General features: G+C 54.0%; 8 protein-coding genes across 10 annotated transcripts in view; 3 read left to right on the top strand and 5 right to left on the bottom strand.

Annotated features, from left to right (window-relative positions):
• Positions 1-22,636: 22,636 nt before the first annotated feature.
• On the top strand, positions 22,637-55,519 carry DHX30 (DExH-box helicase 30; the record flags this gene model as incomplete). Of its 2 annotated transcripts, XM_080339804.1 has the most annotated exons (20): positions 22,637-22,659; positions 27,005-27,056; positions 37,822-37,952; positions 40,310-40,420; positions 41,169-41,524; positions 42,290-42,416; positions 43,116-43,265; positions 44,015-44,167; positions 45,603-46,424; positions 47,663-47,741; positions 48,522-48,626; positions 49,674-49,849; positions 51,047-51,253; positions 51,631-51,712; positions 52,212-52,405; positions 53,060-53,219; positions 53,475-53,632; positions 53,924-54,027; positions 54,150-54,289; positions 55,192-55,519. In XM_080339804.1, 19 exons carry the CDS (start codon positions 27,026-27,028, stop codon positions 55,425-55,427), a joined length of 3,522 nt encoding a protein of 1,173 aa, XP_080195930.1. In that variant the 3' UTR covers positions 55,428-55,519. The 2 variants fall into 2 exon arrangements, with proteins under 2 accessions (XP_080195930.1, XP_080195929.1); XM_080339803.1 differs by lacking the exons at positions 22,637-22,659; positions 27,005-27,056 and adding an exon at positions 30,830-31,031.
• A 388-nt stretch (positions 55,520-55,907) lies between these two features.
• MAP4 (microtubule associated protein 4) lies at positions 55,908-160,647 on the bottom strand (the record flags this gene model as incomplete). The annotated part of the gene is made up of 23 exons (XM_080364245.1): positions 55,908-56,130; positions 56,233-56,372; positions 60,032-60,090; positions 61,906-62,053; positions 63,561-63,670; positions 64,584-64,665; positions 69,079-69,171; positions 70,433-70,561; positions 72,708-73,027; positions 73,155-73,214; positions 77,466-77,637; positions 79,052-79,249; positions 80,083-80,183; positions 110,377-110,547; positions 111,242-111,382; positions 112,057-113,172; positions 115,419-115,532; positions 116,549-116,623; positions 117,106-117,231; positions 117,939-118,049; positions 120,483-120,611; positions 151,248-151,313; positions 160,413-160,647. The coding sequence occupies 23 exons, from the start codon at positions 160,645-160,647 to the stop codon at positions 55,908-55,910; spliced, it is 4,119 nt and encodes a 1,372-aa protein (XP_080220371.1).
• Positions 160,648-229,919: 69,272 nt separating this feature from the next.
• On the bottom strand, positions 229,920-242,637 carry CDC25A (cell division cycle 25A; the record flags this gene model as incomplete). The annotated part of the gene is made up of 16 exons (XM_080339735.1): positions 229,920-230,060; positions 231,483-231,594; positions 231,952-232,082; positions 232,800-232,898; positions 232,998-233,060; positions 233,419-233,511; positions 233,817-233,969; positions 234,602-234,676; positions 235,309-235,422; positions 236,211-236,318; positions 237,058-237,159; positions 237,544-237,580; positions 237,724-237,759; positions 238,410-238,464; positions 240,163-240,244; positions 242,482-242,637. 16 exons carry the CDS (start codon positions 242,635-242,637, stop codon positions 229,920-229,922), a joined length of 1,557 nt encoding a protein of 518 aa, XP_080195861.1.
• A 1,980-nt stretch (positions 242,638-244,617) lies between these two features.
• LOC308037552 (E3 ubiquitin-protein ligase TRIM7-like) lies at positions 244,618-249,124 on the bottom strand (the record flags this gene model as incomplete). The annotated part of the gene is made up of 7 exons (XM_080339393.1): positions 244,618-245,129; positions 246,042-246,074; positions 246,359-246,474; positions 246,753-246,775; positions 246,925-247,155; positions 247,505-247,591; positions 248,717-249,124. 7 exons carry the CDS (start codon positions 249,122-249,124, stop codon positions 244,618-244,620), a joined length of 1,410 nt encoding a protein of 469 aa, XP_080195519.1.
• A 2,857-nt stretch (positions 249,125-251,981) lies between these two features.
• Positions 251,982-260,599, bottom strand: LOC308038294 (zinc finger protein 398-like). Its single transcript, XM_080340673.1, has 6 exons — positions 260,475-260,599; positions 258,981-259,355; positions 257,735-257,861; positions 256,949-257,062; positions 255,850-256,104; positions 251,982-252,151 (listed from the first exon to the last, which is right to left on the bottom strand). Exons 1-6 carry the CDS (start codon positions 260,496-260,498, stop codon positions 252,015-252,017), a joined length of 1,032 nt encoding a protein of 343 aa, XP_080196799.1. The 5' UTR covers positions 260,499-260,599; the 3' UTR covers positions 251,982-252,014.
• Positions 260,600-265,075: 4,476 nt separating this feature from the next.
• Positions 265,076-273,649, bottom strand: LOC308038293 (zinc finger protein 783-like). Of its 2 annotated transcripts, XR_013921910.1 has the most exons (7): positions 273,523-273,649; positions 272,969-273,367; positions 272,045-272,171; positions 269,965-270,078; positions 269,686-269,796; positions 265,554-267,843; positions 265,076-265,373 (listed from the first exon to the last, which is right to left on the bottom strand). XR_013921910.1 is itself a non-coding variant. In XM_080340672.1 (6 exons), exons 1-6 carry the CDS (start codon positions 273,544-273,546, stop codon positions 266,924-266,926), a joined length of 1,695 nt encoding a protein of 564 aa, XP_080196798.1. In that variant the 5' UTR covers positions 273,547-273,649; the 3' UTR covers positions 265,076-266,923. The 2 variants fall into 2 exon arrangements, 1 of the variants encoding a protein (XP_080196798.1); XM_080340672.1 differs by having other exon boundaries at positions 265,076-267,843.
• Positions 273,650-274,113: 464 nt separating this feature from the next.
• Positions 274,114-276,248, top strand: LOC308038289 (tigger transposable element-derived protein 3-like; the record flags this gene model as incomplete). The annotated part of the gene is given in 4 exon segments (XM_080340668.1): positions 274,114-274,147; positions 274,246-274,306; positions 274,308-274,440; positions 274,443-276,248. Coding segments are annotated over 4 exon segments (2,034 nt in total).
• Positions 276,249-280,395: 4,147 nt separating this feature from the next.
• Positions 280,396-282,620, top strand: part of LOC308038290 (uncharacterized protein) — a 4,787-nt gene continuing 2,562 nt past the window's right edge. Inside the window, exons 1-2 of the mRNA XM_080340669.1 lie at positions 280,396-280,939; positions 282,476-282,620. The exon at positions 282,476-282,620 is cut by the window's right edge and continues 59 nt beyond it. Coding sequence (XP_080196795.1) covers positions 280,402-280,939; positions 282,476-282,620 — 683 coding nt within the window. The 5' untranslated portion in view covers positions 280,396-280,401. The remainder of the gene's footprint in view (positions 280,940-282,475) is intronic.

Here is a 282,620-nt window from a genome sequence, read left to right on the forward strand (position 1 = left end):
CAGACCTACTGCTGCCTCCCTGAAGGAAGGGCAGAGAATTCAGCTGTGACCCGGGCAAACAGAACGTGTGCACCTCAGGACACACAGCTGATGGTTCTTTGTCCAGGTGAAAAGGGGGAACAGCAAGGGAACAGCCAAGCTCTGTAGCAATATGGTCTGCCAAATTTATAAACTAAGCCAGAGGCAAAATGTTTGGAAAAGGTATAAACTACTACAGTTAACACAAAGCTCTCAACACAAGAGCCTGAGCTTAATATTAAGCTGATTTTTAAAACAACTATGACATGCTGCGTTACTATCCTGCTGATTAGGCCCTATTTTAATCAATGTTTTGCTTCTATAGTGTAATGGACTAATTATATGAGCAAAATTATTTCTTCATTTAAAAGGAACTTCTTACATCAAGATCTCTGTACAATTCCAAATCAAGAACAGATAGAGCCACCTTTGTCTGTGTCTGCTAGCAAGATCAGTACCTGCTTCCTCACTTCTGGGAAGTAGCTGCTGCCCAGGGGGCTCATTCAAGATCATCACATTTGGTGTGATGACTTAAATACACCCCATCAGAAGCATCCTCCCATTGGGAAGGTTTGTCTCAATACCTAGAGCATAAGCTTGCCTGCAGGCCAAGCCTACTGTTCTAAAACCCCAGGTAGGCAACACCCAGCCTGAACCGCCTGGGAGCCAGCACACACATTTCATACCACTACCTCATTTTCAACTTTTCATTAGGTACTGGATTTGGAACTTGTTTGTCAGCCTGACTTGTCAGCAGACAGATGCAGGCTGGTGTACGCACTGTGTAAACCGCTGCCAGGGCATTCAGTTGTGCACAATGCGAGGGTTTGTCCTGCCTGCAGCCGGCAGCGCAACCCACGCTGACCTTCCCCAGCAGCTGCTGTGCCACCGCAGCCCTCGGCTCTGCTGGCCTCTCGCCCACCGCCAATGCAGCTGCAACCATGAGCCCACGAGCACTCCATAGAGTGACCCTGCTTGCTGGGCTGGCAGAATTTAGTGACTGGTAAAGACTGACTCTAAAACTCCTACCGAGCCGTTTGCACATCCTCAGGATGGCTACAGACATTTGAGACAAATGGACAAAATTGTTTTCCTACCCAGCGCCCACTTGATGGAGAGGGTGCAGTTCCTCGAGCTCTACCAGCCGCCAGGGGCAATACAAGCGGGAGATCACTCCAAGGAAAAACATCTTTGGTACTAACATTGAAATCCAGGCAATGCTATTTTTTTTTAATCCATTAAGAATGATTTCCTTTTGTCATTTCGTTACAGGAACAGCTCTCATTGTGCCCAGGTGATGCCATTTCCTCCTGTCCCCCGAGGAGAGAGGCTCAATATTGCCTGCTCCGGAGATACCTTGGTATGACAATCTCTTTGTACTGAGGCTTCTCCACTCGAGTGGCAGCTGCCATTGACACTGGGATCAAAATGCTGTCGATGTTGTAGCAACATTCCAGTTTTCTTCTTTTTGAGCACTGCTGAAACACAGAATGAAGAGAAAACCCCATGCAGGAAATAAACGTTGGCACAAAAGCATATTTGAATACACACTAGAATGCAACTTCTCCATAACAGCAAGTATAGCGGGTTCTTTCCCCTCTCACTGGCGTTCAGAGCTGGTTTGGGCATATCATACAACCTCTATGGTTTGGTTTACTCCTAGATGAAGCAGGATAATACTTACCAACCTTGGTGGGTGGGATTTCACTTATAACTTTGTATATATTTAGGTCAAATGCAAAAAATAATTCAAACAGGCAAAGGCTATGATGATGATTCAAAAAGTAAAAACCTATCATTTCATTGGGCTAAAGGAGCTGTACTTGTTTCGCCTTGTAAAATAAGGGCTGAGAAGGAAAAAGTAAAATGAGTAAAACCATAGAAGAACATCCCATTCCTGAGGCCGAGGGTGCTGCTGTTGACACAGCACATCAGAACATGACAGAGTGTTTCCAAACCGAGGAGCAAGGGCTCTGCAAAAACATCTTAGGAAGAGTGGGGTGAAAAGACCCCAGAATGGTTTTGAGATGCATTTGGATCTGTTTGTAAAGAGCTCCAGATGCTGTGTTCCCTGCAGAGCTGACATTAGACCTGCAACCCAGAGCAGAAGCGTCCTCTTGACTTGTAAGCTAAAAAGCCTCCAAGATGCTACAGGGCTTTTGTTCCTTTCTCAGACAAACATCCTTTTGTTTCCAGATAGAGAAGCCAACCCCACAGTGAAGTTCTCAGTGGCCACACGGTTAGCTATGGCTTGTTACTGATGTCATGTTATTTAAAAACTGTAATAGACACAGGACTGCTCCAAAGTACCCTTAAAACTCTGATCAGGAAGCCAAGCCTGCACCTGCACAAGCAGCTTACAAAAGCAGCAGCAAACTCTGAGCTGGACTGTTAAATCTTCATAGAGGGAGAACAGCACTTACAAAGAAAGCACTAACAACACGGGAGCCATCAAACTGGACAGTAAGCTGCTAATGCAATGAAATGGGTGGAACAGGGACTGGAGGATCTGTGTTGGAGCTCACTACCCCCTCCTACACAAGTCCAGTGAAGCTCCACAAGTTTCATGTCAATCTCCATGAGACAGAGCTGAAGCACAAGGCAGTCAAACCTAGAAAAAGCTACTCGAGAGCCTCAGCTCTGCGAAAGGTCCATTTCTGTCCATCCGACCTAACAGTTACCTCTCAGCAGAAAGAGGAGAGCAGGCCTGAGCCCTTGGCCTTCGAGGCCTCCTTTGCTCAACACACTTGGAGAACCAGCAGTTACAGAAACAGCTGTTGCAGGATGTATTTGTTTTAATCTCCTGCTACTTTAGGGAAAACAAGGCAGTGTTACAGATCACCTCTTGGCTGATGTTCCTGCTTCACCTGGGGAAATTCATAGCAATTAAATCTCTACTATTAATTTGTAGCCAAATAAAGCTGTAATATTATGTGTATATAGCTATTTGCTTACAAAAAACAAAAGGAATCAATAGAGTATTGTCAGTGCTGAATTGGAAGGCAGGCAGCCCGGCTGGGGAAGCAGCACAGCAGGCACACGGCCAGCCAAGCGCTGCCTGAGGAAAAACCAAGTGAGTAGCTGTTGCTCTTTAACATCCGCACCCAAAGGGCATTTCCCAGCAGCCCGTCATTCCCCTGGCGCCTGCAGCTCCACTAGGATCAGAATCGTTTGCCGCAGCTTTTGTTTGGCCGCAGTGTGGCTGAGCTGCCAGCGCAGCGGATCTGGCTGGCAGGAGGGCATGGAGGCGGCTCTGGGGGCTGTGAGAACTGTATTTCTGTGCCTGAGGGCTGCAGACAGGAGAGCTGTGACTGATGGCCCTTTGGGATGCCCGGTCCTTTCAAACAATGAACCTGTTCAGAAAACGGGAACGGAAAAGCAAGGTGAAGCCAGACTGACTTCAGAGCAGTTGGTGACATTGCTACCCCTGTAAGGTCACCCAGCCTGCTCTGGGGAACACAGAACAAACATCGGCCTTGGAGAACAAACATTTAACACAAGCCTCAAGTGCTCAGCAGCACTGAAGGTGCTGGCCCCAAAATGTTACTTTTGGTGGGTGTTTCCGACATAAAGCAGAAGGTGAAACGGGAGTTACAACCATCAAGAACAAGACTCTCAGTCCACAATCCAGCCACTCAGAAGCAGCTCCTTCACTGCGGAGCGGGGCAGGCTGGTCCTGTTCCGAACGATGGCTCCGATGACAAACCACACTGCTTTTATGACAGATGAACTCTTCTCCCTGAAGCCCTATATAACCTCAGCTTGATATGCTTTTTCTGTATCTGTTAACTTTTTATTCTTTTTCCCATTTGTGACTGGATTATTCCGTCCTGAATATTACAAATAGAGCAATCTTCTAAACCTATTGTGCAAAATTGCTCCGCTATTCAAATCCTTCCTTGAGATCTAGCTCTGGGAGGCTCAGAGTTAAAATCATCCTGCGTTACTGCATCATCCATTAGAACACACTCTTCACAGCAGGTGTCTACATACCCCCATACATAATGGTTTTTGTGCGGTCTTGTGACTAAATACTTGAAAAAAGGAAAGAGGTAGAGAAAGATAAATCAGTGAAAAGTCAAACAGCTGCTGACCAGTTCAGACAGAATCCATACTGGTGTGTTACTCAAGCATCCTCTAGTAGGTTCCTCACATTTTTCCAACACCAACCACCTGCTTGTTCAACCCTCGTTACATCCTGAGCCCAACATTGGAAGGACGATGTCTCTCCAGAACACTTCTCAGAAAGACAAGCCCCGGCCCCCTTTAAAGCTAAGTAACCTCAGCTCTCATTAAACATCCTTAAATCAAGTTGTAGCTCAGATCGTCAGGGCCAAACACACAAATTATCAGCATGGAAGCAGGGGTTTTGTTTGGTGGTTGTTGTTTTTTTAAATCCTATCTGTTTTGTTCATGATAGTTTGCATCAGCAACCACAGCACATAAAAAGCATTCCAGATGCAGCAACCATGTCCCATAAGAATGTCAAGAATATCACGAGCTTGCAGGCTGCACATTATGTTACTTTCAACAAACGCTTTGGCATAAAATGTCTTTTAAAGGAAAGCTGAATGGAACGTCAACACCAGCTCATTTGAAAAACAGGGTGTGTTTCAGCTGAGTTTCCCTCTTCCTGTCTTGAAATTGGTTTGAGTCTTCTGTCACTTATCTTGAACTACTGTAGACCATTTAAAACAAATATCGTGAACTCTGATGGGCGGATAAAAAAAATGAGGCTTTGCAGGGCAGTAAGAGCAGCACACAACTGGAACAGCAGAAAAACACACACTAGAATCTTGCCAGGCAAATACTGGTCTGCTCCGATTTCAAATAAAGGCTCATAAAAGCTGCTTTTTGGATTGTTTGTTCCCTTGAAATAAATACAAAGAATGGCAAGATTTTAAAAATTGTTAATAACTTGGCTTTGTGTCCCTCCAAGGGGTCAGAATTTCTGTAGTTTGCAAGATGCTGGACTTGGTGACTTTGACATTCCTGTAGAACAGAGTTCAGATTCCCTTCCACTGGAAGCAAGTGAGCCATGTTCTCCACTCCACCTTGCTGGTTGCCCTCAGGTACTAGTTAAAAGCCCACATTTAATTACTTAACTTCATCTCAAACTAATTTGCTTGACTTACAGGAGGCAAGCAGGGGCGCAGGGTGCAGCTTTGGGAACACGCTGTCACCTGGGTCTTGTTTCTTGCCACAACAGGATGTCTTCAGAGACTCGTGCTCCGGTAGTCTGTGCAATCTGTCCTCTCTCCATCAGCTTTCAAAGTACAAGTGGAGAGGGTTGCCGGAAAGTAGGAAAACAAAGTTATTTTGGTAAGCACAAAACTTCCTGGTTTTGTACACACAGCGCTGCACACACATCATCTGCAATTCACATCTCTCAGTACTTTGGTGAGACAGCAAAGTGGCCCAGCTAATTAAAGCAGGTGCGGTGACCTGCAAGCTCTCTCGCCCCACGCACGCTGTGACAGCGAGGACAGGAGAATGTCCCCAGAGAGCAGCCTCTGCAGCTACCACCTCCCCAGCCAGCTTCCTCACACGCCAACCCGATCATAACCAGCTACCTGTTACTTGGCACTTGGCATCTTTTGGAGAGATGCTCTCATAGTTGCAGCGTAGAAGAAGTATTTTCCTCACTGTCCCTTAACATGCTCACTAACTCCTCGGTGCACATTCATGTTCTCCCATGGCCAAAAGCACCAGCAGCACTGCAGCCACTCAAATGTTACGATTGCACAGAGCACAGGTCATAAAGCAACCCAGAGCACAGCCAGAGCATCACAGGGTTTAAATAACCAGTGCTTAGACTCCAGCAGTGATTTAACACTCCAAATTGGTGCGAGCGGTCCACCAAACGCCCACCGTGCAGCCTGCCAAAATCAGCCTTGGATTTGGAGGCTTTCCAGTAGCCCTCCAGGGCGGGTGTATCAGGAACGTCCAGTGGCTGTTCTGCAAGCCTCCAGGATGAACGTGTTCCTTGCAAAAGACATAGAGCTTGTCCTAAAGAAGAGATCTGAGCTTACGTTAAACTAGAGATGGCGACTGCCTCTGATGCAGGCCAAACCACAGCGTGGTTTCCTGGGCTTGGAAACCTCCACGGGCTGCACTCTTGGACTGAAGATTTGTCTGATGACTATGCAGAACATCACTGGACATCTTTAATTATCGTCTAGAGACATGTTTTGAATGCTGCTAGCGTATTTTTAACCTCCCTGGACATAAGGAGGAAGGGCTGCAGCACAGTATGGGATCCTCTTTCACATTATAACATGGGATGTACCCATCACGAGACAAAGAACACCGGCTGGAAGCCAGAGACCGGGAGGGCCAGGGAATGGGGTCTGGTGTCTGCAGAGGCTCTGCAGCTGTGCAGGGTGCAAGCGCTGGGCCGCTCCCAGCTGCGTTTCACGGGGAGGGCTTTCAGCGCCTGGCAGAAGAAAGGAAAGCAAGTGTTTAAAAAGGGAAATGGGCTTCAGATTGAAGTAAAACTGAAGTTCAGCCCAGTATCCCCAGTTCGCTTTCTACAGGTACACTAGTTTCCAGTCACTAAAAAAGCAAAGCCAGACAAGTTTGGGGAAAGTGAAAAGCATCTCTGGCATAATTGTTTCCCAGCACAACTGGGAAAACAAAAACTCCAAACCATAACCAAGCAGCAGATCTGCAAGGTGAAAAATAAAGTCAGGAGCCAGGGTCAATGTTAAAAGAGTGTGCAAGAGTGCTACTGCAGGCTGGTTCTCCTGACCATGCATGAACTACCTTATCCAAATCATTTGGTGCATGAAGGACACATTTTGTGTGATTCTCTACTAGTATCGCCAAGCCAACAGAGCTGCTCCTCTGTGACTGCAGCAAAGCTATAATACATCATTTTCTTTTTAGAACTTCAAACACCTCTGTGCCTTCTCCCATCCTGTTCTTCCTCATCTTCCTTAGAGGCTTTTTGTAGCTCCGACGCTTCCAAAAAACTTGAGTAATCCACCACCAGCAGCATCCATCGTTCTGACCAATATTGTCTTATTTCCCACTTTTCCCCACTTATTTGTTTGGAGCGTAAGCTCCTCACGTCTTTGTTGCACCATTTACGGCCACACTGTCGCTCAGACGCACCTGATACCCCTTCCCCAACAATATATCAGGTTCCATAGTATCAGTTGAGCCAGAAGAGGGAGTATTAATAACATTTTTACCTACAGCTTAAGCAGATTAAATCATACTGGCTTTGCGCTCTGCTGAAACAAAAGATCAGACCAGGAAAAGCAACACAACTTTTATTCATTTTGTCTTAAATCTACAGCTTCTTAAATACCTGTTATTTGTAAATCAGTATTTGAGGAAAAGGCTACAAACAAGCAAATAAGATATGAGCAGTGCAGCAAACTACTGCTAGTCAACTGCTGTATGTTACCACACGTTCTTTCTCAGAATTAACATATTAAACATGTTTTAATTCTCAGTAACTCCCAGCAAGGAGTCCAAGAAATATTTAGTTCACCAAGCTCAGTAGCTCAGCCTCCAAATAACCACAGCCCAGCTCTGCTCAGTCACAGAAAGATGATGTATTTCTGGGGTTTTCTTTTGGGGTGGGTGGTGGTTTTCTGCTGTAGTTTGGGGTTGGAGGTTTGTTTTCCCTGGACAATTCCAAGGCAATCATCTCCAAAAGGTTGAGGCAGAAGGCTGCTGCCCACGCTGAACTCTGAGGTACACTCTGGTCATTGTTACGCAAAAAAAACCAACCCAAAAAGTTGCCTGGTTTTTAAGAATGGAAATTTAGAATCCATTTCTAAACCACAGTTAAGTAGAAAACTCATGACTTTTTTGGACATACCTGGGAATTTCTTCTAAAATTCTACATGAATTTTAGAAAAGTGCTCAGAAAATGCCGTACTAAAACCAGAGTCCAACATTACAACGTTTTTTCCTAAAAATAAAGAAAGCCCCACATTTTAAATAAGCATGCGGGATAGTTTAGTAACCATATGGCAGAACTTCCACACTTACCTTCCTGTTGCAGTGAGACACAGAAGCAGCTCGGCCACGTTCGTGCTTTTTGTATTTGCCAAGCCGGTGGATTCTTGCAGCGACGCACGTGCTGTCCCATACGGCAACAAGGTTGGTAAAGGAGTCTTGTTTGTGAAATCTCTCTTCAACATCCACACTGAGCAGAGAAATGCTGCTGGAGGAGCCAGTGTGCGAACTGCAACCAAGTGAAAAACAGCTCTGAGAATATGAACAGTACATTGTATTTCTGTATTTATCGTTGTGGCTGTGAAGCCCAAAGACTCCTTCGTATTTACACCTGCAGATAGTGCTTACCAGTTCCGTTCTCACCGCATTTTTAGCCTTTGCTACCATCTCTCTCAAGGGATACGTAGATTTCTGAGTATTTTGTTCCCAACAGAAATGGGCACTGAAGGATCTAACAGCTACCTTTCTGGCAGTTAAGGGCAGAAAGTCTCAAAGCCAACACAGATGTGGCAGCCACTAATAACAAGTGTTGTTTGTCCAACAAAGAGCTTCAGTCAGCAGCTCAATTTATCATCTGATAATAAAGTCATTTTCCTTACCCTTAAACCTAAACACATTAACAGAGAGAAATGGAAAGAATATTTGCCAACCATAGAGTTATGGTTAAATCTAAGGTTATAATTCAGTAAACAGATAGGAGTTTATTGCACCTTGCAGAATATTCGTCTGTAAGACAGTGCCTTCGGAAAGACCTTTTTTGTAATTGGTCACCTGTTCACATTATCATTTAAAAACTTAATTCAACTGTTACTTTTTCGGGCCCAAATCAAGCATGGTATTTTTTTCTTGCTTTGCATAACAAACTTGCAAGTAAAATGAGGAGTTGAAAATCTGTATGTTGTCACCCAAAAAGCAGAATCATCTAAGGAGCATTTTGCAAATATAAATAACATTGGACTTAAATAGACCCAATGTAAACAATCACATGCATTTCAATCAATTGAATTTTGAGCAGCAATCTCCAAATCAATCTAAGTTCATATTTTAAATGCATCCTTAACCATCACAAAGTAAGTATCACAGTAGAGCATGTACTTCTGTTTTATAAGCCGGAGACCATTTCCAGAGCAAGACAGCCTAATTTTTTAGCTATTCTGCCTCTTCCACCAAGCACTGCACTAAAATCTGTACTAAATGCTGCACTAACTGCAGAGAAACAAGTTTGAATGAAATACTAGTGTTATTTAAGACTATTTGATGGTTCACACACACTCGACGGACACAATTCTGAAGTGCCAAACCAAAACTCCTTTTGATTTCCACATCATTAAGCCCCAATACTTTCAGTTTAGTGCTGCATGTATCTACCTCAGCGTTAGCTAAACAACAAACCCCCCCAGCAATCAAAGAGCAGCAGATGTACAGTTTTCCTCACTCTGCAGCATCAATGTCACAGCTTTGTCACTTGACAGAAACATCCTCTTGCCCAATGATTAATACAGGGATTTGTTGTCACCAACTGTATCTGGGCCACAGTGTTCAATCGGTAGAGCTTGTTTATTCCCTTTTTGAACAGTTTCCTTTTGCCACGGAATGTTTCAAATCTGAATGTAATTATTTACCATACTTCCTTTTAGTAGATATTTCTATGGTACAATGAAAAGAACCAACGAATCATCCCATCTTCATCCCGAACCTATCAAACGCCATCTCTCACATTCGCTCCCACAGCAGCTCAGTTACTCATTCTCAAAGGTCAGATTCCTACACATATTTAAGTATCTCCCCTCAGAATTTGCAAATGAAAAGTTAGAGCTGGCTTTCAAGAAAAAAATATAGTCTGAATTTTTCTTCTGTGGCCTCTGAAACACCAGTATTTTCTCTGCTCTACAGCTGCAGCTTAACGGTTGACCCTTCATAGCTTCGCAGAAATTACGGCTAAAAGCACCTGTTAAGTCAGTCGGTCTGATGACCTGTACACCAGAAAACACCCACCACCGCCAGAAATACCAGGTTCCAAACACTTAAATCCATCAGTCCTTTAAAGAGTCTTTAAAACCATCATACAACAAACAACATGGGTCAGAAGTGCCATCAACACCAAGACTCAAGAAATAACTTAAGATCAGAAACTGAAATTTCCCTAAACAATGGGGTTGTTTTATGACTGCAAACTCAGTTGCCTCCCACAGGCCTGGCACAGTACATTGAGATTCACAGGACACTTCTGTGGTGGGTTTTTTGTTTTGCGGGTTTGTTTTGCTTTGGTTTTAATTTTGGAGGACTCTAAGAATACGTAAAAATACTGAGGATTTTTATAAAAGGTGAAGCAAGTTCAGTTATCGCATGTACATCACATCAAAGTACTAGTAAGTTGTTGTCAGCTGATACCTGAGGAAAAAAATCATAGAATGGTTTAGGTTGGAGGGACCTTGTCTGTTCCCATCCTTCTTATAGCAAAAATTAGTTAAACAAACCTCAAATTATTAAAACCACATTATTCAATGTGATCATAAACTTGCTTCCACAAGCAAGTTGATTTAAGAGTTTAATGAAAGTTTCTTTCTTTGCTTCTATCACTGCAAAGTTACACATTTCCTGGTTACTGACCTGCTTTTGCAAATTATACAAGAAATAGGAGGGAATGGCATCTTCTGCAGGGCAGAGGATGAACGCGAGAGCCACTTACTCTCTTTGGAGGCCACCAGTGACACAGAACTCGATTGGCTCTGTTTCTTTGTTACGTCTCCAGGCTGCCGGTCAGAAAGGACTACTGGACCCCGAATTCCACTCAGAGAAGCCTCGGCACAACAGCCATTTCTTAAGTATACTCCAAAAGAGAAAGAAACAACTTAGAAGTTACATTTCTATGGCAACTTCATTAATTAAAAATTTAAGAGCAGTTCAGTTCCTTTTCTCCTGCTCCAGTCACTCATCTCCCTCCCATCCCCACCACGTGCACCTTGTGGTGCACACACAATGCTCTACACACCAACCTCTTTCTCTTGCCAATCTTCTCGGTGCTCAACAGCAGCTCAACAGGCTCTCACAGCAGCCCAATATCTCTTTAGTAAAAGAGATAGGTAGAACGTAGCTGGAAATTCCACATTCCTTATGAGGTATTATAATGTTATTCTCTATGCAGTCTACACTCCATAGCACCTGTGGTTTAATTATACATATGCTTGTGAATGCAAGAAAATATTACGTAGAACAATTAACTTATCTCATGTCTGTATAAATATCATAATTACTTGAGAAGAGCAGCTGCTTTGCAGTGAATTAAAGATAATCCTCAGCTAAGTTGGTTAAAGAGATACTGAAATATAGCTAAGATGAATTACAGTTACTTAGAAAAGACTCAAAGCATCTGAAAAGTTGGTGTTCTGTATCTCCTTGTGCTGCAGAGACTAAGGTTAAAGTCTAGGGCCCTATTTTGGTCTTGCAATGGTGTAGGAACCATTGTTTTCCACAGCATTAGAGTAGAATCAAAGAGCAATGTAGATCAGAAGTACAGCTGCAGGTCACGGAGCAGGTTGCTCAGAGCCTGGAGGATGCCCAGTGACAGCGAGCCCACAACCCCTCCGAGCACCCCTCACAGTAATTAAACACCTTTGTGGCAAATTTCCCACTTTCTATTAATTGCTGCTGCTTCTGGCATCACAAACTGCCAAGAGAAGTCTTGCTCCATCTCTCTACACCTCCCAGGTAGGGCAGCAATAAAACCCACCCTCCACCTGCTCTGCTGAAAGACAAAGAAATCCAGTTTTTTGGGCTCCTTTTGTCCATCATACGCTGCTACACCCAACCATGGTGGTGGCTCCACTGAACTGCCTCCAATATCCTAGTATCTTTCTTGTACTGGAAGCCCCAGAACTGGACAGAGGGCTCCAAATATCTTGCAAGTGAGACTGGTAATTAGATTGGGACTGTCCCCTTAAAAGATTTGAAATTTACAATTTATAAAGCAGGTTTAAAAGGAAGTGGGAGTTTCCTGAATTTTTAATGTTTTACTCCCCAAATAAATCCTCAAATTCAGCAATGAACACTAGGAATTCCTCTCATTAAAGTTCACTAGGTCTTATTTCCTTATAAATCCAATAAATAAGGATGAGATGTTATCAGATATAACATACTTCTGCCTGTTTTCAGAAAACAATGGTGATGAGAATCAGGGTTTACATTTCACACATGATGGCTGTTCTGTGACCCCGGTGGTGTGGTCTCCTGCACAAAAGGTCCACAAGTCCAGAAACTATATTATTATTCAGTGTTTTCTGACCCTCCCATAGGCAATCCCAGCCAAGAATGCAAATAATTAAGGCTTTTCTCACCTGGAATCTTGCTAATCTCACTTAAAAAAGTGTATGAGGAATAAAGCTATATGGGCACTGCTCGTTATCACTGTCAGAGACACATTATACCTCAGTGGAATAAGTTTTATATTTATCAAAAGAGTGATCAGACATATTTGATTTATAAGAGCTGATGCAAAAGGAAAGTGCATTTATCCAGAGAAAATATGTGCAATAAGGACAGTAATTAAAACAGTTTTCTTTCCACAGAAAGGGCAGGAGGAAGGAAAAACACTCAAGCCAAGTAAAAACCTTTACATTCTGCTCTGTTCCAAGGCCTAGGGAACGAGCTTTGCCGTTTACACTGAATGCAAAACAGATTCCACTCATTTCAAATCTGAACATGGGAGTTATTTCAAAAGTTCAGAAGCACCTTGAAAGGATTAATTTAAGTGTTTCCAGAGACTTTTGCAGTGAACTGAGAGGCTCTTAAAAGGGGAAACCCCAAAATGCATTTCAAGTTTTGAAGACTGAAAACTATTTTTGTTTGAGGTTTTATTGTTTGTTTGGGGTTTTTTTTGTTTGCTTGTTTCAGCAAGTCTTGTCACATAGAAGTAAATATTGTTCTAGTCAAGAAATGAATATTCATTCCTTTCTATTTGCTACCACAATGCTTCTCAGATAGCAAAGTGAAATATTAAAAGGTCATGGCCTAGAAAGAGCCATAAAACTTGCATGACTTACACAAGTGTGGAGCCCCGTTCCATTAATAAGCTGCTCTGCCTGGACACAATGATGAAATGAAGCCTCCCAATCTCAGTAAGCTTTTATTGTAACCGTTGTGTAGCAGACAGAAATCACAGCCCTCAAAAGAGAAAAGTAACAGCTCTTACTGGTACAGGGCTAACTCAAAAGCTTTTTGAAATTTGAAATTTACATCTGTTTATAAAGCAGGTTTAAAAGGAAGTGCGAATTTCCTGAATTTTTCCTTCACCCTTATTTCTACAGAGAAAATATCATTCTGCTAGTGAAATAGCCTGGTTTTAGCTTCCAGAGAAGCTCTCAAGTCAAAAAACAAAGGTAAAATTACCTTGGCAGTGCGAAGTAACCTGTAGATACCCATCTGCTGTCTGATTCAATATTCCAAATCAGAGATTTGAGCCCGTAACCACGTCCAACGGCAACTGCTGGCTGCTCTGCCCACCGCCCGCCTGCAGCTGAAAGGTAGACGTTTGCTTGCAGTTATCACTTAGGTGACAGTGTCAACACCAAAAGAAAAAAGACAGAAATTCAAGAACAATTTTAGTGATTAAGAGTTCGTGATACAGGACAAATGGGTTTTCTCCCTACAAATTCTACCAATATCCAGCCTTAATTTACAACTTCTATCCCCAAGGCAGAATGGTCAATACAATTCAACTGTGCAAAAAACATACTAAAAAGGAGCAGCTATCATTAATTGGACTATCAAAAACCAATGCAGGAATTCAGCTTTTTCTAGATAAGTACAGAAATGACATCTCTCCTCTGCAAATTCAGAGGGTGGAACCCACAAAAAGAAGTGCCTGAAGGGACAACGCTCCAGCTTGTGCTGGTGACCGCAGAGCAGGACTGACCCGTATTTGTGACCATCCTCACCGCTGTTTGTGCAACACGGTCTGAAAAACCTCAGCCGACAGAAATCCCATATATGCCCTTGGGAAGGTACCTCAGTGCTTCGCTAGCTCTGCTGGAAGACTTTTAGTTTATTGCTTGAATCTCTGCTGCTGTAACAGACCATCACAGCAGTGCCATGTAGAACAGCAGGTATTAAAACACACACACAGATAATACTTTATTTATACTCAAAGTAAGAGTATTGTCTTCAATGAAAGCTACTGTTTGAAGGAAGGCTTCCCTTAAAGAAACACACCGTATGTTCTAGCGTGTTCCACAGCCGCCACGCTGGGTTTAAACACCAGGCACTGAGCTGACAGCCTCTCAAACAGCATCCCTGCTCATCACTCAGGGAAAAAAACCAAACAAAACACAAGCACTAGCTTCAGGAGACACAAAATAACAGAACAGAACCTATTTTTCTACAAAACCAACAACTTCACACCATGAATTACTCCACAAACCACTTCACCTAGGAGCCAGACGTGGCTGTGCTCAAACACAGCAGGGCTGTCCCTTTCACCAGGCTGGTATCTGCCTTCTCTTATCAAATTACATTCTTCAATGTATCACATAAGTATTGCTTTGAGACATAAAGCTAAAAAAAAAAAAAGCAGTAAAAACCTCTGTTCTCATTATATCTGGGTTTCAGACTGCTACCCACTTCACACACAGAAAACATCTGGTAAGTTTAAAAGTCCTGAGTGTTCATAGCAAAACACAGATACATAGCCCACTGCTGAAATCGGTAATGCTACACCACCAAGGCTGATGTGTACAGCTTTCCAGGGTACTTCAAAACACACAAAAGCACTTTAAGTTTGTTTTGGAATGATCATAGAATGTCCTGAGCTGGAGGGACCCACAAGGATCATGGAGTCCAACTGCTGTCCCCGCACTGACAACCCCACAGGTCACCCCGTGTGTCTGAGGACAGTGTCTAGTCTCTTCTTGAACACTGTCAGGTTGGGGCCGTGACACCTTCCTGGGAGCCTGTTCAGTGTCCAGCACCTCTGGGGGAAGAACCTTTTCCTCATGTCCCACCGACTCTCCTGGTACATCTTCTGTCGTTCCCTGGGGTTGTTTTGTCACTTAAGAGAAGAGCTCAGCCCTGTCTCTCCGGCTCTGCGGCTGAGGAAGCTGTAACCACAGTGAAACGAGAGACCATAATCAGTACAGACATGACTTTACACAAGCTTTCACCTCTCTAAGGGCAAAAGCTTGCTTTCTCTTCATATTATTTATCTCCCACACCAGCACAATTTGGTTAGCTTCTCTCTATAACATCACCACAAAACAGCCCTATTCTACCTTTACTTATCGAACTGGGCTCTGATCTTATCCCTTTCCCCCAATTACAACAGTCAGTGGCACATGCTGCGAAGTGTTGCCAATAAATTCTGTATTTAACATATTTCTCACCTAATGCAGAATCATAGTATCATTTAGGTTGGAAAAGCCCCTCGAGATCATGGAGTCCAGCTGCTCCCCCAGCCCTGGCACTGCCCTGTGTCCTGAGAACCTCATGTCCGTCTGTCCAACCCTCCAGGGCTGGTGACTCCAGCACTGCCCTGGGCAGCCTGTTCCAATGCCCCACAGCCCTTTGGGGAAGAAACTGTTCCCACATCCAACCTCAACCTCCCCTGGCGCAACTTGAGGCCATTTTCCATGTGCTATACCAACAGAAAAGAGAAAGCACCATAGAGAACACTTCATGTACAAGTTTCCAGAAAAACAAAACAAAACAACAAAACCAAACACAACATAAAAGCTCACAAGGAAGATGAGGCTTTCCCACTATTTTACCACAAAAAAAGTCAGTATTCCAGTGAAGCACTACTAGAACTATGCCTTAGTATAACCAACCCTAAAACGCACATTTGAGCTGCCAGAACGCCTAAAAAACTCTACAAATGCTGCAGGAAAATAAGCTTAAGAGGTGCCTGCCCGCGGAAGGATCGGCGGGCACGGGACGCCCCTGCACTGAGGAGCTGCCAGCCCCCCGGCTCTCCTCACCGGACCCGCTGCTGCTGCCAATGCCGGCAGAGCCGCCCTGCGAGGCGCGGCCGGGAGCAGTTGCCGGCTGCAGGTCGGGCCCCAAGGTGGGCGCGCGGCTCCATAGCGCGGCCTAGCGGCCCCGCGCCCCGGCAACCCGGCCAGTGGAAGCGACACGGTGGACACGGTGGCCGCCCAGCAGGCCCGAAGGCGAGAAGATAGCGCCGCACCTCAGAGGGAACGCGGGCGACCCCCGTACCATGCCCGCGCCTCAGCGCTGCGCAGGCGCAGAGCGGTGCCGCCAACGCCTTCAGCGGCCTCTCATTGGCTACTGGAACATGCGCTCGCTGCGGAGCCAATCAGAAAGGGTGAATAGTGCCGGCACGTGCTGGGGGGCGGAGCGGCGAGGAAGCCAATCACAGCTGTTGCACCGCCCCCGAGGCTATATAAGGAGCGCAGAGGCGCGGGGCTCCTCCGCGAGCGCCCGTCGTTGCCCCGGCCGGCCGCCATCTTGTCCCGTCGCGGCGCCGGTGGCGTCCGTCCGTCCCGGGACAGGTCGGGCTCGGCCCAGCGCTCTGCCCCCGGCTGGCCGGGACAGCACGTCCAGTGCAAGGCCCGTTTCCTCCACCTGCAACGCTTTGTGCGTGCTAATCCAGTTATAGAAGCACCTCAGCCAGGGGTTAATCCAACTAACGAAGAGTCAGCGTTCAGCCCGCTCCCCGAGGGCCCTGCGGCAGGTCTGGGCATGAGGGACGGGGCTTCGTGTGGTGGGGAGGACCTGGGTCTCCACAGCAGGTAGCTGGGAAACGGCCGTCTCTCCAGAATTCTCATTATAGATCATTGGGAAGAGCAAGTGCAGCGGAAAAACTCAACTCACTGAAGCAAAACAAAAATCTAAGGCTATAACCTTTTACCTCAGCGGATCTTGGATTGCGTCTGGGAATTGGCGGCGGTTGCGTTGGAAGTTGAGTCAGCAGCTACCACCAAAGGCAGCGTCTCAGGAATATATCGCTGTTCTCCTCTAGCCAACATCTTCCTGAGTTATCCTGTTATAGTTTCTTGTGGAAACAACCCTGCAAGGCAGAACACCGATGGAGCAGGGTTGACATGACAGGACTGCGAGAGGAACGTGTTCTGTAGAGAATTAACACCTGCAGAGCACAGGGAGCTGCGCAGGCACACGGAGCACCGCGAGAAATTGGGACTGACGAGGCAATGCTGCCCCATGGGCTCAGCAGAAGGTGGGATGGTTTACGTTATTTCAAGATGGGACGGTAATACTTTTATTTGAAGCTTTTTTGAAAAAGCTCTCCAAGTTAGCTGTTGTATGCTGTAGCGTTTTATTAGAGGCTTGTGGCAGCTAGATTTGATGTAGCAGATTGAGGGCATAGTTTCTAAAAATGGTATTTGATATCTGTTTTTTTTTTTTTCTGAAGCAAAAAAGCAAAAGCAACATTTAAGAATGTAATGTTCACAGCTGTCTCATTTGCCCATGCAAAACCTTTTCCTGAAAGTTTGCCTTACGGTACGGCTGCAGCCAAAGAGAAGGTGTCATTGCTGCTCATATTTTCAAGCCAATTTAATTCAGAAGAAAATTGTATCCATTTTAACAAATATTAGACCACAAAAAGGTGCCTGAGACAAGGAAAAAAATGGACAAAAGAAGAAAAAGAGCATCTAGGAAGGTAAAGCGGCGGTGGTTTTTTGCAAGATCCTTAATGAGCCATCCCACTTCCAACAAATTAACATTTTTTTATTTCTAATACTTATGTTGAATTTGGAACAGTTTATAAAGTTACTTCATACAGTGAGATACCACTGGGTGTTTTAACTGTTTCGTCTTGGGGGCTGGGGTGAAATCCACACTTTTCTTCTTGACCAGTGCAGAACTCAACCCATGTCACTTCTGTACTATCCCAGAATTAGCCACATCCTGCATGTCATTAGAGCCAGGAAGAGATGCCTGAAATGAAAGCATGGAGTTTTGTATAAAAAAAAGACACGATGTATTATCTGCTGACAATCCAGTCTAACAGCTTCCATTAGAGGCACTTTCTGTATTTTTTTAGCAGTTGACTGCACAATCTTCTTTCACTTCTTGGACTTAATTTAAAAAGCAATTTCTCAGTTTGCTCCAATATCTACTTTTCTGACATTGAACTGGTTGTCCAGATTACCGGCAGCTTTCAAAGGTTCAGCAGGGAATGTCAACCTCCTCCTTCACCGCAGAGGCGGTCAGGAGATGATGATCTTGTGGTGATTTCAACTGGTGTTATGAGGCCAGACTGATTTGCCTTTTTTGGGTTTGTGATTAGTTTTTTTAACCGACTTCCTGCTCCTAGTGTCTTTAAAATACTTTAAAAATTGTTCTTAACAACTTTAGTGTTTTGTTCATCAAATTCCATGTCAGAAGTTGCATTTTTCTTATACATTGCTTGTTAGCTTATGTGCATTGGCTTCAGAAGAATCCAGTTATGAAATAATGCTGTTTGATTCAAAACTGGTATTTAGACTGGTTTACTTGCTCTCTGCCTCTTCTTCGGGTAGTTACACTCACTTTCTCAACAGTTTGGTTTCTGAAAGTCATCCTTAAGTTAAATTAAAGGATTTTAGATTTGACTTTTCCTAAGCTACAGCAATTTGTGACTGTTTAGTAACAACGATGAGCTCAAAAATTGCATTAATGACAACTGAGCTCTAATGACAAGTGACTTTCCAAGCAACTTCTTACAGTAACTTTCCAAGTTACTCACAGCATTTCCAAAAACTGTATTAATCTTTTAATAGAGAAAAAGCCTAAAAAGGCTTGAACTAAAATGGAATTACTTTCCTCTCTGCCACCGTATTTTTCAATATCCTCCAGGTATTGTGAGATAAACAGTCTGAGCTCTCCTGACAATAAGCTGCTATAAAATGACATTAATAACGTATTAAGTCCTCTGTCTTTAGGACTGTAACGAGAACAAATACAAAGCCGAATATGACCCCTCGCAGAACGGTATGAGCAAACGCACGGGATAGCCTAACATAAGTGGATTGTAAAGGTGTTAGTCTAAAAAGGTCCTAAAAAGAATGTCAGGTACTCATTTAATTCCTTGAATGAGAGCTACAATGTCGGGGTTGTAAAACAAGACAGTAAATGAAAATCAAATTTAAAAGGATGTTCTACCAGAATTACAACTGCACTCACTGGAAACTGAACAGAACAGTTCTGGGGGAAAAATGAGTGGTTTTCAGACTCAAAAACCAGAATCTTATTTTTTGTGTGTTGTTTTGTGTCTTGTTTTTTATGTGTGTTTTTTTTAATACAATATTTTCATGATTTGTTAGGAACTTCATTTGAGAAAGCGATATGAACCTGTTATGTCCAATGAATGGGGGGATGTCTTTTTTTTCCCCAAAGAACACTGTCCCTCAGATGGTGCTGAGCCCTTGACACCTTTTCTGATAACTTTGAAACCCACTGTTTCAAGTAAACCCATTTATGAATTGCAGAGATACTGAGTTCAATTGGGGTACCAGAGGGCAATAGGCAGGAGACTGTTTTTGGGTAGTTCTGCAGGACTTGTTTGTTTGTTTGTTCCAACCAGATATAGATTATTAGAGAAAACTTGGGGAGGGGGGGAATCAAAGTGTTGTCCGTGGTTTTATCTTCATTTTAGAGTTACAAGGAGTGACAAACTGTATTTAGATCTCATCTGAAAACATCCTGTGCAGGATCTCTTAGGTTACTTGGAAAAGAGACTACAAAGTAATACCAGTGAAAATATAGTAATCAGCAGGAAGCAAGTCGAGAACTAAAATTAAATGTTCACACTTTAGACGGCTTGACATGTTCTCTCCAAAGTCATTGTATTAAAGCGATTTTCCATTCTAAGGCCCCAGAAATTAATTACTTGTTACTGAAGAGATGATGTGGGTTTTTTAAGGGAAGCTGTTGAAATAGCCTGAGCGACCCCCCCTTATCTTAACACTTTCTTTTATTGTCCTTGTTCTTATCTGTAAACTGCAGAGGGATGAAGATGACCCGTTAACCTTTCAGCCTTTGGAGTCACAGAAATACCCAGACGTCTTGCTCCATCTTCTGAATAAAGGTGCAGTAGCTGGAGGTCCCTACACATCTGTACAGATGCAAATTTTCCATATTCTTGGCCACGTCCTCCCACTCCACACACAAATTCCAGCTTGACACACTCATACCCTTAGATAACATCCTTTCCATCATGTTTTGGTACAACTGACACGAAGAAGCCATGGCATGCAGACCACAGTAAGAAATGGAGAAATTTGGCAAACTTAAATCATCCTGGGCACCTCAATGCTTCTTGGTGTAAAAGGCTTTTAAGTAGCAAGAATGTTTTCAAATGTCATTTCAATCTCACCGAAGCAAAGCTTTTATTGGGATTAGTACTCTGATAGGTTTATTTTATAAATGTGTTGATGACGTGAAAAAATCAGAGTGAAGAGAAAAGGCCAGAAGAATGAGTGAAGAACTCTGCGTGCAAATAAGCTGTTAGGTAGTAGTTGCTAAATCCTGTATCAAAACCGTGTTTAGTGTTGAATTACCACACAGAACTGAAGACTTCAGCTTTTGCTGTAGTTAAGTTCACCTTTCCCCACGTTTGCCTTGCTGTACAAGTTCACATTGCAGCGCATCAGCAGGAACACAATGGCAAATGAAATAAATTAGAGCATAAGCAAAACAGCGCTGGGTGCGCGGGGGATTCGCTCCGCCCAACACGCACACCTTTAAACAATAAGAAGTGTGCTTAAATACAGTAAGGTGTTACATATTCATAATGACCCCAGGAACGCCTATACATATTCATAACCTTTTCCCCGCTTCTGATTAAAATGAGTCTCAGATACCCATTTCCATAGACCCTCCCCTGTTGCGCCTGCGCAGTGCCACTGGGTGAATTTGTGGAGGGGTCTTTGGATGAAGCTCCTTCAGCTTCGTCACAGTGAACTTTTTACCTTTGGCCCATTATGTTGAATTGACTGGGACCCAAGCTGCCAAGTCGATTGAAACCGGACTGGCGCCCCCTTTTGCTGTAAATCTTGGTTATCTTGTCTCCTCAAGTTTACAGCTAGGTGCAGGAAAACTTCTTATCTTGGCATTCGATGGGGTTCTGTTCTTCTTAACATAAAGCTCTAAACTAAGCATTTATTGTGTGGCTAAGCCTTAAAGTGTTAGTTTGTTAGTAGGCACCCGTTATATGTTTAATTAACCCTTAAAATGTTAGTTCCCTCTGTCAATATAACTTCATAAGCAAGTTTAATAACATTTTACATAGAACTTAACCACCTTATCATTTTTCCAGGTTCAGAGCCCGTGCCTCATTTGGTTATACCTGTAAACATTAAACATCTTAGCACGAATCACAACGGTATTTCTCACACAAATCAGCACACCATACTACAACCACTTTTCCCTCACAAATGAAGCCACCCTCATCACGCGTATGCTGCTAACCATTAACGAGCTCACCCTCGCACCCACGCAACTGCAGCGTTCTGTAGAAAGCAGAGACACGTTTTGGCTCAGAGAACCTGAGTGTAACAAGCCCTCGCACACTCCTGCTATACAGGCTGCTCACGGCAGCGACAAGCGAGGAAACGCTGTGAGAATTTCACACTGTTTCACGTGTTGCCACTTAGGGCAGCATCTGGAACTGCACACGAGCGTTTAATTAGGTGATTATTACAAACCACACAGGGGACAAACGCTGCTTCTCTTTGCTACCGTTAGGATTACTCCAGTGAGAAGCAGCGATGAGCCTCATGCTGCACCGGAGGAGGAACTAATCCAGTGCCAGTCCATAGTAAAGCTGCTCCAGGACATGGGCGCCTGTGCTGCAGATACTGCTCCAACCAGTAAGTGAGTATTTAAGATCAGCAGTTAAGTTTCTACCTATAGATACATACAGCAAGTTAAATGTTGTCATTATGCCACTGGCTGCTTAGTAAGTTATCTATTAACAACGCACGTGGCTTTCCCTGAACCAGGCAACACTACACACAGCACAGCAGCGATTCTGAGCCTGCGTGGGGGGTTTTCCTGCCGGCCCCCCCTCCCCGAAGACTGAGCCTGAGCTTCAGCCTAGCCCAGGTTTAGCGCTTAAGGGCACCGCGGCCCCGGGCCCTTCCCGCGGCCGGTAAACGCGGCCCCGTTCCGGGGCAGCCCTGTCCTGTGGGCCCGGCCGAGCCTTGGGCCCCGGGGCCACAATCGGCCGCGCCTCTCCCCGCCCGGCCACCGCGGCCGGTGTCCCGCTGGGGAGGGCGAAGCTCTCCCACTGACACGCACGGACACCCGGGGCGCCCCGCAACCCCGTGACGCCGAGCAGAGGGCGGCCCGCAGCCAGGCCCCAGCCGCTTGCCTCAGGGCTGCGCACCGCGCTGAGGCGGCACAAAGGGCGGAGGGCGGGCTCGCCGGGCCGGTACCGCCGCGGGGCCGGTACCGCCGGGGCCGCAGCGCCCCCGCAGGCCGCGCACGCCCAGTGGCGCCAGCCGTTGCCATGGCGACGGGCCCCGCCCCGCGCCCACGCGCAGCCTCGCGCTGCCGGGGAGCGCGGAGCCAATGGCAGGTTTCACATCCGGGGAACGGGGAGGAAGAGCCGGCGGCGGCCGCGGGCGGCGGCCCGGAAGCGGATCGCGGGGGCTCCTGGGAGTTGTAGTCCGAGCGGCGGCGGACCGGCGCCAGAGAGTTGGTTGTGAGGAGGTCGGTGTCGGGGAGCGGGACCGGCGCCGCTCCGCCCGGGGGGGACCGGGCCGCGCGGGGCGTGGCGGGACCGCGGCCCAGAACCCGCGGTCGAGACCCGGAGAGGGTCGCGGCCTGAGGAAGGGCGGCGGGAGGAAGGGGAAGGAGGGAGAGGATGGCTGCGAGCCGGAGCCGGGCGGGCGGCGGCGGGAGGACCAGCGGGGCCGCGCCGCGCGGGGATGAGGCGATGGGCCAGGGGGCGGCGGCGGCGGGCGGTGCGGAGCCCCGGGGCTGCGGGGGGGCGGCGGCCAAGCCCGGGCGCGGTGCCCGCCCAGGGGGGCGGGAGCCTCGGCCTGAGAGAGCCCCGGCCCGCGGGAAGGGGCCGTGCGGGGGCCTGGGCCTGTGCGGCCGGGTGGGGCTGCCCGCGGATGGGGTACCGGGCGGGTGCGGGGCCGCTGCCCGCCGCTGCCCGGGGAGCGCAGGGGAGCGCAGCCGGCGGGGGCGCGGGGCCGGCCGGGCTCCCGGGCGCCGCTCCCCTCGGGGCTGGGAGAGGCGGGCTGGAGCGGGGGCCGAGCCCCGCTCCGGGAACCGGCACGGGGCGGCCGGAGACGGCCTGGGGAGCCGGGCTCTGCTCCGCTGCTCTGTTCTGTGCCGTGGCGAGGCCTCCACTGCTGCTCCAGAGCTGCTCTCCAGCATGGCTCACAGCTCTTGTAGTTTTTTCTCTTCCTTACCTTTCTCTAACTTACTCTGTTGTCACTAGTGGCACCAATTTTTGCCCCGTGGTCATTGGACCTGTCACTCTGGGTTGCACATTTAGTCCACAACTCCTGATCTCGTGCACTGGGTACCCAAGAGCATCCGATGCCCCATCCCGCCCCCAGTGCTAAATTGTCCCAACTTCCAGCTTGTCAGAGTTCAGCAGCGGGAATCCTGTAGAATTAGGATTGGTAAAGAAAGGTTTCTTGCACAGATCCACTGCTCCTTTGGCGCAAATACCAGAAAGTTGAACTGTTCCGCCTTGCAGGGACCCCAGTGTAGGTGATCCTTGAGAATGAATGACATGTAAGACAGCACAATTTCTCCTTTGTTCTCATGACAAAGCACATGGGGCTATACCTCTTCACACACTGCCAGAATATCACAGTAGACAATCATCAGAAATGTGGTGATGTTCGCTGCATCTTGATGTACTTTTCTCTTGGGGATGCGGTTTCTCCTCAGACGTGTGTAGCTATTTTCAGATGGATCAAGGAAACCCAGTATTCCTGGGCCTTTGGGGTTTTACCTGTTTCCAGTGGCACATCCACTGGTTTCACTCTTTGCCCTTGCAGTAGGGCCATTGAGTCTACCGCGAACAAACTTTTAGTGTCTCTTTTCCCACCTGGGATGCCGTTACTTTGCCAAGAGTTAGGCACTGGGTGCTCTGCAGGCTGACGGCATCGTTGTGCACGGTTCATTCTCATCCCAAATGTGCCATTGCCTTGTCCGAAAAAGTCCTGTGTCATTGTATTGCACTTCTTTGTAAACCTAGTGTCCTGAGAGGCTCCTCATCAGAGCCCATCAAAGTATATGTTGAATCTTCCAGTGTGTTCCCCTTTCAATGATGTTGTTGTGGTTTAACCCGAGCTGGCAATACAACCATGACAGCTGCTCACTCACTCCCAACAGGGGAGAGAATCAAAAGGGAAGGGAGAAACTTGGATTGAGATAAATGTAGTTTAATAAAATAACAAAATACCAATGCACTACTAGTAAATATATGTACAAAATAGAAATAAAAGATACTCAAGGCACTTCCTCATGAACATGCTGAGTAGCCAGTCCTGGTCCGAAGAGCTGATCCCAGAGAGAGGAAAAAGAGGCAGGAGGCTCAGAAGTCTCTGCTGAACTAAACATCCCAAACAGAACTGCCCCAGCTGTGCCCCAGAGAGAGAGTGGAAGAGCCCCGAAACCAGAGGGCCCCAACTTCTTAAATACGAAGCCTGATGCCAATGGGCTGGAACACTCTTACTGATCAGTCTGGGTGTCAGTCCAGCTCTGTCCATCCATCCCCTTCCTCGCTGCCTCACACCTGTGGGCAGAGCTCAGAGTGTGCTTGGCAATTAAAAACATTAACCCTGTGCTGGGGTGTGATCTCTTGTTCTCAAACTAAGTCCAAATAATGAGCATGCGAGCTATGGAAAAGAAAGGTTTCTAACTGCATGAAGAAAATTAACCCATTTTCAGTCAAACCAGCACAGATGTTCCCGTGTCCCCTTCATTCCTGTGAATGGTGAAGCAGATGCCATAGTTGGATGCTTTTTGTTTTTTTTGGAATCAGGGTCTTCAGCAGCCAAGGCCCATGATTTCCACCAGGCTGCTGCCTGTGCTAAAACTGCTTCCCAGTTCGGGATCCTCTCTATTCAGATCCACCAGATCCGGTCCTGAGTAATCCAGTGATGGTGCTGCAGGAGCTGATCTCTTGATGACCTGTGCCTTAAACCTCAGCTTAGCTATCCAAGCTCTTCTCTCTCGGCTTTGACCGTGTTCCTGTTGGATGCTTAAGCCTGAAGCGCTCAGATTCCTCCATGTCATTTAGAAAGGATCCCTTATCAGTGGGATTCTGTCCATGGACTCACCGGAATTGTTCCATCTCTCTCTGCTTTTATTCTCTTTCCTGTCCCGTCCCCACTTCCACCCACTCAGGTGGGTTTTAGCCGTGAAGCTGTTACTGGTTGCACTGGAAGAGTCTCCATCTCAACTGGGGATCTACAGGCACGATTATAAGTAATAACTTTGTTAAAGTCTTGCTTGTCAGTAGGGATATCGGTTGTTAATCTTGCAAGCTTATCCATGTAGGGGTTTTTTTTATATGGTTTGGTTTTGGTGTTGAGCAGAAAAGACCATTTTCTTCGACTTTATCTGGGATTCATTTTTGGAAGTGCCCTTCTGCCCGCCCCGGTGTAGGTGAGATGTTCTTTGTCCTCCGCTGCTTTGTGCTCGGTTGGCACACCTTGCAGTTCACGTGCCCCAGACCAACTTCCCCGTGTTGTGTGGAACACACAGCAAACACACAGCTTCCGCGTTTTTGTCGTGCTTAAAAATTTGGGAAGAAGATGCAGCCAATACCTCTGTGATTCGGATTTAAGGACATAGGGCACCATTCCCTGCCATCCTTCTGGGTGTCTCTCTCCAGTGACTTCAGAACGTTCAAGGACTTATGTTGGAGTAATACCGAACTCATAGAATTTATCAGAGATACTCTTGGTTTTAAGATGCTTATACCTCGACTTGGATGGTCCCCACGTGAAGGGGGCGCAGAACTGCTGGCCGGGCCGCTCTCCGTTCGCATTCTCCACGCTTCAACGCTTCAGCCTTAACAACCCTGCTCAACCTCCACAAAAGGGTTTTCTGACATTATTCAGTGCACCGAGGATGTTTTCCTTTGCCAATCTTGATAATTACTCCAGCATGTGTGGTTTTTCATTTTTAAACAAGTCAAATAGCCATGTTTTTATTTATTTAGTCATCGAAGAAGACAAAGTGTCGGCTTGTCAGCAGCAGCAGGGTGGTTTTTCTGTGCCCGTGGGGAGGCAAGTTGCTGAACAAGGTGTCGTGTCCACAGAGTTCTGCTCTGACTGGTGTTACTTGAGGCCCTGATGCTGAAGTAAACAGTAATTTTGTCATTAGTTTCACTGAAAGCAAAAATGGATCATTTGAAGGCATAATAATTGTAGGATGTTAATTGCGTGGGCAGGAACAGCCTGTAGGATGGATAGATAGCGTTGGCTTGGTGTAAATACAGACCCTCACCCATCTGGTCCAAGTTGCTTAGAAAATCCTTGTTCCTCTTTTATCAAGAATGCCTAAAATGTGTTTAATATTTGGTGTGATAGATAAAGCACTCCAAAACAAAGCCGATTTTCCTACTTACTTGAGCAAAAGCTATTTTAATAAGAAATTAAAATAAAAAATTTAACATAATTTCAGCAAAGAACTTTATCAAAAGTACATATCTCTTTCTTCTCATTTTTCTTTAAAAAGGGGGGATAATGGCAGTGGTTTACCTACTTCTGTCATTCTGACTTTAAAAGGTTTTAAAAAATATCTCCGAATCAATATAATCAGGGAACCAAAAGGCCTGGTTGAGCAGAGCCTTCCGCCCTTTGCGTGTCCAGCGGCCGGTTGTGGCGGGAGATCAACCACACACACGATCCGATGGAACAGGCAGAGCAGGAGCACCAGGGTGGGCTTTGTTGAAGGACACTGAGCTCTGGCTGGCACTAAGGGTGCTGGTTTGAGAAGGGCTCGTTAGGCACTTGCCACATCTCAAAGGAAATATCAATTCTGACTGCCTGTTTCTCTTTGCTCCCTCTCGCTTTCCCAGGAATCGCCCCTTTCCGCTGGGATGGAGATGTTCTCGCTGAATTCCCTCAAAGGTAAGGACCTGAGACAATCTTCTGTCCAGCTCTTTATTTTTTAACTTGTTCAGAGGTTTAATATTATAGCAGAACATAGAGGAAAATGTAAGAACCAGCACTGTGCTTCTCTGTGCCAGGTAAATGAGAGGTTTGTCCTACAAATGCCTTTCTCAGAGTTCAAGGCATTGGGGACAAGCAAGGAAGCTGAGGGGACTCCGCCTGAACTTGCAGTCGCTGTGTGACACAGAACGTGGATTTTTGCATTTCAGACACGTTTTATCTCTCTGAGGGGAGCCCAGTGTGTGTGAAACTTGTACTGTTAAGTGTAAGCAGGGTGGTTGTAACCAGTGCAAGCAACTCAATCCTCTCCTGGTTAGTGTAGCGCAGGAGTTAAGTGTTGCAGCAAGTGTGGTTACACTAAGTAGGAGGGAGTTTTTCAGGGAAACAACAGAATTTGGAAGGGGAGGAGACGTCCTGTGTCATCCAATAGACGACAATGTAGACTTGTTTGCTGATTAAAGGCTTTTTCTTTTTCCCTTTCATTTTTGCCCTCCTAAACATACCTGCATCCTTTTGTACCAATTCAGCATGTGCTTTCTCCTCAGTGTTTGCACATTTTAAATATCTGTCAACTGTTATAATGTCCTTTTTGTTTTTCGTTTCATCACTTTGCCAACCTCCTTCTTTAGATCATGTTTTTTCTTAAGAAACGGGCTGGTTTTGTTTCTTTTGTTGTTCTTTTCCGAACTCCGTTACTTAGCCTTAAAATAAGGTGCATAGGATGGAATAGGACATTGTGGAGGTGGCCACGTGGTGACAACTCGAGGCTCAGGATGTCACGCTGTGCCTTAGCCTGGGGAACAGCAGTGGCCCAGCCCCTCTGGAACGCTGCCATGGTGCCTTAGCCTGGGGAACAGCAGTGTCCCAGCCCCTCTGGAGCGCTGCCATGCTCCACAGTCACCCTACTGTGGGTTTCCTATTTCAAACAAAAATTCCCACAACATCTTCTATGTCCAGAGCATTAACTATGTTCAAAATCATTTTAGTTGGGAAGCAAAACCCTTCCCGTCTATCAAATAGTGTGACCTGGGCTGGAGTCTGCGAGAGAGGAGGAGCTTTTCTGGTGAGGGCTAGTGGTTTGTCGTGGGTTTGGGACTCTGCGTGCTGGAAAAGGGAGTTATTAACATAACGGGGCTTGTTAACGAGCTGCTGCCTCTGCAGACCTTGGCTGGAGCAGGTGAATTAACTACAGCTCGCCCAAGTGACCCTGAGCTAGCAAAGCCCAGGAAAATGGCTCTAAGTGATTCCTTGTGTGCTGTTTAACACTTACCTGCAAAATAAAGACATTTGGATGGAGTATGTGGTCTCTGTGACTTCTGGAATTTTTCAATAAATGGAGTCTTAACCATTTTTCCTCTGCTCATAAGACAGTTGTGTGTGATTTCCACTGACAAACCACTAGCCCCACTCCGCTCTGACTCGCCCCAGCACAGTCCGTCAGCAGCTTCTCCCAGGTTTCTCCTTCCCTCTCACTCTACGTCTCCAACACTTTCCCAGACACACACTTTATGTTTTCTTTTGTTTGTTTTGCCTTTAATCATCGTGGTTTCCAGCGTGGTTTTCATCTCCTGCAGCCTCTCGTTACCTTCTGCGTTTCTTCATTGACGTTCACAACTTGAAACAGCTCATTGGCTGTGACTCTTATTTTTATTTCCCTTCACTGCTGGACAGTTTGTTACCTCATCTAGATCCTGGGAAAATGTGAAATAAACCAGCAACTACATCAAGTCCAGTAGTTTCCCAGTAGCTCCATCTTCCCAGAAGGGTGTATTAATGTTTATATGCTATTCCCAGCCATCTTGTTTTCCTCATCTTTCTTGAAGCTTTTGTTTCCAAACCAACTGAAATTTATCTCTGACAGTGAGTTGGTGCAACGTGCTGTCAAAAGATTTACATATAATTAATTTCCTTAAATTGAGTGACTTGTCTAGCAAGACTTTTCCTTTTCAGTGGACCAATGCTCTTAAAATTGATAATCTAAGCCCTTATAATTAGAGTGCTAGAATAACTTTCATGTCTTTACACACACACACACAAAAGGCCTTTTTTGTCTCTTGTAGTGCTGCTTCAAGATCTTACTTGTTTGTTTTAGTAAAAAACAACTACACAGACAGATGGGGTGATTCGTGGAGGTTCTAAAGAGCGCCTATATTGGAAAAGACAAATCTGGCGTAGTGAGATTTTTGTTCTGGGAGTTCATGTGCGCTCTTCCAAAGTTATTTTTTATACAGGGTTTTATCCAACAACTTTCCATTTCTTGAACCTCTTCTTGGGGAATACAGGCTTTGCAAAGCTGAAGCTCGTAATTACGTTCATTAAGCCTTTAGTGGCTTATTGAAGATTTCTCTTTCTGATTTAAAACCAGCCAAACCAACCCACCCAACCACTGCAAAAACAAACAAAAATCCCTTCTTTTAATCATGATGTTTAAAGAATGTTTCACGTACATTTTTAGTTTACACACAAAATATTCACTGAATAGAATAAAAAAACTATACCTGGTTTAAAGAAACACAAGTTAATGGGAGTCCCAGGTGTGCGGTGCAGCCAGAGAGAATAAAATGTATATATATGAATGCTTAGAAAAATAATCCCGACTTAAATAATTTAAAAAAATGCTGCAGTGTTTGAGTTTCACACAGCACGTTGAGAAGTTCGTGCCTTGGACACAAAATCATTCGCACAGAACCAAATAACAGGGGAGTCGACTTCAAATAGGGAGAAATGTCGAAGGAGGGAAAGTGGGACCTACCGGACTTTGAGTTTTTTAGTGTTTGTCTCAAATATTAGTAAACAGCAGGACTTTCTTTTCAGTGACAGACACTTAACGTGAATTAGCTGGTCTGCAGGTGTGTGAGGGTGTGAAACCAGAAACCCAAACCCACCTTTGGGTTCCAGAGCAGCTGCTGAATCCTTTTCACAGTCACTCGTATTAGGAAAATCAGCTTGTTTTGCCTGTAAACGAGCAAGAAATGTGTGCAGGAGTGAAGCCCAGGGCAGCCAGAGGTTGCTGAAAGTACAGTAAAAATTGCATCTGTGTTTTTTTTCTTCTAATTAGAGCAGGTTAGTAACGATTCTAAAATAAACCCCGTATTTGGAGGACTGGCCCATGTACGGTGTTTGCAGTATGGACCGTGTTTGCAGTATCATCGCCAGGTTGCTCAGATCTTGGAGCAAATGACTCATCTCTTTGTCTAACGTTTCTTTGAGCGTGACTGAAGATGTCCTATTTTTCGGGGGGTTTTGTGACACCTACAAAACACAAAACTCTCCGAAACCACCTGTATCCGTATCATCAGTCTGTGAGCACGCGCTCCGACTTGCTGTGTTGTTTCTATGTGCTGCACACATCAGGAGGATAAATAACTCCAGGCAGGGCTGGTAGAGCTCGATGACGCGAGTTGATTTTTGTAAAAGGCGAAGAAAATGTCTTTGTGCTGGTTTAAAGCCTCACGGCGCGAGTCCGGCCGTGACCTCCTGCCACGCTCTGCCTCTGCGTGTTGTGGCGGGGACACCAAAACAGGCTGGTTTTCTGTTCCTTTCCCCGCCCTGGGCTTTGTCCGCGCAGTCCCGGTGGCGGGAGGGGACCCGGTCACCCGTGGGCCCCGCATCGCGGTCCCCGCTGAGCGCCGCGGGACACGCCGCCCGCGCCGGGTCCTCCGCGCCGCCGGGGGGCGCTGCGGCGCGGCCGCCGCTCTCCCTGCCCGCAGCCGGCCGCCAGCACCTTGAAGATGGCGGCGCTGGGGCTGCTGCTGCAGGCGGCGGCGGCTTGCGGCTCGGCAGGGCCGCTGCGCCTCTGCCGCTGCTACCGGGCAGCGCCGGGGGCGCGCGAGTTCTGCACCCGGTTACCCGCGCCTCAGAACCCCGAGGAGGCCAGGCAGGAGGAGGAGCAGCCGCCGGGCGCTGAGGATGAGGACGCCGCCATGGTGAAGGGTGAGGCGGCGGGGGGGGGAGGGAAGGAGGAGGAACCGGCGGCGCCCCCGGTGTGCGCGGGCCCGGCTGGCGGGGAAGCCGCGTCGCGTCGGCCCCGCACGCAGCGGAAGGGAGGAGCGAGTCTGGGCTGCCCGGGGCTGGGAGGAGGCAGCGTGAGCTCGTCCCGCCCCCCGCGCCTGCAGCCGGGCCCCCCGGCCTCCTCTCGCTGCGGGCGGCTGGGCCAGGCCGAGCGGGCCGGGCCGGGCATCGCGGGCCTGAGTCCCGCCCCGGGGAGCGGGCTCCTCGCCGGGATGCGCGGTAAGGGAGAGGAGCCGGCGAGCTGCGGCGGGGTCTGCACACACGGCTGCGCCGCCGCCGCCGCAGGTAACGGGCCGCTGGCTGCGGGGGTCGGTGCGGGGAGAGCTGCGGGAGCCGCCGCCGGGCAGCGGGGGCCGAGGCCTTTGTGGCAGCCCCAGGGTGCGCGGGGCTCTTTGTTGGCGGGGGCTTCTCCGGAGCGGGGTGCGGAGCCCTTCGGCTCAAGGTCGCCGCTTTGAAGCCGGAGCCGAGGCGGCTCTGGCTGAAAGTCCTTTGCCACTTGTGGTCACCCACCGTGGCTTGACGCGAGAGAAGAATCATAAATGGCTCTTTGGCTGGAAATCCTGATGGGCTGAGCACGCCCATCGAGCATCCGCCAGGAGAAGCTCTGGACCGTGGCCGTGCAGCAGGTTCCGTTAGGTCGGAGCAGGTTGCGGGCCCTTCGGAGCGGCGCTTCATCCGCATCCCTGTACAAAGGGCTTTGCTCTGACCTTCCACCAGGTGGTCCTGCTGCTGGAACGCTCATCGGGATGCGGGCAGCTCTCGTTAACGTGAATCCTGATGTTTGCACCACCTGGCCAGGGATGGTGTCTCTGCCTAAAGCCTGGAGTATTTGTTTTCGCTGTTGGATGTCAGCCCACAGCAGAGCGGTGCGTGAGGGGCGCGGGGCTCAGCTGTGTGAAGGGTGAACGCTTTCCTGCTGGTCAGACGGAACTGTTACTTTTGTATAAGAATGTTTGAAAGTGTGTTTTGATGTCGTGGTTTGACAACTGGTTTTCATTCGATTGTGGAGGGTGAAGAACACTTTCAGTTGAGAAAGATACGAGTAGTTTTGTGCTGGAGGTTACAGTTTCCAGGCTGGGACTTGAACTGCTACATTTTTCCTTTGAAATATCACAGGTTTAGTGAGTTTTATTTCTTAGGCTGTAATCTTCCACTTCAGAAATTTGGATTATTTTTACATAAAAACAACTTCTTTCTTCCCCCATCTTTCTTCTTACCCTCCAGCACTTTTTTTTTTTAATTATTCTTTTCTCTCTGTGGCTTCTGATTTCTTTGGGTCTTGGTTCCACTTTCCCTTCAGAAGCCTTGCTGAGCTATATCTTGTAGTTCAGTCAGATGGTCTGGAATTGTTACCTTCAAGCTGTTCAACAGAGCAAATTAAATCTTAATTCCACAGTAAATGCTAAACCACCCCAAATTATTGTTTAATGAGCTGGTTCAGGTGTTGCCTGAGAAAAGTAATAAACCATTTTATTTTTCCCTTCCCTCTTTTGTATTTCATTCCTCAGCACTTTCTGTAATGTGTTTTCAGAGAGTACTTGGGTACTTTTGTCTTTCACTCATCCTTCCCGTTTGTCTGGTGCATTGAGCACGGGGACTGTTCTGGAGAGTCTGGCAATATTGGAGGATTCATTTCAGATGAGCAGATAGAAAGTCCTGAGAGTCTCTCAGTCTGCCCCACATGTGCAGCTGTTACTTGAACACATAGAGATCGTGAAAAAGATTTTAAAATACTATTTCTGAGGGCAAGGTCTAAGCCTTCAACTTGTAAATTGATGCCTTGTTAGCTATCCTCATTTGACTGCTATTGTTACTAGCCTTGGATACAAACGTGGAAAAATCAGCCCTGATCTGAGGCCAGCTTACAGGACGCCAGCGTTACATTGGTGTTAACATCTAAGGCTTTGCTTTGTTGACCTAAATGGTGGGATTTTGGGGCAGAACGTGTGAAGCAGCGAGCTTCTCCGCCTGTGCACTCAGATCTATGGCTCTTCTCGCTTGTTATCGAGATGTACGTGATCTTGACCTCTGCCTTCTCCAAGCAGCATCTTTCTCTGACACTAATGACATTTGCCATCATAGCATCGCAGAAGAATTAGGGTTGGACTCTGCCGCGTGGCCTGATCCCCTTCTCGGAGCAGGTCGGTCAGGGCCGTGTCTGGCCGAGTTCTGCAGGTCTCTGATGGAGCTTGGCCGTGGCTCGTTCTCTGCTGAGCACACCTGCTTTTGAAGAAGCCGTATCAGTTTTACCAATTTTTCAGTTTATTCTTTAGGCAAGAACTGCATGTGGTTTTTATTACTGTGTATGCTCGAAAGGAGCCTTGGGCAGGGTCACCAGGTGATGGTTAAAAATACCCCAGACCCTCCAAACTAACACTGGTTTTGTGTACTCCAAACAAAACTGCCAGGCGGAACCTTCTCTGCCCCCTCCATCTCTTCCCAGTCAAACCTGCCCAAGCAAATTCCTTGGGAATTGGATATTACGGAGCCAGAGGGCTTTCTTCTTCCCTGTGAATTTCTGATGCATTCAGAGCATTCTCCTCTGACTCGAATTTGTTACTGCAGGGGTTTTTATCTTGATGAGTGTTGGATTTAATAGTTTGTCCTTGCTGCTCATTTGTTGCTTCTTCAAGGATGCTTGTTTGTTGCTTCTCCGGGGAAGAGAATTTGAGGCAGGATAGAAACTGCTGAAATCAATCTAATGCTCCCGCCTTTCTCAAATGAGACTCTGGGCCGTTTTATTTGTGCTCTTGTTGTAGCTGATGGTGTCTTTGCTTGTCAGGTTTGTTAATAGAAGGCTTAGCTGGGAGCTCCCTTTCAGTGTTGCTTGGAATTGCCGTGGACTTTCACAATCAAGTTAAGCTGAAGCACTCACTGGCTCTGAGGAACTTAAATTAGTTAATTGACTTCTTTGATAACCCCACCCTGAATTGTCTGCTATCCAAGACAGGCTTTTCATATTCCTTTGTGATCTCGGAGCCACGGTGTGGACATCATATACGGTTCTGACTTGCTCGGAAATGGGTGTGAAAATGAGCTCTGTATGAGGTTATACTCCTGGCTGTGAGTACCGCTAATACGATTCCTACCCAAATATCCATTCTCAGCAGCGAGAGAACTCCAACTCCCTGTGGAGGAAGATGCCAAGAACTCCAAGCTGGCAGGGAAGGGAACATTCTGCAGATCCAGGTCTGGGATTTCGGATTGTTCCTTTAAAAGCTGGGAGCGAGGCACGGCTCCGCGCGAGATAAGATCCTTTCAGCTCCGAACAGGGCTGTGGGTAATCCATCAAGCCGTGGCGTCGCAGTGGGTACGTCAGCCGGCACTGCTGAATATGGCATTGTCAGCGCTGAAGAATACATTGTGTCTGAGTCTGCAAGCCAGGACTGGGCTTTGTTATTTAGAGATCCTATTCTTCTTCGCTCTAGAATGGATTAAATATTTAGTCTTCACTGAGGAGCTACCTCAATGTGAGAAATTGGCTCTGTTGTGAGGAAGTAGCATATTGTTCAGATATTTAGCGGTAATAGCATGCTTGTTTAGATATTTAGAAAGAATTTGCTTCTTACCTCTGCCTGTTACTTATCACGAAATGTCTCAGGGTATTGTTTTTGAAAGGGGAAGCAACTAGAGGCCAAATAATACAGAATGATGCTGGGTTTTTATTTAGTTAGTTTATTAAGTGAATTTAATAGTGCATTGGGGAATTGTTACTGGAGTAGAACTTGAGAGTTCCAGAATCTTAGTCACTTTTCCAGTTCTCTTGAACAGGTTGAAGTCTGAATCTAGTGGTGCTTGCTCTATGAGGAGGTAGAAATGTCACATTTGCTGTATAATTACGGAAGATTGGCTTGTACTTCTTTGTTAGGCTGAGACCATTTTCATGCTCTCCTGGCCGATACAGAGAAGGCAATTCATGGGCAAATAGTGTTGATAAATCAGAGCACTTCCTGCATCTCCCGCTGTAATTGCCCAAGACTTTTGCCCACATGTGTGTGAGAAACAGCACACGTATGGGCTTTTAACCATTTTTCTTCACGTGGGAAGATACCGTGGCCGACCATCAGGTGCATGAGGGTGGCAGAAAACCCGTCGTGTGCTGTGTGGTCTTTTCCGCATCGGTGTGGTCGAAGGAGGTTGACCAGGCAGCAGCTCTGATCTGTTTGTTTTGACACTGCCCTCTAAATCCCAGCTTGTCCTCTACATACTGGCTCAAAAAGTAACTCCAGCCTGAGCCCGTTCTGGCTGCAGCTCAGGATGAGACAGTTGTTGAAATTGTGATGCAACTTGTTCTCAGGTGAAACCCAGCTCTCACCACCCTTATCCCAGGCCAAGGAGCTTGATTTCAGTACCTCCCTGGACACATTAAGGAACCCGAATTCCTTCTCTCTCTGGTCCATTTGACTTCTTAAGGAGGTTTCTCTGAGATATAGCTGGTTCTTCAATGGAAGAACTTCCAAAATCACCAGTAATTATTTTTTTTCTGAATGGATCAGCATGCTGGGCTTGGGTTTGGTTTGGTGCTTGTGTATATATATATTTTTAAGACCATGATATGATCAGCACTGTGTTGTTTTGCTCTCCCTTACCCAAGTACCCACAGTCTGACAGTGCTGGGTCTGCCATGGTACAACATCACCCTTTGCCGTCCTCAAAACCTCCGTGGTTTCCCTGTTGATGAGCCCTTGTGATTCACCCTCATGACTTGGGTTGTCCCGTGCTGAGCAGCTCTTGGGGAACTTCTCTTTCCCCACGGCCGTGTTACAGAGCATTTCTCTTAACGCTCTCCTCTCTGGAGCCACTTACTGCAGATATTCATTATAGCAGCCCCGCATTTGGAGTTTGCAGCAAACCGTGATGGCAGATCTTGGTGTGCAGGTGACTGTTGGCTCATTTCTCCTTGAATTTGGTTGCTCAATTGCAAATCCCTAATTCTGGCGGTACTGATAATTACATGTTGCTGACGACTCTCTCCTTGCCGAAACTTTGCCTGAATACCTGTAGGGAATGAGAAGCCTTCAGAAAAGTAGTGCCCAAGCCCCTTGGTGTTGTGCAAGGAGGTGGGCAAAGCTCTGCCTGCCTGGGGAGAGCATTGTGCCGTGATCGCGGGAGCTGTGCTGGGAGATCCCCTTTCTCTCCTCTCTCCGCTTTGGGGACCGGGACCGGCCGGGCTCTGTGGCTGTGACCGCGGGAGCTGTGCTGGGAGATCCCCTTCCTCTCCTCTCTCCGCTTTGGGGACCGGCCGGGCTCTGCGGCTGTGACTGCGGGAGCTGTGCTGGGAGATCCCCTTCCTCTCCTCTCTCTGCTTTGGGGACCGGGACCGGCCGGGCTCTGTGGCTGTGACCGCGGGAGCTGTGCTGGGAGATCCCCTTCCTCTCCTCTCTCCGCTTTGGGGACCGGGAGGGCTCTGTGGCTGTGACTGCGGGAGCTGTGCTGGGAGATCCCCTTCCTCTCCTCTCTCTGATTTGGGGACCGGCCGGGCTCTGCGGCTGTGACCGCGGGAGCTGTGCTGGGAGATCCCCTTCCTCTCCTCTCTCTGCTTTGGGGACCGGGAGGGCTCTGCGCCTGGCCAATTAATTCTGAGCCCAGCAAGAACCAGTGCGCTCCATTTTTCTGGGTTAGTGTTCACTCAGGTTGGGGCTGCTCACAATAAGGGTTCTCCCCTATGGTGCTGGCTATGAGAGGTGAGTTAGAGCAGCTTCCTCGCCAGCTAAGACCGGAGGTGTTGGCATCAGGGAGGAGGCTGGAACGTGAGCTGGCCATGACATTGCTCTCTCTGGGCCAGTGTGATTTTTATTATTGTTTGGTTTTTTGTTTTAAATTAGTGATTTGAATGAATCATTAATATCCCTCTCCTGCAAATGCCATAGCTGAGCAGCATTTCTCTCCAAAGACTGTGTTGGCAAACTTATTTCCAGGAGATTTTCTGAGCAATTTAGTATAAAACCATATTCCCAGCCTCTAACCAAGGCACCTCAATGAATTCAAGGAGAAGGGACTAGAGATGAAGTAGTAAGACCCCAGGTGTTAGTTCGTGTTACTACCGCTGGCTGGATCTACTGTGTAACTTGGGTGTTGTTGAGACCCTTGATTTAACCCTGAGCTGATGTGTGTGGTTCAGGAGGTGGATGCAAGTACCAAATCTGTTCAAAATAGTTATTGCTCAGTTTGGTTTTGATGCCAGAGAGTGACAGAGCTGCTTTTGCCTCCATAGAGAGGAAATGGCACCAGCTCTATGTGTTAATCTGGGCTTTGAATTTTGTGCTAGGATATCTGTATTCAGATTCAACACGTCTATGTAGTCTGGGTTTTGTTTTTTCCTGTTGATACTGTATTCTTTTGGAGGAAAAAAAAAGTCCTTCCAGACTGTTGCATGATTGTTAGTGCATCATGGAGTTAGACTGTGTCACTGCTGCAGCTCTGACTGTAGGTCATTCATACTTTTTAAAGTGGAGGAGACAATCTGCATTTCAGAAGAACAGGACATACAATATTGTTGCCGATTTTGCATTTGCAGTGTGATCTCAGGAGACTTCGTGCTCCCGTGGGCCCGGGGATGTCGTAGGTGAACCAGTTCATACTTTTCTACCTGTACCTTAGAGACGTTAATGCTCACCGAGCCGCACTGGAGCAGCTGTCAGAACACGTCTCTGAACAGGACTGCACAAGAATCATAAAACACTTAATTCCTATTATTTTCTTTGTTTTTCAGATTCCAGAGATTTATTAAAGGAATTTCCACAGCCTAAAAACTTGCTCAACAGCGTGATTGGCCGAGCCCTGGGCATTTCTCATGCAAGGGACAAGCTGGTGTACATCCACACTAATGGGCCGAGGAAAAAGGTAATCCTGTGTGCTGGGGCTGCTGGGCTGGGAGTGAGCCAGGGGTCCTGCTGGCCCCCAAGTAACTCTTGCACAGAGAAAATTAGAGTGGTGTCTTAATTCCATGTAAAAACTGTGTCATAATCTTTCAAACAATACATTTTCTCACTTCTTTCTGTTTATCTTTGTTTTCACATGCTTTAATAGGTGTGTGTATATATATACACATATAGGTCCTATCCATCCCCTTTTGTGTGTGGCAGGATGGAATTTTTCTTCTAAGTAGCTTGCTGTAACTGGCACATTGTCTGTGCTCCAGTGTGTTGGGCCATGTACCCACCACCTTAGAAAATCAAAATTATATTTTAGACCTTAGTAGGCCTGGGTTTTATTGTAGATTCAAGTTCTTTGGGGACAGACTTTTGAGCAGGGCCTGTTTTGGTGGGACAAGGGGTGATGGTTTAAACTAAAGGAGGGAGATTCAGGCCGGACATGAGGAAGGAATTGTTGCCCTGAGGGTGGTGAGAGCCTGGCCCAGGTACCCAGAGAGGTGGTGGATGAACCATCCCTGAGACATCCCAGGCCAGGCTGGACGGGGCTCTGAGCACCCTGAGCTGGTGACGATGTCCCTGTCATGGCAGGGGGGGCACTGGGGGCTGGGAAGGTCCCTTCAACACAAACCACACTGTGATTCTATGATCCCTGGAGCGGTGCAGGAGGGTTTCACCGCACACAGGCGAGCAACGGAGCAGTGACTGTAGGGACGTGTAGGACCTGGTGGCTGTCAGAGCCATGGGGACAGCAGGGATGGTGCAGGCTGCCTTCCCTACATTATCTCCATCCCTACCCACTGACCCACACTTGAGACGTGGTTTAGTGCTAGGCTTAGGTTACGGCTGGACCCCATGATCTTAAGGGTCTTAAGGTCCTTTCAACCCAAACCTTTTTGTGATTCTAGAACAGAACAAATGACTAAGCCTAAAATGTTCATAGAACCATAGAACTGCAACCAGAGAAGAATAATTTGTTTGCAATGAAGGGAGGCTGCTAATGCTACTCAAAGGCAAAATGAAATACAGGCTCTTTCTTCCGTTCAATGGAGCAGCGGCATTCCAGGCAAACAATTTGCCAAATAGTTTGAGCTCTTACCGGGATGCGAGAGGCCTAGATCCCCCTCGAGGCTGCAAACCCAGCAGCAGTTCTGAACCGGTGGGCGCTCGGTGTTGAGGGGCTGCCTCCCTTTCCGTGCCCGCTCCCTTTCTGCAGCAGGAAGCCCCTTCCAGCTGAAGTTTCACTGCAACCTACATTCCAGGAAAAGATCCAGTTCTGATGCATTAACATTTTCCAATAACATTCTGTCTAATATTTCCCAGACAGTTTTTATTACCACATTCTTCTTAAGCATCTCTGCATTTTAAGCACTACATTAGTAATGGTTCCTTTAGAGTCCTTTTATGACTCATGGGGTTTGTGTTTCTTGCTTTTCATCCAGCAGTGGTACAGGTTCCGAACTTCACTTTTGGAATGCCATAACCAATGCCTCATTGTTTCAGTTTGTGTAATCAGTTCTCATTCTTGCTAGCACTTAAATAGATCAACGTTAAGGATAACTTCAGACTAACAAAAAAATAAACCCAAAAAAACCAAACCACCACCACCAAACAATAATGGAGCTCTGGCAGAAAACGAGGGTTGCATTGGGAAACTAAAAAGGTGAAAAAACAACCCAGATGCAGTGTGTGGGGACACAAGGAGAGGTGACACAACATGAAGAAGTCTCGGTTGGAAGTGAACAAGGCTTTTTCTTGAGCACCCAGTAACTTGGCCTTCCTGAGCCACGGTTTTTCCTCTGCAGGTGTGTGCCTTTCCCTGCAGGGCCTGGACGCAAAACACCTCGCAGCTTTCTGCAGTGCAATGAGCTTCAGCTGGAGGCTGCTGAGGAGCCAGCAGCTTTCTCTCCAGCCTTCTAGGTGGGGTTTTCCCAGCGGACTGAAACGCCACCTTTCGTCTCTGCTGCAGCACCCGGAGAGAATTCCTTTGGCATTTCCCTCCTTTGAGCCTTGCAGAAACTCTTCTGCAGCACCTGCAGGGCCAGAAGGAAGAGGAGTTCTTGATTTGAAGCCATTTTTTTAGAAAGGGCAGGGTTCAGCATTCTTTGCAGGTTTTTGAGCTGCTCTCATCCTCTGGTACCGGTGTAAGAGGAGCTCAGTTGTACTTTCAAAGCTTCCCATAAAGGGACCAAACAGTTTGTTTGGGACTTTGATTTGTAGTTCTCTTCTTTGCCTGCAGTTCAGAGCTGTTTGAAGTAGGTATGCTCCTGGTGGAAGAGAGAGATGGTTCTGCATTGTCTCACTTCACTGGTTATCATTGCTTTTCAGAAAGTCACTCTGCATATAAAATGGCCTAAGAACGTGGAAGTGGAAGGCTATGGGACCAAGAAGATTGATGCCGAGAGGCAGGCGGCAGCTGCAGCGTGTCAGCTCTTCAAGGTGAGCTCACGCTGCTCCTTAGCTGGAAGAACCAAGCCTTTGAGTGTGCAGGCCTCATATGTTCTGGTGATATTTTTGACTTTTATGTGTGTCTCTTCCCATTCTCTGTTCCCATTTGTAGCTGGCCTATCTGCTAATCAAGGGCAGAGGGTGAAGTCTTGAGCTGTCTCAGTCTGTTTGAGCTAAAAAGCCCATTTTCTTCAGCCAGGTGTGAACTCACCTTGCCAGCTAAACCTATAACCTAACAGACCTTCGTAACAAGGGCCCTGGTGCAGTTTTAGCTCTAGAAATAACTGCAAATGCTGCTTTAAATAAATAGTTATCAGTTCAAGAAAAGTCATAGTGTCTTAACTGGAGCAGACTGTCTGAATACAGATAGTGACTTTGAGTGCAGCAGCTAGCAAAGTGAATACTTGTTGTCTGAGGTGCTCCTACAGCACAAAATAAACCAGCCTGAGTGGCTGATCAGTCAAATACTGATAAATCTCAGCCCATACTTTCTAACAAGCTATGTGATGCTAAGGACTTATGCTCGGGGAAGTGAGGTTAGTGAACGTTATTTCTTAAGAAATAATGGCAGGAGTAAAGCTCCAAGTTTCTGAAAGTCCTTTTTCTTTCTCTCTTCTTTTTGTGGGATATGAAGAAATTACTCCTGCATTTCTCTCCTTTACCAGATGTGTTTTGGTTTCCTGCAGAGTTATCCGTATCTACTCTTTCCTGCAGCTGACGATGCGTTTTTCCTTTGTAGGGCTGGGGTTTGCTGGGGCCCAGAAATGAACTCTTTGACGCTGCGAAGTACCGGCTCCTCGCTGACCAGCTGGGCTGTCCCGATGAGCGGTGGTGCTCAGAGGGCAAGTGGCGCTCCAAGTCTGGCCCTTCCCTCGCCGACTTGTCAACCTGCTGGCGACGGATGGAGCCGGACGATTCCATCCAGCCCATGGAGCAGGGCAGGATGCCTAAAGCAATGAGGAGAGAAGAGCTGGAGGAAGGGGAGCTGGAAGAAGGGGAGCTGGAGGAAGGAGAGCTGGAAGAAGAAGCCATCGATGTTTCTGATTATCTGCCGATGGCACATCAGGACACTCGAACCCCAGGCAGAGATGCAAGGTACGTCTGCCCTGACAGCTGCTGATCCAGGGCACTAGAGAGAGCTTTTTCTTTGTAGCTGCTGGACCCCTGCGGTTCCTCGCGGTTGAGCTGCAGCTTGCCACCTTGCTGGTGTGGTGTTTAGCTGAGCCAAACGCTCACTGTGGTTCTGTTCTCTGTGTGAGCAATAGCGGGGCAGCCTGGGCTTGTACCCGGCTGTCCGCACAAGGGAATGCACAGGCGTCTTCTCCCAAGTCTTGCCCTTTGGGCAGGCTGCTCCCCACTCGTTACCTGCATTTCTTCTTCTGTGCTTAAAGAGATTTCTGTTCCCAGAAACTCTGTATGTGCACTTAGGCCTTTTTTTGACCACCCTGGTTTTGAGAGCGACCTTAAATCTGCTACTTTTCGTCCCCATGGTTGCTTTCTTGACTTCATATTTTATGAGCACAAATCTTTGATTTTTAATAGTCAACAGGAGCAAGATCAATGAGGACCCGGTGGTGGTTGTTTTTAGGAATGTTCTTTGGATTCAGTTATTTATTAAATGTTGATGCTGTCTGCTTTGTAGCGCTAGAGTAAAGGTTTGGTTGCTTTTTAGTAGGTGGCTTTACAGGACTGGGAGATTGTTCTGTGACTGACAGATTTTAGTAGCAAGGTGCAGCTTGACTTTTCAGATGACCAAAATTATCTGTGCCTTTAACTACTCAGTTTCAGACCTGCAGCGGGGTGGGTCTGAGCACACAGGGTGGATATTTGTACATCAAAGTGTTCTCGTTTTCCACCTAGCCGAGGAGGGAGCTCCATTGAAATGACAGACGACAACACTGCCATCCGTGCCCTGACGCAGTTCCCGCTTCCCAAAAACCTCCTGGCCCAAGTGATTCAGATCGCGACCTCCTCCTCCACAGTCAAGGTAGGGTGCTGTCTGAGCCCTGCCAGGGGCAAAGCTCAAACATCCAGCTGGAATCACTTTGGATGCGTTTTTTTGGGGCCGTTGAGAACTGGGGAGAGAAAGGAAGTTAAAACTAGGCCTAGAAAAATCAACCTGAAGAGTAAGACAAAGACTTTGTGGTGAGAACGGAGGAAATGTTGTATTAGAAGCATGAGGAATGTTACTTGAGGCCAGGTCAACAGAGAAGCTGCTGTCTGAGTGAAGGAGAATATTTTCTAAGGTATTGGGTTTGCATTTCCCCATCTATCTGCATCAAACACAAGTTTGTGTTACTTGGAGCAGTGTGTCATTTCTGTGCTGACAGAATCTTTCCACAGCTTGGTTCTTGCCAGTTGTGGTGTGACTCCTTGGTGTGTCACCCACCTCCCTTCCAGACCTCATGTGCTTGGCAAACAGGAGCCGCGCTCCACCCCGGAGGCTCCTGGTGACGTTCTCCATGCAGCTGTTGGCTCTGGCTTCTGCTTATCCAGTGCCTCGGGAGGTGGAATTCAGTGCAGTGAACCCATTCTAGTGCACTGTTCAAAAAAACAAAAACCCAAACAAAACACCCCAAGAATTTAAGCTCTGCTTAGAAATTTTGAGGTGTGTTTGAAAATGCCTGCCTAATGATGTAAGCTCTTAACATCTCCCCCAGTCTGATGTTGGTTTTACGCCTTGTAGGAATACATGCAGTTCCGTACGGTAGGCACCAAGACCAAGATCTGCAAGCTCACGCTGCGCTGGCCCTGCCCCATGACTTTTGCTGCCAAGGGCCGTCGCAAGGTGGAGGCAGAAAACAAAGCGGCGGCGCTGGCCTGCCAGAAGCTCAAGGTAAGTGCCCGTGGCTCCTGTGTCCCATGTCTAATGTGTCAAATAGAGGCTCCTTGCACCTGACTTACCCTCTTGGAGCCCAGTGGGGTGACGCCTGAAACTTTCTGATCTTTGATTTTGTGTTTAAGAAACATGTATTTCTGAACTGTGAGATCCAGTCCCAACTGCTGTTGTACCCCTCTGATCTGTGGGGAGCCCTAGAAGGCAGCTGTGCGCATTTTGAGCCCTCAATAAATGATGTGTGGAGATTGCCCTGAAAGCATTAGCCTGTTCTCTTGGCCACTTTGCTGATGTCTACTAGGACACATCATCTTCCCCTTCATGTTGGTGGACTAATCCAGAAACGTTGCTGTGATAGTTTAGCTGCAGACTCTAGAGTCAGCAGAGAGGTCCGAGAAAATAGTGCAGGACTTACTGAATTACCAGAAGCACAGCAAGAGTGTGAACGGCACTTGTGAGAGATTTTTGTCAGATATGATTGTGGCTGCTGTTTCTCTGATGGGTCTGTTAAACCTTTTGTGAGTGTTGTGTTGGGGCCAGATAGCAGCTGGCTCCGGTGTGCCTGTCTCACCAGAGCTGAGGTGGGATCGCATCTTGTTTCTTGCTGTGGCAAAAGCAGGAGGTAGTGGATTTAGGATGTGGGGTAAGAACTTAACCTAGCTGAACACACAGGACCTGTGTGCTCTCCGCACCAGCGCTTTGTGTGCAGCAATCTCGTCTGATAGCGGCACTCGCCTCTTCCTTTGCAGAGCCTCGGCTTGGTGGACAAGAACAACAACCCCCTCAGCCACGCCATGTACAACATGACATCGCTCCGGGAGCTTGGGGAGAACCAGAGGAAACCCTGCCACATCAAAGTCCCCGAAGCGACCCTGCGCAAGATCGAGAACTACCTGAACCACGTAAGGCTTGCTCAGCTCTCTGAGAGCGCCTTTGGCTGAGCCTGTTTAACATCAAGAATTGCATGTGGGTTGAGAGCTTCATGTCAAACCGTGCAGGGAATTCATGGCTTCATAGTTTGCCACAAAAACTGATCAGTCTCTGCTGACCTTGGGGGAGGGGAGACCCTTTCTGTGATATTTGGCTTTGGGGATGTAGCAGAGTGTGATTTGCTGATAGCTTGCTTTGTAGGCTTAGGAATGGTGCCTTGTGCAGGGCTTGGGTCTGTTAGCCTCTGCGTGTAGCTTTACAAGGACCAGGTGTCGGTACATGCACGTTTCCCGTAGGAGTGTCACACAAATTGTCCGTCAGCGGTGGGTGCAGGTCCCTGGGCTGGTGCTTTCACTCGGGAGATCCCTTGTCCTGGTGGACAGACACCCATGGGAGCAGAGACAGGGTTCCTTAGGAGCGGTCACCATCAGGGCAGGAGTTGTCACCACGGTGAGGCTAAGCAGAGCTCAGGTACAAATGTGTGTATCTTACAAAAGTCACTGAAAATCATGCCCGTGTTTGGAAGCTGGCAAGTCACTGATGCAATAGTACTCTTGGGCCTGAACGAGAAGGATCTCAGGCAACCTTTACAGCATCTTATAGCCACCATAAAGTAAAGGAAGCAGTAGTGAATGTCCTAGAAAGCCAAGACTGTGCCTACGACAGCAGCTGCTTCTGAATGACCCGCTGTAGTGGTTAGGAAAGTGAGAAAAACAGCAGCATCTTGAAGGAGCTTGGTCTGCCTCCCGTGCTTACGCACACATGAGCTGTCACACCGTGCGTGGAAGGCGTGGGTTTGTGGCTCTGAATAAGGCTGGATCCAAAAGTACCGATTTGTAGCTGAAATTTTAATCCTCCAAACATTTGGACCAGTGTTTTGGTTTGTGTTCTAGACTATTCCTGACCTATTGTTGCTCCTGTTAGTTCTTCCTGTGGGATGTGGGGCTTCTGTTTTTTCTTTTGCCAAGATGGAATATTTCTGGCTTAGCTGAACCCTTACATTTTGTGCCAGTTAAGTGTCTGGGCTTCCTGAGGGAGAGAAGGGTGGTGGTGTAACTTGATAGTTTCCAAAAGTCATCTTTGAGGGCCCCTTGCATCACTTGCATGTGCTGTAGCCACTGACTTGAAGAGCTTAAGTTACTGTTCTGTGCCTGTCAGTTCAGGCATCACTGCTAAGACCTCTCTTAAAATAGGGACGCAATGAGGAAAATGCAGGGAGCTGCCCAAATTAATTCTCACCTTAAATAACCTCAATTCGGAATATAAATGGCTGGGTTACTAAAAGTCTGAAGAGACTTTGATCACTGCAAAGCCTGTCTGGCTGAGCCTGTTCCAGGCACTTGGTTCTGCCCTTCTCAGGACTGGTACTAATTTTTTGTCCCTACCAACTTTCTCTGTTTCTCCCAGTATCCCGTGGACATCAGGGAATCCAGGCCCCGGATTGCTGATGACATGATGAACCTGAGCAAGGAATCTGGTGCGATAAGCGATGCAATCACGGGGAAGACATATATACCCATGTTGGAAGCAGAGGAAGTGCGCCTTAGCCAGAACCTCCTGGCCCTCTGGAAAAGGAGAGGATCCTCGTGGCAGGAGAGCCACCCGCTGCCGGTAGATCCTCACAAAGACACCATCCTGTCAGCCATCGAGCAGAACCCTGTGGTGGTAATAGCAGGAGACACGGGCTGCGGGAAAACCACGAGGATCCCGCAGCTCCTGCTGGAACACTACATCCTGGAGGGCCGCGGCGCCCGCTGCAACGTCGTCATCACCCAGCCCAGGAGGATCAGCGCCATCTCGGTGGCCCAGCGTGTGGCACAAGAGCTGGGACCCAACATGAGGAAGAACGTGGGCTACCAGGTGCGACTGGAGAGCAAGCCGCCTGCGCGGGGGGGAGCCCTGCTCTTCTGCACCGTGGGCATCCTGCTGCGCAAGCTGCAGGGGAACCCCAGCCTGGAGGGCGTCAGCCATGTTGTGGTCGATGAGGTCCATGAGCGAGACGTCAACACCGATTTCCTGCTCATCCTGCTGAAAGGCATCCAGAAGCTCAACCCCGACCTGCGCCTGGTCTTGATGAGCGCCACGGGAGACAATCAGCGTTTCTCGCGTTACTTTGGGGATTGCCCTGTGGTCAAGGTGCCGGGTTTCATGTACCCGGTGAAGGAGTACTACCTGGAGGAGATCTTGGCCAAGCTGGGCCGGCACCGACACCGGCACTATGAGATCAAGGTGGGTGTGCAGCACGGTGGCGGAGCTGTGTGCCTCAGGCGAGCCACCAACTTGGGGTTGTCCTTCGCAGGGATGAGACTTGGTGATCCTTGGGGTGCCCTTCCAGCCCAGGACACTCTGTGATATCAGCAGGGGAGAGTTTGGGTCCGGAACTGGTCTCTCCTTCCTGAGGCTGTTGGACAGTGTTTGTTTAGCTTTAGTCTCACCTCAACCCTTATGAGCTAAAGCCAGTTAGTAGTCCCAGAGTATTTTAATTATATTGTGGATAAAGATGACTTCATATTTGAGTCTAAGTTACTCTTATCTCCCTTTAATGTAAAGTTTGTTTATGTTTGAGTAAGCTGACAGCTCATTGTACTTGTCTGTGTATAAATAGTTGCAGAGCTGAATGTTCACATGCTCTGTGTGAGCCTGACCCAAGACGAGGATGGTTATGGCTTACAGCAGTCTGGTACCCACGTGTTTGCCTTCCTGCACGGCTGAATTCCCTGCTGACTACTTTTTGCAACTGGTCTTGCAGTTCCTCTGGGGAATTCCCTCCAGCCGTGCAGTCTTTGCTGTGGGGGTCTTACCCCGGTTGTGGGTCGTGCAGTCACAGAACAGTTGAGGTCAGCAGGGGCGTCTGGAGATCACCTGGAGCAGCTTGCTGGACTGGGACCTGTCAGCCCGTTTCTCCAGCCTGCAGAGCTCCCTCCCTGTGGCTCAGCAGCTATCTGGTCTATCAGCAGCTTCTCCCAGTTCTGTATCATCAGCAAACTTGCGGAGAAGGGCATCCCGCTGCCTTCAGGGCAATCTTTCTGTTTCTCTTGTGGCTGTATTTTTTTACCTGCATATTTTAAGCTGGCTTGGTACACATGTTCCAAATTACTGAGAGATACAAAAGCTGCTGCTCTATGCCTGCTGAATTTGAAGTTCCAGGTGCATACGGTGCAGTTTTGTCCCCGAAAACACAATGTTAATTTTTGTTACTTGTTAGGTACATAAATCTCCTTTAGCTTCCGAGTCAGGAGAACAGCAAAGGGACTGTATATCCTCACTGCACAGCAGAGGAAAGTGGCAGCAGTTGTGACCAGAGCAGATCCAGATGGAGCCCAAACCAGGCTCTGGAGGTTCTTGGCTCCTGGTCCTGGGCAGACAGTCCAAGTACAGGGGTTTGCTCTCTCTGGAGGCTGCGTGCTTTCCTGCTGTCTGCGAGATTGCCACTCATTTATCTGCATGTGTCCTGCTCTCTTATCCAGCAATCAGATGACGAATGTGTCCTTGATCTTGATCTGATCACCGACCTCGTGCTTCAGATCGATGCCCATGGAGAACCAGGTAGGTTCTGCCTTGCCCCCTTCCTCTTGCCGTGGTGGGGAAGTGAACTGTGGAAAGCCCAGACCTTTTGCAGATAAAACACGATGCTGAGCTGAGCTCAGCAAGGCCACCCTGAATTCCAGTTGAACTGAGCCGTCTGAAGCCCTGTGGCATGAGCTAATTCGGAGTCTTTGCTGGAAACAAAATCTGAGTCCTCAGTGACCTGGGGTACGGCTGTTTGTGGGGCGAAGGACACGACTTGTCTGTGTTCCAGCATTTGCAACCTTGTGCTGCACAATTTAGTTATTTTTCTGTACTGGAGACTCATCTCTGTTAAATTTCTTTGCCCAGGAGGTGATGTTTTTGTGACTAAGGCAGGATTCTCAGATGACTTTGAAGAGTTTTAAGTGTTTCAAAGCTAGCAGAGATATTCACCCTCAAACTATGGGTAACCTGCTTTCTTCCTGGCTTTAAAACCTTGCCCTAACGAACTCACAGAAGCAGATACAGCATGGTGGGTATGAAGTCTAGACAACCGTTCCCCTGAGTCACACTCCCATAGTGACTGTATCTCATTAGTTCACAATAAATATGATGTGAGTTTCCTTAGCGATCAGCTGGCGGGGTCATCGCTGACCTGGACTCTGCTTTTCTTGGAGTTTATTGGGCTAAAACGTTGCTGTGGACTTGGGGAAATAACGGGTGTCCTGCCCGGGCAGCAGAAGCAGTTCCTGTGTCTCCAGCTGAGGAAAAGTGCTTGGATTTCCAGGCTGCTCGTTCTTATGTCCTGCTCCGTTCCAGGTGGGATCCTCTGCTTCCTCCCTGGCTGGCAGGAGATCAAAGGGGTGCAGCAGCGTCTGCTGGAGACGCTGGGATCCCAGAACAGCCGGTACCTCGTCCTGCCAGGTGAGACGGGATTTGGGGGAGCGGACAGACCACTTGGCTTGAGGAGCCGCTGCAGCTGTTCTGAGCAAGCTTGGACACTCCGATATATGTACTGTTTGTGTAATTGTGCGTGTTAAGCACAAATAACTCCTCGTAGCAGAGGCCATCCAAACCTGTGTGTGATCAGACAAACTGGCTTCCTGTTTGCCTCCAGCAGTTCAGAATTAGGTGAGGAAGAAACTGCTCAGTTTGCCATTGCTGCAGCTGTGTGCTGAGCCTACCTAGAAAAGATCTTCCAGCCCTGTTTTGTGGAATGACATGCACTCTGTAGCACAGCTTGGATTAGTGAATTTAACGTTCTCCATCCCAGGAGGGAAATTTATCACAAAAGCCAGTACTAGTCTGCAAGGCTGTAAGATTTTTGGGGTGGGTTTATTTGGGTTTGTTTGGTGTTTTCCTTATTCAGTGTCAAATAAGGCCAGCCAGGAGCACAACTTTGAGCAGCTCAGTTGCTAATTAATGCAGGTGTTCTGTGAATCTGCATGTTCTTGTGCTCCCCTGCTGCTCTGTGCGGCTGCAGGGAATTCTCTGCATCACTGATCTGTAACAGGGCAAATATGTGATACAGAAGAGTTTCTGATAACCATTTTTGACCAAGTGAAACCAAAGGACGGTGAAGATATCCCATTCCACCGCCTCACACATCTTTTGCAAAGGGGAGAATGTGGGAGGGTGTGGGACTTGTGCTTGGGGCGCAGGGACGTTCTGGTGGTGCCGTTAACCCCGCTGGGGTGGGGGGTGATCTCAGCCCCTGCTGATGTTGAGCCACGGTTGAAGCAACTGAAGCAAGACCTTCCCTAATGATGGGTGGCAGATTCTTCCTGTGGTCTGGCTGGCAGGAAACCTGTGACAATGCCTGTCAGTGTAACAAGTGGTGTCCCCAGCCCTGTCCCCCTTTTCTGGAAGCAGGAGGTGATGGTACAAGAGGGCTGAGAACCTCTGCCCACCTTGGCCTTGTACTGCAAAGCAGCTCAGCGGGGCAGGACTTGACTGGTTTTTATCTCCTAGTGCACTCCAACATCCCCATGATGGACCAGCAAAACATCTTCCAGCGGCCTCCTCCTGGCGTCAGGAAGATCGTACTGGCCACCAACATCGCTGAGACCTCCATCACCATCAACGACATCGTCCACGTGGTGGACAGCGGCACGCACAAGGAGGAACGCTACGATCTGAAGACCAAGGTACTGCCACCTTCTTGCCTCTGAGTGCATTTGGGACGTACTGGAGCTAATTAATCTTTTCAGAGGAACGTTTGAGATGCTGTTAATGATGTGATAGAACTGCTTTCCTTTTGGCCTCTGGGGCACTGGTGCTGTGTCCCTGTTTGGGGACAGAGCGTGCGGCTCATCATTCAGTGAGTCTTTGCCTTTACCAGGCTCCCCATCAACTTCTGCTGAACAGGCAAAAGTCTGGTGTCTTCAAAGATGATCTTGAGGGTCTTTTCCAACCAAAATGATTCTATGAAATTTAAGGCCAGTCCTGCTCTCTTCCCATCGCTCTGTTAGACCATCCAACATCTGTAGCTTTTCCATATGCTTTCTGCCTTTTCTTTTTATTTCGCCATAAACCGCTTGTGTTTGAAGCTATCTTGACCCCAGTGCCTCAGCTTGTTGGTCATCTTTATGGGGGAAACAGTTTTACACTGCTCTTAGGCCGTGTTGCTGGTGGTGTTGTGCCCTGTGAAGGCTTTTGTGCCTGCAAATCTTTAACAACAGGAAGGCAGCTGTGCCACTGCTGCTCTTGGAAGAAATTCTTCCCCCGGAGGATGGTGAGGGGTTAGAACGTGTCACCCAGAGAGGTGGTGGATGAACCATCCCTGAGACATCCCAGGCCTGGGCTCTGAGCACCCTGAGCTGGTGCAGATGTCCCTGTCATGGCAGGGGGGGCACTGGGGGCTGGGAAGGTCCCCCCAACACAAACCTTTCTGTGATTTCCATGCTCTTGCTCCTTCCCCTTCCTGTGCCAGAACAGGGCCAGGTGGCAACTCAGACCTCGGAACAGTTGTAGTTTAAGCCCAACCCTTTCACATTTGCCTGGTTCTAACCTGGTTCATCTCACGGCGCAGACCCTGTGGTGCCTGTGCTGGCACACAGCAGTGCTGGCGTGGGGGACACAGGGACCACTCTGTGCTGGCATCTTTGTGCTGTGGAACTGGGTTGGGGATCCAGCAGACAGCATCAGGGTCTCATCCGAGCGCTGCTGCTCGCTAGAGACTGGCGTTGCAGAGTGCAGGAGAGAGGAAAAAGCTTCCGTTGCCCTTTAGCAGGGTGGTTGGTCAGTCATGAGGAGTTCCTGAGGTCTGTGGACGGGAAGGAAAGCTGCATTTAAAGAGGACAAAGAGCTGTGTGAGGATTCACACCTAATCCCTCTGCTCCTAGGTGTCCTGCCTGGAAACGGTGTGGGTGTCCAAGTCGAACGTGGTACAGAGGCGAGGGCGCGCTGGCCGCTGCCAGTCGGGGTTTGCCTATCACCTCTTCCCTCGCAGCCGCCTGGACAAGATGCCAACCTACCAGGTCCCAGAGATCCTGCGCACCCCACTGGAGAACCTGGTGGTTCAGGCCAAGATCCACATGCCGGAGAAAACGGTAAACACAGCACGTGCCTGCAGAACTGCAGGCGACTGAACCAGTGGCTGGGACCTGCTGGGTGCTGTTCCAGAGTCGTCATTTGACCTCAAACATGAGCAGGAAAATCCCAACATGCTGATGACTCTTTAGTATTTCCTAAATGCAGTGCTGCCTAGGGATGTTAAGACCAGGAAATGTATAGATTACTTAAATTACAGAGTATGTCTGAAAGACTGCAAGAACGGAGAGGGCTGAGCTCACATCCCTGGAGGCAAACGAGGAGGGAACCGTGTTGCAGGCTGGAGCAGGGCAGTGTGCTCCGCAGGGCTCTCCCACGCTCCCAGATGGGAAACATCCCTTTTTTCCTCTTTTCCCTTCTCCTCGCTGTGTTGCAGGCAGTGGAATTCCTCTCCAAGGCTCTGGACAGCCCTGACATCAAAGCTGTGGATGAAGCGGTGATCTTGCTGCAGGAGATTGGTGAGTGAATGCTGCGTCGTGGTGTGGGTGTGATGGAAGTGCGTTTGCTGCTGTTTTAAAGATGGGAAGCAGGAGTTGGCATGGGACAAACTGGGCAGGATTGTCCCTACGTGGAGATGGCAGCTGATGGGAACTTCCTGAACTGTACCCATTGCGGTGCTGTTTCCCATACTGCTTGCTCAAGAAGTGGGGAGAACTTAACAAGATTTAAAAGAAAGATGGGGATGATAAAGAAAGAAGGAAAACTGTGATCTGGAGTTCATAGCTGGGGTCTTGTGGGTTCTCATCTGGCTTTTGCAGCCTTTTATCTGGCCTGGGGTCAGACCAGGGAGGTTTTGGGTGCTTATTGCAGGCCCTGTGCTGTGTCCTTTTCTGGAGGGGACACCAAATCTTCCAGGCCTGGCAGGCGGGTTCTCCAGCAGCTCCCTGAAGCCACCGGCCACCACTTTGGCCCCACTTAGAGCTGATGGATGTGCCCTTGCGGGCGGTTCTGTTGCAGGAGTGCTGGACCAGCGAGAAGCTCTCACTACTTTGGGCAAACGCCTCGCCCAGATCTCCACAGATCCTCGGCTGGCGAAGGCCATTGTCTTGGCATCCATCTACCGTTGTCTGCACCCTCTGCTCGTCATCGTTTCCTGCCTCACCCGGGACCCCTTCAGCAGCAGCCTGCAAAACCGCGCAGAGGTGGACAAGGTGAGGAGCCCCTCTTGAAGGAAGGCGGAAATCAGGAAGGAGTGGATAGAATAATTTTGGTTGGCAAAGACCCTTAAAATCAAGTCCAGCTGTTCCCCCAGCCCTGTCCCTGCCCCATGTGCTGAGAACCTCATGTCCGTCTGTCCAGCCCTGCAGGGATGGTGACTCCAGCACTGCCCTGGGCAGCCTGTTCCAATGCCCCACAGCCCTTTGGGGAAGAAACTGTTCCCAGATCCAACCTCAACCTCCCCTGGCGCAACTTGAGGCCGTTTCTTTGTGTCCCTGTCTCCCCTCAGCTCCTGTTCTCCAGCTGAACCCCCCAGGTCCCTCAGCCGCTCCATCACACTTGTGCTCCAGCCCCTCACCAGCTCCGTTCCCTTCTCTCAACTCGCTCCAGCACCTCAAGGGCTTTCTTGGCATGAGAGGCCCAAAACTGCCCCCAGGATTCGGGGTTTGGGCTCCCCAGGTCCCAGCACAGGGACGCTCACTGCCCTGGACCTGCTGGCCACACCAGTGCTGGTACCAGCCAGGATGCTGGTGGCCTCTTGGCCACCTGGGCACACGCTGGCTCATGTTCAGCCGCTCTCACCAACACCCCCAGCTCCTTTTCTGCCGAGCAGCTTTCTTTTCCTGATGTGCGTGTCTGTCTCGCAGGCCAAGGCTGTTCTGAGCCGGGAGAGCGGGAGCGATCACCTGGCGTTCGTCAGAGCCGTGGCGGGCTGGGAGGAGGTGCTGCGGCGCAGAGACAGCCGGGCCAGGGACAACTACCTGCAGGACTATTACCTGTACGGCCCCAGCCTTCGCTTCATCAACGGTGAGTCCCAGAGGCCTCTTCTGTCCCCTGGAAAGGCTGAAGAACGCGGTGCAGAAAGGGGTAGATGGGGCAGGTGAGTGCTGGAGCGGGCGCAGGTTCTGGCTTTGGTGCTCTGGAGGCCACAGGCCAGGTCTCCTGTCCCAGCGCCGAGGCTGAGCCTCCAGCATGTCCTGCTGCTGCCCTGTGGCCGTGACTCCATCCAGCGGGGCCAGGGAGAGGCCGATCTCATTCCCTGGGGCGCTCTCCTCCCTGCAGGCCTTGTCAAACAGTTCTCGGAAAACCTCTATGAAGCCTTCCTGGTGTCATCCCCGTCTGACTGTACCATGCCCTCCTCCGTGTGTAACCAGTACAGCGAAGAGGAGGAACTGGTCAAGGGCGTCCTCATGGCCGGGCTGTACCCCAACCTCATCCAGGTACTGCCTCCCACTCTGTCGCTCTCTGGGCTCACTGGTTGCTGTGGGTAGTGTGGAGGTGCTAGAGACGTGTGTGTCCTTTTGAGGAGTGGCCACCCCAGCCTGCGCAGGTCGTGGTCTGGGTGCCATTGAGGTGGCATCTTCCTCCTCCTGTTTGCTGTCCGGTGGCCGCCAGGTCTGGTCACCTCCGTGTTGCTGGAAGTGGAGGAACGTACCTACCACTCCGCAGGGTTGAGGGGAAGGCGGCTGGCTGCCGGTTTGCAGGTGTTGGAGATGCTCTTGTTGTTCCAGGTGAGACAAGGCAAAGTGACCCGCCAGGGGAAGTTCAAACCCAACAGCTACGCGTACCGGACAAAGGCCGGCACCGTTCTGCTCCACAAGTCAACCATCAACAGGTGAGTGATCACGTGTGTGTCACCGTGGGAGGGTGGGGACCTGCTGGTGGTTCTGAGGACCCCCTTGCTGCCCTCGACACGTGTGACGCTCCCTGCGGGTGACACAGCCGTTCCCTCTGCAGGGAGGCGTCCAAGCTGTACAGCCGCTGGCTGACCTACTTCATGGCGGTGAAGTCCAACGGTGGGGTGTTCGTGCGGGACTCCTCCCAGGTGCACCCGCTGGCCGTGCTGCTCATGACCGACACCGACATCCACGTCCGAGGTGAGTGCAGCGGCCGTGGGGCTGACGGGTCCATCTGTGTGTCCTCTCAGGCTCCTGCAGGCTCCTCTGAGCACCCGTTCCCCAGCTGTGCCCCGGCCTGAGGGGCTGCGAGGTGGCGACACTTGATCTCTGGGTAGCTCTTTGTCCCCCAGCCAAATCTCTTTCCCTGTTTCAGAATCGGAGAGTCACAACACATTTTGTGTTGGAGGGACCTTCCCAGCCCCCAGTGCCCCCCCTGCCATGACAGGGACATCTGCACCAGCTCAGGGTGCTCAGACCCCGTCCAGCCTGGCCTGGGGTGTCTCAGGGATGGTTCATCCACCACCTCTCTGGGTACCTGGGCCAGGCTCTCACCACCCTCAGGGCCAACAATTCCTTCCTCATGTCCAGTCTGTCTTTCTAAGCCTCTTGTTCTGGACAAGGTGCTGTTGAGGGCCACAAAGGCGATGGGTTGTGAGTGTTGCCAGCTGTAGCTCTGCAGGGCGGTGAGGACACCGAGCTCCGAGCAGGCTCCTGCCTGCAGGCTCCTTGCTGGGAGCGAGGAGTCAGGCTGGCGCGTAGGGAGGGGCGAGCCCTTCTCCCCATGGACACGCTGCTTTAACCCCGGGTTTTTAGAATCACAGAATCATTGAGATTGGAAAAGACCTGTAAGATCATAGAGTCCAACTGTTAACCCAACGCTGCCAAGGCCACCACTAAAGCATGTCCTGAGAAGCTCATGTGCACGGGTCGGCAGTGCCGCGGTTGGCCTCGAGCTCGGGAACCAGCGGGAAGCTCTCGGCGCGATGGTCAGAGCTGCTGGGCTCTGGTTGCTCTGGGCTGAAGTCGCGCGGGCAGACCCGCTGCGGCGGCCGGGACGGGCCCCCCGCTCCCTTCTCACCTCCTCTCTTCTTCCCACCAAGACGACGGCTGGCGAGCGACCGTCTCCCTGACGGACAGCGACCTCCTGGTGCTGGAGGGAGACTCCTACACCATCCGTCTCCTGCGGGATTTCCGCGTCTCGCTCTCCAAGATGGTGGAGACGTGTCTGTGCTACGAGATGGCGGCCATCCCCGGGGACCTGCACCACCAGCACAGCCAGCTCCTCGACATCCTGGTGGATCTGCTCAAGGGCCCGCCCGGCAGCTTCGGCGCTTAGGCACAGCCGGAGGATTGTGTGGGGACTTGTAATTTGTATAAAGATGTTCACAAATGTTTATTTAAATAAAAGTTCTATTTATCCCTTGTGAAGTCATCTCTCTCCATCCTAGAAGATTAATGTTGTCTGAATCTCCTGCTGTCGGCTCCGGGCACGGTCACCGCCGAGGAAGAGCCAGCGCCGGGAATGGACTGGAAGCGCCGATGGGCCCCAGCGCCGCGGACGCCCCCTCCCAACCCAACCGGACGGCAAGACCCTCAGCCGCTGCCCCCTCCCCACGGGGCCGGCGGGAGCTGCTCCTGGCGCAGGAGCACGGACGGACAGACAGACGTGGCTGTGGGGCCGGGTAGAGCGCGGATCCAGCAGCTCCGGCACAGCCCGGCGAGCGGCGCCCTCGTGGTCACCGTCCCCAGCGCCCCAGGACACGGCTCGGCCGCAGCATTGCAGGCGGGACCCCGAGGCTCAGCGCCCGCCGCGGCGTCACCGCCGAGATGTGACTCGTCCTTCCGAACCTCCCTCTGCTGTTTGTCCTCTTGCGTTGTTGTTATGATGTTTTATTTTGAATTCCTCGTTCTCCCGCCGGAGCCGGATCCCCGTCACTGCTGCACGGGCCGGGACTGCGCCGCCTGTGAGCGCCTTCTCCCGCGGGAAGCCGGGAGCACAGGCACAGCGTTCTTTGTTTTCTATGAACGGGACCATATTTCTGTGGAAGGAGGATTGTGACAGGCACAGCATGAAATGCGAAACCCGGAATTTAATCCCAGCTTTGCCTTGGATTCCCTGTCGAATGAAGACAGTGACCTACCTCACAGGGCTGTTGTGAGGCTTCGGGAACGTTTGTAACGCGCGGGAGCCCTCGGGCTGGACGTTTTGGGAGCGGACGAGCTCCCGGGGCTTTGGGGCGCAGCCGGGGTTGTGCCCGCGGGCGCCGGGCGGGCACGGGGCCTGGGATCATTTGTTTTTATTCACCGTTTTCTTATGCTCTTTGTACCTGAGATCAAGATGAGGTCTGGTTCTGTAGAACCCAATGGCTCAGCGGGGGCTGGTTCAGCACAGGGGGGTCGCTGGCGAGGGGTCCCAGGACGGAGCCGCCTCCCTGGGGTTGCCCTTTGCTTCTCCCTGCTCAAGTTTAATTTACTCCTCATGGGCTTTAATTAGCGGAGCTGTGGCCTCCGCCCCAGGGGCTGACGTGCTGGAGCGGGGTCTGCGGGCCCCGCGGCTCTGGGGCCGGGGGTTTGTGCCCCATCCCCGGGCGTCCTGCGGCCGGTGTTCACCCACCCCTCCCATCCTCATTTCACTTGCTTGAGGTTGTCACTCTGAGTTGAGCAGTGTTTGTTTCTTTGGCCTGTACAATGGGCACTGCGGGGTTCCCTGCAGCAGGTTTAAAACAAAAAACAAAAAAGAAAAAAAAAAAGAAGACTAAGCTATTGTGTAAATGGTTCAGAACTAGTGTGGTATTGGGATACTTCAGTGGCTGTTATGTGATACTGGATCTTTTTACAACATAGAGTAAAGACAATAAAAAGGGATAGAGTAGTAACCGCCTCTGCCCTCTTCTTTCTTTTTTATATATGTGTATTTTAATAGCTGAGAAGAGGCTGAAGTTCAGTGCCTGTTCCGGGGCGCAGCTTTGGAGGAGAGGGGTCCGAGCCGCCCCCAGCCTGCTGGGTGACCGAGCCCCAGGGCTGCCCCGCAGCCGGGGGTTTGGACCCGGCGTGTCCCGTTGAGGCAGCGGGTTGGGGCTGGGCTGTGGCACCGGGGGCTGTGCTGCTCACGGGAGTGAGGGCTGCAGCTGCAGAAAACCCTGCGCTGCCTTTGGGAGCTGAAGGGTCAGGGGCTCAGAGACACCCCCGGGCTCCCAGGGGCACCCCAAGGGTCCTGGGGCTGGGGCACAGGAGCAGCTGCTGCTCCCCAGGGCGCGAGGCCTCCTGGGGACCCGCAGCTCACCCACCCGCGGGGACTCCTGGGGACCTGCAGCTCACGCACCCGCGGGGCCTCCTGGGGACCCGCAGCTGACCCACCCGCGGGGCCTCCTGGGGACCCGCAGCTCACCCACCCGCGGGGCCTCCTGGGGACCCGCAGCTCACCCACCCGCGGGGACTCCTGGGGACCCGCAGCTCACCCACCCGCGGGGCCTCCTGGGGACCCGCAGCTCACCCACCCGCCACCACTTCCTGCCCCAGCCAAGGTAGAAAGGAACTGTGGGCCCCCCTGTTAGTCACAGCGGGTCCAGGACCCCGCAAGAGTGGGTGGGATGGGCAGAAAGCCCCCCGAGGTGTGCGGGGCTGCCTGCGGGCTGGGGGCACAGCCCAGGAACGGGGAGTTTTGCAGCTGAAGGGATCAGAGACAAGAAAATCTCTTCACTCTGCTTCGTGGCGCCCTCTGCCACCCTGGGACATCAGGTGTCCCAAGACGTGCCAACCCCCCCTCCCGGCCTCCCGCCCCCCATGAACTGAGACCCAAGCTGAGGAGGAACATCTAGAAGCTTTATTTAATTTCAACCTTTACAACAGTAAGAATCACAACATCAAATCGGGAAATGTTGCTAAGGAGATGACAGTCGTACAGCCCCGTGCGAGAAGGCAGCAAAGGCAGAACCGAACCGGGCTGAGCCCCCCAAGGCAGGAGGGGGCTCTGCCCCAGACCCACCCCCAGCTCTGTCCCAGCCCTGAGCCCTCCCCACCGCACCCACCGCCCCGGAGGAGCCGGTGCCATCGCAGACCGATCCTATGACACAAAATGCTAAATAATCACATTTAGAGAGCGCTGCCCACGCTGCTCGCTCCCCACAGCAGCCTCCCCTCCACCCTGCAGCCGCGGAAACTGAGGCAGAGCTGACGTGACCCCTGCAGCGGGAGCCAAGAGCCGGCTCAGCCCCCAGGGCCCTGCGCCCCGAGCCCCCGTCCCCACCGCCCTGTCCCCTCGCACTCATCTCCCTACTACGTCGTTACTCCTTGCACCTACATCGCGGGGTAACGGAAGCTGCAGGTGATGCTGATGCTGGGTGGGACGAGCACAAGGGGCGCAGGACGGGGCCTCGTGTTTGATTTTGCTCCAGACAGCAGCGGGCGAGGTGCGAGCTGGGGAGACGGAGCCGCTTTCCACCTAGCCCGGGGGGGTTTGGGTGACATTACAGCCGAGCCCAGAGGCTGCTGAGCTCCAACAGCTCCGGCCGCTGCGCAGGGACAGCACCGACCAGCCCTGAGCGGCCCCGGGCTCGGCCGCTCCCTCCTCCTGCCTGTGGGGGGACACAGGAGCCCCTGTCACCCAAGGACACAAGTGACATTGCTCCTGCTGCCTTCCACCGCCAGAGATTCTGCCTGAGCGACGCGACCACACGTGGGTCCCAGAGCCCCCTCGCACCGACACGACGCGGGGACGACAGCGGGGGCAGCGTAGAAAACTACATTCAGTTCGCAGCCAGGACGCCGACCCCGGGGCGGGAGCAGCAGCGCAGCCGCCAACTCCGCTACCTGCACTGGAACAGTAAAAAAAGCCCCAAAGAACTGTAAATGCCACTGATGCGCGGGGGACGCCAGGATCCGGCAGCTGAGCCCCCAGCCCCGCACCCCTCACACCTCCTGACCCGCAGCCCGGGACGGGCCGTTGCTGAGGGTCCAGAGGCCCCAGCACCTCCCGCTCCCACAGCCCTGAGCAGCCGGGACCTGCGCGGGGCGTCCGGACAGGCCCCGGTACATTCACATCGCGTCTGATTCACACAACTCCCATCGTTTTCCCCCCAGAGAAGCGGCTGCGCCCAGCACGACCGCAGCTCCGGCTCTGCCCGCAGCTCCAGCACGACCGCAGCTCCGGCTCTGCCTGCAGCTCCAGCATGACCACAGCTCCGGCTCTGCCCGCAGCTCCCGCTCTGCCCACAGCTCCAGCTCTGACCACAGCTCCAGCACGACCACAGCTCCAGCTCTGCTCACAGCTCCGACTCTGCCTGCAGCTCCAGCACGACCAGTTTCGGCTCTGCTCACAGCTCCCGCTCTGCCCGCAGCTCCGGCTCTGCCCACATCTCCGGCTTTGCCGCCGCTCCGCTCTCAGCACTAACCCCTCACACCAGCCTCGCCAGACAGGAAACTCGACTCATTTCACCAACACGACTCTCCTCCCATTCTAGCGATGCGTACAGCCGCTTCCTTACGTTTCAAACAACTCCATATTAAAACGCAAGCTGTCCTAGAGAACCAGAGCACGCTAGTGTAGCCAGTTTGTCCGCTAAGCACAGGCACGAGTGTCCAAGTGGCACAAACACAGGGCGGGTTGCGTCCGGCTGGCGCTTTGTGCACGTTCAGACGGGCCCGGAAGCCGCAGCAGCGCCCGCAGACACCAGAACCGCGTCCACACGCAGAGCAGCGCGGGGCGGGGGCGACGCCGCTGCCCCAACAGCCGCAGGGGCTCGCTCGCTCTTTAATTTTTTGCAATCTCGGAAGATAAAGTGCAACGTTGCCACGCGCGTCCCTCCGCGGGCCCTGAACCGCGGCACCGCGTCTGGCAAACCCGGTGACAGCCGGCGCCGCCGCGGCCCCGCTGCAGCTCCCGCCCCAGGCTGGGCGCTGGGACCCCCGTCGCTGCGCCTGCTCCTCCCTGTCCCTTCGCACCCGAGAGCCGGGGGTGCGGCTGGCGCCGAGAACCGAGCAGCGCGGGGCGGTGATATATCCTGGGGAGGGGGCGGGTGGGGGTCCCCGAGAACCGGGGGGCCCGTGGGGGTCGATCTGGCCAGGGGAACACGGGGGTGCTGGGTTTGGGTGCGGAGGGGAGAGGAGGAGGAGGAGGAGGAAGCACGGGAAGTTTCCAGGGTATATATAACGGCCCCTTTCAGGTGCAAATCTGCATCATTCACTCATTTGAATCTGTATCCAGAGGAGAAAAGAAGCACTTCTGAAACTAGCAGACGACTTTGATGCAAACTAGTACAGTTTAATGCCATTTTATTAGAAATCATGCAAACTTTTAATATAAAAAATACAAGTGCAATAAGAATCTTTGTGTCGATACAGACTGCGGGTTCTCGTGTGGCTGCGGCCCCGCACCCGCTGCTCCGGCGCTGCCCCCGCTGCTCCGCGCTGCTTAAATTACTCTGACCACCCAAGAACGCTTTTTTTGTTGGTTTTTTGTTTTTTTACTTTTTTTCGGTTTATTTACATTTAATTTCTTTAGTGTCATTCGCAACACGAAACGAGGAGCTCGCGCCTCACCCGCCGGCCCCGGGCGCTCGGCCCGGCTCAGCGCCACCGCTCGCAGCCCCGTCCTGCTCCGACACGGCCCCGCGCCGCCCGCGCCCGGAGCCGCCGCCCCGAACCGCGCTCGGGACGCGGGTCCAGCACCAAACTTCACCCGCGAGGTCCCGGTCGGCCCCACGGGGGTTCACCCGTCCGACCCGACTCGGGCTCCACCTCACCCGCCACAGCAAATCCTCCTCTATCACGTTCCCGCGCCTTCCGTTCCGGACATGGCTTAATCCCATGAGTTTGCTCCATCGTTTTAAAATATTAAAAAAGAACCAAAAACAAACCCAAACAACCAAACAACCAACCCAACAACAAAAGAAAAGTTACAATTGCTGGATATGTCAATAAAGCCGGCACGGCAGCAGCGGTTAATGTCTCTACTCTCCTACGGTTAAGGAAAAGGAAAGAGAAAAGGAAACTTAGCGTGGGTTTGTAGCACGATAAATCATCAACACGTCGTCACGAAGAATAAAAGGTTAAAGTCAACAGTTAAAACAGCCTAACGTGTGTGTATAATATATATCATCGTCAAACGGGATCGGCAGAAACTGAAGCGGCAAGGAGGAAAAGGTGGGGTTTAGAAAACAAAACTGGAAGGAAGCGAGAGAGATCACAGCTCGTCCCTGTTAACGCCGCCCGGCTCGGCCCCACGGCAGCCGCGGCTCCGGCTCCGGCTCCGGCACCACCAGGGAAGGAAGCCCCTCTCCAGCCGCAGAGGGGCCGCGGCGCTGCGCGGGCCGAGCCGCGGCAGCCGGGACACGCGCTCTGCCGGCGCCGGCCCCGCGGTGCGGCCAGGGCCGGGCTACGAGAGCGAAGCTGCGTTACCGGGGACGGGGTCGGGGTGGATCACAAGCCTTGCTGAGAAAGCGCCGCGGGGGACGGCGGTGACAAAGGTGACCGGCCCGGCTGGACGTGCTGCCGCAGGGGTGGGGGTTGGAGACGGGGGTTCAGCTCCGTGGTGGGTTTGAGCCTTGGCCTTCGCACGGAACGCCAGCCTGTGGGGTCAATCTGCAGCGACACAAGGGCGGGGAGGGGGGGACACACGGACAGGGGAGGGGGGGACGGGAGACGATACCACAATGTCATCATTAGATGCCTGGAAAATAAAAGGCAATTTTCTGAATTAAAACAGGCAAAAAGCCACACACCCCGCCGGACAGGGACACGACGGGCTCGGCTGTGACCGCGGCGGCTGCTCTGCCCCGCCGTCCCCAACCCCGCGCGCGGGGACACCCAACACTCACTTGTTTCTTGGATCTGAGTCTCGAAGCTCTGAACGTCCCTTTGGTCGCCCCCGGCGCGGGGTCCCGCTGGCCCCACGCCGTTCTCCTGCGTCTCCGTGCCGTTCGGGGCGCCCGGCGGGAGCTGCCCCGGCTCCACGCTCCCCTCGGCCTGCAATGACACGGGGAGGGGACAGCGACCAGTCAGTGGGTGTGACACACAGGGACATGGGGTGCAGAGCTCAGCGCCCCTCCCCAAACACGCTGGTGACAGGACGGGCGAGTCATCAGTGTGCCCAGGTGGCCAAGAAGGCCAATGGTGTCCTGTCCTGCATCCAAACCAGCGTGGTCAGCAGGACCAGGGCAGTGATCCTTCCCCTGTGCTCTGCACTGGGGAGGCCACACCTGGAGTGTTGTGTTCAGTTCTGGGCCCTCAGCTCAGGAAAGAGATTGAAGTGCTGGAGGGTCCAGAGAAGAGCAACAAGACTGGGGAAGGGACTTGAGCACAAGCCCTATGGGGAGAGGCTGAGGGAGCTGGGCTTGTTCAGTCTGGAGAAGAGGAGGCTCAGAGCTGAGCTCAGCACTCTCCAGAACCACCTGAAGGGCAGTTGTAGCCAGGTGGGGATTGGGCTCTTCTCCCAGGCATCAGCAATAGGACAAGGGGCCATGGGCTTCAACTCTGCCAGGGGAAATTGAGGCTGGAGATTAGGAAGCAATTCTGTGCAGAGAGTGGTCAGGCATTGGAATGGCTGCCCAGGGAGGTGCTGGACTCACCGGCCTGGAGGTTTTTAAACTGAGATTGGCCATGGCGCTTAGTGCCGTGATCTGGTCAATGGGCTGGAGTTGGACCAAGGCTTGGACTGGATGAGCTCTGAGGCCTTTTCCAACCCACTCCATTCTGGGATTCTGTGATTCTCCTCTGTCTGTCTGTCAGTCCTGGGGACTCAGGAGGAGATTCTCCTCTGTCTGTCTGTCTGTCTGTCCCCGGGACTCAGGAGGAGATTCCCCTCTGTCTGTCTGTCTGTCTGTCCCTGGGACTCAGGAGGTGATTCTCCTCTGTCTGTCTGTCTGTCAACCCCGGGGACTCAGGAGGGGATTCTCCTCTGTCTGTCTGTCCCGCTGGGGGCAAGGCCCACGTCATGTTCTAACAGTTCTGATGCTGCAGACCAGGGTTGTTTCCTCTGCTCCCAGAGCCACCAGGTAATTCAGAATCAGCCGCATTTGCCGGAACAACCCCAGCATGAGCGAGTCCCCGCCTGAGGAGCCGCTCAGGGACGGCACAGAGCAGGATGGAGCTGACAGGATCATTTCAATTGTAAAAGACCCTCAAGATTGAGTCCAACTGTTCCCCAGCCCTGGCACTGCCCCATGTCCTGAGAACCTCATGTCCGTCTGTCCAGCCCTCCAGGGCTGGTGACTCCAGCACTGCCCTGGGCAGCCTGTTCCAATGCCCCACAGCCCTTTGGGGAAGAAATTGTTCCCACATCCAACCTCAACCTCCCCTGGCGCAACTTGAGGCTGTTTCACCCTATTTTCAGCTCACGCTGACTCGCGGGGGTCACAGCAGGCGCCACAGCAATACACAGGTGGTTACAGAAGGTGGAGAAGGAGCTCCATCAAGAGCGGATAAGGGGGAGCAGCCGCAGGCGCTGCCGTGACACAGAGCTCGCCGCACCCACCTTCACGGCTCCTGCCGGCGAGTGTCCCACGTTGTCCAGAGAACCCACTTTGGCTTGGGCCTTCTCCTTGAAGTTCAGCTTCTGGTTCTCGATTTTGACATCTCCTCCCCCTGGAACGAGAGTGAGCGGTTTGTTAAACCACCACAAGGGTCCCACCTCAGAGCCGGCCCCGCAAGGGGTCACCGGGGAATGTGGGGAGGGACACGGCCAGGTAACACACGTCGTGTGGGCTGGAGGTTTTCCTGCGTTACAACGCTGCAGTTCTATAAGTGCAGTCCATACTCCAGCAGGTTTCTTATAAAACCTCCTATTTAAGTACCACTAAGCTCAACTTTGCTTCCCAGTGACAGCAGCAAATCCCCCGTCCCCAGCACTTTGGACGCTTGGCATGGCCAACGGTGGAAGCCAACCCTTTCGGTCTAACAAAAATCAGTGAAAACAGCTGAGAACAGCCGATTCTGGGTGGATTATTCTGCTTCAATCAATTATTCTGCTTTGTGGCCTCGGTGTTGCTTGGGTGGGAACCCCGAGATTTGCGGGAATTCAGCTGAGTCATTGCTGTGTTCTCAGCGGGGAGCACAGAATTCCTGCCGCTCATCCCGTAACGTGCCATTAAAGAGCCAAAAGTGGGTTATGTAAGACGGGAGCTGCTACTGAAGCCTAAAAAGACCTTTGTATCTGCTTTGAAGAACTAGAGGAAAGTCACTTTATCTTCCCAAAGCCTCTGTGAGCACAGATGGACCTTCCCGACTCCTGGACTATGGTAAATATCCACTCTTTTCCAAATGTGAAGGAAAGAAGAGAATTGAGTCAAAGCAGATTATCTTCACAGGGCAGATACAATCTCCCATCTCCTAATCCCCGTCTCTGCTGATGAAACCACCAGGAATCGCTAAGAAGCTTCTAGAAATACTCCCTGAAAGCAGTAAACCCCTTAAAACCATTTCATTCGCAGCCCAGGACTGAATTTGGGTGACATGCACCATCTACCGACGAATCACAAGGAAACGGTAACATTTCTACCTGGCTTGTGCTTGATATTCGCTTTGGAGCCGCACTTGGAGGACACTTTGGAGAGGTCAACTTTCTTGTTCTGGATCTGTACCTGAAGAGGCAAAAAGAAACAGCTCAGCACATGGAAACACTCCTGGGAATGTGGGGCCAAGGGGCCACCTCAACCACCACCTATGAGCCTCCGCGCCCCGTTGGCTGCGTTACGGTCTCCCCTGGGTCCCCAGGCACTGGATGTGGACACTCTAGCCAGATTTAGCACCATTCCATGCGTTTTGTCTCACGGATTCAGCAGTGACCCGGTGAGCCCGGTAACAGCAGAAAAGACCCATCTGCTCCATGGAAAGTGCCGCCTGGCACCGACCGAAACACAAGGAATGAGAATGCTGCGTCTCCTGCTTGAGACCACTCAAAACACAACGTGTGGTCACTCCCTGATGAGACCGGGCCTGCTTCTCTCTGCAGCAAACCAAGATGGGCTTCACTGGAGTCAGAGTTAAAACCTGCAGTAAATCTGAGGAAAAGGAGAAGATAATAAAGCTCTCTCTCCTTTCTTTCACCTTGCAGGCCTTTCTGTGCGGCCGTTTTGAATTAACAGGAGTGACAAATATATGTAGGAGCAGGACTGGAGAAGGATCCGTGTAACAGCCCCATGGCAGTGACTTCAATGCACCGGCCAGGAGTTGTTAATGAGCGGACAAATCACCGTCGGGTTTTGTTGGCAGCTTTTCCTCCCGCCGAGAACGGGACACAGGGACGGATCACGGTGCCCCAGTGGGACAGACTGTTCCAGCCCCTGTCACAGCCACAGAATCCGAGTGTCAGGGGTTGAAGGGCCCTGGAAACTCATCCAGTGCAATCCCCCCACGGAGCAGGAACACCCAGATGAGGTTACACAGGAAGGTGTCCAGGCGGGTTGGAATGTCTGCACAGAAGGAGACTCCACAACCCCCTGGGCAGCCTGGGCCAGGCTCTGCCACCCTCACCCCCAACAAGTTGCTTCTCATATTCAAGTGGAACCTCCTGTGTTCCAGTTTGCACCCATTGCCCCTTGTCCTGTCCCTGGTTGTCACCAGCAGAGCCTGGCTCCATCCTCCTGACACTGCCCCTTTCCATCTTGATCCCCAGCAATGAGTCCCCCCTCAGTGTCCTCTTGTCCAGCTCCAGAGCCCCAGCTCCCTCAGCCTTTCCTCACACGGGAGATGCTCCACTCCCTGCAGCATCTTGGTGGCTGCGCTGGACTCTCTGCAGCAGTTCCCTGTCCTGCTGGAACTGAGGGGCCACAGCTGGACACCATATTCCAGGTGTGGTCTCCCCAGGGCAGAGCAGAGGGGCAGGAGAACCTCTCTGACCTACTGACCACCCCCTTCTAACCCACCCCAGGTCCCATTGGCTTCCTGGCCACAAGGGCCCAGTGCTGGCTCGTGGTCACCCTGCTGTCCCCAGAGCAGGCCCTGCAGCGGGGAAGCCATTGCCCAGAATCACATTCTTTATCCCCATTCTGACAGTGACTTGATGCCGGCAAATCAGACCTGCAGTGACAGGACGTTTGGTGATGCAGCCACGGAATCATGGATGCTCGTGACTCGGTAACAACCTTCTCCTAAGCCAACGAGCCCCGTGCTCCCGCGTGGGGTTCAGGGACATTGTTGAGTGTGGGGAGTAGGGTTTTCTCTGGGGTGGGACAAAGGTGGAGTCAAAACGTCATGGGCTTTTTGTCTTTTTGCTCAAAAAATGTTTCATGTCTGACAGTTGGCCCAAGTGCAAAGTGCATTGCACAGAGCCCCAGCCCTCACACCTCCACAGTGGGGTCCCAGCTCCACGGGGATGAACAGCTCCTGTTCCAGGATTAAGTTCTTGTCTGACTAGCGGCAGATCTTGCATGTCACACAAACATCGGATCATTTACACTGGAAGGAACTCGTGGTCATCTGGTTCAACCTTCCACCGAGCTGACATTTAACTTTCTGTTAACAATGATTGTGGTAACAATCTGGGATCTTCTGGTAGCGGGGTGAGGATTCACCTCTCCCAGTCGTGTCAACACCAACATCACCTCGCAGTAAAATACAAAAATCTTTCTTTTTGAACGTGGCAAGAATTTGTTCACTTACAACTGACTCTAAAAGCTTAATGAGAACTGGCGGAGCCCCTGTCTGCGGGAGGGACGAGCGGGCCCGGTGTGCCCAGCGCCCGCGTTCCGCACACCTCGGCCCCACGGGCCCGGTGGCGTCACCACGGCTTCCACAACGAGCATTCGTTTGCTTGGAACCGGAATAAACCTGCATTTATTTCACAGGATGCATTGAAAACAGTAACATTCACTATCAGCCCTGAGTCCTCACGACTTCACCTGGGGATCCAATCATTCCACCTGAATGGAAGTGAACCTCTGCTCAGATTTCTACCGCGAGTGGCTTCGAGTTTGCAATGGGAGACACCTTTAGAGACCTGGGTTTGCATTTACAGACCAAATACTCAGGCTCTGGTGTCAGAAATAAACTTCAGATCCTAAAGCTGGGTTCGGAGCTTGGACGGGAAGGCTGATCCCCATTGCTTTTTGGATTCTCTGTCTCTGAACCGCTTCCCAGCCCAGCTCAGCAGGTCGAGCCAAAGGGCAGAGAAATACACGTGCACTCCAAATCGCCTGTTAAATCTCCAACAACGTGTACACCACCTGCACGGTGTAAAATCCACCCCTACTGTTGCTTTCTTTGAAAAGAGAGGGGGGAAATAATAAAGTGCAGCAAAAGCTTTTACCCAGGAAACCTAATTGTGTTTGCGTCTAGGTGTTTTGGCAAATACGAGTGGGAACATCTGCTGCTTTTGGACATGTCTTCTGGGCTTGGACGCTGGTTTGGGGCAAAGGGAACCTGAGAATGATAAACACCTTATTCTCAGTTCTCAAAGCAAAAAGCTCAACGCGATGAGCAAACAGAAACGTGCACAGGGAAAGGAGAGTGTGTAGGAAGAGAAAAACAGGCACGTGCTTGTCCCCAGGACAGCGAGAGGAAAGGACAAGGTTTGGTGATTCATCGGAAGAAAGAACAGTTCACTCATGGAATTAATCAAGCAAGAAAAAATATCCCCCGCATGTAAATGACATTTCTGTTGGCCTCAAAACAAAGGGAGCGTATGAGACTCGCTGTCCGCTGAGAGGCTGTACAAGGTACGGGTGGCGAAATAGAGCGGTTCACAGGACACAGCTCCTGAGGGTTCCACAGCCCGGCCAAAGGGGCTGCCTGGAGCTGATTGCGAACCAGCAACACCAACGGCCTGCTCCCAACCGGGTGGCAGAACCAGGGGAAATCTGCAGCAGGAACAGAAGCATATGTAGCTGAAAAATCGTATTATGAGGGCATCCAGCTGCCATGATGGTCACAACATCAGTTTTTCTTTCTACGGTGCCGAGAATTCTCCTGTACGAGCGTTTCAAGGGGAAGCTCCATACACACATATGTGCTCTCCTTTAAACGTTGGGAAAGACATGGAAATATCACATGAAAGTGGCAAATGCCACCAGGGGTGAGAATCCACTAAGTGGAAGGGAAGGAGCCGCATGTCCTGCGACTCTGAACGGGGCGTCAAAGCCCCAGCTTCTGCCTCCTGGCGCCCGGTAAGCGCCCTGCAGAGAACGGGTTGGAGAACCCCCACCTGGCTGCCTCTCCCGAAGATCTACAGAAGAACTGGTCACGTACAGGTTCGGCCGGCTGGACAAACACACGTATATTGCCCAGGAAGAGCGGGCACAGCAGCCGGCACCACGTCAGGTCCTGTGGAGCGTTTGTATCCGCTGAGCCAGACACTGAACCAAACACCCTGACTGCACGCGAACGTGCGGCTGGGCCCAGAAATGGGGCATTTGCAGCTCAAACGCTCCACAAACAGAGCCGGAGTTCTGTCGATGCCCGTTCTCGGGCACTGAGAAGCGTGACGAGATGCGGGTGCTGGACGTGGCTGCTCGGGAACCGTGATGAAACACCCATGGAAAAACCCTCACTTTTGGAAAGCATCCAACCCCTGCACTTCTGTGAACGATCCCCAGCGCAGATCTGTGGCGGTAGCACAGATCTGCCCGCGAGGAAACGAGCTGCCAAATCACTGTCATGTTTTCAGGAGCTTTGGTATCTGATAGTTACCCTGGGGGGGTTTTTTGCCAGATGCTTTCAGGATATAATAACCAAGTACACAGACGTTACAAGATTAGCCTTCTATTTTAATAAGCTCAACTCTGCTGCCAGGGATACCAGTAGCCTTTACATTGAGAAATTAATCGCAGCTCAAAGATCAAGTCCCAGAGTCTTTTTGGAAAGATTGTGGAAAAACCCACAATCAACCCAGTACCCCATGGGGGAGAAAAACAAATTCTCCAGCCTATAGTCTTTCCAGAAGCCCTGAAATTCTGTCACATCCGCCTAAGACACAGCATTGGTACGAGTGACACAGAAAAACACGGCACGAGAGAAGGAGTTAGTAGACAGCCGGCTTGCCCAGAGCCCATACTTACATTCCCACCTCCAGGGACATGCTTAATATTGTCCTTGGAACCACACTTGGACTGAACATGGCTGTAGTTCGCTTTTTTGGAGACTATCTGGACCTGGAATGTTACAGAATGGAAAACAACACAAGGGAAGAGGACTGGTTAGAGTTGTCATACGGCAGGCTGGAGTGATGCTCGAACACAGTGGGTAAACGAGGAGCTGTGTTAAACTCAGTCTAACTTCAGTATTAGGTGTGAAAGCAACTGAGGAGGAGAGTGAGGAAAAGAAGTGAAGGAAACAAGAGGCTGCACAGACAGAGTTAGTGCGACAGCGTAAGCGCTACCGGGGGGACCCTCCTGCACCCCCGGACAGGGGTCAGCGGGGCCGCGGTGCCTGCGTGCGGCCCCAGGAACCTGCCCAGGACCTGCCCCGAGCACGAGAACCGGCCCAGCTCACCAACCTGCGCTTAAACTTCATCACACCATTCTCATGTTCATTACATTGCTTCTCTTTTGGACTAAAAGGACTTGGACTTTTCCACAAGTGTGTTAAGTGAGCTTTTACTCACACAGGGAGCAACTGCGTTAGAGTAGCGGCCCGTGGTTACAAAGGTTAGTCAGGACACGTGTTTAGTCTGCAGTTATTTCACGCAGCACGGACGCGGCAGCAGCTGCATCTCGGGTATTTCTAGAAAGATGATCAATTCCCAGCACAAAAGGAATCGCTTGAGCCGGTTCCCAAAAGCTCCTCGGCCAGCTGGGGACTGGATTCAGGGCACCAGCAGCTCTGACGACGTGCCATGGAGGTGTATGGTGCTTTCATTAACAGCTACAGATCCGTCCAGCCATCAACAGGGCCTGTCCCTGATCATACGGGAATTAAAGCAGCGCTCCCTCCCCATCCGCTCCACTGATGTACCGTGTCCCTGCAGCTTCGGAGTAACCCAGTGACCCCCTAATTAACAGAGTTAAAGAGCCTGGACACAACTGGGGCGGGAATATGAAGTTCTTAATATTCTGCAACCTGAAAACAAGCAGCGCTGAACTGAAGCTCCCTATCCCCAGTTACAAACTAGTGCTGCGCATGAAGAACTGGTCTTAAGGGAAACCTCTGACTTAAGCTTCTCTAGCCAAAAGTGGAAATGGGGAACTCTGAAAACATTTATACTTCGAGCAGGCAGGGCAAAGGTACCCAGGACAGCGATCGGAACGTGTTCAACTGAGAACACCCCGGGTTTGCAAGAAGGAGTTGGAAAAGTGTCTGTGCAAGGAACGGGGACCCGACAGGAGAGAGCGGGAGAGCCGGAGAGAGGGAACGTGACCCACACGGAAAGGTTTTCCTCCATCTCCCACAGAGAAAAGTCTGAAATGAACTCACTTTCCCATTGGGCTGTTTTGGGGCACCCTCTTTTGATACGGTTGTTTTAGTAGGAGCCATTTTAGAGACCGCATTGGGTTCAGACTTGCGCGCAGCAGCGGCTGATTCTGGCTTTTTCTCTACTTTCCCCTAGATGGAGACAAACGGATGGTTTCAACCAGCAAAAGCACAAGTGTGGGCAGGAGAGCAGGGGAACGGGAGCTGCCCAGATGCACTCAGAGCGGATGACCCAGAACGTCCCACGTGCTGCAGTTCTTGGGCACAGGAACCATAAAACTCCGGGGGCGCAGGGGAAGGAACATCACTGAGACACGGGTGGGACGGCACCCTGGGCTCAAAGCAATCACTAATTCTCCATTTCTGAGAACGCCTCAGAGATGCCGTTCCTCAGTACATCATCTCCCCAACCGTCACGCTGGCAGGTCTTCGAGTCACCCTAAAATTTGGCCAAAAAATTAAAGCTGGACTTTGAGTGAGGCAGCGCGGGAGCAGCCCCAGCACCCGTGGGCGCTGAGCGGAGCTGCGCAAACACATCCCGGGCGCTGTGCGGCTCCTGCGGGACACGGAGCCCCCCGGCCTGATCGCGCCCCCACGCGCTGACCTGGCTCAGGCTTTGGGATCTACAGCCCAACCATTCGGGAACCAACCCAGCACGGGTGGACCCGGCTCGTCCGGCCGGACACAAAAATGAATGAGAATTCACGGGTCTTGGAAAAATCCAGCAGCTACCTGAGAATACCCATCCTGCTGCCAACCTCCATCAGGATAAACGCAGCAGAACCGGCAGTTTTTGGGGGGCTCGGCATAAATCCCACGTTTCACTAACCTACCAGCAACGGCCAACAAAAAACCCCAGCGCTCCTACGGCATCCTCAGACGCTAAAAACACCTCAGCACCAACAACGCTCTGAATGGACAATTCTCTTACAAGTACGGTTGTTAGGATTTAAGAATTCTAAGAAAATATTTAGAAAATAAAGGACAGCACAATTAAATGTAAAAATAAATCCCTTCAAGTGACACAATCACCCTGCGAGCTATAGAGCTCTGCGGTCCTCAGCACCCCAGCACAGCCTAAAGCAGCAGAACACTCGCGTGTTGTTTCTGACCAGACGGCTTTCTGAACGGGTTGGGTATGTCACATATACCGTACATGGAAGGGCCGCCCTGCTGCGTGCCACCAAGCTCTTCACCAGGTGACGTCTGTCATTTGGTTGGGGGAGATGCCCCAGCTCTGAGGACTCTGCCATGATTTTGTACAACTAAGGGGCTCTAAATCTGAATAAATAAATCCCATATTGATGCTGTAACATAAAACACCCGAGCCCACCAACGCCCTTGACTTGAATGCTCCCAGCACCAAACGTGCCCTCTTGGCATCAGATTAAAGTTCTCGGCCGACTTATTTGTCCAAATAACTGCAGAGCTGCAGCAAAGAGAAGTGGGTGAGTGTGTTCCACTTGGGGGCAATTAAAGCCCTGGGACTATGGGCAAGCCGCTAACGCATTCGGTCAGGACAAAATGGGTGTACCTGCGATACAACATCCAAGATTCTGGACATCCACCCAATTATTTAAGCCCTCAGAAGAGGGCTGCAGGTATATTCCTAAACCCTTATCATTTACATGGCGGATGAAAATGTAATTTAAGCCCATTACTGATGAGAGCCCCAAGTTGTATCTATGTACACGCTTTTCCCTACAGCTCGTTTGGCTCTGCTCTCCTTGGACAACTGGCGGCCACAGAAGAGAGCAGCGTATGGGGACCATTTAATCTCAGCTTTAGGCCTGACACGCTGAACAGAGCCCCCGCTCCCAGGGCTGGGAAGGTGCTGCACAACGTGCTCCTGAATCCAGGTTTCCTGCATCATCGGGTGTTATTCCACCTCCCGCACCTCGCGGGAGACTCAGCTCCTCTGCTCTAGGCAGGGTTGGGAATACAGACAAGGTTTGGATTTTGGAACATATATATTTATATAGACAAGGTTTTGAGCTTTCAATACCAACTAGTTCCTATGTATGACAGGAAAACGGAACCGCAGAGTTTGGAATTCCTGTCCGTGTGCCAGTAAAGCCCATGCAGGCGGATTCTCTCTGTACGCTGCAATGGCTGCGTTGTTAATGCCTTATAAACCATGAACCCCCAGAGGAGCTCTGCAGAGCACAAACGAGAGGAGCAGTGAGGACACAGCCACCCCAATTAGCAGAGAGCACCTGTAATGCTTAAAAGCTACCGTTCCAAAGCGCGTATTGTTATCAAATTTGAAGAAACGTACCTTTCCTCCACCGGGCTGATGTTTAATATTGTCTGTTGATCCGATTTTGGACCGCACGTTTTTCAGGTCCGGAGCAGAAGCGCTGCTGGCCGGGCGCGGCGGTTTGGACACGGTGCTGGCTTTCGCCGGAGCCTTCGCGGTCGTTGGTTTTTTAGCATCTGCCGTGGTTGCAGTTGCAGTTGTGGTTGTGGTCGTGGTTGCGGCGGGTTTGGGGGCAGCGGGTTTGGGTTTGGGCCGGCTGGCGGCTCCGGGCACCGCGGCAGCGCCGGCGCCGGGTTTGACGGCATTGCCAGTCGCGCTCCTCGGGCGGCTCACGTCGGCTGCGGTTAGCAGTTGGAGAGAAGGGGGGAAAAGATGGGTCAGAGCCCTACGGATGTACCGAGCTTGCTCAATAAACGCAGCGCCGAGCAAGGGGGTGTGATGGAGGTGGCGATGGAACACACTCACCCGATGGTGACTTGGCGGAGGTTTTCTTGACGTCCACAGGCTTCGTGTCCGTCTTGATGGCTGCCCAACACAAAGCACAGGTCAGGGGCGCTGTGCGCAGAGGGAGCCCAGCACAGAGCCCGCTCTCACATCAGTGCAGCGCCTCAGCAGTTAATTGCCCCATCAGAACACCTGGCCGAGGTTCCCTCGGAGCAGGAAAACGCACTCGCGTTTGCCAGCAAAAGGATCGATTCACCGTTCAATGATCCAACACACCTGCGCTACGGTTTGCTTTTCCTTCTCCTAAAATAACCTTTTGAATGTGACAGCACTCACCAACATTGTTATAATCCCATCCCGATTCCATTTCTTATAAAAGAACAAAACAAAACCCACAAAGCAAGCCCAAAGCTGCTTTCTTCACTAAATAGCAAAAGCAAAACAACATCTGTTCCTCTCTAACCTTGGTATTATTGATAGATCCGTTCTAACCAACGCCAGTTTTCTTGCACAGAAGCTAGTGCACACATTTTGGTCCCTGGTAGGACTGTGTGAAGCCCAAATCAATCACCACACTGCACTACGCCTCGGGCAGACACCAGCGATCATGACCCGGTTCTGTTCCGCACAGAGCACAGGAACACGTCTCTGTTTCTCAAAGCTGAACAAAACCATGCGTGAAGTTGATCACGGAAAAAGTGCACACTGGAAAAGATAAATAGAACCTTATTTTAAAGCTCTTTGGTGATGAAATTCGAGGTTTTTCACTAGCAGTGCTGAACAACTTCAGGGAAAATCTGCTTCATTTCAACAGCCGCAGGAAGGCGGCATCAAAAACAAACACCAAATGGAAAGAAATCGGAGTTAGAAATTATGAAAACCCCCATCTTCTGATATTTAATTTCCACTACCATTGTTGGAATTTGAGCTCAGCCCAAGCGGCTGTCGGGGTGTTTACGGGACGCCAATGGAGAAAAGGGCGAGCAGGAGAGGCAGGTAAGCGCGGGCTGAGTTAGAGTGGTCACCCCATCCTAAACGTTCAGCTGAACCCCACGGAGCTAACGACATCAAACACACTTGGATCATTTAATAAGTTCTCCAGGACAGATGGATAATTAACACCAAACACTTCAAAAAAGGTCCCATCGGACCAACCTAATCTCGTCCCTTGAGACCACAACTGGGAAAGCTGTATGGACAGAACGGGCTTAGTTTGTGTAAAGGGAAGAGGCTCTTTAATACATAAGAGATGCTATTTCTCCTTGTGCCGGCACGGAGCCAAACGCTGGAACACTCTTGTCCATGTTATTAATGAGCATGTGATGTTGAAAACCTGGAGAATGATGAAGCTGCAGGGAAAATGGTCCCCAAGGACAGCCCAGGACTCTGATCTGGTCCCGACCCGACGCAGAGCCGGGGCTGGGACAAACACCGGAGTCGCTTTCATGGAGAGGGGGAAAAATTAGAAAAAAATCAGAAAAATAAGAAAACCAAGCACCACACAGCCCATGGTGCTCCTTTAGTGGAGAACGCAACTGCTATTTAACACCTGGAAAAGAGAAACCGTATCACTTCGAACCGAGCCACTAAACACACGTTTTCAAACAGCCAGAACGACTAAACGCTCCAGCAAAGCCCAAGGAAGTGAAAAGCAAGCGCAGATGTCCTTCGAAACACCATCTCCAGCCAGAAAAACACATTCCCTGTCTCAGCGCTGGGAAATGAGAACTAAACTGTGATGGGAAGAGGTCCAGCTCTCCATCTCCGTCTTCGCACCGGCTGAAGCTGCGCGTGTTCGGCCCAAAGGGAATCGTCAGTGCTGGCTCCTTGTGACTCCCCGTCGGGTCCCGCACACGCTTCATAGAGTTATAGAATATTCGGGGCTGGAGAGACGCCTCCTCCTCCCAACATGTCAGCACCTGGAACGACCTTCCTGCCTCTCTGCATCGCTGACCCGTCTCCTTTCAAACGCCGCCAAAAACGCCTCTTTGTTTGCGCCTCAGTTTGGAAAGGAGAAATGAGCCGAGCTCGTTAGAAGCCGCCAAGCGTTCTGGCTGCGGTTTGCAGAGAAGACCACCCGAAATGCATTTCAAAGGCGTCCAGGGGCTCGGGTATGACAGGTGGCTCTTGGCGAGTGCAGCGCTTCCCCTACACAGGATTCATTATATTTTTCCCTAAAGTATAAAATGAACATCAGCCCAATATACTTCAGCATAGTCAAAACACTCCTAATCCTGTTGGAAAAGACAGTTCACGAATTCTCTCTTTGGCGCTCTCAAACAAATCAGGCGATACCTATGATTAGTCTGACGTGTTCGTTGGCACGTTTTGCCAATGAGGTCGAGCCATTTGAAAAGACTTGAGGACATTTAACTGTATTTTATCTGATGTTAAATCTCTCCAGTTCCATTAAAATGAGTGAAAACAGTGTTTTCAAGATGCCAATATGGTGCTCACGCTCTGTGCTGACTGTGAAACCCCACGGGGGGCTCCCTCTTTGGCAACAGCCGGAGCAGGATATAGTTTTCCAGTGAAGCTGATGGGATTCAGCTCCAAATTCTTCCTGCACCAGTAAATCCTCCACTCCAGAGTGCTTCAAATCTCATGGAGATTGGCTTTTCCCAAGATTTACATTGGGTTTAGTGTTTATTCTGACTGTTACTATGGCAAAATACAGAGGCAATAGCCTAATTTTTCTTAAATCAAGCACGTTCAGTAACTGTGTTAACCCTGACTCACACAGAGCTGGCCCACACTGGCCCCGAAGCTCATTCAGCTTTGGTCTTGGAGGAAGAAGCCCGGGAGAGGAAAGAGCCCGGCCTGCGGTTGCTTCTTGTGCTGTATTATGAGGGTCGATACTTCAGTTATCACTGAGCTTCAAGTCACCTCCCACCTGGCAGGTACCCCGGTCGTCCCTCTCAGGAGCGCTGGCCAACAGCAGCCTCTCAGAAACGGCTGTGTCAGCAGAGGCCACAGAGCAGGTCACGCGGGGTCACACAGCAGATCACACGGGGTCACAGAGCAGATCACACAGGGTCACCAGAGCAGATCACACAGGGTCACACAGCACATCACACGGGGTCACAGAGCAGGTCACACGGGGTCACACAGCAGATCACACGGGGTCACAGAGCAGATCACGTAGGGTCACAGAGCAGATCACACGGGGTCACAGAGCAGGTCACACGGGGTCACACAGCAGATCACACAGGGTCACACAGCAGATCACACAGGGTCACACAGCAGATCACACAGGTGGGTCCAGGGAGTTTGAATGTCCCAGAGCAGGAGACTCCACAGCCGCTCTGGGCAGCCTGGGCCAGGCTCTGGCACCTCCCAGCAAACAAGTTTCTGCTCATGTTCACATGGAGCCTCCTGTGTTCCAGTCTGTGCCCGTTGCCCCTCACCCTGGCGTTGGGCACCATGAACAGAGTCTGGTCCATCCTCTGACACCCACCCTGAGCTATTGATCCACTGATCACATCCCTCTCAGCTTCTCCAGCTCAACAGCCCCAGCTCTCTCAGTCTCCTCATCACAAAGATGCTCCAGAACCCTCAGCATCTTTGTGTCCCTCCCTGGACTCTCTCCATTAGTTCCTCGTCCTTCTTGAACTGGGGAGTCCAGAACTGGACCCAGGACTCCAGATGTGGCCCCACCAGGGCAGAGCAGAGGGGGACGATCCCCTCCCTGACCTGCTGCTCACACTCTTCCTCACACACCCCAGGTACCGTTGGCCTCTTGGCCAAACAGGCACATTTTTTGCTCATGGTCAACCTGAATTCTCAAGTCCTCCTCTGCAAATCTGCTTTCCAGCAGCTCAACCCCAACCTGTGCTGGTGCTGGGGTTGTTCCTCCCCAGGTGCAGGACCCTGCGCTGGCCCTTGTTGAACTTCATCAGGTTGTTCTGTGCCCAGTCCAGCCTGTCCAGGTGTCAGGATGGCAGCGCAGCCTGTGGGGTGTCAGCCCGTCCTCCCGCTTTGGGATCATCAGCAAACTGGCTGAGAGTGCACTCAGTGTCCTCATCCAGGTCACTGATGAACAGGGTGAACAGGACTGGACCCAACACTGTCTCCTGGGGAGCCCCACAAACCACAAGCCCCCAACCAGACTCTGCACCGCTGATCTCAACCCTCTGAGCTCTGCCATCACGGCCCATTTCCCCACGTGTCCATCCTGAGCTTGCTGTGAGGAGAGATGTCAAAAACCTTGCTGACGTCAAGGTGGCAACGTGCACTGCCCTCTCCTCTACCCAGCCAGTCCCACCATTGTGAAGCCTATCAGACCATCCCCCTTTGGAGAACCCTCCCGAGGAACAGCCAGCGCACACTCACACGTGGGGCGCTTCGGCGGGGAGGCAGCGGTGCTCTTCGCAGGGCCGGTGCTGGGCGCCGCCGCCGCGGTCTTGGGAGCAGCGGGGGAGCTCCGGGCTGGGGCTCTGGGAGACGCGGCGGCCGGAGCCTTGGAGACCACGGTCCGCTTCTCCGCCGGCTTCGCATCTGCAACCTGAACACGCACGGGCCGTGTTACCAACAGCATTTCACTGGCCAAGCGTGACATAAAACTGTTTAAATGCTCAAACGCATAAGCTACACATCGCTGGAATGTTATAATGCAGAAGATTAAAATATAATTAAGGTGTGCAGAAGCGACTGCGTATGTTCGGCACAGGACACACAGCACAGGCCCCGCTGGCTGCGAGAAGAAGGTTTTGATTTCTGGACAAACCAGCAAAGCTCCGGCCATGCTTGCAGAGATCTCTCCCCTTCGCAGGCAGAAATGCTGCCTACGCTAAGGCAGCGTCTATTAAAACTCTGTGGACTTAAGAACTGGGTGTCCAGGGCTCATTCCTCACGTGGAAAACTATTCCAGTCTGTCCCTGGAAAAGTCACGTATTTCCAAACAGACTGGCCTCTCCAGGATCAAAATACTGAGTTAGTTCAGAGAAACGAGTGAGATGAGATAGTGATTTCATCAAAAGGGGATTCAGAACTATGGAAAAACTTAAAACTGAAGACGCTGTTTACAGAATTACACCTATGATTTCATACTGTTTGTTAGTTAGTTTTAACAGACACTGCAATGCAGTTATTCAAGCTGAGCCGTACAGTAGAAATGCCAGCATTTAGAAAGCTTCCGAAACAGATTTTAACATTCCCTTTCAAATCTGAATTCTTCTACTATATAATAACATAGGGAAGATTCAGGGGACATTTCTTGTTCTTAACGTCGCATGTGGATCCCCTGCTTCAGCTTTAAGGTGCAACACTAAGAATTGTCCATAAATCTTCTCTGATTGGAGAATTACATTATTGGACAATTACACTGTTGGGGAATTACAAACCCCCAGTATTTGCTAAGCATGCAAGTGCACAATGAGTTCTCTCGGTGCGGTTGTTATGATGAACAGGCATCATAAAGACACAGGCAGTGGGAAATACTGAAGGCCTCAAACTGATTCATGCCCCTGAATATTAACACTGAAGCTCTCCCTTTGGTTTTCCTGTGCATCTGTCTGGACTTCAGAGTCCTCCTCTGTCTGTAGTGTATCTAATCTATATTTTAAAAACCCTCCTTTAATACTGAAGCTCTCCATTCACTTTTCCTGTGCTTTTGTCTGCATTTAAGAGTCCTCCTGTGTCTGTAGCATATCTGTATTTTAAAAACCCTCCTTTAATAATGGGGAGAAACAAAGAATTATCTTGTGTACTTGCTGACAGCTCACAAGGCAAACCGTGGTACTACAATCGAGTTTCATTTTCTCCGCTGTGAAGCCACAATTAAAGGTCGGGACGCGATGCTGTAAGCGGGTTAACGGAAGCCGAGACTAATAACCGCGGCTCTGGTGAGCGCATCGCAGCCCGGCCTCACCCTGGCGCTGCGCCGCGGGGCTCCGCTGTGGCTCTCGGGCGGTTCTTACCTTTGGTTTGGCGTCTTTGGGCGCGGGGCCGGCGGGCCGGGCGGTGCCGGGGGCCGGGCGCTTGGCGGCCGGCGCTGCCGTGGGGCTGGCGGGTTTTTTGGCGGGGGCGGGCGCGGTGGCGGGGCGCCTGGGGCTGCCGGCGGACAGCGGCCTGGCTCTCGCTGCTGCGGGCTTGCTGGGCGCGCTGGGTGCTGCGGGCTTTACGGGGGGCAAAAAGTATAGAAACGAAAACAAACCAACAAAAAAACACAACCAAAAACAGCGCCTCGGAAACCAAAACGTTGAGCTGCCAGAACGTAAAAATGGTACTTGAAATGAAACGAACAAAAAATAATAACGAGCTTTCTGTTTTCTGAGCGTCACCGAGTCCAACAGGAGGCAGAGGAAGAGGGCTGAGGGGAGCGGTTTTGCCATTCGAGTCAAAGTGAACAGGGTTTATCCCAGCGACATCTAAAGCAACAGACGGAACCAGCGGTTAAGCCGGGCTTAGTGTTGCTGGCCCCCAGTCCTGCCTGCGATGCGCAGGACATTTCTCTCAACCCTCTGCACACGAGGGATCGCAAGCTCTAAATCCTCATCCTTTGAGGGGACCAAGAGTCCTTCACCCCAAAACCGTGGGGTTGGATTTTGCTGAGAGCAGGAATGGCTCATGTGTCCCAAACAGCCCTGAAACAACAGACTATCCTGAGTGGGATCTCTGAACACTAATTGTACCGCAAATAAACGTGTTGGGAACTGGGAGAGCATCGGTGCAGCACAAGTGCTGACATGCACATTTACTCCTTCTACACCACCGACACCAAGCAGGGAATTAATTTAAATAAAATTTACGATATATTCATTAAAACCTGCTTTGGGTCACACTTGCCACAGGCTGTTTGCAGCTCCACAACCGGCTGCATTTATTTCAGCAAAAACGCTTTGCAAAGGGAGCTCAGAAAACAGAAACTGTGTCGCCACAGCTCAGGAAGCAGAAAAGCGGCAAATTAAAACGCGGGGGGGTGAAGGCGCCGGACGCGAGCGACACCAACCTTCGTCTTCTTCTCGGGGCTGGGAGGCAGCTCCTTGGTGGGGGGCGCTGTGATGTCGCTCCCTGTCACAGCATCGCCCGCTTTGGTCTCCTCTGGTTTCGCTGGGGGAAAGAAAAAGGGGATTTCTTCAATTGTATTATTAGTATTTTTTATATATATATATATGTATTATTTAGTGTAGTGTTAGTGAACACAGCAGCAGGAGGAGACAGCGCTGAGACAGTTACAGATTGGCCGTTTCTGCAGCATCTCCCCCAAATCGGAGCCCCCCAGCAGGGTTCCCTGTCGCAGGTCCATCCAGCACCCATCTCTCCTGTTTGTCCAGTGACAAGAGACAGGCGGCAAATGAGGGAAACCTCTGGTTTAGCCAGAACACCAAAGCTTCCCTCCCCTGGGCCATTGGGGCTCTAACGGTGCCGTTCTGACCTCTGCCGGGTTTCCTGCTGGGACTTACCCCCCGTTTTAACCACCCTGGGTGTTCAGCAAAGCAAACAGGGCGAGGAAATACTGATTGAGCAACAGTATCACCAGGTTTTCTCCCTAAACCTTGTAAATCCTACAGTCAAAAGAGGCGATTTCCCTCCAAACAGCTTTTCAAATGTAATTGCCAGCCCCGCGACACTGGGGTTCACGGAGGATACAGCAAACAGCCCATGGGAATGTCCCTTGTCACCTGCGGATTACAACGCAGCGTTATCTGTGTTAGACGCTTCTCTCCCTGACAGCACAGCGGATCAGGACAGACAATGCTCTAATAAGCCCAACAGGAAAAAGGCTCTTTTCTGCGTCTTTTGAAAATTACTATTCAAATTGTGCATTTTCTTGTGTGTGAGCCTTGACGATTCTGGTCCGAACGGCGCTGCGAGTCAAGCCCAGCAAAGCCGAGCCCGGCGATGCTCGGCAGCACCACGGCTGTGCTGTGGGTTTCTCTCTGTTCCTGGCTCTGGGACACATTTAGCAGCTTTACTCCCTTTTTTGAATGAGCCTCCTCCAGAGCACTCAGCCTCCGAGTCACACTAAATGTCCTGCAGCACTGGCTTTAAACCCTGGCCATGCGAAAAACACTTATGAAAATAAAACAAGCACCAAAATGTACAAGCTGGGTACCGGTTTTAACACAAAACTCTTAAGAATCGCTCGCATTCATCTAGAAAGCCCTTTTTTTCCCTAGCTGATCTATTTTGGCTCCTCTCTGCTCGTTTTCTCCGCCGCATCTCAATAAACCTTTATACTCTCCCTCATTTGACTTGTCAGCTCTAAAGAGCGATTGTTGTTGTGAATAAGAACCTTCTGTCCATTCACTGCTCTGCTCCCGGGACGGCTTCGGTTTGAACCCCAAATAGCAGAGAGCGACCCCGAGGGGACGTTTGCCCGCGGGGTCACCTTTCCCCATCACCTCATTCCAGCCCAGCGCGGCTCCGCAATAAACCGGGTTTAAACTCCAGCAGCTTCTGAACTAACAACATGAGTTGCGTGTTATTTCACGGTACTTCACCAAATACAGGCTACGATACGAGAAATCTGGAGTAACTTCAATGCATGGAATTATCAGAGAGTATGTTACAGTTCTACAGAATAAATAGGATAGATGTATATATAAATATATATTTAAATGCAAACCAGAACGTAGCATCCCTAAGGTGATGGAGCTACACTGCAGGATGGCACACACCGTGGTTAGGCAACTTATTCTTTCTTATTCCTAATATTCCTATGATTATTATTATTATTATTATTATTATTATTATTCCTATTCTTATGCTTTCTTATTCCTATTCTTATTCTTACTCTTACTCTTATTCCTAATCTTATTCCTATTCTTATTCTTTATTCTTATTCCTATTATTCCTAATCTTACTCTTATTCTTATTCCTAATCTTATTCTTATTCTTTCTTATTCCTATTCCTATTCCCATTCCCATTCCTATTCCTATTCCTATTCCTATTCCTATTCCTATTCCTATTCCTATTCCTATTCCTATTCCTATTCCTATACCTACTGCTGTTCTTCCAGGCCGGGCACTTTCCCGTCCATGCCGCAGCCACCATGCAGGCTCCGTCTCCAGCCCTCAGCCCTGACCAAGCGGGTCCACAGCCCTGCGGGATCACAGGAGGACAGTTGGGTTTTGTGCCACCCCAATTTGCGTAACAACCCTTTGCTTTCATTCGGGGTTTAATTGCGAGGGCGCCCTGTGCCGCGCGGCCGGGGACCCGTCTGGGACGTGTCCCGCTCACAGGAACGGCAGCGCCGCTGCCAAACCTTCATCAAATCTGCTCATTAGTTTGCGAGAATTACTGAAGAGATCTTTCTCAGTTTGCCTGTTCCCCCAAGCATGGCAACGGAGTCGGGGACGATTTCAAAGGGACCTGGGGGCTCTGGCAGGGCCGCTGCTCCTCCTGCTGCTCCTGCTCCTGCTCCTGGGGCCGTTCGCTGATGGAGAAAATGTGGCTGAGCTGAGTCAGCACTGAAGAGAATTCCCGCGGGATGGGGCGGGAAGGACAGAGGAAGGACAGCAGGACAGACAGAGGGAAGGCCAGGCCAGGCCATCTTCCACCATCAACTCAAAGGAGTAAGCCTGTCATCAGGTACTTACTCTGCCCCCGCTGCTGCTCACGGGCTCACCGTGCTGCTCGCTGCAGACAGAGCCAGCCCCAGCACTATCCCTACTCACTGAGTGTGCTTCCACATCCCCAGCACTATCCCTACTCACTGAGTGTGCTTCCACATCTCCAGCACCAGCCCTACTCACTGAGTGCGCTTCCACATCCCCAGCACTATCCCTACTCACTGAGTGTGCTTCCACATCCCCAGCACTATCCCTACTCACTGAGTGTGCTTCCACATCCCCAGCACTATCCCTACTCACTGACTGTGCTTCCACATCTCCAGCACCAGCCCTACTCACTGAGTGCGCTTCCACATCTCCAGCACTATCCCTACTCACTGAGTGTGCTTCCACATCCCCAGCACTATCCCTACTCACTGAGTGTGCTTCCACATCCCCAGCACTATCCCTACTCACTGAGTGTGCTTCCACATCCCCAGCACTATCCCTACTCACTGAGTGTGCTTCCACATCCCCAGCGCCAGCCCTACTCACTGAGTGTGCTTCCACATCCCCAGCGCCAGCCCTACTCACTGAGTGTGCTTCCACATCCCCAGCACTATCCCTACTCACTGAGTGTGCTTCCACATCCCCAGCACTATCCCTACTCACTGAGTGTGCTTCCACATCCCCAGTGCCAGCCCTACTCACTGAGTGTGCTTCCACATCCCCAGCACTATCCCTACTCACTGAGTGTGCTTCCACATCCCCAGCACTATCTCTACTCACTGAGTGTGCTTCCACATCCCCAGTGCCAGCCCTACTCACTGAGTGTGCTTCCACATCCCCAGTGCTACTCACTGAGTGTGCTTCCACATCCCCAGCACCAGCCCTACTCACTGAGTGTGCTTCCACATCCCCAGCACTATCCCTACTCACTGAGTGTGCTTCCACATCTCCAGCACCAGCCCTACTCACTGAGTGTGCTTCCACATCCCCAGCACCGGCCCTACTCACTGAATGTGCTTCCACATCCCCAGCACTATCCCTACTCACTGAGTGTGCTTCCACATCCCCAGCACTATCCCTACTCACTGAGTGTGCTTCCACATCCCCAGCACTATCCCTACTCACTGAGTGTGCTTCCACATCCCCAGCACCAGCCCTACTCACTGAGTGTGCTTCCACATCCCCAGCACCAGCCCTACTCACTGAGTGTGCTTCCACATCCCCAGCACCAGCCCTACTCACTGAGTGCGCTTCCACATCCCCAGCACTATCCCTACTCACTGAGTGTGCTTCCACATCCCCAGCACCAGCCCTACTCACTGAGTGTGCTTCCACATCCCCAGCACTATCCCTACTCACTGAGTGTGCTTCCACATCCCCAGCACCAGCCCTACTCACTGAGTGTGCTTCCACATCCCCAGCACTATCCCTACTCACTGAGTGTGCTTCCACATCCCCAGCACTATCCCTACTCACTGAGTGTGCTTCCACATCCCCAGCACTATCCCTACTCACTGAGTGCGCTTCCACATCTCCAGCACCAGCCCTACTCACTGAGTGTGCTTCCACATCCCCAGCACTATCCCTACTCACTGAGTGTGCTTCCACATCCCCAGCGCCAGCCCTACTCACTGAGTGTGCTTCCACATCCCCAGCACCAGCCCTACTCACTGAGTGTGCTTCCACATCCCCAGCACTATCCCTACTCACTGAGTGTGCTTCCACATCCCCAGCACTATCCCTACTCACTGAGTGTGCTTCCACATCCCCAGCACTATCTCTACTCACTGAGTGTGCTTCCACAGCCCCAGCGCCGGCCCTACTCACTGAGTGTGCTTCCACATCCCCAGCGCCAGCCCTACTCACTGAGTGTGCTTCCACATCCCCAGCACTATCCCTACTCACTGAGTGTGCTTCCACATCCCCAGCGCCAGCCCTACTCACTGAGTGTGCTTCCACATCCCCAGCACTATCCCTACTCACTGAGTGTGCTTCCACAGCCCCAGCACCGGCCCTACTCACTGACTGTGCTTCCATATCCCCACTGCTACTCACTGAGTATGATTCCCCATCCCCAGCCCTACTCACTGTTTCCACATCCCAGTCCCTACTCACTGAGTATGATTCCCCATCCCACCCCATCCCATCCCATTCCCTACTCATGGAGTGTGCTTCCACGTCCCCAGTGCCGGCCCTGCTCACTGAGTATGATTCCCCATCCCAGTCCCTACTCACTGAGTATGTTTCCCCATCCCATCCCACGCCTTACTCACTGAGTATGTTTCCCCATCTGTCCTTACTCACTGAGTATAAATCGCCATCCTAGTCCTTACTCACTGAGTATGTTTCCCCATCACAGTCCCTACTCACTGTGCATGTTTCCCCATCCGTCCCTACTCACTGTGTATGTTTCCCCATCCCAGTCTTTACTCACTGAGTATATATCCCCATTCCAGTCCCTACTCACTGCGTGTGTTTCCCCATCCCCAGCACAGTCCTAACTCACTGTTTTAAAGGCAGAAATGAAACCTTTTGGCGCGTACCCCCACGGCACCGCGAGGCACCCACCGCTGCTTCACAGCTTGCGAGAGCGACACTGGAAGAAATGATTCCTATCCAGGCGCAGAGAAAACGAATAACTGCACAATAACCACTGCACACACACTCTGGGGTTCTGCTGGGGGTCAGGATTCCTGCCCCGGCCCCAAAACCTTCAGCAGCTTCCTATTTACAGTCCTACATGCCCCAGGGAATCTGAGACAAGAGGGCAGTTCTGAGCAAATCACTGCGGCCGACTCCCCGCACATCATCGCGTGTCTCCCTGCAGGACACACACGCGTGGGGGCCAGCGGAGCGTCTTCTCGTGGAAAAACCCGCTCAAATCCAGCAACGGGAGCATTCACCGGGGAGAAATGAAAAATAACAGCCCCCGGTTGGAGGCCTCCTGCTGGCTGAAGCCTCGGGTGAGCCCCCGCGTTGGCCGTGCAAAAGGACGGTACAGCCAACAAGCTCCAGCTCCCTGTTATAAACAGGGACGGGATCGAGTTTTCCAGCGGGCACGGTGTCCTGAACGCAGCTCAGCCCCGTTTTCAGGCACCAGCGGCCACCCAGAACCAGGGGCTGCACAGGAACCTCGTGACTGAGCACAATACTCACGTCTTTTATCCTTAACCTCCTATTTCTCTACACGCCGCCACTCTCAGGGGTCACCAGCAGCGAGTTACCACTAGAAATATTACCACGCAATCCAAGTACACGATGCAATGGCTTCTTTCCAAAACAAAGAAGACTGTAGAACAGTTACCTTGTTAACTGACCAAAGCTGCCCTCATGGCTCAACGTTAATGTTTAAATAGACTATTATTTCCTTAAAAACCCTTCCCTGTTTGCACAGGGAGTCTTTCTCTGGAATCTCCTCTATAGCACTAATGCAGCTCAAGAGAACAACTTCCCAAACATCTTCTGAAACGAGTTGTTCCAAACGAGCCAGAAGATCATCGTAAGCCATGAGATTCTGGGGTCAAAGCTTCTCTGGTTCTCCTGCCTCCCAGGGACATTGTCCCATCAGGAGGTCGGAAAATGGAGCGTCTTCCTCTTCGTATCACAAGGATGTGCAGAACCTCTCTCCAAACGAATAAAAAAGTAGGATGATGGAGAGCTGGGTGGATTTTAAGCCACGAGTGTCTTGAAAGTGTCCAAAAACCACGACAAACCCAACCCAGTCTCCACGTGCATGGAGGTAACAAGTGGCCACCAATGCAGGGTGGACAGGACCTTGGGGTCACCAGCCCGGCCCGTCACTGGTCCCAGTCATGGCCAGCGACATTTCCCAGTATAAGGATAAACATCAATGGGAGGGAGGTCACCATTGGCATAGCCCCAAAGTGACTGAGATCTCCATCCTTGGGGACATTTGGAGCCCTGATTTATTTACACATTGGTTTGAGTCGGGGTTAAACCGGAGAGCTCCGGGGCTCTGATCCAGCCTAAGTGACACAGCTATGGAGTGGGGGATGCCCACGCTGTTCCAAGTCATCATGTGCCTTCTTGAAGCCAAGACCTGATCATGAATAACTCTATGTCGTTTTCATAACCATAGGAGAAAAAAACCACCCCACTCTCCTCCAAAATATATATCTATGTGTCATCATCCTGGAGACAAACGGCTGGTCCAACAGCTTTCAGCCCGTGTCACCATCCCGGATCAGAGCAGCAGAGCGGCAGAGCTTGGGAAGGATGTCTGGAGGTCATTCAGCACAGCCCCACTCCAGTTACTCTGCATGGCCTGGGGCTTTCAGTCCTATTCTCAGCATCTCCAAGGATGGAGGTTCCACGGCTTGGGGCCTGTCCTCCAATAGCTGATTAGCATCACGGTAAAAAAAGAATATCTATGTCTATGTCTATGTCTATGTCTATGTCTGTGTCTGTGTCTATGTCTATATCTATATCATCTATATCTATATCTATATCTATATCTATATCTATATCTATATCTATATGTATATCTATATCATCTATATATCTATATCATCTATATATCTATATCTATATCTATATCTATATCTACATCTACATCTATATCTATATCTATATCTATATCTATATCTATATCTATATCTATATTATCTATATCATCTATATCATCTATATCTCTATCTCTATATCTATATCTATATCCATATCCAATCTATATAATAAAGTATGACAAACCACAAACTGCTGGCACCAGAGGTTCTGCAGCTTGGCTGTGACTTGCCCACACGTCCCCAGTGTCCCCTGCGCTCGCGTGCTGGCCCACACTCTCCCACTGGAAGACCCGAACAGTCTCCTGGTCACAGCTCCAGGTCCCTGAGACTCCACGGACAGGAACCACAACCCCAGTCCCCCCTCCGCCAGGCTAAGGAGATGCAGTTTATCTGCCCTTCCCCATGGGAACTGCTCTGACACACTGCCTTTATTTATTACACTCCTCACCATCTCGCAGCCTCGGTGAGGTGAAGGCCAATCCATGTCCAGAATGCAAGAGCACTGTGGATTTATAAATGGATATCATCTTTTTCCAACGCTACTGCGTTGTTGTACAAAGCGTGGAACTCAGATTAAAGGCCTGTGTGTGTATGTCTCAAACAGCACGTGGCAACTTAGCCAAGCAGCAGCATTCCCAAAAATCCCTTCTCCACGGCACCAGGAACAGGTGAAGGCCCAGGATGACATTCGGAGGCTTCTCTTAAAAGGCCGAAAGCAAATGCTATTTTATTGTCTCCTACTGTGGGGAGCGAAAGCTCCGGTGAAGATAAGGACAGCAGTAATCACACTGTGCAGCTGGGGGACTCTTCAAGAACGCTACGTCCTGGTTGCCGTGCGTGTTTGGCTTTGTTGTTATGGCGTTTGGTTGGTTGGTTTGGCTTTTTTGGCTCTGGGTTTTTTTGTTTGGTTTGTTACTTTTGTCTGTGTCTTTTGTTGTTATTGTTCCCGTTGTTTGTTGCTTTAGTCAGTGTTTTTCCGTTTCCTCCCTTTATTGCCGAGCTCAACGAGCATTTCCATGGGCTCTGAGAGCACCTCCCATAAACCCCCTCAGGTCCCACCATGGTGAGGTCTGCATTCCCCACCCCTGGCACGGTGCAGCCTGGGCATTGGGTTCATCTCTCGGCTTTACCGCGGACGGGACTCGCGGCCGCGTCCAACGCGGAGCCACGTGCCCGTCGCCCGCATCCCGGCCAGGGATATTCCCGGTTTAAGCCGAATTAAACCATCGTTCGGTGAAACGGCCCCGTAATTCTCATCGGGATTAGAGTCATCAGCTGCAAATCCATTAAGAGAAACAGATTAAGCAATAAGGCAAGGACTGTCTTTACTCTCCCTCTCCATCAGGAACAACCTCGGAAGCAAAAGCAGCCCATGGTTAAATATGGTGTTCGCCAGAAATGCTGCAGGGGGCACCAGCTATTTCTCGTTCATCCCCAGAAAGTGCTGCCTCAGCACAAATATCACCAGGTAAAGCCTCTTCCTATAGGGATCTGGAGACAAAAGTATCTACAAACACAACAAATCCCAGTTGAAGCAGAAATACAACCCGTATCTGCTTTCTCCTCTCCAGAAAAAGCCCAATAAAGTGTCTCCCACCCGACACAAATTAGAAGAGCGAAGCATTTCATCTGGCGCCAAACGCACCTCAATCAACGTGCACATCTGTAATTGTTACCGCGGATCACACCAGACCTGGCCTGCGGGCTCGTTTGTCAGGACTCCGTTTGTCACCCAGGAAGGGAAATCCCTGAGCAGAACTTGTTCTTCCAGAACAACCCAAACCACGTTTACCTAACACGGCATCAACTGCAAGCAGACAGCCAGTTAGAGTAATTAACACTCTCTAATACTGCGCTAAAAGTGTTATGCTGGATATAAAAAAAGCCAAATAAAATCATTTAGCTTTTCCCTTTTCATTGATAGAAGTGTAAGCACCTTCATGCAACCAGCAGCGCTCGGGCTGGGGACACTTGAGGTGTTGAACTGCAACCCCGGCCGTTCCAAACACAAACCAATTCCAGCGTGAACCAGAAGCACAAAGACCTGGTGTCACCAAGGAGCCGGCTGGTCCCACGGCAACGCCTCGCATGTCACCGGCTGCCGACGCGGCGCAGAGAAGCCCGAGGGGTCTTCCTACCCCTTCCATGGGCTGATACATCCTGCCCTTGCACGTGAAGCATGACAATGTATATATTTTTTCTCCTCTCCATTGTACCTTGAAGGTTCTTTAGCCTTAGGAATCCCCAGGGACCATCCACGCACATCCCACCAACCAACGGGTGACACCTCCGGGTCCTCCTCATCTCCCACGCACAGGAAAGCTCACGTATCCATGGCAAACCCTGTTTTCAGCTGTCGAGGAGTCAGCACCCAAACCACCGGCGACCCTTGGAGGAGCCAGCACCCAAACCAGCGGCGTCCCCCAACAAGGGTCAGCGGGGCTGATGTTTCCCAATCCCGTCATTAACTTCAATCTGCGCTCCCCTGAGGGGATGAACTCACCGCCCAGCTCAGGCTGGGAGGGTCGTGTTCCGTGTTTATCTGAACCACAAAGTGCTCTGCTGACAAAAAATACCCTGCAGGACATGCAGAAGTTGTGTTGAATTGCACACCCCTCGCTTATGGATTTGGAAGGAAATAATTCAGCAAACCACGGTGATTTTCCCAATGCTGCTGAGCATCAGAGAGGTGATGGTCCAGTCGAGCCAGGCCAGCAGGACCCGAATTCCTGCTGTTTCAGAGCAGAAAATACTTAAAGCTGGGGGAATGTGAAGAAAACGAGGCGAGGCAGAAGGGGAAGGCGAGTGACAGCGCTTACCAGCGATACCACTGGAGGCGACACATTAAATACGTGCAAGAAATCAAACAACGGCTTCTGTCCAACGTGAACGTGAATTACATCTATTGTTTGGCGCAGAAAACAACGCGACCGCTTGTTCTGGTGAGAATCTGCAGGAATGAGGGAGCAGAGCAAGTTGTGCAGCTCATGGGGATGGATCTGTGGCCGGATCTCCCTCTGGAAACAGCCGCGGTGGGCACGGCAGGATGGGCACGGGGCCACCCTGGGGACGGCCCTTACTGCCAAATTCAACGTGCCGCCAAAGCAACACCCAGCGGGCCACAAGAAGTAAACCTTTTACATACAGGAGCAGCAGATGCTTAGCAAAACAAGCCCCAAGCCTGCAGGGGAGCAAGGGATTCTACCTTGGGCTGCAGTTGTGACTCCAGGCAGCTTGGCCAATTCTTCCAAGAATTTTGAGGATGGAAAGAGGTGCAAGTGATAAAAGCTGGTGCCCCACGCGGAGGCGCTCAGTGCAGAACAGAAATAATCAGAGAATATTAGAGTATAATAACAGAAATATAAGGGAATTAAAAAAGAGAAGGAAAAACTATTTCTATCAGAATAAACCAGAGATGTTGGTGCTTTTGGACTGGCAGGCGACCCGCGCGGCGGGTGCTGAGGGTGAACGGGGAGGTGAGACCGAGACAAGCCGGTCATTTACCCATCAATAAACCGCCGAGGACAGATTTGGAACCGGTTCCATCCCCACAGCCCAGACCGCTTGCTCGCTTCTTTTTATTATCACCGCCTCTCTGCTTGTTAACAGGGGAGGAAGCAAAACTCGGCAAGGAAGTCTGAAAGCGCTTCAGAGACAGCTGAGGAGTTTTGCTCCGTGTGCATTCCGAGATTTCTTTCTAAGCTACACATACATAAAGTGAAGAAAACGTTTAATTGCATCTGCTGCTGGGGGAGAACACACCTGCAGTTGGTTTCTTTCCAATGCATTGTATGCAACGGAACAAACCAAACCGAACCCAATCAGCTGCTCATTTTGGAAAATGAATTTTAAAAGGTGTTTGGAGATCTATCTATTTTTACCCAGCAAAGCCCGTGAGCTCTCAGCCAACTCAATTATCACCGTATCAGTTCCCATGGCTGTAAGGATGATAAAGGAGCGTTTAAAGCAGTGAGAGCACAGAGGTTTAAAGCCAGATGCGTTAGAAGAGGCTGGCAATGCGGATGAGCCCTCTGCGAACAGCCGCCCGAGCAGAGGAGCGCGCCGGCTCGCCGGGACCTTCCATCGCGGGTGCTCAGCGCCAGGGAAACGCATCAGTCCGCCGAAGTTTCACAGCTGCTTCTGACCTCGAGATCCACATATCTGTGTTTTGGAACCGCTGCCGCTTCAACTCGACAGAATTCACCTGCCTACCCAACCCTGGTTTGCTCATTATCCGAAATATGAACCTCCAGGCTAATTGGCTTTGTTGCAAATAAACTTGAGTCGCAGCGGGGATGCTGAGCCACACCACCCCAAAATTCTGAGATGCGAAAGGTGTGCGCAAAGAGCATCTTTCTGTTCCACCTTTGTTGCCAACATCACTTCTACTCGCGTCACGTCCAGGCTGAGGTGCTCGGGGCCGCGGTTGAGCGGTGGCCGTGGCAGGGCTGGGTGGCACTTGGGCTCAACGACCTTGAAGGTCTTTTCCAACCAGAACCATCCTGTGAGGTCTGGTGACTGCCAGGTGGTTAAACCTAGCCCAGGTAAGGATGCGGCTGCACAAATCCTGCCCAAGCAAACCCATCCTCGCTGTCCCCTCGCTCTGCCGACCATCACCAGGATGGTGGCTCCAACCTGCGCAAAAGGACCCGACGTCCCTGCCCAGGCCACAGGGGACCCGTGTCCGCAACCCCTGATGCGCCACCAAAGCCGACACGGCTTCAGCTTGCGCTGCCCGAGCCATTTAAAATCTGTGCGCCAAGCAGACCGTGAGGAACAAGGAACGCTGAGATCACGGGAAGGAAGAGGAGACAGGCTGGTTTGTGCTGCCCAAACCTCCTTCTGCAGGTCTCTGACCATGAGTCTTGGACGCTGAACAAGCTTAGAGAAATGATCAATCTTAGAGAAACCATTATCTGCTGCAGGTGCCCCTGCTTTGGCAGGTGGGCTGGACTAGATCATCTCCAGAGATCCCCCCAGCCCCAACCAGGGTGTGATGCGCTGATTCTGGGAGCAGTAAAGCTGGAATTGGGCAGGGGACGCGATCTGTGCAGGGGGATGACGGAGTGAGGGACAACGGCTGCCTGACCATCGGGTGTCACCAACACACCGCAGAGCCCCAGCATGTCCCATCCGCCCTTATCCCAGCCCTGCAGGGACAGGGACGGATCCATGGTTATCCCAGCCCTGCGGGGACAGGGACGGATCCACAGTTATCCCAGCCCTGCGGGGACAGGGACAGATCCATGGTTATCTCAGCCCTGCAGGGACAGAGACGGATCCAGTTATCCCAGCCCTGCGGGGACAGGGACGGATCCAGTTATCCCAGCCCTGCGGGGACAGGGATGGATCCACGGTTATCCCAGCCCTGCGGGGACAGGGATGGATCCACGGTTATCCCAGGGACAGGGACAGGGACAGATCCATGGTTATCCCAACTCTGTGGGGACAGATCTGTGGTTATCCCAGGGACAGGGACAGATCCACAGTTATCCTGGGCATGGGGACAGGGACAGATCAGTGGTTATCCCGGGGACAGGGGCAGATCGGTGGTTAACCTGGGGACAGATCGGTGGTTATCGCAGGGCCAAGGACAGATCAGTGGTTATCCTGGGGACAGATCGGTGGTTATCGCAGGGACAGGGACAGATCGGTGGTTATCCTGGGGACAGATCGGTGGTTATCGCAGGGACAGGGACAGATCGGTGGTTATCCTGGGGACAGATCGGTGGTTATCGCAGGGACAGGGACAGGTCAGTGGTTATCCTGGGGACAGATCGGTGGTTATCGCAGGGACAAGGACAGGTCAGTGGTTATCCTGGGGACAGATCGGTGGTTATCGCAGGGACAGGGACAGATCGGTGGTTATCCTGGGGACAGATCGGTGGTTATCGCAGGGACAAGGACAGGTCAGTGGTTATCCTGGGGACAGATCGGTGGTTATCGCAGGGACAGGGACAGATCGGTGGTTATCTCAGGGACAGGGACAGATCCACAGTTATCCCAGGGCCAGGGACAGATCAGTGGTTATCCTGGGGACAGATCGGCAGTTATCCCGGGGACAGATCGGCAGTTATCCCAGGGACAGGTCAGTGGTTACCCCAGGGACAGGGACAGATCGGCAGTTATCCCAGGGACAGGTCAGTGGTTACCCCAGGGACAGGGACAGACCGGCAGTTATCCCAGGGACAGGTCAGTGGTTATCCCGGGGACAGGGACAGACCGGCAGTTATCCCGGGGACAGGTCAGTGGTTATCCTGGGGACAGGGACAGACCGGCAGTTATCCCAGGGACAGGTCAGTGGTTACCCCAGGGACAGGGACAGATCGGCAGTTATCCCAGGGACAGGTCAGTGGTTATCCCGGGGACAGGGACAGACCGGCAGTTATCCCAGGGACAGGTCAGTGGTTACCCCAGGGACAGGGACAGATCGGCAGTTATCCCAGGGACAGGTCAGTGGTTATCCCGGGGACAGGGACAGACCGGCAGTTATCCCGGGGACAGGTCAGTGGTTACCCCAGGGACAGGGACAGACCGGCAGTTATCCCAGGGACAGGTCAGTGGTTATCCCGGGGACAGGGACAGACCGGCAGTTATCCCGGGGACAGGTCAGTGGTTATCCCGGGGACAGGGACAGACCGGCAGTTATCCCGGGGACAGGTCAGTGGTTATCCCGGGGACAGGGACAGACCGGCAGTTATCCCAGGGACAGGTCAGTGGTTATCCCGGGGACAGGGACAGACCGGCAGTTATCCCAGGGACAGGTCAGTGGTTATCCAAGGGATAGATCGGTGGTTATCCCAGGGACAGATCGGCGGTTATCCCGGGGCCAGGGCCGGCCCTCCCCGGCTCTCCCGCCCCGGTGTGGATCTGGGCTGTGGGCCCGGCTGAGGCTCAGGAGCCGAGCTGTGCACCCTCTCCCCGGCTGCACACCCCGCTGTCCCGCCGGGCTCTCGCGCTGCCGAGCTCCCCCGAGTGCTCTGCATGCTCAGCACACCGGTGCCTACAAAACGAGCCCTCGGGTGCAAAAATCCTCATGCGAGTCTCTCATCTTTATTCCCCGACACATCCTGTGTCCTCTTGCCGTGCAAAGCTCTCATTGCCACGCGTGGCAGACAAAGCACACGGACCAGCGCACCCGAAAACCGGGCACACAGGCAGGTTTGCTGGTGGCTGAAGCTGGCGAGAGGCACAGAGATGTTGTTCCAGGCTGGGGAACAAAGATGAAGGACTCTTCTCACAGATTTTAAATCCGGGAAGAGTGACCTCATCCATCACGGCACCGCCGAAACAACAGAACGCCACCAAATAGAACACGCTGCTATTGACGCTGGGCAATGGGAAAAGCTCTGCCGCAAGCGGGGCTTGGGAGAGAGCTGACGGAAAGGAACGAGAAATTCCACTCTGAATTTCAGCCCTGAAACAGTTAGAAAGAGCTTAACTACATAAACCGTGCCACCCATTCGCTGTCAGACAGAAATACCAAAAGGTGCTGAAAGCTGTGCAGAAAAGCACAATGCTCAGATCTTTCCAACACAGATTGAAAGGTTTTCAGTTTGCTAACGCCCTCGCTCTAACGGCAGCGCTCGCGGACCCGCAGGTACCGGTGCACGCAAGGGGAGCGGCGAGACACGAAACAGACCCGCAGCCAGTGTGGATAATGTAGATTTTTCCATCCGTCAGTCAGGTTTAGGACCCAGCAAGCAGCTCGCGGCGGTGCTGCAGCAAACACTGAGGCACAGCCAGGCAACTAGAGTTCTGACATTTTTCCTGCATTCTCACCTACTCGAGCCCACATCCTTTGTTGCGAGCGCCAGACCCCGAGCCCTGTGGGTATTTCCAGGTGTGCCGAGCCCCCCGCCCCCAGCCCGGGGGCCACTCGCTGCACCCGCGCGCTCAGCCCCCAGGGATCGAGCTAAAGATCACCAACATACCAGCGCGTGGCAGGTCCCCTTGCTCGGGAGCCGGAGAGCTCCGCACGCCGCTGACCTCAATTGCTTTGCTTTCCGCCACAGCGGTTTTGCCGGGTTCTGTCTCGGCGCATTTGCTTTTCGGAGCCTCAAACCCGGCAGCTCCATCGGTGCCGTTTCTCTTCCCCCCCTTCCCCGCGGCCGCCTCCTCCTTCTCTTTGTCCCGGCTGCTGATTTCGGGGATTTGCTCCAGCTTGCTGTGATACAGGCTCGGGCTGCCCAGCTCCTTCTTGCCGCCGTTCCGCTCCTCTCTCTTCTTGGCAGCCGGTTCCTCTGCCGGGAGGGGCCGATGCTCCGTCCCCGGGGGGCTCTGCCGGGCACCGGGGCCGCACACGGATGCTTGTTCTTCTGCCACCGTCATCGACCTCTTCATGGGAGACACCGGTTTGCGGGCCGTGGGGCTGGGGCTCTGGCTCAGGCTGCTGCTGGGGGACAGCAAACCCGTGGCCACGTCTTCTCGGAGCACCGGCTCGGGGTATTTATCGGCCAGGTTGAGGGCGAGCGGCACGGACAGGTGCGAGCACTCGGACATGGCGCGTCTCATCGCCTTCCTCTGCTGGGCAGCCCTGTCGAGGAACCCGCTGTCGGCGGCACAGCCCAGCTTGTCCTCCAGCTCTTCCTCCATCTCGGCCGCGCTGGCAAAGTCGCTGCTTTTGGAGTCATCTTGTGCAAGCTCGACGGTGGTCGTCGGGGGTTCCGGCTTGGATGGGGAGGAAAATCCACTCTGCACGTAGTTGTCATTAACCACCCCGACAACACAATAGCCGGGGGCTCCATCTTTTTTCACGGTTGCTTCTTTAGACCCTGAATCGTTCGGCAGGATGGGGTGGAAATTGGGGTTCCAGACGCTGATTTCTTGCTCTTTCACGCATTTGCTGGGCTCGCTCTCCGACACGGCCAGATGGGGCAGGCTGGGGGCTGCCTGGCTGGCTGGCTCCATCCCAGCCTTCCCGGCTGCCTTCTCCTGATCGGTGATGCCTTCATTCTTACCGGGCTTTTCAGCTCCTGCCTGTCCCACATGAAAATCGGTTGTTTTAGGGTTCGCGAAGTTCCCCTCCGCGGCAGGAAACGCTTCCGAAATCAAGGACCAGCTCTCAAGGTGACCCGCGGCCGCCTGGTATTTCTTGCCTTGCGCCTCGATCTCTCTGTTGTCCTTCTGCGCTATTTTCAGCTCCTTGTCCAATTTCCCTTCGAAGAAGCACAGCTTGTCCTCGTCCGTGAAGCCGGCATTCTTGACGAGCCCGTCCTTGATGGGGTTGACGTTGAGGCCGATCTCGCTGAGCTTGCCCTCGGTCCTGTGCCACTCGAAGCCGGCGGGGCGCAGGTCCTTGGCGGTGTCCATGCAGCGGAAGGCTCCGGCGCAGCTCTCGCTGCTGGAGGGGCACAGCGGGCTGTATTCGCCGTACTCGCACAGCGGCGCCGGCTGCTGCTTGGACACAGACATCCCGGCCCGGCAGCCGCTGCGCTCGCAGCACTGACGACACCAAACCCCCGGGATTCGCCACAAAAACCCCTCCTCCCGCCCCCCCGCACGCCTCCCTCTGCCGGCGGCCGCTGGTTCCGATCCGGCAGGTCTCCTCCTTTTAGATTAAAACAAGAATCAATCCAGAGGAATCACAGACCGTTAGGATTGGAAGGGACGCGTCGCTATACCGAACACCCATCCCTCATTAGATGCAAATCAGGGTTTAATCATCACAGTGAAACATTTCCATGAGCTGCGTTATTACACAGCTCAGGAAACGTCGCCGTCCCTTTTCCTATGCCCAAGCCCATTGCGAGCCGTGCGTCTCTAAGGGTTAATTCCTGTTGGTGAATAGCTTGTTAGAGCACTTGGGAACGCGGGTCAGCAGTTTTGCCCCCATCCAACAAAAGGCAGCGGCGACCCCCGCCCCGCAGCGCCGTGACCTCTCTCAGCACACGGGCTTTGTCTTCGGGAGTTCCAACACGTTCTTTGGGAGCGAGAGCGATCGCAAGCGTTGCTGTGACGAGGATTTCACCGCTCACAGCCCGCATCGCTCGCGCAGCGATGGGGATGGGAAGGGGCAGCTTAGGGATGGTCTGTGGCTTAAATACTCTAAACTTGATTTTTAATTTATTTTTTTTTTAATGTGAACATATCTCACCATATTTCAGAGCTGCATTTTTTCCCGTTGCACTTAATTTACACCTAGCACTCCACGGTCTGTGTTATCTATTTAAAACCAATCTCAACACATATTAAGTGCCTTGCTCGGCCATCCTGTGAAAACTCCATTTCCAGCATCCTCGACAAGGCTTTTCTACCCGTGATCCTTGATCTGCACATCGTTTCCCTGGTTAAACGGGACCGGCCGGTCTCTGGATCGCTACAGCGGCACAAACCCCAGAGGTGGCTGGTTTTTTAAGTGCCCTCTGTAGATTAATCCTGGACTAAAGCACCTTCTCCAAGGTTGCAATAACAGCGCCCAGACACCGACGCTCCAGCCCAGGGGAAGGTTGTCCTTCCAGCCCATGCAGCGAGAGGACTCCCCGCTACAGTTTAACTGAGAACAAAGGTATTTTTACCCCAAGCTACACTACACCCCCTGAATTGAACCTGCTGCTGAGAAACGCTACCATCCACACTTTTATCTGCTTGTATTCAAGCTCTGCATTTAAGGCGCTGCTATATTTAAAAACAATGACTCAGGAACTGTAAGTTATCTGAATCTTTCACGGCAGCCTCTAATTAACCAGAATAGTTCCACCCACAAGCTTCACTTCTCACAAGGCCTCAAAAGGCAGTTTTTCTGTACTTTAAGATACTCCCGGGTGCGCTGCTGGTGGGAATGGGGCCTCGGCTCCGGGCTCACCTCCTCAGAACAGCCGTAGGACTCGTGTTTGCCGACAGTGCTAAAAGTGATTCACCTGCTCCCAAACCGGCGGCACAGCCTGAACTCACCCAGTCCCACGTCATTACCGTTATTCCTCCATCACGCAGTCAATTCCAAGCCAAGGTTTTGGTAGCAAATCTCAGCCCATCACTTCGGGGGCGAGGTGAGTGTACCGAGCTGCCTGGAACCACCCTGGGGGCTGCTCTTTGAGTTTTCCTTTTTGTTTTAAAGCAAACAGCTCCTATGACAACAGAGGAGCAAACCTCATTGATTTAGGGGCTGGTGCTTCAGATCCCAGTAGCACAGATTCGTACCAGCGGCAGGAACGCCTGACTCACGGCACCAACACACAGCCCCTAACGACCTGATTTAATCATTTCCTTCATGTAGGAAATGAACTGTATTCAATAGCTGGGAGATGCAGAAGCAGGATAACGTTTAGCTATGAAAAATGTCTCTAAAGTAATTTAATATTTAATCTCTCAGGACGTTAATGGAGGTAACGCAGGGTTCACCCAATGATTTGAAGAGCTTCCTGCCGCCCGTGGCGCGTTGCTCCAGACGGCGGCCTCGGTTTTGGTGCCCCAGCCTCCGCCCCCCGCCAAATGTGCTTTTGTCTTTACATTTATCAATACTCAGCCTCTGAAGCTGCACCTTGGGTGTCGTGTGAAGCTTTCTGCACAACCAGAAACTACTGCTCATGAGGCAGGACCCGCACGGCCCAGCGCTGCTCCCGCCCCTCCTGAGGGTTCTTATCAACCTGCCGTTTTCTAGAGAGCTGAGACAGAAATGAGTCAATGAAGACAAGCCGGGAGGGGTGGGAAACATAGAACCACAGAGAGTCAGGGGCTGAAGGGCCCTGGAAAGCTCACCCAGTGCAATCCCCCCATGGAGCAGGAACACCCAGATGAGGTTACACAGGAAGGTGTCCAGGCGGGTTGGAATGTCTGCACAGAAGGAGACTCCACAACCCCCTGGGCAGCCTGGGCCAGGCTCTGACACCCTCACCCCAACAAGTTGCTTCTCATATTCAAGTGGAACGTCCTGTGTTCCAGTTTGCACCCATTGCCCCTTGTCCTGTCCCTGGTTGTCCCCAGCAGAGCCTGGCTCCATCCTCCTGACACTGCCCCTTTCCATATTGATCCCCAGCAATGAGTCCCCCCTCAGTGTCCTCTTGTCCAGCTCCAGAGCCCCAGCTCCCTCAGCCTTTCCTCACACGGGAGATGCTCCACTCCCTGCAGCATCTTGGTGGCTGCGCTGGACTCTCTGCAGCAGTTCCCTGTCCTGCTGGAACTGAGGGGCCACAGCTGGACACAAGATTCCAGGTGTGGTCTCCCCAGGGCAGAGCAGAGGGGCAGGAGAACCTCTCTGACCTACTGACCACCCCCTTCTAACCCACCCCAGGTCCCATTGGCTTCCTGGCCACAAGGGCCAGTGCTGGCTCATGGTCACCCTGCTGTCCCCAGGACCCCCAGCTCCCTTTCCCCTGCACTGCTCTCTAATAGGTCATTCCCCAACTTACACTGGAACCTGGAGGATGCTCAGAAAACACCATTTGGACAGATTTTGACAAACAAACGAGGCCAGGCCTGTGCTAAAGTGGGGTTGGGTTGGAGGATGAGCTGATCCCCACCCATCCACCCATTTCCCCTCTGGTTGGCCCAAGGGAACTCCCCACTCCCCAGGTACCAGACCAGCCATTCCCCCATCCTTTGGGCTCCCCACCACCGTGCTGACAACATGGCAGAGCGTAGCAGCGCAATAGTTGAAGGGTTTGAAGGTCAGGCCCTGGTCCAGCCCCCGGACATGGAGATTCACCTGCCTGGAGCATCTCACAGTGACACGGGAGCCATTCCCAGGGAGGAAGGTTCTGTTTTCCCCATCCACACCTCTCATCATCATCATCATCACATCCCACCTTTATTACCGCTACAGCTGGCAAAACCAACCCTCAAGGGCACCGAGCACACCCAGCACATATTTCAGCCCCAGCATTAACCACATCTATAGCCATTTATCCCAGCTGCTTAGGTACATTTCCCTGTGCTCTCCCGGTGCAGAATCGCGGTGTCACCGTCACCATTCCAGGCCCAACCACCATCTCCCGCATCGTCACATGAATCAGCCCAGCGCTGCTATTTTTATTCCTCTCCCAAGCTATTACTTATCGCTGCTAATGCCTTTGCATTGGGTTTTTTAATCCGGCACAAGTGTTCCTGTGCCGTCCCTCGCGCCGGTTTCTACGGCAACGTCACTGCCAGATGATGCGCTGCTCCTCGCCGGCGCCCCCACTAACGCCAGCTCTAATTAAGCATCATCACCAATAACAGCGATCGGGCTGACTGCAGCCATCAAGGATACGCTCAGCCTATAAAAGCCAAGGGGTACAAACCTGCGATTTAAGCACCGCTTTGCCTGTATGTTCATCGCACACGAGCTGTGTACAACGGGTGGAATCGCACGCAGCCCCAAGCCCAACACGTCCTGCAGGCCTTGTGGTGCATTTCTGCTCACGAGCCAAAGAACCGACCTGGAGGATAAACGGCTGAACTGGAATATTCAGTATTTTGGCCTCTGTAGCTCTGCAGGACAAGGCTGCTGTTCAAAAGGTGCGGAGCCGTCCGACGCTCAACCACCGACTCGCGTTTGTAGGACAGATCAAATCCCACTTACTTTAGACTTTACATAAAATACATTAAATACCTTAGTGCAGCCAAAAGCAGTATTAACAAGCACTCAAAATATTACCGATATCTGGTTATTGCAGGGTATTTGACAGCGGCAAAGTCAATTGGAGGATACACAAGCAATGAAGTAGCAACATCAGCAAGGGCAGCTGAGGCTTGAAATCCAGATATCCCTGAAAGTTAAATAACTCACTAAGGAAATGGCTTCAATGTTCCTAATCCGGCAGAATTTACAAACACGAGTACATTTTTTTCCTTCCCAGCTCTTACTGGAAACCAGAGTGTGAAGGATGAGCAGGAATTTAGAACGCAGGGCACCAACCTCGGGCCGTGCCCCAGCTCAGGATGAGCGCTGCTGCACTGAGCACCCGCCGGAGCAAACCCAGCACAGCCCCACGCACCAGCAGAACCAACCGGGAAGGAGACGGGCAGGTGGAGTCACCCTAGAGAACGCTTAGAATAACATGTTCAGAGCTACGAATATTGAACAGCAAACAGGCTGTTAAACACCCCGCATCTGCGAGCAACAGGGCTGCAAAGATGTGCCCAAAGCTCGGCTCACCTTTTCATTACGGATGGGTCTGACACCTCAAACAAAGCATCAAACACAACCACACAAGTGGGGAAATGTAGGGGAAAAGCAGGTAATCGCCAAGTTCTCTTGCTGCTGCCTAAACACATTTAGTTCTGGCATGAGAAGGGGCTGGTGCCGCTGTTGGCTTCCATTGCTCTCACACACCTACCTGGGCTAAGTCACGGGTCTTAATTAACGACCAGGCTGCAATGTGATGTAATTAAAGCACTGGTGTGCAGTGGCAGAGCCCTCCGCCCGGGGGGATGGGGTTGTGCCAGCCTGGCTGAGGTGAAGCCAGAGACAAGAGAAACGAAAGGAGCCCCATGAGAAGGTAACAATGAGTGAGCAATCGCCGGACACCGCGTGCAGAGCACGTGGACACTGCGTGCAGCCCATCACCTTATTGTATAGCACGTGTTACAACCAATCACGTTGTTGTAAGGCGCCTGGACAGGGCAGCTTTGCTATAAGCTACCCCGGTCCGGCAATAAAGCGAACACTGTGAACATCACATTGGTGTGTCAGGTTCCGTGTCTCACATGGAAAAAGCAACACTGGTGCTGCGATGCGGCGCTTGGCCAGGACCGGGTTCGTGGTGACGGTTTCATTTGGGACGGGCGCGGGTCGCTCCACAGTCCCCAATGAGCTCCGCTTACATAAACCCAGCCTGGGTCCCACGGGAGAACTCGGGACTTTAGACAACCGAAAGGTTACTCCGGAAACCCCAAACCGACCGAACATTCTAATGACACCAGCAAAATGGAAACCGGTCAGGAGAAGACAATCTTTAGAGAAAGGGCTTCATTGCGGCGGTAACGGAAAAGCAAACACTGTAATTAAGCAGGGATGGCATTTCGTGCTTTTAAATGTACCTTATTCACACAGGAGGGACTTGGAGCTGTCACATTGAGAACTATGGGCGGTGATACCGGCGGTGATGGTGCCAACGGGCTGCAGAGCCAGCTCAGCACCAGCGGGGCCAGGGGCACGGGACAGGCGGACGCAGGACAGGTGGACACAGGACAGGCGGACACAGGACAGGTGGACACGGGAGCCGAGCACCAGGCGCCTGCTTTCCACGTTCAGGGCAGTAATTCCGAAGCACCGGCGTGCAGAGCCCAGCGGGTTACGGATCGAGCTGTGCTCTGCCAGCACCGCAGGATCCAACGTGGCAGCGCCACCCAGACACACGACCCGGCCCCTCCTGAACAGCCGAGCGCAAATCAAAACCCCCGCAAGCTACAAAACCCCGAAGAAATTCATTCTAAAACCAGACTATTCTTTAAGGACAGGTTGGGAAAACGGGTGTTTTGGAAGTGTCAGTGTTGAAATGCAGCTTGAAGAGCAAAGGGAAGAGGATGCTGCAGTGAACCTGAACCACACGGCTCGACAGTGCCCGGATGGAACCCCCATCACCTCCCCGGCAACGCGTCCTCCCCAGGGCCAGCCTGCAGGGACACAGCTTAGGACGCTGCTTTTACACATCACTCCCAATTTTAGCTTTAATTCCACCCAAGTAGCATCATAAAGGCTCAGTCGCATTTTAAAGGCTGATAATGTCTGACACGTTTGGTTATCGGCTCAGCTGCCTCCTGACATTAAAAGGCATAAAACAATTTTCCAGAAGAATTTGGGGCAGTTCACAATGGCAACAACAAACACGAGAAGTTGAAATAAACCCAAGAGGTAGATCAGGGATTAAACTCGAATTGCACGAACAGTTTGACATCCAATGTTTCTTAACTTTAAGCTGCAAAGTCAAAATTAGAAAAACAAGAAATCAATCCAGGAGTTTGTAGGCCTGGTTTATAAAAGATACACGCGCCTTCCATCAGGCAGCGAACGTGCAGCATCACCGTTGCCATGGTCCCCGGGGAGCTGCCGCACAGGCTCAGACCTATTTCGGCAGCACGTACAGGAGCTGGTGCGTTAGGACAAGCGCTGCGCTTAACCCGGCTGCAGAGCTCTCGGTGACCGAAGCGCAGCCGCAAAGCTGCTCCGCAGCGGCTCGCCCTGCCCAGCGCCGACACAGCACCCATGGGCGGGCAGGGGATGCTGCGAAGTTGAAGCTGCACAGATGATGTGTTGGCCAGATTCTGGGGATGGGTAAAAATAGAAGCGCTCGGAGCAGTGAGTTGTTATCTCAGCAGGAGGGGGAAGTGGCGCGTCAGGGTCTGTACAGCCCATGGCCCCATCGGTTCAGCCAAAGTGAAATCTGGACTAGCTGACCTTTAAAGGTCCTTCCAACCCAAACCGTTCTGTGATTCTGAAAATCTGGACTATAACAAGGCTCTGGATCCCCTTGGCTCTGTGAACGCTCCTGTTCACGGCTCGACATCGACATCCTCCCTGCACCGTGTCTGGTTTGAACTTGTGTTCCCCGTTCCCACCCGGCGGTGCCAACGCGGGGCTCTGCTGCTGTTTCACAGCTCCCTGGAGCTGGTTCCGAGCTGAGCAGCAGATGGACAGACAGACAGACAGACAGTGTCGGTACGGTGTGGGGATGGTAAAGCCAACCCGCCGTCCCCGCGGCTTTGGCTCCGTCACCAGCCCCGATGTCACGCGGTCACCGTGGGCATCACCGGCCCCGGGAACGTGTCAACCCAACAAGCTCCATCATTCAGAGCTTCTCTTAAAAACTAAACCCAACTGTGAGTCTGCGAAGCATTGAAAGGATGGAAGAAACGGAACATAATTAAAGTCCTGCGCAAACTTAGGTCAGGGCAACTTACAGACCTGCTGACGTACTGATGTGCTGCCCCAAACCAGGAACCTGCAGCTCCATGAACACTTTACCTGTGCCAGAGCCTCCGGAGGGGCTTTTCTTCCATGCTTGGATCTGAGACTAAAGTTCTGCTCCCTTGAACACAACAGTCAGTGAAGGAAAATCAAGACGTCTAGCAGACAGCACAAAGGCTTCAAGGGTTGTTTTTAAAGCTGCTGCCTTCAGCTCTCCCTTGACTTTGTAGCATCATGCACCAACGAACATCACTTCTGCAGGCACAAGTTCATGCAGAGAACACCACTTCCACCAAAATAGAACCACTCCGGGTTACACAACACTCATTAAAACTACAAGACCTCTCAGCAAACCTGCCCAGCGTGTTAAGGCGCACTCCAGCTCCCCGCTCGGCAAGTTAGTGGCTGCATCATGCAAATTGGCAGCGGAACAAACGAACTTTGGTGCCCGATGACGAGGCAAAACCCCAGAGCAGCCAGGGGACCAGCCCCCTGCGCATCGCAGCAGGCTGGAGCTCCCGCGGGAGCGTGTGCCATCACAACTACGGTGCCTTTTTATTCCGTCTCCATTTCAAATTTCCTACAAACTTCATTAAACGCTATGAAATGAATTAATTCCATCTGATCTGCTGTGAGAACGTGGGTCCTGCTCCCTGCAGCCCAGCCAGGGTCTACAGCCCCAAACTCTTACCGGTCCCTCCATGGTCCCCACGGAGATAAAGCCCTAAACCCCATCAGTGCAGCTCTGGCTTTCTCACCACTCGCTTTGCTAAAGATCATTATTCTAGAAGGAAGCACCATGTTTTATAGATGTAGCTGTTCAAGGTAGTTAAGATAAAGTCATGAATCAGTCGCAGGAGGAAAAGCAGATGGTTGCAGATTTAAAACCAAACCCTGCGACCCGACAGCGACCAAGAACATTTCCTACCACGGCAACACCGCGTTCCCTGCCCGTCAGCGGCACACAACGCTGTTAGTGATCAGGATTCACCGCTGCATCGCACATCAAGGTCATTTCCAGTCTGGGACAACAAGAGGCTAATGTAACTTAACACCCAAAAGTGCAAGAGTACTCAAATACATCATGTAAAATTAACTCTGAGTGAATTATAGTTAAAAACTTATCCAGAGTTGTAGCACCCAGACCAAGCTGTCAGTCCTTCAAACGCTGGGAATTAGCACTGTGAGACAGGCAAGCAGAACCAACAGCCTCTCAAACCAGCCAAAAAACCCCCGGTCATGCCGCACTCGCTTGTGCCACATCGGATTAAGGCTCAGGGGTTCATGCCAAGGCACCGACAAGCAGCAAGGGCAAGGCGGGCGGCACCGCCGAGCTCCCGGCGCGAACACACACCTTTGTCTGGCTGCTGCCGGCTCGTGCCCGCGGCTTTCGGCACCTTTGGTTTCTCCCGGGCCAGAGCCGCCGGCCTGGTGGGCGCCGCGGTCACCCCTCGCGCCTTGGTGGGTCTCATGTAGCTTTTGAGCTGTTCTGCGGCTTTCACTTTCTTGGCCTCCTTCACGGCTTTTTGTTCATGTTCTTCTTTTTCTTTAGTTGTGTCTCGAGGTTTATCGACGTCGGGCTTGGACGCCGGGGTGTCCTGCAGGTGAGCGGCGTCCCCATCCGCAGGCGCGGAGCCGCCTTTCTGCGCATCGCTGGGGCTTGTCTGGGTTGTTTGGGCCGCGGTCACATTGAAAGCAGCCACCTCTGCTGCAGCCACGTTGTTGTCCCAGCCCCCCGGGTGCTGCAGGGAGTTCTGCTCACTCTGCCCACCTCCGCGCAGCTCGGCCGCTCCAGCTCCATCCTCCACGGAGGCGGTGGCTCCTGCTTTGCTGTCCGGCATCGCCGCGAGTCCTGGGGAGACGGACCCCGTGTCCCTCTGGCCAGAGGAGGCGGCTGCTCCGAGCGCCTCCGTCCCTTTGGCACCCACGGCTGCGCTGTTTGCTGGATCCGCCACCTCCCAGGGCTGCTCTGAGGAAGTGCTGGCAGCCGTCTCATTTTTATCAGCCGCTTTTATCTCTTTATCACCCACCTTTGCCACGGGAGGAAGGTGAACTTCGTCCTTTGATTTCACGTCCTGTTCGACTGAACGGTCCAAAGAAAGCAGTTTCCCCGCCTCGCTCCCCGCCGGGGAACCAGCGGCTGTGGTTTTAGCATCTTCCTTCGGAACCTCTTCTCCAGGCTCTTCTTGTCCCAGACCGGTGGGCTGCCCACGAGATTTCTGTGCCTGCATCTCCTCCTCAGCACCAAACCCAGGCTCTTTGCTGCTCTTTTCTGTTACAGCTTTGGGAGGAGGAAGCCCCTTGATGTTTGCACCGTCCTGCTCTGGGAAGCCAGAAGAAGCGTCACCACTGTCACCGGGGCCAGTTACTGCAGCCTGAGTGAAGGATTCCAAGTTGCTTCCTTTATTATTCCAAAGTGTCTGAGGGCCGCTGGGGAAGTTTGTAATGTTTCTGTTCTCATCTACCCAGTCCACATCTTCCATCCCGTACCCCATGGGAGGCTGCACTTCCCTCCCAGCTGGTTTTGGCTCCAGCAACACAGGCTGCTCAGAGGCGTTTTGAGCCTTTTTATCGCTCCCATCAGCCCCCCTCTGTTTACACCCATCAGTGACCGCGGCCAGAGCGTGATCTGCCACTGCTGCACGCTCCAGGACGGGAAACCCACCCCCCCTCTCTGCTTCACACCTGTCAGTGGGCTCCTTGTCACCAGGACACATCTCTGCACCTGCCTGATGCTGCCGCACGGCGCCCTCCGGCTTTTGGCATTTCTCTGTGCTACCTGCGTGCGGTTTTTCGGGCTCCGGTTCTGCAGCGCTGTGGCTCAGACTCACCGAGCTGCTGGATTTAGCCTCTGCGCCGTTCTCCAAAGCCTGAGCATGCTGGATATTCCCCAGCTGCTCACGCACAGGGATGTCACCCTGCGCAGCACAGCGCTCCGCACCATTGTCAGCCCTTTTGCCTTTCGCATCTTTAGTTTTTCTCTTGGGTTTGCTCACCACGGCAGCGGCGGCCGCGCCGTGCTCGGGGACGGCCCCGGGTGCACCCCGCTCCTCATCGGCATCCACGGGCCACCTGCCCTTAGCCTGGGCCAGCTGCGGCTCTGCCGCCGCTAGTTCATGACCCGAAAGAACCAGCTGATCAGAGAAACTTCTATTGCCACCCTGTATTTCAGGCTCCTCCAGCAAAAGCTCCTGTCCGAAACCAGCCCCCTTTCCTTTCTCTACGGTCCCTTCCTTGGCGTTTCCAGCGCCCCGCTCTGTGCTGGGAAAGGCGCAGGCTGCCCCCGCGGGGTCCGGCAGAGCCGCCTGCCGCAAAGGGCTCCTCTCGGCTTTCTTCCTCTTGCCGTCGCTCCCTCTCTTCCTGGGTTTGTCCGCCCCCGGTGTCCCATCGGAATTCCTCACAACCGCTTCACCTGCACAAGCGACTCCAGCATCTTTGCCTTTATCAACCAAATCTACCTCTTTTGCTCTGCTGATGGTGCCGGCCGCAGTGAGACACTGTGCTTCCTCCCTCCTGCTCTCCGGCAGGAACGGTTGGTCTAACGCACCCAAATCGGCCATTTCACCTTTTCCAGCCTTTTCTTTGGGCTCCTCTGTTAGCATTTCACTTGGCCTTTGCATTTTAGTGACACCTGCTGTATTCTCCTGAGAAGCCCCGGCAGGAACGCAGCCCCGCTCTCTGCCTTTATCACCAACACCCACTTCCTTGGCTTTATCGGTTACATCAGGAAAACCACCCGCGTCCAGCCTGTTCACAAGAAAAGGCGGCTGGTACAAACTTCTTTCCCCTCTTTTACTTCTTCCATCACCACCTCTCTTTTTCGGCCTGTCGGCCTGCGTGCCGCTCGCTGGGGAACAGCCGCGGGCAGCCCAACCTCTGCCTTGATCGGGGAAACCCGCTTCTTCCGCAGCCTCATCCGCCGCGGCCCCATCGCCGGGTTTGCTCACATCCTCCGACAGCGTCGTCTGCTCAGAGAAGCTTCTGATTCTTTTCCCTTTCCCTTCCCCACGCTTTTTTTTCGGCCTGTCCGTCCCATGTGCGATATCGGGATCTCTTCCAGTCTGCTGCTCTAACGCAATAAACCCTCTCCCTTTGTTTTTATCGGGGGAATCTGCTGCCGTCGCTCCGTCCGCAGCGCCGGGATGGCCGGTCGCATCAGACTTGGCTGGCGGAAGGAACGGCTGCTCCGATGAACCATCGGCCTTTCTGGTTTGCAAAGGAGTAACATCCTCAGGTTTCGGTGAAACTAATGCTGGAACAGGCGTTTTAGTGGGGTTTGTTGGAGTCTTCAATGCTCCCCCCGAGGTACCGGAGTCTGAAGGAGTTTCTGCTCTGCTCGGGTTGATCGCTTCTGGAAGAGACGCCGTCAGCTCAGCACATTTTGGCTCCTTATCCTCCCTCTTCCCATTTTTATCAAGAAAATCTCTTTCCAGAGGCCTCGTTGGCCCCTTTGCTGTGCCGGATTCCCCCACCTCACTCCTGCCCACCTGCTGCGAGGGAACCTCTTTTCTTTTGCCTTTAGCTTGTGGCATCAAACCGTCACCTCTTCTTTCTGCTGTTTTCACGGCATCTCCGTTTGTCGCACCCAACACGGGTTCTAAGGGCACGTTGGGTTTTAGGGCTCCATTTGTCACATCCAACACAGGTTCTAAGGGCACGTTGGGTTTTGGGGCTCCATTTGTCACACCCAACACGGGTTCTAAGGGCACGTTGGGTTTTGGGACTTCATTTTTCGCACCCAATACGGGTTCTAAGGGCACACTGAGTTTTGGGGCTTGCTGTGCCAGCGCTGGCACTGAGAAGGCACAGTGATCCCCCAGGTTATGACTCTGGGTTATTATTTCCGCGTCCTTTGGCAGACCCGCAGCTCTGCCTCCCGAGGCCAGCGCCTGCTCTTTGCGAGCTTCACCAAAGGGATAGACCTCTGGCTTTTGCAATTCCGCAGCAAACGGAGGATTTCTAGGAGCTCTTGAGCCCGTTGCGTTTTCATCCCAGAGCTCCATGGGTCTGGGCAGCTGGTTTCTCTTCTGTTTCGGTTTCTTCTTCTTTCTCTTCACGACGGGCAGCGGCCCCTCGGCGTCCCAGCCGTCCCGCGGGGCGGCCCTGCAGCTCTCCCCGAGCTCTGGCGGCGCGTCGGGCGTCTGCTCGGGCGCCTTCCTGTGCGAAACCCGAGTGCGAGGGGCCGGTCCGGGCTCCACTAGGGAACAAGGCTCTAGGTTTGGGTCAGCGCTCTTCTGTCCCGGCACATCTGCAATAGGCACTGGGGCAGGCTTTGCTCTGCCAAACCTGCGGTCACTGGCTTTGTAAGCTTGCCTGATTTGTGCAGTAGGGAGACCTGGAATACAGGAAGCCTGCTCAAACATCGAAGCAACTATTTGCTTTAAAAATATATATATATATAGACTACAGATGTGATTTTAGCTATCTAAAACAGTCCATACAGTCATTATATGTGGAATTTTCCAGCACTGATACCACACTAATTCCAGACCCACCTCAGCAGGGCTGTGATAAACATTTACACGCAAAACCTGTTTAAACTACTACTGATAAATACGTCAATGCTACTTAAAAACACAGAATTCCTGATACATGCTCTTCCCACAGTTCTTGCGAGGACATGCCATTTCTTTTTAAAAATGCATTAGGGATCCATTTTGTCTTAGCAAGACAAGAAACAAAAGCTACACTTTATATATCCCTAACTGGAATCCCTCCAAAATGTGAGAAGAGAAGATCAGTGGAAAGATGAGAGGTGGGGAGGGCGAAAGGGATAACGGGGAAGGGGAGCAGAGCGCCCGGTTCCCGCGGTGGGAGCAGCGGACGCTCCGGCCCGGCAGCCGCGCGCTGTACCCGTCATCCCCGCTGGCTCCGCAGCCACCAGCACCGGTGTCCAGGACAGCGTCGGTCACTTCTCGTTAGCCCCGCTCCACAAACGAGCCCCCGGTCACCAGCGTAAGCACCGAGGGACAGGCCGGGTTAGCAGAGCAGGAAAAGCCAACCCATTTCCTTTGGTCATTAGAGAACTCAATTTGGAAGGAGGTCTTCACTAGGAATATTGTCATAAGAATTAATGGTCCTTTTTAACACCGAAATAAAAAGCTAGCAGTAACGGCAAAAAAGACGGTGAGCTCTTAAATTCTCCAGGAGGAAAGAGATAAGGCAGTCCCAGCGATAAAGCCCCAGGAGCACCCAGATTTGGGGTGAAGGTGGAGGGCAAACCCATTGAGGAGGGCAGGGGTTGGAGGCAGAGTCACCGAGCAATACAGAGAACGCCCAGCTGCTCGGTGCAAAAACCATTTCTGCTTGCAACGCAGCCCGGAGGAAGACGTGAGGAGTTCACAGAGCACACTGCCACTCTAAAATGGAATTGCTATCTATATCCTACCTGTGGGCTCCTGCAGGGGTTTCTCTTGCTGAGCTTCTGCGTGCTGGACGTGGTTGTGTTCGGCCTCCTCCTCTGGTTTCTCTGTAACGGTCACACCCACGCTGGGAAGGGGTTTTTCTGGAAGGGAGTCGTTATTTTCTAGTGCAACGGCTTCTTTTGCTTCTACTGGAACTGAAATACAAAACCAAGAGCAGAATGCTTCAGTTCCTAGGAACCCGGGCAACCCGCAGGTAAAGCGAGACCCGAGAAGGGCATGGGTTCCGCTTTCGTTTTGATCAAGGATGAAGTCTGTGCGATACGGTGGTGCCTATGGATTATCTCCTCGCAATCCCATTTTGAGCAGCAATTTTATACTTGGGCAGACGTGCCCAGGTGGAGGTGGAACATGAAGCGAGGACTGTCTTGGGGCTTGAGCACAGGGTGAGGGTTTGGGGCTTTCTTTCCCTCTTTCTAATCAACCCAATTCAGACTGTACTGGCTTAACACTGGAATTCAAACCCCCCATTTACTCCGTTATCAGTGTGGAGTGCGTATGTAACGCCAAGCACCTCAGACTCACATATATCTCCCAATATATTCATGCAGACGCTACAGAATGCCTATCTGCAGACAATTATAACAAGTGTTCATTCGTAAGACATAATCACATTGGAGAACAGATCTACAGGTAATTTTATTTCCATTTTAAATAGAAATAAAACTCACGATAGATGTTGGTTCAACTTCTACAGATGAGGAAGAAAAAGACGAGTTACATGATGGTGATTTGCACCGTTAACGCACGATCTATTTACACGGTCCCCATGTCCCCCTGCACTGACAACCTCTGGGATTTGGCCGGCGTTGCCGGGTTCGCGTTGCTCACCTGGCTGGGCGAGATGGTTCCTCTGTGCGGGCACATGCTCCTCCGGGCACCCGGGACGGGGTTTGGTCTCCTCAGCGTTCGCCAAAACACCAGCACGATCTTCGGGGACGTTCGGCTCTTCTCCAACATTCACAGTCGCTTCTGCAAACAGAACGCAAAGAGTAACAGTTCATATTTTAGAGCAGAGGAAGCTCGAGCGCTCTGCTGAGGCATTTCCTCCCATATTGTCTGGTACTCTTCTATTCACCCACCTCTCCGTTACTACATTCTAGAGGGTTTTGTGTTAAAACATCTCTCTTTTGAAACTTATCATTAGAGAGTAAGAGAAGACAGAAAGCACCTCAGTCCAAGTCCTTCTGCAGTGACTCCACACACACTGCGTCTGCCCCGCACTGCTGTCATATGTCATCAGTAACCGTCCCTCTGAAAGGACAGAGCCCTGCGAGATCCCGCCGCCGCTGGCATTCCAAGGAAACCTCACAAGATTATCACCAGGCTGTTCAGGAACTGTTCTCAAGAGAAGAACCTTTGTTTGAAAACAGTATCCTACGGGACCTGTGGAGATCTTGGTAGAAGCTGAGGATGGCAGCTGTACAAAGTAAGTCCTAGCAGGGGTGAACTCAAACGCCCCTGCGGCTGTCCTAAAAACACGCAGCACTGCTAAGAACGACAAGCCAAAAAACCATTAAGATATTCTAGTTTTCTATTTCCTAAGTGAACTATCCTTGTGAAGCGCTTCGCCTGCCCACATGGTGACAGCAGAACTGAGCTCTGCCCAACATGTGTAGTGCAAGGTGTATCATGATCCTACCTACCACAAAAACCCGCTTTGAATTTGACAGTCGTGCTCCAGGCGCAGTCCCGCGCGGCCGCGGGTGCCGCTGGTGCCGCGCCAGCTCCCGCGGCCTCGCGCCCTCCGCACACCCTGCTGGAAGCCTCGGGGGCTCCCGCGCCAGACCCACCTGCCGGAGCTCTGTCCAGTGCTGCTTTGTCCTGCTCCGCCGCAGGGACACACGTGGCTTCCGGAAAGATAAACCCAGCGTCCGTGGCGGGAGGAGGCTTGGATGCTGCTGCAGGAGCAAACGCAGAATCCATGGTGTGGGGGTGGTTGATTTCTGGTGTGGGAGCAAACGCAGAATCCATGGCGTGGTGATGGTTGATTTCTGGTGCGGGAGCAAACGCAGCATCCATGTCGTGGTGGTGGTTGATTTCTGGTGCAGGAGCAAACTCCACGTCTGCTGCTGGGGCAACCTCGGGATCCACAGCGTGGTGAGATTTGGTATCCGCTGCTGGGGCAAATCCCAAATCCACAGTGTGCTGAGATTCCACATCTGGTGCTGGGGCAAATCCCAAATCCACACCGTGGTCAGATTTAGTATCTGCTGCTGGGGCAAATCCCAAATCCACACCGTGCTGAGATTCCATGTCTGGTGCTGGTGCAAATCCAAAATCCACGGCGTGGTGAGAGTCTGCATCCGCTGCTGGGGCAAAACCCAAATCCACGGCACGGTGAGATTCCGCATCTTCTGCAGGGGCAAATCCCAAATCCACGGCATGGTGAGAATCCACATCTTCTGCAGGGGCAAATCCCAAATCCACGGCATGGTGAGATTCCGCATCTTCTGCTGGGGCAAATCCCAAATCCGCAGCGTGGTCACATCCCGCAGCTCCTGCTGGGGGGAGCTCCGGCTGCGCAGCAGCAGGGGAGGCCGGGGGGAAGCCGCTCTCTGCCCCGGGGACGGAGGCAGTGCTGGGAGCTCTGGCTTCTGGAGCAGGAGCAGACCCCGTGGCGGTGGCCTGCAGAGCGTCGGCATCTGCCGGGGGCGCAAATCCAGCGCCCAGAGCCTGAGGAGCGCCGGGGTCTCCTGCTGCAATGGGCTCGGCGTTTCCTGCAGACACCACAGCCGAGGCAGGAACACACGCCGCATCTGCTACAGAAACCAACAAAAATACAGAGCGTCAATACCTGACGGGGGTTTATGGCTAGAGACGGTTTCACTCCTTGTCTTTCAGCATCACCCGCTCCCTTGCACCAGTGCACCCCAGTTGTACTGGTTTTCATGACACTGCCCAGTGCACCCCGTGCTCTTCCTGCCGCAGCCTCGTGTTGTGTTGTATCCTTGACTGCGGTGTTAGACACAGAACCCCAGAGTGTCAGGGGTTGAAGGGCCCTGGAAAGCTCATCCAGTGCAATCCCCCCGTGGAGCAGGAACACCCAGATGAGGTTACACAGGAAGGTGTCCAGGCGGGTTGGAATGTCTGCACAGGAGGAGACTCCACAACCCCCTGGGCAGCCTGGGCCAGGCTCTGACACCCTCACCCCAACAAGTTGCTTCTCATATTCAAGTGGAACCTTCTGTGTTCCAGTTTGCACCCATTGCCCCTTGTCCTGTCCCTGGTTGTCACCAGCAGAGCCTGGCTCCATCCTCCTGACACTGCCCCTTTCCATACTGATCCCCAGCAATGAGTCCCCCCTCAGTGTCCTCTTGTCCAGCTCCAGAGCCCCAGCTCCCTCAGCCTTTCCTCACACGGGAGATGCTCCACTCCCTGCAGCATCTTGGTGGCTGCGCTGGACTCTCTGCAGCAGTTCCCTGTCCTGCTGGAACTGAGGGGCCACAGCTGGACACAAGATTCCAGGTGTGGTCTCCCCAGGGCAGAGCAGAGGGGCAGGAGAACCTCTCTCGACCTAACACCCAACATCCACCAGCCAAAAATGCCTTGTTTTCACTCAAACACTCCCTGCTGCTCTGTAGCTGGAGCTGCTGGATCCCCTGCAGCAAACCCATCCCAGCAGAACACACACTTTAGTGTCACCTTGGGGAGCCCAGCTGGGTATTGCATCAACAGAAAAGTCCTGAGCCATCCCAGATGTTCATTTAACTCCTGGCTGTGCAGCTCAGGGCTGGCACTGCGCTGTCCTGAGCCATCCCAGATGTTCACTGAACTCCTGCTGGTGCAGCGAGCAGAGCGGGAGCGTCTCCACTCCCGACTCCGCCGTCCGCTGAGTCACTCTGTGCCCTTCAGTCTTTCATGACCCGCTTGGCCTCGCTCATTTTTTACATAATATCCCCTAAACACTGAGCTGCGAGTTTCAGAACAGCATTTGTCAGTTCACGGTACAATCAAACTCTGCGGTTAAGTCAGCATTTTCACAAAATCCCCCCCAAGGAGGGTTTTTCAGGCAGTTTGGTTGAATGTTCCAGCTGTCTAGAGGCCAGTTTTTACAAATCACCAAGAGCCAGAAGCACGAGGTTTCTGTTGTGCGGCTCTTCGTTCCACCAGCGCTGCCCACGCCCCGCGAGACGCAGGGCGGTGACCCCAACGTCTCCGACGTTTGCTGAGTAGATGTTAAAAAATATACATAAAATTTCTACTGACCGTCGGAGTCGCATCTAAAAATATCCCCCCTGAACAGTGGAAAAGATATTAAATCTTAAATTAGATACTTCGAACTGAAAAAGGAAAGAAACTAGAAAAATGGCAAAAGTCCCTTTTCAAATAGCACTTCAGGGTCCATTTAGCTGAAACCAGCGTTCCGGGAACCACAGCACAAAGTCCATTACGCACCAGCTCCCACTCGCTTTTGCCTTTTTTTTTCCCTCTGACGTGATATCTTGATCTTCTCCAAAATAAAACTTATAGACTGTGATTTTACGGGTGAATAAGACAGTAGAGAAATAGATAGTAAAAGCAGTGTGGATGCTCCCTGGTGAATCATGGAAAGCACGGGAATAAAGCCTGAAGAAATGGGACAAAGGCGGGTGCAAAATGCACCACGAGTCTGATGCTGTATACAAACACCTTAATAAATCTATTTTAAAGGAGAGTCTTTAAAATACACAGTTTCAAAGGTATTTCTATACAGCATCAGACCTATGGTACAACTGTGGCTTTGACAAACATTAACATTTTTCTGCAGCTTAAATTTTGAGAGAGTAAAGAAGCGTTAAATTGGTTTCACTGCACTGGGAGACAGGAGCTGGAGTCGAGCGCAGCAGCTGCTTCTCCCCCCAGCAGCGGGTGTCACAAAGCCCTGCTCACAGGGGACCCCGAACACCGCGCGGCGTCTCCTCCCGAAGCAGCGACCCCTCGTCTCTCCACCATCACCACCGCTCAGGCCGGGCCTAAAGCCGGCACCGCCCTTAGGCCAGGCTGATTTACCTGGAGGCTGATTTACCTGGTCCGTGAGCAGCTCCGGCCTCTCCCAGGGACGCTGGGACTGCAGCAGGAATGAAAGGAGGAGCCATCGCTGACAGGCGGCCCGACGAGTTCGGCTTTATTGCTTCTGTCACTGCGGGGGCACGGGGAACACAAAGCCAGGCTTAGTTAAGCAGCCCAAGATCTTACAAAGAGGGTTCTCTTTGGGAGCTGCCGGTTGCAGCCGCCCTGAGGAGTGAGCTCGCCCTCAGCATCCCGGCTGGATCGGACTCAAACAGAATCACTTTTTATTGCCAATTTCCACAAAATTAGTTTCTGCAACCCCTGAGCAAACACTTGGAGCTTGAGAGAAGCAGCTGCTGGGACAGATTTAGAAACATTCAGCTAATCGTCCCATTGTACCCTGAGCCCTGGGCAGAGCCACCAGCTCCAGGAACACTGTGTACCTCGGACCAGTGTTCAACTGCTCACTCCCCAGCTTCTCCCCCCAAATCAGCAATAAAGATCCCAGTATGGATCAAATCTCCTCATACACAGCAACCGCAGCGGAACTGTGTCTCAACGGAGCTTCAAGGATTTAAGAGCAGCAAAGTTCCAGTTTCAGAGTTTTGTTTAAGCAGTAAACTTTATTCACCCTGTTTATTATTTTAGCGTCAGGTAATGCTTGAACACGCATCCCAACTGGAAATTAAGGAACCTGCACTGCAATGGAGACACCCAGAATGGAGACGCGCTCTGGAACCCACAGAGCTTGCTACTGGATGGAGTGTTTTGCACACATCTGAATGTGTAACAACGCCCCAACAACCCCCTGCTACAAAACACACCCCAAAGGGACACGCCACTAATATCTACTGGGCTTGGAACGGAATATATTAAATTTGTTACCCTAAATTAGAAGCAAACAGCCTATAAAATGCAGGGTTCCCCACCCACAGCACTAACCCGGAAAACATGTGTTAAGTAACATCTCTCTGAAACACGCGTTTCTATTGTGAATGGATCGAGGAACCAGAAACCGTTTCTCTTGGTCGGGTCCCACTTCACGCTTGGGCTGTGGCTCCCGGGGAGGCAGGTGAGCAGCTCTGCTGCCGCTCCACACAAACTCCGAACAGACGGCTCCTGCACATCAAGGCAAAATGGATTTACCTGGTGGCTCCGCAAAGAAAGAGGCGCCGGGTCCCTTCATGTCGTGCTGAGCTCCCATCCAGTGTTCTTCAGGCACTGTGGAAAAAGGACACGTTTAGTCCCGCCGCTGACCTTGCTCTGTTTTTTCAGTTGAAGATATCGACGGTGCTGGTTTCTGGGCTCATTCCCAGGTAACTTTTCAGCTCCCTTTAGGAACGGTCCCAGAACATCGTGTTCTTCTGGGACTATTGCAAGCGAAGGCATCAGAGAAGCGTTCCCAGCAGCAGAGCAGGCTCTCCGCCCAGCTCTTCTGGGTGACCCTGCTGGAGCAGAGCCCTGGCCAAGGGGGCCCTGGAGATCTCCTCCCAACCTCAGCCCTCCCGAGAGCTCCTCACACCTCCACGACACCCACACCAACAACTGTCACTGCCAACACCAAACTTCCTCATCTTGACTCACTTTACGCATCAACTTCCCTCCAAGATTCTTCAGGAGCAGTAAACTGAGATTTCCCATCCGCGTGCCCTTCAAACCAAGGCAGCAAGACGGACCGGCAGAGCAAAGCATCCGCTCCTTACCTGCTTTGTCTTGCAGGAATCCTGCAGCTGAGTCCAGGCCAATGAAGGCCGATGGGTCCAGAGCCTCTGCAGAATACAGGGGCCCAAATAAAGGCTGTTCAGGTACCATCATGGATCCGTGCGGTGCTAATGAAACCAAAGGTCATTTGTTAATCACCACGCTAGCCCTAAGGACTCCCCTCCAAAATATAAAGTCTGTACAACACTTGGAAAATAAGCTATTCTGTTCTCCTCACAAGAGGTTTGTAAGCAACTCTCTCCATTAGCTCGTCTTTACAAACTGCACTGGAAATTACGTGTGCATATAGAATTTTAACGAGGTATAGGACAGTAAGCACAGGCAAATTATTTCCCTTCTGCTTCCGCTCCCATCAATTATCGTAAATAATCACTCAAACTCCAGCCTGTTGTTAATAACCACCCAAACTCCAGTCTATTGTTAATAACCACCCAAACTCCAGTCTATTGTTAATAACCACTCAAACTCCAGTCTGTCGTTAATAACCACTCAAACTCCAGTCTGTTGTTAATAACCACCCAAACTCCAGTCATCCAAACTCTGAGATCACTTTGTGGACAAAGTTCATGCATATTTGGTGTGTGGCCGTGAAGAGCCACCAGCAACTCCTGCTTCAACTCAGCTTGTCTGGGTGTCCCATCTCTGCCCAAATATCCTTCAAAAATACCTTCCGAAGTAGCTGTTGGAATGGCTTTAGGTACAATAAATGGATTATATAGTCTGGGAACTTAGCAGCATAGTAATTTTCAGTAGGCAAAAGTCAGAGGAAACACCAAACGCCAACAGTCGGGGCCAAGTGCCGGGAGGAACTCACCGTAGATGTCTCTGGAAGCATCGACGTGGTCTGTGAACAGCGGCACATTCTTCATGTCAGCGGGAAAGGATAAATCGGGCAGGGTGTCCCCTCGGTGCACGCCGAAGGGGTCTGCGGGGGACAAGGACAGGGCCGGTGTCACCACACGGGGAAGCCACGACAAACAGTGTGGGTACTGGACAAAACCAAGATGACAATGGACCTGACCCCACAATGCCGACTTGCAGCATTATTGACCAGCGCAAACACCTTCACAATTTGAATTTATGCCGAGCAGTAAAACACGGTTGCTCAGACAGCTTCCTAGGGAAAAGCGACTGAAGCTGAGGTGACAATTGGTGCATGGGGAACCTGTCCCCTCCCCGCAGGGAGGAAGCACCAGCGCCTGACCCAGGGATGTATGTTGATGTATGCACATAAATCACAGATCGAAAGCAGAACATCATCTGCTTCAGCAGCTGAGGATTCAGCAAAAGGAAATGCCTCTTTCCCAAGTTTTGGCACGTGGTGAGTCGGAGCAGCGAGGTGACCCCATGGACAGAATGACAACCAGTTACTCACCGTGCCGTTACACGGCCAAGGCCAGGACATGGCAACGGGGAAGAACAGCAGGATTCCCCTCTCACAGGAACCATCCCCTGGTTCACAAAGCCCGGTGTGTCTTCTGATCGCCATCAGCTCTGGCTCGTGCCAGCTGCACGTGGCACTTCCCTCCAGACAAACAACAGGAAGGGAGCTGCACGAACTCCTCCAGAAATCTACCGGACTACTCGAGACGCCAAGACAACGTCTTGCTTCAGAGTAAACCACTTCAAAAACTAAGGGAGATGCTGCTGCTCGTCCCTCTTAGTCCAGCAGCTGGAAGACACGGCGGAAATGTGGGACCCGGATTAAACTCTGCCTAAAGTCCAGAGGGACAAGAAGGGGAGAAAAGGGCAGAGCAGGAGCGAGGGCTGAACTCCTGTTTCCCGTGTCAAAGATCCTCCCCCAGCCCCAGGCAGCCTTGTATCCACTGGAGCTCCAGCATTCCTGGGACCGCTGAGCGATGCCAGGACATTATCAGCTCTCACACTAAACAAGCCCTGAAAAACAATTCTCTGCTTGCTCCAAGTTTGCAGCCTGTTTCGAATATTATGAAGCCACACAAATGTGAAATATCTGAGAGTTTTGTTTCTAGATCGACAAAGCATTTCGGAAAGTTTCTTCTCAGCTCATTTCCACAGACACTCACACCCCTCACGGCTCCAATTTGCCAATGATTGTGGGTTAATAAAGCACATTACTAGAGATCATCTACATAAGAACTCTTCAAGTATAGATATTTACCTGCAGTCACAGTAAGAAATCACGGTACACATGCAAAATAAAGACCTTGTAGTGCTGTCCAGGCTTGCAAGCAACTCAATAATGATTTTGTTCATTCTATATTGCAATATTATAACATCTTTTAGCATCTCTGAGCAGCATCTCCTGTCTACGCAGCACCAGGAGGAGCAGAACAGAGGGATAATTTCATATTGAAGCATACGTGGTGCCCTCGGTGTGTCCAGGTGCTCTAAGGAGATGAAGTCTAAGGAAATGTGGTTTCATGCAATAGAAAACCCACAAATTCACATTATTCGGGCCAAAAGAACGCTGCGTGATGGGCTAGGAAAGCAAATTGCTCCTAATCAACACGTTTGTCATCTGGCTACTGCGCATAACTACATCAACATCTAACAAGGCAAAGGGAGGGAAAAATCCAACGCCTGTGTGTGGAAACTACTGGTGCTTTTGGTCCACGAATCGCTTCTTACCCTGGCAACAACATGTAATTTCTTCACAGCATCTCTTAGTAAATATGAGAGTGAGATAGCATGAGAATAATTTAGTAGGCAGGTCTAGAGTGCTAAAAAACATATCAAAAGAGGTGTCATCCTGTTTCAGCCGCTGTCTGGCCCTCGTCCCTGCCTGTTCTGATTCGGGCGGCTCACCCGCTGCTCACACCCTCCTGAGCGAGAAAGTCATTCCACAGAAACCTCCCCCAAAAGGAGCGAAAGCCAAGTGAGTGGTGTGGGGTGAAGGGGAATCGTCCTGCAGGTGCAAGTTACACAAGGCTCATGTAATTTTCACGAGCGCCAGCAGCCGCAGAGGCTGCGTCTGGAGCAGCCCCACCGCATTGCGGCCGCAGCTACGTGACACTGCAGAGCCGGGACATCGTCCCCCAGCTGTCACCAGCGCGCTGGGCTTTGCTCTGAAACCCACAGCACCGCAGCGGTGAAACTGTGCGAGTCAACCGCAAAGCTGTCGTTGCCGCGGGAGGGCAACCTGATCAAAATCCACCATCCAAAACCCCGCACGAGAAAATCCACTTTCAACCAGCCAGACTGAGCTCCGGGGCAGGTCGGGCTGATGTGTGAGCGTCAAGATGTTACGTGTTTTAGGAAAATAGAACACATCCTAAACAACTGAGGCGTAAGAGAGAACAAACCCAGCGTGAGGGACAGAGCTGGGCCAGTGTCGTGTCCCACCAGTGATAAAATGGGGGTGTGGAGCGTGACGCACCCATGGGCACGGGCTGGAACGCGGGCTGGGCCTCCAGGCACAGGTCTCTGTCGTCCATCGGCCACGACTCATTGCGGTCCAGAAATTCCTTGTAGGACAGTTTCTCATCCATGATCGCCCCCGGGAACACTGGAATGGAGAAAACGACACAGTCAAACGTGAGACATCACGCTAAAAATACTTAAAATCGATTATTGTGCGATATGACACTCAGAGGGCAAGAGATGCCATGAACTGTTAGCAAATATTCGTTACTGCTTTGATCCAAATCTTCAATATAAGAAGCAGAATAATGGGAATTTCTGTGTGCCGATACACAGGTAAGATGGAGAATGGACTCGCAGGTGGAGGTGCTGCCCTGTTCTCAAATGCTGGGCACCTCCTGCCAGCTCCTCACTCACCTTCGGGGGGGTTTCATTAATGTACGAGCTGGAACAACGCTGAGACCTCAGCAAGGGGCTGAGCAAAGATCTGCAGCCTTTCCGCACAGAAACACCCAACACAACCTGCTCACGGGCCACAGCGAAGCCCCTTCCCCTCCCGCCTGGGTTTGGGCTCATATGCACCAAATCTGCCCATTTTCACCAAGATGTTCGTGCCAGCAGACGCACAGTGCCTGGGGCATGGGTTTGCTCTGTTACACTGGGAAAAGCAACTCCAAATCCTCTAAGTGAACAACTATTCCCTGAATACCCAAAAGGTCTTTATTTGTGTCTTTATGTTCCCCACCCAAGCCTCATCTTCCCCCGGTTTACAACAGAAACATTAGCTGAACATATCGACACATCAAACCTGATGGTTTATATCTGACCATGGAAAACATTCAATGTGTATTTGCTGGCCCGTGTTAACAACGACGGCACTGGGACTGAGAGCTTCAGCAGCTTGACATGTTCCAGAGGCCAGTATAGAACCACACAAGTGTTCTATGGCCGAGCCCTTGGCAGCCACCGGCACAGAAAAGCGCGGGGAAACAAAGACGAGACGTTCGGCTACATCAGACGATTTCAATGTGGTTCCTCAGCCCTTCGCTGACGTCCTTACATGTGCTGAACACACTGAGACAGATCCCAGAGCTGGGATCCAGCCACCGGGTGCTGCAGGATCCAGGGAGGTGGGATCCAGCCCCCGGGTGCTGCAGGATCCAATGAGCTGGGATCCATTCCCCAGGTGCTGCAGGATCCAATGAGCTGGGATCCAGCCCCCTGGGTGCTGCAGGATCCAATGAGCTGGGATCCATTCTCCAGGTGCTGCAGGATCCAATGAGGTGGGATCCATTCCCCCAGACTGGGGCAGCTTTGGGAAGGGGCTGCACAGGCACCTCCACCAACCACCATTTTTAACGTCTCCAGTTCAGACCCCTCGAGTGGAGCAGCAGAAGCAGCAGCAGAAGCAGCAGCAGAAGCAGCAGCAGAAGCAGCAGCAGAAGCAGCAGCAGAAGCAGCAGCAGAAGCAGCAGCGCGCGGTGTCGGCCGGGATGAGAAAAAGCACCCAGGTGGAAATGAATCGTCCCTGTAAATGTGTGCGCAGCGTGCCAACGGTAACCAGGGATGAGCCAGCACAAGGTTTGATTTACGCTCCGAAGCAGCACACAGAGCAGTGCGAGCTCCGGCGGGTCAGTGCTGCCTTTGCCATGGGAGCTCTCGCGCCATCTCGGCTCTCACAGACACTGCCAGGTCTTGTAGTTGGACAACAGAAACAAAAATATAAGCCCTTAAGTTCTCCAAGGTGACCAATGCAGTGGGAAGGCTCAGAACAAGCACCCAGACTTTCAAACTGATTTCCAGTTTCTTCTGGACAGAAGCACAAAAGACTTACACAAATCCCTCTCTCGTCCCCCATTGCAACCTTCCGCACTCACCTGCCAATACAGCTGTGGCAGGATGCAAACCCCCTCTCTCCCCTCCCTCCTTCAGTATGGAAAGAGTAGGCACATCTCCCTCTCTCTGCTGTTTGAGGCCAATAGCTGCTTTTGTTTGGCCCCAGAGCCCCTGGCCAGGGCCATTAGGAGAAGGGAGTGCCGAGGTGCCAATGAGCTGCTGGGTGCCCACGGCCAGTGTGGGGGATGTTTGGAGCCTTCAGGGGCACCCACAGCCAGTGTGGGAGTGCAGAGAAGCTTCTAGAATGCCCACAGTCAGATCTGATCAGCCTATACAAAAAACGGGACTCTTGTCGAGACTCGGCCTCTTGTTGCGGGTCTCTCGGAGCACGAGCGAGATGCTGCTGCCCAGAGCCGCCCTGGGATGGAGACCCCGCTGGCCTCGCCGCCACAGGGGTGAGGAAAACGCACCCCTCGCAGAACTGCGAGTGTATTTATACTTTCCACGCACATTTGCATGTGTAACTTTCTGTGCTCAATATGAGGACGTGTAAAATCAATCCTCGCACAATCACGGGTGTATTTTCCTCCCGTGCTTCCACATAAGCTCATGTAACTTTCCGTGCACATTTGCACGCATACTTTCCGTGCTTAATACAAGCACATGTAACTTTCCGTGCACATTTGCACGCGTACTTTCCGTGCTCAATACGAGCACATGTATAAATTATTTCCTCGCACAGTCGCAAGTGTATTTTCCTCCTGTGCTCCCACATAAGCACGTGTAATATTCTGTGCGCATTTGCACGTGTATTAACCCTCGCAGGATTGCAAGTGTATTATAAATTGACCCTCGCAGAATCGCGAGTGTACACTTTCCGTACTCACTACGAGTACATGTATCTCTTCAAAAATAAGCCCACATTGTGTTTAGGCAGGCGCAGTTTGGGACAGGCACTAGACAAGCGTAGTTTGAGCCTTCCCACTTCCTCATCAAACTCCTCCGGGACTCAGGGCCAGCTCTGGCGTTGTTTTGGTGCAGCCATGTGCATGCACTCTGGACCGCCTGTTGTATTAGTTGCTGCCCCTTAATAATTTTCCTCAACTGATATCCGAACCTGTATTTAAGTCACTTTTGGAGTGCTAAAACCCTGTTTCTCACTGGTTTAATAAAAGTTGTTTTGGACCCTATTGTCCCTTAAACTAACCTCGGGGTGCCTCCATGACAACAGCTCTTTATGCTTTTAATATCTGTACCTTCCCTTAGGCTGAGGGCAGCATTTGCAAGCTCAGGAAATCCAGTGTGTGTCCAAAGACCCCCCTGGAGCCAAGCCTGAATTCAGAGCAGCACTGCAGTAACAACAGCAACCAGCGCTAGCACACGGACCAGAACGGGAGACTTCATTAAACACCACGATACTCATATAGAGCAACAAGCGCAGCCCCTTCCAGGGGCTGAGGCACCAACTAGTCGCAAACAGCTGGTTTGCAGCAAGGTAAGACTTTGTCAAATTTCTTGTTCTAACAAAAAAGTGATTGAGAAAGAGTAAGATGAGTGAGAGCTTTTGGTTTGCTTTGGTTTTTCAGGAGAGCAGGAGGCGATTCCATGAAGCTGGAAACAGGGAAGTCTCAGCTCAGCACACAAATAGTTCTGCTCAGCATTAAACTGCTAATGGATGCCGCTCAGCATCCCCGGGTCAGAACTCTGCAAGGTCGGGGCCAGCCGGCACGCTGCTGTGCCTATTTTAAGTCATTCACTGCAACACACTTGAGCAGGGACTTCACCGATAATCCCAGGAAAGGCAGAAGAACTAAGGAGCTTTAACTCCCTCGCAGGCGTCACCGGTGCAGGAGACGGGACGGGACCGGGAGAGCGTTTCTGTGCCCACATTCAGAGGGAGTTTCATAGAAATACAGAGCAGTTTGGGTTGACGGGACCCTCCCAGCCCCAGTGCCCCCCCTGCCCTGACAGGGACATCGTCACCAGCTCAGGGTGCTCAGACCCCGTCCAGCCTGGCCTGGGATGTCTCAGGGATGGTTCATCCACCCCTCTCTGGGTACCTGGGCCAGGCTCTCACCACCCTCAGGGCAACAATTCCTTCCTCATGTCCGGCCTGAATCTCCCTCCTTCAGCTTAAACCATCACCCCTTGTCCTATCACAACAGGCCTGGCTCAAAACTCTGTCCCCATCTTTCTCGTGGGCCCCTTTTAAGCACAGAAAGGCCGCACTAAGGTCTCCCCAGAGCTCCTCTTCTCCAGCTGAACCCCCCAGCTCTCTCAGCCTGTCCCCAGCAGAGCTGTTCCAGCCTCAGGTCATTCCTGGGGCTCCTCTGGCCCCTCTCCAGCAGCTCCATGTGTGTCCTGTCAGGGACCCAGCGCTGGAGCAGCACTGCAGGGGGGTCTCACAGAGCGGGGCAGAGGGGCAGGATTCCCCAAACCTGCTGGTGACACAGCCCAGGACTCGGTTGGTTTCTGGGCTGCCAGCGCATGGTCAGGTCAGAGAATCACAGAACGTCCTGAGCTGGAAGGACTCACACGGATCATCGAATCCAACTCCTGTCCATGCACAGGACACCCCCGTGTTGAGCTCCTCATCAAACTACACCCCCAGTCCTTCTCCCCAGGGCCGCTCTCAGCCCCTTCTCCCTGCGTGGACATTGGATCTGGGGAACAATTTCTTCCCCAAAGGGCTGTGGGGCATTGGAACAGGCTGCCCAGGGCAGTGCTGGAGTCACCATCCCTGGAGGGCTGGACAGACGGACATGAGGTTCTCAGGACATGAGGCAGGGACAGGGTGGGTTATGGTTGGACTCCATGATCCTGAGGGTCTCTCCCAGCCAAAATGATTCTATGATTCTATGATCCTGTGACATCTCCAGCTCGCACACCAACCCGAACAGGGACGTCCCAGGTGGGATCCGCTTCCCGGGGGATGGGAAATGTCCCACTGAACATGCCGAGCTGCGCACACAAGCAGCAGAAAGAACCGGAGCTCCAAAGGGGAACAAGACGGACTATTCCCAACGCTCCTGGGACCCACTTTGAGCTTGGGTGTCCCACAAGAAACCACTGAGTAAGTGAGAGGCTCTAACCACGCTTTTCCCACCAAAATTCAAAATACAGAGCGCGCTGCGCACCAGCGGCAGGCTGGGCACCAACACCGCGGTGAGATGGGAGGCCATGGGATGCTCCAACAAAGGCACAAGTACGAACGAGTTCCTGTTCAGAGTCTGATCCAATTAAACACAAGCCAAGTGCATTTTTCCTTACCCTTAACTCCACGCAGAGAACGGGTTTTAACTCCTTAACTCCACACAAAGGATGGGGTTAAACTCCAGGCAGGACAGGGTTTAACTCTGCATGATGGACAAGGTTTAACTCCTCACAAAGGACAGAGTTTAACTCCTCACGAAGGATGGGGTTTAGCTCCTTAACTCCACACAAAGGACAGGGTTAAACTCCATGCAGGACAGGGTTTAACTCCGCACCAGGACAGGGTTTAACTCCCCATGAAGGACGGGGTTTAACTCCTTAACTCCACAGAAAGGATGGGGCTTAACTCCACACAGAGGATAGGTTTTAACTTGGTGCAAAGGATGGGGTTTAACTCCTTAACTCCACACAAAGGACAGGGTTTAACTCCAGGCAAAGGATGGGATTTAACTCCACGCAAAGGACGAGGTTTAACTCTGCACGAAGGAAGGACAAGGTTTAACTCTGCACAAAGGATGGGGTTTAACTCCACACAGAGGACGGAGTTTAACTCCACAGAGAGGACGGGGTTTAACTCCGAAGGACAGGGTTTAACTCCACACAGAGGATGGGGTTTAACTCCAAAGGACGGGGTTTAACTCCACACAGAGGACGGGGTTTAACTCCGAAGGACAGGGTTTAACTCCGAAGGATGGGGGTTTACTATTTATGACTGATTGTGGTGGTGAGCAGCAAGGGATTTAACTATATTCTGTTGCGCATTCTTCTGGGCAGGAGCGTGTCATCCATTTGTCTATAGAAGTCCATTAAAAACAAACCCCACAAGACCATGAGTGTCCTTGTTGGCAAGAGCCCCCGGAGCAGTCCGAGTTCCATAGGGATTTCCCAAAGACAGCTCTGATTTGCGGGCTGGAGCCAGGCTGAATCCAACGAGGAACAGCCGCCGAGCAGACTCCACGCGTTCTAACCCAACCTGCTGGCTCCAGAGCACCCAGACACACATCGCTGTTGTTCAGCGGCCTCGCACGGGAAGAGCGTAAAATGGGGGTGACCCCGGGTAAAGCAGCAGCAAAACTCCGCTGGTTTTAAGCAGACAAGTTACATTGATGATTCTAAATAAAGAGGAGGGGAAACCTGCAACCGCAGATGGGAAAGGAGGGAGCGGGACAGCAGCCAAGAGGTATGTAAAGAGAAATAGTTACTGGGACAGCAGATGAACCCAAAGCCTGTACCAGGAACAGACTGTAGTGGGATTTGCAAACCCTCCACTCTACCAAAAGCCCCGAAGCCAGCTGCAAGGTGATTCGGCAGCAGCTGTGACTTGCCTCTGCCAAACCATGGGAAATATCAACCAAAGACTCGCGTGGTTTTCATAGAACGTTTTCATAACAATCGCTTATTAAAAACCAAACCCACCGCTGCTTTCCAGCAGCAAACAAGCTGTATGTAGGAATGGGGGAGCAGAGAGGCCGGGACTGCGGGTTGAGCCCAGTCCTAAAGCACAGTCTGCGCAGGGTAAGAGACGCAAAGCAGAGAGAAATGAGCAGCCAGACTCTCACAAGAATCCATTCTGGATGTGTCTATCAGCATGTATCAACAGCAAACAATGTACTCAACACAAAATGTAAATTTGACAGATCCTGCAAACCTGGGAGGTAATTTTAGCAAATATTAAAGCCTGGTGACAGCTGAAAATCCGGTTACGACTGTTGGTAGTATAAATCAATGAAGGATTACAGCTTACAAAGTCTTGCTTCAAGAAAACAAACACCATTGGCAATGTACTCACAAAGCAAGCTGGCTTCCGAAAGCAAGAATAGGGTTCCCATTCAAGTGGCGCGTTGTGAGCTGAGCCCAGGGCAGGATGGGGAGCCGGAGCGCAGGGCGGGCGGCGGCGCTGCAGCCGGCCTCGGGAGCCCTGCTTCGCCCTCTGCTCGGATCAGCGCGCCCACCAGCCGATTCCAACGCTGATCCGCTCGAGCCACAACGTCGGGCAAGCAAAGCCCAACGTGGGCAAGCGTTGGGGCTCGGAAAAGCCGGCGCTGCTGCGCGGGGATTACCCGGCAGAGCCGCTCGCCGCAGGGGACGCTAAGCTGGAGCAAACCCACGGATCTGCACAACCTGCGGCCCCGAGATGGCCCCGAGACAGCCCCGGTCCAGCAAACACAACCGGAGAGGCTTAAGAGCTTCACCAACAGCCACTCAGCCGCCCAAGTCACTATGTTCAATGGATGCCAAGTCTCCCTTGCTGGAGTCGCCGCTTGGCCCATTCCTTTATTTCACCTTTCCCCACGCCGTGCCCAGCCATGGATTCTCCATAGCCCCGCGGGAAACACGAGCCCACGGCACCTGTGCCCGGTACAACACGCTGCTCCCTCCAAACGGCACTGGGGGAACATTGTGAGAAGGCAGGGCCTTGGGAAAACGGGTATTTTTATGTTCTACGTGAGGTTTTGAGCCGGTTTGGCAGCACTGGGTCCTGCTACGGGCAGCTACTACCACACGTAACTTCTGATTCATACGGATCCACGAGACGTTATTCTGCACGTCCTCCCCTGTGTTTTAATGCACATACACGGGGATTACCCTGAACACGTGGTTATACAGGATGACGTGTGGAACATCAGGTAAAAAGCCAAGACATTCTGGGTTCTGCTCCTTCCTCGGCTCAGTAACAATATGGAAAAACAGGTAAACCAGCCTACCAAATGAACTTCATCCATTTGTACCCAAGGGGATGAGAGCTCAAGATTTCAAGGGTTTTTTTGCATTGAATGAATATATAAAGCACAAAGCTGGCAGCCTTGATTGGGAGAAATTTACCCAGACCAGAGCTAGACGGGTTATGGGTTACCTCCTGCCCACCGCCCGGCCGCCTCTCAAGTGCAAATACAGGCAACTCTCTTTTCTTCATTTCATTCTTTCTCAATAAAGCTCCGAGGGCAACGAGCACTGGTCAGGCTGCCCAGAGAGGCTGCGGAGGCTCCGTCCTCAGAGATAAGTCAGAACCTCAGCCTTTGCGGCGCTCCAGACGCCGATTTGGGAGCAGAAGGTTCCTGTCCTTGCAGGAGATCAAGGCTCAACCAGCAGGAGCTGCTGCTGCAACCAAATCTGGCTCAGATTACCCTAAATACTTTAATTTGCTGCAATGAGAAGCGAATTAAAATCCACTGTGGAGATGGATGGGAAAAAGGAATTCAGGATTATGTTGTAGATCCACAAGAAACGCAGGGCGCTGAAGGTGGTGCTGGGAATGGCAGGAGCCCTGCCTGGCTCTCCCTGTGAAGCCCCAGCTCCACAGCCCCAATTGCTCACAAACCCCGCGCGCACGACTGGCAGAACCGGCGCCTCCTCACCCCAAAGACGCGGATCAGGAACCCCAGAGTCCAACACAAGGTCCGTGCTTTGCCTTTAAACAATAATATCTTCCAAGGGAAGAAACTGCAATTGTGACAGTTTATTGTATAGGCTTTTTTCCTTACTTATTCTTCCTAAAGAGATGCTTCCCCAGCTTCCTGATCAATGAAACCAAGAACCTCCCTCCAGGCTCTCATTGTCCTGCACGCCAGGTCAGCTCCATAGGGTGCAATCAGTGCTCTCCTATGGCGTGTGCTGTGTCCGGGCAGTCCGGCGGTGGCTGAGCACCCACCGCGGTGCAGGACAGGACCCGGCAGCCGCCCCTCAGCGCCCTGGCTGGAACCGCATGCCACTCGCAGCCATTTCTAATATCGAAGGCACTTGAAACCCTGTTTTTAAGCAGGAGGCTCTCTGAAGCCTGATTTCCGCGGCGTCGTCATGGGCATGGAGAAACAGGATCGCTCCGCCCAGGCGTCTTTCACCCATAGTTTTGTCTGTTCGGAGAACCAGAACAACGCTTGTGCTTTCCGTGGGCAGCTGAGGATCACAGCAATACAACCGCGGTACCAGGCGGTTTAGAACTTCAGACACTTGAAGCACAGTTTCACATTTTTACTTTTTGCTATTCTTGGGCTTTTTGTCCAGTTTTTCTGGGCTGACACCGCGGAGAGCCAAGTGATGCGATAAGACAGTTCTACTGTTTCACTTGGGGTTTCTCCGGGACTGCCTCCTACACACCCTTGGGGGGGAACATTTCAACCCAACGCTATGAAAACAAACCTGTCCAAGAGGCCAAACACAAGATGCGGCCAACAGAAAATAACACCTCTGTGGAGGGGTTTTGATAGATAAAGATCTGTTGCTGAATTAGTCAGGCTCAAAGGAATCTCAAGGCAGCTTCGAGAAGCTGAGAACAGACTCTGCTGTGAGAAAGAGGGGCGTTCCTCAATCAGCGGGGTCCCGGCGTGGCGTGAATCATCGGACGTATCATCAGTGAGACTCCAGTGCATGGACAGCCCATGATACTCATTTAGCGAATCCATGCTTGGAGCGTGGACGCGTGATTAGAATATAGTTGCATATATAAGGAGGCTTGTTTCTGTAATAAATGGCTTTAGCGTGATTGACATTGAATCGAATTGTTTGCTGAGTCCTTTATCGCTCCAACACACCTCTGCATATAAAACCCTAAGGCACTAAACCCAAGACTAAGTCAGTTCCCTGGTCTTGGATCCAGTGTGTAACCGAGCCCCCAAACTCAGTGTTGAAGCACCCTGAGCAGGGAGCGCGTGTCCCCTCGCTGTCCCCACGAGCTGTCCCCTCGGCTCTTGCCCTGGAGGGTTGTTCCCAGATCCACGGTTCATGCCAGGCCGGGGAACGCTCCGGTTCAAACGCACAGTTGGAACGTGGTCCGGCGGGGCAGGGAGCGGCTGGAGCAGCGTCTGACGGGACAGTCGCACGTTTGGGGATGACTGATTGTGTTCCACATCAACACAGGGGCACAAAACCGCTCAGCGCTTGGGGGCGGAGGAACCAGCACCAGGATTCATTCAGCACGTGCTGAGGCGAATGCTGCAGCCTCTCCAACGCGGGTCCACAACTCCAGACTGCCAGCCTGCGAGGGCTGGGGTTTCAAGGAAAACAGGTGTGGGAGTCCCCTGCTCCAAGGCAATGACAGAGTCTCACAAACAGGGACCTGGGTGTCCCCGAAACCCCTGGGGATGTGAGTGGGGAAGATGGGAAAACATCACCTGAGAGACACACTGGAGCCCCAGATGTGCAACACACACGTGTGGAACGCAAGTGGGATTTACAGATGAGGCCTGAGCTGGGACACGCTGACCTGTGCAGCTGAGGACCAGGAATGACCTCCAGTGATAGGCCAGCACCTGGGACACGGCACAGGAACCCCCAGGTGACACCGTCAGCACAGGAAAACGGCTCACGCACAAGGTTCTGCCACTCGGCAAGAGGGACCGGGGCTGCCAAAGCGCGGGGGTGTGGGAGCAGTGCTGGAGGAGACCATGGAGTCCAACCATAACCCACCCCAGCACTGCCCCGTGTCCTGAGAACCTCATGTCCGTCTGTCCAGCCCTCCAGGGCTGGTGACTCCAGCACTGCCCTGGGCAGCCTGTTTCAATGCCCCACAGCCCTTTGGGGAACAAATTGTTCCCACATCCAACCTCAACCTCCCCTGGCGCAACTTGAGGCCGTTTCCTCTGGTCCCCACACCCAGGAAATCCACAATCCAGAGAGTGGACTTTTTAAAAATATAGCTGAGGTATTAAAAAAAAAACCCAAACAGTAAAATTATTAAAGAAAATATCCCTGCATGTCATCTGATGATGATTTGGCAACTTCTGTTGAGGAATTCCAACCTCCCCTAAGCTTTATCCTGCTGCACCAAGACCAGATCGCACCAAACCCAAACTATCCTGAAAAATAAGCTGCACATTCCTCATTGGCCAGAGACAAAGTGCTGCTTTAAGATAGAATAAGATTTTTACTCATCCCATGCCCACAGCAGACAGACTAAGCGGTTACTGTTCTCTTCACGCAAAACGCTTCCCAGCTGGAGTGTCTGTTCCCGGGGGGTTGAACAGCACCCATCCCCGTGTCCCCAGCCAGGGAGAAAACAAAGCAGACAGAAGTGCCTGCAGTGCCCATTGAATGAGCGCGGTCTCCAAGAGCAGCCTTTGAAAAGTCGAGCTTTACAAACACAAACACGTGGTCCTTGCACCAGCAGACGTGACGTGTCCAGCCGCTGCAAAGCGAGCGCCAAGGACCCTGCAAGAGCTGCTGCTCCAGCCCAGGAGGGCGCAGACCCGGCTGGCCCTTCCAACACTTGTCACGAGCAAATGATGCTAAAGACACGTCCCCATTTGCTGCACCCCCTGACTGCACCCCAGCTGCCACCCACCAACTCGTCCTCCAACCTCCTTTAATGTCTAATAAATCAGAATGCCCCTTCATTTTGAGTCGTGTGCTTCAGTAGCCGTAAATTCTGACGTCCATTAATCTGTGCAGTGTTTCAGTTTCTCAGCACCTGGGTTTACGAGTCTCCTTTGCAGGACTCCTGACACAGCCACGTTCGTGCCCCGATACCCTCCGAGTGTCTTGCCTGTCCGTATCAATCCTTCGCCGTCAGTAGCTCTTCAGCACTGATCTTCACAACACATTTAACTCACGAGATCCCCGACTGCCAAGATGAGTTTAAATTCACTGTCCTGTTCTCGCCGCCGCTCATTCCTTCACCTGCCTACACCAGCCAGCTCCATCCTGCTCACCACCTCATCTCCCACCCTCGCCAGCTCCTGCCAGCAAAACACCCAACAGAGACTGCACCAGCTCACTGCGACCTTCTAATTAAAAGCATCCCAACGATTTACTTCAGATATCTCTAGATCCTCAGCCAACACTCATTCCCACGGGCAGACACCCGGAGCTGCTGCTGGGGAGGCCGCTCGGGGACTAAGAGTGTGTTATAAACACAGAGAGCTCTGCCCATGTCAATGGGACGTCCCTGCAGGCACCGCCGGCCACCGCTCGCCGCTCACATCCCAAACGCTTCGCTTCTTTTGACCTACATATCCCGGCGCTTTGGCTCTTTCCCCGCCTGCTTCACACGGCATGCAGAGGAACCATTCGGAAGTGACAACATAGATTGTCACTCTCGAAACATATAAATACATGTATATATGTATACACAAACACTCTATCTATATATATATCTTTTTTGCTGTTTGCCGAAGCCCATCTGTGGGTGCGTGCACACAGAAGTCCCCATCTGCTTGTTTTGCAGAACGAGACAGTGATAATGGAAATAAGCGCTTAAAATAGAACATTTCCCTTCAGCGTTGCAGTCGTGTTTGTTTAATGCCGAGATGAGAGCCGTTTTCTCACACATGGCGCACTGACCTACTTTCCGCTTTTCAAATCCCGGGGCAGGAGCGGGAGCTCACACGAGGAATCGGCAGCAGCCAGGAAAAGCCATCGGCCACGGCTGTAATGTAGATTTATGGCCATTCATTCCAGCTAGTGTCAAACTAATGACACGAGGGACATCAAAGCACGAAGCCATTTGCATAATACTAGAAGAATCTACAATTCTAGGACTATTTATTCCGGGAGCTTCTGCTTAGAGAATGAGGAAAATGACAGGCTGGCTCTGCTCTTTGGAAATCAGAATTTGTAAAGGCTCAGCTGGTTTTCTAGGAATTTTTTAATTCGTCGCTAAGGAGTTTTTTGGTGGTTTTCAGCGCTAAATAAATCTGCAAAACTAACCGATAAATCACTTTATTGCCAGGGATGAGCCGCTGGACACTGAACACGGCGGTTCGGCTGAAGAACGGCCGCTGGTGTTCGCAGCCGCCGTGCAAAGAACAAACCTCTATGGCTGGGATGTCTGGCGCGCCCGTGAACTGTCTCACCCAGATGGATGTGACAGGGCCGGGCGCAGCGGCGGCGGCTGCGCCTTGACGGTGAGCGGGTCGGACGGCTCGGGGCTGCCGTTCGGGGGTAGCAAAAACACAAGGAAGTTTGACCTTAAAACACAGCGCGGGAGCCACAGGAGCACACGCGGGAGCAACACGGGAGCACACACAGGAGCACACGCAGGGCACCGCGGGAACACACGTTCAAAGCTGCAAAATGGTGCTGGGGAGGATAAACAGAAGATGCTCCCGAGTGTGTCCATGGGGCGAAAAACCCTCCAATTGCCCCAAATGTCCTTCTGGTGTTATGACTTGAAATGCAAAATTGGAATGAAGTACCAAGGTCAAAGATGCACGTTGAGACACCGTCCAACCCAGTTTAGCGCTGAAAGGTTTTCACGAAAAGGTCCCGGCAATGATGGTGCGGGTGGAACCTGGTGCAGGTGGAATCCAGTGTGAACCCGGTGTGAACCCGGTGTGGATGGAACCAGGTGTGAACCTGGTGCGGATGGAACCTGGTACGGATGGAACCCAGTATGAACCCAGTGCAGGTGGAACCCAGTGTGGATGGAACCTGGTGTAGGTGGAAGCCGGTGTAGGTGGAACCTGGTGCAGGGGGAAGCCGGTGTGGATGGATCCCCGTGCAGATGAAACTCGATGCAGCTGGAACCCAGTGTGAACCCAGTGCGGGTAGATCCCGGTGTGGATGGAACTCGGTGCAAAGGGAACCAGGTGCAGATGGAACTCAGTGCGGACGGAACCCGTTGTGGTCCCTGCAGCTGTAACAGCTGGTTTGGGAAGAGCTCGTTGTGCGGAGATAACACAACAAATGTGCATTAAGCGGCCTGTTGCAGGCAGAGGGGGTGCAGGAAGGGCAGATCGTCAGCACGCACAAAGGGGTAACAATTAACATCACGGGACCAGCCTCGGCAAGGCTTTTCTTTCCTGCGTGCTCTGGCTTTTCCAGATGTTGTAACCGAGCTTTTAGTCACAAACCACCAATAGGTCTCTGAGTATGTTCAGATTTTAAGTTTCACCAAATCCTCTGTCTCTCGGAACTGAGACTCATGAGATTTCAGGCCTTTCCCGCAGTATTTTCCACAGGACCAGCGGGAGATCCCCGGTGAACTGTCAGACCTGAAGCGATGAAGACACCACGCGCTCCCCCGCCCCAGCTCACCGTGGTGCTCAAGAGCAAGCAGGGGTTCAAATACTCCAGCAATCGCCACCTTTCCAGGCCGGCTCCTGACTGAATAACCTTAATAAACTGCCTAAAGAACAAGAAGCACAACCACAGATGTGGCCCTTTAGACCAGCTCTTCTAGAACCAACACTAACCATTCTCCTCACGATCATCTGGTTGAACCCGAGACCGCGGCTTTAGCAGCGCACAGCACCGCGTTATACACGATGTGTCCAGTGACATACATATAAATGTGGATTTTTCTCTATTTTTTTAAGCAGGGTCGGTCATTTTTGTTGTGGGTCCAGACACTGATTATCACCTAAAACCTTGCGGAGCTGTTTTGCTGAGTACCATTTGGAAAGGCACGCCGTTGGCATCGTTGGCAAGCGGGGCAGCGTTGCTGGAGGAGCCGGGCGGCGGGAGGCGCTGCAGACGCAGCGCGGCAGCCTGCCCTGGCGCCTAGCAGACTATTTTTATCTGTAGCCAGGGGAAACGTTCGAGACGCCGGAGACACAAGGAAATGACAGAAAGGGAAATAAAGAAGTGGCTAAGTGACAAGTGGCAAGGCAATGTCGGGAGGACGAACACGACTCGTTATTAGTGTGAAGATCAGAATGCAGAATAAGTCAGGCTTAGCGTTTCAGAGATTTGCACAGAGCAGCCGCTCCCGTCACTGCCATGGGATCTGCAGGTTCCTGTGCAGATGGGTTGGGTTGGGTATGGAAGTCAGGAGAACCTTTCCAAGTAACCAGAAGGAGGGGAAGGAGTGAAGCGGCCGCTGAGCAGAGATAGGGAAGCAGCCTTTGGAGGTGTTTGCTGGAGGAACCGGCCCTGGACCCGCAGCGCTAAACCCGGCTTTGCTGGCCTCTGAACAGCCGGGGTCACGCTCACCTTGTGCTGCCACGAAATTAAACCAGACGGATTTCGAGTTTATTAATAAACATCTTCAGTGTCTCAGTGGGCAGCAGAGGACAGCTTGGGGACAGCTCAGGGGACAGCGTGAGGGACAGCCTGGGGACAGCCTGGGGACAGCTCAGGGGACAGCTCAGGGAAAGCACAGGTGACAGCTCAGGGACAGCACAGGGGACAGCTTGGGGACAGCACAGGAGACAGCTTGGGGACAGTGTGGGGGAAAGCACAAGGACAGCACAGGGGGCAGCACAGGGGACAGGTTGGGGACAGCTCAGGGACAGCACAGGGACAGCTCAGGGACAGCTGGGGGACACCTTAGGGACAGCTCAGGGGACAGCTTGAGGGACAGCACAGGGGACAGCTCAGGGGACAGAATGAGGGACAGCACGGGGGACAGCACGGGGGACAGCTCAGGGAAAGCACAGGTGACAGCTCAGGGACAGCACGGGGGACAGCTCAGGGGACAGCTTGGGGGAGAGCTTGGGGACAGCACAGGGGACAGGTTGGGGACAGTTGAGGGATAGCACAGGGACAGCTCGGGGACACCTTAGGGACAGCTCAGGGGATGGCTCAGGGGACAGCTTGGGGACAGCACAGGGGACAGGCTGGGGACAGCACAGGGGACAGGCTGGGGACAGCTCGGGGACACCCTGCGGGCCCACCCTGCCCTGTGCTCACACCGTCCCCGGGCCGGCCTGTCACCACAGCACCCCCGGGCTGACAAGGCCAGCAGACTGTGCCAGAGCCTCCTCTGTGCCCGAGTTCCCCAGCGGGACCGCGGACTCCATTGATCAGAACGGGCAAGGCCGGCTCCAGTCACCGCAATTTCAACCTGTATTTTCGGGCTACAATCAGCACCCAGAGTAATTCTGGGTTCCACAAAATACACAAGGTTGTTTTAACTTAATTGTATTTGAAAATCTGGCTTCTCTTACCACCATATTTTACACTAAACACACTGCAAGTAAAAGCAGCCTTTGAAAATCCTACAAAAGCCCTAGCTGCAGCCCTGGGACAGCTCTCTTCAACAATATTTGCCTAAAGATGTCATTTAAGACACCGTGGGTCTGTACCGGGTTTGTCTGCAGTGCAGGATGCTGCCGTGCCGTGGTGCATCCACACCGGGACAGGTGAGAATGTGACACCAGGACATTGCAATATAACAAGAATCCTGATTTATAGCCACACTTCTATACTGAAGAAGCCGAAATATCCTCTCTTGGTTCCCATTTCAGACACACCGGTCCTGTGATCATCTCTGAGGAAACCACCAGCCCTCTTAAATGCAAGTACCTGTTAAATCCCAGAATGTCAGGGATTGGGGGGGACCTGGAAAGCTCATCCAGTGCAATCCCCCCATGGAGCAGGAACACCCAGATGAGGTTACACAGGAAGGTGTCCAGGCGGGTTGGAATGTCTGCACAGAAGGAGACTCCACAACCCCCTGGGCAGCCTGGGCCAGGCTCTGACACCCTCACCCCAACAAGTTGCTTCTCATATTCAAGTGGAACCTCCTGTGTTCCAGTTTGCACCCATTGCCCCTTGTCCTGTCCCTGGTTGTCACCAGCAGAGCCTGGCTCCATCCTCCTGACACTGCCCCTTTCCATCTTGATCCCCAGCAATGAGTCCCCCCTCAGTGTCCTCTTGTCCAGCTCCAGAGCCCCAGCTCCCTCAGCCTTTCCTCACACGGGAGATGCTCCACTCCCTGCAGCATCTTGGTGGCTGCGCTGGACTCTCTGCAGCAGTTCCCTGTCCTGCTGGAACTGAGGGGCCACAGCTGGACACAAGATTCCAGGTGTGGTCTCCCCAGGGCAGAGCAGAGGGGCAGGAGAACCTCTCTGACCTACTGACCACCCCCTTCTAACCCACCCCAGGTCCCATTGGCTTCCTGGCCACAAGGGCCCAGTGCTGGCTCATGCTCACCCTGCTGTCCCCAGGACCCCCGGGTCCCTTTCCCTACACTGCTCTCTAATCCCCAGCGAGTTTGGCCAGACTGGGGTTTTTCAGGAGCCAGACTGACCTGAGGGCAGGAAAAACAAACTTGTCACTGAGAACCACGGAAAATCCTTTTTTTAGAATAGGCGGCTCAAATACCATGTGCTCCAGTTAAAAGGAAGAACGTTAAACAACATAATAAGCTACACGGCAAAACAGAATCAAGCATGCCTTCCAGAACACTTCTCTTTTTGGGATGAATGGTGTTTGGGGACAGCTTGGTGAATAGTGTTTTGTTTGCTTCCCAGAGCCTCGTGTCACTTCCGAGCCATCTCTGATTCCAAACCCGCCTCCAGCATCAATGGTCTCCAGCGACATCCGCAGCGCCGGAGCTCCGCGGGCACCGACTCACGGACAGGCCCCCACTGGGAAATGTCCATTTCTGCCCAGGAAACACCTGGGAAATGTCCATTTCTGCTCATTTTGCCGTTGCTGGCACAACGAGCCCCGTCGGCAGCGACCCAGGTGACCGCGGTGGGGCAGCTCGGAAACGCCAGCTCTGCCGAGCGCGCACCTGCTGCTTTACGGCTTGGGGCTGGGAATGAGCCGCACTATTCTGTGATTCCGTGAAAAGGGGGATTACTGATGAGTATGTTTATCATTTCTTTACTTATTGCTGAACTGCTCATGCAAGACCAAGCGAGTTTGAGGAGTTTAAGGGAAACAGCAGCATTGTTACCACGGGAGGCGCAGGTCTCTCCCTGCGCCGCTCTCCTCTCCTCATCCTCACCGCATCCGCACCCGTTTCGTAACCAGAAGATTTTCCTTTTCCAGAAAAGGTCCGATTAATCCAAGATTAGCCCTTGTAGCAGCCGCGGCGGCGGCAGGAGAACGCCGCCCTAACACCAGCTGCGGCGCGGCTCTACAAGAGAAAATGCACAATATAATCAGCCTTACCCTATTTTCAGTGATGGGACTGAAACGGAAGAAGATTAAAGAGCCGAGGCCTTGAGCTCCCACCAGAGCCACATCAGGCAAGTTTTGAACTCCCAGGTCCATATTTATTTAGCCGACTGATCCATATGAAAGATAAATTCCTATTATTAAGTGCAATAATTAACCCGATCTAGCAAAAAAGTGGTGATAAGGTGTTTAGGCCAAGCTTAACTTTGGTGTGTGTTTTGCAGCGCTGTGATTTGGTTTACTGCTCTTTGACAAGTCTCTCAAGCACCCGCGGCACAGAAACTCCATGGAACGGGTCCCTGCACAGACCCTGGAACCGGGGGCAGCAAGGAGAGAATCCACAGGCTGGCTGAGGAGATACAGGGGGAGGGGAAAAGGGAAAGGGAAAGGAAAAAGGAAAAGGAAAATGAAAAGGAAAAGGAAAAGGAAAAAGGAAAGAGAAAAGAGGAAAAAGGAAAAGGAAAAAGGAAAAGGAAAAAGGAAAAGGAAAAGGAAAAAAGGAAAACAAGACAAAAAGAAAAAAAGGGAAAAAGGGAAAAGAAGGAAAAAAGGGAAAAAGGGAAAAGAAGAAAAAAAGAAAAAAAGAAAAAAGGAAAAAAGGGAAAAGGGGAAAAAGGGAAAAAAGAAAAAAGGAAAAAGGAAAAAGGAAAAAGGGAAAAAGGAAAAAAGGAAAAAGGAAAAAGGGAAAAAGGAAAAAAGGAAGAAAAGGGGGAAAAGGGAAAAGAGAAAAAAGTAGAAAAAAATAAAAAGGAAAAAAGGGGAAAAAAGGTAAAAAGGGGAAAAAGGAAAAAGGGGAAAAAGGAAAAAAGGGAAAAAGGAAAAAGGAAAAAAAGGAGGAAAAAGAGAAAAAAAGAGGAAAGAAGAGGAAAAAAGAGGAAAAAGGTAAAAAAGAGGAAAAAGGTAAAAAAGAGGAAAAAGGAAAAAAAGAGGAAAAAGGAAAAGGGGAAAAAAGAGAAAAAAAGGGAAGAAGGAAAAAGGAAAAAGAAAAAATAGAGATGAGACAAGAGATGAGAGAAGGAGGGAAGGAGACAAGGAGACAAGGAGACAAGGAGACAAGGAGAGAAGGAGAGAAGGAGAGCAAGAGCAAAGAGGCCGAGGCGGGAGCAGCCGCTGGCCCCGGCAGCGCGGGCGGGAGCTGCGGGAGCTGCGGGAGCTGCGGGAGCTGCGGGAGCTGAGGCACTGGGCGGAGCTGCAGCCCCGGGCGTGCGGGAGCAGCGCGGGAGCAGCGCGGGAGCAGAGCGGGAGCAGCGCGGGAGCAGAGCGGGAGCGGGGCGGGAGCGGGGCGGGAGCAGCGCGGGAGCAGAGCGGGAGCGGGGCGGGAGCGGGGCGGGAGCAGCGCGGGAGCAGAGCGGGAGCAGAGCGGGAGCAGCGCGGGAGCAGAGCGGGAGCAGAGCGGGTGCGGAGCGGGAGCGGGGCGGGAGCGGGGCGGGAGCGGGGCGGGAGCGGGGCGGGAGCAGCGCGGGAGCAGAGCGGGAGCAGCGCGGGAGCGGAGCGGGTGCGGAGCGGGAGCGGGGCGGGAGCGGGGCGGGAGCGGGGCGGGAGCAGAGCGGGAGCAGAGCGGAGCCCCGTGTTCCCGCAGCACCCCCTGTGCAAAACCCGCGGGATCCACAGAAAGCGAGTTGGGAGAAGCGGCCCCGAGCGGGTTCAGCGCCCGGGGGCGAGCACAGGGCCGCGCTGCGCCCGCTCCGCTCCGCACGCCCCGTCCCGCGCACAGCCGCTGCTGCTCGCAGTGCACAGGAACACACGAAACGCGAGGCAGAAGCTCCAAAGCTCATGGCTTGAGTACTTTCAGTAACAGGGACTTGCTGAGGAAATCCACGCCGTGTAAGAACACGTGAATTCCCAGCTGGCAGGTGCTTGCTGGGGTGCCTGAAACACACCACAAAAACCAAAGGCTTTGCATTGCCATTTTTAGACCTCACTAAGCTGTCCATAGACTCCTCGACACATGTACCACTCCATTACAAGCTTTTGGATTTCCTGTTTGTATCAGGATACGTTCCAGTTTCAAGCCAAAGTTACAAAGAAAAAAGCGAAAAGCCAAAGTAGCGGGTTGCTGGGAAAACACCCATTGGGAGTGAACTTCACGAATTTCCCAAATTTCCAATTTTGGCTTTTAGCTGAACCAACTCCAGCACCTCCTGTCCTCCCTGTGTCACCAGACTTTGGGAACCCAGAGTGATATTTGGTAGGAAACTGCGAAAAGATGCACATCACAGAATCCCAGTGTCAGGGATTGGGAGGACCCTGGAAAGCTCACCCAGTGCAATCCCCCCATGGAGCAGGAACACCCAGATGAGGTTACACAGGAAGGTGTCCAGGCGGGTTGGAATGTCTGCACAGAAGGAGACTCCACAACCCCCCTGGGCAGCCTGGGCCAGGCTCTGACACCCTCACCCCAACAAGTTGCTTCTCATATTCAAGTGGAACCTCCTGTGTTCCAGTTTGCACCCACTGCCCCTTGTCCTGTCCCTGGTTGTCACCAGCAGAGCCTGGCTCCATCCTCCTGACACTGCCCCCTTCCATATTGATCCCCAGCAATGAGTCCCCCCTCAGTGTCCTCTTGTCCAGCTCCAGAGCCCCAGCTCCCTCAGCCTTTCCTCACACGGGAGATGCTCCACTCCCTGCAGCATCTTGGTGGCTGCGCTGGACTCTCTGCAGCAGTTCCCTGTCCTGCTGGAACTGAGGGGCCACAGCTGGACACCATATTCCAGGTGTGGTCTCCCCAGGGCAGAGCAGAGGGGCAGGAGAACCTCTCTGACCTACTGACCACCCCCTTCTAACCCACCCCAGGTCCCATTGGCTTCCTGGCCACAAGGGCCCAGCGCTGGCTCATGGTCACCCTGCTGTCCCCAGGACCCCCAGCTCCCTTTCCCCTACGCTGCTCTCCAACAGCTCATTCCCCAACTCACACTGAACCTGGGGTTGTTCCTGCCCAGACTCAAGACTCTACACTTGCCCTTGTTCTATTTCATTACGTTCCTCCTGTCCCTGGGAACGGCTGCAGCTCAGCACGCTGAGCGGCTCCGGGAGCTGTGCGGGACACGCGGGCTTTGCAAAGCTCCACTTTCCCCCGAGCCGCTTATACAACCACATAAGCTGATTTGGTGCAAGCAGCAAACAAGACTACAGCGCGGCGGGAAAGCTCCTTGAGCACGTCATTTAACGCACGCCACAAAGCAGCCTGCGCTGGGAAAACCCCATTTTGGGGCCTAATGGGCATTTCGGGGCAGGCGGGCTGAGGTTGGTCCGATCCATACCCCCTGTGCGCCAAGGGGCAGCGAGTTCCATCAGGAACCAACGCCAACCCTGCTCCTCCTCCCAACAACCACCCGAAGCATCACAAGCGATGCCCGTATTCCATTCCACAGTAACGCCACACTACTGCCTCAGTCTAAGCGTTACATTCCTCACAGCGCCTGGCTTTGCTTTCTTCTTGCTGTTTGCACGTTTTTGCTCATGGGTTTTTTGGGTTTAATGTTTTTGTGGGGCTCTTATTTCATTTCTTTTCCATCGTGCTACGGTTTGGTGCAAAAGTGCCCAGGAAAAGGACATCTTGCCTAGTTATTATGGAAAATCCCCCGCTTTAAATCCATCTGACAAAGCAAAGAATAACATCAAAGTTGTAAAAGTAGTGCATTGTTTTTATGTAAAAATGATTCAAGATGAAAACTGTTCTGTATTAACCACATTTTTCTACCCGTGTGCAGTGTCCTGTCAGCCCTCATGTTACCGGTTCCATCAGCAATAAAAGGGAAATCCAGGGGGTGTTGCTATTTTCAGTCTGAGGCGGTTTCTCTGCACTCTGGGAGACACCAACAGGGGGGCGGGCGGATGTTTTGACTCTATTTTAAGAGATTCAAGAATTTAGGCCTAAGCAGAGTTCATAAAAACGGGAAAATGTAACATCGCGAGTGCTCAAAACCTCTGTCCCCTCACCCATCAGACACGGCTCCCCAGCCCAAAACACCCCCAGCCATTTCCTCCCTGCCTGTTGTACTGGGGAAAGCCGCAAAGCTGCGTTTAGCAAAACACTCATTAGAAAAGAACTGAAAATACTGATAGAGGGGAGCGCTGAGTGCTCCGGTGACATCCGCGTGTGCCACAAGCAGCTGCCTTCACCCCATTCAAGACACCAGATAATACTTGTTTTAGGGGTAGAACTGAGTTTACAAAGTGTGCCCAGGCTCAGAATTCCTTCTTTTAAGCCGCTTGCCCTTCAGAAGTTATTTGTCTGTAACACATACGCAGACTCGTAACGGGCAAGTTCACGGTGAGGAAGCTCAAGCTGCCCAAACGAGGTGTCGGGGACAGGGAGAAGTGCTTGTCATTTGTGACAAGTGACAAAGCCTGTGCCGGGATCCCTACACGGCACGGCCGAGGATGCCGGCTCCATGCCCATCTGAAAACACAGCGTTTGGGTGCCCTTCGGAGGCAGGAGAGCCCAATTGAGCAGAATAGAGCCGCTCACACCGCACGGGAATTCCCCAAAGGATTGCGCATTTGAGGCAGACCCAATCTCAACCAGAAATAAGGGTTGTAAAGGTTTTGGTTTTTTCAGTACTAGTAGGAACTATATAGAACTTACCCCAAGAGAACAGATTATTCAGAGCTTCCAGGTGATGACAGAAATCAAAATCAGGTATCTATGGCAAAAAGAAGTTGTTTGTCTGGCATGGAGCTGGTTGCCCGAGGGCACCTGTGCTGCGGGGGTCCTGTCTAATCCAGGGGTCCACTGCAACACACAGCTCATCTCCACCAAAACTGTCCGTCGTGAAGCAAGCTGCTGTCTGCATCAGCTGCTTCCTCCTGCACACAAACGCTTTTCCCCTGTTCAGCCTTCCAGAGCACTTCAAGAAGTTATCTTCACGGTATGAGAGACCCACAGTCATTGGAAGGTGCAGGTGGAAGCGGCGTTCACAGTATCACAGTATCACAGTATGTTTGGGATTGGAAGGGACCTGGAAAGCTCATCCAGTGCAATCCCGCCATGGAGCAGGAACACCCAGATGAGGTTACACAGGAAGGTGTCCAGGCGGGTTGGAATGTCTGCACAGAAGGAGACTCCACAACCCCCTGGGCAGCGTGGGCCAGGCTCTGCCACCCTCACCGTGTCAAAGGCTTTGCTGAAGTCAAGGTAGACCACGTCCACCGCTCTGCCATCATCCATCCACCTTGTTACGTTCTCATAAAAGGCTCTGAGGTTGGTCAAGCACGACTTCCCCTTGGTGAAGCCATGCTGACTGCCCCTCATAACCCTCTTATCCTTGATATGCCTTGAGATGGCACCAAGGACAAGCTGTTCCATTACTTTCCCAGGGACAGAGGTGAGGCTGACCGGTCTATAATTACCCGGGTCCTCCTTCTTGCCCTTTTTGAAGACTGGAGTGACATCTGCTTTCCTCTAACCCATTCAGACCGGAATGTCCACCAGAATGGCTGGAGTTCTAACACAGCTCAGAAGGCCAGCAGCACGAGTGGCGGCTGCGGGCCGTGCTCCCCGCTGCGCTCAACACGCACCCACTACATCACCCCCACCCGAAAGGGACCGTCCAGCCCGCCCAGGCTGGGAGAGCACGAGCCCCCAGCACCCACAGCCCTGCAATGCAACGCACAAACGCGCCGGATTGCCAAACCAGCTGCTGCCAACCCCGCCGGGCGCTCCGAGCGGCGACGCCGGAGCAGCTCACCATTCACCGGGGGGAGCTCGAGTCTCCAGCGGCTCCGTCCAACCAACACGTGGCCAAACAGACGAGCTGCACTAACAAAGGGCACGTTGGAGTGACAGATCGAGCCCCTTTGTCCCCTGACACCCCCACTCTCTGACCCCCAGATCACAACACCCACCTTCACTTCCCCCATCACAGCCTCAAAATACCCCCCCTGAAAGATCAAACAGCCACCAAACCCCTTTGTCACCCCTCCAAAGAGCTCCGTGAGCTCCTGAATTTTTCAGTTTGCTGCTTTTTTAGAGGGAGCAGCAGAAAAGGCGACTTGTCCCGCAGGGCGGGCTGCAGAGCCAGCCCCCCCAGGCTCCAGAGCCACTAAAGCCTTCAGAAATAACAGCACCTTGTAACTCGCACCCAGCTCAGCCAGCCCAGCCCCCTCCTGATTCCTTCTCCTCTGCCCATTCCCCACCATGTGAAAGAATTTCCTTTTTAACATATTAAATACATCAACTAAACCAATTGTTTACAGACACGTTTCCAAACATCTGTGCAGACAGCACGGGATTCCCGTTTAAGGCAGAAGTAACAGCAGAGCGGTTAATCGAGCACATGCAGATATTAATTACAGTATTAATTACACGTATTAACTGCAACCAGGCAGATTCTCACCACAGGACAAGTATCGAGAGTTAGTTGGAGATGTTTATTAGGGTGATTTATTCCACAGCATTACACAGCGTCACATCGTACAGAGCATTGGGACCTGGGAAAGGCCACAAGTGACAACATACGCACAGGAGGTTCCCGTGTGCTCTGAGAGTGTTTCCTATGGCCTTCCAGGTTTGGCTCACACAAGGTTCAAGGAGAGGAACACATTTGGCCACCTGGCTTTCCGAGAATCAAAACTGGAAATGAAAGATGCGCTCCTGCAGATCCATTTACTTACTGCAGGTTCATGCGCTGCACTGAACTGTTGGCAAGATAGAGGAGCGATAAAAGACACAGCGCTCCACGCTGAGCCCCCAGCATCCCCTGCCTCTCACTCAGCCTCCCAGGACAGGAATGCCACGTTTCTGCCCCAAAACAAGCAAAATGTGCCACGTGGCGGAGCTTTTGGTGAGGAACAACCACCCTCCTTCCTCCTCTATGTACCAATTCACAAACCTGATGACATTGAAAATAAAATGTGGGCAGGAAAAGCAAAAAGTAGCAGAGGAATAGGATGAACATTGATGTGAGCAGCGGGGACGGTGATCGGACCCCGCATGCCCTTTGCTTTGGTAGCTCCCCCACCCCTCCAAAAACAGCCACAAGAAACTCCTCTCCAGCCCGTACTTTAAAGCACTATTGCATTTCAATAACATAAGAAACTCCTCTCCAGCTCCTACTTTAAAGCATCATTGCACTTCAATAACATAAGAAACTCCTCTCCAGCCTGTACTTTAAAGCATCATTGCATTTCAATAACATAAAGCACGTGCAGGGGTTGGGGGAAGCAAGTCTGATATTCAGTGAACCTGTTATTCCACCTGAAAAGTTCTCTCTAGTTACTCTATTTCGAGGGCAGAAACAGTCAATCCCGCTTAAGGCAAAAGGTGAGAAAAACGGACGCGTGGAAGCGAGTTCCAACGCCTCCACGCTCACCATCGTGCTGGTTTGCTCCCTAATCAACCATGTTAAAAACAAAGGCTACAAAGAGGTCTTGAAAAATAAAGCCAAGAACAGAACAATCTCCTTTTATAGCGACAAAGGCCAAATCCCCCCATGGGAGGTGGAGGCTCCCACGTGGTTTGATTTATTGCCAATAAAGCCAGCAGGACAGCGGGGAATCTGTCCCAGCGCGGAGCCCGAGTGCCGGTGACACGATGGCTGTGTCCCACGGGGAAATGCTGCTTGTGTGGGGACCCTGGGACACTGGGGGTGGTGGCTCTGCTGGGCAACCGGCATTTCTCAGAAAGGACAATCACCACCCTCCTTGTGCAGAAACTGGCACCAGAAGGATGGCAGCCGCTAACGAGGCTTTGAATGGCGGGGAACGCAATTAATTGGCACCCAATTAAGAAAACAAAAGGCTCCAGTCCCCATGCGCATCACCGAACCATGGCAGCAGCTCCGGCCGCCTGCGCCCTGGGTGGGGAGCACCTCAGGATAAAAACATACCAAAATCAAGGTTGGATAGGTCGCTATTCGAAGGAGAGCCTCAAAGAAAACCCTCTGGTAGCGTGAGCAGTTTTCATTCAAAGTGCAATGTTCTTCCACTAAGTCTTGAGTATGGTGATGTAGTGAAGGGCGCCAGCAGAGCATCAGGAATATTCAGGTGCAAGCTACTCTCTTCACAATGAAAAGAGATCAGCTTTAGGCAAGTGAGGGGCTTCCCCTGCTAGCTTTGGCAACGTGGGAATCACGGCCGACCTTACGCTGCATCTGGGTCCAAATAAACCCTGTGCTCTCAGCAGGTGGTGTAGGCAAATACCTTTAGCTGCTCAACACAATGACCCCCAAAACAAAATATCGGCTCATCCACATCAACCCGGGCTGAGCTCGTCTCATGCAAAATACTAAGCGGCCTCTCTAAATGATTTCCATCTTTCACATTTTATCTGTCGAACCAACGCTTTTGTGTCTGGAAAGCTGGGCAGCCCTATGGAGACAGCAGGAATTGCAACGCATTTGCTGACCTCTTGTAGCTCCGTTGGAGGCTAAAACAGGCCCTTTCGTGTTGCTGGAAACTGCTGGAATTACGTGAGCAGAGATCTGAAGCCTACATCCTTTGTCTCTCTCTGTTTCGGAAGGGATGGATTATTTTTCACGCAGGTAAAGCTTCATCCAAGGCTGCCATTAGCAAAATGAACCAGAGGCCATTTCTGCCTTCCTTGGCAGGTCTGCAGGGGCAAAGCGCCTTCCCGAGCCGGGACCTTGCGCTTGGTTGTTTCCTTTGCACTCCCACTTAACGGCAAGTGCTCGAAGCCCATAATCCATCCCTCACAAACCAGAGACAACCTGCGGGTACCTCAGCAAACACAGCTTTTCCTAATGGGTTTCTCAAGTCTGTGTAACCAGCGCTCTGGTGCAAAAACACCCGTTTCGAAGACAACGCTATTAAAGAGAGAATCCCGCCGTGCGAGGGTTTGGAAGCAGCAGGGGCAGGGCAGGTACAGCTCTACGAGGCCGCGGTGAGTTCAGGGAGCAGGGAAGGAGCTGCAGTCACGCTGGGCCCATCCGCTCAGAAGCACAACCTTTAGGTTCCACACCAAACCCGCTGTCACAAAGCATCCACGGAAAAGGCTACGAGTTAAATCTAAAAGCGGTTGAACCAAAGTGTGGAGCCGTAGCTGCAGTTTGCGAACGGTGCAGTTTAGACCCAGGGTGCGTTTGTGCTCACACAAGGCCGGGGAGGTTTCAACAAGCACCGCAGGGCGGAGGGAGCAGGAGAAGGGCTGGTCGGCCGCCAGCACCGCTGCCCTGCGGCTTCTTCTACGCGCAAAGTCCGAGGACGGAAAGCAAGAGCTCTGGAAAATGCTGCAGGTTTTAGGAGTGCAATGGCAGGTAGAAAAGGACACTGGTCTCGTGTCAGTGGCAGCCCCAGTGTTAGGAGACAGTCTAGGCTTCTAGGAGGAGAAAATAGAAGAGAGGAGAAGAAGGAGGAGAGGGAAAGGGGATGGGGAAAGGGGCAGAAAAGCGCAGGTCGTTAGTAAACATGAACATTCAGGTAGCACACTGCACAACAAGCAACGCTGCACCTCGTGCAGCCAGGAGATTTGCCGAGAGCCACGCTGGAGACACGGGAATTCTGCTTTAGAAGGCTCTGAAAATCCAGCCCGGTTGTGCCACACGCAGGACGAGCCACGACAAACCCAGGTTAGCGCCAAACCGCCGCCAAGAGAGCGGCGGCTCAGGACACCGCTCCAAAGCACAATATGCACTGGAAACAGTGACCGGTGTCAGTGTGACCTGGGGTTCTTGTGACCTGGGGTTCTTGTGATGCGAGAAGGACAAGCTGGGGCACTATGAACAGCACTACTTCCCCAGGTCGCTTCTCATCGGCCAGCAGGACAAGGAGCAGGGCTGCGATTAAACCATCTCGGCAGCCTTGATGGATTTCTTTCCAGAATGTTTTCTGTTTCAATATAGGATTCCTTTGAACTCTAGGCAAATATCCTGCAATAAGAGTTGCACACGTTGCACCGTTTGAAAATCACGCGTGTTTTTTTGCTTTAATCCTGCTGTTGGACTTTTCCTGGACTTTTTCCGTCCAGAGGCTGCGCCAGCCGCTCCTCCATTTCTCCTTATAAGGAAGAGCAGAATTCACAGAGTTTCAGTCTATGTGCTCAGCACCCAGGGCAGAGCTCCCGCTCTGGAGATCTCCAATTCTCAAACCCCCCCCCAAAAAACCAACCAAGCACTCGCCACGTGCCTGAGCTCTGCAGAGAACCAGCAGGCTCACTCCGGCTCAGCAGAAGGTTTGAATCCCCAATGTAAAGTCAACCGTTCACGTGTTCCCTTTCCCGCCTGAAATACCGAACTGGACCCGGCTCTGCAGCAACGGGTTAAATTCATCACTCTTATGATAAAAACAATGCAATGGTCAGCAGAGGGTTTTGCCCCCATGACGTGGGTTCTGGGTGATGCTGTCTCTGCATTAAGGGTCCGTGGGAGCTCAGGCTGCCAAGCCAGCACTAACATCTCAGTCCGGACTAACTCCAGCCTCTGCACACACATGTGCCAGATGGCTGGAGATGAAGCTGCATGTAATAAAACATCAACAAGTCATCACCTGTTTTGTTTGACAGCTGAAAACTCCGTGTAGCAATGCTGCCTGGGACCCAGGCTGGAGTGATACGCAGAGATTTGTGTTTTCAAACAGCTCAACTGCGTCTCTCCCCAAGACTCCCCTGCAGCCTGGTTCAGAGCCCCCCCAGCCGCAGCTCTGTTTTCCAAAGCTGCTCTGTGGCTCTTAACGCTGACTTTTGTAGCAAAAAGCTGGTGTCCGTGAGCATTACCTTGCTTGGTCCTCTCTCAGCTACTCCCGTTTCCCACCTCTGCACACCCAGAAGAGCCAGATGAGGGCATAGATCTGGCTGAAGAGAAATAAGCCAGGCCTAAAGTTGAAGGTGGCTTAGGGTCAGGGACTAAGGGCATCAACTGCTCTTCAACTCGGGGAAAACTTCTGTCCCCTGAGCAAACTCCTTCTGTCTCCCTTACCCTGGGGTGGAGGAGCACGGGTATTTCAGGTATGCCATGGAGGGGGTGGGCAGAGAAAGTCCATGAAACAGTTGTGTTGTATAAAAGTTGTTATTGCGAATAACCTAATTAACGCGCTGTCTGGGACTCCTCATCCTCTGACACGCTGCTCCTATCACTTTGATGTCACTTCTAGACAGCCCTGAACAGGAAAAGAAATGCAGCTCTGCCCCACAAAGAGGGAATACATGAATAAATCAAAAAGCTTCAGACACATGAAAGCACCTTTGATCAAAGCTGTTAGCATTTAGTGTGCGAAGAGTTAAACCATAGGAAGCTACTAGAAAGTAAATAACAAGAATATTTTTAAACACAATTCAGTAGTTCAATTTTTTAAATCCCAGTGCATTTAGTTAGTCATACCTGGGCTATCATAAATCCGATTTTATTGCTACCTCCTTCTAGTTATATGTATTAAAAAGGGAAAAAAAAGAGATTAATTATCCTTAGGAAGGTTCAGAAGCGTTCCTAAATTATAAATTAAGGAAGATGCATGGGCTGCTTTTGATCAGATTGACAATGGCAAACTTAACACAAAGATCAATTCTTATATTCCCATCCTCGACAAGAACGTGAAACTCGCTCACACTCTAAACAGAATTAGAGCAAAGAAGCTGTTTCATTAATTCACCACTGTCTTTATGCAGCATTATCTCCTAGATTTCCTTTTCCCGGGGCCGCGGGGCCGGAGCAGCAGGGATGTTAACGCTGGGGACACAGGGCCGGAGCAGCAGGGATGTTAATGCTGGGACTGCAGGGCCAGAGCAGCAGGGATGTTAATGCTGGGGACACAGGACCGGAGCAGCAGGGATGTTAATGCTGGGACCACAGGGCCGGAGCAGCAGGGATGTTAATGCTGGGGACACAGGGCCGGAGCAGCAGGGATGTTAATGCTGGGGCCGTGGGGCCGGAGCAGCAGGGATGTTAATGCTGGGGACACAGGACCGGAGCAGCAGGGATGTTAATGCTGGGGCCGCGAGGCTGGAGCAGCAGGGATGTTAATGCTGGGACCGCAGGGCTGGAGCAGCAGGGATGTTAATGCTGGGACCGCAGGGCTGGAGCAGCAGGGATGTTAATGCTGGGACCGCAGGGCTGGAGCAGCAGGGATGTTAATGCTGGGACCAGCAGCCTCACCGTGACCCGCACTGCTCAGCCTGAGCGGGACACCGGGAAAGAGAGAGCACACCAACAGCTCTTCCCGGTGCCAGGAGGAGCGGCCACTTGGGAGCACTGGATCGTGCAGGAAAGGAACACGCAAAGCCAAACCACCCAGCCGCTGGGTCCTGCGCTGCCCCGGTCCGAAACCCAGCTCCCATCAGAAAGGGGAGCTGCTTTTATCCTTAAATGCAGGTGCTGCAAGAAGATGAACTCCAGCGTGTGTCAGGATGACTGGAAAGACGAATTGTTTTCCAGATTCCTCACAAGTCTGAAATATTGCTCCACAAGTTCCTTGCTGACCAGGCTCTCCTAACGCTATTTGAAGAAGGTTCAGAAAGCCCCCATTTTCAGCTTTGACAGCGCTAACGCAAGTACTAGAGCAAATACAAGGGGTGGCAGGACAAGGGGTGATGGCTTTAAATCGAAAGAGGGGAGACTGAGATCAGACCTACAGAGGAAATTCTTCACCAGTGTGGTTGCGGTTAAGAGGCAGTGAATGAACAAACGCATCAAGGGCTGGCGCAGGGCAGGAGGAACGTCCCCGCCGGGCTCCTGAGCATGGGCTGGGGTGCAGATCAGCTCTGAGTATTGTGGAGTCGCTGCAAAACCAGCTGGGCACCGGTGCCCAGGCGGTGCCTTCCCAGCACGGCCCGTGGGTGACGCCTGCAGTGTCTTCTGAGCAGGACTTCATGTGAACAAGCAACTTCAAACCCAAAACCAAAGTTCTATTGTATTTCAAATTCTTTGAAAAGGTCATTGAAAAAACCCAAGAACAACCCATGAAGAAATAGGAAGGTGCATTTTGTCACAATGAGGTTTTACTGGCTCAATAACAAGTAAAGAAGCTGACACGCTTCCTTCGGACACCGAGCACATACCTGGGCGGTGATCTTCTATTCCGTGGTCACCGTTTTCTACAACTGTTGGCCCAGAAGCTGAAGTGTCTGCAAGAAATCAAAGGAAACATCAGCACTGGGAGAAGTTAATCCAAAAATCAAAACCAACACTGTAATGTTATCAAACACAGAGAAGGGGTTATCCCCCCAGAATTATTTTTTAGACAAATTAAGGCACCTCCATGGCACCAAGTCAGCGCAATTTCAAACCACAGAGAAAGAGCTTTTCAATCACAGGAAATCCAGTCTGGCGGAGGAGACTCAGGGCAGAACAACCTGAAGCTCCTTTACCTATTCATATCACCACTCCAAGCTGAGCTTTCCTAAGGGCCAGCACTAGATCACTGCAACTCTGCATCTCCTTCAAGCAAAGAATAAATACATTCCAACGGGTCTGGCAGACGCGAGGCAAGAGCAGTTGACGCTGTTAACCCTGGCTTTAGTAAGGTTTTTGACAGCACCTCCTGTAATATGGTCCTAGACAAGCTGACAAAGCCCAGGGCAGAGCTGCGCCCAGCCAGGCCCCAGGTCCAGGTCACTAGCGGTGTCCCCAGCAAGTGGCACTGGGGACAACACTGGTTAATGTCTTCATTAGCAACCAGAATGATGGCGCAGAGCAAACCCTCACAGGTGTGCAGATGGTACCGAAACGGGAGGAGCGGTTGATACACCAGAGGCTTGTGATGCCGTCCAGGAGCTGCAGAGACGAGCAGAGAAGCATCTCATGACATCGAACAAACACCAAGTCCTGCACAAGGCAGATGAGCTGGGGCACACCCAGCTGGAACGCGGCTCTGCAGGAACAGCCCTTGGGGTCCCGGCGGCCAACAAGATGAACACGACCCAGCAACGTGTCCCTGCAGCAAAGATCAAGAGCAGCACGGGCTCCCGAGGCAGCGCGGGGCTGAGCATCCCCCAGCACAGCAGGGGAGCTGGGCAGCGCTGGGCTCCCAGCATGGGGACAGGGACCCACTGGAGAGAAGCCGGCGATGGGCCACGGAGGAGATGAGGGTCTGGAGGCTGAGAGACCCGGGAGGGCTCACCACGGGCATGGGGAGACTTGGGGGACGTGGACAAGCACCCCAAGGGAGGCTGGAAAGACACCCGAGGCTCAATCGTCACTGGAGTCCAGTGACAGGCACAAGTCAATTCCCCAGAACTTGTAAATATTGGTGCACTTTAGTCATGGCAAGTTTCCTTAAAACTGAGCAGTGCAGGGAAAAGGAGCTGGAGGTCCTGGGGACAGCAGGGTGACCATGAGCCAGCACTGGGCCCTTGTGGCCAGGAAGCCAATGGGACCTGGGGTGGGTTAGAAGGGGGTGGTCAGTAGGTCCGAGAGGTTCTCCTGCCCCTCTGCTCTGCCCTGGGGAGACCACACCTGGAATCTTGTGTCCAGCTGTGGCCCCTCAGTTCCAGCAGGACAGGGAACTGCTGCAGAGAGTCCAGCGCAGCCACCAAGATGCTGCAGGGAGTGGAGCATCTCCCGTGTGAGGAAAGGCTGAGGGAGCTGGGGCTCTGGAGCTGGACAAGAGGACACTGAGGGGGGACTCATTGCTGGGGATCAAGATGGAAAGGGGCAGTGTCAGGAGGATGGAGCCAGGCTCTGCTGGTGACAACCAGGGACAGGACAAGGGGCAATGGGTGCAAACTGGAACACAGGACGTTCCACTTGAATATGAGAAGCAACTTGTTGGGGTGAGGGTGTCAGAGCCTGGCCCAGGCTGCCCAGGGGGTTGTGGAGTCTCCTCCTGTGCAGACATTCCAACCCGCCTGGACACCTTCCTGTGTAACCTCATCTGGGTGTTCCTGCTCCATGGGGGGATTGCACTGGATGAGCTTTCCAGGTCCCTCCCATCCCTGACATTCTGGGATTCCATGTTAGAAAAAAGGACCAGAAGAGCTCGGCTGCAGCTCTGAGACACATCACTACAGCTGATACCAGGGGGATTTACAGCAGGGTGCCTGAGGGTGCACGACCAGCGATGCCAACAAATAGCATATGAGATACTGGCCATCAGGAGACTGAGTGTCTCTCTTTCTGCCATTGCCAGAGGAAGCTTTAAGAAGGTTTACAGACGGAGCTTGGAAAGCACGGCAGTGATCCCAGCCCTGGTGAGTGTGGCAGTGCTTTGGAACTACAGAGCTGGCTCTGAGCTCGGCTTTGCCGGCTGCTCGGCAGGTGCCCGGCATAGCCACGCTGCCCCTCGCTCACTCTGCCCACGTGTGCGATGTTTTCTGAAAATGCCGCTTGGAAACCATCTTTGGGAACAATTTAGGAATTTAATCAACAGAACATATATTTTTTAAAGCGCGCTTTTTGTTCTAGTCCTCAAACAGTTCTTCCTACTCGTCCACAGACGCCGGTGAAATTCCACAGACACCCCATAATCTCTGGAGCGGGCTGCTGAGGGCCGATAGCTGCAATTGCTTGGGCAAACTGCTGGAGGAATTCTCTTTATTTCCAACTCCTGCCTCTGAGATCAGCCCAAGGTCCTTCCAAAGGCAGCGCGCCGTGCGGGCCGGCAGCACGGCCTCCTGCAGACACAGCGGGGGAACGGCACACAGCCATGCACCTGCAGTGACTACAGCGTCAGCGCACCCGTCTTCAAATACTTTCCAATATCTTCTTAAACAAACTCTGCTCGTTTTCTAAGAATTTATCCCGATTTCCCAGTTGTGAAGTAGTGAAGAGAAGTCAGTGCAAGGGCAACGCTGAGCAGTGTTAGTGAAGAGCACCAAGCAGCAGGAGCTCCAGCAGCAGCTCAGCTCCTCGACCGTCAGTTCTGCTCAGTGTGGAGCACAGAAACCTCAGGGCAACGGCTTCAAAAAACCCTACAAGTCAATACAGTAAAATCGCTCCCCAAGAGCCGCACGTTCAGTACCCGGAGCTGCTGCTGCCCCTCCCTGGGCTGAAGCGGGTTTAAAACAGAGCTGCGTTCCCATTGCATTGACACAGTGCTCCAGGGCTCCATCCGAAGCTCGGTGGAGCCAAACGAAAGGCGTCCCAGTCGCTGCAGCGGCTCTTCCTGCTGGTTTATGGAGATGCAACACGAACTTGCCAGACAGCTCTAGGAAAACACACACCTACATCCTCCCGAGGAGCTGAAGACAGCCCAGGAATCCCTGGACCTGTTTCTTGGCAGTTAAACGCACCAGCTCCTCCTGCTGTCAGGCTTTACAAGGCCTGGGATTTACTGTGGCGGTACCACTGTCTCAACTGGGAGAGCTACTGCCCGTCACTGGGTCTACTGGGCAGTTCAAGGAAGGAAAAATGATGGTGATGGATGGATTGAGATACACTGGCTACACAGTATTACATCCAGGAGCCACGTAAGTCCTGCTTAAACTTCTGCTCTACAGTGAGGAAGCTGCTGCTTTGCCCAAGTGCGACAGCCATGAGTTTTCTTAAGTCCAGCTCAAAAGGGTGTCGTAACGCTGGCTTAACAGAGGCGGCTGGCGACGGAGCAGAGGCCGTGCAAGACGTCTCTACTCTGCACTCATGCAATGTATCTGGGGTCTGGGGGGGGATAATCAGCAGCCCCCACTAGCACGACCCACAAACCCACTCCCATTTCTTCAGTATTTAAACTGCGATTGAAACCTGGAGCGCAAGTTCTGTTTTAAGCCGGACAAAATGATGGCGTGCTGGTTTCAGCTTCGTTCGCGCCTGGTCACGGCACCTGTGCGGCCAATACAAAAGCCCTCCCCAAACATAAGCCAAGCCTAACAAACACGGTGGAGAGGAGAAAAGGGGTTTCGGCTTAACCTCATGGCTTCTCGACCACAAAGCACAAAACCATCCCTCCCGAGAAGCGCCACCTTGGGCCCCTACACTCACCCATTGGAAAAAACACAGTAAAACGTGTTGAAAATCCTACATTGGCTTCAATAGCGCAGGATTTGGGGTAAAGAAGCAGGTAAAAATGGTTTCCCTTTCCAGTTTTAGCTCTTTTGGAAGACGAGCTCCCAGCCAATCAGGTTAAATCGAACAGCTCCCGGGCATTAGCAGTTTTTAATGTTATGGCTCTGAATTTGGGCTCCTTTGGGGCAAATGCACGTATTTTGGTGACCTAGAGCGCGTGGGACAGCGCCCAGCGCTCCGCCCAGGGCCGAACTGCAGCAAACACCAACATGTCAAGATGCTGTAACTCCCTAATCCTCAGCACAATCACAAGATGGTATTTGCATCTGCCTAGTGGATCAAAGGATTGCTTTTATATAAACAAATTTAAGGCAGCGTTCGCTAAAGCGATAATCTCCAGCAAATGGTTGGTGCCAATATAATCCCCAGCAGCGACTGGGGGAGCAGAACCACAGCGGAGCACGTAGGGAGGATCGGGGGACACGGGGCAGAGCTGGACGGACCAGGCTCGTTCTGCCTGTTTCCCCATCCTGTCACACACTGTGTGTGCAAACACGGGCAGACGCAGCTTTGCCAAGGAGTTCAGACAAAAAAATCACGAGTGGGAACAAAATTGTTGATAAGCAGAGTGCCGTATAGTCTAAAAGCAGTCGGTAAGTGCTGAACAAGCAGCTTAAGGTATTTCAATATGTTTAAATATTCTGCCTGCAAACGGCTTGGGAGCAGCAGCCAAGCTCATCGTCGCCCAGTCACCAAATAAAGGCTCCGGCGCTGCGCTCGCCCTGCGGCACAAGGGCCGGTCCGTGCTCTGCAGCTTCCCCTTCCCACCAGGGCAATTACAGAGCAGTCAGAGCGAGCCCGGGCTGTGTTTGGGACGCCAGGGCTCCCGCAGCCCGGCCGCACGCATTGCCAAGCCAATGGCCATCCTCGTTTCCCCCTAGTCCGCCCTAGGAGGGGCATTATTTCCTTCAGAAAGAAAAAGCCAGATCTTGAACGTTCATCACCTCATCTGCTCACTGGCTGGTGGGACTGCATCCAGGGATGTTGGAGACTCCAAGCGAAGGTCACTGATGGAGCACAAACACTACCCGAGTGACACCAAATGCAAAGCAACAGAGCTACAAAAAGATTCGTTTTGCTTTGTGCACTGTAGCAACTGGATTAATTTCACCACTTCAGCTCATAAAACACGGGAAAAGCTTTTAGAACACTCTGGCTTATCAAGACAATCCTTAAGGCCCTCCCTTCTTTTAACTTTAGGGCAGGACTGGGGACAGAGAGCCTTGGGGAGGGAGAAGGTGGTTAATGTGTCATCTTAACAGCTTTCGCTGACTCTAATTCCCTCTGAAACACTGGGGTATATGGAACATTCTCCACCTTCAGCTTCGCATGTGACGAAGTGTTTACACTTGCTTTTGCCAAAGCAAAGCCTGCTGCCCTCTGCAAGCGGGGAGCTCACTGCTCCTGCACAACGGCAGACGGGAGGGAAACGCTGGCGCTGGGGCACTGGGGCTGTGTTTCTCCTCCCCAGCAGGATGCTCACTGCTCTATGATGCTCTGTGGTGTGGGGGCCCTGTTTCTCCTCCCCAGGAGGATGCTCAGTGCTCTAGGATGCTCTGTGGTGTGGGGGCCCTGTTTCTCCTCCCCAGCAGGATGCTCAGTGCTCTAGGATGCTCTGTGCTGTGGGGGCCCTGTTTCTCCTCCCCAGCAGGATGCTCAGTGCTCTATGATGTTCTGTGGTGTGGGGGCCCTGTTTCTCCTCCCCAGCAGGATGCTCAGTGCTCTATGATGTTCTGTGGTGTGGGGGCCCTGTTTCTCCTCCCCAGCAGGATGCTCAGTGCTCTATGATGTTCTGTGGTGTGGGGGCCCTGTTTCTCCTCCCCAGCAGGATGCTCAGTGCTCTATGATGCTCTGTGGTGTGGGGGCCCTGTTTCTCCTCCCCAGGAAGATGCTCAGTGCTCTAGGATGCTCTGTGGTGTCTGGGCTGTGTTTCTCCTCCCCAGGAGGATGCTCAGTGCTCTATGATGTTCTGTGGTGTGGGGGCCCTGTTTCTCCTCCCCAGCAGGATGCTCAGTGCTCTATGATGCTCTATGGTGTGGGGGCCCTGTTTCTCCTCCCCAGCAGGATGCTCAGTGCTCTATGATGCTCTGGGGCGCTGGGGCTGTGTTTCTCCTCCCCAGGAGGATGCTCAGTGCTCTGTGATGCTCTCGGTGTCTGTCCGGCAGCACCGGCAGTGCCAGTAGAGCCATCTCGTGGCAACACTTGTTCTTGAAACAGCCCCCAGGCCGCTGTCCGCCGCAAACCCAAGATCAGGCTCAGTGTTTGTTTCCCTACCAAAAACACGCAAGCAAAGTTAAGACCCGTCACCCGGTTTGTGAACAGAGCAAACGCAAGAATGCGGCACATGCTTTTCCTGTGTGCGGCAGTTTTGCTGCAGACCGAGCTTTGCACCCAGCTCCCCAATAATGACCCGATCAAACACTGCAGAAACAACACTGGTTCCCGCTTGAGCAGAATCGGATGGAAGCACAGGAATTTCAGCTGAAACTTGCTCCCAACACCCAGATTTCTCCTCCTTGGCCCTTTGGGATGCAAATCCCTTGCTCCATGTGAGCACCCCGACTAAAACCTCCGCAGCAGCCGCCGTGGCTTGAGTTGGAAGCTCCAGAGTCCCCTGGAACGTCCTCAAATGATGAGGACACAGCGCAAACCCAGATCACCCTCCAGCCTCACAGAAAACCCACAGTGTCCTGGATTAGCCCAGAATTTGCCAAATTATGCCGTTCAGACAGGTACTAGAAAGAGTAAAACCCCTTCAGTAAACCCTTCTTTTCTTAAGTTATGCCTTTCCAATGATATTTTCAAGTTAACTGTTATTAGAGCTTTATTCTAGGCTGAACTTGTAGGTGGTCGCACAAGTGCTCATCCCATCTCTCTCCTCTTCTCCATCTCTCTGCACTCCCATGGCTCACCCGGCTCCATCTGATCCCTAAGCTTGGCTCATCTGGCTCCTGGGTTTAGGAAGAAAAGTCAAACCAAACCCTGGGCAGAGCTGGAAGAGCCAGAGCCTGACGTGCTGTCTGGTGACACCTCTAGTGAGCGCGGGAGGCGATCGCGAGAGCAGAGGCCGCGCTGTCTGAACACAGCCCTGCCTTTTAACATCAATAAATTAACAAGCGGGGGCTGAAAAGCCTGATCCATTAAAGCTGCTCTTCTCCCTCTGGAAAACAAAGCTATTTGCAGGCAGATTTGGAGCCGGGGACACAGAACTCTTGCTGCCTTTCAACCAGGACTCCCCCCCCTAAAAACCTCAGTGTTACACTCAAAACGCCGCCTGAGAACAACGCCTGACACCCCGTTACATCTCACCCGGGCTCACTTATTCCATAGGCTTGATAAAAGCAAGAACATGAAGCTTTACTATGTTTTTTTAAAGTTATAAACACTGAAGAAAATTCAGAGGAGGCATAGGCATCCTTATCGCTTCAGTGAAAAACTGATTAGGTAAGTTAAGACATAACAGGATCTGCAGTGAATGAACACGGGTTTAAACTGCAGAACATGACAGCCCTTCCCCTCCCGGGGCAAGGAAAGCTGGGCAGGACTCTGCTATCCACTCCAGGCACGCAAGCTCTCCAGTTCCTGCAGCCGGGGTCTCGTTTGCAGCTTGCCAAAGATGTAGATAACGCTCCTCACTGCGCTCCAGCCCTCCCAAAAAAGGCAAAAACCAATGTCCGAAGCAAGAGAAGAAAGTGCATCCCTTGGCACGTGGGAGGAAAGGCGCTGTGCTCCCCACGCAGAGTCCGACCCGGAACCACCAGCGCTAATTACCCAGCAGCGGTCTCATTAAACCCGCTGCAAGAACCTACAGGCATTTGAAATGGCGAGTTGTGATGGGAACGTTCGAGGGACGCACGTCTGGGCCACACAACTCAAGGCGCTTGTGTTTCACACTGATATCAGGGTGGTAACACCAACTGAGAAATTCTGGTGCTGAGATGCTTTGGAATCTGTAACTTCCAGGACAAAGCATTATTTTAAACCATCCTTAAACCATATGCACAAGTGTTAACGAGTCTTCGTGTTTCTCTGTTACCCCACCTGTGCAACGCGAAAATATAAACCGCCTCCCACCAGTGGCACTAGAACTGAATACAACACACAGCTGAATGGACCAGAGCTCAGAATTCCGTCATCTCTTTCCCTGCTTCCATCCTTCCTCCTCTTTTATTACCGTGCAATGAACTCTGTTAGTGTGGAAAACTCAAAACTACGTTTTCTGTATGACAAGGCAGCTGACAGACTTCCAGACAACGCAAACAAGCGCCTTCAGCTACAGAAATCCTGGAGCCCTGGGGGTCCTGTTCATGCTGATGAGTGACCATGACATTAATAGTTCTTCTGCGCCTGCCGCTTTCATCAGCACTGATGAGCATCGAGATCAAGGCAAAACAAGAAACAAGCTTTCCTCTGAAAGAAGTCACCAGGTTACCTGTCCAGGAGCAAACATTCTTTCCTCTTACACAGCACAGATCAAGGCCAAAACATTAAAATAATGAAATAATCATTAAAGTGTTCCTTGTCATGAGCGACCTTGGCTGGGAGGGGACACAGAACTTCAACCGCTTACTGAGAGCAGCCAGCGGTGAGCCCAGAGCTGCCTGGATACTCAGCGAGGGGCAGTTTAAACCTCTCCTTTTTGTAAGCAGCTTCTGATAACGCTGTCAACGCTACTGAATACCACTGGGCTAGGGACGGTCCGAACCAGCAGAGACAGCACCACGTTCGCTGTCTGTGCGCATCACCAGGATACACACGCAGCAAGGAATCAGAGTAAGCCCCGTGGATGAGCAGAGAAACGAAGCTTCGCTGCCAATCCCCCAGCCCAAGGCTCACAACCAGCGCGGGCCTTACGCCTGGGGGCTGCTCTTACCCAGTGCTGACACCTGGTGCAGGTCTGGCACCGGAGATGAGAAGCGCCGCGCAGGATCAGCGCAGCCACGCTGCAGACACAGCAGCTTGCTCTCAGAAGCACAAGGCAGCCACAGAACATTACCCTAAATAACAGCGTCTCCTGGGGCCTGACAGCTCATTGTGCAGGCTGGAGGGCTGAACAGGACGCAGAGCCGAAAAGCCAGAAACAGGATTTGATCTCAACCTTTGCTTTTAAAATAAATATCTCAAGCCAGCAGCATCCAAAAGCCCTGTCCCAATGTGACAACGACCACATGCGTTGTGTGGAGCTTATGTGACACAGACGTTTGGTCTGTGCTTTAGACACTTACGTTCCACCTGAATACCGTCGTGGGCTTTGCTCTTTGGTTCCTGGCTCCCGGGTTTCGCATCGTCGTCGTCCAGCAGAGGCACGTAGTCTGTTTTATCTACTGTTTCTCCAACCACATCGTCGAATTTCTCGGCCTCCAGGGTGGCGATGAAGTCCCGTTTCACCTCCTCCTCGATCTCGGGGGGCGGCTCTGTCAGCGCGTCCGCCAGGCTGAGGTTGTGGTCCAGGTCAGCCATGCTTCAGCACCTCTGCGGCCTGCAACCAAGAGAGGAACACTTGAACGAGAGCCCTTTCCAGCTCATCCAGCGCTCGGTGCTGTCAGCCGTGCATGCCCTGTGCCACCACGCACCCACAAACACCTGCTGCAGGGCTCAGTGCTTCCCAGCTGGTTACAGCCCCCCACACCAGCACTGAAACAGAATCGTCTGCATCGGCTTTTATTGCGTGAACGTTGCATCTCATGTCACGTTTTATCAGAATCCTAAAACACTAAAAATGCAAAGGGCACAAACCCCACCTGAGGCGGATTCCTGCCCTGCCCCGAGTCTGTGGCTCAATCACAGACCCTCGGCGGCACAAGCACAAGTGACACGAGCCAATTTAGTTCCCAAGCCCGGCTCCCCCCAGCTCCCCCATGGAGATCAGGGTTCTGTAAGCTCTGCTCTATACATCCCTGAGCCCTTGGGAGGGGCCGCGAGCACGTTTATGTCCTCAGCAAACCTCGTTAATGCCGGCAAACCGGGGATTTGTGCTGGGAGATGAAGGTTTAATTATGCTTAATGAAGAAAAAAATATAGTAGAGTACACACTCTATATAAAGCTGAAAATCGGGAACATGAAGTAGAAAGAATCATCATCTACCTTTTCGTCCCTGATTTGTATCTCAACACCTGGCCCTGAAGAGAAAAGGCACCTGAACGGATTCATGTGTTCTGCAGCTCCGGCTTTCATGTTGGCGCAACATGACCCATCAACAATCACCTGGTTTTTCCTTTTGAAGTGATGATTAGGAACAGGCACCCATAAATACCGATGTGAATGTAAAGCAAAGCTGCACGAGGCAGCAGCCCCCACCGATCCCGACGACACAAGGGCGTTCTGCAGCTTTCCTTCCCAGCTGCGCCGGTCCGTGCTCTGTGTGGACAGCGCTATCGAATCGCAAATACATCCAAAGCTCTAGTGACACCTTTGAAACATCTGCGGAAAGTGTCTGGCCCAAACTACAACCCAAACCCACCAAGCGCCACCAGCATCTCAGCTGGCGCAGGAACAATTCCCACCGCCGCAGCAGGTTCAGAGCTCGACAACACATCCAGCGGAACAAGAGGACGCGAAGGAGCTTAAGCGACGTGACTCATCGTTTTACAGCCGATTCTCGCTCTGTTGGACAAGAACCACCACGCTACGTTCGGAAAAAAACAGAAATAATGCCAGAGCTCCAGAGCTGCGTATGTGAGGAGGCACAAGGCTGAAAACACAAGGGCACTTATGCGGGTGGGGCTGGAAAGGCCAAAGTTGGGGGGAGACATAGGCCCTCTTGTCCCTACACAAAGTGGGGACATGGCCCCTCTTGCCCCAACACAAAGCAGGGACACAGCCCCTCTTACCCCCAATATAAAGGGGAGACATGGCCCCTCTTGTCCCCAGTGCAAAGGGGGGACACAGGCCCTCTTGTCCCCAACACAAAGCAGGGGGACACGGCCCCTCTTGTCCCCAACACAAAGGCCCCTGGTCCTGTTAAGCCGGCAGCAGATCCGGCCCCACAGCCCCAGCGCGGCCAGAGTTCACATTCCCCACCACCAACGGCATCACCCGCCGATTGTTGTTCGGGAATCGCGAGTCCATGATGGAAACTGACGCAGTTAAATCTATTCCTTTTTTCTGTAACAATAAAGGGTTTCAAGACAGATCAGACTTCAAGCGGCAACTGCGGGTTTTGCTGTTGGGATAGAGGCATCGACGAGTCACCAGAGCGGGGTCTACAGGTGAAGGGGCTGGAGGTCCCAGCCCTTTGTGCGGGGTCGCGGTTGGATGGATGGTGGTTATTTAACAGCCATCCTTATACTGAAATGAGAGGTAACGTCCCTGCGTTTCTTTCAGATGCAGCCCCGGCCCCTTTTGAAGCCGCAACATCGCGCTGAGCACACGGCGCTGGCTCAGCCCCCCGCTGAGCTCCACCAGCCCCGTCAGTCACCGCACAGCTCTGGCCTGGGCATCGGCCGCTCGCTCCCAATGGGCTCTTAAGGAGCCAAGCTTTCAACCGCGGCCTCCCTCGCTTTCAGCTTGCAAGTGCAGTGATGGCTTTTAGATCTATCTCAAAAGAAAAATACATACATATCTATTTGGAGCTATGAAAATTTCACTTAGCGTAAGGAAGAAAAACAATACGTAACATTTTTGACAAGTTGCTTCAAGATGCTACCGGGAAATGGAAGAATCAAGGCTACAGTCAGAAAATGGCTACAGAACATCTAATGACTTGGGGAAACTTGGGCACTGGGGAAAATCTCTGCTAACGCTCGTTAGCAGGAATTACAGTCCGGAGGATGAACCATCCGCTCGCCGTTTTCACACGTTCAGTGCAGAGGAAGCATTGCTGCTCCCTGGGTTTCAGAGCGGCCCTTCTGCCACGAGAACCGCTTGGCAAGAGGCTCTGCATCTGCATTTGGAAGACAGCGCATTATGGAGCTGCCAGAGCAAGAGGATGTATAGAAGCAAGTACTTGATAAATTAAGCCTAGAATAGAAAAAGACATGAAGTAATGAAATTTGTCTAGTTGTGGATAAGGGGTTTCTCCCCAATCCAAGTCCCCTAAATAAAGCAGTGCCCGTGTTTTCCTTCGTTTGTGCTTCAGAGGCCTTGGACATGGAGCATCACGACCCCGACCCAGAAACCACCTCTGGCCATCAGCACGGGCGCACTCGACCAAGCGTCTGAACAGCATTTGGATCAGAAGAAGCCTCTGGGCAGGGTTTGGATGGCCTGAAATGCTTTAGTCCTTGTTCCACAGAGATACTCAGCCGCCTTTCCTCTAGACTGAAACAACGGCGCTGCAGCTGACGGGGCAAACGCCGCCGAGCCCCGCGGCGGGGCCAGGAAACCTTCGGGACTCCCAGACACAAACCCAGGCTGACCCGCCCAGATCACCCTCCGACACGAACGCTCCAGCACAAACCACCGGTGGACTCATCGGCCGGGCTTGTTCGGGCCCACGTTCACGTGGAAGCGTTTTATGGAATAGTTGCCACAAAACAGCGTTGGCGATGTCTCTAGGAACCAGGATGCCAAAGCCATCTGCTTGCTGGGGAAAACAGTTATGGGGTTCTGCAGAATTACCAGCAGGACATTTCCTTGTCTGTATTTAACCAAATGAGGAACGCACAAACTATGTATAAAAAAATAATAAAGCGGTGTAACTAAGGGCCATTCTGCATTTTTCGTAGCAAACACAGAGCTGGTGCCTCTGGCACATGGAAGCACGTGCCAGGTAATGGGCTGAAAACAGCCGGGACACCCCAACGGGGCTGAAAACAGTCAGAACACCCCAAACGGGGCTGAGAACAACCAGGAGACCCCGAACGGGGCCGAAAACTGCCAGGACACCCCAAACGGGGCTGAGAACAGCCAGGAGACCCCGAACGGGGCCGAGAACAGCCGGGACACCTCAAACAGGGCTACAACAGAGGCACCTTTTCACCTTCCAGCTCCCGCGGAGCGAACCACAGCAGCTCCCAGCTGGAACCGGCGCTTCTGGAGTCAACGAAGGCAAAAGGAACATCAGAATATTGCCCAGGTTGTGCCCGAGGGGAGAGACTTGCAGTGATGCTTAGGAAGATGCTTCCTATAACATTTGCATTGCTGTGGAACATCATAACAGCTTTAAATTATTCCAGGGCAAATAAATCATATTAATGCCTTTTTTTTTTTTTCCAAAGAATTGTTCAGGCCTCTTCATGTTCCAGCAACAGCTGATCTGTTACACTCAGTATTTGTCCCATCTGTTCTTTCTTATGCTCAGAATCTGCGTGTACCCCGCGAGTAACCTGCTTGTTCTGATAAACAGAATCCATCTTGTTAGCTCGTCTGAAAGATACAGAGGAGTTATTTTAATCCCTCACGGGTATCACAGACCCCTTATCCTGCTGTCTTGTTCCAAAGAGCTCAATGAGTTTCTCCTTTTCGGAACGAGCTCCTTCTCGGGTGTTCCCACCATCTGATGTGATGATTTACAAGGCTGAAGTTCACTGACGCAGGCGGAATTGTGCTCTGAGAACAGCGCTGGGCTCACAGCACACCCAGGGGCCCGAAGAGGCCAGAGCGGCACCTCCTTGCAGCCGTTCTGCAAGTGACCTGCTGGAATAACCTTCAGGACCCCTCATCGCCCCCAGCAGCAGCACCAGCAGCCCCCAGCTGGGCAACAGTGCCATCTATTTCCTGCTCTTTGTATTTCCATCGTGCGGCTTCCTCCAGCACGCTGCTGCGTGCACAGCCCTGGAATGCAGAGTTATGATCTGTCTGACCCACATTTTGTGCCTCTTGTCTTAAGGTGGAGAGAGGGGAAAGCGGGCAAGGGGATGCTCCCCCCCACCCAGAAATCATATATATATTTGAAACCCTGTCAACTGTTCAAAGCGAATGATACTTGGCACGAGCTGCTGCCTCGGCTCAGGGTTTTGGCAGGGGAACAGATGATTTTCCAGAGCACCCGGGGCCGTGCTCACCCCCCTTCTTCCCCTCCGCACCAATCCGGATCCTTTCTGGTTGTTTCCCTACTACTACTCACTAGTATTCTCCCCTATGCAAGTGCAAGCAACCTCTACGCCAAAGGGGAGACAGGGATCTGCTCCCAAAAGCAGCACAGCTAAGAGGAAAAAAGAAACGACCGTTTCGTCGCTTTTTGTTCTTTGTGTGACCTTCTCTGGGTGCTCCTGCTCCAGCGGGGGGATTGGGCTGCGTGAGCTTCCCAGGTCCCTTCCGATTCCTGACACATCTGTAAAGGAGATGCTCTGGTGCACAGATTTATAAGCAGCATGTATATGATTTCATTGCATCCACTTGCTCCTTTAAAATTAGCTCCTAAGTACCCGTGGAACAAAATCCCCGATGGCAGGAACGGGGAGGGCTCAGCCATAACTCCCGTGTCTCGGGCTGCAGTCAGCTTGCTTTTCTTAGCCGGGCTCCAAGGCGTAAGGACCGGGGGGAGCACCTGGCAGGTCCTGCCGGCCCCACCTGCACCCATCCATCACGGGACAGGACACGGCCTGCGGGCTGCTGACAGCTCCTCCCCCGCATGGCCAGGCATGGCACATCCACCAGCTCATCTCAGTCTGAACCAGCAGGATGAAGGGTCTTCTTTTCTTTTATAATGAAAAAGTAAGATCTCGGCTTTATTTTCATGGATGTTCCAAATCGCTCATATTACTAGAGGTTTCTTCTCGGAGGTGACGAGATGCAGGTCAAGGGACCTTTAATAAAGTCTTTGGAACAAAACTTACAATTTTGTAAGTTGCTAGAAAAACCAACACAACAGCCTCAGAATGGGAGTCTGAGGAATGAGCCCCCAAAACTCCCCATGTGCAGTTACAGACCCAATAGGGGAGGGAAGGTCATCCAGCCAGATACCAAAGACCTGCTAGGGCAGCATAAGCACCTGATAGCACATATATCATCACACCACTAATTATCCTTAATTATCACTATTTAAATACCTTCTTACTAATTTCAGTATCTTCTTACTAATTTCAATATCTTCTTCCTAATTTCAAATGCACGTCTGAACTTTCTGCAGCATCAGGATTCCAGCAGGAGTCACGTCACACAAACCACATTCTCCTTCAGACAACATGGAAATACAGCAAGAGAGTTTGCAGCTATTTATTTAGCAGCCCCAGTAACTGCCTCCCTGCTTTAGGAAGGGCAAAACCACCGAGTTCGGAGAAGGCAGATTTGGGGCACTGGTTGGTTTTACACTGGGATCGCTACAACAGACAAAGCACCTGGAGAGTTGTTTCCCTTCTCAGTACAAATTCTCCACCAGCTTATATGAAAGAGATTAAGTCCAAGAACCTCCAAGCTCCCACAGGTAACAAGCCAGAAAGTGCATTACTAAAGGAAAAGTCCCTATTATTGCCCTCACAAGGCCGATGTGGGTTTGTCCAGCCCAGACTTGCGGAGCCCCAAGCTGCAGTACCGCCAGCAGGAGGAGTTTGGGACAGCAGAGGCTGGGGACACAGCAGGGTGTCCCTAGGACAGCAGGGCCACCAAACCACACGCTAATAACCATAAAGCAGCGCCTAAGGCTTCATGCGGTTTATGGCCGCACAGGAGATAATGACCGTGTTTAACTTTAACGAAGTCGTGATTCAGCTTGTCAACAGCATTTCAAAGCCAGGGCAGAGCTGCAGCCTCTATCGCTTCCTCATAGCGCGGTTTGCTCGGAGCCGCGTCCCCTTGCAGGTCCGATATCTCACTGCTAGGTCACCAAGAGCCTTTGATCCCGGCTGCGTGTCTCGCTTGGGCTCATTTCCCTGCAGCCAAGGGAGCAGCTCAAACGAGCTCGGGGTGACACTGAGACACCCCCGGGGATGAGAATCACCAACAGGCTTGTCCATGGCCTGCTCAGCCGTGGGCAACCGCAGCGCCACCGCGGGCAAGCGCGGGGCTGGGACAGCGCCCTGTGGATGGAGATGAGCACTCCGAGCACCGCCAGGCTGCCCTTGGGAGGGGACAGCTGGAGAAAACCTGCAACAGGCGCCACCCTGAGCGAAGCCACTGGATCCAGGCACAGCCTCGGGCGGAACACGCGTATGTACGTGCTTCGGAGAAGGAAAAAGCCCAAGTTGCGAAAGGAAACAAGCCTAAGGAAGTGGAAGGGGACGGCGGTTCGCTGGTTCCTCACTGTCCCGTTCAGACATGACACAGGCACATGGACCTACGGACAGAGCCGAGGGAAACCAAACCCGCCCCAGCGAGGAGAGACCTGGGCACGGCAAGGCCTTTGCTCCGCCTGACAAAGCCTATTTTTTAATGCCATACCTGCAGCTTTTATAATTGCAACTTCAGAATTCCAAAGCTGACGGCTTAGAGGAGCGCAGTTATTTCAACTCACGATGCCTTGCAAGAGCCTGCGCGGTTCTGGGGTTTATTCGGTATTTCCAAAGAGCACCCATCAATTTGCAGGGCTTCATTACTCAAGATACGAGCCATTTCTCCACTGTTTAAAGCAAAGCATTATCTTTGCTGTTAATTGGTACGGCAAATATACTCAAGTTCTACAAGTACATCGCGTATGAGTCTTTAATGAACGTTTCGGCTCCATGGGCTTGAAGGTTTTCCTGCGCCAGACGTCCCTGGGGAGGCACTCGGAGCCCAGGAGCCGAGAGCTCTCCACATTCAATTATTCAGATGGCGCGTGAATCAGCAAAGCGAGGCCGCAGACGGCCTCCCAGTCCCCAGGCCTCTCCGGCCATGGCCAAGAGATCGTGTTTGCTGGAAATCTGAGACAACTTTCCCGGTGTCTGGAAGGCAGGGAGAAAACAGCTTGGACAGTTCATCAAATGATAAAGTCTACAAGATAAGGGCAGAAATCCTGAAGCAGCCAGAGGAAAGCTGTAAAATAATCTCCTCTCGACGTGTGGCCTCCTACTCACCGGCAACATAAAAGCCGTAATTAAAGTCAGCCTGGGAGCTGACAGCCCCAAATCGTTTGGGTTTACTGGAGCTACGTTTCAGTTTACAGCCAGTCTTTACAGATGCACAGGTTCACTGACTTAAAGTGATCTGTACTTGATTTAACTAAAAAAGAAGCCATTTTTCTTTAAAGGAGCTTGCAAAGCAGGTGCAGGGAGCAGCGGCACGCTGTGCGGGGAGGGAGCGAGCTCTCAGTGCAGACAGACAAACTGCCACTTGGGGAAAGCCGGCTTGGTTCGCCTTTGGGAGGCTCCCGGGTCCGGGTGCAGGTCCAGCCCTGCAGCCCCACGCGGCACCAGATCTGCTGCGTGCACCTGACGGGAGCCACCGTGTCACAAAAAGCTCCCAAAGGCAAAGGAAACTTTCATTGGAGCTGCTAGAAGGGAGACTACGGTACAATAACAGCTGCTAATAACAGCTGTGACCCACCGAAATACCTGATGAAGGACCGGACACGTTTACGGCTGTAACAAACGCAAGATTGCTCAGCTGCTCCACCCTCACCTACTGATCCACGATGATGTTTTTCAGAACACTCCAGCCGCATGTCACCAAGGACAGATCGGTGCAGCACCCAACATTCCACCTTCGCACCAGCACCTGCAACAGGCCCTTCCAAGAGCCATCCCCGAGTCTGCTACTCTTTGAAGACCACTGTTCGTATTTTGAAACTGATGAACCTATGAGCAGAGCAAGACGAGTCCCACAGACTTTGCGTCTTGAAGGCAAACCTCAAACCCAGCCCACGCCAACCCTCCCGAGCTGCCCGGCCACGCACACGGCTTTGGGAAGGACCCGTTTCGCTCAGAGAGGATGAGGCGGTGTGGAGAGCACGCGGAGCACAGCCCGGCACTACACATGGAGTTCGCTAGGAACAAAAACGAGACAAGGCTATGGGAAAACACTGAGGAGTCATTCCAGAATCTGCATCTCTGATGCAGAACAGCCAATCATCTTGTTCATTCAAATTTTTAGGTAACTCTTCTGGTCCCAATTTAAGAACTGAAATTACTAGCCAGCACTAGGAGTCCTACCGCGTCCTGCAATAGCGAGGCAGCCACCGATCTGCTTACTAATACACCAAGATCCTCCTCCTGCTGCGTCAGAACACCCACAGGCTTTGGCTTGGCTGGTCCCTGGCGCGAGGCCGGCAGGCAGAATGGGACCGAAACCTCCGCTTGCAAACGCTGTGAACACAACCAGCAGTAATCTAGTCAGCTCCAAAAGCAAGAACAACATGTATATACACGAGATGCTTGTTTCGCACTGCTCCTCACCTCCTCCTTCCTGCATGGAAACACAGCTTTAAGACAAAAGCAAATATTATCCTAGTTGAGAGGTTCCTTTCCAGAGCGCCACACTTCCAATCCCACACAATCCACGGGCCGGGATGCAGCCGGTAACGGGAGCGAGACAGCCTCATGAAGTCAAGGGGATTGTCCTTGTTCAGTGTTGTCTGGTTTTTAAATCTCTGGGTTGATATTTTTCTCCCTCTGGTCATTTCCCAGTGAAAGATGAAGAAGGGCAATGCAGGACGCCTCCCCGAGCTCGGCCTGGCGACCGGTTACTGCTCACGTACCGCGCCGTCCACGAGCAGCGCGGCGGACAGGCGGCACAGCAACAGCAGCCACAGACACACCGTCACTCCGAACCCTCACAGTACTCCGGATACATCTACCTCATTAACTTATTGTCTGACTCTAGTTTGGACTACTAGAGTTCTTCTTTTAAGGATGAAACTCCCTCCTTTTGTGGGCAACACAAGATCATCTACATCAGCTCCGAAGAATCAAAGAATCCTGGGTTTAAGGGACCTCAAGGACCACCCGGTCCAGCCTTTCCTGGCACAAGCCCGGCCTAGACAAGCTGGGCTGTCCAGCTGATCTTATAGTGCCCAATGCTGGGGAACCCGTCCCTGCCCTGGCACATTATGCCAATGCCTGGTTGTTCTCCACATGAACCGTTTCCCTCGTACCCCATCGCAGGCTCCCCAGCCGTCACTCGTACCCATCGCCCCTCGGCTTTGCCACGGGCTCCTTGTCCCACGGCTCTGCAGCCGCTCTGCAGCCGCCCCTGCGCCCCGCTGGCGGGCTCTGCCCTGCCCTGCCCTCCTGTGCCAGCCCAGGGCCGGCGCGTCCGGCCGCTGCTGCACCCGGGCCGGGGCTCAGGGGCCAGACCGGCCCTTGGTGAACTTCAGCCGGGCCTCGCCAGCCCAGCTCTGCAGCCTCTCCAGGGCACCGCAGGGTGGCTCTGCTTCCCAAGGGGCCACGGCCCCACCCCGCTTGGTGTTGTCGGCAAAACTCATCGGAGACACTTGATCCCATGAGTCAGAACTTCATCAGGGCATCCTTGATCTCATCATCCAGAACTTCACTGGGGACACTTGATCCAGTCATCCAGAACTTCATCCAGACACCCTTGGTCCCATCATCCAGAACTCCCTCAGGGTTCACCCAATCCCATCATCCAGACTTGCAACATTGATTTTTATGAAATGAAGGAAAGATGGCTGCATCACGTTTTGAATTCCCCTTTGGAGAACTCGTTCCCAAAGTTCTGCTCTGGGGAAGATGGGAGAGAGGTCAGGAAAGAGCCCCAAGCTGTTGTTCTGGAAGTGCTCAGAGTTGCAGATGAACCTGAGAAAGCCAGACTTACTGGTTGCTTTTCCGGCTCACTAAGATGACATTGTGGTGCTCAAGGATGATCCCTTTCAGCAGCATCACGTCTCTGGAATGCAGCATTTCCCTGGCACAGAGTGGCCCTTGTTTCTTTCAGAGATCTTGGTGTGAAGTCCAGCATGCATGGACAGTGGTGACTCACATTTCAGGGTCTCGGTTGCAGTTTTCCATTCCCTTCTGGCCTTAATTTGGGTTCTTCTCAGCTCAGGGTGAAGAGACACCTTTTGTAGAACTTGTGTTTCAGATGCAGAGAAGTGAAGACACACCGGGGCTGCAGGAGGAGATGGCACGGGAGCTCCAGGCAGGAAGCCTATGATGCTCTTATCGATACACTTAACGCTGAGCTGAGCCAAGACCACAACTTCTTTGCTCTCTGGCTTTGAAGAGCTGAATTCCGGCCACAGAACTCGTAGAGACAGAAAACTCCCGCCACCCAAAAGAGTAACTCTCCCACAGCCCTGGGAATCAGATTTAAACTGCTTTGAATTTGGCCAAAAGCCCGAGGAGGATTCTGCTGTCTCCCCATGGTACACAGCACTGCAGAGGGAGCGTCGCGCCCTCAAACAGCAGGGGCCAAAGCCACCTAAGAAACCACTTCAACCGACGGAAGACGCGGCACAGAGCTGGGCAACACCACCCAACCACGGGGTGAACGCTCACGAAGCGCAGGTACAGCTTTTCTCAGCTCGTCCTGCCCTAACCACAGCTGGAGCCTCGAGAAGGACAAGGAGCGGCACGAAGCCCAGCCAAGCCAGGCCTAAGTATCTGGAGAAGCTTATTGGGAAGCCAAGTCAAGTGTTTGAGCAGTAAGGACGGAGGGCAGGGGAGGCTCAGGGACAAGAGGGTCCCACGCCAGTCCGGCCACAAGCGGCCAAAAGGCAGAGCCGGAGCTTTGGGGTGCGAGGCCGAGGGAAGAACAGCAACACAACTGCGAGAATCAGTCCAGCAGAGCACTCCCAACCCCGCGACACCCGCACCCATCCCCAAAAATACATGGTGTGTATCCGTGCCTGCAAAGAGCATTTTACTACTGTTAATTATACATAAGCACACCAAGATAAGAGAACACCAGCCTCCTGCACCATCCTTCCCTTTGGGCACTTTCCCTCCTATGAACCACCCTGTGCGATGGGGCAGGACGGTCCAGCCGCGATTGCTACATTATGCGTTGCACTGTTTCCGAGCTGATAAAAAGTCACATTAAAAAATTTGCCTTAAATTACAGCAGGATAAATTACAGCTCTGCCACAGCAGCTTCACCGGGAGGACAAGAATAACTTTCCTATAAGGCCCAGCAGGGATTAGGGACTGGAGAGGTGGGATTAGTGCCCTTGGCTGGCCCTCCAAGCAGCCACATGGAAGATGAGTGCACAGATAAGACCCGAGAGGCGCTTCCCAGTGTCCAGCTCCGCACGGGCCCATGGGCCTTCAAATCAGAGACCTAAAAAAGGCTGCTATGTCCTCTCCAAAAACTAGAAATGCTTATCTAAGGAAAACAAAGGAGTCTGCCCACCTCTGCACAGACCTCGTCCTAAAGTACTTTAAATAAAGAAACTGCCCAGAGTCAGACTGTTTTGAAGCTGGTTTTCAAGCTGTCTCACAAAAACAGGATCTTCTGTGCTGCTCACCAGGAGAGGCAGCACCAAATAAGGCGAGTTTCATTAATCACGGGGGGGAATATTCTCTTTTCTCTTGGCAGAGGACGGAGGGAAAGTCAGAGAGCGTGGGGGCAGGGTACAAAAAGCCTGGCTGTGAGCAGAGCCCTTTTCTGTGCTGCACATTGACTGTGGAGCCGCAACCGAAGCAGCGGGCGAGCAGCTGCGCCGTCAGCTGCTTTCCTTTAATAGCACGGCAAGGGAATGGAAGCGCTCCCGCCTCCCTGAGAGCACAACCAGCACACCGCGGCGTGCCGGCTCCTACCTCCCCGAGAGCACAACCAGCACACCGCGGCGTGCCGGCTCCCGCCTCTCCGAGAGCACAACCAGCACACTGCGGCGTGCCGGCTCCCGCCTCTCCGAGAGCGCAACCAGCACACCGCGGCGTGCCGGCCTCCTCCAGGCGGGGATGGAAGGACGGCACATCTACTAGAGCGCACCAGGCAGTCGCTCTGGTTTTTATTAGGTATTTTGTACCTCCTCGTTGTTCTTGCTGCTGCCACAGACTAATGAGTGTGCAAGAAGGGCAAAGTTTCACTACAGAAGTTCCCCCTGTGTCAGCCCGAGTTCATCCCGCTCCACGTCTGTCCGGCACGCGCTGCTCCCAGGACAACGGGTCTCATGCTTCCCTGAGAATTTCGGCTTTTATTTCTAAAATGATTCCTTCTGTTATCACTTGGGAGGAAATCTGTACAGTATGAACACTGGAACTGCAAACCAGGGGACGAGAAAGAGCTCAAGTCATGCTGTGAGACAAATGATTTTTCAGGGATCTAGTCCAGCTTAATGACAGTAGCAACACCAATGTACCATCGTAAACTCACAGCACCTTGCCCCATGGGTCTATACACATCCGAGAGGGCAGGAGGGATGCTTCTCAAATTAAGTTAATCAAAAAAGCACTCACTGAAGAGTAAAATAGGCAGCCATTAAATAGCATGTAATGTGTTACAACCACATCGTAGCTCACCCAAACATGAAGTTTATTGTAGTAAGCCTTGAAAACTCCAAGTTAAACTTCCTGTATGGCAGCAGAAACAATTCAAGCTTGTGGAAAGGGTCTGGCAGAAAGAGATGAGATGAGCTCAGCAGCACTGCTCCCTCCCTGCACACGGGTTATGAGGAGGAGTAAACCAAGCCATAGATGGCGCTGGGAACACCTTGGGAAGCTCCTGCAGATCAGCTGTGTGGCTCATCCCCTCAGCCCAGCAGGAGGGCCGGATGGCACCTGCGGCAAGGGAGCCGGCTCTAGAAACGGCCCCCAGATCAGCCGGTGGCGCTCAGCAAGATCAGTTTGAACAAGGAGCACAAACCATCACTGGCTACAGCAGATCCAGCCACGAGAACAGAAGCAGCTTGTTTGGCAACCGGGAACGCGCAGTCAGCCCTTCCAGGAACTCATTACATACCAGCTTTACTTCTTTACCTGCACAGAACCATTCTAGTTATGGTGCTGACTGTATTAGACTAGCTACTTTTAATTAAAATAAGCACTTCCCTTGACAAGGTAATTATAGAGCATGAGAACCTGTGGATCAGGACCCAGAACTGGAAGTTCCAAAAGGAGAAGGTTGACTAGCAAACCGTTTGCATCAACGGCAACTCATCACCAGCTGACGTTTCAGAGTCAGATCAGCGGGAGGTTAAACCTGTCAATGCTTTTTCAAGTAAGATTTGCAAAGAGCAAATAGTTTAAAGCTTCCTACTGCTCAAAGGTCAGAAAAACTTTGGAAGAATGACACAAACCACGCTTCTACACCAAGAAATGAGTTTGAGGTACTTGCAGTAGCTGAGATCTGGCAGAGTCGTGCCCCGCCCGGGGCGCAGCGCCGGCACGGCGGCCCCAGGGAACCTGGAAGCAGAACAGACAGAGCCGAAGGGCCCAGAGGCAGCAGCTGCCAGCCCGGAGCCACAACAAAGCGCCCTGGAAGCAGGTTTGTGAACAGGAGAAGCAAATGCTGCGCCGGAGCCCAGCCAAGGGTCCGGGGCGGCAGCCAAAGCAGAACTCTGTGACCGTGTAGGCAAACCAGCTCCGAGCGAACGTGCCCGTTTACCAGCGCTGTGCTCGCTTCACGTGCTCAGCTCGCAGCCAGGAGCACAATTCCGTCCCTGTGTTTCCATGGACGTCGCTCAGGTGCTCAGAAATTCCTGCAGGAATGAAGCCACATGTGGGGTGGGAGCAGAGCGAACCCCGAGGATTCTGAGCTGGGGAGCCTGTCTCTTCCTGCTCTGCTGGGAGCAGCCTGGGGACAGCCCGGTCTGGCTTTACAAAGCCGTGTCTTACTGGGACAGGCTCTTGGCACCACCTTTTGCAACTCAATGCCCTGATTTCCTTCATCTTGAGGCAAGCCCACAATAGATAAAACTGAGATTGAACATACTCTGTGCTACGAGGAATTACTTCTAAGCAGGGATATTTGTGCCTACACACAAATGAGAAAGAAAAAACGAGAATTCCTTTTGAAACAAGGCAGAAGTCTGTAGCTTGCAAAATGCTCAGCACACGTGGGCACCTCCGCCAGCAGAGCTGAAGTCTTTAGCTACAATAGCTCAGGAGAGGTCTTGCTGGAAGCCAGGGAGGTAAATACTGCCTGCCATCCTAGAGACACAGGCGCTGCAGTTCGGTAACAGAACAGCTTCAGAACAAAGGCAGAACAATAACTTGGCTTCAGAATGGGATGTGAAGTGGGGGAGGTCCAGTGAGTCAGCGGGGAGAACGGAACACACGGCACGGACACAAACTGTTTCCAGAGCGAACACACCACGGGCCAACAGAGCCAAGAGCTTCCCTCTGTGAGAGTCACCTACACCGCGACACTGTCCCAGCATCCGTCACCGCCTGGGCCAGAACACGCGGCCACGCTTGAGGCAACGTCACCACACACCTACACCAGCCCCGGCACCTCCCGTGCTACCGAGGGGGTAAAAGAACAAATATAAGTACAGAGAAGCACTCAGAAATTTGCTTAATAGTACATTGAGAGAGTGCAGAGGAGGTGATGGAGCTGGTGAGGGGCTGGAGCACAAGTGTGATGGAGCAGCTGAGGGACCTGGGGGGTTCAGCTGGAGAACAGGAGCTGAGGGGAGACAGGGACACAAAGAAACGGCCTCAAGTTGCCCAGGGGAGGTTGAGGTTGGATCTGGGAACAATTTCTTCCCCAAAGGGCTGTGGGGCATTGGAACAGGCTGCCCAGGGCAGTGCTGGAGTCACCAGCCCTGGAGGGCTGGACAGACGGACATGAGGTTCTCAGGACATGGGGCAGGGACAGGGTGGGTTATGGCTGGACTCTACAACCTGGAGGGGCTTTTCCAACCAAAATGATTCTATGATTAGTGGGTATTTAATCTGTAGGCCTGGGCCTGCCACAGAACACTGCTAGACTAGAGGTTCAGTACATTCACTTCTCCTTCATAAGGGTATGCGTCAGATTCCTGAATTATAAAAGCAACCCATTCTGAAGGCACTGTGGGGTCCCAGCCTGCAGAACTCCAGCAAGGAAAGCCCAGGGTCACAGAGCAGACCCCTCCGCATCCCCGGACCTGCATGTGTCCCCACAAGCCCCAGGGGGACACGGCGCAGCCCCCCGGCCCCGCTGTCCCCTCCCAGCAGGGACATACTCCTGCCCTCACGGGACGTTTATTCATAGAGAGGATCCCAGGGACTTCTATTGAGCTCAGCTGGGTCATACATGAGAGCACCACAGAACTCCTCAGTTCTGGGAAGCGAGCGGCATTAGTGCGGTATAGACATATTAACAGCAGTAAAAGTGGCAGGTTATGCAAGAAAGATCTGGGTAGCTGAAGAGCAAGAACTCTCCCAGAAAGGCGTTGCTGCCACATGAAGCTCACGCCGGGCTCTGGAACGAAAGCGCACGACAGCCATAGCGTGAGCACAGCCGAACTGTGCAGAGCCCCGCACAGCTGAGCCGCGCTCCTCCTGAGCTGAGCACCAAGACCTCAGTCATTGCAGCCTCTCCATTATCTTGTGCCCGTTTTACTGACAAAATCCTGCCCGATAAGAAAGAGATCAACACAAGCTACCAGTGACCCAGTCGGAACCAGCAGAACCACCTTTAGGAAATGACTCTCAGAAATAACTGCAGAGCCAGTCTGGGACAAACACACTCACATCACTGCTCCGAGATTTTAGTTTTTTCTTCTAAGAAAGGTGCTCCAATGCCGCAGGCAGGTGAGAGCTGGCTTAGTTCACGCAGAACAGGGCCCGTGTGGTTTTCTGGTTCAAGGTTTGGGGGAGCGGAGAGAAGCCAAGATGTGCTGTTGGCCAATGGTGAGGTTGGAGAAAACGCCGACAGGAGCTCCAGCGAGAGGCCCCGTGTCACTCCTCAGGCCCAGGGAACGTATGTGAGCGCTCCTTTCTGAACAGAGGTACCGCGGAACAGCTCCCGCCTTCCCAAACGAGTGCAGGAAGGCAGCAGACGAGGAAGGGAGTAGCTGCTGCACTTCAACCACTATTGTATTTACATTTCCGTACTCTCGATAACAAATACTTTCAACCGTGGCTGAAAAACAAGGCATTGCTTAGCAAACAAAAGCTGAGCTTTCCTGAAAGAAAGTGCAATAAAAAAATGTCAGGTCTTGCCACAGGTACAGTCTATGAGTTTCTCCAGAGAACGATTCGCCCCCTCAGCGCAGGTCCGGCTGCAGTCCCGTGTGTGTGCTGTGCCCTTCCACACCCAAACTCCCCCTCCAGAAAGGGAACCAGAAGGGGACCAAGCAGATAATTGTTCACTGTGCTACTGAAAAAAAACCCACGTTTAAAAAATTGGTTTTAATTCAAAGAAAGGAATCTCTTTAAGAAGTCAAACCCTATGTGGTAAATGACACAGGAGCGTTACCTTCCTCCCAAGGGCTGAACCCCGAGGTTCTGTTCTCAGCATCCTCAGCCTGGGAGGTCAGCACATGCTTCCTCCATCCCTTTTAAAAGAGTGGGCGACAACACACCAGCAATGGCAGAATCTGGGGAGGACACGCAGCCCCCGGGTTTGCTCAGGCACAGAAAAGCTCCTTCTTATCTGCGTGTCTTATCTGGGCAGAATTCTGTGCTGGGGAGCGGGGGCTGTCCCAGCCCCGCAGCTATGGCAGCAGCAGCCCAGCCCAGCGCGTTTCTCAGCAATGAAACTGATGCTCCAGATGGGGTTTGTGCGTGTTTCTTCCCAGCTAGAGCAGTTATACAAAAAAAATATTAACTAATCCATCAAGTAGTGTTTTTATAAGTACTTTCCGCCACCTATACACATCACCAACACAATAACCCAACGAAGTTCCAGGTGCCACAAGAGTCACGGTCAGCATTTGCAGTTCAAGAAAGCAAGATGACCAAACATGCAACTGTGCTCGGTCAGAAGAGCCCAGAACAGAGCGCATAGGGAGAGCCCATTTATCTCCGAGGGACAGTCCGAGCCAAACAGGATCTTGTCTTGTGTGGTAGAGAGCTGGGGATGCTCCTGGCTGTGGCTCCACGGGAGCGCGCAGGCACCGAACAACAAGTGTTGAGTGGTACAACGACATGTATTCCTCGGAGGATGCTGGGGAGGAAGCTGCTGTCATTCATCCAGCGCGGATTAAATGTTCCCGGATAAATTACCGCAGGAAGCATTTTTAGCTGCTGAATACAGTCTGTGGGAAACACCTGTTTGGTTTCCAAGTCCTGAAAGCACCGAACAACAAATGTTGAACGGTACGACAACATGTATTCCTGGGGCTTCGAGGGGCAGCTTACGCTCTAACTCTCATTTTTTTGGACAATGGGAAGAGAAAGGAGGAAAATTAGCAAACTCACAGCAAACTCACCCCTTAGACAACTTGGGAGTTAATGACATGACCCAGTAAAATGGAAGACTGATACCAATTCCAGACATCCAAGGAGTCTGGCAGATATAAGGTCACATTGATCGGAGCTAAGAGACGTGGAAAGTGGGGAAACAAGAAGTTGAAGCCCAGGCGGTGCAGGAAGGGCCCTTACACACCTCCACCACCTCTGCCCAGCTGCACACGGTGCTCAGTCCCGCAGGACAAGGGACAATCCACCTCCCATGGCCCCTTGAAAGGCACATACAGCACCTGGGGGCACCTCCTGCCCTCCACCCCGCCCAGGGGACAAAAACCATCTCGTTTGGCTTTTGTTCTGACTTTTAGAGAAGGATTTCAGGCAGCGTGGCTGTGCACAGTGCAAAGCAGCGCTGGTGTGGCTGCCCCAGCCGCGTCACAAGTGGACACACAAGAGCATCAGCCGACTGCAAACGCAGCACTTGGCACCTCTGCCGTTATCTCTGCGCCTGCCATTTAAGGAGACTAAAAAAAGGCATATTTAGGAACAATTTTATCCCAGAGCCATAACAGAGTTTCAGGACACACGCAAGGCTACTGTCACATCAAGACAGTTTTAGGAAACCCCGGTAGATAGAGCCGGTGATGTGCAAGCAAGCCGTAACTGAACTGCATCTGTCTGTCTCCTCTGTGTTCTTCACAGCCAGGCGCTTTGGATGGCATGGACAGACGGACAGAACAGCTCGGTCATTACCGAGCAGCCTGTGCCCTGCGTTTCCTTGGCTTACGTTCTAAACTACCCTCAGGTGAAGGCAGGAGGAAGTTCTCATGGTAATCAGGGGAGTAAACGGGGTGACAGTGCTCCCAGGAAAAGGCCGGGTCTGAGCACAAGCACTGCCGGCTCACCCAGCTGTGACACACAGACCAGGTACCGCGCTCCACGTAAACACCACGCAAAAACTGCAATTCCTTCACTAAAACAAGTGATGTGAGCACCTGCACCTCTCATATTCTCAGCACGCAGACCCGCCGACAAACTGCAGTCCCAGCAGCATTACGGTGCCTCCACACGGGATGAGAAACTAACGACCCGCTGCTCTAAACTCCCCACAAACCAGAGCAGACTTGGGGTTTAATTACTCATTTGCTCATTTTCACTTTCTGTATCCCTCTTACTCCGATAAGAAGGTTTCAGTGCCCGAGTTAAACAAGATATCTGCGCTTTGGAGCAGAAAAAGCAAGAAAAGAAGGTCCAAGTGGCCAGAAATGACATTGCTGGGATCACACACAGCGCTGCTCTCTCAAACAGAAGCAGGGGGATGTTAGGAACTTCAATAAATACCCAAAAGGATGCAAAAAGACTGGTAAATGGGGTGTTTAACATACAAGAATGGAAAGGTAAGTGCGTTTCAGCAACATTTGTTGGCAGAACTCTGCATAATGCCTTTTACGGCCATAGGGATGCCATTTGATGCCCCTGCCCCAGCCAGGCTCTGCTCCCGCCCCCCTGGAGACAGGCACAGCTCACACCTCCACACAGCCGCTGCGTTTCCCACAACAGATGGAGTTTCAGTGTGTGCACACACACATAGCAAACCTTTGCTTTTAATTCAAGATCTGGTGTTGTGTCGTCAGAAGAGCAGTTCATACCTCAAAGCAGACGTTCCCTCGGGCAGGCCCTTCGGTCTTCGGATACTGCTTATCTGCAAAACACAAGGCGGGCACAGTTAAAGGAGAGCCCACAATGAGAGCACCTGCAACTCGGCTCACTGGGAGATGATTCATAGCACTCAGAATCAACTGAGTCTCGAGACACTCCGCTCCAGCCCCAGCACGGCCACCAGGCAGCTCATGCAGCACCAGGATCAGCACGAGTCAACCTGGCGGGTACTAGTTCACATCAACGCTTGCTCGAGCTATTGGGGACACACCATGAGAACTGCAAGCGACTTTTCCCTCATTGTGCATCTCAACAGCTCCTTGCAAACGCCCCGTTAAAGCTTCTGAGCGGACTCTCTTGCACAGTCTTAAAATCCATTCACAAGGCAAAACCAACGGGTATTGCTGGATGTGTTATGCAGCCGGAATACGTGTGCTGTGTTCTTTTAAGGATTAATTATACTTGGAGTAATATCTTAAAGGGAAATTGTTAAAAAAACCCAAACACACAAGAGTTGTACTTCATTTGCACACATCAGGCTATTTTTGGTGTGTTTTCCATTATTTCAGTGAAGCTATAGCCACCAGCTTTACCATGGAACCACCTCCTTATCTGCTGAGTCTTGTGTCCCAAATTATTCTACACGATATTTTAGGCTTTGTTCATTATGCTTTATTGTGAAACAAGCATATCCACAAAAAAAACAAACCTATCAAAATACTCCTCCTTATTCTCCCTATTTAGTTTCTATTTGTTTCCATGGAGCATGAAGTATCTCAATCCACATGGAGAAACACCCAAGCCATTGTCCAGCACAGCCCAGGCAGCCTCGGCACAGAACGTCCCGGTACCTGCTCGGGACACAACCTGCGCCACCAGCGCCCGCTCCGCTGCCCACGGGAACTGGAGCGTCGGTTACATGAGACAAAACAGGGCAAATGCTATCACTGCAGCTTTAGGAAGAGGTAAAGCACTCAGGAGGGAGAAAAACCTGCTGCAAAAGTCTCGTTCCCTCCAGAAAGGGAGTTCTCAGTGAACTGAGAGATGGAGAAACACCTTGGGTGTGAGTGAGCCTCAGGAGCACTGTGGCTGAGCCTGGCTGCTGCGGCCACGCTAACGCTGCCCTTTCCACAGGAGGAGCTGCAGCACACGCCACCAACGCCTCGTTTCTCTTCCCATGCTGGGATTTGCAGTTTAGCCCCCCCATGATCACTGGGGGCATCAGGGCCCGGTTCCATTAGAGCCCACCCCACTCCTGCTGCTGTGAGCCCACCAGCTTATCAGGCTCTCACACCAGATATTCCAACGTCTTTGCGCTGAAAACAAACGTTATTTGCTAAGGAAAAAACCAAACCAAACACACACACAGTCCTGTCTTTTGCAGCAGAACAAAGAAAACGAGAAGTATTTGTTGTTTATTTGGGCATTGCAACTCTATCCAAATGGGGCAGTGCTGGATCAACCAGGAAAGTCTAATCCAGTGGGTTCGGCTGGCAAACACATTTCTTCCCTTGATAAACATTCATCTCTAGCTGCTCGAAATCCTGCATTGCCACAGGGGGCTGGACCCCCCCAGGTGTAAGGGCTGCTTGTCCCCTCACCTAATGAACGGGGAGAGCCCAAGGGCTTACAAAGTGCTGGCGAAGAGAAGGTACAACAACAATTAAAAGAAGTTATCACCTGGCCAGCAAATACTGACCTCTATGTTCCACTATGAGCTGTCATTGTTTTCCATTTTGAAGAAATATTACTGGAAGCTATTTTAATGTTAAGAGACATCCATCTATCCATTGCGACCCCGATTCCAAGTTGGCAACTTGATTTCTCGCCAGCACGGCTTTGGTTAGGTGCAAAGCGCCACTGCAGAGGACGAGCAGCCTGTAACCACAGGCACCACACCCGCCCTGGGTGCTTATCTCCCCGCGCTATCAGAAACAGGCTGTGCCTGGTACACAGTCCCATCGCATTCGCTGGCCCGGTAAGATCCAGTTCCACGTCCTGCACCAGAACTTCTTGTTCCTCAGCTCTTCTGCTTCCCAAGCTCCTTGCGCTTTTGTTGCTGCACATTTCAACGGCTTCTCTACCTTCCCCCAGTTTTCTACACAGCTGGCTTTATTTTTCCCCCACCGAACTGCTTTCATCCCCGTAATACACCAAAGTGCTTTCCTCTGACTCCCCATCCCCACCTCCTGTTCCCTCTCACCTGAGAGCCCATCAAACTCACCCCATCCATAATACAACAGCTATTCTGAAGAGTCATGAAAGCACATACATATTTCAGGGCCGACATTAACGATTCATTTATTTATTTATAATTTGGAAGGTTCTTACCGCCTTAAGTAGCAACTATTTTTGTCCCTGCCAGTCTCCCATGGCCCTTTGGGGCCAGAGGACACTTGGCCCATGAGAAACGCATACAGCTCACCTTGAAAGCCACCCAAAACCAGCGCGAGGAGACTCCCTGCAGCCACCCCAGCAGGTTATCGCACTAGATAGCCCCTGGTCCCAATAATTGATACGTTCTGTATGAACAGGGTTTGCCTCCAGCTCCCTTTCTCTTGCTGTCCTGCCAAAGAGAGAGATACCGGAGCAAACCTCCCGTTTTGTGCAGGACTGTCGCTCTTACCCAGCTAAATACACCACACTCTAGCACAGTTAAGTTTCTAACAGAAGGAACGTGCCAGTTCTCACACCAGATGCCTCCAAGGGCTCCCTCTGTTTCTCTAAACAAGCACCACTGTTTTCTCATGCCCAGATTCGGGAGGCTGTGTTTCCCAGCTCCCGGCAGAGCAAGCCACTCGATCTTTTCGCTTCCTCTTGTCTCTCGGCCTTCACACTTTGTTTGCAAATCTCGAGCTAAACAGCTGCCTTTAAATAGCTCCCGTCTCCAATCCACATGGGCCACGAGGAGCCGCGCGGGCGCACACGCAGCTCTGCATTCCGCATGCAAACAGCGTCACGTTGCCAAATACCACGGGGCAAAGGCAACGGCTTGGAAACCCTGAGCTATATATACACGGGCGTCGCGAAACCCGGAGATTAAAGCATCTCAGGTTCTCATCCCAGCCCTTTCCCAGAGGAATAATGCTCACGGCAAGTTCATTCCAACACTCTGACACAAGGAAAACCACCTTTAGAGCCAGCAGCTCCTTGCCCATAACTGAACTTACCAAGATCCTAAAATGATAATTTATTCTCAAATATATAGTGGAATTTTTGTTGAGCACCAAATTCCTGCTTGCACGAGGCACCTTAGAAAAAGCTGAGAGTATTTGCAGGAGACTGGGCTTAGACTGGACCCCAGGCCTTGGAGCCGAGATCCTCCCAGGACAGAAGGAAAGTGCTGAAGTCAAACTAATAATTTAGAGAGTCTTCCAAACACAAGATGGAGTTTCACTCAACTCCAAGAGTGAATCATCTTCAATATTCATGAGCAGCAAGTCCAGCTTCCCCAGCAGTCACGCAATGCTGAGCGCTTGCAGGACGACGCTTCCCACTGCAGGGAGCACAGAGGAATAAAAGCCCTCAGCGGTAAAGCAGGAGGATGCTCAGTGCCAACATCCACATTTCATCCTCGTCACAGACGACAGGCTTTAACAAAGTCTTCTGCAGCAACTCGGGTTGACCAAGTTAAAGCAGCGAGGTTCCTGCAGTCAATGAATCAGCAGCTGCACAAGCGCCGGTGTTTTTATAGCACAGCGGAAAAAATTGAATAGAGCAACGACGGGCAATGAGTGCGGAGAGCGGGAAGAGTGAGTCACAGACTGGCAACTCACCAGGGTCAGAGCCCAGCAAGGACCTTCCAGAGCGGTCCCCGAAGGCTGGACAGTGCAAGGGACGCTCATTAAGGGGTGAGCTCTTCGGTTCGTTAGTGTAAAACCAAAGAGCCTGGGGAGGGTGGAAGCGAACAGTCAACTGCACATGAAAACACCACGAGAGCGCCGAGATTAAATACTTTGATAGAAAACATCTTTCAATCTTTCTATAGATCTTTCAGATTTGTCTAAACATAAAAATCCAGCACACTTAACACACAAACATCCAGATTCACAGAAACAAAAACCAAAGGCACACAAACCAAAAATCAAGGCAGAAAATGCCCTTGGGGAGAAACAATGAAGCCCATTCCTCTGCAGCAGAAACTCAAAGCAGCAAGTGATTTGAGCCAGACCAAAGGATCTGTTTCACAGCGGAAGAGCTGTGCTAACGGGACAAATTAACCATAATTAGCCCTGGCGGTTGCCTTCCCGCAGCTCCTCCCGCTCTGGTGCCAGCAGCTCCAGTTTGGGTTCAGAACATCCGCGTCTCAGGAGCCCGGTGACTTCTGGCCACGTCCCTCCGTGAACACCGATGCATAAGAAAATGTGCCTCTCACATTCAAGTTTAATCCTCTCCTGAAAGATTTATTTTTGGAGCCATTCAGTGAACAGTAAGCCGCCAGCCCAGCCAAATTGCAGCTAAAAATAAAGGTATTAAGAATTCCGGAATTCTTCTTCCTGTTAGATCTAATCAATACAGCTCCGCTGGGACTCCTCTCACGCGCTTTATCTGCCAAAGCACAGGCCCACGCAGCCTGCCATCTTTTTTGGATAGGACAGACCCAAAATAGGCATTTTTAATGATCTGAGATGTTATGGAGGTTCATAAAGTAAAGATTCAGTTGCATGTGCACTAAAAAAAGGAGCAGCAAGACCCTGAGTCAAGTTGTGAACTATGACTGAAATAGGAACACCCTTGAGTTAAGCTGAATTCCTCAGCTGGGGCTGGACACTAATGACGGCTTGAGGAGAAAAAGCAGCTTTCATTATTCAAATGCCACTTGCCCCCTAATGAGAGGCGGCGGAGCTGATGGCGCGTCCTGCAATCACCAGGGGACACGGAGGGAGCGCGGACGCGACGTCCCCGCGAGGATGTTGGATGTTCAGTGTCAGTGCAAGCTCCGCAGGGACCACGAAGGGGCCGCGGCCACACTCGTCCAGTCCGACTCTTCCATCCAGGGTGGTCGCACACAAACACCTCCTGGTCCGCGCTGGCTCCTCAACAGCATCCACCAGCTTTGCCCTAAAGCCATGGATTGCTACAGGAAATCTTCTGAAAACCAAACCGCACAGACACCGTCTTCCAGCGCTACCAGAAGTCACCAAGTACAACATAATTCCCTCGCACAGGTATAGCCAGAGACGCCAGACTGCGAGCAGCTTTTACTTCAATTGTTTGGGTACTCCCCTCAGCCCAGCTCCCTGGGAACTCCCCAGTCCAGCCTGAAGAACACGGCCCCAAGAAAAGCGCCCTCTTCCCCTTCCCAGCACAGGTCCCCCATCCATAACACCACCTAAAATACAGGGCTATGTCCAGCCCAGCTCCCTCCTCACCAGCCTGGTTCACTTCTCATACCTTTTAAAAGGCTGGGTAGCAAACAAGCAAAAGTGCGAGGTGACCACACGTTTTCAGCAGTCTGACCCACGGCTGCCAGCTCGGTAACCTGAACCAGCATTGAGCTGCCCAGATCCTCGTCTCACCCTCCACACAGCCAAACGTTACTCCAGCAGCTGCATTTCTCAACTGCATGGACGCTCCTGCTCTCACTTTGCAGAAGAACTTTGAGCTCAGTCCCCTTCACGCCACAGTTAACGCTTCATTTGTGCTCCACAGAGGCAGCTGTTTCAGACACAGGTAAGGAGGACGAGGAAGAACTGTAAGGCTTCTAGCTGCAAGTCATAAAAGGCACAGAGGTCCCAAGCCCAGCAAACAAGCCTCAAGCAGGTTTCAGTAGATAACAGGCTGTTCAACACGTAAAATGAAAAGCATCCTTCCCTTACTCATTCCGTCCCCACCAGTGCAGCAGTACAGAACACGGTCACCGTCCCTCAGCCTCATCTGGCACATCTGGAGATGGTTCGAGAACAGGGCTCTTTGTTTCCTTTCTGCTCTCCCAGATGCTAAACTCGCCCTGCGCAGATCAAAGAGCCAGAGCGGTCAGCGATGCACAGCTAAAAATACACCATGAGCGTGTATCAAATACACCCAGCTGCTGGATGGAGAACCCATGACCTCACTTGGGCTGCGAGACGCCGTCCTGCCTCGGGGAAGGAAAAGCGAGAAGGAAGTTGCAGGTGCCAACAGCAATTTTACCAAATTAGACCAGATTAAGTGTTGTGTGCAGCGCCAGCTAATGCACTAGCGTGGGCAAACAATGAGGAGTCTGGATTCCCCAGCTCTTTGGGCCCTTGCAGACTGGCCCAGTGGTGACACGTTAGCATGGCAGGAGCCAAGGTCACCGCTCAGGGACAGCGTTAAGGGACTTCGCTGAGCGCTTCAGAGCCCTGTGCACCTTCAAACCCCACCTACCAACCCGCCAGAACGGTCATGTCAGAGGAGCCACCCAGAGAACAGCATGTGGTCCCTGAGCTCAGGGTTACGTGGTGCTTGCAAATGGGTTTTACGGGGCCCTGGGGACTCAGACGTGGCACCGCTGTTGCTCCGCGCTTCTCCACTCCCCGTCTCGACCCTGAACTGCCTTCAAGACAGAGAGACTTAGGATTAATTTAATGTTCTGATTTTTGGTTTGCAAACTTATTGATGACAGTAGATTTTATACCGAATGCTTTGGACATAAAGGAAAAAACTACCAGCACCCATCAAGTATCAAAAGGAAGCAGAACACACCCTGGCAGACTGAGCAGCACCCTGCGTTCGAGGCTCTGAAAGTACACGTACATTAGTTAAAAACCAAACACACATACAACACCAAAACCTTAAGATAGTCCAGGAAAAGGCCACCGATATAGGCCAAATTCTCATGCCAAGATGTGCTTGAAATAAACACCAGTATCCAAGCAGATCAGTTTGACACGTTTAATAACCTGTGTGTTTTAGGTTAAATATTTAAGGTGTTTAGGAACATTTCAGAGGAACTGAAATGGGCGTTAAATACGCCCTTAAAAACCAGTCACACCACCACTCGAAGATGAATCCACACAACAGCAAACTCAGTGTCTTTGTTTATGGTGCTATATTTTATGAACTAGTTGCTCTTTAGAGATTTAAGTCTGGGAGCAGCTCTGAGTTCGGGGCCCACGTTTCCACAGCGAAGAGCAGGACAGAGCTCCCACCGGGGCTGTGTTTCTTGTCCTCATCGCGCTTCCAGACACAACAGGCAGTGACATTTCCCAGAGACAGAGATGCTCGTCCCTTCCAAATAACGGGGCAGCCAAGGAAACTTCTCTGCTTTCTCAAGGGGCAAAGTGGCAGCAAGAAAAGGCAGGAGAAAAGGACAGGGGAACAACTACACACACACAAGGCTCCTACTGAAGTGCTAGAAATCAATGTGCTTTTCTGCTTGATTTTTGTGGAATCCACTACTGACGGAAATTATAATTCCATGCCAAAATTCAGTAGTTACAAGCAACAGAACCTGATTTCCCTTTCACATTTTCCGTATCGATTTTGGGACTGTTATTTAGCCAGTGATGATACAGAAGATGCATCGTCAGCTCGTATTAGACAGAGTGAATACAGCTTACTTTTAAATGATGCCAAACAGCAATGCAACTAGTACACCAAGGAATGTATTAAAAACGTAATCTGGATTTTGCATTGCACAAAGAGAACAGGTTTCCAGTCTCTGCATCATCAATAGAATTCTCTCTGCGTTCTCAAGAGCCAAAATGTGAATATGGATCAGAAGGAGGCAGCTGTTCTTCAGGCTAAAAAGGAGTTTCAGCTGTGTGGTAGCACAGAAACTATAAGCTTTACTTGATAAAGTATTTGCTTCTAGACTAGAGGGCATCCTCTAATAGAAAAGTTAATGACACAATAATTACAGACATTATTATGAGCATATTGCCAAGTTCAGACCAGCCTCTGCCACCACAGCAACCAGCACTCAAAAGCAAACTAACGTTCTCCCATTATTTCTCACCCAGCACCCACGTTTCCAACTCCCCGCTAAAATCAGAGCGGGCCAGAGCGGATCTGTGCTCCCGGTGCAGGCAGAAAGCGACACCCGCACCTGGTGAAAGGCAAGAAGGGAGATAAAGGTCAGAACCGTGTAGCCAGATATGGCTGAGATCATTAACAATTAGTTATTGGCCTCTGAGGCGGTGTATCACATTGCCGAGGCACAAAGCCCAGCTCACCGCAGCTTCTGGGGCTCTCCAGAACAGTCAACGCTTGAGACGTGAAAAATGTAAAGTCCTGGCACAGCAGAAACTTGTGTCTCTCCCCAGGAGGAGAGTCCTCATGGGATTCGCATGGGAAGACACAAACAGCTCCATCTGGAAAAGTCTCCCTTTTTCACAAGTGGGTGAGAAACCAACCAGTCAGAATAAGACTGGTTGCAAGTAAACCTTCAGTTTGAGCCAAAACGTCCACATATTCTGCATCAAAACTACAGCTTTTATGGCTTTTACCACACAATATCACTCCTTGGCGAATTCAAGACAGAAGTGGCTGGCCTTGAAGCTACCTGGTGAATCCTGCAGACATTTATTTACAACGGTAGAAGATAATCGAGGTTTCTAAAGCTAACAAAACATTACTTAGAACAGAGGAAATACACTGATTCCCCATTATGCAACCACCTTCAAAGCAGATTTGTTCAATTCAGTGTGAATGAGTGGGATCAAGCCTTGGTAGCCAAGGTGAGATGCCAACAGGCTCCAACAAGGTGCAGACAGCTGTGTCAAACCGGGACAGATGACCAAATGGCTTCAGGACCTCAGACGCAATCCACACAAGGGTGGATTTGCCACAGCCAGGCTCTATAATGATGATAACACCCCGCAGAGAGGGCTGCAGAGCACCGGGGGGCGAGACCACTCACCCACATCCGCTGTGCCCTGATCCACTGGGACACATCGTTAAATGTGCTATTTTTTAACTTATCAGTCGTTCTGGCCATGACCAAACCAGCTAGAGGCGCGGAGGACACGAGACCGCAGCACTTGCATTTTGCTGCAGTTTTGCAAATCACTATTTAACCACAGTAAAGAAAAAGTGAGATGGAGAAGAACTGCAGGAAAGAAACAGAAGTGAGAGCCTTGGCATCTTGGAAGATCGTTCCGCACAAACCTGCTTTACTTCAGAGCAGCATCAGTTCGTCCACGTCACCATGACAGTGATGCCCCAGCGAAGGGATCCGGTGGAACCGTTCCCGGACGCTTGTTCTGTGCTTATCAAGGCAGGCGATCGCTGCTGGGAAGATCTCAGACCAGCAGCCGCTTCCCATCAGGACCGTGCGTTACTCTGCATCACCGCTGAACAAATCAGTGCACAGACTGACCGCCTTCAACATCTCGAGTGATGCCTCCAGAAACCAAAAGCTACGTGAATAAAATCAATACTGTACTACAGCCAAATGAAGAAAATCCCCTTCGAATGTGCCAATAAAGCCAGTTTCCAGCAGTGTGTTTAACCCAGCTGACTTCTGCCCCTCGCACCTATTGGAACTAGGATCTGCAGAGCCACGAGAAGCCCACACACAGCAGGGGGAACACGCACGGATACTCCAAACATCATTATTCAGTGTATCAAGGCCTCCGCTGACCCACGCAACAATCCCTTACTGCAAAGGCAAATTAAAGAAATATCATTCTACCAGCCTGCTTTTTTGTTTTACAGTTCTCAGTATTTCACTAACTGACAGAAATGAAGCATTTGCGCTCGAGCAGACTGCAGCTTTTTGGCTGCCCCTCCACACGGATGGTGCATTTTAAACCGGCACCGGCTCCCAATGCATCCAAGGACAACAACCCACCCCATGGCGTGAGAACCCGAGGGAGCGCAAACAACAAACGCTACAACTTGTGGTGTTTAAAGTTGACTTGGAGCGAACCAGCCTCCCCTTGTTCCTGGCACAGCGCTGAATTCCAGCTCCGCCAGCGACACAGATACAACCGGCAACTCCCACCAGAACCGCAGGAGTTTGCTCTCCCTACACAAAGCTCTTCCAGTCAACCGCATATTTGAAAGCAGCAATTTGATAATTTTTAAAGCAAAAACAGCTAGAAAGCACGTAACGTTTCACCACACACCGCTACTAGTAGCTTGCGTTACTAAATAAAATCCCATTGCTTCCAGAATCTTGACGGAAAGTCAATCACCGCGTACCCCAACCCTGGCGGTGCCCACGGCAAGGGACGGGGCAGAAGAACAAAAGCCCTCGGCTGTTCCACTTGGCAGGGCCGAGAGCTCCTTCCAGCAGCACTAGTGCCCGGCACACACTTCTCCCAGCCAATGCACCAGGGCCGCCCCCGGCGTCCCTGCGCAGGAGCTCCAGGAGGCACTCGATGCTTTTCTGGTGTAAGTCTGTGAAAAAGTTCATCTAAAGGGAACATCTGGTAAGAAATGACTTCATTTCTGACCCTGGCAAGGCAGGAGTTCAGTGCAAAATACAGACTGGTGAATTTAATACAGAATTCTTACTGATTCGCTGTACTAAACTTTAACATAAATAACTTAAAACTGTGAAGCTAGGGATCAGTGTCATGTCATTTTTAATGAGTTTTTCCTATAGAGTCTTAAAAAAAACCATCAGTGTGATTGCCAGAAAAATAAGTGCATGGAATCCACAAGCTGTTGCTTAACCCATCTCGAAGGTCAGCTCTTGTTTCTGAACCAAACTGAGAAGCTGCACAGACGGCACCTCCGACCTGCTGCCACAACATGATCGCGACCCATGGGGCCTGTGGCTCCGTCCAGCACCTCAACGGCCCCAGTGGGTCCCCCAAACCGCCCTGATGGGGCTCAGCCCGGCAGGACCGTTGTGTTTGAGCAAACAGCACACGCGTTGCTCAGCGAGCGCCTGTGCATGGAGTGAGATCTCTCCCAACAGCAAACCCGACCACAAAGCCTTCTGTTCTGTGCTGTTGGACTGCAGACAGTTCGCTGCAGTTTGGGATTGATCGGGAAAGATGTTTTATGGAAAGGTGCATTTTATTATTCGGCAATATTCAGTAGCCTCTCTTTTTTTCTCCTTCTTACATTTCTACCTCTTCAGATTTAGAATATTTGTAAGTTTAGGGTTTTAATTTTTTAGCCAAATTATTAGAATCATAAGGGGATGACTTCTGACAAGCTATCAGAGTGGTCTGGGAAGTGGGGGGGGAGGGGAGGGTGTTTTGTTTCTTTTTTTGGGGGGTTGTTTGGGTTTGTTTGGTTTGTTTTGGGTTGTGTTTGGTTTCCTTTTCTGTTTCGGTTGTGTTTGGTTCCTCCATGGTGTTTGACACAACACCCACTGTTAGATTCCAGAACACCACTTGACTTACACTTGGCATTTTTTCCAGAAGCGACAAGAAAATACCCTCAGCTGCCCAAATGCGGGCTGGGGCTGAAGGCAAAGAACACGCACTATGGAAGGAGGAGGCCGCTACTGCACAAGGCAGCCTCGCTGAAAAAACAGCAAGAATAAAACATTATTATATGCATCTATACATGAAGTAGTGGCCATAGTACCATTCTCTTCACGTCTCGGGAGTTGAGATCCTGGTTGCCTCCTCTCCACCCTGACGGTTCAAACTCACCCACCCCACTTCTAGAAAGCACGTTACCAACCAAACATTGGCACTAGGGGCTTCACACACAGGGGTCAGGCTTTGCACATAAGCCAAGCCTAAACGCATGGCTTACAAAGCCTGTCTGTCCCCCTCCTAACCAACCGCTCTGGGCCCTGACTGGTGTTTCAGTAAGTGTTTCTGTGCTCCATGGCTTGCTGGATAAAGCAGAACTAATGCTGCGGGCGGCAGGCAGAGCGCAGGGCCGCTGACACCGGGCATCAGGTCACCCCGCTGCGGCTGGGCCGCCCGCTCTCTGAACCCCCTCCGAGATCTTCCCGCGATTTTACCCCCGTCGTGTGAGAATTCTCACCTTGGCCATCAAAAGTGAAAGAAAAACAGATGCAGAATTAAGATTTAGCGTTGCAAAGCACACAACTGACATGAATCAAAACGCAGAAGTCATTTAGTAACAACTAGCTGAGATAACAATTCACCGGCAATCTCCAGACTAAAAAAGTAAGATTTGAGTCAACTCCATAAAATACGTCCCTGTTTAGCAGATGAAAATGGCCCTCTCACTATACAACTCCCTTTTTTGGTATTATGCTTCCAAAAAGTATAATACAAGGCATTCCATCGAGAACTTACGGCTCCCGTACTTGGCAAGAGGACAAGAAGAACTCCCTGGGATGCCAAGCAGGGACACGAGAGCCACCGGGGCGCCCTGCGGGTGTGACAAACAGCGCCAAGGGGACACAGGTAACAGCGGGAACTAGAGAGAGTATTTTAATTTGGAGATATGGAGATTTTTGGGCTGGGTTATTTAGCCACTAACGTGACTAACTTCACCCTGTTCCTCTGCTATCCATGCTCAATTACTTGCTTTTATTCTCCCCCAATATATTCCGCTTATTCCTCTGATCTTTTTCTTTTCTACTTCCATTCGCACAAAGAACAGTTTAGGCTTGAATGGAAGGCATTTGCAGGCCCGCTGACAGCAAATGCCTTGGAAAATCCCAGCATCAGTAAAGGAGAAGGGCAGCGGGGATGCACGGCTTCCGTGGTACCACAGTCCGACTGCTCTTTATAACCCACAAACATCTTTCAGCTCAGTCCAAGGCTTTTGTTGCCTAAATAGTTAGATCCAACAGCCTTCAATTTGAAAATTTAAACGATTTAAGGACAAAATGTAGGCCCTCCAAGTCACTTGGGAAGTCACCTGTCCTTAAAGGCATGGCTTGAAAACTCAGCACGGAGAATGATCCCAGCGGAGGCGACCACGTGTGCCAGAGCAGCTTTCGCATCTCACTCTGCTTCATTGGCTTCATTGCTGTTTGTATTTTATCCCTCCACTTGGAAACGGTGATGTTTCTTTTCAATAATAGTACAACTGTTCAGAAAAAGGCACGGTTTTCCAGTTCTCCAATCAGATTTCAACCAAGATTACCCATTTGCATGTAGTCACAGCATCACTCCTCCACATTTGCAAAATGGTTAATTGTTAGAATAGAGCTACAAAAATAACTCCCACTGAAATGCTGATGATATGTTAAGGATACCTAACACATCAGTCTTTGCTCCCCCGTTAGCCTTGGACGTTCAATAAATTGCCATATCTTCAATTAAAACAAGTGAGGAAAGGTGAAATCACTGAATACCACAAATGCCTACTGTAAAAATATATAAAAATAACAAATGTGCTTCCATTTCAACAGACTAAGAGCAAGTTGTGCACGATATAATTTCCTGTGCAGTCCACATCCAACCATTTGATGACATCAGCACATCCAAATGATATTAGATGTGAAGCTTGCCAGAGTATTTCAGTTGGGAATGTAAGAGGCACACTCAGCATATTTGCCTGCTGAAAAATACGGCTACAGATAAATTACATACTAGAGAAAATAAACATCCCCGGACCCAAAGGAAGAACAGTTGGTGAGTTTTGATCAATCCTTGGCCTTCATACGGTCTCTCCAGTCAACGCGTGTTCCTCCCGCTCCCCACATGCAATTTCATTGATAAAAAGCTGACAAAGAAAAGGATTTTAGAGGATGGAGAGAGCAGCTCATGATTCCAGAATAGCTGGTGGACACCTACCAGTTTGGGCTTTAAAAGGAGTAATTCTCAAACTAGACTCCACATGTGTAATTATTACACGTACAGAAACTCGGAGCCCCCTTTGCTCTTGTATAGAGGAGAAAACCGTGCCAATATTACAGTGCTGTTCAGAGGTCCCCCATGTCCTGGAACACACCAGCACACTTGAACTCTGCCAAAAACCCAGATACACTGATCTCAGACTGTCCCCCAAGAGCTACAAATGTATTCTCCACAACACTGCATTTTCATATATGAAATCAGCCTGAAACTGTGGCTCAAGAGCAGCACATTCCCCCATTTCTTTGGCTGGAGACGTCACTTTAAAGCATGAGCACTATTCCCAAGCTGAACACTCAGCAGCACAGGTTACTGGAGGAGCAGGAGAGAAAGTAATGAAACCACCAGTCATTTGGTTCCCAGGTCCATTCCCTCCCCCCACTCCTTTGAGGCAAACTGATACAAAACCATGAGAACAGCATAAATAAAGAAAGAGCAATAAATAAATCAAAACCACAATGAGCAAGAAGACACAAAATTATCTCACTACATAATAAAACATAAAGATCTGGAATCAATCTTAAATTTCCTTAAAAGGGCCTTCTACAAAAAACCACAAGCGATCCTGATTTAAATCCACCCAAACACCAGTGGGAATGCACCTGAAGGTGCATTATTCTCCAGAGCCACACAGCAGCGAATGGAGGAGGGCGGATGGAGTTTGGGAAGAGTTAATTCTTTGAGGAGGAACCCGAGATGTGCGCTGAACAGCTTCATCCTCAGCGTGACCCCCTGCGCTGCGCTGCCCTGGGCGCTCCACGGCTCACATGCATTCCTCTCACTTTCCTAAGAGAATTCAAGTTACCAGCGCGCTCCCGAGCGCGTTTGCTGTTCTCCTGACTAACGGTCAGTTACCAAAATAACTCTTCTATTCTCCCTGTGTCACTTTTGGACCATTTCCTACTCTTATTATATAACCACGGAGCTCCGCTTTAAAAGGGAATCACATTTTATCACAGGAAGTCAATCCCCCAGGGGAAAAAACATCCCGAAGTCTGCAGCATGTTTAGATAAGCCGCAGCATCAGCTGATGCCAGCCAGAGCAAAGGGCTGCAGGAGCGCTGGATTAAATTACATGCTTCAATCCACCCGCAAACAGCGTTTTTAAAAGGTCTTTGAAGCAAAAAAAAGCAAGCTACACCACATACGATACATTCAGAGGGGCTCTACACAGCATTTGGTGGGGAAGAGGCAGAAATAAGGGAGGAAAAGAGCAGCACTGGCCAGATGTGAGTTCAGCTCATCCGGATGCAAAGGACAGAGAAGTGGAGGAGCAGAAGTCACAGGGCAGCGGAGTCCGCAGCACAGACACAGCTAACGGTAATTGAAGGAAGAATAAATAAACAAATAAACAAACGCTTCAGAACCAAAGGCCTTTCTCAAAGGCGTAGGGATATTTAACATACCAGGTAGCTGCCTGCTGTGAGCCGACAAATTCACCTGTTCCCGTTCAGCGCATCACAACCATTTACTGATCCACCGCTACCTGAACGTGGTTCCAAGAGGTTCTGCCTGCGGAGGAACGTGCGTTAACCTGCTGAAAACGGGGAATCCAGCAAAGCACAGCACCGGGCGCACAGGCCGCTGATGGAATCACGTTGGGAGCACAGGCCGTGCCCACAGGGTGAGGATTTCAGCAATCACGGCCACCAGAGGGAATTTGGCAAGGGAAAAAATCATCGCTGGGGAAAAATCAAGCTTGGAATTGCAAGGAGTTGATGTTCCCCAACTCTTTCAAACTCCTATGTATTGACTCGAGGAGAGGGAGGTGTGCTGGAGCTGCCCGCAGAGGAACACAGCCCGGGAACACAAAGCTGTTGCACTTCCAAGAACAAGACAACTACTGATGCAACAAAACAACAGTTGACCGACTTTTTTTAAACACCATTGACATCCACAGGTCCCAAATAAATACACAGCTGATGGGACCAATTGGGTTTCCAGCAGTGCCACGATGCCCTGCTACATTCAGTGCACAACAATCGCTCCTCATAGAACTACAGTTACTGTTGAGAGGAAATACAAGCCTGAAAAATGCTACTTTGAGGCAAATCATAGGATCCCTCCTTAAAAGTGAATTCCCAAGCTGAAAATAGGTTGGACCAAAAGTAAATAAGCTGCAGTTACATCAAGCCAGAGCTAATGCAGATATACATCCCTATAAATCCAGCCAGTCACCAATCACACCAATGGGAGCTACTAAGAGGGTCACTCCAGGACAAATTTGTAATCCCCAATGTGACACTTGATCCTATTGCCCTACATGCTCTGTACAAATCCCAGTGAAAAAAATAGTACATTTTACCAAAAAGACTAGTTTAAAAAAATCCAGCCCCCAGAACACGAGGTGGATCTACCCTTTCATCCTCACGTTGTAAACACTTCAACAGGTTAAAATACAGTCTAAGAAAATACTATATATGCTTCAGTCAAAGTAATGCTGCTGAAGCTGGGCTTCGATAACTTCTGTTATGACTTGTTATTGGATTTCTAACATAAATACATTTAAGTTGCTACTGCTTATCTAAATCACCTTCAAACCCACAGCCCCTGCTCAGTAAGAAGTCCAGATGTAGAATCCTTTTCCTAATTGCTCTGATTCATGACCCACAAGAGAAACTATTCGCTCCCACCACAACATTCACAAGGAAGGAAGAGCAGATGACTCAGTTCTTTGTCTCATTCTTCGCTTCTTGCGCCTGATCCGCAGCCTCTGCTGAACTGCCTCATGGATTTTTGCCTTTGCTCCTGCACAGTTTTGAAGTTTCCAGTCACTTTCACTGCTATGAACTCGTTATCTGTGGACAGCAGGAAAACTGCTCCGAGATTCCTCAAGACCAGTGCAGATAAGCACAGCAGCATCTTTTAAACGAGCACTACACTCCATAAAACTGCAAGAGAAATTGCCTTTACCAAATGCGAGTTCCAAACTCAGTTCTCATGTGTTTGGTGTTAACACCGTTTCGGTCCAACAGAAATGGAAGCTCAGGGTGGACAGCAATGAGCTCACAGCTGGAATTAAGCCCTTAGAACTGGCTGAGCAGTGCTAAGTTACACTTAAACGTGCTATCCAGAAGCTGCTATTTGCAATAGGGTTTTCCCTCCGTATTTCTAATGGCATTTCAGATTGAGCATCGTCAGTAATTCCCCAGGACTCCTCAGGCACAGCCCAAGCCATATGGACCCACAGGGAACAGAACTCCCCGAGCACGCCTAGTCACTGTGGAGAACAGCTCCTAGGCCAGGCCTAACCCAGGATAAACCACCTTCTACCGAACAGCACAGCAATTCCTCTCAGTGTGCCTGAAACCCAGAAATCCAGACTACTAAACACCTAGAAAATGCACAGTACTTTCCAGAGGGGACTGCAGGGAAACCGCCGCTAAAGCACAACTCTCAGAGAGGCATCGCTGGCAGCTTAGGCTGTTCCAGTCAAAGGTACGTACGGTTTGGGGTAAGAAAAAGCCCATTTGACATATACTTGGCATCCCCTTCTCCAATAGTTGTTTCTACTTCCCCCTTAATAGAACCGAAGCTGCTCCTAAAAACAGTTCTAAAAACCCCACCTGATCACAGACCCATTTTCCAGCATGTACAGTCATGGTGACACAACAGCACGATTAGAAAAAATGTAACATGGAAGAAGGCTGGAACCTCAGCCAGTTTTGTTACAGAACAAAAAGTCGTAATATGGAAACAAACTCTGGGTCTCACACTCCTAGAAGGACAAACTGCCAGAGTATCTATCGCAACGAGCCGGAGTTCAACATCCCACAGTTACTGCAAGAAACAAGTGACATGGGGGAGAGACAAGCAAATAAGAAGCAGCAAAAGCACATGCATGTTTTTCTGCCCCTTTCAGAGGATTTGAAGCATTCCGAACGACACGCGGTACTTGCTGCAATCCTCAGTTTGAGAGCAGAGGCTCCCAAACCCCAGAAAGCTGCACCCCAGCACCAGAGGCTTTTCACCAACAAGTACAAATCGATCTCGTGTTCCAGCGCTTCGGGAGGCGCAACTCCAGAGCACGTAAACACACTTTGAAATTAATCTGATAAATGCCCCCACACTTTTACTTTGTTTAAAGCAAGTGTCAACACCCTAAATTCAGCTGAAAAACAGCTTTTGGGGATGATGTAGCTGCAATGCGATTTTACAAAAGGAACAATGACTCACTCCAGGCGGGAATGCATTGGGAGCCTATGAGCTCATGCTCAGAACCGAGCCTGCTTTTTCAGAACGATCTCACTTTGGTATGTCCAGTATCTCCCTAGCAAGGTTTAAAAAGGGACTTTTTGCAGAAAGAAATTTACAAAATTACCTCCTTTTTTGCTTTTTTTCACATCTTTCCAAGCTCCAAGCAGCCCAGCTGCCTGCAGGCAGCTCCCCAGCCTTGATCTCAGCCTAAAACTGCTCAGCTTGCCAGAGAATTCCAGCCCCGGCTGACTCACCCGCCGGCCCATTTCAGCCCAGGCCACTAGAGACAAGGACAGCACCGATCCAAGGTGCCAGCCTACGGGAGATCAGCATCACACGGGGATGGAGGCGCCACATTAAAACACCGGCACACACTAGAATGAAGCGTCAGGAGCTCTGAGCACCGGGCTGACGAGCACAACGAGCGGCTTCACGTTCAGCTGGATTCCTGTCCTGCTGAGCATCCTCTACCTGCAAAGGGCTGATTTTTACCACTTTATGTTCAGATAGCAGCTGTACGGCTCATTGAAGGACTTGTCTGTTAGAACAATATAGAGCCCAGAACTACTGGATGCATTTAAAGCCCACTGACCGTCCCTTGGGTTGGAGCCTGCATTGTTCTCAGTCTGCCTTACATTCATACTTGCAAATACTCCAGATAAAAGGGGCGAAGTGTAGGTGGAAAATGGGAGTGAGTGACACAGGCTAATCAGGATTTTAATCATGCTAATGGATGTGATTAACTGCATACTTCTCCGAGCAGCTTTCTGCAGCTCCACACGAGTAGCTTGATAGGCAGGAGTGCTCATCCCATGGTAATCCCGGCTACACCACATGTGGCACGTCATCCGGCGGGCAAGGATATACCTAATGCCTCACCTCATTTCCACCCCCGGATCCAACCTCCCACCGCGCCAACGCGCCCGTTCTGGGCAGGGTGCAGAGGCTCCGGGCCTGGGTTTGGCTACGCCGAAGTCTCGTTACAAAAAAAGCCTCCACTCCAAGAGGGTGCAACTCTACCTTTGGCAGCAGAAAGCCAATCCAGACCTATTGCATTACACAAACCCGCCTGCATAATGCAGCTACAGCTCTTTTTCTTTTTGCTAGTTTTGTCCAAATGCCAGGGACGTCGCTTGCCTTATTGCACAGTTAGTATCTCACTAATCCTTGTGGAACCACTAATTCAGCAGCTGCCACTCTCAGAGAGAAATTCAGAAGAGGTCTGGGCAAGGATTAAAAGAGCAACGAGAAATCCCCTTTTCTACCAGTGGGGAGGCTGGGCAGGCAGGGAAGAAACCAGACCTTCCCTCCTCATTTCCAGGGGAGGACGCATGTAAAGCAACAGAATAAATAACCCACCACCCTCCCACCTTCCCAAGCCATTTCAGGGGAAGAATGTGTGCTATGGAGTTTGAACATACCATTATTTACATATACAGCCCTTTTTCAGACCTACACTTCCCATTAACACAGTGTCTCCTGTGTTTTCTAGAGCAACAACTGCAAACATTCTGCTATTGAGCATACCAACATTGATAAAATACAGGCTTGCATGACAATACACATATTTTAACAACTTATTCGGAGGAGTCCAAGACTAATTTCACTTGAGAACAGAGTCCCCCACTGCCAAACCCTTTGCACTATCCTGATATATTTTTGAAGAGCACTAGAGCTTAAATACTACTTCAGCATCACACTAATGTCTGTCCATAATCCTTTGGGCTTAGATTTCCCAATAATTTTAAATAACTTTAATAATTTCCAACAAAAAACTTCATTAAGAAGCCTCCCCGGGAGCAATACAGAGCACTAGTGTGAGCCAGAACTATTTTCTTCTTATTGTTACCAAGTTAAAATCTGCATAACATCGACAGCAACTGATTTTCACTGACCTTTTCTTCCCACAAGAAATTCTTGTACGTGTGCAAAAACACTAAGTCATGAAATTGGGTTCGGAGCCGTAGGAGGCTGGAGAAATTCCCCACAGGAGAGCAAAAGAATTCAATTGCACTGTCAAGACAGGAGGAAGCCACATAGGCAGCCATTTGGCAAAGCAAGAGATCGATCTCTTTCAGCTGGGGCAGGAAATGTGAGCAGGAGCTACAGGAAGTAACCATCTGCCTCTCAGCAACAGCGGCTCCTTCACACTTGCCTTTGAAACTCCACCAGCACATCCACAAAATACAATTTTGCCATCTACACTCAGACTGGCCACAACATGATGAGTAATGTGCCTTCAACTCTTCATCCTCAGAGCAGGAGACTGGAATTTTATCTTCCAATCTATGTTTGGACTAGCAAAATAAATTATTTGTGATTTTTTTTGGATCAAAACAAGGTATAGTTATACATTATTTGGCTTTTAAGTAACCATCACTTTCATTTGAATTGCAAGTAGCTTGGATTCATCTTGACAGTCTTATGACTAAGGGAAACCACTGGTCAGACGGGATGTAGGTTTCGTATAGATCAGAATTCGGAAGCCTGCGCCTCAGTGCTATGTACATAGAGACAAATGTAGTTTAAATATTGAGCTATTAGCTAAAGATATTGAAAAGAGAGTTCGGTAAACTGGAGGTAAGCTTGAGAATAGTACAGGAGAGCAAGCAGTGCTAACAGAGAGGGGTCCAAGTGAGACCTGAACTCTGCAAGAATTCAAAGCTGATTTAATGGCTCAGATCCGTTTATTTCTAGGAAAGAGAGGTAACCACTAAAACACTACAGGGATTCGGGCCTCAAATATAATTATGGCTCCATTCGCAAAAATTCAGGCTGCGTCAGCCCTTTTACAAGCACCAGAAAGAATACGTAATTCATTTGTTTAAACTGAGTCTTCATCAGATTTCAGCAAACGAGCTTAAGACTGGAAATGACGTCCCACACTCGGCCTTACCCTCTGCCTCCGCAGAGAAACACCGCGCTTCTGTTCAAATTGTGCTTGCGGTGAGCAGGTTGTCTCATGCTGATGCTGCTGGATGGGGGGGCTGTTTAATAGCATGGCAGAAAGAACAGTTTAAGCAACACTTTGGTATTTAAAAGCTAGACTTAACTGTCAAGTGTCCCTGGAAGGAAGAGAAATAAACACTCTAAACCCAAGGACTTCAGAAGTGGCGTTGCCGTCTTCAAACGACACTCACCAGCCCTGTAAGGCTTGGCAAACACAGACATCAGAGCGAGTTCAAGTTGGTTTCAACAGTCTATGGGAGCCTGTTGTGTGATTATTCACCTCCCGGACTCTTTGCTCCGCTCCCTGCGATGCCCACGGCTGGCTCACGAGGGCCAAAGCGCTGCAGGTACCCACACCACAACACCAGCACCTTCAAAGCTTCCCACAGACAAATGAGGCGACTTGTTAAAACAGATCTCCCGATACCCCGCGAGGGTGAGGTCCTGCAGTTCCCAGAGCCGCGGTGCTCAGCACCCTCGGGGATCGCCGGCCAGCACTGTGGCAACTGGCTGGCAGAGCCATTAGCCTGGGAGAAACTATCTGATCAAGTCAGATGGTAAAGCTTCCAGGAGGATCCACTGGCATACGCGTCCTGCCAACAGGCTTCCCGTTTGTTCTTTAAGGACAAGAGTGACTTAATCCTCTCCTAACATCATCTGAGGACTCGGGGGGGAACGAGGGGTGACCCACAAAACCGTGCCCATGGCAACACTGTGCTCCAGCTGGACTCAGGGCCCTGATCTTCACACTTCTTTGTATTATTCGCTCTTTCCCTGATGTCATTTCTGCAGAGACACAGATTTAATAATATCCATGGCCTTCAGTTTTAGTCAACAATCACAGTCACAAACAGATCAGCTATTCTGCCTTCAAGCTTATTATTTGTCACTAACATGTAATTATTACCAAGGGAAACAAAAGAGACAGGATATTGCTGCTATTGCAATAGCAAGTCAGTTAAGGTCTTTTTAAAACTGAAAAGGCCATCTCTTCTTGTTGCGAGGAGGCCAAAAAGGATAAAAATTAAAACTTAAAAAAAAAGTCCATGAATCCTCCAAAATGCATCTGAAAAGATAATCAGAAGTTTCACCAGTTCTCATAAGGAAAAACAAAAACAAGGTAAATTTAACACACCCAGGTTTGCCCAGCCAATATCACTTTTATCATAACTGTATTGCTACACTGAATATTTTTGAGTTATGATTTACTTGCCTTTCTCAAATAAAGGAAAAGTTAACCAGGCTACAGCAGCACCTCACATGTAAAACATCCACTACCAGACAGACTAACCAAGCCCTGGCAAAGAGGAGCTCAGCCTTCCAGTTGTGAGTGCTGTCCTGTCTGGAGAACACAGCTCCAGCAGCGTCACAGAGCCCTGTGTGAGGGGCACGGGGAGCCAGGATCCCACCGCCTGCAACCCTGAGACAGTGCTTGGATGGCTATTATATTACTCACGAAGCCCTTCAGAGGCTGCTGAAATTGTAAACTGGGAAGAACACAGGTCACTGAATAGAAGATTCCAGCTAAAATAAATAAAAACTAAAATAATGAGTTTCTTTGGTAAACCCATACAGGAATTGAGTGAAAGAAATAAGAGAGGGAGCAACCAACTAAGAGTTATCAAGAATCTAAAAAAAAAAAAAGAAAAACCAAACTAAACCCAACATCTAAATTCAGGTTTAATGTGTTCACCGATCACACATGTAACACACCCCGCCCAGAATAGCAGAGTTTACAACAACCCACAGCAAGATACATTTAGGAATCGCTTTTGGCAGCAGAATAGCATCTTCAGAACCGACAACTTCGCTGCCTCGAGTTTCAACTTCCACCCCCCTGCAGCAAACGCCTGTTTAACGCTTCGCACTACGGCTGCTGTTTGTGAAGCGTTTGCTCATCCTGAAAGCGGGGCCGAGGTGTGTGACACCCAGCGACGGCCGCGGGAGCGGCGGGGCCGGGGCAGCGCCCCCGGGCTCGCACCCCCCTGCGGGCCCACACCCGCCCCTCTGAGCGGGGAAGGACATGGGATGGACGGCGGGAGAGCGGACAAGAAAGGGAAAAGAAAACAAAACCCCACAACAATAAAAGAAACACGTTACAAAAGTTTTGAGGTCCCACGCGATTCACAGCGTTGGCCTTGGCCAAAAAACCGCGCTGCGGGGAGTGAAGCGCTCCGCACCGGCCTCACCAGCACCGCCGCAGCTCTTCCCCCTCCCGCAACAAAGCCGCTCCCCGGCAGCTCCTGCTTCCTGCGGGGCGACCCGGCCGCGGCTCCGCCGGGCAGATGCGCTCCCGATGCTCCGGGACCGTCCTCCCCCCGCTCCCCGCCGCCGCCCGCGCCGCAGCCCGGCCCGCCCTCGCTGGGCTGCCAACGGCCGCAGCCCGCGCGCCCCCCCGCCCCGAGCCCCTCACAAAAGACCCCCGAGCGCTGCCGCCCCCTGCGGCCGCCCCGCCCGGCCCCCCGCGCCCCTCCCCGCCCGCCGGGGCCGCAGGCCGCCCGCGTCCCCACAAGGGCGAGGCCGGAGCCCCCGCGCCCGGGCCGGGCCGCCCCTCCACCGGCTCAAAGGGCACCGCGCCCGTTCCCCGCTCGGAGCGGGGAGTCCCCGCGCCCCCTGCCCCGCCTGCAGCACGGGTCCCCCCCCCGGCGGCCCTTACCGGAGGCGGAGGGGGGCGCGGGGGGCTGCCGCCGGGACGGAGCCGCCTGGTGAGTGTCACTCTCCCCTGCGGGCCCGGCCGGGGGAGGAGGAGGGAAAGGAGCCGCCGCTGGCCTCACGCCGAGCACACTACCCTGCTGGCGCCGCGGGTGGGCTCTCGGCCGCTCCGCCAATGGCGCTGCGCCGCGCCCGCCGCCCACCAATCCCCGCGAGCGCGGGCGGCGCAGGGGCGGGCGGGCGGCGGGCGGGGCTGAGGCGGCGCTGCAGTGACAGGGCAGCGGGGTTGGGTGCGGCGCAGAGGGGCCATGGCGCTGGGTGGGGCGGGGCGGGACCGGGCTCAGGGGAGGGGGCGGTGGGGAAGGGGCATGGCGGGGCGAGGGGACGGGCCGGAGGGGGACAAGGGACGGGAGGTGGCCGGGGGGAAGAGGTGGGGTGTGGGAGTTTGGGCTGAGAGGGATAGGGGCCACGGGGGGCGTGGCTGAGGAAAGAGAGAGCTCAGGGGACATGGCTGAGGGGAAGCAGAGAGGTGCTGAGGGGATGTGGCTGAAGGCAGCTGAGGGGAAGCCATGAGGGGAGGTGGTGGCTGGGGAGGAAGCTGTGAGGGGAGATGGTGGCTGAGGGGAGGTGGTGGCTGGGGGGAGATGGTGGCTGGGGGGAAGCCATGAGGGGAGATGGTGGCTGAGGGGAGATGGTGGCTGGAGGGAAGCTGTGAGGGGAGATGGTGGCTGAGGGGAGGGGGTGGCTGGGGGGAAGCTGTGAGGGGAGGTGGTGGTTGGGGGAAGCCGTGAGGGGAGGTGGCTGTGAGGGCACTTGGAGGTGGCAGCAGCACATTTCGTCTCCTGGCAGCAAAGCTTTGCCATCTCACCGTTGGGGACCAAGGTGATTTTTCACAGAGATGGAGAAGTTTGAGGGTGGACGGCGGCAGACAGAAGATGAAGGAGATCCTGTGACTGGGGGGGACGAGGATTACATTGGGCAGGGAAGGATTACACTGGGCGGGCAGGGGAACGTCTTTCTGGAGATGGGACAGGAGGACCCCTCCATGTGGAGAAGGAGCTGGAAGAAGGCTTGCTGTAAAACATAGGAGTCCAAGGACAGATGGAGGGTTCACCCACCCCTCTGGGTGTCTGAACAACAGCTACCACTGGTGCTTTGGCTTAGATTCCACCATGGTCCAGTAATGCAACCGTCCTTGTGTGCAGGACAGGAGAACAAGACATAGGGGTGAAATGTAGAGAGCAGGACAGTAAGTGATGAGAGAAGGTGGTTTTTACAGCAGCGCACATGGCTGAAGCTCCCTAGGGTGCAGACGAGAGGAAAGTGAGACCATACAGTTCTGGTACAGCGACACCGACCACGCAGGAGGAACATTCAGCCTCATTCTTCATGGTCCATTACAACCTATTATGCAAGTTAATCCACGAGGAAGGGAGATGATCCCCTGTCTGAGGACAGCAAGGCTCCTGCCTGCGCCCCAGGGGCGCGTGTGTCACCACTCTGACCCGAGGGAGCTGCGCAGCTACTAAACCTCATGAAAATATGTGACATGCTGGCTTGCTAGATAAGAAAATCAAAGTGTAGTGACTAAATGAAAACAAAAAATAGGTGTGTCCCTTATGTCTGGTCACTTGAGGGAGGAAACGCCCTTTGCATCAGGGCACACCCCAGCCATGGAGAGTCAAGGTCACAGCTCCTGCCCGTCCCCCTCCTCCCAAACTCCAGAGTGGGGTTTCCAGGGCCAGAGCTTGTAAGGGAAAGACGGGGGGAATCCCATGTCCTGATGAAAGGCACATATATGTATATATAACTGCTTGTACCATGTGCTATTTTTAAGCTCCAAGATAAAATAGCATCCTAATGGCTTTCTTCGGGAGGGTCGGGCCGCGGTTTGAATTTCAGGGCTGTCCCAGCCTACCTTGCGCTTCAGATCATTGCAGGTTTAAAGATCCCTGTCTGTCTTTAGTAAACCCAGCTCTGGAGCCTCTCTTCGGGTGCTCCCCGAGACGGGGTAGACCCTGGCTCCAGTGCAGGATGGTAATTCCTGTGGCTGTGGAGCAGAGATGGTAATAAAACAAAAATTCATCGGCTATGTCAGCACCACGTTAGGGAGCATGTCTGGCCTGCTTTTGGCTTCAAAAAACACTCTGGTTATTCACCAAGCCCTGAATTTGTTCCCCAAAGGAAAAGCTAGAGCCCAAAGCATAACCTTCGATGTACAGTGGTCACACCGGAGCAAGCTCTTGGTGTTTCAAGGAGACAGAAGTGTTCAGACTTGGCTCTGTCAAGTGACAGCGTTGGGAACTCGCCCTGGGCCCAGCCAGGCACACCTAATCATTATAAATCAGAGTGGGCAGCAGCCCTTTAATGCCATAGGTGTGTCCATTATAAACTATACGTTGCAGCAGGCAACTGTCCATCATAATCCAAGCCTGCATATTTCATTGCACATTTACATTGCAAAACCTGAACTTGTAAACCCTGGGAGGTGAACTACCAGCAGCCCAAAAGCTGCGGACTTCCCCTTCCACTGAAACCAAAGTCAATCTGTTTCTACGCTGTGCCGCATCCCGGTCCAGCCAGCTGTCTCCCGTCACTGTTTTCCATGCAAGTTGCTAGCTGATAACAGATTCTTCTGGTTATCTCATTCCCATCTGCAGCTTCTTTGTAACATGTGGCATTCTCCTTGCACATCTTAAGCTGCTCTGTTTTTCTACCCCATTATGCATAGCTTCTTGGTACACTGAGAACTGGGCTTCCTGGTTTTCTTACATCCTGTTGTGCTCCAACTGAAGCCACTTGAATTTTTGCTGTTGGCATTGGGAAGAGCAGGATGGGAGAGAGCGTTTCATACATGGCTCAGCTTGCAGCTGAAAAACAGTAAACTTGTTCCTGGCTAGAAAGAAGGAAGTAAAGGCCATATATAGTGTGAGGTACTCCACAGTGGGTGAATTCCTGTGAGTCTTTAGAAATCAGCATTGTAAAGGCAGGATGGAATCCCAACTGGGCTTGTTTCTAGGTGAACAACTAACTGACCTGTTCTCATAGCTATTACTGTGCTTACAAGCCTAGATTGCCCAGAAAAAACTGATAGCTACTTCATTATTCTACCTGAGCTTAGCACGGCTTTTGTGGGACACTCTTTAATATGAACCTTCCTTGTTTTAGTTTAAAATCTGAAGTCTGCTCTTTGCTTTGTGGGAGCAACATTAGGACAGGCTCCATTTGTTGCCTCTCCACATACTTCTCCTATGCAAAAAATTCAGAACATCTCATTTATCTTTGTTTATCCCTCAAAAGAATATAACCTACTTCTCCACTTACTTTTCCAGCTGCACTCCCAGACTCCATGAGTTCTCCTTCAGCCACATTTGACCTGAAAGAGAGGGCAGCGCGAATCACTCTCCTTGGCCGTCTGGTTGACAAAATCTATCTGATGCTACAGGTGCGTCTGTTATTGTAATAGCAAGAGGGAATTATTCTGGTTTTTGGGGGGAAGGTGGAGAGCAAGAAGGTTAGTAGGCAATGGTTGTGCCCTTTCATCAGGCCAGACGGTGAAAGTGGATGAGGGAAAGAGAAGGGGACCAGCTCATCTCCCTAATGAGCCACCACTGGCCAGGGCCATTAGCCCAGCAGGACAGGTAGGGCAGGCCAGCAGTTAGACTGCCCTAAATCTAGGCCTGACTTGAATCACGTGAGTCACTCGTGAACCCCGCAGGAGCCGGAAAGCAAGAGCTCATTTCTGGCCAACGCTCATTTGTCGCCACTTTAATGGGAGCCAGTGCAAATGAAGGACGCTCAGTAACGTGGCAGCTTTGGCTCTGCTGATTCCAGGACATTGACAGCAGAAGCCTCGGAGAGGAACAGTAATGAGCTGCGCAGCTTCCTGGCTGCAGCCAGAGTCTGTTATTCTCTCCTCAAAGCACATGAGATGACAGCCAAATGTGATCGCTCAGTGTGAGAAGCGCTTGGGAGGCAGCGCTGCTGGGGTTTGTCCTCGCTGCCTCGAGGGCTGCGTGTTGCTGGGGGGTTCGCTGTCATCCCTCTGATCTCTTACTCATTTCAGACATGCAGAGGAGCCTTTGGAAGGGTCATTTCCAAAAATGAGTGCTCATCAGTGGCAGTTAGGAAGTAATGAACCCAAACCCTCCATAAAGAAAAAAAACCAAATGGAACCAGATCTATGAAGTGTTTGGGATAGAGAATTGCCTCAACACTTATTACAGCACCCAACAGACTCTCATTTTCAGGAAATTTAAGCATCTCTACGCTTTTGAAAGTGAATGCCTGTAAGCATCGTGGAGGATCTGAATACTCGTACAAAACTTGTCTGCAACTTTCACTCCCATGCTACAGTCTCCATGTCACTTCTATTTCCTTATCACAAATTAGGCACGCGAGTAGAAGTGAACTAGTCCGAGTGAGGCAGGACGCTGCTCCGGCGACAACAAAAGCGTCATGAGTCACTGCAGATATTGTCCAGCCAGACAGGGCTGTTGTGCTCGTCAGAGCTGACTCCAGCACAATGGAAGGTATGGAATTTTGGCCGGGGATCCCTGCCATCTCAGAGACCTGGTCATGGGATTTGCCTTGCAGCTGCCATGCCCCGTGATCTTGTGATCTGGGATCTGTCCATTGGCTGAAACCTGGTGTTCAGGGCCACAGAGGAGGAGGAGGAGGGTGCTGTACTGGGGCTGGGGGGCTAGAGCTCAGCTGGGGACAGCGCAGTCCTGGCAGCACCGGCCCAGGCTGCTGTCCATGAAGGGAACGGAGCTGGTGAGAGGCTGGAGCACAAGTGTGATGGAGCGGCTGAGGGACCTGGGGGGTTCAGCTGGAGAACAGGAGCTGAGGGGAGACAGGGACACAAAGAAACGGCCTCAAGTTGCGCCAGGGGAGGTTGAGGTTGGATCTGGGAACAATTTCTTCCCCAAAGGGCTGTGGGGCATTGGAACAGGCTGCCCAGGGCAGTGCTGGAGTCACCATCCCTGGAGGGTTGGACAGATGGACATGAGGTTCTCAGGACATGGGGCAGTGCCAGGGGTGGGTTATGGTTGGACTTGATGATCTCTTCTGACCTAAACAATTCTGTGATCCCATCCCACACCATAGGTCCTACGTGAGTGACCAGGACGAGGACACGTCCCACACTCAGCATGTGATGCAGGGCACAAATGTTCCCAGGCGGGGAGAGGAGAACCTGCAGAGGCTTGTGGTGATGGAGCAGCTGATATTTCCATCAGTGTTTTAGCAGAGCCTTGTCCTGGGACATGTGGGGCAGCCTGGGCTTAATCCTGCTCCTCTGCACTGGAGAGGCTGGCAGAGCTGAACTCTTCTCTAGCCTGAGCCTTCATAAACCCAGCCCAATTATTCTGAGGCAGAAAAATTGAGTCTGTGCTGTAATGACAGAATGAAAAGTCCTCAGGACTTTGTGTGTAGCCTTGAGTTACCTTTTATAAATAGGTTAACAGCTGGAGGGCCAATGCTTGTTTAAAGGGAAAAGACATACAGTCCCTGCCCCTGTGATATGCTCTGTCCTAAGCAATTCTGCCATTCTGTTGATTTATATCTGGAGATTAAAGGATTTGCCTTTCAATCAAATTATCCTCCTTAAACTATCAAGTGGAGGAGAGAGGGGATTGCAATCATGTTCCCCGTTCTATGTAGCCATCCCTGGTGAAGCCACAGACATTTTCTCCCTTGCTGTGCGAAACAGGCAGCTCACAGATGACTCCTGATCACTTTGATGGTGCGTTGCTATTTCTGGCCTGCTTCTGGTGCACAGGACACTCGGGGGACGAGAGCGGGTGAGAGGTCTTGGGGCCCCAAGGAGCTTCCAGCCTGAACTAGACGGAGCGTGTAACCAGGACTGACAAAAGCCGGGTGACGAGACAGGGGACGACTGTTCTGGGGAGCAGCAGTCTGCAAAGAGCCCGGCTCCGCTGGGCCCTGCAGGTCTGCAAGAAGTTTTGTGCAAGTCATATCCGTCACCAGCAAGGAGAGGGGATCAGGGATCAGGGCCTTGTTTGTTTTAGTTTTACCGTTCTCCACTTTCCTCAGATGATCAGGTACAAGATAAAGCGCAGAGAGCGGCAGAGGGACAAGTCTAGATCACTCCTCTGGAGGCTGCAAGGAGCAGATGTGGAGATGAGGAGAGGAAGGACACAGCTGTCTGGAGGACTGCCATGCCTCTGTCACACTGTCATCGCTCGGACAAAACGAGGGAGTTGTGAAAGGCCACCAAACCTCATGATTTTTAGCGTGGTACCTTGTCTCCGATGGCAGCTGGTGCAGAGCGTGCTGGAACAGGCACAGTTTGCCAGCCCCAATGGGTGATCTCCCGTGCAGCCTCTGGGTGCTGGGCTGGCCGGAGCTCTGGGACAGGAGGGTTCCTGCCGTTTCCACACCATCGCCACGGCGGTTCCAGGCATCCCTGGGACCCACGGCCCACTCCCTTTCTGAGTCCTAACAAAGCCACCGGCAACGCTTTCTTGTGGCAACAAGTTACACAAGCTAATGGTACATGTGCAATTAATGGTTTGGAATGCACAGCTTTCTAATTCCTTTGGTTTTGCTTTACAACAATAAAAACTAATGAAGGTTTCTGCTGTACTTTCTCTGGGCCATTCAGTATTTTCTGTGGTTCCATCACACAATTTCTGAGTTTCCATTTTTCCCAAGGTGGCCGATCTCTGTGTCCCACCATGTGCTGTTCTGTCTCCCATGGTCGCCCTCCCCACTTCTGGAATTCTCCAATCCCTCGCTGTGGTGGGATGAGACAGTACGATGGGTGTTGTCTGTGGAAAGACTATACCCTTTACACACATTTCCTGCAGCGTTCATCTGTGTTCTAATACTTGATCTATTTCTCTTAAATCTCTAACATCTCGTTCCTTTTGTTACAGGGAAGGCAGGAGTCGGGACGATGACACAGTCACTTTACAAACCCGACTCGCATGAAATTCCCCGTGGTTCACCAAAAAGGCTGCGAGCGCTTTGGCTGGCTGGAGGATTCCCAGGTTGTTTATTCACTGTTTGGGCAGCGAGTCCTTGTCCGTGAACCATGGGAAGGACGTGTGGGATGGAGAGACGGTCCGTGCGGTGCTCACCCACAGCTGCGCAGCCGCTGCTGGTCCCATTCTGCACACTCATCACTTCAGACATGCAAATGCAGGGCGTGTAGCTTTCACTTGTATGCTTTAGCTTTAAATAGGAGCCGCGCAGGAAAACTGCATGAAAAACACCTTTTTGGGCTAGAAGAATCCCTCCACGTGGATTAGAGGCGCTGTGACACGAGCAGCACGGACACAGCTCGGCCCTTATTGATCAAATGCCGCCTTCCCTGCAGCTTGAGCCAGCGGAGGCAGCGGTGTCGTCCCTACGCCAAACACGAGTTATTCAGATACAGCACAGCAGAAGGCAGAGATCTTGCTCTGTGTAGCCTGGAAGCCTCACGAGAAGCTTTTTGACAAGCTGGAGATGATCCTTGGAAGCCCCTCAGCTGGACTGAGCTGGTTGCCCAGCACATTAACGAGCAGCACAGTCATTTGCCTTTACCAGCTAACGAAGCCCACCAGCTTCGCAGGTGTAGAGTGCCGGGTGGTGGAAGATGGACCTTCTGGAACATTCCAATGCGCTACCTCACCAAGAGGAGCTTTTCAGGCGTGAAATTGGAAAGATTTTGTGACTGTGCTCCCGAGCCCTGGCTGCCAGACCGGAGCGGAGCATACGAACCAGGGAAAACCAGCTCACCCCGAGGCCAGGCTTCGCAGGTCACATCCAAAACTGTCGTAGGGAGAAAAAGGAAGGTACTGGCGAAAATGAGGGCGTAACCGCGAGAAAGTGGCCCGAAGGAGAAGAGGGAACGTGCATCACTGCGCTGCACGACGCGGCTGCAGCAGAGAGCTGCTCGAACGATATGAAAACAGAGGGTGGATGACATTAGAATTAAAAGTGGCCTGAAAATGCTGAAGGATGAAACTCAGTCTGTCATATAAAAGTGTAATTATTGTGTTGTTAAGCCTGTGTTTTCTGGAAGAGACGAACTAAACACAGTTTCTGGGAGACTGTTTCTTCCCTTGGGGCTCCATGGCAGACCTGGAGACCTGATTGCAAAATGTTGTCATTGCCAGTAGAAAAAGACATTAAAAATGATGCAGACAATATCCAAAGCTTATGCTCACAGCCCACAAACTGCAATGTTTCTCCTGCATTTTTTCTGCTCTTGCTTTAAAAATGAAATGAGAGTTGGGGGAAATGGCAGCAGCTCTCATTGCTATGGGAGAGAATTCCCATTTAAATTCTTATTCATCTTCCAAAAATGAGAGTCTTTTAGGAAGGAGGCGGGGGGAATGCACTGTGGTTGCTTGGGATAGAAATTCAACTCATTCATACAAAGCATGGAAAATAATGATAATCTGCTGAAGAAAATCTTGGCAGACCGTGAAATTCAGACAAGGAAGGAGGGGAGAGAAGAGGCTGAAGATGGTCGAAGAAGTTAAACTCAGCCAAAGGGCTGAGAGGCAGCCCCAGAACGGCATTGGGCGAGGGGCGGTGGTCAGACACGCCTGGGGGAGCAGGCAAAGCGAGGCCTTTGGGGGCTGGTTGCAAGTGTTATTTTGGCAATTAATTTCTGCAGTCAAGAGGAATTCCCACAGAAAACAGCATGGCAGCAGACAGGCAGGAACGAAGGAAAATTTAGGCAGACCTCTGTGAATCCAGTGTAATTGGGTGCATTCACCAGACACGGATCCAGGCAACCAAAGAGCCCAGCTCAACCATTTTCAGGTTTCTGATGAGTGGGATGGGTCGCCGCTATGAGCGCTGGGGAGCGGCGTCTGTGTGGAGGAATCAAAGCCCCCTCATCTGAACTGCTCACAAATCATTTGATGTGAAAAAGATTTGCAGCAGCTGGGTAAACAATGGGTGTGAAATGCCACAAAGCAAGTGATAAAGAAATAAGCGATAGAGCTTTCTGTAAATAGAAGTCTTCAGTGCCAGCATCAGTCAATAAACAGAGAGTCGTACAAACAGAGCGAGCCTGGGAAAAAGAAATTCTGGAGAAGGAGTGAAAAAGATTACAAGCGAGTCATGAACACTGAAGATCATTATGTGGCAATTAACTCATTTAAGAGTATAGTTGAATTCATTGGCGACAGACGTCGGCAAACAAACCTTTAGGAACATGAAGATGCCATATGAAAGTGAAGAAGATACTGGCTTGAAAGCCTGAAATGACTCAAGAATTCCTTCCTAAATTAAAAACAACCCTCAAAAGTCATTACACATCATAACAAAATACATGCTACTGTTGCTGCTTAACATAAAATCCTCCCGTCCTCAAATAGCCCAAGTTGTGGAGTCACTGAAGGAGACGTGCGAGCAGCAGACTGGCTGGAGATACGTGGGACTGATTTAACCTGGAGTTTTAGGTGACAGGAGCAAGCATAGATGCAACAGGGAGTTTGAAAAGCTGTGGGGCCGATGGTGCCCAGAGAAATGTCCCCAGGAACTGGAGGCGTTGTGAGCGCGTCCCGAGGGGTGGCATTCAGACCGTTCCTTCCAAGAAGAACGTCACAGCCCATGGAAGAACCTCCCACGGTTGTTTCCCTTGGGAGAGGAGCCTTTGCCATGTGCAGTTCTTCGAGGCCCGTATCGTTACTAAATCGCTGTCTAGAGATCTCAGCACAAACACCAGCTGCTGAGCTGCAGACTGGCTTTGTGGTTTATGCAAACCCCAAATGGAACTGGATGAAGCAAGGACAAGGTTCAAATCCTGCTAACAGAGCACTTGGAAACCTCCGTAGTGCTTGGGTTTAGCCAGCAGAGAACCTTTTAATTTAGGCTGTTTGCATGTCTCGCGGCAGAGTTTTGGAAGGGGACGTCTCGGTTTGAAGTTGTGTCCCACGTGGACATCTCTCCCGTGTTTTGCTAATGGACAACTTCTGTCAGTGTCAGCCCCACAGCAGTTTCCAAAGTCAACCGATTAATTGTCCTCTGTCTGGGAACAGGCTCCGGTGCCGATTGTCTCCTCTACTCGGCCGTGGAGTCTTTACAAGAGAGAATAAGGGCTAATCAGTTTGTCACAGCTGTCAGGAACACGCAGCTCTGCGTGCTGACAGAGCAGTGCTGCTTGTAACCAGCCCAAGCGTTTCCCTAAAACTAGTATCTAAATAAATCCATCGCTTTGGGAAAGCATCTGCTTTTGAATTAAATTATTCCAGATCTGAATATTAGCGGCATTTTTGCTAAACTTGAGCTGTCACCCTACCCGAGCACGATTAAGTATTAGTCTGCAACAAATTTCTCAGGAAACTCGAGAAGTAAAATGCGAAACCACTGAGAAGAGCCAAATGACTTAAATGTCAAATTGCTGCTTCAGCAAATGGAAGCAGATTTGGAGCACAGGGGAATATGCAATTTCTTGGTTGAAAAGATGAGCCAGAGCCATAATGAATGTTTTGCCAAGCCTATATCCAGTTTCAAAATCTTCCCACAGCCGTCCCCAAGCAGCGCTGGTGAGAATGCACTGCTGCTAGAGAGGGAACGGGTGAGAGCAGCGCTGCCCTCGCCCTGCAGCCTCATGGCACCTCTCCTGATGCACCCGACCAGCGCACGGCAGCACCGGGATGCTCCTCCACATGGTCCGTCTGTCCTGCAGCCCTCAGGGCAGTGCTGTGTCCGTTCCTAATGCTGTCTGGTCTGCTCTGTCTGGCACACGTCCGTGTGTCCCCATGGGGGGATGTCCGGGGCTCCCATCCTGCGGGATGATCCCTGCAGTGACACCAGACTTGTGCCACTGACTTAGGATCACAGATTCATTTCGGTTGGAAGAGACCTTTCAGATGATGGAGTCCAAGTGTTCCCCCAGCCCTGTCCCTGCCCCCTGTCCTGAGAACCTCATGTCCGTCTGTCCAGCCCTCCAGGGCTGGTGACTCCAGCACTGCCCTGGGCAGCCTGTTCCAATGCCCCACAGCCCTTTGGGGAAGAAATTGTTCCCACATCCAACCTCAACCTCCCCTGGCGCAACTTGAGGCCGTTTCTTTGTGTCCCTGTCTCCCCTCAGCTCCTGTTCTCCAGCTGAACCCCCCAGGTCCCTCAGTCTCCATCACACTTGTGCTCCAGCCCCTCACCAGCTCCGTTCCCTTCTCTGCACTCGCTCCAGCACCTCAAGGCCTTTCTTGGCGTGAGGGGCCCAGAACTGACCGCAGGGTTTGAGATGCGAACCCTTCAGCAGAGTCTGAGCTACCGCAGCCACGGTGCAGTGGAAACCCTTCAGGACAGCCCCGACTCCTCCAGATCAGCTGCACGGGACAGGAGAGGAGACAAAAACGTCTGCGTGGCCATGATGTGGGTGAAAAGCCACAAAGGATCTGTCTGGGGAGCTGCCGGGCTGGCTCCTCCAGGTACCGGGTGATGGGACCAAGGACATTGGCTCCCAGGGACAGCGGACACAGGGGCTGGTTTCCCTTCCTTACTGGGCAAAAAGCCCTGAATGTAATTATTACCATGCTACCATGTGTTAATTAAAGAATCAGTGCCTCTAAAAATGGATTTATATGTCTTAGCATAGGTTACTATTATTATTTTTTGTCTTGGAGCATTGCTCTTTCTCACCCGTTTCAAACGTTAATCATGAAACAGGAGATTTCAGCACTGAGATAGCGAAGGAACAGTTAAAGTTGGCCAGCTGGTCACTAAAGAAACCTTCCGGACTTATTTAGAAACTGAAACAAACTCTTGCTAGGCTTCTAGTGCAGTGCCGCAGGGGTCAGTGCTGGGGCTGGTGTTATTCAATATATTCATCAATGAATTGGACGAGGGAATAGAGTGACTGTCAGCAAGTTTGCTGGTGACACCAAGCTGGGAGCAGTGGTGACACTGGAAGCTGTGCTGCCATCAGAGACCTGGACAGGCTGGAGAGCTGGGTAGGGAAAATTGAATGAAATATAACAAAGGAAAGTGTAGAGTCTTGAATGTGGGCAGGAACAACCCCAGGTTCCAGTGTAAGTTGGGGAATGAGCTGTTGGAGAGCAGCGTAGGGGAAAGGGAGCTGGGGGTCCTGGGGACAGCAGGGTGACCATGAGCCAGCACTGGGCCCTTGTGGCCAGGAAGCCAATGGGACCTGGGGTGGGTTAGAAGGGGGTGGTCAGTAGGTCAGAGAGGTTCTCCTGCCCCTCTGCTCTGCCCCTCAGCTCCAGCAGGACAGGGAACTGCTGCAGAGAGTCCAGCGCAGCCACCAAGATGCTGCAGGGAGTGGAGCATCTCCCGTGTGAGGAAAGGCTGAGGGAGCTGGGGCTCTGGAGCTGGACAAGAGGACACTGAGGGGGGACTCATTGCTGGGGATCAATATGGAAAGGGGCAGTGTCAGGAGGATGGAGCCAGGCTCTGCTGGTGACAACCAGGGACAGGACAAGGGGCAATGGGTGCAAACTGGAACACAGGAGGTTCCACTTGAATATGAGAAGCAACTTGTTGGGGTGAGGGTGGCAGAGCCTGGCCCAGGCTGCCCAGGGGGGTGTGGAGTCTCCTTCTGTGCAGACATTCCAACCCGCCTGGACACCTTCCTGTGTAACCTCATCTGGGTGTTCCTGCTCCATGGGGGATTGCACTGCATGAACTTTCCAGGGCCCTTCCAACCCCTGACATTCTGGGATTCTGGGATTCTGTGATGAAAGAGAAATTTTGTGTTTGCACAGTAAACACACCCAGTTATTAAAGAGTATTAGGATGCGATTTGTAACCAAATATTACAAATATAGCTATTTATTACCAAGTGATCCTGTGGTAATCCCTTGGGGCTCCCCAGCCAGAATGCTCAGGCGCAAAGAACGGAGAGATAATCTCTGTTCTAGCAGCTGACGACAGACAGGCTCTTGTTCAGAGAGGAAAATCGGGCCAAAACTGCAAGAATCCTCCAAAAAAAGGAAGCCTATTGTTGAGGGGAGGCTGGCGTATCAGCGACCACGGCACGCACCAAAGAGCGCACGGATGGGGTGCTTCGCCGCTCCGATGCCGTTTATTTACTGCTGAAAAAATACACGTAGCCGAAAACAATCAGCATATTTTTAAACGCGCTTAATAAAACATCAGCAACCCCATCCTGGTGTTGTGCAGGGGCGGGCTCTGCTTGTTCCACTGAGCCTTGCAGCGGTCGTGTCTGGTTTTAATATCTACAGCCCATTAATTTTAAAGCATTTAAAGCTGCTGAACAAAGAGACAGCACAAAATAGCTATTTTATGCATACACATATGTGTAATGACGCGCAGCATAGGGTCGCTACTATTGTTTCCTCATAAGGCCTTCATGGAAGTGAGGAGATGCCGTGGTGCCATGGGGCTGGAGGACCAACCGGGGCAGGGATGCAGGATGCTGCCAGACCCCACATCTCCAGCGAGGCCGGGGCTCTCCTGCCTGCCCCCATTGTCCCGGCCCTGACCAGCCCACATCTGGGCTGAAAAGCGAGCCTGAAAATTCCCTTTGCACAGTTTGTCCAGCCAGGCATGCAAAAAACATTGAAGATCATGAGTGCTACTATTTGTACAAGTCTTGTAGCAGTAGCATTTGTACAAATCTTGTAGCAGTAGCATTTGTACAAATGTTGCAGCAGTAGCATTTGTACAAATGTTGTAGCAGTAACATTTGTACAAATGTTGTAGCAGTAACATTTGTACAAATGTTGTAGCAGTAGCATTTGTACAGATGTTGTAGCAGTAGCATTTGCACAAATGTTGCAGCAGTAGCATTAGTACAAGTCTTGTAGCAGTTCCATTTGCACAAGTCTTGGCTGCTGCTGTTAGAATATTGGGACCCTCCCCGGTGGAGGTTTGGTGGCAGAGGAAAGCGCCCCAGGCTGGTGGTTGTGGTAAATCTCTGTGCCTCTTGGACTCCTCCAAGTGCTCCCTACCGAGAGCCCGTGTGTGCGTCGCTGAGCCCTGAAGAGCTGGTGTGTTTTGCTCCTTTCATCTGAGCAGCTTCTCCCCCGGGCTGGTTCAGGTGTTCGGTGATGGGCGCTTCCAGCAGCCCGACGCGGTGACCCGGGGAAGCGCAGCCCCGGATCTGCTGCACGGCCGCTCCGGATCCGCCTGCTCTGCGGAATAACGCACCCGGGACCGCCGGGAACCCCGGCAAAGAGCGGCTCTGTTCGCAAATAACCCCGTTATCTATGAGTGGGTGGGTGTGCACCCACTTAGTCAAGAGCAACGTCATTCTGGAGAAAGAAGAGTCTATTCTAGCCGTCCCGTGGTGAGGGGGAGAGAGAGCCGAGCTCGCTGTGCAGGGCGCTCCTCATCCTGCGAGGAAGAACAGGCATCTGAACCCCAGTTCTGCCACCAAATACTCAGCAAGGCACAGAATTTCTACTCAGTTGTAGCCAGAAGCGCCGTGTGAGTGTTTGACTGCAGACACGGGGGAGGAAGCGACTTCAAGGCCTGTTAACCTAACGCTCTTTGTTTTTCTCAGGCTTTCTTGTTGCATCCCCACCAAGAGGCAGGAGGGTGCGAATGTGCGAACAGCAGCGTTCCTGCCACCCGACAGCTCCCGGGAAACGTTCCCTGTGCAGCCCCAGGCCAGCACCCTGGCTCCCATCCAGCCCCGGGCCAGCACCCTGGCTCCCATCCAGCCCCGGGCCAGCGCCCCGGCTCCCGTCCAGCCCCGGGCCACCGCCCCGGCTCCCGTCCAGCCCCGCTCCGCACAAACGCCGCTGACAAAACCGACTCGTGCATCCGTCTGGGCAAGAAAAGAGGCAGCACACGAGCCTCTGGCTCCGAGTCCAGCTCCTGCTTCAGGGATACGAAATGTCCGGGTTGCTGCAGTGTGCATCCAGCTCCGGGTCCATGCTGCTCCGCTCAAAAGGGCTCGTGGAAAGATGCTGTGCCAGGCAGAACAACACAGTCTCAGCAAAGCCGTGTGTGTGGGTGAGAAGGTGAATGACACAGATGGGAAGGTGAATAAGCCCCTGGGGCCCGCTGACTCACCAAAGCACCGCGGTGCATCCAGACTGCGGAGCGGCGATACCCCGGGCGTGCGGTACTGGAGCCGCTCAGGAGCCAGGGAGCGTCTCGGCCCGTCCGAGCCCCCGCGTCCGGCAGGTGGAGGAGCTGGGGGCTCCGCACAGCCCACACTGCTGGACGGACCCAACAGGGGCAGACCTGAGCGTCCCGCGGTCCCCAGCCGGGCTCAGAGCACGGAGGCTCGCAGCAGCACGGGGACAGGGAGGATGGCGGGTACGGCCTTCGGCTGCTCCGCATCCCGCGGCGCTCGAGCATCGGCGCAGCCCAGGCCCGGCAGGTCTGCAGCGTCCAGCAAAGCCCACGCGGAAATTCCCGGGGTGTTTTTCAACGGTTGTTTCCCTTCCAATCCCAGCACCCTGTGAGCCAAACCCTGCGCGTCGCCCTTGGCCAGACCCCCAGACCTGCCTGTCCGGCGCTGCGCGGCCGCTCTGTCCCTTCCCGCCCCCCGTGCTGGGATCGGCCCCAGCTGCCAGGACTCCCCAGGTGCCGCCAGGGGCGTTGGGAATTGTTTTCCACCAGCTCCAGCTGCTGTTTCGCACCGTGCGACAACAGCAGCGCCTGAGCCCTCCGGGACTTGGCGGCTCTGCCGCGGCCTCCGTGCACGACAGCCACTCGCCCCTTTGAACCCCGTCCGCGCTGCGGCAATAACAATCCTGCCTTTGTCTGCTCAGTCTGAACGTCTTTATTTCCACTGTCAGCTATCCAGGCAAGAGGCGGTCTCCTAGGCCACGGACACACGTTTGTTTTGCAAACAGCTGCCGCAGCTCAGATCAAACCCCCTCCTGCCGTCCCCATCCCGGGCTGTTGTCACAGCTTCTGCTGCCCGGCGGAGCTGGTGGACCCGGAGCTGAGAGCGGTCCCTGCTCTGCTTCGAACCCCACGGCGGGGCTTGGTGACACAGCACACAAGGTGGATTGAAATGACAGATCAGATCTTGCCTGGTGTGAGTTTGGGGTGAAATCTCCCAGGAACAGGCCCTGGCTGCAGAGTGAGGTCGGACCAGGGTGCCAGTAACGGGGGAGAGCCCTGTCTCCAGGAACCCGGAGCCCCGTCCCCGGGAACCCGTGGCCCCACAGCCCCTGGTGCGGGGGTTTGTTACCATAGCGGCTCATGACAAAACACAGATTGGAAGGACTCCGAGGGTCCCACCAGACAAAGGGTCAGCTGGGAGCAGCTGGGAGCAGAACACGCTCAACAGCTGAGCAGCATCCAGCTGTGCACAGCTGCAGCACGCGCATGTGTGCGTGTGCACGTAGAGCCCGGAGTGCGACAAAGCCGGGATCTCAGTGCTGCTGCTGCTAATCAGAGAGCGACTTCGGGCAGACATGTGGTGCTGTGAATGGTGGCTCTGCCTGGCGATCCCTCTGCCGGGAGACCTCGCTGTCCACAACTGCCCAAAAGGAGCTTGGGGCCAGGGGGTCGGGCTCTGCTCCCCAGGAACAAGCGCCAGGAGCAGAGGAAACGGCCTCAAGTTGCGCCAGGGGAGGTTGAGGTTGGATCTGGGAACAATTTCTTCCCCAAAGGGCTGTGGGGCATTGGAACAGGCTGCCCAGGGCAGTGCTGGAGTCACCAGCCCTGGAGGGCTGGACAGACGGACATGAGGTTCTCAAGACATGGGGCAGAGACAGGGTAGGTTATGGTTGGACTCCATGATCTTGAGGGGCTTTTCCAACCAAAACCATTCTATGACCAGATGAGCTTTGAAGGTCCCTTCCAACCCCAACTATTCCATGATTCTGTCCATCTGCAGCAGTTGATCTGTACTGGGCGACAGAGACCTGACATCTGCTCACCCCGTGGGGCTGCAGCCGGTGTCCCTGGGGTCCAGCCCCCTTCCCAACCCACCACCAGCCCAAATGTCTGCGTATGCGGGGTTTGCAGAGCTGTGGGGTTTGCAGAGCTGTAGGGTTTCTGAGCCGTGGGGTTTGCAGAGCCATGGGGTTTCTGAGCCATGGGGTTTCTGAGCTGTGGGGTTTCTGAGCCATGGGGTTTGCAGAGCTGTGGGGTTTCTGAGCCGTGGGGTTTGCAGAGCTGTGGGGTTTGCAGAACTGTGGGGTTTGCAGAGCCGTGGGGTTTCTGAGCCATGAGGTTTGCAGAACCGTGGGGTTTGCAGAGCCGTGGGGTTTGCAGAACCGTGGGGTTTCTGAGTCGTGGAGTTTCTGAGCCGTGGGGTTTGCAGAGCCGTGGGGTTTCTGAGCCATGGGGTTTCTGAGCCGCAGGGACCGGCACTGCGGAGCCGCGGTTGCAGCTTCACGTGGCACCCGGCCCTTGTTTGCAGAGGCCGGAGCAGCCGCCGCGATGCTGTTTGCACAGGCTGGTCTCGTCACCGCAGAGTGGCTGCCGTCTCCTTCCCCACCCTGCTCCATTCCTGCCGTGGGGACACCCGGGATCCGGCCACAGGGCTCCTGGGCCGCACACATGTCCCGGTGGGGACAGATCTTCATGTCCCGGTGGGGACAAACCTTCCCATCCCATCAAACATGATCACCGTATCGCAGTATCACAGGATGTTTGGGATTGGAAGGGACCTCAGAAGATCATCCAGTGCAATCCCCCCATGGAGCAGGAACACCCAGATGAGGTTACACAGGAAGGTGTCCAGGCGGGTTGGAATGTCTGCACAGAAGGAGACTCCACAACCCCCTGGGCAGCCTGGGCCAGGCTCTGACACCCTCACCCCCAACAAGTTGCTTCTCATATTCAAGTGGAACCTCTTGTGTTCCAGTTTGCACCCATTGCCCCTTGTCCTGTCCCTGGTTGTCACCAGCAGAGCCTGGCTCCATCCTCCTGACACTGCCCCTTTCCATATTGATCTCCAGCAATGAGTCCCCCCTCAGTGTCCTCTTGTCCAGCTCCAGAGCCCCAGCTCCCTCAGCCTTTCCTCACACGGGAGATGCTCCACTCCCTGCAGCATCTTGGTGGCTGCGCTGGACTCTCTGCAGCAGTTCCCTGTCCTGCTGGAGCTGAGGGGCCACAGCTGGACACAAGATTCCAGGTGTGGTCTCCCCAGGGCAGAGCAGAGGGGCAGGAGAACCTCTCTGACCTACTGACCACCCCCTTCTAACCCACCCCAGGTCCCATTGGCTTCCTGGCCACAAGGGCCCAGTGCTGGCTCATGGTCACCCTGCTGTCCCCAGGACCCCCAGCTCCCTTTCCCTACCCTGCTCTCTAACAGCTCATTCCCCAGCCTATACTGGAACGTGGGGCTGTTCCTGCCCAGATGCAGGACTCTACACATCCCCCGAGGTGGCTGCGGCTGAAGCTCCATCCCTGGGCCCCACTCCCCAGGCTGAGCTTCCCCTGGTCCCCAGCCCTCCTGGGGACCCTGAGCTGCCGCTGGGGACCCTCCTGCTGTCCCCGTGGTGACAGGGCTGTGGGGGCTGTGTGTCGCCCAGCACAGGGATGTGACACAGCCCCGTCTCGGGGATTTCCCACGCAGAGCGAAAGAGAAAGAAGGAAAGGGTACTTGGCCGGGTTCCGCTTGGCCTCCTTCCATTTCCCTCTTTTGATGTTATTCTCCCTTTTGATGGCTCCTCGCTTGAGCCTTAAACCCTGGCACACATCGCTGGGGACATCGTCCAACAAAAACACACGGGACGTGTCTTCTGCGGGGGGAAAGCAGCAAAACCCCCGCCCTGTCTGCGGCCGCTGGGCTGTGCCCCCCAGAAGCAGATGGAACCCCCAAAGGCAGATCCACGCTGGTCCCAGGCCGTGGCCGTCTCCATGACATCCCTTCTCCATGGCATCTTGAGCCACTTATGAGCGTGGCCCCGTTGTAGGAGGTGAAGCCATGGGATGAAGCCACAAGCTGCCTCTGGGGCCACCAGCCCCCATGCACGTTGTCCTTTCCTCCCTGCCCACCCGCCACAGGGGCAGCATTTTGGGCCAGGAAGACCCCAGTTCAGCCCCCGGGGCTCAGACCTGCCCGTACCCCAGGGGCAGCCGGTGCCGGGGAGCAGTGAAACCACGGTGAGTGATGGGTCTGACGGCACCGGTGGTTTCCAGAAACAGTCTGGGCATCCCCCGGGTGCAGCAGAATAACTTCCCAGGCGCTGCCGTGAGGGAGGAGGTGACGGCAGCGCCTGGGGAGCAGCCTGTCCCCTCGCAGCCCCTTCCAGGTGGCCGCAGTGTCACCCGTGTCCCACGCTCGCAGCTTCGCGGCTTCCCAGGGACAACAACACCTGGGCAGCGGGAGGAGGAGGAGGAGGAGGAGGAGGGATCGCTGCTCCCCACTCGACGGGTGCACAAGCATTTTGGCAAACCCGCCGGGCAGTGGGTTTCTTGGCTGTGCCATCCCGGTGGGGACGGGTGCAGGGGACAGGGATGCTCCTGCTCATGGCAAGGGTGGATGGGACCCTTTTGGGCTGGGGACTCCCCGTGTTCTGCAGGTCCACAGGCACTGGGTGACACCCCTGTCCCATGGGACACTCGGTGCCTGGCCGCTGCCACCCCAGGACCCAGCCGGTGGCCCCGGCCAGCTCAGTCTGTCCCTGTGTGACTTGCAGGCTCTGTTCCCACAGTGGGTTGAAGGATGGGCACACACTGACCCCTCATGACCAGGGATGGCCACGGGCCACAGGCAAGTGTGAGCCATGGCCAGGACGTTCACCAGCCTGGATTTTGTATCCACATGGCCACAGGGTCCCCCCTCACATGCAGGTGACAGCAGAGGGTCCCTGCCTGTCCCGGGCTCTGGGTGACACTGGCCATGTCTCATCTTCACGTGCTCAGAGAGAACGAATCTCACTGGAGCAAAGTGCCAGGTGGCGGTGCAGAGCCCAGCCCAGCACCCCCTGCTGCCCAGCCCAGCACTCCCTGCAGCCCAACCCTGCACCCCCTGCTGCCCAGCCCTGCACCCCCTGCTGCCCAGCCCTGCACCCCCTGCTGCCCAGCCCAGCACTCCCTGCAGCCCAGCCCTGCACCCCCTGCTGCCCAGCCCTGCACCCCCTGCTGCCCAGCCCAGCACCCCCTGCAGCCCAGCCCTGCACCCCCTGCTGCCCAGCCCTGCACCTCCTGCTGCTCAGCCCAGCACCCCCTGCTGCCCAGCCCTGCACCCCCTGCTGCCCAGCCCTGCACCCCCTGCAGCCCAACCCTGCACCTCCTGCAGCCCAGCCCTGCACCCCCTGCAGCCCAGCCCTGCACCCCCTGCAGCCCAGTCCAGCACCCCCTGCAGCCCAGCCCTGCACCCCCTGCTGCCCAGCCCAGCACCCCCTGCTGCCCAGCCCTGCACCCCCTGCTGCCCAACCCTGCACCTCCTGCTGCCCAGCCCAGCACCCCCTGCTGCCCAGCCCTGCACCTCCTGCAGCCCAACCCTGCACCCCCTGCTGCCCAGCCCAGCACCCCCTGCTGCCCAGCCCAGCACCCCCTGCTGTCCAACCCTGCACCTCCTGCTGCCCAGCCCTGCACCCCCTGCTGCCCAGCCCTGCACCCCCTGCTGCCCAACCCAGCACCCCCTGCTGCCCAGCCCTGCACCCTGTGCTGCCCAACCCTGCACCCTCTGCTGCCCAGCCCAGCACCCTCTGCTGCCCAGCCCTGCACCTCCTGCTGCCCAGCCCAGCACCCCCTGCTGCCCAACTCAGCACCCCCTGCTGCCCAGCCCTGCACCCCCTGCTGCCCAACCCAGCACCCCCTTCTGCCCAGCCCTGCACCCCCTGCTGCCCAGCCCTGCACCCCCTGCTGCCCAGCCCTGCACCCTGTGCTGCGCAGCCGGGCTCTGCGCCCTGGGGAATCCCGGCATCGTTTGGCTTGGAAAAACCCCTCAAGTCCAACCGTAACCCAGCCCAATCAGATCCAACCTCAACCTCCTCTGGGCAACTTGAGGCCGTTTCTTTGTGTCCCTGTCTCCCCTCAGCTCCTGTTCTCCAGCTGAACCCCCCAGGTCTCTCAGCCGCTCCATCACACTTGTGCTCCAGCCCCTCCCCAGCTCCGTTCCCTTCTCTGCACTCGCTCCAGCACCTTTCCTGGTGTCCCATCTTGGCCGTGGCATCAGCCATGAGCAGCAGCACCGGCAGAGCGTGGCTGCCGCTCTGTGCAGCAAACAGGACACGAGGCAGCACTGGGGCTGTGGACCCGGAGCCGTGGGGGCCACACGGAGCCCGGTGCCGCGGTGCCGAGCCAGCCCGGCCGCCCACACACCGTCCCCATCGCTCGGGACGTGGCCGTGCCGCAGCCGCAGCCGCTGCTGGACCAAGCGCTGGCGCCCGCACCCGCGGTTTCCTCCGGCACGTCTGAAGCTCCACACGACAGCCGGAGATTAGCTTCGTTTCCAGCTCTGCCGGGATTTGGTGACCTCTGACAAGCACCTTCCAGCCCGGCTCCGCTCCTCGCTGCGGCGCAGGGGCGGGACCGGCCCCGCTCCCCGGGCTGAGCCGCCCAGTTCTGCACCGGTACTGGGGAAATGGAGGCGCTGGTGCAGAGCTGGGACCGTCCCCTTGTCCCCTCGCCCTCCCCGGTGCCGCTGCCCGGCTCCAGCTAAAGGAAACCCAAGCGGCAGCCTGGCCAGTCCTGGTGCCAGCGTTTCCAGGACGGACACGGCAGCGGCTCGGCAGGGGACAGCTGAGTCACACTTGTCGCTAAAGCCACCGCCAGGACCAGAGGAGAAGGGTTTTCTTCACAAAGCAGCTTCTGCCCAGCGAAGCCGCGAAGCCGCGAAGTCCAAAAGCGCCGCCCGCAGCGCGGCACGGCCGAGATCTGCACCAAACGTGACTCTTTCCGTGGCTTCTCCCCACCAAACCGCAGGTTTTGGGGAGCCCGTGCTCACCCTGCCATGTGTCCCGCCTCACCGCTCGGACTGGCAGGACAGGGCTGGGTTTAGCGGCGATTTTAGCTGATGGTTGAGCCCCCGCAGCTCAGCCCCAGCCAGTGGCGCTCGCGGAGCATCGGGCTCTGTCCTTTCCCCGGGGGGCACGGTCAGAGCTGCCACACGCTGTCACACACCCCGCCACACTGTCACAGGGCAGGCCAGCCTCCGGGGCGGGCGGCTCCGCTGGCAGATTGAACCCCAGCAAACGCGAGGCTGGCTGCGCAGCAGCTGGAGCAGAGGCAGAACGGGCGAGGGGATGAAGCACAGCGCAGCCCCGCGGGAGGGCAGCAGCGCCAGGGCACACAGCACAACACGGGAGGCCGCTTTGCAAAGATGCAAAAGGATTTCAGAGCTGGGGTTTGCCCGGGGCCACGGTTATAGCTGGAAATGCCCCTTCCCAAGGCACCGGAGGGACACCCGCCCCCGGCCCGCTGCGGGAGGCGCTGGCCCGCTCGGCGCTGCTGGCCATGGGCACTTTGTCTTTCTGTCAAAATTGTGAGGCAACAAAGGAGCACAAATGTCCTTTGAGGCCACTGAGGTAGCGCGATATGAAGCAAAACACCAAGCTTTGCAGCATTCGGGAGCTGATGAAGCTGATGAAGCTCTAAGCTGATTTCAGCATCAGTTTTAAGGCCAACAGATGGAGGGAAGGAAAAAAAAGGGACCCAGCGCTCTGCTTGAGCCTCGGGGGGGTTTGAATCCTGTTGCTGTATTTTAAGCGAAGGTTTCGGCACCTGCTCCCATCCCCACGCTGTGTGTGCGGTGGGGAGCATGGGCTCACAGGGCTGCGTCCCAACGGGGCTGCAGCATCACAGCATCACAGTATCACAGCATCACAGTATCACAGTATCACAGTATGTTTGGGATTGGAAGGGACATCAAAAGCTCACCCAGTGCAATCCCCCCATGGAGCAGGAACACCCAGATGAGGTTACACAGGAAGGTGTCCAGGCGGGTTGGAATGTCTGCACAGAAGGAGACTCCACAACCCCCTGGGCAGCCTGGGCCAGGCTCTGCCACCCTCACCCCAAACAAGTTGCTTCTCATATTCAAGTGGAACCTCTTGTGTTCCAGCTTGATCCCATTACCCCTTGTCCTATCATTGTTTGCCACCGAGAAGAGCCTGGCTCCATCCTCATGGCACTCACCTTTTATATACTCATAGACATTAATGAGGTCCCCCCTCAGTGTCCTCTTGTCCAGCTCCAGAGCCCCAGCTCCCTCAGCCTTTCCTCACACGGGAGATGCTCCACTCCCTGCAGCATCTTGGTGGCTGCGCTGGACTCTCTGCAGCAGTTCCCTGTCCTGCTGGAACTGAGGGGCCACAGCTGGACACAAGATTCCAGGTGTGGTCTCCCCAGGGCAGAGCAGAGGGGCAGGAGAACCTCTCTGACCTACTGACCACCCCCTTCTAACCCACCCCAGGTCCCATTGGCTTCCTGGCCACAAGGGCCCAGTGCTGGCTCATGGTCACCCTGCTGCCCCCAGGACCCCTGGGTCCCTTTCCCTACACTGCTCTCTAATATGCAATTTCCCAACCCATACTGGAATGTGGGGTTGTAGCATCGATTCTACAACAGCAACACAGCGCTCGGGAATTCCCGAGCCGGGCTGATCGCAGACCCAAGCCCCCGTCAGCCGGGGAACAGGCGGCACTGGGGTTAAACTGAGCCCTCCCAGCGCTGCCCACCCTGCCAGGGCCCTGGGAACGGCTCCCAGCAGCCGCCTTCGCCAGCTCCAGATACACAAACACAGCAAACCATCCGTCCTCGGCCGCTCGGCAGCACAGCAGAGCAGGACGCGGCCGTTCATCATCCAGAGCCATCCCAGAAGCAACGAGCAAAGAACGCGAGACGGGAAAAACAGCGACTGCCAGCGGGTTTGTTTTCAAGCCACGGCGTGAGATGCTGAGCAGCCCCAGCACCTTCTGCTGCGAGATGAGGGGAGGTAGACAAAACCTTGGCATTCGAAATATGGGTTGGGTCCTCCAGAGATTGATATTGGGCCCAACGGCTTTTATAATCTTCATAAGTGGCCTGGACGACGCGATCAAATGAACCCTGATGAAGTTCTGGCTCATGGGGTCAAGTGTCTCCGATGAATTTAGCCGATGACACCAAAAGAGTTCTCCAAAGGGGAATTCAAAACGTGATGCAGCCATCTTTCCTTCATTTCATAAAAATCAATGTTGCAAGTCTGGATGATGGGATCGGGTGAACCCTGAGGGAGTTCTGGATGATGGGACCAAGAGTGTCTGGATGAAGTTCTGGACGATGGGATCAAGTGTCCCCAGTGAAGTTCTGGACGATGAGATCAAGGATGCCCTGATGAAGTTCTGACTCATGGGATCAAGTGTCCCCGATGAGTTTTGCCGACGACACCAAGCGGGGTGGGGCCGTGGCCCCTTGGGAAGCAGAGCCACCCTGCGGTGCCCTGGAGAGGCTGCAGAGCTGGGCTGGCGAGGCCCGGCTGAAGTTCACCAAGGGCCGGTCTGGCCCCTGAGCCCCGGCCCGGGTGCAGCAGCGGCCGGACGCGCCAGCCCTGGGCTGGCACAGGAGGGCAGGGCAGGGCAGAGCCCGCCAGCGGGGCGCAGGGGCGGCTGCAGAGCGGCTGCAGAGCCGTGGGACAAGGAGCCCGTGGCAAAGCCGAGGGGTGACGGGTACGAGTGACGGCTGGGGAGCCTGCGATGGGGTACGAGGGAAACGGTTCATGTGGAGAACAACCAGGCATTGGCATAATGTGCCAGGGCAGGGACGGGTTCCCCAGCATTGGGCACTGTAAGATCAGCTGGACAGCCCAGCTTGTCTAGGCCGGGCTTGTGCCAGGAAAGGCTGGACCAATGGTCCTTGAGGTCCCTTAAACCCAGGATTTGATGGTTCTGTGCTCTCTCGGCTCACAGGTGCCTGGTACAGGTGTGCGCTGACACAGTGCAGGATCCAAACATCTTCTTCGCACCCCTGTGCCTGTCGCTGGCCCCGGAGCGAGGTGGGGCAGGGAGCCGGGGCGGCACCTCCACGCTGGGGGTCACGGGCACCTCAGCCCCCGGAGCTCAGAGGAGGGGGGGGGGGCTGCGCGAGCCACAGCACACACAGCAGCTTCGGGGTCACAAACACCAGCAAATTTGGGAGGACGACACAGTTTAGGGTCAGCCGCAAGGAGCACGACCATGAAGCCCCAGATTGTGCTGGTGGTTTTACTCCAGGAACGAGCATCGTGACCCCAGCAGCAGCTTCCAGCTGCTTTTCCCAAACACAGCCAGCGAGTTCAACTGTGACACGGAGCAGATATTGGTTGGGAAGTTGTACCAAGACACCACCCCACAGTTGTACCACTAAACTGGTTATTTGCTACTAAAGCTCGGCACGCTTTGGGGAGAGGGCAGCACAGCCCCCATCCCACCAGGAGCTCAGACCTTCAGGGTGAGACACAGGAGATTTGGTAAATGGCCATTTCTGATTTAGCATTTCATCATCTTCCCCTTCAAGGGCTGCAGCTGTGAGGGAAATCAGCAAGAGAGGGTTTATTTTTGTTGGGTTTTTTTAAAGAGAAAGCATTCCAAGTTTCTCCTTCCAGTTCACAAGCCCATTTACAGCAGGTTTAAGAAACAGTTTTTAAAAAAAAAAAAACCAAAAAGAAGCTAAAATTCCACATAAGGCGCCTTCACTTCAGTATTTTTTTGACACAGGTACAAGCAGCTCAGGGGTTGACACGCAGAGACCCCCAACGCGGCCGTCAGAGCCGCTGGCCCCGGGCTGCGGGTTCATACGACAGCGGGAATGGGCAGCAAAGCAGTTCCAGGATGTAGAAGCAGCAGTTCTGCTTTGGGGCTGAATACAGGGTACAGGGCGCAGGGTCCGGCACCGCTGGGGATGTTCTTCCTTCAAAAACGAACTTGATTTCCTTATGTTTCCTGGCAGGTGCTTCTGCTCCCGGAGAAGCGGCCCCGGCCGCAGGAGCGGGTCCAGAACAGCCCCCAGGATCACGGACGCGGTTCCTCGCCCTCGGTTCTGGACACGTCCCACAATACGCAGCCTTGGAAGGAGCAGCTGAGAAACCCGGGACCAGCTTTGGCACCCGGTTCCAGATCAGCAGAATTTCCCTCGGGGCCCAGGAGCTCTCCCCACTGTGAAACACCAAATCCTCTAGAACTAAAGCAGCAGCTAAACGCAAGTGACTACAAAACAAAGCAATCTAGGTTAAGTAAATGAGGCGAACGTGGTATCTACGTACAACGAGCAGTTTCCCCTCAGACCGTCCTCATCAGGAGGTTCTCACAACACAACAGCTGAGCGAGGTGGGAACCTCCAGCTGTAACCAACCGCTCCCTATTTTACTTCACCCCTTAAGCTACTACAACACAGAACCGAAGCTGCAGCTGAAAAACACACAACTAAACCTCCCACCCCCCGCAGGCGGCAAGAACAAAGCCTCAGCACAATGCAGATGATCCAACTGCAGCGGCGTGAGCTTCGTTTGACTATATTTAAATAAAATAAAGCTTTTTAAAAAATAACAGGCACTAAAACATGCTCCCTGCTCACAGGACGCACCCCGCGGGTGGCACAGGGCAGCGGCCCCCTCCCCGCGCACTTTGTGGATGTGACAGGGACGAGAAGCCGTTTCCACAAAGCAGCGTGGCTGCCAAGAACCACCCCGGCGAGACGCAGGTGCTGGTGTCCCCCTGGCCTGGTGCTGGTGTCCCCTGGGCCCAGCGCCGCCGGGCGAGCGGGACCCGAGCGGGACCGCAGCCAGTCCTGGCGAGCCCTACTCAGCCCTCAGAGCTTCTTGAGGCGACTGTACAGCTCCCGTTTGCTCTTCTCGCCGGCCCAGGTCCGGCTTTTGGTGCGGAACCGTTTCAAGTCCTCCTTGAAGTCCGCGTGGTGCATGGGGCGGTAGCTCTGGGGCTCGCAGAAGCTCTGGGGAAACAGAAGCTGGTTTGTTTGGTGTGTCGCAGGAGCCGCGATCTCCTTCTGTCACCAGCGGAGCCATTTAAACAACAACCACCCCAATAACCAGACCCAGAGCCCCCACCCTGGGCAGGACTCTCAGAGAACCACAGAATCATTTGGTTGGAAAAGCCCCTCAGGATGATGGAGTCCAACCATAACCCACCCGGCACTGCCCCATGTCCTGAGAACCTCATGTCCGTCTGTCCAGCCCTCCAGGGCTGGTGACTCCAGCACTGCCCTGGGCAGCCTGTTCCAATGCCCCACAGCCCTTTCTGGGAGAAACGAACCGCTGCTGCACAAACGCCCGTGATATTTGGGATACAGCGACTCCAAAAGCAGCGGCTGGAACCTGAAGGACTTCCAGCCCTCAGCTCTCACTCTGAACTTTCCAGCAGCCATTGACACACAAGCTCAGTCTGTGCAGCATCCGCTGCAAACCGCGCAGAGGTGAGGAGCGTTTGAGCCTGGGGCCTGGCACAAAGGGCACAAAAGCCGGCAGATCAGCCAGGCCGCTGGTCCACATTGCCATCAGCTGGTCCGCGCTGCCACCGGTTGGTCCCTGCTGCCACCAGCTGGTCCCTGCTGCCACCTTGAGGCTCCTGGTCCTGCCACCTCGGGAGGGACCAGAGGCAGAACCTCGTTGTTCTCAGCCACAGGGGAGCCAAAACCCATCCACACGGACCCCGGGATCCCCCACAGCTGCCCCAGCACTGGGAGGCACAACACATCCCCAGGAACCACAGCCAGCCCCACGCCAGGTGTCTCATATGGGCTGAGAACGCACCAAATCACAGAGCAGCAAAGAGAAAACACAAAGCGCGGGGCTGGAGAGGGACTAACGTGACGGTCGGGGCACAGCCGGGATGGGGGGAGAGCAGGAGGGAGAGGCAGCTGGAGAGAGAGAGAGCTCGGCTGCCAAAATGGCAGCGCAGCAGAAGCCAAGTGAGACGAGACGCGGCGCTGGGGGCATTGCTGGGTGTCCTTTTCCAAACTGGAGCCTGAAAACTCAAAGCTCAAGTTTTTCAGTGTTGCTGTTACATTTCAGTGCAGTACGAGACTGCAGGTTGGCGGTTATTACACGGCGATTACCACCAGGCTCTCTGCCCGCCCGGCCCTCGCAGGCCGAGCTGTCCCGGATCAAAGGACATTCCGAACTTGTTCTCAAAGGGCAGAAACCAGTTTTATATTTTTTACTCCTGAGATAAGTGCGAAAACCTTTCGGCTGCAGAGCTGCTGCCCTCAGTGAGGGACAGCACCAAGAAACAGAGCAGGAAAAGCCACCCCAGGAAAGCCACCCCGCACCAAAGAGATTGAGTGTGAATACATCAGTTACTGATCTGTTGTTCCCTCCCCGAGCGCAAGAGGAGAGTTTAAGAGGCCGTGACTTACGCGGCAGCGGGAGAAGAAGTCCTTGTAGCCGCCCTTCAGCACGTAGAGCTCGGGGTAGTGCAGGTTGGGGTACTCGTTACCCAGCCGGTCCCGCTCCCGCACGAAGCGGCACCTGGGGCAGGAATGAGCCCGCAGTCAATCTCACATTCAACAACAACAAAACCAAACAGCGCTGACCCAAAACTCCCCGTTCCGGGGTCACAGAACCAGGTTCTGCCCGCCGGGGACGTGCTGACGCCCGCAATGGCTGCGAAGCCACAGCCGACTGGTTTTCCTTCCCTTTCCATCTCGGCATCCCAGCCAAATTCACTCACGTCATAGTGTGTGTCACATCCTCACCAGAGGTGACAACCAACATCTACTTGAGATAAACCTCATATCAAGGGGCACGCTAAGCGCTGCCACCCCGAAAGCTCCGCTCCCAGGCAGCACAGCGAGCTCCTCGCCAGGGGGGGACACGGTAACTCACATGCGAGGGCCCCGCTCCGAGGAGAACTCGCAGTGGAACACGATGATCACGCGCTTGTTCTCCGAGGGCTGGATGGGTTTCTTGAGCAGGAACTCCTCCACGTCCTCCTCCATGTGCAGGTTCACCGCGCCCTGTGACGGCAGAGCCCATGCATGAGCGGCGTAGAACGAACCCGTCCACCCTCTCCAGCCACTGGGAACACGACCTCAAAGCCCAGCAGAACATCACGGACGGTCCAGCAGCCACTGCGGGTGGCCGGACCCGTTCCAGGTGCCCGTTTCAAGAGCCAGAGCTTGTGGCTGGTTGGATTCCCCTCCCCATCTCACGCCATTTGTGAGGGCCGGCCAGCTGGCTCGAGCACCAAACTTCAAAATCAATTCAGTTTGGCAAAGCGGTTTGTTCTTTAAAATCTGTGGTTTAAATTAACTTTAATATTTTAATTTTAGCTTCCCTAGGTATGAGGATGCTGGACAGTGAGTGTCTTACAGGCTCCTCTGGAACCGTCTTGCCACCCAGGCCAACTCTCCGCTGAAGTGAAGGGGAACGCTCCCTCCTTCGAGGGAGAATCATGGAATCGTTTGGGCTGGAAAAGCCCCTCGAGATCATGGAGTCCAACCATAACCCACCCTGGCACTGCCCCATGTCCTGAGAACCTCATGTCCGTCTGTCCAACCCTCCAGGGATGGAGAGTCCAGCACTGCCTGTTCCAATCCCAGTGGGACATCTGAGTGTCTCATCCGTGTCACATCCCCAGGGCCTCTGACACTCGCTGAGGAAGAGCAGCCCCACGAGGGACCCCAGTTTGCACCACCAGACAACTCTACGCGGCTCTTATGGGGTCAACACACCTTGATGTGTCCTCCCTCGTACTCGTACGGGTATCTGCAGTCGATGATCACACACTCCTTGATGAAGCTCGCAAACTTCCCCGTCAGCACAGATACAATCTGAGAAATGCAGAGTTTGGTTGGTTGAGATGTTTTGTGTTGGGTTTTGTTTAATTCCCTCCTCCCCCAGTGAAGGATTTTTCTTACTGGGACACATACCATTTCCGAGTCGATATATTTTAAATCTTGATGTTTCCCGTCGACAGTGTGGAATAAATAACCCTAGAAAACAGACAGCATTTAACCAAGAAAATCCCAAGTGTGAGTGTCCAGCCGTTAATTTCCTAACAGCTGCTTTACTGACAAGAATCTCTTCAGCAAAACTCAAGAGTTAAAACTAACAACTCCAAAATCCAAGCACAGAATTCCATTTTCTGCTCCTAAGTAATTTGGTAGATCTTTCTGAATGAGCACAAGTGACTCGCATTGTGCCTCCCCTCAGAAAGGAGCCTTCTCACCCACAGCCTCTCCCAATAATTTGGACATGGAGCGTTTATTTGTTTGCTTGGGCTGGTTTGAGACATCGCTACCGAGAGAGGCCACTGAAACGCCACTTGGCCACTCAAATGGCTTGGGTTACCTTTGAGAAGTCCCCAATCAGGTCTCTCTGGTCACTGTCCAAAATGCTCTCGATCTCTGCGGTGCAGGATTGCGTCTTCACCATTTTCAGACTCTGGGGGAACAGAGGTTGGAGATGAGTGCCGAGCGCTGACAGCGGACAGATCCTCTCCCAAAACCTAACAGAAAACCCCACAATCCACTCTGAATCCCTGATCTGCGGCCCCTCAGCTTCCCCTTTGGATAAAGGCTCAAAACTATGCAACTCCTGCACCAGCAACCCCAGCCACTACATGCAGAAAATGCTGTTCTCCTGGGTCAGCAATTCACCTCAAAACCTCCCTCTCACTAACTAGACACCTATATTAGACCCTCTCCTAATTAACACCCCGTCACACCATCAGGGGCCCAGGCACCGACCGTTGGGTCCTCGGCGGGCACCCCGGGCAGGCTTTTCCTCTTCTTGCTCTTCCCCGGCGAATCCTCCTCCTGGGTCCTCTCCATCCTCTTCTGGGTGGTTCTTCCCGCGGCGCTCGGCACGGAGGAAGAGCCGAACAGCCGGCAGCGCTTGGCCTGCGAGGAGAGAGACACGTCAAGAGCCGACCAGTGAACATCTGGATTAGAAGCCAAGCAAACCTCAGACCACTTTGCCCTGCAGAAGATGCTGCTGCTGCGCAGCATGAGCAGGATGTCGAGGTCACTCAAACCTGGGACCTGCATTTCCAGCCACACTCGATTCTTGCTGCATGGACTAAGCAACACAAAGTGCTGGCAGAGTGATTTATATTAATTAGCAGACAATCTATCAGCAGATTACGGAGCTTTTTGCTGGGCTCTAAACCCCCTTCACAGTCTATTGTCAGAAGATTGAGCTACAGGCATTCCCACAGGAGTCTGTGGGACACACATTCAAGATATATCAAGAAGTATCTGATAAGGGAAGTCACAATCTTCTTGCATTTATGAAGTGATTTTGTAAAAAGAAAGTTAATACCTTTATATATATGCACACACGGAGCGTTATTCCACCCTGACAAAGTTCTCCATGTAAACAGACACCAGAACACAGATTTGTGTTTGTGCCAGATGTTGTTTTGCTGCTGTTTTTAGGGATCCGGGATCAGGGACAGTGAGGTCACTTGTCCCACAGGAAAGGGCTGCGGAGCACAGTCCCGCCTCCGCTGTTGTGCTCCCCAAACACTCACCCGATTGTCCGTCCTCCTCATGACCAGCGGCGCGGTCCAGAGGCTTGACACGTCGGACGGCACCTCCTCGGCGTTCTGAGGAAAGAATAAAGCTCATTCTCATCTGTTTCGGCAGGGGCTGGAAATACAGCCAGGCAAACACTCCTGTTGAACTCAGCCCCCAGAGCAGGCTCAGGAATTTAACTCAGTCACTAGTCCAGTTCTCAATGAAATAATGGAACCAAGTCCAGACATGGTGGAGACGGGAAGTTCTATCAGCTCATTCATTGATTGACAATGACGCTGCTCCAAAGCTTTAAGCATTTCAAATTCAGTATGAAACGGTCTGCTGTTTAAGTGGCTCCACAGCAAATGTCACCTGTAGCTCTTTCAGCAAGTTCCTAAAGAAAAATGCCAACTGTCCAAGTAATTCTGTCCGGTAACGCAGCTCCGTCTGCCAACGGGAACGGCAGCGACTCTTAAGCTGCTGTTCACACCTGAGTAAATCCCAGTGTCCGCCTGGGAAAGAGCACGTGTACGACAGACACGGGAATGCAGGAGCTGAGAAAGACTGTGAGGACACATCTGCTCAGATTCCCCACTTTTTGCTGTTTGGTTTACCACCTCACCTTCTGCTGGCACACACTTGCACCACAGACACACTGCCAGCAGACTAACGGTAGGCAGAGCTGATTTTGGAATGTTTATCACATTTCCTTTGTACATACCTTCAAATCTTGCTCGTCTAACAGTTCCAGGAACCCATCGTCATCTTCGCTTTCGGAGGAAGGCAGAGAGGACTGCGGCAGGAAGGCTGGCCTGGAGTTCTCCCCCATGGGAGACTGCGACAAGACAGCGAAATTTAACAAGAGTTAATTTTAACAACGCTCTTTCCTGCAGACGCTGTAACCCCAGAGGCGATGCTGCTCCGCTCAAAACATGGCGCTTGTCCCAGCACCTCCAATACAGCGAGGAGCAAACCCCTCCAGCAGCAGAGCCTCGTTAGCCTCGTTAAGCAATAACCCTCTTCTCTGGAAGGGCCACCCAGCCAAGGTGCAAAGGAGAGAAATGGGTGGTGACAACAGGAATGTGAATGAACATAAACTCCACAGCTGATAAGCACAGGATGAAGGACTGACAGACTGAAGGAGTGGAGACAAGACTTATTTCCCCCAGCTCTGTTTGGGGGCATCATGTTCTTTCAGCTGCTTTTTTTAAGCAACAGAATATGAACAAGGTAATATTTTCTTCCTGCATGTCGTATCTGGACACAAGATTCATCTGCATCTACACAGTTGGCTCCATCGCTCCAAATGCATCTGCCTCAACATAAATATCTACTTTATTGACAGTGAAAACAATTACAAACTAAACTCCTCTCCTCCACACTCCCTTGGCTTGGTGCAGCACCTCAGCTCTGCCGTGACTCGCACGGCACAGAACGAGCCACGTTTCCACCCTCTGGCCGCCTCGGGAGCCAAACGTGAGGGGTTGGCAGACAGGGCAGCTTTCCTCTCTGGCTCGTGAGCAGTGGTGATTAACAAGCCCTGTTCTAGACTCCTGATGCAGTTCATTTTGCTCCCACGCAGCAGGTATGCAGAGAATTAGTTGCAAAGAGGGTTGGACTTACCACGGGAGCTGGAGATGAATTCTGCCGTGGCCCAGCAGCACCTTTGTCACGGATGTGCACGGAGCTACGAGAAGCTGGTTTGGCTGGCTTCTTAAACTCAAATGATTCCTGAATTAAAAAACAGCAAAGTGCTCATTTTACCAAAACTACAAACAGCGTAAGCTGCTAGGACCATTTTATCCTTTAGGTTTTTTAAAACTACCTGATGTTTTGGATTTAATTTCCCTGCTACCACCAGGAATAGTCTGAATCAAATGTTTTCAAATTAAAAATGCTACAACAGTGATTCATTTAACAACATCAAGCTTTTATCCTCTTGTTATCACCTACAGGCTGAGGGCTTTTCTATTTCTTTTCTCAGGCAACTTACGGGCAAAATAAGCCAGTTTTAAAGGCAGCCCAGCCCGCTGACACCTGCTGTCCTGCAGAGCCCCGTCACCATCCTACCGACGGCATTTCCAGCAGCAAAGCTTCTCAGACCAAGCTGGCAAAAGGGAGTTTGTGCCACAAGGAACCAGGGCTCCCCGCGCCACCAGTGGGAGGAGATGAGGTGATTTATCTCAAGAGCTTTCTGGAGACACCCCTTGCAGCTCCCTAAAGCTGGCGCTGAGGACACAACTCCCCGTACCGCAGCCTGAAAGGACTCGGGGCAGCAGCATAAAGCAGCATGGTCTGCTGGATTTTTATTAACCTATCATCAGTTTGCAGTTGCTATAATTGGTGCTGTTGCACTTCACTGCCAAGACAATCCACACCAAATGTTATTGTGTCCAAAGGACGGCCCAGCAGAGGGTAAAGACACCTTTTCCAGCCGCTGGAGGGGTGTGCACCACGCACAGACACTCACGTTCTCCTTGTTCTCCTCTTGTTCCAAGAGCTGAAAAGCATCCCCATCCAGCGAGTCAGAATGGTTCCTCTTCAGAGCGGGGCTGGACCCCAGGAGGCTTTGCTACGGCGAGCAGATAAAAGCGCCAGGTCAGGATTGTGCAATACGGTCTTTGTATAACATTTTAAGCAAGAAACGAGTTAATAAAGATTGTAAGGTCTCTGGCTACACACTGGTGCAATTATGTGCCGGAGTCTCTAATGCCGACACCTCGGTACAGGTACCAAAACGCTTCTCATTAGCAACGAAGCCACATCACAGCAATTTCACCCCAACATGAGTGAGATTTCAAGTTTACAAGCTGTAATTTTGACAGCTTTCATTAGGTAGCACAGCAGCTGTTCTTGAAGCCAGAAAATTAACGAGTTATGGAACGTATCCAACTAAAAACACTTAACATGCTAAATCCTTTAACGTTTACACAATACCAACAGCACCCCCACTTACTGGCAGTGAATGGATTCTTCTGAAAGGCACTCGCATGCTACAATGAAAAAGAACCAAGATTTATTTCAATAGTTTGTTTTAAGACAGTAACACAAGTAAAAGTCACTTTGTTTCCCCCCAGTAAAACTCCACAAGCTACAACAGTCACTGACAGAGAAGCTAAAACAGAATTATACTCACTTCAGCCTGCTGGATTCAAGAATTGCTTTCTCAAACCTAAAAGCAAGCGAGATGTCCCCCAGTTAGCACCGAAGGGTAACACACTGAAAATCAACCTTGTATTAAGTCACAGGGTGCTATGCTAAGCAGAAGCCAACATTTTTCCTGATGACACTTAGTCCTTCTCCCCTCCCTTCACCAATTTTCTCCAGCATCGTTGAGACCAGAAGGTGGGTTGAAGGAAGAAAAGCTCAGTAAATCAGAGACCAGGGGCACCTGTCCCCGTCCCTGGGGACACAAGATGAGAAGAAAAAGAATCTAATTGAGAGGGGCAAATTCAGAGCTCGGAGCAACTACTTGCCATCAGTTACGGCACCCACAAGCATAAATGCAATTTAGGCGTTGAGTGAAAACTACAACTTACATGCAAGCGGGTGCAGCCTCAGGCTGGTGAGGCGCCAGTGTTGTGCTCAGCGCCTGGTTACAACGTGTTAACTCAGACCCAGCGCTCGTGAAGCGCTCTGGGACACAAACGAGACGGAGCCTCGCGTCTCAGGCTGCAGAGCACGCACTTTTAGGAGAGGTTTGGGAGAGAAGAGCCTGATGCATGCACACCGGACAAGGAAAAGCACACCAAGCTGCTCGTGAGCTCGTGTTAGTGCTGCAATGCAAAACGCCCAGGTCGGGCTGAGAATGTGGTTACGTACGTTTCCTCCATGATATCGTTCGAGGCCGCGGGACCGGGCGAATCCAAAGCACAACCTGCGGAGAAGAGACAGTGTTTTCTACTGAGCAGGAGCTGGGAAACACGAAGCATTGGACACTGGTACAGATTTCCTCAAAGAGCCCAAGCTCAGACCGGGAACTAATGCGAGAAGTCCCGTCTGCAGCCTCAACTCAGCGCAGGGGGAAATACCAGTCACAGGTACTTCATACTGTTGGGTTTGGCCATAGATAATCCAGCATTAGTGCTTGGGGGAAACAGGAGAAATTAAAAAGCAGCCCTGGCCCTGCATATGTCATCTAGAATGGAGCACTGCCACAGAACATGGGATACCCCAGACTTCTTTATTCCCTCATACACACATCTTAACAAACAACTCAGTCCTTTACGGCTTTTTAAGTCATGTTTTTAGTTACACCTCTTAATGGGAAGAAGCTCTGGGCTTGTTCCCAAAAAAAAGTAGTCAAAAGGTCCTTGTTAATGCATGCTAGCGACCGGAAATAACGGCAGGCGCTTCAGAAGTGCCAACCATGCAAAACATCCCAGCAACAGAGCATTGAAGCGCAGTTGGATGCCAAGGTGACTTAAACGCAGCTTCCCGAGGGGGTTTGCATCGTGATGGGCCAGCAGCTTCCAGAGACCCGCTGCACCATCAGGATTTGCTGCTGCTTCAGGGTCTGCGGCCTAAACCAACTAGAAAGAATTCATTTGACTAACGTGAGGGTAGCGGTCTCAGCAGAGCAGAAACCTTAATCCCAAGTGGTTTGGAAGCACTGAACATCTGCTATGGAGACAAGGGAAAAAGGAAAAAAGCCAAGAAGAAAGTGGAGATTTAGCAAGCTCAGTTACTGTATCCCGCTCTGTTGTTTGCGATATGTTTTATGGGTAATAGCTTACTTCGTTTGCACTGATAAAACATCTCATCTGGAAAACAAGTAGGCAGCAAGACTAAAAGACGCAGCTTCTCAAGTTTCAGGTAAATAAGCAGCTCGTGTTAACAAAAAAAAAATAACACAACACAAAAAGAAAACCCCAAACCACAAGATAAACCCCGCTCAAGAGCCTGGGGCTGAGCGGGTTAGCACAGGTCAGGGTTACGGGGAAACCACATGCTGACAACTCACTGTCATCAAAGCCATCAGCCTCCACGGGGCAGAAACACAAACCGGGGCGCTCGGGAGCTGAACGCAGACACACAGCGAACCCCGACAGTGAGGAGACAACCGTTGTCTCCCAGTCCTTCAGCCCACAGCCCCGACACTTGTACAGCTGGCACCGCCGCAGGGAGGGCGAGCCAGCCTGACAAGGTGCTGCCCCTCTGGACAGAGCAGAACACCAAGGCAATCGGAAAACAGCGGCGATAAACGCGCTGGAGCGGAGCACGACGGGGCAGCGGCCACGGCCGCACAGCCCGAGGAAAAAGGAAAAAGCCATCTCTGCCACAGACAGGGGCAGAACCAGTTTTTCCTCCCTGTTAGCTCAACTGCCAACAGATCTCAGCACAATTAAAGCAAAAAACCACCCCACCCACCACCCAAACCATGACTGGCAGAAGCTCTTCAAGCGCTGGTTTGCCCGCCTGCTTTCCAGAGCTAAGGGTGAGAAGCAGCTGCAGGGACTGTGGGTGGGAAACGCTGGTTCTCTGCCCGACCTGGAAGCTGCTTGCAGGGCAAGCAGTGTAAAGATACGATGCTTTTCCTTCCTCGCTCGTTATTTATTAATTGAGAAAGCTGTACCTGAGTCTGTGGATTCTGACGACACTGTTCTTTGTAAACCATTTGTATTCTTGTTTTCCAGGTCTTGCTCGGCATTCTCACACTGACTGCAAAGGAAATTAGGAGTTTGGTTTAAAAGCTCATTGAAGTGAGAAATACAAAACAGGAGTGTGCGGAGGTAAACGTATGGCACACGGCATCATCACCTGAAATCTTTAAAAGCAGCCGAGCGCAAGGAGTGCAGCTTGGCCACCCCGCAGACCACGCTCCCCTGTGCTCTGTGCAGACACCCTCCCATCTTACACCCACAGCGGTGTCACCCTGCTTTGTTCTGTTTTAAGCCTCTACATGCACTGCTGATAATATTAGAAGTTAGATTTCCAAAAGAGACACAGGGAGAGTGTAATTCCAGACAATCATTCTCCCGGTTGCCTTTCTGCTCACCTCGCACACTACCAGGCTTTTCTCATGACACACCAACTGCGAGGGGGTTTTGGAAATGATGGTTTAGAGCCTGTTCTAAGCTTCTGCCTTCACAAATAAACATCCTAATACAACAAACGACCTACCCCCGCAATAGAACTCTAGGACTGAAAGCAATTTAAATGTGCAATAGGTTATTGGTGCCTGGAAGCCCATTAGCACCTCTCAAACTGTACTATTGTCCTTCTGGGACCACAACCCTTTTGGCATTCACCCATTTAGTTATCGTTTTGCATAGAAAAATTACCACTCTTCCAACTCGCTTTTGTAAGTAGTTAGCACTCAAATTTTGTATTCTCAACTAAACAAGTTCTTTTCTGCTCACGTAACCATCCGAGCAGGTAAATCGTCCTGCGGGTGAAGGGCTGGAGGGATGCGGAGCAGCCCCGGCCCCACCAGAGCACAGGGAACCTCCAGGTTCTCCCGAGCCACGTCACACACACGCTGCTCCGTACAGAGTTCCGCAAACCGCATGTAGCCTTTCCCTGCATTACCTTCCATAAGGGAAAAGCTACTTCGCTGTGGCTCCGCTATCACGTGGGTTAATTAAAACAAAAAATTGCACCAAAAATTGCCCCCAAACCAGAAAAATGGACACGGAAGGGATTAGCGCGAGTTGTTTCCAGGAATTTCAGGAATCTGAAGGAGGCAGGGATCATAAAGAAAGCAAGTGATTACAGAAATTAGGATGATATCAAGAGCAAACAAAGGGCAAATACCAGGAAGGCCATGAGGGCCGGGGCGAAACAGGAGCCACGCAAGGGACAAACTGTAGAAATTACTGGGGGAGTAACAGGGTGAAGGAATTAGGGACTAGTAACAGCAAAACCGGGCCAAGCAGCCGCACGGTTATGGGGGGAGAGGAGCAGCAGAGCCCAAGATTGTGGCGATTTCCATCTGTGAAATGGTAACGAGGGGTGTGCGGGAACTGGGTGTGCAAGGACGAGCTGAGATGATGTGGGACGGGCAGAAGAAGGACAGACACAAAGGTACCGGCGTTAATTTGGGAGGGAAGGGAAAGCGCCCAGTGCTGGGTGCCCAGGGGAACACGGGGGCACATGGAGGGACAGGGAAGGGGGCCCAGGGCACAGGAAACACCACCACACATGGGCAGGGGCTCAGTGGGGCACGGGTGGCCCAGATTTGGGGCTACTTAGGGAGAAAAGGGGATATTTAGGGGCAGAGGGAAGGGGGGAGCTCCGCAGGGCCGGAGGCTGGAAAGGGGGGGTGAAGGAATTGTGGAGGCCTCGGATTTGCAACATGGGGGTGCAGGGAGAATCAGCTCCTGGAGGCCTCGCTTCTTCTTTTTTTTGGGGGGGGGGGGAGGGTGAGGACAAGAGACCCCGAGGCCTCAGTTTGAACGGGGGGTTGGGAGGAGAGAACGGGGCTGAGCCCCTCAGGCCTCACTGCTGGGGGCGACGGGGGCGAGGAGAACAGACCCCCAGGGATCCTCCATTTGGGGCTGGGGGGGAAGGAGACGATACCCACGAGGCCTCGGGCTGGTTTTTGGGGGTGGGGGGAGGCGAGGTGGCTTCTGAAAGCAGGGGGAGGTTTAAGAACCCCTTGAGGGCTCGCGGGGGGGGAACAGGAGAAAAGTTCCTCGACGTAGGAAGGGACTTGTGTGGGTTTTTTAATTACATGGGGGGAGAAGAGCTGCCCCAGACCCCCGGGCCTGCAGGGGGGAAAAGGCCCTTGAGGCCTCGCATGGCGGGAGGGGGGGGGGGGGGGGGGGTGTCCCCTCGGTCTCGCTTCTGCTCCGGGAGGAAAAAGGGGGAAAACAGGCCCTTGAGGCGTCGCTGCGGTGGAGACAGAACCCCCCCGGTTGGGGAGCAGGGGGGAAGGTGCCCGCGCTCTGACTGACCCGCGTCCCAGCTGCTCCATGGTGAGGCGGAGGTCGGAAACCGGCGAGAGGTCGGCAGGGAAGAGAGACTTGACCACGGCGGGCGAAGCGGGAGAAGTCGGGGAGAGAAGCAGGAGCCGGCGGCGGCGAGAACCGCCCGGTGCGCGATCCATGGCTCAACCCGCTGCCGCCCGCCTGTCAGCGCGGCCCGCACTGCTTTGACCCCCGCCGCTACCCGTCGCCCGCTCCAAAGCTGGCGCCAAACTTCCCCCCGACCAATCACAACCCGGCTCTGCGCGACGTTGGAAGGGGGTGGGTGTTTTTTCTCAAATCTCCCCACCCACCGCGCTCGTTTTGGCCAGTAGGAACGGGCGGCGGGCGCCTCGCCCCGCCCCCAACCGCTGCTTGGCGTCGCTCCTGTCCAATAGAGAAGCCAGCCAATAAGGAGCCTCCAGCAACCCGAGGGGCCAAAAGGAGACTACATTTCCCAGCATGCAACGCGAAGGCGGGCAACGAATGAAACGCCTTTTGTTCTTCCGCGTTGCATGCTGGGAAGCGTAGTCCCCGAGCTGCGCCCCCGCCGCCGCGTCCCCTCGGCCCGGCCTCCCCCGCGCACAGCCTGAGGGGACAGCGCTGAAAGGGGAAGGATGAGGGGAAAACGGCACTAACTCAGTGGGAAGCTGGACCCCCGTGAGCCAAGGACCCCTTCTCACACAACTGCTCCTCAAACGAGGTCTTTGTGAGAGCAATAAATGAGCAGCACCCCTGGAGAAGCGGCGGCCGCTCCTGTGAGGGGTGACTGCGCGGCGGTGCGGAAATCGGGAGCCAGCGTGTGTGACCCAGCACGGACACCGCGTGTGGAGCGCCTGGTGTAGGTGTGGATGAGCAGCACGCTCCGGAGAGCAGGAGCCGCCGGGCTGCCCCAGGCACCTCTGCACACTTTCTCTATCGCAAGAGACTGATATTCATCCAGGTGCTGCTGTTTGCCTTAAAAACAGACACATGCCCAGCTTTTCAGAGCACCTGTTGTCCCTCCTTGCCTCCTCCCCTCCCCGAACATTTGCCTTTCCAGTGACAACTTTTAACAGCTTTACCTGAGCAGTCACCACCATTAGCAGCTCTGAGGCTCCAGCCTGAGCTCCCGGGTGCCACAGAACCCCAGAGTGTCAGGGGTTGAAGGGCCCTGGAAAGCCCATCCAGTGCAATCCCCCCATGGAGCAGGAACACCCAGATGAGGTTACACAGGAAGGTGTCCAGGGGGTTGGAATGTCTGCACAGAAGGAGACTCCACAACCCCCCTGGGCAGCCTGGGCCAGGCTCTGACACCCTCACCCCAAACAAGTTCCTTCTCATCTTCAAGTGGAACCTCCTGTGTTCCAGTTTGCACCCATTGCCCCTTGTCCTGTCCCTGGTTGTCACCAGCAGAGCCTGGCTCCATCCTCCTGACACTGCCCCTTTCCATATTGATCCCCAGCAATGAGTCCCCCCTCAGTGTCCTCTTGTCCAGCTCCAGAGCCCCAGCTCCCTCAGCCTTTCCTCACACGGGAGATGCTCCACTCCCTGCAGCATCTTGGTGGCTGCGCTGGACTCTCTGCAGCAGTTCCCTGTCCTGCTGGAGCTGAGGGGCCACAGCTGGACACAAGATTCCAGGTGTGGTCTCCCCAGGGCAGAGCAGAGGGGCAGGAGAACCTCTCTGACCTACTGACCACCCCCTTCTAACCCACCCCAGGTCCCATTGGCTTCCTGGCCACAAGGGCCCAGTGCTGGTTCACAGTCATCCTGCTGTCCCCCAGGGTGGCCACATCCCCACGCTGCCCACAGCACAGCACACCAAGCCACACAGCACTGCCAAAGACCAGCATGGGCAACCTGAACATCATCCGTGCTATCTGTGTGTCCTGAGCACCCACAGGGAGACGCAGGACACTGTCACATTGATTCGGCCAGGACATCGCCATGCAGACACCCCCATGCAGAACAACAGCACATTTTTAATGCTCCAAAGGACTTGGCAGGAGGAGGTGCAGCGATGCACAGGGAGGATCCAGCCCAGGCAGAGCTGCAGCAAGCTTGCAGCTCAATGCTGCGTCATTCCTGCCCCTCTCACCTGCCCAGGTGGCCAAGGATGGGGCACCAGGACACATCAGACCCCGTCAGGCACACACCTGGATGGAGGATTCTTGTGACCAGAGCCAAAAATACGGGAAGACCTTCTCAGTGAAGGAAGCCTTGAACTGCAAGATCTGCGCCATGTTCTCCGCGTTGTAGAACGTCACTTCGCCCGCTTCGTAGTCCAGGTGGACCCTGATTCTCCGGGGCTCTTCCTCCAGTGCCAGTGGGGCGGGGGGCATGTGCAGCGCCGTGTACTGGCGATCCCAGTCCCGCCGCAGCGCCCAGATCTTCCCCATGGCCATGGTGAGCGAGTCCTTCCTCCGCACAGACTCTGCGGCCACCCCCACGGCCCAGCTGTCTCCGTCCCCCACCTCCAGCTCCCAGTAGTGCCTCCCAGCCGCGAACCCCTGGGAGCCCAGGGCACTGGGGCTGCCCGTGAATCTCTGGGGGGTGTCGGGGAGGTTTTGCTGTCTGTCTCCCAGCCGCACGGTTTTACAGTCTTTCGAGAGGATCAGGTAGGGACTCGCTGTCTCAGGGTCCAGCGTCACCTTCACTAATGCACAACAGAGAGAAACATCAGGCTGCTGCCTGCTGACAAGCAAACCAGCACCTCTCCCTCCTCTTCTGCAAGGCTGGGACATGTCCTGTGAGCACTGTGGGTGCTCATGAGCAAACACACAGCACCTGCAGCACCCTCGGCAGCACAGGGCACTTGCTGCCCTCCACGCTGGGACCCACGGGCGAAGCAGCGCTCCCTGAAGGAGGACTGAGCCTGCAGCGTCCCCGTGCGCAGGGGACAGACACCACTAAACTTGCTTTGCTGGATATCGCTGGGTCTGAGTGTGACAGGGCTGCAGCCAGGCCAGGTGTTGGGAGCAATATATCCCCAGGGTGTGAGGAAGCATCGTCTGCAAGGCCAGTCCCTGCTCCAGTGACAAGGGTGACAAGTGCTCAGTGAAGGGAAAACCAGCTCCTAACCCCGCTCCGACGAGTAACTGGGCAATGTCACTGCAAGGCTGGAGCCACCCGTTCATATGGGATGTTCTGCTGCCATCCCGCGGCCATCCCACGAGGCCACAGAGGTGTCACTGCACAGTGCCACCACCCCAGGCCTTCCGCTGGACCCGCTCCTCCAGCTCCAAACGCGTACTGCCCCTTCGCTTAACTGCTCACAGCCTCACACATCACAGCGGGAGAAGAGAAAAGGCTCCGGAGCCAGGGAAGCCGAGGGCCTCACGCTGCCCTGGCCCTCGTTTGGCACTAGGGGACAGTGTCCTTGGGCATTGCCTAGCACAGGGACCGGCCTGGGCTTTGATACCAGGCCTAATCAAAACGCACGGACCTGGTTTTGGAGACACCCTGGATTTAGATATGGTGTGAGCTCATTTCTGCCCCAAGGACATGAAGAAAGTAATTTCTGGAAAGCTTTCTCCCTCATCTGTGCCCATCAGCTCCAGAAACTTACCCTTTTCTCTGTCCATCTCGCTCTGCAGGTTCACTAGCAGAAGGAAAGGAAGATGCATGAGTTTCCCTCCTCTTGCTGCATCTTTCCTGCTCCCCAGCAGGACAGCAAGCCAGACGTGGAGCCTGCTCCCCACTTCCCCCAGCCCCGGGCTCCAGCAAAGCCCAGCTCAGAGACAGGCTTTGCACCCAAGCTCTGGACAGAGGCCAAACCCAGGGGAAGCAGAGCATGGGACAGCCCCGGTGCCGCAGCACGACCCGCCTGGGGCCCTGACACCGGCTACACTGCAAGGCACCACTCGCCACTTCTTTGCTTTTTACCTTTGAATTTGGCCATGGCACCCAGGACCAGCTGGCTCGTCTCCAAGAGGCTCCGAACTGTCCTCTGCAGCTCCGGGGAAACCGGCTCTGGGATCGGCGCCTTCGCCGCCTCGCAGCTGAGGGGAAACAACCCGAGAGGAGCTCTGAGCCCAGCAGTGAGCCAGCCCGGGAGGGCAACGGGGGACACCCCCCGCAGCAACAGAACTCGGGCAGCTGCGCCAGCTGTTGGCACGGGACCCCGTCTTTAATAGGGGTGCAATGGCCTCTGGTCCAGACAACATCACGTGAAATCTCAAATACAAAGCCGCCTCCCCCCCAGCTGCTGCTGCTCGGTCACCCACGGCGTTTCCAAACCTCCATGCGGGAGGACAGCGGTGCTCAGCCCCTCCCATACCTGCTCAGGGTTTTGCCAACATCCTGGAAGAGAGAAAACACCAGGTCAGCTCCAGTGCTGCCGAGAATGACCGCGGCCCCGGGGTGGTGAGTTATGGTGGGTCCCCTCCCGCGTGACACAGGGTGGCGGGGATCGGGGGGACCACAGCACCGGGTGGGCAGCACGGCCTCACCATGAGGAATTCCACCGCCGGCTGGTCACGTTTCTTCTCTATTTCCACAATAAGCGTGTCCAGCAGTGATTTTCTCTCCGAAACGCTGGAGATGTACTGTTGTTGCTCCTCGGCGAGCTCCCTGTGCGCCTGGTCAAGCTGTGCCTGCAGAACGGCCTCCTGCTCCCGCAGGAACTGCTGCAGCTCCTGGAACGTGTCCCGCAGCCGCTGCCGCTCCAAGGCCACCGTCCCCTGCAAGGCACCCGCGCGGACGTCCCTGAGCCGCTCTATTGGCGCAGGGAAACCGTGCTGCAAAGTGGGGTCAAGGATCACGGGGAAAAGGGAAGAGATTTTGGGGAGGAAAAGCTGGAGGAGTGGAGGGGGAAGAAGGGTGGCAAGCCTGGATGTTGATGGAGCCAAGACAGTGGAGTTAGAGAGCGGGATGGAAGATGGGATGGACAGAGAAAGAAAGAGAGAAAGAGAAAATAGTGTTGTTATGGAAAGGAGATAAATGTAAACGGGGAGAGGGAAAGACGGGACGTGCTCGCGAAGACGGGGGGTGAGCAGGCAGGGGGCACGGCGTGTGCAGAGGAGCACGCACCAGCAGGGCATCACTTTGCTTTTCTCCTCCGGGCTTCAATTCTTCTTTCTGTTTTTGTAGAAAAACCAGGTTGCTCTGGAGTGTCTCCTGGAAGGAAAAAAACAAAATGAAAAGGCGTATTGGGTGATTTTGGCATGATGTTGTGAGATGATGTGGGACATCCCCACTCGCAGCTGCTTTTTTTTTTTGCCAGAAACATTTCTGGAACAGCTTCATGTGGGAACCCTGAAGTTTGTGGTTGGTTTGTTTGTTTTTAATTAGAAAAACAACTTTTGGTGTTGGAAGTGGGATTTGGGGGAAGAGGTTTGCAGTGACAGTGTCTCACACACACTCCATAAATTGGCTGGAGTATTAAGAAAACCTCCCGCTCCAAGCCGTGCCCTGCGGCAGAGCACGCTGCTGGCCGGGGGGACCCCAGCCTACATTTTGGGGGGACACCATGTTCCCTGCAGCCTCAGCCCTGGCTGGGGACGTCTGGGGCACTGGGGACCTTGTGGAGCTGCAGGGGGGTGAGCAGCAAGAGGGACCCGCACCCCTGACAGCCTGGGGAGGCGATGGGTGGACGGAGCTGCGGGGGGTGGGGGGAGGGGGGCGTCCCGCCAGCAGCTGGATCAGGACCCAAATCCACAGCTGGACAGGGACACAAGCTGTGACCTGAGGGGACCCAACTTGTGCCCCAAGGGGACCCAGCCTGTGCTCAGATAGGGGACCCAAGTCCATATCTAGAGGGGACCCCAGCCTGTGCCCCAGGGGGACCTTGCTCTGTGACCTGAAGGTCCATGCCTGGAGGGGACCCCGGCTTGTGTGTGACCCCAGGGTGACCCCAGCCTATGTGCAGAGAGCACCCAGATCCATGCCTGGAGGGGACCCCACCTGTTCCTGGAGGGGACCCCAGCCTGTGCCTGGAAAGAATCCCCAGATCTGTGCCCAGAGGGGACCCCAAACCATGCCCAGAGAGAACCCCAACCTGCGCCCCAGGGGGACCCGCCCTGCACTCTGAGGGGACCCCAGCCTGGAGGGGACCCAGATCCAAGCCTGGAGGGGACCCAACCCGTCCCTGGAGGGGACCCCGTACCCCAGGGGGACCTTGATCTGTGCCCCAGAGGACCCCAGCGCACACCTGCCCCTGAAGGGACCCGTCCCACGCGCGCAGGGCTCCCCGCCCGCACCCCGGGGGCTCCCCGCCCGCCCCCGCAGCCCCGACCCCCGTACCCGCAGCTCCGGGGCCGCCTCGGCGGCGAGCCGGGCCGGGTGCTGGCGGTGCGGGGGCCGCTCCCGGCACAGCGGGCACAGCGGGCACCGGCAGCTCTCGCAGAACAGCCGCAGCTCCTCGCCGTGCTCCGGGCAGCGGGGCCGCCGCGCCTCCTCCTCCAGGGCCCCCGCCAGCTCCGCCACGGCCCGCAGCGACAGGTTGGGGCGCAGGGAGCCCGGGGCCACGGGCCGGCGGCACTGCGGGCAGGCGGCGGGGCGCGGGGGGGTCCCCAGCAGCTCCGCCGCGCACGGCCCGCAGAAGCTGTGGCCGCACTCGGTGATGAGCGGCTGCGAGAACAGCTCCAGGCAGATGGGGCAGGTGGCCTCGGCCTGCAGGCTGTCCCCCAGCGCCAGCACCGCCCGCGCCATGGCCCGCAGCGCCGCTTCCCGGAACGGGCGGGCGGGCGGGGAGTGTCTGTTTGGCTGTGCGTCTGTCGGGGGGTGTGTGAGTGTGTGTGCGTGTGCGCCTGTGTATCTGTGTGTGTGTATCTGTGCGTGCGTCTGTGCGTGTGTGTCTGTGTATCACAGAATCCCAGAGTGTCAGGGATGGAAGGGACCTGGAAAGCTCATCCAGTGCAATCCCCCCATGGAGCAGGAACACCCAGATGAGGTTACACAGGAAGGTGTCCAGGCGGGTTGGAATGTCTGCACAGAAGGAGACTCCACAACCCCCTGGGCAGCCTGGGCCAGGCTCTGCCACCCTCACCCCAACAAGTTCTTCTCATATTCAAGTGGAACCTCCTGTGTTCCAGTTTGCACCCATTGCCCCTTGTCCTGTCCCTGGTTGTCACCAGCAGAGCCTGGCTCCATCCTCCTGACACTGCCCCTTTCCATATTGATCCCCAGCAATGAGTCCCCCCTCAGTGTCCTCTTGTCCAGCTCCAGAGCCCCAGCTCCCTCAGCCTTTCCTCACACGGGAGATGCTCCACTCCCTGCAGCATCTTGGTGGCTGCGCTGGACTCTCTGCAGCAGTTCCCTGTCCTGCTGGAACTGAGGGGCCCAAAACCCTGCCAAGAGCCCCGAGGAGCTTCGCCCCGGCTCGGGCCATCACAAAGATGTTGGGGGCACTGAGCAGGATCCCTCCTGAGGCCTCACGCTTCCCACCCACCAGGGTTGGGGGTTAATGCAATTTAAGGGATTGTGTCAGCGCGGCAGCTGTGACACGGGGAGCCGAGTGTAATCCAGTCCCTGAGCCGCTTCCCGAGGCCGGCTGCCTCGCCACGTGCTGCTGGCTCCTTCCCGCACCCCCGAAATCCCCCCAAACCGAGCGGCTGGCCCAGGCAGGGGGCCCGGTGGCCACCCCTGTGTCCCACAGCTGCTGCCGGCTCTCCCGGTGTCTCCTTTGCCTCGTCCCAGCCCCACAGCACCTGGAAGGCAGAAGTGGGGCACAAGGAAGGGAACAGCCACCCCAGTGAGCCCTAAGCCCCTCGCACCTCTCTGCGGGCTGCGGGGACACTGGGCTTGGTCCCTGTGAGTGGTGCATCCCCAAAATCGGACCCCCATGGGCAGCCATTGGCTCTGCTCCCCCTCACCTCGGCATGCTGCCAGCCAGGGCCACAGGAGGGTCCCCAAGCACTTTTGGGGACATGGAGCATCCCTGACGTGCAGCTGGTGGCTGGGCTGTCCCTGGCGACGGAGCAGCTGAATTATCCCCGTCCCCAGGAGGCTGCCGCCCTGCCAAAAGCCTCTGCCACCCCTCTGCCTGCTTCCCTGTCACAGCGAGTCCCCAGAGCCTGTCCCAGGGGACGGCTGTGCCGTACCCCTGCTGCGGGAGCTGCGCTTCAACCGCTGTTGACATTCCAGCCGCTGAAGGTCACCTGGCCGTGGTCAAACCCCAGCACGACCGGTGCCGCTGGGGCTGGTGAGGAGCACGACAGGCAGAGTGGTCACTGTGCAGGGCATGGGGACACCGGGGGCAGCACGGGCACTGCCAGCCTGGCCACACTGAGGTGACGGGGGCTGCCCGTCCCCGAGGCTCCCTGGGCAGGTCCCAGCAGCTGGCTAGTAAACAGCCCTAAGCGGCTTTTTTTGTCAAAACCCCCTGAATCTCTCCGTTTTTAGGAAAAAGGATGCTGCCAGGCCCGTGGCGGTGCCAGCGTGATGAATACGAGCTGCTGAGAACCAGTCAGTTCTGCTTTTAATTTCTTTATTCCCCTAATTGCATTTAGCCCTGCCAGGGGGACGGGGAAGCTGGGCCCGTGTGTCCCGTACCAGCACCTCCCTCCTGGGACACCAGCCCTGGGGCAGCACATCTGACCCACGCCAGCCTGTGCCATGTCCGACCCACGCCAGCCTGTGCCATGTCTGCCCCACACCAGCCTGTGCCACGTCTGACCCACGCCAGCCTGTGCCATGTCTGACCCACGCCAGCCTGTGCCACATCTGACCCACGCCAGCCTGTGCCACGTCTGACCCACACCAGCCTGTGCCACGTCCGACTCACGCCAGCCTGTGTCACGTCTGACCCACACCAGCCTGTGCCACGTCCGACCCACGCCAGCCTGTGTGTGTGACCTGAACCCCCAAACTGTCCCAGGCAGTGTCAAACACCCCCCGGCAGCGGGAGCACAGGAACCGCGGCTGGAGCCTGCGCTGGCAGCCCCAAAATGCTTCTCTCTGCGCTGGTGACCGGCCGGCGGCTCTCGGCAGCTCCACCTGCCCTCGGGTGCTTTCTAGCACAAAGGAGGCTGTAAATTCCAAATTTAGGAGGCACTCATAGACACACCAAGTCCTGCAGCCAGGACTTTGGTTCTACTAAGGCATTAACAGGTCCCGACAACTTCTCTCATCATTGCTCTGTTTATTGATGCCACCGTCCAACACGAGATCCGACGCCGGCTCCTGCACGGCACCAGGAGCCTGGTGTGCGCCGCGGGGAGCTGGCGTCACCGCCACGGCCCTTCGGCTGCACCGGCGCAGCCACAGCCCAGCGCCGGGACCCGGGACTGTGGAGAGCCGAGCCGTGGAGACGAGAGCTCAAACCCACAGCGAGGAGACCGACCCACCGCTGCTCCAGCCACAGCGGCACAGCGAGGGACCCCGGACGGTCCCCGTGGGCAGCCCCGACCTGGCTGAGGCTTTTCCAGAGCCAGCCCAGGACCTGCTCCTGTGTCCGGGGCAGGATCCCGCTGCTCTCACCGCCGGGAGCGCGCGGTTGATGCCACCAGCGAGGCCGAGGGCTGCCCGCGCGTTTCAGAGCGAGCAGAAGAGCAGTTAAACACGGCGACGTCCTGTGCGCAGGTACATCGTGACCCCGCGGCTACAAACCGGTCGGCGGTGCCATGGGTGCAGCTCTCATAGTGGCAGGAGCGCCGCCGCTCGCCGGGAAGACGTCTGCCGCCGCGGAAGGATGAAGCGCTAGACATGAGTGTTTGGAGGAGCCTTGCTGATGGGGTCCTACCAGAAAAAGATTCTTTTACTGCAACTAGTATTTTATTCTATAATCCACGAGTGCATCACAGCCCCGAGAGCCGGGCAGGCACCTATCAGCGCTTCGATTCTAGACACGCGGAGAACTTCCTCGCCACCCGGATCTGGTTCGTACTCACCTCCCCGGCTCCTTGGCACACGCACCGCGGAGCGGCCGCCGCGTCCAGCCCCGGGAGCCGCGCCGAGGCAGCGTCTCCGCGCAGCTCCCGCAGAACTGACTGTGCCGGAATCGGCCCACAGAGCATCGGAACAAACCAAAAAATATCTCGGCGATCCTAAGTTTGCTTATCAAATAAAAAGTTCCTCCACATTTATTAAAAAAAAAAACCCCAAACAGTAGATTGAAAAAGCAGTTTTGAGTCCTACTCCGGCAAAACACCCTGTACAGGTTGTTTTTGTTGTCGGTTTGTTTGCCTTTTTTTGTGGCTTTTTTTTTTTTTTGATGGTGAGGATTCCCCCTAAATCAGCTGCTTCTGTTAATTTTATATATATAGAACCTTTGAACTTTGCCGCGCGTAGCTTGCTTTAATTAATTAATTTATTTCCAATCAACCTAGCCGTCTCCAACCAGAGCAGCGGCGCTACCACACAAAGCTTCCTTGATGTCCATGCCCTGAGCCGGGGGTGAGGGGTCGGGGGAGATGGAGGGGGAGATGAACTGAGGAGGAGGAGGAGGAGGAGGAGGAGGAGGAGGAGGAGGGCTGGAGGGATGGATGGAGGGAGGAAGGGGAGGGAGAGGAAGCCGTGGGCAGCTCCTCACTCTCCCATGTGCGTCCTCAGGTGGTACTTGAGCGACTGCTTGTAGCGGAAGCACTTGGTGCACTCGGTGCAGGGGTAGGGCCGCTCGCCGGTGTGCGCCCGCTGGTGCTCCAGGAGGTGGTGCTTCTGGGTGAAGTTCTTGCCGCACTCGCTGCAGTGGTAGGGCCGCTCGCCCGTGTGGATGCGCTGGTGCTCCAGGAGGTGGTGTTTGCGGATAAAGCCCTTCCCGCAGACGGCGCAGGCGTGCGGGCGCTCCCGCGTGTGGATGCGGTAATGGTTGGTGAGCTTGGACTTCTCGCTGAAGGTCTTCTCGCACTGGCTGCACTGGTAGGGCCGCTCGCCGGTGTGAGTCCGCTGGTGCCGCAGGAGGTGGGAGGGCCGGGTGAAGTTCTTCCCGCACTGGGGGCAGAGAAAAGCCATCTCGTTCTTGCCGGCGTGGATCCGCTGGTGCATGATGAGGCTGATCTGCAGGCGAAAGCTCCTCCGGCACTCGCCGCAGGTGAAGGGCCGCTCCCCGACGTGGGTGATCTGGTGCTTGCTGAGGCTCGACTTGTGGCTGAAGCTGCTCTCGCACTCGGAGCACTTGTAGGGCTTCCCCGGCGGCGGCGGCCGCGCCTGGGGCTTGAGGCCGTGCTCGGGGCGCCGCGGGACCCCCACGCCGCGGCGCGTGTGGCTGCGCTGGTGCAGCAGGAACTGCTGCTTGTTGCGGAAGCTGAGGTCGCACTCGTGGCACTCGTAGGGCCCTTCCTTGAGGTGGTTGCGCTGGTGGATCATGAAGTTGATCTTGAGCATGAAGCTCTTGCCGCACTCGGGGCAGATGTAGGGTCTCTCCCTGGTGCGGTTCCGCTGCTGGGCGAGGGCCGGTTTCATCTCGCCGGGGTCCCTCTCGCAGGCTGCGGGTTTCCCCACGCGCGCGGCCGCCAGGCTCCGCGGCGGCGCTTTGGAGCTGCGCTGCGGCTCGCGGCCCAGCCCGGGCTCGTGGCCGGGGAACGGCGGCGGCTCGCTCCTGCCCGAGAACATGGCGCACGGCTCCAGGGTGTCGGGGTCGTCTTCCTCCTCCTCCTCCTCCTCCGTCTTGATCACGACCCCGTCCTCTGCGGGGGAAAACCGGACCAGCGTTAGGGCCATCGGGTGGCACAGGGCGGCCTCTTATCATAGAATCACAGAAGCATTTTGGTTGGAAAAACCCTCAAGCTCAACGAGTCCAAACGTTCCCCACCCCGGCACTGCCCCATGTCCTGAGAACCTCGTGTCCGTCTGTCCAGCCCTCCAGGGCTGGTGACTCCAGCACTGCCCTGGGCAGCCTGTTCCAATGCCCCACAGCCCTCTGGGGAAGAAATTGTTCTCCAGATCCAACCTCAACCTCCTCTGGCGCAACCTGAGGCCATTATATTACACACCTGGCTGGTGCTACAGAAACATCTGCATGGGCTTCTGCAGCTGTTCGCACCCACCTGCTCTGCGCGGCCGCGCAGACGTGAGCATGTCCCATCGCAGAGGCAAGGCGAGCCCTGCACCCCCAAACGGGGAGGACAGACAAACTGCCTGCTGGACAGACTAATTCATAGCATGAGCTGAGACCTGCCTGCCAAAAGGTTTTGCAGTTGCATGATGCTACAAGACAAGAGGGTGGGACAAAAGCGCCATGGATTTGCAAGGGCTCGGGCAGCTGAGTGGTTTCGGAGCAGCTCCATCTGCTGCCGTTTCGCTGGGTTACAGCAACGCTCCCTGCAGCCGGCACGGCACCGCTCGACGGGAACGCGGCACGGGGCTGCTGGCCGCCCCTCTGCTTCCCAGACAACGTGCCCAGCCAGGGACTGTGACTGTCACTGTCCCTGTCCCTGCCACGGCCTGTCCCTGTGCCTCGGCGTCCCCACAACAGGGCATGGGGAGAACCCCCATTCTTGCCAGAGGCAAACAGTGGTGGGACAGACGGACGTGCATCAGGGTCCCCCCGCGTGTCACCCATGTCGGAGCTGACCTGGTGTCTTTGTTTGGTGACACCAGCCCCAGCAGGGCCACGCGCAGCAGGACACGAGGAAAGGCCCGTGGTGGGTCCCCTGCGCGTCACCCCGCGCTGGACTTTGAGCCGGACCCATGTGCTTTCCTAGGAAGAGCAGCCGCGCTTTCCCTGGCCGCACCAAAGCCACGGCTCTGTCCCCTCAGCGGGGAAAACCCACGTTCCCAGGCGCTCGCAGCAAGGAGCTTGCCCTGCATGGACCCGGGGCTACCGCTGCTCGAGCTGTGGCCACCAGCGCCCGCAGCTCCGGCTCAGCCTGCCAGCCGGGTCCCGTGCGGCAGCCGACGTGCCGGCTCTCAAATGCTGGTGGCTTGGCCGCTTTCCTTTGGAAAACCGTCAGGAGAGCACAGGATCCTGAGATGGGTTGAGGAGGAGCTCAAGAGCCTGAGCCTGTCTCTCGGTTTGTGTTACACCATTGCAAACCCGTCAGAACACAAGGAACCCGCCGTTCCCACCAGCGCATCTCCCTGCTTTGCTATTGAAAACACGTCTGTAGGACCTGGCCCGTACGTGTGCCCAGCTAGGGAGTCCTCAGACAGGATCCTGCCCGCTGCAGCGCTGGGATTCTGGCAGCAGGGGCTCACTGGGGCACGTCTTTTCTCTGTCTCCATGTGTAACAAGGGCTTTTCACCCCCGTGGAGGACGTGGCCGCTGCTCCTCACTCTGGAGCAGGTCAGAGACCACGTTCTGATGTCCACCACACGTGTGCTGCCTCCTCCTCCAAGCCTCAGGTCTCACAGCTACTCCTGAGGGTGCTGCAGCCAGAAACCTTCCTTCTGGTGCCAGCTCTGGGGGGTTTAACCTTTTTCTCTCATTCCCCAACACTGCCTGACCCACCGCGGCCCCTCCTGGGCCCCCAGCCCCCGTGATGAGCTGCAAGTCTCACCCGTGCAGCTCCCGTGGTGAACAATCACTCTCTGGATCTCGTTGAAATCGGCTCCGTACTCGGAGGAGTCGCCCAGGCTGGTTCCCGGCAGGTCCCTCGGCGGGGACACGGAGCCGTAGGGGCTCTCGCAGGCGGCCTCCTCGTCCGGGCTCTGGAAGCTGCCCTCCGACTGCCCCGACATCCCGCGCAGCTCCGCGTTCTCGGGGCTGTCTTCGGGAAGGAGCTCCTCCGTTTTGATCACAACCCTGATACCAGCTGCAGCAAAGAGAGATTCCCGCCCACCGTCACGCCCTGGAGCCGCCACCAAGAAACCGCTGGCAACAGTCCCCGCCGGCTCCGCTGGTCCCGCAGGGGGTTCACTGGCTCGGACGCTTCTGCTCCCCCTTCAGCCACCCCTGCCCCACCGCTGCCTCTCGCTCGGGATCCCCCGCAGGCACAGGCTCTTGGCGCCTGCAGCCCAGCACCCCGCACCCCGGGCACAGCGCTGCGCTGGAGCCCCCTGCGAGCAGCAGGCCATTCTTCTCCTCCCGGTGGTCCCCATTGAACTTCATGACCCTCATGACCAAGAGCACAAGGTTGGAGCGACCCCATGTCTGCAGCCTGAGCCAGAGACCCGCAGTGGAGTCCATCCCTTCTAGGACACCTTATCTCCCCACCAGCCCCCCTTATCTCAGAGGAGTCGCTGCGGGATTTGGGGTCCCTGAAGAAACCCCTCAGCACCGCGGGTCCCTGCACACAGGACGGGTGCAGCCGTCCTGCCCGGGGAAGATGCTCCAAGGACAAACCCGGGCACCTCCCGCACAACCAGAGAGGCTGAGGGGCATGTCTGGGGTTTTCCCAACGGGCCCCGATTCCCCTTTCTTGCCGGGCACACCGGCTCCCCGAGGACCCGCTCTGGTTGCAGACGTTTCCCTCGCCGACAGTGCCCAGCTCTGCGGGCTCCGCTTGCCCTGGTTTATATGCTGCGCTGTACCTGGACGTCACATCTCTCATCAGCCAAACCTGCAGGGCTCCCCCTGACAGCCTCCCCGGGCACAGCGCCTGGAGGCACCTGCTGCAGCCCCGGGGCCGCAGCGCTCCCGAACGCGACCCGTCTCACCTGCGGTGGCATCGGTCATGATCTCGCTCTCCTCCAAGTCCTGCTCGGTCCTGCCCCGCGGCTCCTCTCCTTGCTCAACCTGAGACAGAACGCCAGGTTTGGAAATTGCATAGTCTGTTGAGAGACAGAGGGATGGAGGGATTAGTGCACAGGAAATTGGAATGTTGGCTTCTACATCCCCCCAGCGCCCGGGGGAAAAGGGGGAAGACACTTGGGAACACGAACAGAGGGGCTGCGGGCAGAAAAGCGGGTGCTGCGGGCGGGGGGACCCCTGGAGCAGAGATTCGCGGAGCAGGAGCCGAGGTGCCGCACACAGCGGAGCCGCCTTCCAGCAGACACCCAACCTGCGTGTTTTTCTGGCGGGGCTTTAGAACTTCTCGGTCAAAGCCCTGGCTCTCCTGAAGCCACAAGCACTTCACCTCTGGCCCCAGCAGAGCCAGAGTTTCCCCTGCGGCCTCTGCAGGAAATACCCCAAAGGAGCGAAGCTCAGACCCCATCGGACAACGTTCCCCGCCACAAAGGTTTCCTCTGCAGGGCAGCGTGGGCTGGTACCCTCTGCAGACCCAGGAGAGGACGGGGAGCCCTTCCAAGAGCCACGGCCGGGCAAGGGGCTGCTGTTTCACCCACTAACTCCGGCTGCAAGGCACTTTGGGAGCTCTGCAACCTCCTATGCTCTCAATTCTCCATGTAAAATGAAGCATCTGAGTCTCAAGAGGATCTTTGAGGAGTCAGGAGGTGCCCAAACCCACGGGCAGCCAGGACCCCTGGAGAACCCACCGTCCTTACCCAGGGAGATGAGCGACTCGTAGTTCCCCTTCATCACGTTCTTGTAGAGCTCCTTCTGCCACTCCTCCAGCTTCTCCCATTCCTTGGCGTTGAAGTAGACGGACACGTCGTCGAACGTCACCGGCACCTGCGACCACAAGGAGCACCGGGGCTGTCGCGGCCGCCTCCCTCCCCCGGAGCCCGCGCGTTATCTCCAGCGCGAGCAGCTCGCGTCAGGCTCCAGCTGCTTCAAGGCCACCAACAAGTTGGGTTTTATATTTAAAACAACTCCCGAACACGTATTTCTATGAGATCAAAGGTCTCAGGCACGCGGCCAGCTCCTGGTGATGAGCCCAAACCGCGATTTCCCCAAACGACACCAACCTCCTGCTCCGGGTCCCGCACCAGCAGCGCTGACCGGGCTTGGTCCCTGGAGGGAGCGCGAAGGAGATAAAATCGGGCGCTAGGGCTGGATCTCATCTCTATTGATGAGCTGACATAAAACCCCAGATTCAGGTACCCCAGAACTCGGGGGAAAGCCCTCCCCAGGCTGAGGGGCTCCCCGTTCTGCTCAGTTACTGCGTGCCAAGTGGCTGGGAGCAGCCTGCCTGCTTCGAGTCTGTTTGCCGAGTGATAATCTCTAGGGATAAATTCAGGATGCGCGAGCTGGGCTTTGCTCAGCTTCTGCTCCCTGATTCACTAAGGGGTGTCAGGGTGCGAACCCTGCTCCTCCAGACCCCTCCGCTCTCTGCGATGAAGCGGCGATGTTGGCTTTGCCGTGTCCCGTCTGCAAACCTTTCAGTGAGGGCGATGTGGAAAGGAGGTATGAGCCCCATGTTGATGGTGGGCTCCTCCTGCCGCTCGGCTCAGCCCAACTGCGAGTGCAGGGAGCTTGTCACATCCCCCTAAATCCCAGAGGTTCTGCTTGCCCCTTCCCCAGCCCACGAGACCCCCAGGGCAGCACCAGGGTGGCAAAAAAGAACCATCAAATCTGCAGGGTTTCTCTCTCAATAAATAGAGTAAATCGCTCCCGGGGTGCACAGTGTGGTGATGCAGAACAGAAACCTCCGGCCAGAGGATGGGGGGACGTCCCCTCGGGTCCATCTACCACTGCAGGAGATGCCGGGAAGACACGAGTGGCAGCTCTGCTGCCTCCGGCTCCAGTGACAAGTGACCCCACCTGCACCAGGGCTGTCCCTGCTCACCCACATCTCCCCGTCCTGCTCCCCACGGGTGCATTTCGGGTGCAGACCCAGGACATCGTTACCTTGGGGACTTCCCCCTTCCTGCCCGGTGGCAGCCGCAGGATCCAGAAGTTTCTGTTCTTCAGCAGGTTCTCCATGTTCTCCAGGCGCCGCTGGAGCAGCCCGTACTCCTGGATGAGGGTGCCCAGCGCCGCGCACTTGCTCTCCAGCTGGTTTCCCAGCTCCGCCGCCGTCTTCTCACAGTCGATCAGCTTCTTCTCGGCCATCCCCGTCCGACCCTCCAGGTCGAGCAGGCGGGTGGAGTGCGAGTCCACCTTCCTCTCCACCGCCTGCACGGCCGCCACCACCGTCAGGGACAGCTCGGCCGTCTGCGTCTCCCGCTCCGAGGTGCGCTCGGGCCGCGGGGGCGAGGGGCAGCGCGGCGGCAGCACCGGCTCCTGCGGGCACACGTTGGGGGTCAGGGCACCCCCGGGGACACCCGAGGGGCAGGGATGTCCCCGCGTCCCTGCTGGGGTGAGTGTCCCACAGCCCCGGCACCGCGGGCGATGCCGGGGAGGTGACAGGGGACAGCAGAGCCCCGTTGCCATGGGCACGGAGATGGGACACCCCGGGGAGCCTGTCAGGACAAGGACGCCCCGTCGCCATGGGGACCGGGCGGTGACACGGGCAGGGGGGCGGCCTGTCAGTGGGAGCGGGCTCTGTCACCGGGAGCGGGGGCTCGTCACTGGGGAGGGGGGCTCTGTCACCGGGAGAGGGGGCTCGTCACTGGGGAGGGGGGCTCTGCCACCGGGAGCGGGGGGTCTGTCCCCGGGGAGGGGGGCTCTGCCATCGGCAGCGGGGGCTCGTCACTGGGGACGGGGGCTCTGTCACCGGCAGCGGGGGCTCCGTCACTGGGGAGGGGGGCTCTGCCACCGGGAGCGGGGGCTCCGTCACTGGGGAGGGGGGCTCTGCCACCGGGAGCGGGGGGTCTGTCCCCGGGGAGGGGGGCTCTGCCACCGGGAGCGGGGGCTCGTCACTGGGGAGGGGGGCTCTGTCACCGGCAGCGGGGGCTCGTCACTGGGGACGGGGGCTCTGTCACCGGCAGCGGGGGCTCCGTCACTGGGGAGGGGGGCTCTGCCACCGGGAGCGGGGGGTCTGTCCCCGGGGCGGGGGGCTCTGCCACCGGCAGCGGGGCTCTGTCTCGGGGGCGGCGGGCGGCTCTCCCCGACCCGCAGGGCCCGGCCGCCGGGGCGGGGGGCGCGGCGGGACGGGCAGGCCCGGGCCCCGACGGCAGCTCGGGCGCCGCCGGCCGCAGAGGCCCGGCCCGGCCTGGCCCGGGCGCGCCGCCCCCCCGGGGCTGCCCGCGCCGCCGCCGGCGCTGCCCGGCCCTGCCCGTCCCCCCGGGGGGGCGGCCGCGGCCCCGCTGGCTGACAGCCCCCGCCGGCCCCCTCGGCCCCCGCCCGCCGCCTCCCGCCGCGGCCCCGACGGCGCGGCCCGCCCCGACGTGCGGCCCTCGGGCGCCGGGCCGGGCCGCGACCCGCGGCGGGCGGGCGGGGCGCGGCGGCGGGCGTCCTTACCTGAGCGGGAGCCCCCTCGGCCATGGCCCTTTGTTCCCTGCCCGGGGCCCCGGGGGCCGCGGCCGGGAGGATCCAGCGCCCGCTCGCTGCTTCACCTCCGCCCGCCGCCGGGCATCGGGCTGGGCCCGGGGTGGCGCGGCGCGGCGGGGCGGGGGCGCGGCGGGGCGGTGCGGCGGGGCGGGGCGCGGCCCGGCCCGACCCGGCCGGGGGAGGGAGGGGAACGGGGCCGGGGGGCGGGGGGGGGGAGCGGCGGCGAGAGACCGAGCGCGGCTCCGGGTCCCGGCTCCGCCGCTCCGCGCTGGGCGCTCCGGCCCCGCCGCTGCCCCGCCGAGCCGGCAGGGGGCGGGCGGGCCACCGCCGCCGCGCGCGGGCCGCGCCGGGGGCCGCGCCGGGCGGGGCGGAGCGGAGCGGGACACCCGCCGCCACCGAGCGCCCCCTGCCGCACCGACGGCATCACCGCGCCACCGTCGGGGCCCCCCCGCCGGCACCGCCCGGCCCCGCCGCGCGGGAACTCACCGGGGAGCGGGGCGGGGTGTCCGGGATCGGGCCCGCGGGGCTGCGAGAGGAACTGGGGGGACTGGGAGAAACTGGGGGGCACTGGGGAAAGGCGGGGGGGGGAGGGAGCAGCGAGGGGCCGGGGGAACTGGGGAGGACTGGGGGGAACTGGAGAGGCACTGGGGCAACTGGGGAGGATGGGGGGGGACTGGAGAGGAATTGGGGCAACTGGGGAGGATGGGAGGGAACTGGACAGGAATTGGGGCAACTGGGGAGGATGCGGGGGGACTGGAGAGGCACTGGGGCAACTGGGGAGGACAAGGAGGAACTGGAGAGGCACTGGGGAGGACTGGGGGGAACTGGAGAGGCACTGGGGCAACTGGGGAGGACGGGGAGGAACTGGAGAGGCACTGGGGAGGACTAGGGGGAACTGGGGAAGATTTGGGGTAACTGGTGGGAGATGGAAGGTTACTGGAGAAGAACTGGGGGTGACTGGGGAGAACTGGAGAGGGACTGGGTGTAACTGGGGGAAATGGGGAGGTGCTGTCAGTAACTGGGAAGGGGCTGGGGAAAGTGGGGATGAGCTGCAGGTGACTGGAGAGGGACTGGGGGCCACTGGAGGGGCCAGAACTGCGGGGAGACTGGGGGGAACTGGAGGAGCTGGGGGAACTGGGGAGGGACTGGAGGTAACTGGTGAGAGATGGAGGTTTACTGGAGGGGAACTGGGGGTAACTGGAGGGGCTGGGGGACGTGGGGAGGAACTGGCAGGGACTGCAGAGGAGCTTGGGGAGGCTGGAGGGAACTGGGGAGAGAATGGGGGAACTGGAGAAGGACTGGGAGAACTGGAGGAACTGGGAGAACTGGGGAAGGACCAGGGGCAACTGGGGAGGGGCTGGGGGAGAATGGAGAGGGGCTGCAGTTAACTGGAGAGGGTCTGGGAGTAACTGGGGCAGCCGCAGGGGGAACTGACTGGGGAGGCTGGAGCTGTTCTCGGGGTAACTGGGGAGAGACTGGGGAGGCTGGAGCTGTTCTAGGGGTAACTGGGGAGAGACTGGGGAGGCTGGAGCTGTTCTAGGGGTAACTGGGGAGAGACTGGGGAGGCTGGAGCTGTTCTAGAGGTAACTGGGGAAAGACTGGGGAGGCTGGAGCTGTTCTAGGGGTAACTGGGCTGACTGGGGAGGCTGGAGCTGTTCTAGGGGTAACTGGGGAGAGACTGGGGAGGCTGGAGCTGTTCTAGGGGTAACTGGGCTGACTGGGGAGGCTGAAGCTGTTCTAGGGGTAACTGGGGAGAGACTGGGGAGGCTGGAGCTGTTGTAGGGGTGACTGGGCTGACTGGGGAGACTGGAGCAGTTCTAGGGGTAACTGGGCTGATTGGGGAGGCTGGAGCTGCTCTAGGGGTAACTGGGCTGACTGGGAGGACTGAGGGGTGACTGACAGGACAACTGGGCGGGACTGAGGGGGAGCTGAGGAAACTGGGGGGGCTGTACGGGGTAACTGGGGAGGGACTGGGCAGACTGGGGATGACGCGGGGTCCGGGCACCGGGGGCAGACTGGAGGGGACTGTGGAGACACGGGGGGCCCGGCAGGAGCCGGGGTCAGGCCAGGGGGCCCGGGGGGGTCCCGGGGGTCCCCCTGCCCGCCCCGTCGGGCGCCGCCATGGCCGGGGCTGCGCGAGCGCCCCCTGCCGGCCCCGCCCCCGCCCGGCGGCCCCGCGGGCCCGTGAAATGGCGGCCGGAGGGCGGGGTCGCTATGGAGACCGACACCCACCCCCCCACCTCGGACCGGCCCCCGCCCCCGCCGGACCGGGCTGCCGGGCTCCGCGGAGACGCACCGACTGTCCGACCCCCCGTCCTGCCTCATCCCGTCCCGTTCGGTCACGGTCCGTCCTGCGCCGTCCTGTACCGCCCCGTCCATCCTCTCGCATCTGTCCTGTACCGCCCCGTCCATCCTGTCACATCTGTCCTGTCCCATCCCATCCATCCTGTCACATCTGCCCTGTCCTGTCCCATCCATCCTGTCACATCTGTCCTGTCCCATCCCATCCATCCTGTCACATCTGCCCTGTCCTGTCCCATCCATCCTGTCACATCTGCCCTGTCCTGTCCCATCCATCCTGTCACATCTGTCCTGTCCCATCCCATCCATCCTGCCACATCTGCTCTGTCCTGTCCCATCCACGCTGTCCCATTGCACCCTGTCCTGTCCCATCACACCCTGTTCTGTCCCATCCATGCTGTCCCATTCCATTCTCCCTGTCCCATCCCACCCCATCCTGTCATGTCCTGTCCAGTCTTCTTGTGTCCCCTCCTGTCCATCGCAGCACATCCTGTCCCGTCTTGTCCCACCCCGTCCTGGCTCAGCCCACCCAGTCCTGTTCTGTCCTGTCCCACTGCACCCTGTCCCATCCCATTCCATCCTGTCCCCTTCCATCCTGTCATATCCTGTCTAGTCTTGTTGTGTCCCACCCTGTCCATCCCATCTGTGCCCTTCTGTCCCATCCGTTGCATCCAGTTCCATCCTGTCCCACCCCATCCTGCCCTGTCCCATCCCATCCACCTTGCCCCATCCCCACCCAATCCCACCCGTCCATCCCATCCCATCCATCTTGTCACATCCCATTTCATCTTATCCCCACCCAATCCCACCCTGTCCATCCTTTCCCACCCCATTCCATCCCCTCCACGCTGTCCCATGTCATCTCATCCCATCCCCACTCAATCCCACCCCACGCCATCCCGTCCCTTGCGTTGTGTCCCCCCGTCCCTCCCGGTGCAGCCGTGTCCCCTGCGCAGCCCCAGCCGCAGCCCGTGCGTGGCAGCAGCTCCTCCAGCCTTGCTCCTGGTCCTGACCTTGGGGACCCCCGGCATGGGGTGACAATGGGGGGAAGAGGGTGACACGGAGCACGGGAAGGGCAGGAAACCCTCGGGATTGCGGAAACAGGGAGGGGCAATGCGGAATGGGGGACACCAGAGCGACGACGGGCGGGGACCTGAATTAGGGACCCCCTGTCCAGGCCCCTCCGGGCTGTCCCAGCGAGCCATGGGGGCGACACCAGGAGCAGCTCTGGGGCAGGAGGTCACTGCCCTGGCGCATGGCTGTCCCAGTGCAACTGGGGAGACTGGGATCCCAGGGCACAGGGAGTGCTGAGCCGAACTGGGAGGGACCCACACTCTACATGTGCAGACACATCTATATTTATGTTTATCTAGATCTATCTATATTTATCATATTTATTTCCCACTAGCGGATCCACATTGCAATCAGCCAGAGGGGACCTGGATGCGGCCACTGGTGCTGTGTCCACGCAAGCACTGCGTGCCTGATCTGGGCTCCTGGCCATGTATGTACATGTCTATATATATATATGCACATACCCACAGCGCATGTACACACCATAAACGTACATATGTGGATATTTACAGTGTCTCCATGTGCTCAGCCTCGCTGCCACCAGCAGCCGCCACCCTGTGCCTGAGCGCTGGATTGATGCTTTGCCCCCTCCCCAGCCCCCCCGGTTCCTTGGAGCGTGGGGGGATCTGCCCGGGGGATCTGTCCGGGGGATCTGCCCAGAGGGGTCTGTCCAGTGGATCTGCCCGGGGCTCCAGCTCCTGGAGCTTCTAGAAGTGCAGGTGTGTCCCCTCCGCACCCTGCGGTGCAGGACACCAGCGAGCAGAGACGTGGGGACAGGTGGGACACAGGGTGCTGGAGCTGTGCCAGGCACCCTCCACAAACACCCCAGGACAGAGGTGACCCCCCAACAGACACAGTCCTGGGGCCAGGCAGGGGTGACATGATGGGTACAACCCTCCCGGGCCAGCGCTGGGGGATGTGCTGCTGGGCAAGGGCAGGACCCTGCTGGGACACCACGGGCAGGACCCTGCTGGGACACCACAGGCACCCCCTGTCCCCCCAGCCCCGGGTCCCCAGTGTCCCCCCGTGTCCTCCAGGCCACGCGGGGCCCCGGCGCAGCGAGACAAAGGTCCGGGGCGCTGCCCGGGGGCCAGGCCTGGCAGGAACAGTTTATTGGCAGCCCCGGTACAAAGAGTTTGGGTACGTGCGAGCGAGGAAGCGATGATGCCAACCCAGCGCAGCCCGGCTCGGTGGCTCCGACGGGCACGAACGAGCCCGGTCCCATTTGCCGAGGTCCCTCCAGCGCTGCGGGCTGCCAGAACGTGCCGTCCGGTGAGAGACAAACCGCGGGCGCTGCGGCTGCACCACGGGCAGAGCGCCGGGGCTCTTCTCACCCCCTGCAGCCAGTCCACGAGCTCCCAGAGCCGCAGCCGCGCCGGCGCTTCTCCCGGCACGGGATGGTCCCGCTCTGTCCCGCGGCAGCGCCGGCCGCCACCACAACCTCCCACAGTACATAATGCTCAGGTCAAACGAAGCCTGCTGCCAGCCCGCGCGCTACCAGAGAAAAAGCTTAAAAACACGAAGCCCAAACGCCAGACATGGGCCACAGCAGCCCCGGTGGCGCACCGAGCAGCTCGGTTTGCCGGCCCCGGCTCCCCGGATGCTCAGCACAGACAGTAACAGGCTTGAGCAGAGCCCGCTCGGCTTGTGCGGTCCGTTAGTTCTGCAAATTACCTGGAAAACGCTAATAAACACCAGCCGGGTGCTGGGCAAAGGTGCTGCAGGTGTCACGGCACGGGGGGCGAGCAAGGACGAAACAGCGAGGGGGGCGAAGGGAGCGGGGCTGCGACCACACGCCCCAGACGGGCTTCGGAACGGAAAAACACTGTATTGACAGACTTACAAAAGTTATTACAAAACACGACCACGAACCAGCAGCCGACGACACAGACACCACTGAGAGCCACCTCAGGAACAACAGCAATTAGCTCCGAGAACTCGACCAATATTTACACAGACATCGGGAAAAACTCTGGTCAGTTATCTCATACATTTAAGTGCTTTAGATCAACTGTGGAATATAGTGTCACGCATTTCCTTGTAGTATTATAATAATAATAATAATAATTAATAATAATAATAATATACCACTTCTAGATTAACTAAAAACCAAACAGCTCTTTACAGGGGTTAGGAGAAGTTGCTTTCACTCATCTGACTTACCTGAGTGTGAGACCAAACCCAGTTAAAAAATAGCAATAAAACCGCCTTCATTGCCAGGAGTCCGTGTGAGGAGCAGCGGCTCCGCTCCCTCGCGCCGAGGGAAACGACAACGCGGCTGGTACCAGAAAAATCCTTCCAAAGAACAGAGACGCATCCTCCGCGGGCGAGCGACCCAACGGCACCCCCGCACGTGCCCTTCCCTCCTCCTCAGCCCCTTCCCCTGCCCCACTCTCCTCCTGCACCTGCTTCTCCTCACCTCGCTCTCTGCCGCTCTCGGCTCTTCCACCTCTGACAAATCCAACCCCGTGCCCCTAACCCACCTTTCTGCCTCACTCGGTTCATCCCAGCCCTGGTCTTGCCGCGCGGCGCTGCCGCTGGGAACGCGACAAGGCGCTGGGGAGCGGCACCGGGATCGGCGCCGGGAACGGGCACCGGGAACGGGCACCAGCACCGTCCTGCCCTCCCTGGCGCCTCCAGCCTCGCCGTGTGAAAGGAGCGGAAAGAAGAAAGCAAAAGCTCGTCACTCCCGCGTATGCACAAAGATCGGTGGGGAAACACCTGCTGAATATGCACCCCGGAGAAGCACTCGGGGTTCTTCTCTACAGGCGAAGATCCCACCCTGTGTTGGGACAGCCAGGATGCGCCCGGGCCGCTGGAAAGCCCCACGTCACCCCGCGGGGTCCAAGAGGTGCCTGGGTCGCCCCATCAGAGTTTTTGTGTTTTTTTAAGAGGAATTGCTTTGCTGCTTCGACAAAGCGGGCTTGGTTAGCATGACCACATGGATTAGCTGCGAAACGAGTTCACCTCCCACCACGCTGCACATCCACCTGCTCGACCGTCACCGTCACCGCGAGCGCCTCCGGCCCGGCCCCCGCCGGGCGCTACTCCTTAGTTTCTTTTTTCACGCACAAGTGGCCGGTTTGGGTCGCCGACTCCAGGCTGTGCTGCGAATCCTCCATGGGCTGCGGGTTGCGGGAGTGGATTTTCTGGTGGCAGTTGAGAGACTCTTTGTAGCGGAAATGCTTCCCGCAGACGGGGCACTGGTAGGGGGTCTCCCCGGTGTGGACCCGCCAGTGTTTGATGAGGTGGTCGCGGCGGATGAAGCTCTTGCCGCAGGCCGTGCACTGGTAGGGCCGCTCGCCGGTGTGGATGCGCTGGTGCCGGATGGCTTTGGAGAGGTCTCGGAAGTCCTTCCCGCAGTAGGTGCACGTCAGCGGCCCGTCGCCCTTCCCGGTGTGCAGCTTCTGGTGCAGGATCAGGCTGACCTCCAGGCTGAAGCTCTCCTTGCACTGCGAGCAGGTGTAGGGCCTCTCCACCGTGTTGTTCACCTGGTGCCGGACGAAGCCGTACTTGAAACCGGAGCTTTTCTCCCCATCAGGGCGCTTGGAGGGTTTGGAGCGGGAGGGCCCTTGGGCTTTCGTAGGGGTGGCTTTGGCTTTCTGCCGGAAGGCTTCTCCGTGCTCCAGCGACGTGCAGGCCTCCTCCTCGGCGTGCGCTTTCTGGTGGGCGGTGAAGAGCTCCTTGTCCAGGAAGCTCTGCCCGCACTCGCAGCAGATGTATGGCCCCTCCACCGTGGCCACGTCCTCGGGAACGTCCTTCTTGGCCAAGTCCCTCCCCCGGCGAGCGGAACGCCTCAGCCCGTTGCCCGTCGCGGCTCTCTGCTGCGGGGCCGATCCGCTGCGGCTCTTGCCGCTTGGCTTCATCTCTTCTTCTGGGCTCGAGAAAACTTCTTCCCACTTTCCTGACAAGGAGTCGGAGAGCTTGAGGCTTTCGGGATCTTCCTCGTCACACTGCTGTTCATCTGGCAGAGCAGAGACAGTCGTGTCATTTCTTTGAGATAAGAACAGCCTCGTTATTTAGACTGCAGCTCTGAGGGCAGAGGTGGCCTCTGCGCCACACGCACCAGGCGCTACGGGGCTGCAGTCCCGGCTCGGAGCTACCAACCAGGACGGGAATGGAAACAAAGCCAAAGGGCTTTGATGTGGAATTATAGAACTATTTAGGCTGAAAAAGACCATCAAGCTCATCAACTCCAACTGTAACCTAAATCTAGCACTGCCCCATGTCCTGAGAACCTCCTGTCCGTCTGTCCAGCCCTCCAGGGATGGTGACTCCAGCACTGCCCTGGGCAGCCTGTTCCAATGCCCCACAGCCCTTTGGGGAAGAAATTGTTCCCCAGATCCAACCTCAACCTCCCCTGGCGCAACTTGAGGCCGTTTCTTTGTGTCCCTGTCTCCCCTCAGCTCCTGTTCTCCAGCTGAACCCCCCAGGTCCCGCAGCCGCTCCATCACACTTGTGCTCCAGCCCCTCACCAGCTCCGTTCCCTTCTCTCCACTCGCTCCAGCACCTCAAGGCCTTTCTTGGCGTGAGGGGCCCAAAATTGCCCCCAGGATTGGCGGTTTGTCCTCCCCAGGTCCCAGCACAGGGACGGTCACTGCCCTGGGCCTGCTGGCCACACCGGTGCTGGCACCAGCCAGGATGCTGGTGGCCTCTTGGCCACCTGGGCACTCGCTGGCTCATGTTCAGCCTCTGTCACCAACACCCCAGGTCCTTCTCCAGCCGCTGTCCCCAGCTGCTGCCTCCATGGGGTTGTTGTGACCCAAGTGCAGGACCCGGCACGTGGCCTTGGTGACCCTCAGGAAACTGGGCTCAGCACATCGATCCAGCTGGTCCAGATTTCCCTGTGGAGCCTCCTGCCCTCATGCAGATCAACACTCCCATCCAACCCGGTGTGTCCGCAAACTCACTGGGGTGCGCTCCATCCCCTCATCCACATCACCGACAAAGACTCCTTGGGAAAGCTCAGACACTATGACAAGGTCTCTACACAGAGCTAGACAAAGAGTGTGCTCCTCAGCAGGAGGCAAAGCACAACAGGTCTTTAAAATGTGGTTTGGGGTAAAGGCAAAAAAAAATGCAGAGTAAGGAATAAAACCTCTTTCTTCCGGGCTTGTACCGCCAGAGGATGCCCCATGGCATAAATGGTAACTCAAAGTGACCGCCAAGGACCCTGAAAAGTGCCCGAAGGACTTGGGGACATGAGAAAAGGGCTGAAAACCACGGGTGACACTGTGCCGAGCACCTGTGCGCCCAGAGCAGAGTGCTCAGCACTATCACGGGCTCTTTGTCTGCTCATCCCTTCACTAGATGTCTAAACATGCAGCCAGAGGCACGTCCAGATAGGGACGTGTCCCAAGGCGGCTCACAAGTCCCCATGTTCCACAGCAGGGACCTGGAGTGACGGGCGGTGACAGGGCCACAAGTGCTGCGCCACAAGCAGCCTGACAGAGAAAGCTGTGACAAATATCGCTTTACACATCTGGAAAAGACTTCAAGAGCTTTGCTGCCCATGCCGTTGAAGCTCGCTCCCGCTCACCTCCGCGCCCAGGCTGCCCAAACACACGACCTGCCCGCGTGCGGCGGCACCGCACGGGTGATCGCAGCCCCCCGCCCGCCCCGGCTGCCTGTACCGCTCGTGTGCCGCACGTGCGGGTCCACCTGCCTCGGCTGCCGTCCCCGAGTCTTGAGGGGAGCCCGGCAGAGCCCTCGGCGAGTGCAGCTCACCCCGGGCAACCCCAAAAACCCCCGCCCGCTTCCCCCTGCCCCCGCGCAGCGCGGGGCCCAGCTCTGCGCCGTCACTCACAGCTACCAGGGACCTCCATGCTCTCTTCTTCATCGGAGCCCTCGTGGCTTTCGACCAGAGTGTCTTCGTATTTACTCCACGAGCTGTCATTGGGACCAGGAAAGGAAAACTCTGTGTGCAATAGAGAGAACAACAGGAGTTTACGCTCGTGCCTGCTTTATTTCAGGAGAGATGGTCACATTGGGTAAGAAAAGCAACAGAAGAGGTGAGCAGGAGAGCGCTGGGAGCCACGTGTCCGCTCGTCACCTCCCGCCGAGGCCCAGGAACCGCGTGGCTCACCGGTGCTGGGCTCTGTGGGGGATTCTCCTCCCTCCGAGTCATCCTGATCCTCCGCGTTGGGATCCTCGCCTTGCTCAATGCGGGACAGGAGGTCGGGCTTCGAAATGGCAGCATCTGCACGTAAAAGAAAAAACAAGGAGGATCAGAGCATTTCCTTCGCCCTCGCACGGGAGAGACTCTCCAGCCTTCGCCCAACAACCTTCCTGCGCTGCTGGAGGTGACGGGGACGGAAGGAGAGGCTCACGAAGCTGCTCTCTGCACCGCTCACCCGGGCCCTGGGGTAGGAGGAACCGCGGCTATGCTTACCTCCAGGCTTCCTTCTCCTCCTCGCTCCGCTAAGGTCCGCAGATCCATTGCAAAGGGGACTCCAGCTCGGGGACAGCGGCAGAGCTGTCACAGCGGCCGCGGGGGAAGTGCCCTCCCCAGGCGGTTCCCTCCAGCCAGGGCCGCTCCGTCCCACTCATCCGACTCAGCGGCTGCTCGTGGACGTGGGTGGGGGAAAGGGGACAGTCACCATCTCTCCCGGGGCGGGGAGTGCAAAACTTCATCTCCAAACCAGCGCGAGCTCTGGGCGCTCGTTCCCACCGCTGCGGAGCCGTTCGCCTTTGCGAGGGCTGAACCCCTAAACCTCATGGCTCAAAGGAAACCTTCAGATGAAGCACAGGTAGGTTTTTCTAAGCTCAGGCTTAGAATCTAAGCTCAGATCCACAGATCCCCTTCGGTGGGACTGTGGCGTTCCTGCGCCTCCAGCACAGGGTGCAGGATTGGTTTGTGAACAGAATGGGGCGGGCATTATTTATCCTTCAGCTTTGTCCCTGGCACAGGGACGGCAGAAACCTCTGTCCAAAAACACCCCAAAAAACAGAGGAAGAAATGTGAAAAAAAAACAATCCAAACCAAAAGAGGACAAAAGGCCTGAACTGGGCCTGCACAGCACAGGGGGAGCTGTCGCTCTACCACTGGTGTGCAGCCACGGCAAAATCATTTCTCACAACACGCAGGTATCTGTGATAGGAACGTGTCCCCCCGCAGGGAATCCCCGCAGCCGGATGGGATGGAGCGAGCAGAGAATGCTTGTTCGGCTGCAAATGAGCTGCCCTGAGCCAGCTGCTTCTCCCCGGCAACCCAGGAGCAGATATCGCAACCGCTTGCGCAAGAAACGTTCCTGGGCTGAGGCCGCGGTCAGACAGAGCATGGGCGCAGCTGCCAAACCTCACGTTTCTCCCACACAGAAGGCAGAGAAGCAGGGGGGACAGGACAGAGGGGGCTGGAAGGAAGCTGGGGGGCAGGACACCCCTCTGCTGCCAGGTACTGAGCAGCGAGCAGGCGGAGGCACCCAGCGCAGTGGATCTGGGGAGCTTCGCGTGATGAACTCCCTCTTCCCTGTCTCAGAACCACAGAATCAGAACAGTTTGGGTTGAAAGGACCTTCCCAGCCCCGCAGTGCCCTCCCTGCCATGACAGGGACATCGTCACCAGCTCAGGGTGCTCAGAGCCCCGTCCAGCCTGGCCTGGGGTGTCTCAGGGATGGTTCATCCACCCCCTCTCTGGGTACCTGGGCCAGGCTCTCACCATCCTCAGGGCAACAATTCCTTCCTCGTGTCCGGCCTGAATCTCCCTCCTTTAGTTTAAACCATCACCCCTTGTCCTATCACAACAGGCCTGGCTCAAAACTCTGTCCCCATCTTTCTTACGGGCCCCTTTTAAGCACAGAAAGGCTGCACTAAGGTCTTCCCGGAGCTTCTCTTCCCCAGTTGAACACCCCAGCTCTCTCCCCTGTCCCCAGCAGAGCTGTTCCAGCCTCGGGTCATTCCTGGGGCTCTTCTGGCCCCTCTCCAGCAGCTCCATGTGTGCCCTGTGCTCAGGGTTTCCCTCCTCTCACTCCTCCTCACAACCCAAGTGCTCACTCACAGAGACCATCAGGGAGCTGTGGTCACTGCGGTGACACTCCAGACATCCCTCACTGTCAAACTGAGCTAATTCCCACCCCGCACACCCTCTCCGCTCCCCAGTCCCGCAGGTGCAGCTGCAGATCCCGTCTGGAGAAAACCTGCGGCAGCTGAAGCCCTGCTCGTCTTTACCCATCGAGATGACAGCCTCGTAGTTTCCTTTCATGATGTGCCTGTAGAGCTCCTTCTGCCACTCGTTCAGGCTCTTCCAATCCTCCTCCTCGAAGTTAAACGAAGCATCATTGAACACCACGGGGACCTGCAATTAGAGGCACCGTACGCTTGGTTGTTTTGTTTCCTGAAGAAAACACCCAGGGGATGTTTTATCATTCAAAATCCTCAAGGGCTGCACAAGACGGTTCCGCGTGGGCGACGTCCTGTGCACAGCACCCGGCACAGACTCTTCCTCGCTTCACTTCCGAGAGGTTCAGCCTCTGAAGAGGAACTGGGGACGTTACCAAACCCGGGTGGGCACACGGGGCTGAGTCTTGTGTGTAACTAACGCAAGGGGACCTGCGCTCATCAGAGAATCGTTTTGGTTGGAAAAGCCCCTCAAGATCATCGAGTCCAAGTGTTCCCTCAGCCCCGGCACTGCCCCATGTCCTGAGAACCTCCTGTCCGTCTGTCCAGCCCTCCAGGGCTGGTGACTCCAGCACTGCCCTGGGCAGTCTGTTCCAATGCCCCACAGCCCTTTGGGGAAGAAATTGTTCCCACATCCAACCTCAACCTCCCCTGGGCAACCTGAGGCCGTTTCTTTGTGTCCCTGTCTCCCCTCAGCTCCTGTTCTCCAGCTGAACCCCCCAAGTCCCTCAGTCTCCATCACACTTGTGCTCCAGCCTCTCACCAGCTCTGTTCCCTTCTCTCCACTTGCTCCAGCACCTCAAGGTCTCTTTTGTCCCGAGCTGATCCTCCTGACCCTTTGGCCGCCATTTTGAGCCCTGAGGCGATTCTGGTGCCCCTGGTGATACCTCTCACCAAGATGACACCGCCACAGGGGAGCTGCATTGTGAACACGGGGAACATGCAGAAAAACAACCAGAGAGGGGACACCGTTACCTTGGGGACTTCCCCCTTCGCCCCCGGGGGCAGCCGCAGGATCCAGAAGTTTCTGTTCTTCAGCAGGTTCTCCATGTTCTCCAGGCGCCGCTGCAGCTGCCCGTACTCCTGGATGAGGGTGCCCAGCGCTGTCCACTTGCTCTCCAGCTGGTTCCCGAATTCCACCGCCGTCTTCTCGCAGCCGATCAGCTTCGTCTCCGCCATCCTCATCCTGCCCTCCAGGTTCATGAGCTGGGCGGCCTGTGTGTCCACCTTCCTGTCCACGGTCTGGATCTCGGTGACCAGCGTCAGGGAGAGCTCCGCGGCCGGGGACTCGGGCTTGGCGCCGGGGCTCTGCTCGGGGGCGGCCAGCGGCTGCTCCAGGGCCAGCTCCTGCGACTCCATCCTCCAGTCCAGCTCCTGCGGGCGCACACACGGGGCCTGGTTCCGCCGGCCGGGCCGCGGGGGGAGCGGGGCCGAGAGGCCTCAGGCGCGGGGGGGCGGGAGACGGGGCCGGGCCGGGGGGCGGCGGCTACGGGGGAAGGGGACGGCGGGGAGGCGGCGGCGGCGCTTACCTGAGCGGGGGCCCAGTCGGCCATGGCCCAGCGGGTGCGGTGGCGGGGGCAGCGGAGCGAAGCGGGGCGGGCAGCGGCGGCGCCTCCTCAGCAGCGGCGGGGCAGAGCGGCCATGCCGAGAGCGCGGGGCACGCTGGGAGCGGCGGCGGGCGGGGCCGCGGCGACACCTAGCGGCGGGGCGGACCGCCGCTCGCCGGGAGGGAACCGCCGTCAGCGCCGCATCCCCGACCGCGCGCTCATTGGGTGGCGGCTCGGCCAATCCGCGCGGCGCCCGCTGATGGCGGACCAATAGCTGGGTAGAGCGGGGTGGGGCATGCCCGTGCGCGCGCTCCCGCCAGCGGCAGCGGGAGCGCGCGGGGCGGGGGCGGGGCCGGGGCTGCTCCGGGCGCGAGCGGACGGGAGGGGGCGGGGCCTGGCCCAGGTACGGCAGCGGCACCGGCACCGGCACCGCGGGGCTCGGCAGGCTCGCCGCCCGCCTGTCGCCATCGTCCCGATGCGCCGCATCCTTCACCGCCCCTCCCGCAGGTGAGGCCTCGCCGCGACCGGCACTGGGAGCAGCTGCCGCGCCTCCCCGAGCATCGGGCCGGTGCCATGAAGGAGGACCGGGACCACCCCGTCGCGCTGGGTGAGGCTCCGGGATCAACGCGGGACCGTCGCTGTCCCCATCCCCACGGGGGACCACCGGCGGCATCACCCGCCGCCCCTCCCGTTGTCCCCGTGCAGGTCTCGCCGTCACCAAACCCGACATCCTGGCCGAGGTGGAGCGCGGCGAGGCGGCGGCGGCGGGGGGGGGGGCCCTACGGGGAGCACCGGAGCCCCGGGCCGCACGCGGCGCCCGCCGGCCCCTCCCAGGGTGAGCGGGACACCGGGGAACCGGGCGGGAGCGGGGCGGGGGGGGGGCTCGGTCCCGCCGAACCGGCGGGCGGGTCCCGGTGCGGGGTGACCCCCGACGCGCTCCCGTCCCCACAGGGCCCTGGCTGGGGAAGGAGGTGAAGAGGGAGGAGGGGACGTCCCCGCCGCCCGGCTGCCCCCCGGCCCCGCTCACCGGCCCCGGCGACCTCCCCGGGCCGCTGCGGGAGCGCGGCTGCACGTACTGCGGCACCGCCGAGCCCCGGCCCGCTAACGGGGAGTTCGCCCGGCCGCCCCCCGCCCTGGAGAGCCGCCACTGCCGCCCCGGGGAGTGCGCCGAGTGCGGCCGAGGCTTCGCGCAGAAGCCAGACCTGGTGCGGCACCGGCGGGAGCGCGGCGGCGAGCGCGGCTACACCTGCGGCCGCTGCGGGAGAGGCTTCGGCGAGCCGGGGGCCACGGGCAGCCACGGCCGGGCCCCGGGGCTGGCAGAGGGGGGCCCGGCAGCGGCGCCGCGCAAGGAGCGGAAGGAGCTGTCGCTGACGGAGAAGGTGCGGGTGCTGGAGATGCTGGAGGGGCCCAAGGTGTCGCAGAACGAGCTGGCCAAGCGCTTCGGGGTGTCGCAGCCCCAGATCTGCCGCATCATCAAGAACAGGGAGCGGATCCTGAGCGAGTGGCATCGCCACGGTGACCCCGAGCGCAAACGCCGGCGGGAAGGGAAGGACGCGGCCCTCGAGGCTGCTCTGCTGCGCTGGGTGGAGGGCGCCCGCGCCGCCGACCCGCCCGGCACGGGCCCCCTCCTCCCGCTCACGGCCAAACCGCTCGCCAGGGCGCTGGGCCGGCACGAGCCGGAGCCCAGCAGCGCGTGGCTGCCCCGCTTCGGGGCTTGCCACAGCCTCGCCTGCAAGAAGCCGCCGGCAGGGGAGGAGGACACGGAGCAGCCCACGGCTGAGCACTGGGCCAGCGCGGTGCTGCCCGGGCTCCTCCGCAGCTACGCGCCCTCAGAGATCTACGCCTGTGGCGAGGCCATGGTTGTCTACCCCACCGGTGAGAGCACCGGCGACCGGCTGACGCTGCTGCTCTGCGCCAACGCCGACGGCTCAGAGAAGGTGCCACTGCGGGTGGTGGGGGAGACCCCCCGGCCCCGCTGCCTGCGTGCGGTCAACCTGGGGCAGATGCCCTGGAGCTACCGTGCCGGCAGCCTGGCCGCCGTGACGGCGTCACTGTTCACCGAGTGGCTGCAGGAGCTCAACGAGGGGATGCGGCGGCGGGGGAAGAGCATCCTCCTCCTCCTCGCCAAGCACGAGGCGCACCCGTACCTCCAGCTCTCCAACATCAGGATGGTGTTCGTGCCACCGGCTGCCACACTGGCCCAGCCCCTGGACCGTGGCATCACCAGCGACCTCAAGGGCCACTACCGGCGCCGGCTGCTGCGGTGGCCACCGGTGGAGTGCAGCACGGGGCAGCCGACCCTCCTGGATGTCCTGCACATGCTGGCGCAAGCCTGGGGCGACGTGCACACAGGGCTCATCAGCAGCTGCTTCCGTGCCGCCGGCATCAGCGCCGACACCGAGGCCCTGGCGTTCGGCCATGAGCAGCCGGACCAGCGCACGCTGATGGACGAGGAGCTGGAGCGCGACGAGGAGCAGGCGGACGGGGACGAGGGGATGGCAGAGGACGTGGGAGAAGCGGCAGCGGTGCAGCCCTGCCCCTCGGAGCGGGAGGTCTGGGGGAGCCTGGCCACGCTGCGACGGTACCTGGAGTGCCGGGCCACCTCGCCAGAGCTCTTCCAGGCCTTCTACGAGCTGGAGGACGTGGTGCACATGGTGTCGGCCAGCGCCGGGCGAGCCCCCAGCGGGGACACCCCTCCCCAGCAGTGAGCCGAGCAGCCAGCACACGCCTGGGCCCGCCGGTGCCTGTGCTGGGGATCGGTGCTCGTTGGGGCTGTCACTGGACACTGGCACTGTCCCCTGCAGCTGTGCTGTGTGAGTTGTGCCGTGGGGTTTGCTGTGGGTCCGCGCGGCTCGGGGGCAAAGCGGGTGCCCAGTGGGGAGCACCGTGTGGGGGCTGCGGAGCCACCACACTCTGGATGCCACCCCTCGGGGCAGCGCCGGGGGCTGGCAGAGGCAGCGCCAGGGGATGAACCCACTGCCAAAACCTTGTCCCGGGGGCGGCTGAGGCGGCAGCTGTTGTGCAGCTGCCCTGGGGGGATTGCCCTGAGTGGGGTAGTTGTGTGTGCTGGGGTGGGGGGACATGAGGTGGTGCTGCTGTGTCCCCATGCTGGGGGCAGCGGCTCCTTCCCACAAGGGCTTGGGGTACCCAGGTGACACTGGCTGTTGTCAGCACGAGGTGCCCGGAGGTTTGCACCAGGCATTAAAAAGGCAGAATTCAGCAAAACGCAGCACAAGTGGTGGTTGTCATATTTTAACGTCTCTTCAAACTCCGCCGTGAGCCAGAGAGAGCCCCTGGGGCTGGCGGGGGCCACTCCAAACCTCCCGTTCCCCTCCTCGGGTACACGGACCCCTTGGCCTGGTGACACCGCGTCACTCCTGGGCCCCCACGCACCCCGCCGTGCGCTGTCCCCACGTGGGTACCAGGGCCACGGCCAGCACCTGTGGGCAGTGGGGACCTGGCTGACGACCCATGTGCACCCTGGGGTCCCCTGCACAGCCCCCCCATGGATGTGGGATTGTGCCCCAAGAGGCACCCTGGGCACCCTGTCCCTGACACATGGTGGCCACTGCTGCCCCCGCCGCACCAGCATCCCCAAGGTGGCACAGACACGGGGACAACCCCCCCATGTGGATGGAGAACCAGGGGCAGCGGGGCTGTACCCTGATGGGGACAGGCATGTCCCCACCGCCCTGTGGCACCCAGGGGTGCCCTCACAACCCCCCGGGGGGGACCTTGGCCAGCACCCAAGGGAAGGGTGAGCGGAGGTGCCCAGGGGCACACTGCGGGTTTGGGCAGATGGTGGCTGTTGGGACACACCTGGTAAGGACAGGCGGGAGGTGCCTGTAGGCACATTTGGGGATGGGGTGCCCCCAGGTGCCTATCAGGGTGCATGGGGCATGGGGTACAAGGTGCACCAGGAGTTACCTGTGTGGGTGCAGGGGACACAATGTGCCAGGACACCCATGGGGGACAGAGGACAGGGTGCTCTGGGGGGTGCTGTTCACGGTGCATCCATCAGTTTGGCCAGGAATGGGGGTACACAGGGCTCCCCTGTGGATGCAGGGGTGGTTGTGCCACGGGTGGGGGTGTTGGGGTGCAAAGGACATTGGGGTGCAAAGGAAGGGGGTGCAGGGGGCACCCAGGGGTGCTCAGGGAAGTGCTCAACAGGATGCACCATCATGGGGGTGCAGGCAGCACCTGAGGGGGTGCACGGGGGCTGTCCATGTGGATGCACAGTCACTTGGGGGGGTGCAGGGATGCACAATTGCGGGGGTGCAGCAGCACTGGGGGGACAGGACCGGGGTGCACCGGGGGATCCTCATCAGGACGAACAACCGCGGGGGTGCAGGACCAGGGTGCACCGGGGATCCCCACCGGGACGCACAACCGCGGGCATACAGGAACACCGAGGGGTGCAGGACCAGCTTGACTGGGAGCTCCCCACCGGCACGCACAACCGCGGGGTGGATGCAGCGCTCGGGGGGGGCAGGACCGGGATGCACAACCGCGGGATCCCCACCGGGATGCACAACCGCGGGGGTGCAGGAGCATCCGGGAGGACGGCGGTTCAGGACCGGGGGCGCAGCGGGGGACCCTCCCCGGGATGCACAACCGCGGGGGTGTAGCAGCACCGGGGGATGCAGGGGGTTCAGCGGGGATCTCCACCGGGACACACAACCACGGGGGTGCAGCAGCAGCCTGGACGGGGGGCGGGCGGCAGGACCGGGGTGCACCGGACATCCCCACCGAGACGCACAACCGCAGGGGTGCGGGAGCAGCGGGGGGTGCAGGACCGGGTTGACCGGGCGCTCCCCACCCGCACGCACAACTGCGGGATGGATGCAGCACTCGGGAGGCTGGCAGACCGGGGTGCACCGGGTATCCCTACCGGGACGCCCAACCGCGGGGGTGCGGGAGCACCGGGGGGTGCAGGAGCGGGTTGACCGGGCGCTCCCCACCGGCACGCGCAGCCGCGGGGCCGCACGCGTGTCCCCGGCGCGCGCAGCGGCCGCGGTGCGGGGGTGGGTGCGGGGGCGTCCGTTCCCGCCTTCCTCCCCCCGCCCCCCGCACCCCGCGGAACTCCCCGCGGTTCCCGCGGCGGGGCCGCCAGGGGGCGCGCACGGGCGGGCGCGCGCAGGGCCCGGTCCGCGCCGCGCCGCTCGGAGGCGGAGGAAATGAAGGCGAGTTCCGCCGAGGCGGGAGCCATTACCCGCCGCCGCCGCCGGAGCTGAGCCCCCCTCCGGGCCCGGCCCCGCCGCCGCCGCCCCCCCGCTCCCCCCCTTCCCCCCTTCGCACGCCCGGCCCGGCACAGGTAGGCGCCGCCGCCCCGCCCCGGGGGCGCTGGGGGGGGCGCGGGGGGGAGCGGCCTGTGCCCGGGACCGGTGCGTGCCCCCCGGCCTCCCGCCCGCCCCCCGCCCGGGGACACGCACCGGCCGCGGCCCCTTTGTCCCCGGTAGCCGGCGGAAGCGCGAACAAAAGCTGCTGCCGAGGGGCCCGTCCGTGCCCCGGGGTGCAGCCGGTGGCCGCTGCGGGGAGAGGCCGGTGCGGCGGGAGGGCGGGCGGGGGCTGAGCCCCGAGGGGGCTCCGTGCGGCTCTGCCGCGGGGCCGGGGCTGCGCCGGGACGCAGCCTCGCCGGGGCGCACGGCGTGGTCCTCGCCGGGGGCTTGGCCACGAGCCCGCGGCCACGGGCATCGCCGGGGGCTGCCGACGCTCAGCGGGAGCGTGAGGTGTCCGCCGTGGCCAAGGGCTGCACCGCGGCCTGGCGGCGCTCGCCTGGCCGTGGGCTTTGCTGTGGCCCCGAGGCCCTCACCGGGAGCTTGAGGTGTTCACCGTCACCGAGACCTTTGCCGCGCTCTTCACCGTGGCCTTGAAGCACTTGCCATGCTCTTGGTCTTCGCTGTGGCCTGAAAGCCATTGTGAGAGCTTGTGGTGTTGGGCACGGCCAAGGCTTTGGCCGTCTCCTTGAGGCACTCGCCATGGTTTTGGCCATGACCCTGGGACCCGCACTGGGAGCTTGAGGTGCTCACCAATGACCAAGGCCTTGGCCAGGGTCTTTGCCATGGCTACAAGGCCCTCACTGGGAGCTTGAGGTGCTCACCATGGCCAAGGTCTTTGTTGCAGCCTTGAAGCACTTGCCATGGCCATGGTCTTCACTGGTCCAGGGCACTCACTGGGATCTTGAGGTGTTCAGCACGACCAAGACTTCCACTGGTGTCTTCACCATGGCCTTGAGTTGCTCAGCATGGCCAAGGGCTTCCCAGTGGCCACAAGTTCTCACTGGGAACTTGAAATGCTCACTGGGCCCCCAAGGGTGTCACCGCGGCCAAGACCATTTCCAAGGCCTGCATCATAGCCAAAGGCTTCGCCATGGCCTCGAGCTGCTCACCATGGCCAGGGCCTTCACCAGGGGCCCTGGGGTGCTCCCCACGGCCACGTCCCTCGCTGTGGCCCAGAGGCCATGGCCGTGGCCCTGGGGTGCTCGCCCTTGCTGTCAGGGTGCCCATGAGACCCTCGCTGTGGTCTCGGGGTGCTCCCCATCGCCCTCAGCCTGGCCCCGAGGTGCTCCTTGTCACCTCCCGTGTGGCCCCGAAGCACATGCTGTGGCGTCACCGTGGTCCCAACGCCTGCACCGTGACCACCGCCCCCGCCGCGGTAGCCGGTCGGGATCCCCGGGTGCCTGTGGCTGGAGAGGGCCGGGGGCCCTCGCCGTCACCCCGCGCCGCCGCCACCCACCGCTGCCCTTTCCTTTTCTCCCCTCCCAGGTGCTCTCGAGCCGGGGCGAGGGGATGAGGTGCCCCCCTGCCGCGCCGTGTGCCGAAGCGGCTCTTTAGATCCTCCCCGGCCCAAGCCTCCCCTGCCATGGATGCCTCGGGGGCTGTTGCTTCGGCTCCCTCCTCCGCGGCTCCCTCGGGCTCCCGCAGCCCCATGTTCCCCCCAGGAGCCGACAGAGAGGAGTGGGGACCGAGGTTCAATTGTGCCCCTTCCACCTCTGCCGCAGCCTCGCAGGCGATGCCAGCGTCTGGCCGGAAGAGGAAGGCCAACTTCTCCAATGACGAGACTGAGACGCTGGTCTGGAATGTGGTCCGGCATTTCAGCGCCCTGTACGGGTCCGAGGCCCTGCGGGCTCACCCCGTGCGGCGGAAGCAGCTCTGGACCCAAATCCAAAGCCGCGTCAACTTCCTGGGCTACACCGAGCGCTCCATCGACGACCTCAAGCACAAGTGGCGCGACCTGCGGCTGGACGTCAAGAAGAAGATCACCTCCAAGAAGCACCTGCCCATGAACCGCGCCGGCGGGCCCCTCCACAAGCCGCGCCTCACGCCCCTGGAGAAGATGGTGGCGTCCACCTTCCTGCAGGCCAGCCACGACTCGGAGCCCGAAATCATCCTGGACCCAGGTCAGTCGTGGTTTTCCGGGGAGCGCCGTGGCAGCAGCATCCCGACCCGCCCTCCCCGGGCCGTGTCCCGCCTGGGGACGTCACCAGGGGCTCTGCCGAGGGTTTGCGCTCTGGAGCATGGATGGAGACGCTTTGCTCTCGCACGCGGTTCGTGTCGGGTTCACGGTGTGCCGCGGGCTGTGGTCCTGGCAAAGCACCGGGGCTGGAAACTGCAGGCGCTGGAGTTAAAAACCCACCGTGGATATAACCCGAGTCCGACAGGAACACCGTAAACTTTGTGCAAGCGGGTCCTGTTTTGGTTTGATTTTTCATTTTCCTTAATTCGTTGCAGTACCGGGTCTTGCTGGACACCATCTAAAGGCAAACAGTGAGAAATGGGATGGGATTGTATTTCCCCTGTTGCTTTTGGGGTCAGAGGGAGCGGGAGCAGCTGCTGCCCTGTGCGGTCACACCGTCCTCCGCAGGGCCCCACACCCGTGCGTGGCCGGGGGAGCCGGTGGGTCCCCGGGGGCCGAGCCTCCTGGCTGGGGCTTTGCTTTGGAGCCCTCCGCTGCCTGCAGCGTTAAACCCAGGCCTTGGCCTCCCCCAGAGCCCATCCTGCTCTCGGGGGTTTGCGTTAAGCAGGCGTTACCCAAGAGACGCTCGGGGGGAAGATGTTGCCGAAAGACCCGTCATCGCCACTTGGCAGCGGGGCTGGGCCTGTGGTTTCACCCCAGCTGGGCTTTGTTACCAGCCAGGAGGGAGATCACCCCTGTTCCCCACACAGGGACGTGTCCGGCTTCCCAGTGTCCCCAGGGGATGCTGGGGTCAGTTGTTCCTGCTCCTTCCTCCGCTCGTTGCTTTCAGCTTGGCCCATCAGGTGTCGGTGGGGACGGGTGGGTGGCGCGGGTCTCGTTTCGCTCGGTTCAGGCTCGGGCTGGCCCTGGAGCAGCCGCCGTCCTGCCGCAGAGCAGCCGGTCCCTGCGCGCCGGGAACAGCGTCCCGCGGGACGTTTCGGGGATGCCAGCCCTCGGGGCTGGGAGGGCTCGGGATGCTCCTGGGGCGTGAGGATGAGGATGAGCAATCAGGGCTGGCCTTGCAGGAGGAGAATCTGCACCTCGGCGTGGTGGTGTCCCCACGCAGCGACTGTGTCCCCACGCAGCGACTGTGTCCCCACGCAGCGACTGTGTCCCCATGCAGCGGCTGTGTCCCCACGCAGCGACTGTGTCCCCACGCAGCGACTGTGTCCCCACGCAGCGGCTGTGTCCCCACGCAGCGGTGTTCCCCACGCAGCGGCTGTGTCCCCACGCAGCGGCTGTGTCCCCACGCAGCAGTGTTCCCCATGCAGCGGCTGTGTCCCCATGCAGCGGCTGTGTCCCCACGCAGCGGCTGTGTCCCCACGCGGTGGCTGTGTCCCCCACGCAGCGGCTCTGTCCCCCATGCAGTGTCACTTCCCCACAAGGTCCCCTGGGGACCCCCGGCTTCCCTTCCAGGGGGTCCACGCGAGCTGCCGGTGCCTTTGTCACAGCATCTGAGACTGGATTCTCTGTCCCACAGATCTGTTCTTCCCCGGCGCCACCAAGCAATCCTTCATGCACCTGCAGCCCGGCGTCAGCCACCCCAGCATCTACATCGACACCAACGGGCAGCCCTCGGCGCTGCCCGACGTGGAGGGCTCGGCCGTGCCGCGCCTGGCGGTGCA

Source organism: Nesoenas mayeri (assembly GCF_963082525.1).
Source record: "Nesoenas mayeri genome assembly, chromosome: 2".
Taxonomy (NCBI): Eukaryota; Metazoa; Chordata; class Aves; order Columbiformes; family Columbidae; genus Nesoenas; species Nesoenas mayeri.

What these genes read in the sequence shown, in the direction of transcription:
- LOC308038294 (XM_080340673.1), bottom strand. Translation starts at nt 260,498, where the DNA reads ATGGCCGAGGGGGCTCCCGCTCAG. An exon ending in GGAAGGGGGAAGTCCCCAAG is followed by an intron (nt 257,862 to 258,980) that starts GTAACGATGTCC and finishes TTGTGGTCGCAG; the next exon opens with GTGCCGGTGACGTTCGACGA. An exon ending in CATGACCGATGCCACCGCAG is followed by an intron (nt 256,105 to 256,948) that starts GTGAGACGGGTC and finishes TCTTTGCTGCAG; the next exon opens with CTGGTATCAGGGTTGTGATC.
- LOC308038293 (XM_080340672.1), bottom strand. Translation starts at nt 273,546, where the DNA reads ATGGCCGACTGGGCCCCCGCTCAG. An exon ending in CGAGGCTGTCATCTCGATGG is followed by an intron (nt 270,079 to 272,044) that starts GTAAAGACGAGC and finishes TTTTACGTGCAG; the next exon opens with ATGCTGCCATTTCGAAGCCC. An exon ending in CCCCACAGAGCCCAGCACCG is followed by an intron (nt 269,797 to 269,964) that starts GTGAGCCACGCG and finishes TATTGCACACAG; the next exon opens with AGTTTTCCTTTCCTGGTCCC.